At 39.5% G+C, this 288,358-nt stretch overlaps 6 protein-coding genes across 20 annotated transcripts; 3 read left to right on the forward strand and 3 right to left on the reverse strand.

Moving 5' to 3' along the window:
* Nucleotides 1-5,698: 5,698 nt before the first annotated feature.
* ncam3 (neural cell adhesion molecule 3) lies at nt 5,699-22,298 on the forward strand. The gene is made up of 16 exons (XM_054783205.1): nt 5,699-10,928; nt 11,135-11,206; nt 11,338-11,532; nt 12,428-12,565; nt 13,698-13,838; nt 13,960-14,077; nt 15,397-15,551; nt 15,667-15,800; nt 15,892-16,027; nt 16,504-16,671; nt 16,758-16,878; nt 18,246-18,375; nt 18,707-18,875; nt 18,990-19,185; nt 19,278-19,409; nt 21,177-22,298. Exons 1-16 carry the CDS (start codon nt 10,859-10,861, stop codon nt 21,217-21,219), a joined length of 2,118 nt encoding a protein of 705 aa, XP_054639180.1. The 5' UTR covers nt 5,699-10,858; the 3' UTR covers nt 21,220-22,298.
* A 1,953-nt stretch (nt 22,299-24,251) lies between these two features.
* On the forward strand, nt 24,252-46,236 carry mroh1 (maestro heat-like repeat family member 1). 5 transcript variants are annotated; one of them, XM_054782572.1, is made up of 45 exons: nt 24,252-24,426; nt 24,996-25,059; nt 25,261-25,406; nt 26,296-26,427; nt 26,518-26,680; nt 27,122-27,220; nt 27,430-27,581; nt 28,455-28,595; nt 28,764-28,856; nt 29,997-30,075; nt 30,347-30,460; nt 30,794-30,867; nt 30,944-31,066; nt 31,262-31,369; nt 31,646-31,790; nt 32,039-32,079; nt 32,215-32,356; nt 32,433-32,485; nt 32,773-32,880; nt 32,982-33,101; nt 34,318-34,440; nt 34,518-34,664; nt 35,109-35,135; nt 35,639-35,761; nt 37,338-37,417; nt 37,595-37,736; nt 37,852-37,947; nt 38,391-38,495; nt 38,566-38,701; nt 39,032-39,144; nt 39,281-39,433; nt 39,527-39,583; nt 39,739-39,836; nt 40,017-40,182; nt 40,259-40,428; nt 40,525-40,662; nt 41,503-41,617; nt 41,828-41,974; nt 42,756-42,822; nt 43,153-43,274; nt 43,365-43,514; nt 43,658-43,792; nt 44,196-44,298; nt 44,490-44,555; nt 44,649-46,236. In XM_054782572.1, exons 2-45 carry the CDS (start codon nt 25,038-25,040, stop codon nt 44,723-44,725), a joined length of 4,911 nt encoding a protein of 1,636 aa, XP_054638547.1. In that variant the 5' UTR covers nt 24,252-24,426; nt 24,996-25,037; the 3' UTR covers nt 44,726-46,236. The 5 variants fall into 5 exon arrangements, with proteins under 5 accessions (XP_054638547.1, XP_054638546.1, XP_054638549.1 ...); XM_054782571.1 differs by having other exon boundaries at nt 24,252-24,412; XM_054782574.1 differs by having other exon boundaries at nt 24,252-24,412; nt 30,944-31,021.
* A 780-nt stretch (nt 46,237-47,016) lies between these two features.
* Nucleotides 47,017-74,052, reverse strand: LOC129185466 (cholecystokinin-like). 5 transcript variants are annotated; one of them, XM_054782576.1, is made up of 5 exons: nt 73,914-73,993; nt 73,770-73,841; nt 51,825-51,904; nt 50,348-50,525; nt 47,017-48,980 (listed from the first exon to the last, which is right to left on the reverse strand). In XM_054782576.1, the coding sequence occupies exons 1-5, from the start codon at nt 73,921-73,923 to the stop codon at nt 48,844-48,846; spliced, it is 477 nt and encodes a 158-aa protein (XP_054638551.1). In that variant the 5' UTR covers nt 73,924-73,993; the 3' UTR covers nt 47,017-48,843. The 5 variants fall into 5 exon arrangements, with proteins under 5 accessions (XP_054638551.1, XP_054638555.1, XP_054638552.1 ...); XM_054782580.1 differs by having other exon boundaries at nt 73,770-73,782; nt 73,914-73,991; XM_054782577.1 differs by lacking the exon at nt 73,770-73,841 and having other exon boundaries at nt 73,914-74,052.
* A 7,784-nt stretch (nt 74,053-81,836) lies between these two features.
* Nucleotides 81,837-125,310, reverse strand: trak1a (trafficking protein, kinesin binding 1a). 7 transcript variants are annotated; one of them, XM_054781522.1, is made up of 17 exons: nt 125,040-125,309; nt 119,711-119,737; nt 119,370-119,630; nt 108,542-108,736; nt 98,081-98,157; nt 97,159-97,275; nt 96,847-96,947; nt 95,670-95,778; nt 94,564-94,642; nt 94,250-94,455; nt 92,909-93,046; nt 92,735-92,811; nt 92,387-92,626; nt 91,643-91,971; nt 88,994-89,434; nt 86,866-86,968; nt 81,837-84,501 (listed from the first exon to the last, which is right to left on the reverse strand). In XM_054781522.1, the coding sequence occupies exons 3-17, from the start codon at nt 119,401-119,403 to the stop codon at nt 83,490-83,492; spliced, it is 3,258 nt and encodes a 1,085-aa protein (XP_054637497.1). In that variant the 5' UTR covers nt 119,404-119,630; nt 119,711-119,737; nt 125,040-125,309; the 3' UTR covers nt 81,837-83,489. The 7 variants fall into 7 exon arrangements, with proteins under 7 accessions (XP_054637497.1, XP_054637496.1, XP_054637499.1 ...); XM_054781521.1 differs by having other exon boundaries at nt 119,370-119,737; nt 125,026-125,309; XM_054781527.1 differs by lacking the exon at nt 81,837-84,501 and adding an exon at nt 85,455-86,694 and having other exon boundaries at nt 119,370-119,737; nt 125,040-125,310.
* A 290-nt stretch (nt 125,311-125,600) lies between these two features.
* ulk4 (unc-51 like kinase 4) lies at nt 125,601-228,915 on the forward strand. Its single transcript, XM_054781063.1, has 37 exons — nt 125,601-125,684; nt 125,770-125,907; nt 126,080-126,179; nt 126,470-126,609; nt 126,716-126,857; nt 126,977-127,078; nt 127,153-127,236; nt 127,849-127,924; nt 132,249-132,383; nt 132,551-132,873; nt 133,231-133,300; nt 133,413-133,518; nt 134,254-134,346; nt 134,499-134,559; nt 138,170-138,360; nt 138,685-138,731; nt 139,056-139,134; nt 143,902-144,009; nt 149,804-149,887; nt 171,655-171,816; nt 171,899-172,084; nt 173,401-173,528; nt 178,346-178,479; nt 179,763-179,884; nt 180,181-180,237; nt 180,400-180,451; nt 182,345-182,439; nt 183,950-184,001; nt 184,799-184,997; nt 186,262-186,354; nt 193,226-193,274; nt 198,963-199,065; nt 208,754-208,917; nt 210,079-210,180; nt 210,502-210,693; nt 214,807-214,895; nt 227,398-228,915. Exons 2-37 carry the CDS (start codon nt 125,770-125,772, stop codon nt 227,468-227,470), a joined length of 4,131 nt encoding a protein of 1,376 aa, XP_054637038.1. The 5' UTR covers nt 125,601-125,684; the 3' UTR covers nt 227,471-228,915.
* ctnnb1 (catenin (cadherin-associated protein), beta 1) lies at nt 228,462-238,282 on the reverse strand. The gene is made up of 17 exons (XM_054781064.1): nt 238,108-238,282; nt 234,185-234,236; nt 233,738-233,965; nt 233,407-233,660; nt 233,098-233,336; nt 232,567-232,768; nt 232,343-232,487; nt 232,132-232,235; nt 231,821-231,955; nt 231,426-231,629; nt 231,073-231,231; nt 230,760-230,879; nt 230,456-230,606; nt 230,103-230,224; nt 229,965-230,025; nt 229,342-229,592; nt 228,462-229,123 (listed from the first exon to the last, which is right to left on the reverse strand). Exons 2-16 carry the CDS (start codon nt 234,195-234,197, stop codon nt 229,378-229,380), a joined length of 2,352 nt encoding a protein of 783 aa, XP_054637039.1. The 5' UTR covers nt 234,198-234,236; nt 238,108-238,282; the 3' UTR covers nt 228,462-229,123; nt 229,342-229,377.
* Nucleotides 238,283-288,358: the final 50,076 nt, after the last annotated feature.

A 288,358-nucleotide genomic window follows, 5' to 3' on the forward strand; every position in this document is an offset into this window, starting at 1 on the left:
TTGATCAGCCCGGAGAGCAGGGGAACCCTGAACAAGATCAGCTGTATAGAAAACTGCTGGAAGTAGTTGGTTTCACCCCACTATCAGAGACATCCTCTCAAACTTATGGGCGATGGCATGGGAAATGGCCTCATTCACTGACGGTCTGCGAAGCTCATAGTTTGAGCCTCACTGTCTGAGTCATTAGCCTAAATTGCCATGTGTGATGTCCTTGTTAGATATGTTCAGGCTGCTGTGTGCCCTCCCCATGGTCATATAGATATCCTCCTCTGGCTTTACATATGACACAGAACCGTTGTCATGAATGAACATCATTGCCCTTTTATATACAGTCATTGTGGCATGAATGTTATGGCAATATTGGATTGATCTTTAAAGGCACTTAGAAGAGCACGAATCATTTGTAGAAGCACATTTTTATTGCAGCAAAATGTACCGTCTATGCCAAAAATGTCATGGAAACAGTCTTGTCGTGTTGGCACAATTCAGTTAACTAAGTAACTTAACGAACAAATAAAAGGAGGAGAAAATGGTACTTCTCGCCTTTGCGCTCTTGGCGTCGTTGGCAAAGTAGGAGTTCTGTGCATGGATTCAAAGTTACACGTGTCACATTCTGTCATGGTATGCTGATACGTAGTTGTGGGCTTTGGGTCAACTTGAGGCTTTCTGAGGTTGTTTTTTATTCATTATTCAGTCATTTTCGTGTAAGACCAGTCCAAATGGTGTCAGACCTGCAGCATTTACAGCTGATGTTGGCCAAACAACAACTTTTCTCTCATCTAGCCATAAATATACCGTTTTGCTAAGAAGTTATTTCTTTGTGGGCCTTGCGGTGGCCTGGTTAGCATGTTAGCTGCAGAGAGAGATCAAGGTTGATCTCTCCTGTGGAGCTTGCATGTTCTCTGTGTACTGCGGCTTCCTCCCACATCCCAAAAACCAGTGGCGGACGATGCATTTGGTACCCGGGCCTTCAGTGGGCCCAGACACCGTGAGAGCTAGTACCAAAAAACCAAACAATAATGTTAGCAAATATTTGCCATGGTGGGGTTTTGACCACGACCACCCATGCACAGCACTAGACTTGTTAATGCTGCACCATACAGGCATTTAGAGAGAGCGGAACTCTGACATATGAAGTCAGACAGCCGCCGTTACCGTAAGATTGCCGCAATACCAATACTCTATCTAGAATAATATAAGTCCCCTTATCTTCCAATACACAGTCACCAATACATTTGACTTACATTACTGCTGGTGACTTCAAGTTAATGACTAATTTCCAATGATAAGCGGGACACCGGTGCTTGTAAAGTTGGCACTCAGCCAAATGTAACAAGCATAAATAGGACAGCAGGGTGACTAAAGGTTCAGACTCACACACACAAACTCCAAACATCTACACTACAACATCATCTGAAGCAGTTCACAATCAACATTTATCTAATAATATGATAAAAATATAAAACCTTTTAAGTAAAATGCTTCTACTCACTAGAGATCTCAATTCCTCCTCCTTAGTCATTGTGGCCATAAATTGGCTTGTTGAGCAGTTTTGCTCTTATCAGCTAATCAGAGGATGCAAAAGTGCTTATGTCAATGTTGTCTGGCTAGCTGGCCCTGCGAGGCGAATTTGAAGTCTGATCGGCTTAAAAAATAATAATAAAAATAGCCCCATTGCTAATAGTGCCTATGTGACATGGGCCAGCACTCCTGATTCTGAAGGCCTTGGGCAGATTACATTGATATGGCAACACATAGAAGATGACATCTGATTGGACAAGCATATCTAACGTACACAGCTGGAAGCAATGCAGCCAAAAAACTATAAAATGAAGATAACAGATTGTTGGGAATAAATTAATACAATTTCATGGACTACTAGAATTGAAATTGTAAATGTACTGTAGGTCAGTACTTCTGTTAATGGTAAGGCCAGTAGAAAAGGCTTTGCTGGCCCTGACTTCACACCACTGCCAAAAACATGCATTTTAGGTTAATTGGAGGCTAAATTGTCCACGGGTGTGAATGTGAGTGTCAATGGTTGTTTGCCAATACTTGTATGTGTCCTATGATTGACTGCATGGCAACCAACTCTCGTCCATAGTCTGCTGGGATGGCTGCAGATCACCGGTAATGAGGACAAGCAGTCTAGATAATAAGTGGATGATTTCTTTGTCTGTGTAGTTATCTTGAAGGTGTTAGTTTCGGATATCTGTGGCATTGGAGAAGCCTCTGTTTCCTATCAGACCTGTGACCATACAAAAAATGTAATTGAAAGTGTTGAATCACAAGTCTTCATTCTCAGAAAAAAAGTATATAATCATAATTTCAGGGGAACAATGGTTTGTACTGCAACAGTTTCCTCAAAAGTACTGTTTTATACTCAACTTCACTTTTCCAGCCTGGGAACATGTACCCTTTTTGGACATAGAACAGATACACTTAGTTACCTTGGAGACTGAATATTACTACGAGCTACATTTATTCTACCTTGCAGATCCCAGCAAACTCCATTTATGATTAAGCAGAACATGACAACCAAAGGGAAGCATTTGCTAATTTGCTTCCTGAGCACTGCTTGGCTGTCCTTAAGTAACCCCCAGCTAACCACTTTTGTGGCGACCCCTTCATTCTGACATCCCTATATTCCATTTGGTTTACCTGTGTGTGTGCACCATGTTTATTATATTTAAATGTATTTAAATGTTTATTAAGTCGTTGTCTAGCCTTCCACTGTCCACATAGTGCATACTCTACCTCGCTCTCCCTGTTTCTGCACCCAAGCTGATAAAACACAAAAACTTTGTCCTTTTTGATGACAAGACATTTCAAATGAGAATGACTTCAGTCAACTGATTTCATTTGCAAAATTGTGAATAACATTTCTGAAAGACACACACGCGCGCGCGCACACACACACACACACACACACTCTCAGTCACGTCCCACCCAGGGTGTCTGCAGAGTTCCGGGCTGTGGGCCAATTAGAAGTAATGGCAGGAAACTAGTTAGCGTTATCTGCTGCCATGGCGGCCTCCATTGGCACTGACAGACTCTGGACCGGTCACGTACTGTAGGGAGACAGTCCGTCAGACAGAGAGCAAAGGAGGGGGTTGAGGTGCACGATTGGTAGAAGATGGCGTACAGCTCTCAAATAACTGACGACAAGATCCACACATGGTCTTGTCACAAGTTTGTACAAGTTTGTACTTCCATTAATCTGTTAATTGACAATATTGCTTTATCTGCATGAAGGCTCCTTGCTCCAGCTGTTGCGTCTCCATTGTTTCTGCTGCACGTCTCTTTTCCTGTATGCATTAGACCACGCACAGCCCATGTCTTGGAGCAGGTGGCAGAGAGGGTTGGTTGCAGGACATTGGCACCAGGACAATGCTATGAGTAGTACTTGAAAGAGGATGTAGTCAGGGAGGCCCAAAAAAAGATCCAACAAAACAAACATGACAAATCCCTGAACTGGGCTCAGACACAACAGTCACGTAGCGTTCACTCAGCAGGCAGACTGGCGGGCGCAAAGAGGTGCTTGCATTCCACTCTGTGGGCTCACTGTGATTGTATTTGCGTTGCATTTATATCAACATCTGCTACGGTTGTTGATACAGCGAGTCGTGTGTCACCAAAGATTAGTAAACATGTTCCAAATATACAGACTGATCAGGGGTGTCCAAGCATTGTCCACCGAGGGCCACGTACTGGGAAATTAAAGGATGCGGGGGCTTTTGTAATATTTTGAATTTTAGTAAAAAGGCTAAAAACAATCCAGCATAGATTTGCTCAGTTATATACAAGCAGCCTACATCTCAGCTTTGTGGTAAGGGTGACTAATCGTATTATGAGTATCAACATTTAACGTTTGACTTTATTGTTCTTTTTTGCAATTTTTTTGTTTTCTTGTATTTTTAGAATGTGATGTGCCAGTAAAAATTGTATGAACTGAACATATTTAAATGACCACTTGCTAAAAATATGTTTTAAGTGACCAAGTAACGGTAGATTTTGAGAGTAGTCACTGATTGTCTAAGCAGGTGTAGCCCGCGGCTCATTTTTCGATTGCCCTGCGGCACATTGTAGAAATTGGCACATTGTTGAAAAGAAAAAGCACTCAGAGACATGTTGATTCTAATAACTGTTGATGACTGTTTTTTTTTAGACCTTTTACAAATTATTTTTAAAAACTATATACAAATAAAGATAATAAAATAAAAATATCATAATGGGTGCCGCACATCTTTTAATTTCTGAGGATGCGGCTCTCTGCGGAAAAAGTTTGGACACACCTGGTCCGGTGGTTGACTTGCTTGATTTCAGTTGCAGGCAGCGTTTGGTTCAGTCCCTACTACAGTAAGTGATGGTGTGAATATGAGTGGGAATGGTTGTCTATCTCTAAGGCTACATTCACACTGCAGGTCAATTCTGATGTAGTAGTACTTAGTAGTACTATTAATCCCACAGCAGGGAAATTCATCTGTTACAGCAGCAAGCAAGATACACAAGTATGTACACAAGTAAAGAATGCATAGTCATAGACAATGCATGCAATGCATAGTGAAATACATAGTGAAATAGTGACAGTGAAATCCAAAATGGTTCAGGTGTTGTAGAGCCTGATAGCGGTCGGTATGAAGGACCTGCGGAACCTCTCCTTCTTACACCGTGGGTGTAACAGCCTGCTGCTGAAGGAGCTGCCCAGGGAAACAACAGTGTCATGTAGCGGGTGAGAGGTGTTGTCCATGATGGATGTCAGCTTAGCCAACATCCTGTTTTTGCTCATATGTGACATGTGTGTAATTTTTTCATGTCAGTGTGAACAGTTTGATTATGATTTTTTTCAATTCATATGTAAATATAAATCTGATATGTATCTGATCTACTGCAGTCTGAACGGTCAGGTTGCATATGTCCAACCTATACATCATCGAAAGGCGTGCGAGACTTGGAAAAGGGTACTGACCGGTGTAGGCAAAAGTTCTTCTTGTCAGTCTAAAATTATTCCTAAAAAGTGTGAGTAAAGGGGCTGCTGCCACCCACGTGCTCCTCGGAAGAGACGTCGCAGCAAGCTCTACACAAACTGCCATCGCCAAAATTCTTGCCCTCTTCCTTGGAATCATTTGTTTGAGAAAATATTGACTCCTGTTGCACAAAATCCTTGAGATTGTCACAAACACGTTAAGGAGCGCACACACCGGAGCGATCTTTACGTCTATAAACACACAGAAATGCATGTGGTGTTGTGCTTTTGCGCATGCACGTCACTTCCCGGACGCTTTGCTGTCATATAAATAAGTCACAATTTTTTAGTAATGTGAACGACCACATAAAAAATCTGATTTTATCCAAAAGTGCAAATTGGGCATCATACCCTGCAGTGTGAACATAGCCTAGGTGTGCCTTGTGAATGACCCAGGGTGTAGTCTGCTGATTGGCCAAAGTCAGCTGGGATAGGCTTTAGCTCCCCGTGAACCTGAACAGAATAAGCGATAGAAAGTGGATGGATGTACAAAAACTCATAACCATCTGAACATGGCATTATATTAAAATGATTCAGTTGTTTTCATATACAGTATATGTATGAATTTTGTTTAACTTGACTTAACTGAGACTGCAGATTCACAGCACAGCAGGTGTTTTTCTTCTCTTACAATAATGTTTGCTGCTTGTGTTTGGAGGACGACATCCCTTATTGCAGTGTTTGGACATGGATTCCTTCACTCATAAGAAGGCATGCAAAACAACCTTTGTGGTAAATAAACAGTTCTCTGTATGGGTGAAATGTTGTTTGTTTGTTCCCGGGTTCCTGTTTTCCAGCAATGGAGTCAATGACTTTTCATTCAGTATTCAGAAGTGGCTTGGATCTGGTGAATTACAACATAATTATAGTGTTTGTCTACAACGGACGGATACGGCCGCTTAAATAAGTTTACAGATATCCCAACCATTGTTGCAGCCCACTGTTAAATTTAAATCTGAGTGATCAACCGCACATCTGGTGCGGGCTCTGGCAGTGTTGGCGGAGATGTTGTGGCTGTTCACATTAAGGCTCTGATGAAAGAATTAAAGGCAACATTCAAGATTGTTGAAAAGTGCAAAGCTCGATGATGAGTGATGTGTCTTTTACTGGAAACGTCTTTTCTTTGTGTACCACCACAGTGAAGTCACAGCTAAATTTGTACATTTCATCTCATCTCACCAGAACTACTCAACAGGAAGAAGTTTGATTAATCCCTCTTCTCACTGTCGTTACAGAGGACTTGACTAAATTCAAGGAGAAAGCACACTACAATGTTTCTTTAATAGTTGTCGTAGTGCAGGGGTGCCCATTACGTCGATCGCATGTGTCACCCACGTCACAAATGTCACTTTGAAGATGTCACATGACATGAGTCAGCTGACATGAGTCAGCTAATTTGCTGTTGCAAAGTAAGTGGTCAACACATCGTCTGATTTAAAATCAAGCCATTAAAATCAGTTGTTTAATGGCTGTGCTCTGCGTCCTGAACTCCACTATATAAACGTGTGTTTTCTACACTTTTTCTTTATTTCATGAATAATTGGAAAATGTGCACACTTTTTAATATGTTGCCTTGACTTCTGCTGCATTGTGTTTTGCATAATCATTTTCATTTCTGCAATGTTTGATACGTAGCAAACGCTATCTGGACGTAATACATGGGCCGTATGTGTTGTGAACGCTATGTAGCTTTTGTACTACTCGGGTTATTTACACAACTACTGAGAAAATTATGTGTAATTATCTTTATTGCCATAATCAATTTAATTGTGAATTATTCAAAGATATCAACTATTTTGATGACCTGTAAACTTTGAAACTGTGAATGTGACATTCTAATCGTTAGTATTTAGCGTAGTAGTTTCAAAATTTACTTTATTTTATTTTAGTTTAACTTTATTTTATAGTAAGAGGTAGATCATTTTGACGTGTGACTTGCCTGCTGGAAAAGCGTGTGCACCTTGAATATACATGTACAATGTACATAAATACTCATATTTATAAATACACTAAATATATACTGTACATTCTTTATGTTTATAGTAGAATAAATGTACCTGTAATAATAACAATAATAATAAATATAGCAGATCTTTGGGACTTGGTCGTTTTGAAAGTGGCTCGCTGGCTGAAGTGTGAGCACCCCTGTTGTAGAGGAACAATGGTTGTGGTAAACAGGGATTTAAATGACCTCCCGGTGTCTCTCGTACTGTCTTCTCTGTGAATAAACATAACATGGATAAATATAGCAAGTAGCATTGCCGTTACTTTCACATTGATAACAGAGACAATGAGGAACTTTTGTTTACAGTTCCGACTTTTGCTCTTACGTACAGCGCATGTATGTCTCCATGTGTAAAGAATAAAGCAATGTTTGGAGGCATTTTTAATCACCCCGTGCTTTTTTTGTCAGCTAGTGTAAGCAAAATTACGACAGCACACATTCCCATAAAACTTTGGGGATAGATGGCATATTTGCTTACCAAGAACCCACTAAACTTTGGTGCAAATTGCAATCGAACATACAAATCAGACATACAGAGTTACTTTTTATGATGAAATTTAACACTGGAAATCTGATTTGAACCATCTTTAAACAGGCTGCAATATACAGTAGTTCACTACAGAATTCCTAGCTTTCTATGTCTCGGTTGTCACGTTTCACATCATGTTTCACTTGCACTTGTTGCCACACAGAGTTCATCGGCCTCAATGATAACTTCCCCACAGTCCAATGATAGTATTGGCATATGCCAGCCATGCTTACCAGGTTGTTGAAATGGCAAAAGAGGGGGTGACGAGGTAGATGGCTTTCCATTTATAATCAAGATTATTATCTGTATTTACCTTGACTGGCATGCTTTCTGGACCAAAATGTACTTGATGGCCACTGGTGTGGGTATTTTACACACACACACACATTTTTAACTCACTCATGCATGTGCAATGCAAGAGAAACAATTGTTTTAGTGAATATTGTTTTCTGGGCTCTGGGAACAACATTTAAGAATTTCCTTTTTATTGTTCTTTTCACTCAACTCTCACCATCTGATTAAAAGCACACACACACACACACAAAGACAGATTTGAGTTGACGGAGGAGCGTGAGGGTGTGTCTTGTCCCGTCACGAGAGTCTGCCTCTGCTTTCCACTTCCGCTTCCCACTGTCTCGCCTCCATGTCTTGTACGGTCCTCTCATTGTTTTTCCACGTCACTGCGTAACATACCACTGTTTGTATATCAGTGTGCTATGTAAGTCTATGCTGATAAAATGCACACTATGTCATTGTTAGTACTACAGTGTCATACACAATAGATTGTGTGTATTGTATTGCTCGTCATAACTGGAAAATAAATAAGAAAGTACAATGCATTATATATGTTGTGCATACACTAGTTCACAGGCATAAACCCAGTTCAGAGTCTATTTAAGGGACTTCCATACAGACAAGGGCACGTGCCGTGCGCAGTAGACGAAAATGCTGGTTGAAGTGATGGTTAGACCTTGTGACCAGTAGAAGGGTGGCCATGGCTATATTTCAGGGCACACGTCCAGCAGGCCTCTCGCTGTGTCATTGTCTAGAACTGTAAGGCCGTGCATCCCGTTTAGTCACCGGTAAATCACACAGTTCATAATGGTATGGTCTAGCAATGCTAGCATGCTAACATTAGCATGCTCACACCTGGCATGATATAATGTACAGGGAAGGCTGAATGTCCTGAATTAGTTAAATGTGTTGATGTTGGAACGGTTTGAATCGGTTGAAAAATGTGGAAGTAGCTAGAACTCTTCAGATGAAAGGCATTTTGCGTTCCGGAAGAAAAAAATGTGGGAATATTTGTGCTGTGGCTAATAGCATGAATGTCCTGACTTTGTTGAATGAGTTGATGTTAGAATGAGGCGAATCGGTTGAGAAAGGTGGAAGTAGTAGGTAGTAACAGTTTTTTTCAGTAAAAATATTGGTAGCTTGAATGTCCTGAACGTGTTGAACAGTTTGATGTTGGAACGGCTTGAATTGGTTGAGAAATGTGGCAGTAGTAGCATGTTTTAGGGAAAAGGGTGAATTTTGGGAACATTTTGAATTTTGGATTTCGGATCACCCCCAAAATTGAATCAGTTCTTCCATGTCCCATTTCCGACAATTCCTGAAAATGTCATCCAAATCCATTCAGAACCTTTGAAGTTATTTTGAACACAGACAAACGCCAGCAAAATCATTACCTCCGCGCTGTGCTTGCACTTTAATAATAATGTGAAATAATGTGAAAACCCCAGCTAAAGAAAATGTGACAGAGTGGTGGTCAATATGTGTGCCCTCCCTTGTTAATGGGCCTCATTATGAGCACACTCCATTTTAATGAGTCATAATAGCCCACCCTGATAATCAATCTGATAGTTTGCCCCATTGGACTTTGTATGCTTTCATTGGCTACTTGGACTCCAGTGTAGACACTGATAGGCTTTCATATGTGAGGTGGGAGGGGTAGGCTGGCTTTTAGCCAATGGAATTGATAGGACCCATAGGACCCGCTACTTATGCTGTAGAAGATGAAAGAACAGTGACGGAAGCGCTGTAATTTATTGTGTGATTATTGGGTGTATCAGGAGGATTTTTACATTTTTGTTTTTTTTCAGACTCACTGCCAGCATCAACTGTCACTTGACATACAGTACCTGGCCCACGATGCTATGGTCAAGCAGGGAATAGGAGTCTGCACGAAGCAAAGTGCGCTAATGTTTCTAAAGAGTCATACAAAAGCCCCCCCTTACAAAATGACTGTATCATGAGAAATTGTGGGACCCATGAAAAAAATCACATCTTTAAAATCAATCTTTACAACCTAACCAACCTGTTAAAGCTCTTTTGAATTTAGTTCAATGTGTGTTTTAGAGTTACCATTGCATCACAAGGGATGGGTTCTGTCAACCATTGCAGCGACAAGCGTGGCGTCAGATTATTCGTCTGCCTCCGGCTGATTTGGAGCTCTATGCCCCTTTTGCAAAATGGGTCCCCCCATGGATCATGAGATCTATGCACAGCACATGTTCCGCATGGAGAGGCAGCACTGGTGAAGCTGGCTGCCTTATTAGTGTTTGCCTCAGCTTTCATTAACTAAAGGAGCCATCCTAAAACAAGTGTCTTATAATAAAGCCTGACTGAGTTGTTTTTTATAAATAATACTGTAATATGTACCTAATCAAATTGCGGAATTGAAATTTTAATAGCTCAATGTGATTTATGTTTTTTTTTTTTTAAGTTGGACCAGTTGTATTATGTGCGTTACAGTATGTTGGTAAAATACAGCTCTGGATTAAAGGACATAAACAGGACATAAAGGACATAAACAAGTCTTGTTACAAAAACAAACGTATTAACGTGTTAGTCGCACTATTAGTTATACTCGATAATAAATAATAAAGCTGACACAAAAAGATATTATTGCAGCTTTTTCAACAAAAAGATTTGCATTTTGAATTGGTCAGAGAGGACAGTTGTTGCAGTAAAATGGACTGACTTGAATGTAGTTCATTTCCATGAATGTTTATGAATGACCAAACTGACCAAGTGTTACACGGTGTAGTATAAACAGTGGAGGATGAGACCATTTGTTTTTCTCTCCACCCACTTCTTGCTTCCTCTCATCTCCTCCTTAGGCTCCTATATAATTTCAGACGCGGGCTCTCCCTGTCATAACAAAACATAAAACTGGTGTCATATTTGAGGCTTTAAATAGCAGATCAATATTTGGTCGACCGATTGCATACACCTGTCAAGTACAAAAAATAAGAATTAGACTTCAGCAACAAGCCTGAAAGGTGATTTGGTGACCATGGCCAAACAGGCATGTTTCTACCTGAGAATGGCTCTGCTTCTGCTGCTTCTCCTTACATATAGCACAGGTAAGACATGTCATTTCTTGTCAGAATTGGGAAAATGTGAAGAGGATTGTCTCTGTTTGTGTTGTGTCTTGCATATGTGACATTCCATGTGATGGATGAATGGGAATTGGCAGATGATTCTGGGTTGTATTGTAAATATCTCTAATAGACAAGATGAAGTGGTTGGGTATAGTACATTGGTGTGAGATGATGGTTTCCTTTCTCAGATGCTAAGATGGACATCATCACCAGTAAGCAAGATATTCAAGTCGGAGATGAGATTTTACTTTTGTGTAAAGGTCAGTTTTTCATTTATTATAATGCAAAATTGTATCTGCATCTCTAATGTATGGAATGCATGAAATGTGGGGCACTTTTAAGCTTCAGACTCCTGGTGATGCTTCAGTTAAAACTTCACATTCTCTCATAGCCGGGGGAGAGGGAGACATAATGTGGCAAAAGAATGGCGAGGACATCGATGAGGAAATGGTATCAAAGGTGGATGAGACCTCCTCTAAATTGCTCATCAGGAGAGCCACGGTGGCCGATGGCGGCAAGTATACCTGCATTTGTGACTTCGACAACGGACACAAGGATGAAGTTCAGACACAGCTTTTTGTTTATGGTATGTAAGATATCACACACTTTGGTAGATATGCAGGAAAACAAATACTATCATAACCGGCCATTTCATAAAGTAAACCAGTGAGGCCGATCAAACAGTAGTTTATTTGATTTTTTATTGTCTATATTACATATTTTTTATATATATTTTTAACATATATAAAAATGATAATACACAAATAATAATTGTTTATTATTGTCCATCTCCACAACCCTGAACAAGATTAACAATTAAGAAAATGGATTTATGGATAACTAAATGAATGAAATCAACAAACTCAATTTTTTAACTAAATTGGCAGTGGAGCCATTGATTGTGTAGTGGTTCAAGTAGCCTTTTTGTGTAACAGCATTTAAGTGCTATTACACTCAGTAGCCCATGAACATTCATCCTGCTATGGACTGATGACCTGTCCAGGGTGTAGTCCACCTTTCACTCTACATCAGCCCCCATGCTATGACCCTGAAGTGGTATCAAAATCATATGGATGGATAGAATTGCAAATTATTTTATGCTGCCAAAGAGAAACTATTAGCTGCAATCAATCATAATTGTGACTGGGTAGTTTATAGGACTTGGTCTTGTCAAGTTAAAAGACATTATGGAACCTTCAGCACTCCCTCATTAAAATATTTACGTGTAGGTACAGTATGTACCTTGCATATTTGAGCCTGTATGTGTAACTTTGACACTGTAAATCAGAGAGTATTCAAAATACCAAGTCTTAGTCTTGAAGACGGACGTTGTATAATCATTAAATAAATCACGAATGCCCAAACCTCAAGCTGCAACTGTACCTTATGTTGGGCTGGTGAGTGTTTCAGGCCGCTGCTAATGCTCGTCAGTTATTATGGACTACATTGCACCATAACAATTATCCTGTATCTCATGTCAGAGGGTCCCTCTTTCGGAAGTACCCCCACCTACCATGAGTTTTTGGAAGGCACGGATGGGAATGTGCCTTGTCTGGTGTCTGGCCAGCCGGTGGTGGAGGTCCGCTGGATATACAACAAAGAGGCGAGCTTCTCTGATAGTGAGTACATCGTCAATAAGTGGTATAGTATGTGTAGCTATGTACTGTATAATCTATAGATAGTGTAGTAGGTGTACATGTATATACCATAGCTCAAGAGTCACCAACCTGTCGATCACGAGCCACTAGTCGATCTTTGGGACTTTGCCGGTCGAATATTAGGAAAAAAATGTATTATTACATCAGTGTCCTCCCCTCCCGGAGAGTGACCAACCAGCACACGTTTTAACCACTCAACACATCCGTACGCCTCGCCGCGCTCCAGGCACACAACCCGCAAGCTTCAGCCAGGAGCCCAGTCCCTAAAACCCCGCCAGGGGTACCAGTGCATGCACACCGACTCGCTTCGCCCCAAAACAACAAGCGTACAGCGACAAGCGCGCAGAGGTGGAGAGAAAAAGAGAGAGCGTGACAGAGCACAGCTATGTGCCTGAGCACACAACAGTAGTTATTGCACGTTAATATGGCTCAAAATCTGCTTTTTGCTACCTCAAAATTAAGGCACAAATAAAACTCCATAGACGTGCACCTTCCAAAAAATCTTCGAGCAGCGGCTGATTATTGTAACACATTGACCAGTCTCGCTCTCCTCAACCACCATTGCTCGCTCACGACACTGAACCAACAAACCAAATAGAGTTATAACTTGGCTCATAAAGCTGACGCCACAAATCTAAGCCTGATGAAGATCCACAACAGTAGAGGTAGCCAAAGTGCGGCCCAGGGGCCATTCGTGGCCTGCCTCACTGCAGAAACAAAATAAAATTGAAAGAACAGCAAAAATTGTAAAAAATAGGGCAAAAGGCACAATGAGAAAAAGCTGAAATGTTGACGGCATCAAGCAATAATAACACAAAGCTTTGTATTTAAAGACATGTATCACTTTTTACTTTTGATAGTATAATATGTGTAAATATAGTATATTTCGTTATAGTGCAACTTTCACATTCCTTTGTGCTGCACACTGAGAAAAGTATCCAATAGATTTGCTTTCTAACATTTCCTCTGTTTAATGAATCTCTACCCAAATGATTGTCTTCTTGTCTTTATTCTGATTCCTATCTCTTATACGAACTAAATTAACTTATATCTTATATCTTATTACCTTTTATTAACTATAATTTGCCTTTAGGAAATAATGTTCGCCAGCTGCCTGATAACGCACTCCTGATTGAGAAGGTGCGGAGACAGGATGCTGGGACATACGTGTGCCACGCCCAGATAAAAGGAAGGCCCATCTTCAAGCAGCTTTTCATCTCTGTTGTTATTAATGGTTTGTATATTCTTTGCATCATCCTTTATGACATAGTGGGTTTATACGTACCTAAAAACCAGAAATGAATACAACGTTTAGTCAAATGAATGATATTTCAAAATATCTGAAATTGATGCAGCTCCTCCTACTGTGCGTCTGAGAGAAGAGGTGAAGAAAGTGATCGCTGGACCAGAAACCAATGTTTCCTTGCTGTGTTTGGTCGACGGCCAGCCAAAACCCAATATCACCTGGAGCATGTAAGACCTGATTTTACCTACAAGAAACAACAAACATTAGCTACACCCACACATTAATATGACGTTATGGCAGCAGGGTGGTTGGCAAGTCCAACTGATTCTGGGTTCAAATATAGACCTCTCCTCGTGGAGTTGGCATGTTCCCCAAACTTGTGTGGGTTTCCTCTCACAGTCCAGTGACAGTGCATGCTTGGTTAATTGGAGACTCTAAATTGCCCATAGGTGTGACTCTGAGACAATGCAGAGGCAAAATGAGTGCAAGTGTAAACACATCTTTTGTCTATATGTGCTCTGAGATTTACTGGTGAAATGCCCAGTATGTACCCTGCCAAAGTCAGCTGGGATAGGCTCCAGCTCATGTGTGATATTCACATATAAAAGATGGCATACAGAATACGCTCACTGGACATTTCATTGATTGCATGATCTCTATGATACATACAAAAATCTTTGCCTTTACAAAGTCTTCTATTGTGTTGAATGCAGTTAAATAAGGTCACCCAAAGTATTGTTGTAGCGCAGGTTAACACCACCATAAGAATAATAATACTGTAAATACTGCTTAAATAATGTCTAAAATGAGCATTATTATCATTGTATGTGCAACTAATGATGTGGCCATCGAGGGTGTTGTTTGTTTAGGTTTTTAAAGTTAGTCGTTTGTATCTGATTTTGATACCAGTGGAGAATTAGTAGTATTTTTTCATACCATGATGTTTAAAGGGATTGTATGCAGCAGGTTCCTCAGCCAAAATTTCTCAAAATTCCTCTTCCTGTTCTCAGTACGTTGACGTAACACAAACGCACACCAGTTATGTTCTCAACTAATGATAGCAATGTGGCAAAGTTTAGCTACAAATGCAAACCTTCACAGATTGTATAGCCTATTGTAACACCAGCATGAAAGTAAATTGTTTTTGTGTGTGCCACGTACATGTATGTAAATACCAACAGCTGTGAGTGACAGCCCTGAACACCAGGTATTTCATTCAGGTCGAATGAAAACGTACAACTATTTTAATGTAGTTTAATTCGTAATTGTGAAAAATATAGACATTTTTTGTACAGTCTGTTCTTTTAAACCACTATTGGCAACACATGCTAGCCGGCGGTGGTGTTCTTATATTTTTTGGTTTCAAAAATGTTATTTTGGAGTGAGTTGCACGGTTGTCCCTTTAATAAACAACACAGGTTAAATAAATGGCTCTGTAGGAGTTCTTGTATAATGGATTATATGAAACTGATTTTTCTAAAATTCAATCATCTGACTGTGAACGATTATAAGTATAAATACATTTATCTGCAATTCTAACTTGCAGGCCAGTACTTTATCACCCTGGACATCATAAGTTCAACTCTGACCGCAGCCAGTTGACCATAAGGTCAGTTGCCAGGGATGACTATGGAGAGTACGTCTGCACGGCCACCAACAAGATCACTGAAACCAGTGCCACCATCATGCTGCAAGTCTTTGGTTAGTTTTAATCTTCAACAATTCATAATTTGTCTTTAGGAATATCATGTGGCTGCAGCAATACAGTAACATATTGCAGAGCATGCGCAGTACAAATGTGCCTGTTTCATTTCAGAGGCACCAGAGGTGTCTTTGTCAGTCGAGCAGCAGAACGTCAACGTGGGTGAGCGTGTATCTGTGGCCTGTAACGTCTCTGGCCTTCCTCAGCCTGAACTTCACTGGATCAACAAGTACAATGGACAAACCCTGGCATGTGCACACCACACACACAACGGCATGGCTTTTATTGATCTATGTTAGGTCCAACGTGTGTATTATATGTTTGTGTTTGGCCTATTAGGACTCTTCTTCTGGTCGTGTCCGTGTTGAGGAAGGTGTGTTGGTCATTGATGAAATAGTGCCCTCTGATGGTGGCCTGTATTCCTGCATGGCAGTCAGCATCATTGGCAATGCATCAAGGGATGTTGCAATTCACAGTAAGAGCTCATGTTATCTTTGCATTGTAACATACAGTGTGCACACAATATATGCCTCGTTGTTTGACACTGTCAGAGAGATATTAACTTAACAATATGTTTATTAGTATAGCCATCCTCTCATGTATATTTAAAAAAATGTCCTCTCAGTACATGTAGTTTTACACCACTGCAAATTTAAAAAATCCATCCATTTTCCATGCAACTTGTCGTCATTACATACACCCTGGGCTGGTCATCAGTGCTCATATTGACAAGCAACCATTCACACTCCAATCAGCCTTACATGCAAACTCCGCACAGGTTTAACCTGCATCTCCTGACTTTGAGCCAGACGTGCTAACTCCTTCTCCATCTCTTTTCGTGTCAATCAAGAATGAGAAGGACTATACCCTTTGCAAGTGTACATACTAATAATGTTGTGGCAAGTGTGACACTTACCATTTTCTTTTCCATTTTGTTGTCTTGACCCACAGCCCAGCCTGGTCCACCTCTCTACGTATCAGTGTCACCTGGACCTGCATCGGTCTTCTTCTCCCTCAAAACTCTGCCTGTCAGTGGGGGGACACCCATCACAAGCTTCGTCCTGCAGTGGAGGAAAAATGCGGCCGAGCAATGGAAGGAGGTCACAGTCCCAAATGCTGGTAATTCATTGCTTAATTACTGCTATTGCTAATTAACGAGTGCTATATTTAAAGAATATCTCCACTTATTTCTTTTCTATGTCTAGACACACTGGCTGTAACTGCCCTCAAGCCGTACACATTGTATAGTGTGCGTTTGGCTGCTTTGAATGCCGCAGGACTGGGGCACTTCTCAGAAGCTAACACTGTTCACACCCAAGGAATACGTGAGTGTCACACTAACGTCATGTTAGTAACTAGGGGTGTCATGAGAACTTACGGGGTTAAAATGTGACAAGATTTTTAGTTTGAGGAAAAGCTGTCTCGCGAGAAAAGGACAGTCAGGAGCCAATCAGACTGTGAACCATGGCATCGCTACTATGAATGTTAATACATGTAATATGGAAGTGGCAGTGTGCGAGGCCTAATTGGAACCACACATTAAGTGCTTTACGCACACTATTAACCTTACAATCCAAACTACCTGGTGTGACGTGTGGCTGTTTGTTCCATTATAGCTGAACCAATTCCAATTGGAGCTGATGTCCAAGCAGAAGCTGAAGTAAATTCTACATTTGATCAAAGTTACTTGGGATTTGTCAGATCAAAACACAGATGTTCAGACTAGTCTGCGGCCTTAATCACCGAGCGGTTCTATTTACGCTTGTAAGCGCCAACTTCACAAACACCAGCAATCACCTGGTGGAAGTTAGTTACTAACTCTCCAAGTTAGTAGCAGAAATGATAGTCAACCTAACCCCTGAGTAGCGACAGAGCCACAAAGGCAGAGCTTGGACACACCCCTCCATCGCCTGGCAACAACTCCCCTTCCTGGCGAATGCATGCATGTCCAATGTGTGACACAACACACAACAAAAAACACGCAAAACCCCAATCTCCTTTGTATATTTGTAATTTTGACTTAAATTGTATTGAGTAGGGCCGCACGGTGGCCTAGTGGTTAGCATGTTGGCCACACAGTCGGGATTGAGTTCGAATCTCCGCTTGGGCATGCGTGCGTTTTCTCCGGGTACTCCGGTTTTCCCCCCACATTCTTAAAACATGCATGTTAGGTTAATTGGCTACTCTAAATTGTCCATAGGAATGATTGTGAGCCTGCGATTGGCTGGTGGACAGTCCAGGGTGTACCCTGCCTCTCGCCCTTATTTTACCTGCATTAGTCCTCATTAGGAAATTGAGTTCCACTTTTTTATTTCTAAGTGCTGACAATTCTGTACACACCTGCATATACACACATTGCATAACATATTCATTATTGTTATGGTCTATGTTTTCAATCTGTTCATTTTCCCCTTTTTCCACATCTTCGTATAATGTCTCCACCATCATCATCATTACTGCACCATATTGCCTTGCCACTGATGCTCTCTAATCTCCCATCATCCCTCTGCAGGAGGTAAGTTACAGTGGTTTACTGAACATTCTCAGGGTAGTGACTATTGATATGTGGTAGTTATTCATGGCTGTTAAGTCATCATTTGCTGCAGTAAACATGACAGCTATGCTTAGATAGTGAAGTCCATGTGATGCCCAAGTGGCCTAATTTCCTGCATGGTCTTTGTGCATTGTCCTTTAGGTGAACCAGACAGCCCAGTTTTGTTGTCTGATGAGATGAACATAGGGGGCAACTCCTTCTCTGTCCCCCTTAAACCGACTGATGATGGTGGGAGTCCGCTCCTGCACTACACTCTGCGATATCGACAGGTCAAAACCATATGTCCGCATTATTTGATTTGACTGTATTACTATATATTATACTATACTATATGTTCCATGTCCATTCCGTGTTTGAGTGGAAGTGTAGATAAATAAAAGTAGTATGAGACTGAAAAAAAAGTTAATTTAAATACATTTCTTGCACAATCATATGACCTGAAACCTGTTGTTTTGTTGTATGTGCATTATTTCAGTTCAGATGTGAATATTGTTAGGATTATCCACCTTTTTTTTCCCTCCACAAGTCCTTGCAATTGTTTTCTATCAACCTCTTCTAATCATGCTTCCTCCCTCAAAGCAAAATGTATCTTTCTACCAGGATAAAGATGGGGCTGAATGGAAAGAGAAGCAGCTGTCATCCAATACTGACTCTGTCACTCTCAAAGACCTGGCTTTTGCCACTGACTATCAACTGGAAGTCATAGCAGTCAATATGAATGGTTCTTCTATTCCTGCAATATTCAACTTCACTATTGCAGAACAACCTGGTATGAGTCTCCAAATAGGAAGTGTCAGATAAACATCACCTCAATTAAAAAAAGACGATCTCCATATCTTAATTAACTTTATATTTTTTCTTCTTACACTTTAAACACTCACAGTGCGTAGAAGCAGCATGACCAAAGGCAGTGTGGTTGGCATCGTCATGGTGATCTTCCTGGTAGTATTCTTGGTGGTGGATGCCACCTGCTGCTACAGAAACCACTGTGGTCTGCTCATGTCTATTGCTGTCAAACTTTTTGGACAGAAAGTTCCAGGCCTGAAAGTGCTTGAAGAAGGAGAAGGCACCGCTAAAGAGTAAGTAGGTTTGTGTCCTGCATCTCTGCAGCTATCATGAATTGGAATGAAAGCAGCTGGTACTGATTTTAATCCCATTTTTTTTTTCATAGGGATCTGAAGATGAATGGAATATCCACTCCCAGAGGTGGCAGACACCATACAGGAGTTCAGACAAACTCCTCAAAGGAAGGTGGACCACTCAAAGAGGTTGCCTGTGACAAAGTTAGCCTCACTAAACATGAGTATGTACACAACTGAGTTTTAGTAATTATCAATTGGAGTAAATATATTTGCCACACAAATAACTACAGTTTTATGTAAATGCCGAGAGCATGGTGATGGCCAATGGCATCATGGCCAATCAGCTCCAGTGTTATGCATCTACTGCTCACAGCCCATATGGGACATACAGCTTGGCAGGGTATCTGCAGACTGCTGTGACGTATCAATTCACGTGTCATTTCTGAGGCAACTGCAATTTAAAATCATTAAAATGCAACACTTTTTGCAGTAATAATATTGCTCAGGTTATTAGCAATTGTGAGTCAAATGTGACTCATACCAGATAAATCTACTGGATAAACATTCACAAATACAGTACAATAAAATGATTATTGGACTGTATGATGTGCAAATGCGCTTAGTCAAAATGACACAGTCTAATGTATGTGACCTGCACATAATAAATACAAATAAATAGCACAGTAGATAGATAGATAAATATATCTACAGGTATATCTATAAATAGATATGGAAATGATAGGGTTCCTTTACATCAGGGGTGTCTAAATTGAGGCCCAGGGCCGTTTGTTGCCTGCAGCTTGATTTTCATTGGTCCCCATGGAATATTCTAAATGTGAAATGAAACATGACACATTATCAAGGTAGATTAGGGCCACATGTAAAAGAGAAAAAGTTGAAATACAGTGTTCCTTCATTTATCGCTGGGGGTAGGTTCCCAAAATAGCCCGCAATAAGTGAAATCCGCAAAGTAACCAACTATATTTTTGTACAATTATTACAGTATATATGTTTTAAGGTTGTAAAACCCCTCACCATACACTTTATACACTTTTCTCAGACAGGCTTAACATTTGATCACATTTCTCTCTTGTTTAAACACTCAAAGCTCAAATTCCGTTCTTCCGTTCAACTTACGAGATTGAACACAAGAAATTAAGTGAATGACACATATAGTATTTCGCTCCTCTGATCGTGCCTTGTCCTGGCGCCGTTAGGCTGTAGCGTTTTTGTATCCTTGTTAAAACATATTCCTCCTCCTCCTCGTCCTCCATGAACCGAAGATTCATTTACAGCATGCCAGGCGGCCTACAGCCGCCTAACTTCTGCCTTTATTCAGCATGTATGATTGCTAGCAGCTAGTGATCATACAACAGGAAACAGGCAGTCCTGCACAAAGGAGATTAACTGACAATGGTCTACAGGAAATCATAAGGCAGAACACAATGGGCGGGTTCTCCCTTAGCCAATCATTACTTTTGTGGCTCTATATTTACTGAGTCAAACTGACTAGTCTGGACACATCTTCAACTCTCACATGAGTATACAACACCCTCTACTGGTAGCAGTCATAAATACAATAAAAGACACATGCAACAGAGCACTGATAGATCACACTGATACAACACAAGGACGCAGAACACAATGCGCGTTCATACGCTGTAAAAAAAAATCAGCGAAAGAGCGAATTGCGATGTAGCGAATGAAAACTGTATTGAATGTTTGAACATGATCTCAAATATATTGAACAGCTTAGCATATCTTTGCCTACATTGCAATGGTTTTAGTGTGTTTAATTAAAAAAAACTATAATAGTAGTATGATAAATATAATAAAAATGAAGCAAATTGATACATATAATACAAAAGTCATCTTTAAAATTTGCTGTATGTGGCCCTCGGCGGAAAATGTTTGAACAGCCCTGCTTTACATTTGAACATTTGAATGCCAATATTGTATATCAATAATGATTTCTTTATTTCCCACAGGGCAACACAACCAGACAGGAATATGCCCAAGACAGATGCATGAGGTTAACATCTTAAAGAAGAAGAAGACATGAAAACATAATTTTCAAAGGGAAGACAACAATTTAAGCTTAAATCTAGTCAGCAGTGTTGTGAAACCAAAATGAATGCCTGGTTATTTCATTCCTTTACGTGACTGATGTCATGTAGCGAAGCATGCGAAGCATGTGCATCTCCTGACTTTACATCTTCTCGTCGTGAAAACATCCCGTTTTGTATCTAGGCTGTCTTAGATGACAAATAATACATGATGGTAATTGTGGTGCTCTGCTAGCTCAGCTGAGTTCATCGTAAACGTTGACGTGAATTGACTTACAGCTTCATTTACAGGGTGATGTTGAGATCGGTCTTTTACAGGGTATTGGTGTTTGTAATTTATTCTTGAAATGACAATGTTCTTTAGTAGGCGCAAATGTGTTTTGACTAATACAGACCAAAAGTTTGTTTTTTCCTAACAATATTCAGAGCAACTCTTTTAAAAGTCAAAAATGCATGTCTGTGTTAATGTAATTGAAATGTTTGCATTTTTATGAACTTGTTATTAATATTCCATTGCCGCTGCTATGCTGGTCTTCATGTTATAACAAACAAACGCAAGTAACACAGGTTACTTGAAATGAAACATTTATTGCAAGTACTTGTTATGATAATATACAGTACACACAAAACATATGGCAGTAAGAACATATTTTACAATCTTGAATGCGTGACTGTAAGGTATGAAGCATTTTGACTTTTTACACAGATTTATTCATGTTTGCAAGTCATATGAGTTACTGAAGTGCTGTACATGTTTGTACATACGCATGTTTAAATAATATCTAGTGAAATCATTAACACAAAAACACATCGTAGTCTATTTTTATATTCTATACCAGTGATTCTCAACCGTTCATTAGTTAAGTATATTGTTGTTGTAAAACACAATTCTGATATACTGCCCACCTGTCGTGTTTGAAATAAAAATATGTATAAAATAACTTCAATTGTGAACTAATAAATAATTAACTTAACTATGACAAAGCTGTATGCACATAAAAAATTATGAATTTATCCTCTTTTGGGCTTATCTTAAATATGTGTTCTTAAATGCAAATACAAATTAATTTATAAACTTTGTTTAATATTGTTTTTGTATTGTGTCTTTCTCAGTTACAATAAGTGTACCATAAGGGTTCTGTATTGTTCATATCTGTGTAAGGGGAATGAACTGCATGTGGAAATCTGCAGGGGATCCAATACTTATTTTCCCCACTGTATGTGTACAGTATATATTTTTAAATCTCAAGTACCACCTGCAGTGCCTTCGAGTACCCCTGGGGGTCGAATATTATTGTATATTATAATGTAGGGGTGTCCAAACTTTTTCCATCAAATGAAAAACCAAAGGATGCAGGGAGCCCCTTTGATGTGATGTGGAAAAGTGTTTGACCCTTCCTGATTGCTTATTTTTTTTGTCACACTTAAATGTTTCAGGCCGTCAAACAAATGTAAATATTAGTCAATGACAACACAACTAAAAACAAAATGCATTTTTTAAATGAAACTTTTTATTATTAATGGAGAAAAAAATCTGAACCTACAGTAGATGGCACTGTGTGGAAAAAGTGATTGCACCCCCGTTAAAACATAGCTGTGGTTTATTACACCTGAGTTACATTTTTCTAGCCACACCCAGGCCTGATTACTGCCACACCTGTTCTCAATGAAGAAATCACTTAAAGGCCTGACAACGTGAAGTCCATTTCTAAAGCTTTGGGGCTCCAGCGAACCACAGTCAGAGCCATTATCCACAAATGGTGAAAGCATGGATCAGTTGTGATCTTTCCCAGCAGTGGCCGCCCAACCAAAATTACCCCAAGAGCGGAGCGATGACTCGTCCAAGAGGTCACAAAAGACCCCACAACAACATCCAAAGAACTGCAGGCCTCACTTGCCTCGCTTAAGGTCTGTGTTCATGTCTCCACCGTAAGAAAGACACAAAAACGGCCTGCATGGCAGAGTTCCAAGAGGAAAACTACTGTTGAACAAAAAGAACACTAAGGCTCATCTCAATTTTGCCAGAAAACATCTTTATGATCCCCAAAACCTTTGGGAAAATACTCTGTGGTCTGACCAGACAAAAGTTGAACTTTTTGGAATGTGTGTGTCCCATTACATCTGTTGTAAAAGTAACGCCGTATTTCATAAATAGACCATAATACCAACAGAAAAATATGGTGGTGCTAGTGTGATGGCCTGGGTCTGTTTTGGTGCTTCAGGACCTGGAAGACCTGCTGTGAAAAATGAAACCGTGAAGTTTGCTTTGTACCAAAAAATCCTGAAGGAGAATGTCCGGCCATCTGTTTGTGACCTCAAGCTGAAGCCAACTTGGGTTCTGCAGCAGGACAATGATCCAAAACACACCAGCAAGTCCACCTCTGAATGGCTGAAGAAAAACAAAAAGAAGACTTTGGAGTGTCCTGACCTGAATCCTTTTGAGATGCTGTGGCATGATCTTAAAAAGGCGATTCATGCTGAATTAATTTGGCTGAATTACAACAATTCTGCAAAGATGAATGGGCCAAAATTTCTCCACAGCACTGTAAGAGACTCATTGCAATATATATATATATATACATATTTCTACACAGTTGGACACCCTATAATGTACACAGCAAAGAAATAATAATAATTATAATTATATAATTAATAACAATAATAACAATAATATAATTATTAATAATTATATTAATATTAATAATAATAATTCGTATTATTTATAAGAAACAAATTCAAGATTATTTGAATTATCACTTCTTACTACAACTATTACTACTAGTAGTACTACATTTAATATCATTTTCATTAGTAAATGTCATAATGACAAATGTAGTTGCATTTTTCACACTCCTAGAAATAAATAACGTGCAGACTGTATGTAAACGGCAAAACACAACAAAATGCTATAACTATGTACGGTAGGTGGCGGTATGCACCCTGTCGACTGTCACACCAATACCTCCAAAGAAGAAGAAGTATGCGCATGTCGTTAGTGTGACGTCATATTGCTGATTTGTTCTTGCTGACCAGAAGCACATGATCAAGTGTGTTTACACATGCAGTGACAGCAGCCATATCGTTACATAGCATTACTGTCGAGTCCGAAGAGGACAAGCTGTGGCGAGTAGAGTGTTATTTGTTCAGCGGTAAACTTGGTAAGTCGGCCTCGGTAAGTATTGCTACTGATACGTTGCTGGCTTCCGTAGCAGCAGGTCGAGCTAGTGCATAAGACAGTAGCTACTTTTATCATGACTAATGGTAGCTAACACTGTTGGCTTTTGTAGAAAATTACACCCGGTTTTCTGAAAGTTACTTCTGAGTTTTAAACATTCAAGAAAATAAATCGCAAGATCAGGTGCTGCTATGATATAATTTTCATAAATAAATACTGTATTATTCTAATGCCCTTTCACCTTAAGTTGTATTTCGTTTCGCGCTGTACAATACAAATTACATCGCTACAAAAGTAAGGTGGCCAATAGGGGGAAACGCGCAGCAACAAATGGTCCAAACACATAAATGATACAAAAACGCACAAATGCAACTTGGTCAATCACGTATACCTTGCAGAATAAAAAAGACATGCAAAAGAAAAGCTGTGCAAATGCCAAAACCACACGCCAACCTGTAAAACAACCGCTTGAGAGAAATGCTGCAAGTTCACAGAACAATACATCTTGCTGCAAGGTGTGTTAATAACTTAATTTCTACCTTTTATCTCCATACAACCTCCTGCAGGTCTCAGGTTCTTGAGACCAGGAAACCAGCCCTCTGTCCACCATGGGCGAGACAGATGTGGAACGTGAGTTTTTCCCCTTAAAAACCTGCTCAGATTCATCTTCATTAGATTCACCCATTATACACTTTCAGCAGGCTTATTCATTCATTTCCAGACCTTCTGCAATTCTGCCCCAAGCACTGCTAACCATCTTGCGTTCATGCAGCAAATATTGTGACTAACATTTGCAATTTGAGACTGAGGCATGTTGTGGTTTTACTCCAGAGGTGACCCTGGCTCTGCTTGATGCTGCCAATGACAAAGACGCTGAGGTCCAAGCTCAGGTCAGAAAGTCAATGCTGACTCTGGGAAAAGAACAGCCTGACAGAGTGCTTGCAATGTGTCAGGACTACCTGCTGAAACACCCAAAGGTAACACAATACATTCTGTATATAGTGGAAATGTATACACAAAATACAATGCCCTCCAAAAAACAACACACACAGAAGTGACAACCTTTTAAACAGTGCCATGACCTGGCTAAACCTTTTTTCACATTTAATTTAGTTCTGACGAGTTACCATGAATGTGTGTTTGTTTGTTTGTTTGTTTTCTAACATTAAACCTGCTCTCATTTAAATTCTCTTGGGGAATGCCTAAGACTGTGGTTTGACAGCTTACTCCACACATTTAGATGAAGTGAAGCTTGCGAATATTGCATGAATGAACACATACTGCATGTCTTCCATAGAGGCAAACATCCGTTTTCAGATTTTCATGGTTTCAAGTCTGTCAAGTTTTGTTGATACTGCACAAACTGTAGTCTGACGTTATGGTATAACTACTGAACTATATACAGTATTACAAAATATTTTGCTTACATTTTTTAACATTGTTATTAAGCAAAATATATACATTGCTTTGATAACTAACAATTTCACAGTTTTGGCACATACACAATCCACATTGCCACAATTGTGTTGTATATTATTGCAGAGTTACATATGACATATTGAACCACTAAATTATGAATCAACACGGGTCGTTATGTTGTTAGGCAACATCGTCATTCCGTCACAGTCCCCGGCCTTGTGATTATCACTTGATGTCACCATTTCTGTTGGCAACTATCCAAATATTAGGAAATATCAGTGATGCAGTGCATAGAATGTACTTCAATGTTGTTTTAATTTATTAGTAAAAAGCTTCTTACTGCAGTGCTAAGGCAAAAGATCTTCTGTTTGCTTTTGTAATTAAAAACAATTTTGTTTGTTAATGTTCTCCTCTGGCTGTGTTCTCACCCTCTTCCTCCTGCTCCAGTTGGTAGTTAGCCACAGAGTTGTGATTCTTCAAACCATTGAGCTGATTGTTGGCAGCAGGATAGAAGCAATCACGTACCCGAGGATCAAGAGCATCATCTCCTTGGCCTCTGATGAGATGACGCGATCAAAGGTAAAATATGCCTCATGTTCGATTTTGATTTGTAACACTGAGACGCTTATCAGATATTAAGTATGTTTTTTGTATTTGTGCTTCACGCAGGAAGTTGTCCCTGACTGGCAGCAGGCAGCCAGTAACATCATGGTTGCTGTAGGCAACAAACACATCAATGACATAATGGAGGAGATACTTAGTAAATTTCAACCCGGAGTTTTGCCTCACTTTTTTGTGGTCCAGACATTAGCAAACCTCTCGGATTCTAACGGTACACCATTACACATTGAAGCACAAGTGACCTGCACATTTTTACAACATATTACTTACCAATGCCAGACTTGTACTTCAGCTTTTCATAGGGCATGCAATCTTTTCTAATAATAAATAAGTTGTAGATATAACCTTGGGAGAAACAAGTGTGCTTGTTTACTGCTAAATTGATTTTTATAGGTCTTTGTTCATATTCACACATTCAGGTATTTATTGCACACTCTGTATACTGGTTTGTTCTGCACATCAGCTTGAGCCTTTGCTTTACTTACATGTGCTGTACTGTACATGCATCTACACCCCTTTCACTGAGTATGGTAGTTGTCCTTTATGGCCGGCCATCTGGCCTGCTTTTATTGTTGGCTTGATCTTATGTAATGTAGTGTTCACAAGAAGCCACTGTTCTTTAATAGACACTATTATCCCCTTTCCTCTGCAGTTTATGGCATGGTGCCTTTCCTGAATGCTATTCTTGGTACCATGTTGCCCATGCTGAGCCTAGCTAAACAAGACAACATGAAGTGGGTGTTCTCCTCCGGTACGTACCAACTTTATTTTCCAATTCGTCACAGTTGTATGTAGTATTCAGCTCTCGTCTAATGTGTATTGGAATGCTATACATGTTGTCAAATATTGACTTCGGTCAGGAAGAGAGGTACAATATAAAAAGTTATCTTACTGTATTGTATCTTAAAAATTAATGCTTCTTTTCTTTTGCGTCCTCCTGTTTTGTGTCTCTCCCCTCAGCTCTGTGTCATTTCAGTGACAGTATCCTGGAGTACCTTGCCAACCTTGACAAGGCTCCAGATCCCACAGTCAGGCCAGACACATTCTCCAGTGAAATTTATGCTGCCTTTGACATCCTCTTCAATAACTGGTTGCAAAGCAGAGAATCAAAGGTAAGCGCTCACAAGGTTAACACAATGGATTGGTGTGTCTGCTCAGACTGAAGTCATGTGCTCTTTGCTCTTTAGGGAAGTTATGTGAAAGTGTAAAAAAGGAAGCTCAGTCAAGCTTACCATTTCAGTTTCAAATTCAAATTATATTCGCTGGTTCTTAAAAATTCCTTTCTACAATTTGATAAAGTAAGATAAAAGTAAGATAATACTAGAAGCTTTTGATATTTTAACCCTGCTTTTAACATAAAACCTCAGGCATAAATGTCTGCTGCTCTATATTACATTCATAGTTGTTTGATTAAATTTGTTGGAAAAGTTGATTTTATTTTGATTGGAGTCTTTAAGTATAACAATGTCCGTAGCTTATTTGCACTACTTACTAAAGTAAGGAAACAAATTAGATGTGACTTTTTTTGCATATTTGTCACACTTAAATGTTTCAGATCATCAAGCAAATGTAAATATTAGTCAATGACAACACAACTCAACACAAAATGCAGTTTTTAAGTTCAAGTTTTTATTATTAGGGGAGAAAAAAAATCCAAACCTACGTACATGGCCCTGTGTGAAAAAGTGATTGCCCCCTAAACCTAAACCGGTTGGGCCAACCTTAGCAACAACAACTGCAATCAAGCGTTTGCGATAACTTGCGATAACTTACAGCGCTGTGGAGGAATTTTGGCCCACTCGTCTTTGCAGAATTGTTGTAATTCAGCCACATTGGAGGGGTTTCCAGCATGAAGGGCCTTTATAAGGTCATACCACAGCATCTCAATAGGATTCAGGTTAGAGGATCATGTAGATGAACTGAAACATTTAAATGTGACAAACAGAGACAAATGTATAAGTGATGTCCTGTCTTATGTCTTGCAGTTGAGGCTAACAGTAGCTGAGGCAGTTGGCTCGATGTGCCATCTGATGGCCAGCGATAAATTGGAAGAGCAGATTGCCAAACTCATTCCTGCCATTCTGTCCTTGTATAAAAAAAACAATGAGCACTACATCATTAGCAAGGTGAGTTGAGGCTGGAGCATCAATGAAGTTAACTGTTTATATTTTGAAGCAGGATCATGATGATGATTGGAGGTAACGTTTCACAACATATGTTATAATTGACGGTGTTGTTAGAACATAGTTGACCTCATTCCAAAAACTGTTTGTCTTTGTTCTCCCTTCTTCCAGAGTCTATGCCAGGTTCTTGATGCTTCTGTCAACATGGGCAGCAGGGTGCTAGAGACACAATTGGACAGTCTGCTTTTTGCACTCCATCAACAGGTATGCTTGCATAAATAAATCTACCGTATACGTTAAAAATGACCCGTTGTAACTAAAGTGTGAACGGTGTTACCACTGTATTTTCCAGGCCTTAAACACGCTATTGAATTAGTATACCAAAGCAACTGGAGTAACCTAATACAGTAATAACAATGGCTCATATTTTTCTCATGGCCCTTTTTTTTTTTTTTTTAGATGAAAGAAATATAAAATCAGCTGATACTTTGCATGATGTGTCTACTGTTGCGACACTCCGCCTCAGTGACTTTGCCAATCAAATGTTTATATGAGGAATTCTTGAAATACACTTAAACTTATATTGGCAGTCACACTGGTCAAAGTATCAGAATGATACATTCCTGTGTAGTGTAATGTCATTGCATTGTACAGTAGGTCAGCGCATGTCATACATTTAACAAGTAACCTAATTAACCTACACTGTCCCACTTTTTTTTTTTTTTCAGGAAGCTGATATGTGTTAAAAAAAATCTTCTATTGTCAAAGTGTTTTAACTTTAGAGGGCTAAAAATACATCCAAATGTATCTGAGTCATAACACAGCTATTTACAAGGACACTCAAATGTTGTTTTTTCTGTTTACCAGTTGCTCATTGGCCTTGTAAAAATGATCTTTGCTGGGCTCACAAATGCTTTCAAATTGTCCATGTCATGTCCACTTTATTTTTAATCTGTGAATACTTTTTGTTTTATTACAACAAAGAGCGAATCTGTGTTTGTGGCAGTATTTTCCAGTGGGTACAGTCAAAATAATAGCCACGGAAGATGAACATCGTAATCCTGCAAATTTAATGAATGATAACTACAGTTGGCTGACAGCAACATTAGGTACACTGCCTCATGTGTATATAAAAAAACAAACTCACATTCCTTGTAGTTGTAGAGCGAGGCAAACTACAACACCAATAATAAAATTATTGTTCCAGTAATACAGTATCTCTATGACAGTGTTCTTGTATTTGTTTAGTGTAGTCAAGGCAAGTGTGCCGTTCACCTAGATGATCGCTGTTTTAGGATTCCCATTGTCTTTGTAGCCAAATACTACACCACAGATATCACATCACTGCAATTTTGGAGGAAGTGTGTTCATTTTAATGCAACCAATATCCTTTTCTCTCTCCAGGTGTCCAACTCTGTTGATTACAGTAACCCTCCTACAGTCAAGAATCACAATGAGGTTCTGCGTTGCTTCAGTTTGTTAGGTAGTGGAACTCTTACATGATTATGTATGCTCTAATGCCAACTGGTGCGCTGTGACATCCGCTCTAACTATTGGAGTCACAAGAACAGTAATGAAATCATCCACCATTGTGTCAGACATGTCCCTCTGAGGATGATCATATTAACTGTGGAGTTTAATCTAACTACATGTTTACTCTTGACCTATTTTGCTTCACCTTTTTATGCTGTTGTTGTTGGATTTAAGTTACAAGTTATGTATTTTAAAGTCTTTCTACCCATCTTCCATTCTAGCCAATGCTTTCCCAGACCGACTGGTAATGTTTGTTCTGCAGAAATTAGAAAACAGCAATGAAAGGAACAGGTTGGGCTCCCTGGCTGTCCTGCGTCACCTTATCAATTCCAGCAGTGAGTAGATGCAAAGTGCTATCATATCTAAATAATTTCTATAATGATATAATAATGTATAGTATTGATCTTGGAATCTGCAGTTGTTTAGAAATGTCTCCAAAACACTTCCTCAACTTCTGTAAATCTACAGTTCTGTCTACAAATATTAGCTCTTCAATGAGTATACCTCGGGCCCTCTGTAAATTTGAGAAAATCTAAATTAAATTCAAAATTATGCGTTAACTTATAGTACTACTACTATTAATAATAATCACTTTTTTACACTCACATCTATGGGCTCTAAGTTTTCATTCAATCATGTGGTAATGTGTGCGCGCGTTTGTGTTGCAGCTTCCATGATGGAGACTAAGAAGCTTCTTATTCTAGCTAGCATCAGGCAACCAATGGCTGACCATAGCAACAAGGTAACACACGGCCATTGATAAACATAACATGAGGATTGCCGCTGAGACAATCATTAAACTTCTGCTGTCGACCCAGGTTAAGAAGCGTGTGGTCCAGGTGATCAGCGCCATGGCCCATCATGGTTATCTAGAGTTAGACGGAGGAGAGTTACTGGTGCGATTCATAGTCCAACACTGTGCCTTACCGGACACATATCAAGTATGCCAACAACAGCAACATCGCAATTATCACATTCACGCAAACACTAATACTTCTCTTTTGCATTGTTCATGTAGACTAACAATGTGTCTTGTACATACAGTACCTATGTTGTCTTTCAGTTGCAATCTTTTATTGAAAGGAACCCATGCCATAAGAGAGATACATGTATTTCCTTGTCTTTGTGTGCCTTAGAGGGGTCAGAAACCTGAAGACCCAGAAGAGGTAACGAACGAGGCACTGAGGTCAATGTGTGACAACACCCTTCATCTACTGACCACAACTGTTGGACGACTGGCTGATGTATGTAAAGTATCAGTTTCACTTGTGTTGACTCAGTCCACTACATCTCCATTCAAAACTATAAAGTTTCATCTTTTTTTTCTACTTCAAATTCTATTTATATCACTTAAAGGGATAGTTGGGACTTTTTGACATGAAGTTGTAGCATTGTAGTACATCAGCAGAAGTCACCGTTGATGTACTACAATGCTGATGGGGATGTCATACAACTTCATGTCAAAAAATCCGAACTATCCCTTTAAGGGCAACTTTTAATGACTTTATGTTCATTTTTAGGTGCTATGGCCAAAGCTCCTCAACTATCTAACACCTTCACAGTACAACAATGCCACCACTCCACTGTGCAGGAGTCTGATTGTACTTGGTAACAAGAAAAAGGAAAACAAGGAGCCCAGCTTTAACATTGACTTTACACAGGAAGGTAGATTGGGCATTTGTAACAGTGTGTTAATATGTCTGTTATATGACTTGTCATCGGCACACTAAATTTATTTTCTCATTATTTGAGGATGTTCTGTCGCATACTTTAATATATAGCACTGATGAATGTTTGACTATATACAGTACAGTATATGTTAGGGGTGTCACAAGATATTGTGCTTATGCTGCATATTTGAAAGTGGTGCTGTTCCGTATCATTAAATCCAGGCTAAATTTGTTGTCTTGTAGTCAATCTGCCATCTCCTCAAACACTGATGATCAAACTGTTGGTAAGTACAACCACCAACACATAAGACAGCATCAGATTTTGAAAAATAAATCCATAGTATTGTCCAACTGAGTCATTTATTGGAGTAACTGTAACTTGACTTGTTTCTTTGGGTGGTTGGCTTGGTCAATTCCAGATGAATGCAGCATTCCCATTCAGTAGCAGAGGTCATGGAGCTCCATCACTCGCCCTCCTCCAAATCCTTTCTGTTAATATTCACCGCAACACAGAAGCTCTCTGGGACAAAGAGATTCCTCCTTTGCTGGCAGTACTGGAGGGTAAGCAGCAGGTGTTTGCTAATGGTAGAAAATGACGCTGGTACGCGCGTCTCGATCATTCTGTTGTTATTTTCAGAGTCGTCGGCCGAGAGTCTTGATAAGAAAAGTTGGCATGAAAATGTGCTGGAGGTGGGCTTTTTAATATTAAATATTGTATTAAGTAGGTTTTGACTATTGAAAATGAAGACATGAGGTGTACTAATAGCATATTTTGTGATGCTTTGAAATAGGAAACAATAATACTTTGTCTATTCTAGACTTTTTTTAAATTCATTTCATGTTTCCCATGTAGCAGTGGTGAAATCATTTGTTAATATTGGTTTAAAACTGGTTCATAGGTTACTACTCAGAGGTCTACTTTATACACGTACGTATGTGACCGAATAACAGTTATAATGTGGTGCAATTGTCTCCAGATCCTGTCTAAAACATTGCTTGCTGTTGACGATGACAAGTGGGTGTGCCAGTTGGCAGCAGAAGCAACAAGATACTTGTCCACGTATAACAATGCTTTGGAGGAAAAGGTATGCACCAAAAGGCTATTTTACAGACCAAGCCTACTGCAAATTGTCATAACCAACAGTATTTTAAAACATATACCGGTACTGCTTTTTTTTCTTGACAGAGTTTCCTGTACCAATGTATTGGAGTGACCCTCCAGCATTCTCTCAATAAAGAGTTTGTTAAAAAACAGTTGCAAGAAATCCTCCTGACAGCACGACACAATGATGCTGTTGAAAGAGAGGTACTGCCAATCAAATTTTGGGAATCTCATTTGTTGGCTTCGGTTTCATCTTACTTAAGAGTTAGTCTTGAGGAATTTGATACAATGAAAGTTAATTTGTCAGATGATCACAGGATTAGATGTATTTGGGTACTCCACAGAAATAGCATATAGATAAACACTTAATAATACTCAATAACAGTTTTTCTAATCTATAAATGAAAGTAAGATGTACACAAATGTAAAATTCAGTGTAACTGTATTTTTATTTCTTTAAAAAGGATAGAACAGCATGTTCATTTTAGTTTTCTCATTACCAGGGTCATCCCTGGCCAAACTGGTGTCCGAAGCAGAATTTTTTTTGGATACCCATCCCCACCCCTGTCCCCCATTACAAAATGACTGTGTCACAAATAGGGGTGCCTCCAGGAACTGCGGGCCTCATGAAAAAAATCACATTGGCACAAAAGCTATTTTTGTACTGTTTGACTTGAACCTGAATTTAGTTAGATGCATGTTTGGAGTAATATGGATAGATTGAAAACATGTTTAAATAAATTGTATTCAGTGCATAATAACAAATTAACTGAATTTTTAAAAAAAACTCTCCGGGACACAGCTCTACCATTAAACCGCCAGGGACTGACAGTTAAGCGGGTGAATTCTGCCATTTGATTATTTGATTCTGCTGCGTGATGTCAATCATTATGGCAACAAGTGCTATCAGATTACGTCTCTCTTTTTTTCCCCCCCTCCTCTCTCTGCTGCCTCGGGCTGACTTGGTGCTCAATATCTCACGGCAGCGTTGACCATTTTCTGAGAATGCGCCCTTTGCGTAAAATGCGGCCCCCTCATGGTTTGTGTGGCCCTGCCCATTAGTTTGATATAAAAGTATTGGACCCTTCAAATCCAGCTCTAATCTCTCTGTGTTTCATGTTCTCTCGCCTTTGGGTTATTTACAAGTAGTCTAGTTTCGTCACGCAGCCTAAAAAGATGCATGTTAGGTTAACTGGAGACTGTATTTGTCCATAGGTGTGAATGGCTGTTTGTATATACTGTACATGTCCTGTGATTGACCCGCAATCAGTCCAGGGTGGATCTCACCTCTCGCTGAAAGTCTGCTAGGATAGGCCCCAGCTCATTTGTGACACTGAGCAGGATACACGATAAAAAAATGAATGACTGAATGAATGCTAGATTACTGGATTTTGTTTTTATGTCATGCTTTTATTGTCAGGGTGTGGCTCTGGGCATCGGGCGGTGTGCAAACAGCCATCTCGAAGGAACTCTGGCCAAACTGGAAGAGTTTGGAAAATCAGATGCGTTCAAGAAATCACCAAGCATCTTTAACTTACTCAAAGTAAACATTTATAATAATAATTTCAGTTAAAAACATTCATTAGTTGGTTGATTTTGAGTTTCTCCCCAACTCCTCAGGAACGCAACGATGTTGAGCTGGAGAAAGTGAAAAGCACATTAATCCTTTGTTATGGTCATGTGGCTGTAAACGCTCCTCCAGAAAAGATCCTGAATCGTATTGATCAAGACATTCTTCGCAGTATCAGTAAACATTTCAACACTAAGGTAATGCCAACACTGTGGTGATACATTTTTGATAAGCCATTTATGTAGAGAGTTTGTTTGCAATCTTGGTCATTGCAATGGATAATAAGTGTTGTATCTCTCATTTAGAGAAAATTAAGTCTGTTTTAATCATTATACGTCTATCCACATATATCACCTCTTTACAACAGTATATTTGGCAATATACAGTATTTTTTCTTCTTTTTTTCATCTGACATTTAGCTAGTCTTATCTTGAGGTGACAAATGTAATCTGTGAAAAAGATCTTCTGCTAAGTGTATTGTGGTGTTTGTATTACGTATTGGCCGAACATCCGTTTTGTCCAACGTAGTAGCAAAATCCTGTACATGTAGTCGACCATGTGTAAAGATAATTTTTAAAAACATTTTTGGTTTTGACAGAATATTCATAGCCTTATGATTATATCACATCTATTTCATACAGGTTCTTGGAATTAAAGTAGAGACAAAGGTATCGTCACAGGGATAATGGGGCTATTTGAATGTGTTTCTCTTCCCAGTTAACTTCTGCTACTTTTTTCTGCTCCACGTTTGCGGTGTTTCTGATCAAATTTTGCTGATTGCCCGAACGCTGACCTGAGACTATTTAACATTGACTCCGTAACAGCTTGTTTATGTCTGTCAATTTTTACACCAGAGCCTGTGGGTGGGTGAACCGATCTACTCTAATCAACACTGGCTTAAAAGTTCTCTCCATCTGCAACTATGGCAGGATCAATCTTCATTTTGAAGATTGATTAATATATTGCTTGAATGATTCTTGGCTTTGCTTATGCTAATCTGTTTATATAATATGATATTGGCGGTGGCACGTTTCTTTCTTTAGGGGGATTTTCTTTCAAAGTTTGAAAGTACTTGTAGAATCTTCTGATGTGTCCTGTCACTGTGCCTTCTTTGTGTCCTTACATTATGTGTGCCTGCATTTGTGTCTGTGTTTGTGTGCCCAAATGTCAGGATCTGACAATGAAACTGAGTTTGATCCAGAGCGTTGGACTTGTTGCAAAAGCCATCAGTGAGTGTGTCAGGAAACAAGGCTACGTCTTCACTCGCAAACAGGAGCTCATTTCTGTCATGCTGGTGAGTGGTCAGCACTCGTGTGTGTGTGTGTGTGTATATGTATATATTGTATCTCAATTAGAGGTGATGTCATCACACAAGATTTTGCGAGATTAAAACGCGACAAGATTTCCTGTTTGGAGAAAAGCTGTATCGCGAAAATAGGGCAGCCGGAATTCAATCAGACCGTCAACTATGCCATCGCTACTATGAATGATAATACAGTAATATGGAAGTGGCATTGCGCAAGGCATTTTTGAAAGCACTTTAGGTACTGTGCTTTAGGCACACCTTGCAATCCAACCTACCTTGGTGTTCACAGCGTCAGCGTCAACGAGTGACATGTGGCTGTTTTTTCCTTCAGAGTTGAACAGCTGCTTGCTAGTGGTTTGATGTCCAAGCAAAAGCTGTACTCATTCTACATTTGATTAGTTTTACTTAAGATTTGTCAGATCAACCCATGTAGATGTTTGGACTTGTCTGCACCCTTAATCACCGAGCGGTTCTATTGACGCTCATTGCATTTGGTTCAGCGACAGTTTTCAAGCACCGTTGATCATCTGCCTCGTAACACACCTCATACATAGAGGAGGTCCGTGTTGACAATTTAGAGACATGGTCGGTATATTTCCCAAATAAGGGTACGCATTTGAGTGTTTTTGTTTGTGTCATGCATTTATTCAATAATTAAATAAAAGCGATCAACAAAGGTGAAGAATCTACCAAGCAGGCAAGCGGGAGTGAGAACCGCTTCCCGTAATGCTGTGCAGTGCACATCTGAAAGCTGTAAAAATCCCTCCACAATGTATCCCAGCCCTTGACCAACAGCGCCAAGAAGGCAGAGCTAGGACACATTCGCCTTCCTGGCAAAACCTGCATGGGTGTCCGAAATGTGGCGCAGGGGACATCTGTGGAACGTGGCTCATTGTAGAAATAAAATAAACAAAAACCCAGTAAAGTGTGGGACAGTAAATATACTAAACGCACCTGCATTGTTTTGTGACTCGGTTAAGTGAAAAAGTTTCTTTGTCCAGTCATATCATTTCATTGTACTTTTCTTAAAATTAATGTTAAAATCGTGTCTCGTCTCGTTCTTGTGGAGCCAATCTCGTGTATTGCTTCGTCTTGTGAGTCGGGTGTCTCGTAACACCCCCTAATCTCAGTAAATTAGAATATCTTTGAAGAGGTTTTTCATTTCAGTAGTTTAATTCCCTAAAGTGAAACTCTTAGATTCTATGGATTCCCAGAGTGAAATATTTCAAGAATGTATTAATTTCTTAATTATTTTGATTCTAGCTTACAGCTAATAACCCAAATTCAGTATCTCATAAAATTTGAAAAATTGTCAAAAAGTTCAGTAGTGTAAACTACTGGTTTGCGCTGTCATCAGCAAATGAACTGCAAAAGCTTGATGAGCCTTTTTATTCGTCCCTGAAATCAAGTAACTTTTGCATGGGGAGTGGTGAATCATTGTCAACAAAACAAAGAAGAAAAATCCTCTAAAAAAGGATAATGTAATATTTGCGTAATCCTGCTAACAATCCAACCAACAAAGAAAATAATACCTTTCACTTTCACAATTTGTTTTCTTGGACAGGATTTTATTAAAGCGGAACCTGCTGATGCACTTCGGACTCCAGTACGCCACCTGGTGATGAGCACCTGTGCCAACCTCATGTATCCTCCAATGCTCTTCTAAGGGTTCCACCCTTGAAAGAGGCTGTTGACATTTTATCCTCTGTATCAAACAACAAAGAACCCTCGAACTTATCTTGGCTAACTGAAAGAGACATCGTTCATGTTTCTACCCTTTTCATTTCCCACTGGTTTTGCCTTTAACCTTTACTCCCCCAGGCCTCTAGACCCAACGCTGAGTGAGAATGAGAGTTTTGACTTGCTGAAGGTGTGTGTGAACAGTGTATTCTCTTTACCACTTGAGACGCACACGCCAGAAAAAACTAAAGAGGAGGAAATCTTGGACCCCAAACAAAGAAAGGTGAACTAGATAACTCTTGTGCCTATAGGTTATCTTTTGAATTGAATGAAATAAAATACATGTGTGCATACTACACAAACATTGTGGATTTAATCAGAATAACACTTGTGTGCAGGCCTTGTACAAAGACACCTCGGCTGCACTGCATGAGTTGCTGAACAGTGTGCTCACCAAGGATCCCACACCTGATAGTTTACAGAGTGTTTTTAAGGTAAAACAGTGTTTCTCCTCATGCTGTTCTTCTAGTGTGACCCCTTTACTTTGTATCATTGACAGAAATCAATCACATTAATTAATAAGTGCTCATTTTGAAAATTAAGATTGGGATTCATTTCGTGTTTATCCGGTTTTTGTATAGAATGCATTTTGCAGAGGTTACATTTTGTTAAAGATTTGTTTGACTGTATTTGTGGTTTGAATACGTTCTATCTCATTTTTACACGTGAATGTCATTACATTGTTTAACTGGCTGACATATCAGGGAATGAAATGGTCCCTGAAACAGATAAATTAGCTATCATTTTCTATAAATGGTTAATTAGTTTGTTGCGGTGTCAGCGCTGATACTTCAGTCTGGTAAAGTGTCAACATTGGCTTCCTCCTATGTTGCTGTGTGTCATCTGACATCCTATCATCCCTTTCTGCCTCGTGCAGCACATTGAAGGCTGGTTGAGCTCACCACAAGACTACGAGAGAGAAAGAGCTATCACAGCCACTGCTGGCATGCTGACTCACTACCTGGACAAAATGACAGTAAAGGTGAATCCTGTCGACTCTTGTCTTGACTAGACATCTTATTGAAGCTTTTCTCACTTGCATTCATGTCTAGAACATGGTGTCTTTCCATAACCTTGGAGCTCTGCTGGGTCGACTGTCTCCACGCTGCTCCGACCCTCACCTTGTTGTACGCACCACAGCTATTGACTGTATATACACGTTGCTGTCTATCCAGCTGCGCTATGAAGGTGAAGACATTGACATATATTACATTGAGATTTTCCTGAATGATACTTTACGATATCATGTCATCTTTGTATTTTCTCCTTTGCTTAATTGTGTGTTACATTCACTGATTGGACAAAACGATTGGGATACCTGGCCATTACATTTGGATGAACTTAAAATGTAAATTTCTTCCACATCAAACTTATCCAAGAATGCCTTGTGTAGAGAAAAGGGCATGATTATGGGCATCGTTTGTTCATACAGTGACATGTTATGCATCTGTTAGTTTTTTTAAAAATTCTCACAGTTACCTAACAGGAACATTTTCCCTTTTTGAATGTGAAATACAGGTTTCTCTCTTGACTATAAAGATGAAGCTGTGGATGGGCTATTACTTCTAAAAGACAGACTAGAAAACCCTGACCATTCAGTTCTCTACAAGACCTGCTCTGAGCTTACCTGGGTACATTTTTTTAGCACACATTCAATCAACAAGATGTTCAACTTTTTTTTTTAACTTGTATCCATTTTATTTAGTTCTATGGTTGCTATTGTCACATACTCTCCTCGGTAACTGTCTATTTTTTTGTGTGCTTCAGGTGATGAGTAAGCGTCTACCTCAGCAGCAGCTTACCACCTTGGTGTTCATGTTGTTTGAGGGGCTGGTCGACAGTCAGACAAACTGCTGCAGAGCTTCATCTGTCATACTCAACACTCTGCTGAAGAACCGAGGAGGCGGACTCCAAGAGATGGTGGTGTACCTGTTCACTGCTAATGTGACTTTTACTAGATTAGTACACTTTATGCTTGCTTCATTTGAATTTGGTTTCATTTCATATTTCTAGGTACCAGAGATGCTGGAGGTGCTTCATGTGCAACTGCAGAGCATCACTGAGGAGCAGGTAGGGCAAGACAGTACCATGGCAATTATAGCTAGTATTTGTTTTCGTTGCGTGTTTGATATTTCCTTCATGTCTAGAATAACGAAGTTACCCATGATTAGTTACGTTCACCATGGTCATGCTTGATGATGTCACATTTTTATACCTGTGTTTAGGTGAGAGTGGCAGTCGGGCAGACTGTACTAATCCTGGCATCTCAACATCTCCAGACTGTTGTTAATACACTAATTAACCAACCACTTCCATATGACAGGTAGCTGTTTAACAACACGCACAAATCTATGGACGTATTTAACTACACAAGTACATTTGCTAGCTTATTTCCCCTTAGATATCTATTCTAGTGTGTACTTTCTTCATTTTAGGGCAGACTTTTGACTAGTGCACTTTTGCAGTTATATCCTTTTGTCCTGTTTTTTTTTTTCTTTTTTAGTTGGACCAGTGAGATGTGGATGGCTTTGGGAGCAGACCCCGTAGTGGCCAATCAGATCATTGAAATGGTAATGGAGAAACTTGCCGTCATGGCGCCCTATGTGGACAAGAAAGAGTCAATGATCAGAGGAGGAACAACCAAGATGGCTACACATAAGCCACTCGCTGTAAGTGATAAATGGGAACAAGCACCACCACATGGTTATCTTTAGACAAATGTTTGTGTTTGTTCTTTGTTGCTAGATGACATGTGGTGTCAAAGAACTCTTATTAAATGGACAGAGCCAAGAGCCAGCACTAAGTCAGTTCCCTCAGCTCTTTTCCTGCCTCACCGTCAGAATGGGAGCTAGCGTTGGTGTGTCGGCACCTAAGGATAACAACACAAAACATGCTGCCTCCGTCCACGTTGCAGGGTTGGCATATTTGTCGTCTTGTTTGTGCCGCCTTTTTGAATACGTTTTATGCCTTCATCTAGTGACTGATAGATTGCTGTTTGTGTGTGTATCTAGAGTTGCAGCTGATGCACTCAGAATCTTGCTAGCGAGAGCCCAGTTAGATGAGGTGATGAGAAGACTGGACGACGCTAATGCTTGGGATGCAATGAAGGATCAGAATACACACATAACTGGAGTCACGCTACTAGCAAGGTAAACATAAGATACATTAAACCTCAACCAGATCAATGTGTTTCAGTAAATTCGACATTTTATGAAGTAAGTTTGACCTCTGGAATGGGTGAATGCTTTTTTTATTTTTTCGATTTGCTTTTTTACCAAAATGGCCCTTAAGTCTGAAAAAGACAGTTTGGGCTGTAGAGATTTATACATGCACCCGCAAAAGCTAGCTTTTCTTCCTGCCACTCACACACACTATTTGACCTGGAGAGATGCATTCACGACAGAGACCCACTGGGAAAAAGTGTCTCTTGTCCAGCCTTTGAGACTCAAAGTGTTATGATGCCACATTTGATGCCACATGGAGATTAATGAAAGAGTCATCAAACTACAGTTGACCAGCTAAGAAGTATACATAGTATATCTTTATTTGGGGGAATTTTAATTGCCTAAAAAATATTTTTCCAAAAACTGATCTGGAAGACTTTTATGTTTGTCTCAGGTCAATATGATGTTTCTTATTTGGCAGTCCAAACAAAATGAAAGTAGAATATCCTCTTGGAACAGATTATGTTTGACCTCTGAGGGTCCACTGTTGTAGTATATGATGATATGCAATAGTACTGTAAGTGTACAATTCATAGTACATCCGCTACTACTACTATTAGTGCTACAGCTAATACTAGTAAGAGTAATGACGATCAGTTCTTTGCTGTACAATGAGTGAATCTGAAATATAAACCCTTCCAGTATACGTTTGTCCAACCCGTCATCAATAAGTGGGTGTTGTTTTAAGAATTGCGTTCTTTGCGGGTTTTTTTTATTTTTTAGTAAAGACTACAAAAGTATTACTAATAATTCTCTTGTCGTCAGGGCGATGGCGAAACACGCTGGCCCCAGGTTGCCTGCCATTGTGGAGTGTCTGTGCCCGTCCTTGAACAACATCTATGAGTGTCAGCGAATCACCGTCACAGCTTTCTTTTCTGAGGTGACAACCAGCAAGTGTTGCGTCACTTATCACTTTTTTCTTGTTCGAGGGGATTAGTATTCATAAAGTCCTCCTCCTTTTTTGTTATCTTGCCAACATTTTGCTGCAAATGACCTTTTCATACATGTCACTAAGAATTTCGAAAGACTATAAAATATACGTTTGCCCATAAGATGGAGATGATGTCTCTTGCTTTCTCTTTCTGGTCAGCTCTTGAACCATCATGTGGCCACAGAGTTGATGTTGATTGACGTGTTGATGAACAACATGATGGAAAGGATATCAGATCCTTGCTCCACTGTCCGCATGTTGGCCGTGCGGGGGCTTGGCAATATAGCTGTCGGCTCACCTGAAAAGGTATAGACACACACACACACACAAAAGCGTGAAAACACTGCTATGTGCAGTCGTCCCTCTCTGCATTGTGCTTCGAACATCACTCCCCCCCACGCTATTGCGTTTTTTTTTTTTAATTAATGAATAAATGATTTGTGTTTCAGGCCTACTACTACTGTGGCCTAGTAGTAGTAAAAAAAAATCCTTTGTATGTATTTTTTGACCAAATTAAGCATTTTGAAGCATAAAAATGGTTAAATGAACTAAGATCCAAATACAGTATAAGCCATTAAGACCAACATTGAACTTGTGACTGGAGTATTCTACATTGGTCACGAGGTGTTTGTGAGTGTTCGGTGAGACAAGCACCAGGCAGGTTTTTATTTATGTTTAAAGTTTCTCACAACAATAAGAATAACATAATAATAATCATAACAATAACATGGGTTACGGCCATAGCCCACTCCAAGCTAAAAGTCAACTCTGAACCACCGACATCACTTTTTGTCCGTCACCGATTCTGATGCCCTGTAAATGGCTTATTTTCTCTGATTATATTTACCATATTGGGTAAAATGAATGTAAAGGGTGTTGTTTCATGTCTAGAGGGCTCTAATAATGTTGAAAAATGTATTTAGAAGACCGTAAACAAGTTTTTTGGTATGAAAATATTCAATTTATATGGAAGGAACCCTACTTTGCAGAAATTCACTTATAGAGGTCGTATCTGGAACCAGTTAAGTGATAAATGAGGGATTACTGTTTACGGCAAACACGGTTTCTCTCTGTCTTTTCTCTTCAGGTGAACAAATATGCCAAAGAGCTGCTGGCAGCCATGAGTTCAGGCATGGAGGAGAAAGATGATCCAGGTAATGAACATGTTGGAGAACGTTCCACTAAGGGTGTTTGTGTGAACCTGTAGTTCACTTTCAGTTCAGTTGAAAGGTTTATGAACTTGGTCATTCTCCCCTCTGGCCAAATCTGGAGTTCAAGTGAATTTGTCTTCGTTGAATGGGAATGGATTCTTTTGACTGAAGTGACACAAAAAAAAGTCCGCAGACTAAAATGTTTAAGAGATATGAATGCACCTGAGTTTGGCGCCTGACCAAAAGAGCTCCATGAATGGTGAAGGCAAACTAACTGACAATGAGCCAGAAGATGCTAGTGTGAAAGTGCAGTTAAGTTGTATGTCACTGCAGGCAAGCTGATTACTCTTGAGGCCATGTCAGGTCTGTCTAAAGTTCTCGTCTACCTGGACAAGAAGAATATCCACCTACTAGTGGTTTATATCTTCATGAAGATCAGGCCATTTTTGGAGAGCGTAAGTTGTCTTGTGTTTTTTTTAAGAATGTAGACATCTTGGTTATTGTGAGGAAGAGCTGCACTAACATCAGAGACTTTGCACATCCAGGAGAATGATGAGATCCGCTGTGCTTCCATTCATCTCATGGGGAACCTGTCCAAGTTTGGTTCTGGAGAGCCAGTGTTCAAAGACCAGATCCACAATGTTCTTGTCAGCCTGCTTTTACACCTGGTTGATCCAAACCCACATGTAGTCAAGGTAGGAAATTGGCTCTCCCACATGTACAACCCATGTTTTTTGTTGGTTACCTATCACAAGGGATCAATAGCTACATGGTACACCAGTCAAATAGACCGTTGTTTTGGATTAAATGTAGTTTTTGGTTTTGTTTTTGCGTCCAGGCATGTAAGTACGCGATGCGTGTGTGTGCTCCGATGGTGGGCTCGGAGCAGATCACAGCCATGTTTCAGAATCATCTCTACGAGGACAAGAGCTTACACTACGGGGAATTCATCAATGATCTCACCAAGTACCTGGTGAGACTCTCAGATAAGATCTGCTTGAAAATCTTTGACAGATTTTGTAGACAGAGGCTAGCTGTAGAGCCCAATAGTTTAAAAGCCCTGTCCAAAAATACATCATCACTGATTCCTCTTCTGATGATTTGGAATTCTAATCAGTTGTGTGGGTTTGGTTGTTGAATAACTGCATCAGGAAGCGATTGAGAAAAATGGAGTGCATTATTTGGCTGCTGCCTGTGGATGAATGGTTGATTTAGTCACAACTAGTTTGCGCTCTAAAAGAAAGAACATGATGTAAATAGATAAAAATCATTCTTTAAAATAGTATTTCATCGTAAGAGAAGTTGTGGTTGAATGTCCATCCCGAGCGCAGTTCTGAACCTATCATGTGCTTTTGTGTGGTATTTTTTTTTTGCAGATCCAGGACTTTCCAGGCATGCTAAACTTCTACCACATCTCAGTCCTCCAGTTCTTCAAGAGCAACTGGTCTGAAGTCCGAGCCGGCGCAGCGATGTTCATAGGTATCAAACAGGCGGTGCAACGGTTGGGTCAACTCTCTCGTGTTGTGAACACCAGAGATGAAACCATGCCGTCTAACCAACGAACGAACCTTTTATGGCACCGATCACGCCACTAAAATCAATGAATGAAGCCGCAGCCTGATATTACATGTATATGGTTGTTACACGCTCAAAATGCGTTTGCTCATCAGGGTTTCTGCTGGGGAACCTTCCAGAGGAGCATTTCTCCCATCTCAATATGGGCACCATCACTAAAGGTGGTGCATTCGTCCATGTTTTTCCTTTAAAATATGTCCTTATTGGCTTTATAGTGGACTATAACAGGTATGTGTATGCGCCTTCATCCTCAGGTCTTGTGATGCTGCTCCAAGATCCCGACCCCGTGGTGAGAGTGAAGGCTGCAGAGGCTATGGGACACTTCCACTGACACAAAGCACTCCTTTACTTGCAAGTGTTTGCCCATCACCGATCACACAGCCACACCGACGAGGTCATTTAGTGCAACTCTATGTGATATTAGTCAGGATAGTACTAAAGTTGCAAAAACCACAGCATTCATGCAGTGACAAAAGACATTCCATCTTAATGAACTCTTGCAATTCCACAAACGCGTCAACACCGAAACACACTTTGCACTTGAACAAATTGTAGCTTTATTGATCTTGATTTATCTCTTGACTTACAGTACTTCTAGAGTTGGAACATTTTAGTAACCAAAGACTGCAGCAGAGTGATGTACTCGTCACACACATGCAATTAGTTGTTTTTTTCAATAACAGACACACACTGTTTATAGGGAAAAAATGATAGTTTCTTCAAATAATGTCTGAATGACACATTTGTGAGTAGATATACGGTGACTGTTTTACATGAGTGTGAGTTTATTTGCTTATGAAAGTCTCTAATTCATGGAAAAAGTTGCCATATAAAGCCAAACGTTATGACATTTCACTTTGTTTTTGGCTTTAGTTGCTGGGTTTGAGCTCGTTTCTTTTCTTTTCATCATCCAGCCAATCATCTTCTAAGGAAAGCTGATGTATAAAATAAAATCAAGTAGGCCGATTGGGACCAGAGGGGGGAATGTTTGAGCCATATTGGTGCCATGCAACAACTCAAGTGCCACCACTACATAGCATTATTGCTCCTCAATGAGCTGTTTTGTTTTGTTTTTTTTTCAAACACATTTCTGAAACTATTATTATTACGTAATAAATGCCGTCAGTAACATAGCAGCCAATGGACATCTTAGAATAATGTAATAACACCTCACAATTCATAGAAAAATGACTAAATAGACTATGATGGGGTGTTCATTGACGGTGTGTTAAAACAGGCCTGGTACTTTTCATGCCAATTTGTATATTATAGAACATATTTTTTTAATGACCCTCATTGTCACAAATGGAATGCCTTTTATGTGTTTTTTTTTTTTTTTTTATTTTTTTTTTTACATGTCACAGTTTGCGTTTACGTGTGCTTGCATGTCAGCCTTATGATTTGCCCTCGCCCCGCCCATTGACTGCTTTCATTTTGCATTCCTATCCGAAAGCCACTAGCAGCCATGTAGTCACCTTTTTAGGTTTTAGCAGCTGCTTCATTAGTGAATACACAATATTTATGAAGAACATGCACACATCTTTTCCTGGATCTGTATTTATTTATGGTGATGTTAACAGGGGCGCAAAGCTTGTGACACTTTCCAACATTGTTCCAATGCTGTTTGGTCGTTTAAGTATTTGGACTTGTTAATATAATGATGCTAATTACTTTACATGTTTACAATATTATGCGAGTCTAGCGCATTAAATATGATTTACCATCGTACCCTTCCCGCTGTCACGTGATCTCGCTATTACAAATGGCTGAATGTGTGAAAGAATGAGCGTGTTGCATGTGCGTAAAATATAGAAATAAAGACATACATTAAAACATGTAGTTGTTCTGATTCTTAATTGTGTCATTTGCTAGTGATCTGTCAAAAGTGATTGCTACACAAATATAGTTGCGCGCGTTTACAGATCTGCCTTAACCTAAAAGGGTGCAATTTTATCGGCGTCCACATGGTTGTGCTAAAGAGGCGCATTGACCAATGGTATTCACTAACAAAGTTTATTCTACAGTAGGTATTTTTCACCCTATTTTCTTTAGATAACAGTTTATACAATGAGTGGAGTATTTATCTGTAACTAGCAGTAGTTACGTATTGCATATGGATGTTGCCTAATTAAATGGAAGAGAATTACAAAGTTAATGATATGAATTTATTACTTCTAATGCTGTGATTGTCACTGAAATGACATAGTTTAATATCAAAAAATGATTTTTTTCAAAGAAAACAATACATTGTATCTACATGGATGCATTGATTTAAAAGAGCATTTTATTTAAAATGTATTTAAAATCCTAAACATATTTATCCTAATCAGAATTTCTTTTTACTTTATTTTGCTTCACTGTGAGATTGATAGACTGTACCTTCATCTGATGGATACTTGCTAGCTGAGTTGCACTTCATCTATAAATGGTACAAATTTTAATGACAAATATGTTCTAAAAGGATAAAAGTCACAGCTTTATCCTTGTTTTACTTTCTGCAAACAAACAAAATGTAACTGTACCTGGTTTTTATCCCAAAACAACAATATTCTTTATGACGTAAAACTAAAAACCCATCCTCTCCCATTTTCAGTTGAAAAAAAAGAGAAGATACTTTAGTAAGAGATAAATTTTTTTAATGGGATCTCACTGTACATAATATCTGCGCATTGGGGTGGAGGGAAATTAAATAAACTGTATGGTTTTCATTTCTGGTGTCTATTTTTGTAGTTTAAAAGTGCTTCTAATCTCAGCATCAAGATTTACAGCAGTATGTATTCATGGGATGACTTTTCCACACATAAATACTGTCCAGTATATACTGTTAACCCCAAGATGATTCATACCCTGGCTACATTTTCATATAAAGCGACTTTCTATTACCCTGGATGGAAAAGACTGAATAAAGTATAGCAAAATATGTTGTGTTAGGAGAGAAAGAACAGCCTTGCAACAGAGCCAGCTCAAATTCGGTGTACTGTGAGTCTGACGCCAAAATACTTCATCCCTGTGTGCTGTGCATACGAAGGATGTACTGGTATATGGTAAAATACTCAACCCTTCGGTCTTCTCTGCACAGGACAACCCGTCTCACTTTATTTCTCCTGGTGCATTTCAGGAGAAGCATATTTAGGCAAAATAGGAACTAAAATGAGGCTGAGATTAGAATCTGAAATTTGTCTTCGGAGCTGCAGAAAAGCAAGCTTTGAGCACTGAAATGTTCCTATGGGATGGACCACGTGTTTCAATACATTTTGCACTGTGTGTGTGTGTGTGTGTGTGTGCGCTCATGCCCAGGCTGGCGAAAAGCCCTCCTCATCTGCCTAAAAGCGGACAAAAAGGCGAGGCATTTGCCGACAGAGGGACAGTAGTTCAGTAGAGATGAGAACAGTTTTGCAAGCCGCAACTATTAACAACCGTGCTTCAGGTAATGAACTTTACAGAAAATAAAATAATCATCACCCTGTTCAAACTCTTACTGTTGCACAAAAAAAAAACACCAGGGGTATCCAAAGTGCGGCCCAAGGTCCATTTTCGGCCGGCAGCTTGTTCTTCTTTCTAATGAGATATATTATTAGATATTACTTTACTTAATTACTACTGTATTATAGTAGAGTATAATATACCTACATTGGATTGGTTTTACCATCTTTAATGTACACGTGAAAGTGGCCCCCACATCCTTCCATTATTCTGTATGTAATTATAAAATATTTCTATGTTTAAATTACTGGAAAATTACATGCCGCTAGGTTGCAATTTCATTTTCACGCGTCATTTTAAAAAAATCTTTGAATAATAATAAATAATTTCCTGGGAGGAAAAAAAGTTGTTTTCTCAAAATGCGTACTAACACCGTAGCCCAAATCCTGAGTTACGGATCGTGCCGTACCGGTGCACCCCTGGTGCAGACTCTGTCCACATCGTATGTAAACCCCGTGATATCATGACCCATCTCTCGCCGTAGGAGCTCAACATGGATCTATTTTGATTTGTAGCTGACGTTAACGTAAATATTTATCCCATCCACAACTGTACAGTGGATGTTGCAACTTCAAACGTCATGGAAATGTTATTATCCAAAAGGAGAACAGCAGAGTCAGCTGACCTGGCCTCCCAGTCCATATTGATACCCTACACCCTTTCACAATGATATCAGTTGAAAAGCCGAAAAGGAAAATGGAGAAAGGACAGTGCAAATTCCCTCATTTATTTCCTCAAAATTGTCAGTGATATGCATAATTTCATTTACACAATTTGGAGTGTCACTTTTTATTAAAAATCCCTTTACCTGAAGATTTGTCCAGGGTGTGAATCATTTTGGGGACAAGTGCATACACTCTACTACGCTCACGTGTGTTGCGGGAAGTGCAGGGTGGGCGGCGGGGATGGCCTTTTTGGCAATGTTGAGGGTTGTAGCTCTGCATTTGAAGATGGCAAGTCATGCTTTTAGGAGTATTCGTACTCCTCTGCGCTGCGTCTTCCAAAGTCCAACCATCCCTCGTAATCTCTGTTATTTATCCTGTGCTGGGGTGCGAGACCGCTGGCTCTGCTCGTGATGGACGATCTGCTTTGGTAGGGCAGGCCTGCGGAAGCCCGAGACAAATCATGAGTCAGCGCTTGTGATGTTACTTGTTTAACTTCAATCGCTGTGTTCTGGTATCTTCTGGAGGTGGGCGTTTCCAAATTTCGAGGCTTCACTTACGGTTTTTCAAAAATCAATCAATAAATCAGGCGGTTTCGTGGCTGAATACGGCCTTAGTTACAAAATAAAAGTACAAAATAAGTACAAAATAAAATAAAATAACAAAAAATTGCCTATATTAAGCATATTCAGCATAAAAATGGCTAAACAAACGAAACTACAACTATAAGGCATTCAAAAGACGCACTCAAAGACGTTGATATGTAGTATTCCACACTGGTCATTAGGTGTCAGCAATGTTACTGTAATGTTTGGTGAGACACACAAGCACCAAACTCGATTGCGGGTTTAAATGATCTCATAACAGGCACAATAATCCCTAATTAAAACACGGGCTACTGTTGCGGCTCAGACCCACGCCAAGCTAAAACTCAACTCTGAACCCTCAATGTCACTTCCTGTCTGCCCCCCACTCGGCTCCCCAAGCAGCAGAACACTTAAATGGCTTATTTACTCTTATTATATCTACTATATTGGGTAACACAAGTGAAAGGTGACTGTAGGGGTGTTATTTCATATCTAGAGGGCTCTAACAATGTTAAAAAACGTATTTAGAAGGTCGTAAACAGGTTTTTCTATACTCTAACTACAAAAACATCTCATTTATAAATAAGGAATCCTACCTTGCAGAAATTCACTTATCACGGTCGGGTCTGGAACTAATTGATTGCGGTAAAGGAGGCATTACTGTATCGATATACCAGGGTAGTACTGGTATCACATCGATATTAGCGCGATTAAATCAGTATTTTTCAGTTCTCTTCTATGTTTATTTTCACAAATATGTGGCTTTTGCGTTGACATATACTGTATATTGTTTACACACTCGGGAAAATAGCTTGTTTTTGTGTGTGTCTATGCTTGTTTTTTTTTTTGTTTGCCTAAAATCTTTGTCCTGTGTTTCATTCTTGGTATTGGTATCGGTATCGGTAAAACTGGCCCCGCATTTACTTTTACGCCTACTATATTTTGGTTTCAGGTCGATACCAAAATATGTAGTATCGTATCGCCCACCTCTAGACAGTTTTGCTACACAAGCCGTGTCATTGAAATACGTCGTGACAAGAAAAGCCAGAGAGCGAGGTCGGGTGGTGAAACAGAGGATGGAAGGAAGCAAGGGGGAGGCAGTAAATGCCAGATGGTGGGACTGCAGCACAGCATGAGTATGGAATGTAGAAAATACCAAAAGCTAGTAGCAACCATGTTCTATCGACATCAAGCATGTTCATCAAGCATGAAATCCCTCGCCTTTCCTGGAGATGAGTCTGGCCAGTAGCTGTCTCAAGGTGTTTAAAGCCTCCACGTCTTCCTGGGCTTGGTTGGGGTTGCTGAGCTGCCTGGAAGGAGGATCAGCGGAGCGGGCCTGGCGTGTGTGGTTGTTTGTGCGGCCGTCTGACACCACAACCGCGCTATCAGATCTGTGGGGCTACACATGATTTGAAAGAAACAACACGGGTCAAATATCCTCCTCGGAAATGTTCTTTTCTAGGTTGTAGTGTTTTCTGTGTGTGTGTGTACACCTGTTTTCTATTCTTAAGCAGACCAATGCAATTTAAGCAGGGACACAATCCATGTCCACGCTGCGTAAATGGACACATGGGGCTCAGAAGACAGAGCGAGACATCTGAAGTCATACATACTACTGCGGCTTACCTGTGTGTGTGTGTGTGTGTTTATTCTTATCTTTCTATTGTTACGTGGACCAGTGCTTAATAAGCCAACCGTTGAAATGGGGACATTTTTCCCTTGTTGACATTTGAGTGAGGTCCAAACCAGGAAAATGGACAAATATGACGACTATACAACTACCAGTGCTGCTGCTGTGTGTGTGTGTATTCTTGAGTCATTTTCCAACCATGTTTAAATTAGTTGTTTTTGCTTGTTTTGTTTTTTTTTTGTGGATTTTGAAATGTTTCACTTCTGCTTTGTCTGGGTAGAAACACTTTCTGATACTGACTGCCTTTAAATTAAAAAATATATATTTTGTAATCATAAAAACAACAATAATAACGACACCTGTGCAATTTCGGGAATTGCGACGTTGACGCCGAACTGCAATGCTGCACTTGCTGTCGAATCCCTGAAATGCGTCAGATAACATGCTAACACCTTGCGCTAAAAAGCTGACGCCGGATTAAAATGCTGTAGTTAGCATGCTAACTGTTAGCATGCTAAAACCTAACACGAAAACCACTGTCTATGTAAGTTTCTACTTTTGAAAATAGCAAAAATAAATGTAATATGCAAAATTTTTTGCATGCTAGTAATACGAACATGCTAGCTGTTAACATGCTAACACTGACCATTAAAACACATGGTAAGTTTAAGTTTATACCTTTGAAAATACCAAAAAAGCCAACATGCTAATTTTCAATTAATTGAATACAGCATTAGGAGGGATTGATTGCCCAAAACCTGGTGCAAGGACAATGCAAATACAGAACAAAACGGCATACAAAACATTATTTTATGCATTAGAAATAATGATACATGCTAAATCCCCCAAAGAGACATTGTTTTGTAGGGGTTAGGACTTGTGTTTGTGTGTGCGTGTGCATTAATACCTGCCTTTCTATTCTTATGCACAGCATACATACAAACATACAGTTGTTTAAATGAGGGCATTTTTCCATGTGGACATAATGTGCCATCCACACTATTGCTACCGCTGCAGGTGTGTGTGTGTGTGTGTGTGTGTGTGTGTGTGTGTGTGTGTGCCACTTACAATGGACTGTGAGGGCAGACCCAGCGAGACCCTGGACACAGCAGCCAGGAAAACGACCACATAGATAATGACATTCATGCCTGCAGGCAAGAAATGCAGAAAAAAAAAGTTAAAATAAAGCCAAAAATAGTTTTTACTGCTTCTCATATTCTCAGTGTGAAACACAAATATCGTTTTGTCATCATTTCACACACACAATCAGTCTCTCATGCAGTGGAAGAACAATGAGGTGGTCATTTTGGTACACACACACACACACACCCCCACACACACGATGTACATCGTGGTTGCAATGAAGATAAACTGCAGTGTCAGAAGAATTGTGAGGTAACACGACAAATAGGCTCTCATTTCTTATTTTTGCAGAATGTGCTGCTAACACTTTGTTGTCTCTTACGTATTTGTATTTACGTCAATGGGGTTCAAAATGAGGCATGTCTCAATCACCTCATGACTTCATGTACATTTAAAGTATCCAACAATGCATTTTTTTTTACATTACAGTACTTGTGGTTAAAAACAGCAGCAAAATAGCCATTATGATATGCCATTGTGGCCTTTATGAAAAACATTTTGTGTCCAAACATTCTTCCAAAAGAACATATGCAATCAGATGACACCGCTACACCGTACGGTTATTTTCTTTGTTGATTAATCTGAAGCTTGTCGTTTTCGATTAGTCCGACCAGATCAACGTGAACCGGACACAGACCACTTCATACGCAACATATCCGAAGACGCAAAAATGTTCATCACGGTTTTGCACAGTCAAATCTGATGTGTGTGAGTATCTTGTTTTGCCTAAAACACAAAAACAATGGGTCTGCCTTTATGGATGACTAAGGAAATTAAAAAATAGTAACATTTGAGAGGCTGAAATCAGAGGATATTTACATTTGTAAATCAAAAAATGATCAATCAAATGCCAAAATATTTGTTGGTTAAATGGATAATCGATGAATGGTGGATTCATTGATTCTATCCACTCTAAACTGTACAACTGTTTGCATTTTAGCTATTGAGGCAAATGATTTTGAAGAGCATAAGGACAGTGAAGAGCAGTGTGCATTATTTTACATCCATCCATCCATTTTCTATGCCGCTTGTCCTCACTAGGGTTGCGGGGGTATGCTGGAGCCTATCCCAGCTAAGCTAGCCAAAGCCAATCACCTGACACATATAGACAAACAACCATTCACACTCACATTCATACCTATGGACAATTTAGAGTCTCCGATTAACCTAACATGCATGTTTTTGGAATGTGGGAGGAAACCGGAGTACCCGGAGAAATGGAGATTTTAACCCAGATTCCCCCGAACTGACCACTAGGCCACCGTGCGGCCCCATCATTTCACATGTATTGCAAAATCAATTATTTTAAAGCCAAAAATGAAACATCTGTCATTTTGAGCTGTGTTGGAGAGGAAACAGCCATTCACTCAATGCCAACCTATTTATTATTGTTTGCAGTCGGTCGTTGCTGCTCATCTATTATCTAAAAGGGTGCTAATAATGTGCGGCTGTGGTATATGTGGAAGTTTTCTACAACTATTATGCATTCAAAAAAAAGAGTTAATATGGACTGCCATGATGTAAACTCAGACAAGGAGAGGAATAATACTAAAAACTAAAAACTACCTGGCTTTAATAGTCTCACTAAGATGTTGGTATCAAGTCATTATCCTAAATGACTCAATACTTAACAGAAGGCATTGAAGCTTTAGCATACATCTCCATTGCTGGATGATATTCATACATATACTGTATGCACCCCCGTGTAAGCAGCAGAGCATTCTGTACAAATATTGAATAGTAATGCTAACTAACTAAACCACTAACTAAACTAACTAACTAAAATTAGCTGAAAGAACCAGCCTGTCAGACCAATGAGTTGCATTCTAATAATGATAATGACATAATAATAATAATAATATAATATGATATAATAATACCTTACCTGCCGCTGTCTGTGTTGACGTGAAGAAGGATGTTGTGATGAGGTTTGCTTCAGTGGTCAGACTGTGAGTGCACAGAGAGGATGCAATCTTTTATACTGACACACATCAGGAAGGGGTGGGGCCTCGGAAGGTAGGAGGGGCTTAGTGCTGGCGCAGAAGCTGAAGCCACTGACGCACATGAGCATGTAAAAATGCTTTGACACGCATACAGTATAGAGATGTATATAGATGTACAGTATATAGATGTATATACTGTAGATGTATATAGATGTACAGTATATAGATGTATATAGAGATGTATAGAGATGTATATAGATGTACAGTATATAGATGTATATAGAGATGTATATAGATGTATATAGATGTACAGTATATAGATGTATATAGAGATGTATATAGATGTATATAGATGTACAGTATATAGATGTATATAGAGATGTATATAGATGTATATAGATGTACAGTATATAGATGTATAGAGATGTATATAGATGTATATAGATTTACAGTATATAGATGTATATAGAGATGTATAGAGATGTATGTAGATGTACTGTATATAGATGTATATAGAGATGTATATAGATGTATATAGAGATGTATATAGATGTATATAGATGTACTGTATATAGATGTATATAGAGATGTACTGTATATAGATGTACTGTATATAGATGTATATAGAGATGTATATAGAGATGTATATAGATGTACTGTATATGGATGTATATAGAGATGTATATAGATGTACTGTATATAGATGTATATAGAGATGTACTGTATATAGATGTACTGTATATAGATGTATATAGAGATGTATATAGAGATGTATATAGATGTACTGTATATAGATGTATATAGAGATGTATATAGATGTACTGTATATGGATGTATATAGAGATGTACTGTATATAGATGTACTGTATATGGATGTATATAGAGATGTACTGTATATAGATGTATATAGAGATGTATATAGATGTACTGTATATGGATGTATATAGAGATGTACTGTATATAGATGTACTGTATATAGATGTATATAGAGATGTATATAGAGATGTATATAGATGTACTGTATATGGATGTATATAGAGATGTATATAGATGTACTGTATATAGATGTATATAGAGATGTACTGTATATAGATGTACTGTATATAGATGTATATAGAGATGTATATAGAGATGTATATAGATGTACTGTATATAGATGTATATAGAGATGTATATAGATGTACTGTATATGGATGTATATAGAGATGTACTGTATATAGATGTACTGTATATGGATGTATATAGAGATGTACTGTATATAGATGTATATAGAGATGTATATAGAGATGTATATAGATGTACTGTATATAGATGTATATAGAGATGTACTGTATATAGATGTACTGTATATGGATGTATATAGAGATGTACTGTATATAGATGTACTGTATATGGATGTATATAGAGATGTACTGTATATAGATGTATATAGAGATGTATATAGAGATGTATATAGATGTACTGTATATAGATGTATATAGAGATGTATATATATATATATATATATATATATATATATATACAGTATATAGATGTATATATATATATATATATAGATGTATATAGAGATGTACTCAAACTACTTGAGTGTTGGAACAAATGTGATCAAACACACATATACACACACACACACACACACATACACACATACAGAGTAATAACTCTCACATCTTAGCTTCCAAATGCTGTCCTCCATCACTGTATATGAGTCTTTGGATCAGGACATGAGCCACCTGCACTTGTGCTCTTTCCATTTCAGTGAGGGCAAAGCGATAAAACCCTGCGGAGTTTGTGACTGTGCTGTACGTCAGGTCACTGCTGAGCCATGAGGGTCGATGCTTTTCTAAGTTTCCCTCCTGATCTTTCTTCATACCAGAGATGGTCACTGATGAAGGTTCAGACCAAATGAGCCCAAAGAGACTCCTAATGTCATTTTCACTCTTTGGGAACGCTGTAGTGTTACAATCATGCTCTGTCCCCAATGAACCCAAGTGGGTGGAAAATTGAGTCTGGTACAGTGCTGCTGATCTAACCTTTGACACCAGCCACGTCAGCCATCTTGGATTATGTGACATTCCAAATTAGTTGAGTTCTTTCATATAGAGAAGGACAATCCCAATCCAATTGTAATAAAATAAACACAATTACATTGATAAATTATTACTGAACCACTGTCATTGTTTATTTGCAGAATGCAGACTCTCTCTGCTTTGCTACGTCCCTAAGTTGCTACCATAATTCCTAAAAATATGAAGCTAAATTGAAATAGATGAAACGAAATACAGTATATCCCCGAACGTTCTCGATTCAGCCTATTTGTGGAGTTTTGGTCCACAAATAGGGCTCTTTATTGCGCTTAATTGGCTCCAGACCCATGAGTGAATTTCCACAAAGTAAAAGTTCTCATTTGTAAATCAAATATAGAGCATAAAAAACCTTCCAACCTTCTAAATACATTTTTTAACATTATTAGAGGCCGCTACACATGAAATGACACTCTACAGTCACCTTTACACTTGTATTACCCAATATAGTAGACACCATCAAAGAAAATAAGCAATTTAAGACATAATAATAAGACTTGTGCTCGTGTATGTTGCTATTAGTGTGTTCTGTACATTTGGAGGACAGGAAGTTGAGGTTCAGAGCTGAGTCGGAGTTAGCTTGGAGTGGATTGCAGCTGCAACAGTAGCTGGTGTTATTATTATGATGATTATCCATCCATCCATTTTCTGTACCGCTTGTCGCAGGTATACTGGAGCCTATCACAGCATGATTATTATTATTGTATTATTATTGTGCCAGCGCTGAGATAATTCAAACCTGCAACAAAAGCCTGTTGTTGTCTGGAGCTTGTCTGTTTCACTGAACGGTAAAGTAACATTACTGACATCTCGTGACCAGTGTAAAATACCACATAGTATCACGTTTTTGAATGCATTTTCTGAATGCATTATATTTGAGTTCATTTTGCCATTTTTATGCATGAAAATTGTTAATTTTGGAAAAAAAATACATAACATTTGCTTAAATATGCAATTAACCGCAATAAGCGAGGGATTACTGTATGTGATAACACGGGTCAGATGTGCAGCGTACATGTTCCGCTGTTAAAAACCCACAATTTTTACATGTTTATGAATTTATACTTATGGGGAAGGTTTTTTTGTGTTGAGATTCTGCACTTGGTTCAGCTCTCCTTGAACGCACCATAGTTGTGGGCATGACACGCAAAAGTTTGTTTTGTTTGGCAAACAAAGCACTGGCTCTGACAGCTATGACAAATCATTCATTAGTGGCGAGTCATTTTATACTTTTTTTGAAGTGTGTCAGGCATATTTAGGGCTTAAACTTGGATTTTGTTGTGAGTGAGCAATGGTAACTGAAGAAAGGAGGGGAAGGTTCTGAAGCTGAATCTAATCTAATAAGTCCAACAGTCACATTTATTGCAAATGTTCAAGCTAGAGATTTATTGAGCTGCAGCTGTATATTTAAAGTCAAAGCTTTGTGTTATTATTACTTATTAGTATCAACATTTCAGCTTATTCTCTCTGCATCGTGCATTTTCTCTCTTTTTTCCCCGTTTCCCATTTTAATTTTATTCCTACAGTGTGCCTCAGGACAATAAAAAACTATGTGTAGGCCACAAATAGCCCCCAAGCCGCACTTTGGACACCTCTGCACTCAAGGAGCGTATAAGATGAATTTATTGTGCCAAAAAAAGATGTTTTAAAAAAGTTGCTGAACATTTTCTTCAATATCTTTGAAACACTTGAACGTTCCACAGCCTTCACGGTCAAAGCAAAACAAACATTCCATCTTTTGTCTGCCATAAATCTCTGGAGCGCAGAAAGTACATGTGGTGGCGAAAAGCAAACGTGACAGCATAAATGTGTCTTCTGGAAAACGCTGCTTGTCCTTCATACTTTTGTGGGAAAAGCCACAGACTTTGGGTTAACGTGGTCCGTCAGTAATGATGCGATTGGGTTTTAAAAGGCTCATTAAAGCTGCAGGAAATAACTTCAGCTTTTAACTGAAGCATCAGTCATCTTTATTCACACCATTCAAGGTTGCTTTTATCGTTGCCGTCATTGACAAGGCGTTATAGAGAAATGTACATTGGGAATATAAGAAATATTTGAATAGATCCATGATACATGTCTTTCAATTCTTCTGTTGTTACCTCCTGATGAAGTCAAAAGTCAAAAAGAACCTCTGAGAAGCTTTTTGCTTGGTCAAAGCGTCAGATTTTAACTTCACTGCCCCTGAGAGCTTAACTGAATAAAGAATATTTATGTAGGTTGTTTCGTCATTGCTCACAGCTGTCCTTGAAAAACAGACAGAACAAGTTTTCACACTACGAAAGTGGATTACCAGACATAAATCAACACATAGCGGTGTTGCAGAATGATTGCACCACCCTGTTACTTTGGATTTTGTCTGGCAGGCCAGAGAAGATCTACTGTAGGATGGCGTGGGGACTGTGATGGAGCATAAAGAATACAAGAAGGAATAACAAGAGTTGCAACTCCGCACATCTTTGTTCAACAAATGACATTTTTCGGATTCCAGTCATAGTTGTCATTTTTATCATTGCTATTGCTTTGTATGTCACCAGTGTGCGTTTTTTTGACAGTGACATCAACGCTGAGAAATTCCAAATGTGATATTTTGTATTTTGTGAGTGTGTCTAAAATTCTCCGGATACTCCGGTTTCCTCCCAAATTCTAAAAACATGCATGCACCTCACTGTGTGACACGGACGTGCATTATATTGTACTTAGAATATACCGTCATGCTACCGCCACTGGCTGGCCTCTCGCCCAAAGACAGCTGGGATAGGCTCCAGCATATCCGCGAACCTGGTGAGGGCAATGGATGGGCTACAATTCATATGTTATTACAGTGGGGTAAATTATTATGATCCCCTGGTGATTTTGTCCAAAGTCTACCCCCATCAATGACAGAAGCAGAGTTGCTATGGGAGGTGTCTTTGCACAGAAAGAGACAAAATATCAACAAAAACACAGAAAAACATCCAAACATGACGCTTGGTAGAGTAACCCTTGTTGTTAAGGACAGAGGACATCTCAGGAGATATTTTCGTTCATTGTTCTTTACAGATACTCTCCAGAGCCTGAAGGTTTTGAGGCTGTTGCTTGGCAACTCAAAGTTTCAGCTCCCTCGGCAGATTTTTTTCCCTGAGACACTCCTGTGTTGCCTTGCCTGTGGGTCATTGTTTTGGGTCATTGTCCTGCTGGAAGATCCATCCACCAACCATTTTCTGTTCTCTGGCTTAGGCCAGGATGGTTCCCATGTACCGTAATTTCCATGCATTAGACGCTATTTTTTTCTTAAACTTTAAACATTGCGGTTTATACAGCGGTGCTGCAAATTTATGGCTATGTTCTAATCTTGTGACACCTCCTTTACTTCAGATTGCTACTAATTGTTTAAATACGGTGGCGCTCAATATAATGACTGGAGGTCATTATTCAATATAACAGTCTGACTCAAGGTGTCATCTTACAAAGAACACTAAACTCATCACACAGCAACTTAACACTCAAAAGGTGTACCTAGGAAATATACAAACATGTAACAATATGAGCTTCTTAAGATGACACCGTGAGTCAGACTGTTATATTGAATAATGACCTCCAGTAGTTTCCAATGGGTTGACAAAGTCGTTGTGTGTTTTTTCATAGCTCATGATTGGCTCCTGTCAAATAAAGAGCTGCCTGGCCGCCATGGTCATTTTATGCGGATTATATGTACAAATCTGTTTTTTCCTTTAAATTTAGTGGGTGTGGCTTATACACCGGTGCAGCTTATAGACTGGAATTTATGACAATTCTGGGCAGATTCCTCACCTTTCCCAGAATCATCCTTACCCCTATTGTGAGAAAACAGTGGTCGCTATCTCACCACGCTTCTTGCTGAAGGGACAGGACTCATTTGTGTGCTTCATGGGTACATAAATAGAACATTTTAGGGTCAGAATCTTTTCTCCTTGGTAGAGCATCAAATACTTATTTCACTCGATATACAAATTCATTTCTAATATTTATTAGTTTTTCTTTATTTTTTTTGTTGTCAAAAAAATGATGGACCGTTCGTGTCTTTGAAAGGGGCTAATTTTACAAAATCAAATGCCTATGAATATTTACATTCATCCAGGTCTTTGTAATCTCAGGGCTTTCAATTGACCGCCAGTTGCAACAGTCTAGTTGCGATCGATTGGATGCCCTGAGATTACAAATTCAAATGTTATTTCCTCACTCAATGTTATAATTCTAAGTATATGATCTACAACTACATCGAATTCAGTCCTATATGATGTGTGTATGTATGTTTGCTTGAGTGCGTGTGTGTGTGTGTGTGTGTGCCATTGTGAGGTCAAACTAGCCGAACACGACTGTCATTTGCAGCTGTTCTCATGGTATATTGAACAATGCTGTCCACGACACCTGTCTTAATGACACAGACTTCTTATTGTGGCTATTTTCACTGTATTTGGCTATGCATTGCAAGATTCGTTCATATGTTTCCCCTCCGTGCTCCTGCTCAGCATCAGCTAATGTTACTTCTTGTCAGGTATGTGGGTGACATAGAAGACATGTTCTTTTTGCCTGCAAACGTCTGTTGGTTACTTATTTCACTAGTTTCTTCCAGATTATGCACTTAATGCACAAAGAAGGTATTCTATTATGGCTACATCGTCTGAAGCTACCTTTGCAGTATTCCACTGATAATGAGTCACAACAGGAAGTTAACCTTTGCTGGAACGAGGCCCTCTTTAGTCTCACTTGCATCAAAGGAGCTCTAAGGCTCATGACGACGTCACTGTTAATAAACCATGCATCATTCCATTTTTTTTTAATCAAGCAATGCAATGTTTACTCTCCCCCTCCCACAATTGAATCACCCTACTTGAATTAATTGCAGCAATCTGTTCTGCAGGTCAGCATCCTCTTCAGTTCACAGACCCTTTGCGAGGAGCTCGTACTGTACACGCGCGACAATATTTTCACGCTGTAGAATGAAAGGTGATGTTGATGAGAATGTCCTTAAGTTTTAAAGTCAGTCATTGGCATCCACAATGTTTATGTTTAGTATATTATGATTAGTTTATTAGAAATAAACAAAATAAGTGGTGGTGATGTGTGTGTGTGTGTGTGTGTGTTTGTGTTTGTGTGTGCATGAGTGTGCATGTGCCAAGCTAAGGTCTTAACTGGTGTTTTAACAGCAATGAGTCTTAAAAATTAGTTTTCTCGGGGGAAATAACATCAGCAGACATTGGACTGGTTGCTCTAATAGATCCTCAGCAACGCTCTTTGCGCCACAGTGACACGTCTTCATATGGGCAACTCTGACCCGACTGTTCTACTAACTGGGTGCAGAGTTTTATTTTCGACATCAATCAAGGCATGTCGCACCAAATGGTAAAGTGAGTTACTCTTACTTTGGCGCACAAAGAGACATCTTATCTAAAAAAGGTAGTGTCGCTCAAGTATTAAAGTGATCCAGATCATTGATACAGATATCAGGGGATAATAATGCACCACATTTCCCTTTTGGTAATCGCAACAGCGTTTGGAAGATGTTTGAAATAGTCATTAATCATATTATCCATTACTGGAAAACAATAATTTATTTTAGTTATTTATTTTGGGGGGGGGGGCATACAGGGGTTTGCTCCGTGGGGTCGGGTGCTGGGTGATACATCTCTGCTGCCCGTGCCTCCGCCGGGTGGGTGGAGGGTGTGCCTGCCCCTATGGGCCTGGTGACCTTCTGGCGGCCGGGGCCCGGCCTGGCTATTTGGGGCGGGGCTCTCTGGGAGGTGGAAGCGGCCACTTTCCTTTCATGCATTCTCAGTGACAATTACACATTTCTGCACCTTTACATATATATGAAGTCTTCCTCACATACAGAGATACCTGTACATATGCACACTCACAGTACATACGTACTTCCCCACATTACTCACTGAGTTAACCAGGGTGTTGTTGGTTTTATTACAGCGACGGTGATATCAGCAGTATGACTATATATATATATATATATATATATATATATATATATATTTGTTTTTTTTTTTTTTTACAAGGATGTGCATTACAGTACTTTTCATTCTGTTCACTATCATGGATAATCATTTCATTACTACAATTATGTGTGACTGTTTCAATGTGGTATTATCATTGTGATCACTATCATAGTTCATCATTTCATGACTGCTATTATGTGTGATTGTCATTGACAGCTTTGTCATTGTGGTTGTTGATATTGTTTTGTCCTTATGTCCCTGTTCGTCTTTATAGTTGTCACAGACATTTATTTGCTGATGTCATTCTGTATGTTTCTGTTGTTCTGTCACTATTGTTGTTGTTGCTGCTGTTGTCCTTGTCTCTTGTCTCTTTTTTTGTTTAGATCTATAATTCTATCTGCTTTAAAGGCTGGACAGGAGAAAAAAAATTAAAAAAATTTAAAAAAATAAAAGTACACTGTGTCAAAAGTTCCTAGAACTGCTGCAAATGAACAGAAGTGGAGATGAGAGCATCCTCCGCTCACCTTCCCCTCCTACTTTCCTTTCCTCTCCTCTCACGTTTTGATAGTTAGTTTATCGCGAGCCTGAGGCAGACTATCAGGAAGGAAACAGAGATAGAGATTTACCGGCGATAAGAGACCAGATGAACTACTACTGCAGCTCTATGTTCCATAGAGTTCCCTCCAGAAATATCGCATCAGTGAGCTCAATTTCTTTATTTTGTTGTAGAATGAAAACATTTGGGTTTGACGTCAAAAGATGAATACGAGACCCGAGAGCAACATGTCAGCTTTTATTTCCAGGTGTTTACATCTGGATTGGATGTCCAACTTTGAGGATAGCACCTTTTGTTTGAACTCACCCATTTTCATGTGAGCAGAAGTATTGGAACGTGTCACTGACAGATACGTTTTGTTGCCAAGGTGTGTTCTATTGCATTACTTATTCAGGCAGTAAACAGCACGGAACGTCTGCGCTCGGTTTTACATTGGGTAGGATAGATAGAGGTGAAAACAACATGAAAACCAGAGAGCTGTCTATGGATGAAAAACAAGCAATAGAGAATCTGAGAGAAGATGGAAAAATGAATCAGAACCATTGCATAGACCTTGGTCATAGTCACTACAACCGTCTGGAAAGCTCTGAAGAAGAAATAAGCCACGGGTGTACTAAGTAACAATCTTTAAAATCTCAGGAATTAAATAATGATAAAAATAATGTTGCTTGTGAAAAATCGACCTGGAGGAAAATTGTAGCTCACTTTTCAAGTCTTACTAAACAAATAATTAACAGAAAAAGTGAAATAATAATAACTTTATTCGCAAAACCAGCTTTCATAAATGAATCTCCCCAAGTTTTCGGTGTAATGATGTACACAATAGAGATATTTTGAATGAACAAAAAAAAAAGCTATGTCTTTAGTCACATGCAGTAGAGTGCCCTAGTACCCCCCCCCCCCCCCCCCCAAAAAAACCCCAACATTTTCATTACTTTGAAAAAAACAAAACAAAAAAACAACAACAAAAACAAAACAGCACAGCCAGGACAGGTCGTGAAAACAGGACATATCCTGGCATAACAGGACATGTCCTCAGAAAACAAGACATTTGGACACCTGTTGGTGTTTCACTTCGATGAAGATTTGATACTACTGGAAAAAAATGCAGACTTTGATGGAGATTGTAGCTGTAGGCAAATCCAAAAGGGCGAAAGAGGCAGATGTTTCGGGTGAATATTTAAATTAGTTACTTCATAGCAGCACTGCATAGTTTCGAAATCGTGTGAGTCTTGTCAATATTGCATTTTCTTGAGTTAAGCCAAAATGATTGCGCTTCTTTAGGACATGTTTATACTGACAAATCAATTACACAAGAAAATACATTGTTTGAAGTGATGCGTCCTGATTCTATGTCACATTTTCAATTTGTTTCAACGCATCTGATCCAACACAACCATGACGATGCAGAAATGTATTGTTCCTGCTCTCATCCCTATCTTTCTACAGTCTTACATGATCCTGTGCCTGACGAAAAACAGAGTTGCCTTTGTCAGGCTGCCTTGTTGCAACTACAATAAAATAACAGCAGGGACATTCTCTGTAGAACACAATCCCATCTTATAACTGTCTACACTACAGTATAGGTGTTTAATCAATATTAGTACTAACACCCACCAAAGGGTGGGAGGGAACGAAACAGGGGCCAGGTTGAATTGTTTACCTCCTTTGGGGTGTGAGACTTGCCAGTGCGAGTGCGTGCTGCAGAAGCTCTACTATCATCTGTGTGTGTGTGTGTGTGTGTGTGTGTGTGTGTGTGTGTTCCTCAGGGCAGCTTGGCACCAATAGGGAGGTGGCAAAAAAACACCTTCCCAAAAATTGGACTGGAAATGAAGAAATAAAAAGAGACCAGGGGGTGGGGAGAGAGAAACTATGCTTGTGGAGAAGTCAGTGTAACAAGAGTGATGCTCTACTTACTTTGAGATCTGACTTGGGCACATGACTCAGTTTATGCCAATCATGATGACAGAATAAGAATGACTTGAATTGAACGTGAGTACTGTAGGGGACACACAAGGTAGGTTGTTCCACAATTACACTTGGACAAAAGACAGCAGAAACTGTTTGTGTCCAAAGTATTTCCTCATGTAGTGGCTGGGAGTGTTTTTTTAATTACTCAACTGCGTAGGTGATTAGGAAGATTAGGCCTTTATTTGTACAGTGCTTTAAAAAATAATATCAAATGATAATATGATTTTTTTAAATAATCATTCTTGCCAAGTGTAAATGCAACATGTGCAACTTGGCTTTTGCCAATTTGGCAAATTTGGCTTTTGCTCTGTATATCTTCTATTGTATTTTCACAGCTGTAAAAAAAAAATGCTTTCTTCATCGTTTTGTTTTCTATTTTTTAGTCTGCATGCTGTTCTGTTATCATTACTTTCCTGTATACTTCATACGCTATCGCTGCTACTGGAACCTTGATTTCTCTGAGGGCACACGCCGAAGTGGCTGGTTAGCAATGGAGTGAACATGGGCTTAATGTTACAATCTACGCATACGGACATACGGTACTATCAAGTAAGGTAATTACTCAGGGCACAATGATACGAACAATTCACAGTTAGGTTCGATACTTTAGTTGTCACGGTTTGATATGTTTTCAATACAAAAAAGACATTTTCACGCTGTTTTTAACTTGTATTTGATTGAAATGACCAATATTTGTTTCAACTCAAGAGTACAGTTTTTAAATGAAGTCCATCTGGTGCAGCTATACCGTCCTCGTTTTCTGCTGTGCAAACTTAGAACCATATAAAACAAAAACAGCACCTTGTAAAAATGATCGTAAAATAAAAAATACTAAAATACTAAAAAATACTAAAAATACTATTATAACAATAATTCCCAATTCAATTCAACATGACAAGAACTATAATTACACATAATTCATCAGTAGTTCTGTTCACAGGTTCAATAGTATGTCAATGAAACGACATAGTGTTCATTATTTCCACAGTTCATGTACACATCCAGTTTGCTGTTTAACGTTACAATTATACAATAGTGCAAATCTGGCATCGGCGGTATCGATATTTCAGTATTGATCCGCGTATCATTCGTCAAACTACACTATTGCAATCAACTGCATCACTAGGCTTATCTTCTTTGACAAATTGACTGTGAATAAATACGCGGTGTGTTCTTGACTAGTTTCTGGCTGAAAGTATGTTTTTCAACCAGCTATTCAGTGTGATGTGAAACCTTGAAAAACATGTGAAACACTGCAAAAGTGTCTCTTGAGCTGAAATCCACAAGTTGCTCCACGTGATTGTTTTGCTCCCATTTGTCTTTTACCACCTGACAGCTTCCGTGATGTATTATGATTCACCATTAGCAGCTGACTTTGTAATCTTCTCAGAGAAATCATTAAGCGCGCTGCCGGCTAAGTAGTCATTTGTCACAATGTCGTTGTCGCCTGACGGGAAAACGTTCCATGTGTGATTTGCAACTTTTGCACATCAACAAACGACTATGAAACATCATGCAGCCCGGGTAAAAAAAGAAAAGAAAATGATCCTCTGGGATTAAACAGCATCCGATGTTGTGTCTGTAACCTCAATTTTAATTCAAAGTCTGTGTTCCTGTTGAAGTTTTTGATCATATAGAAGAAACGCTCGTAGAAATACAATGAAACTCCATTAATTAGTTTAGGTAAATCAACACTACTGCCTTAATGTGGTGGAGGGGTTCTCAATACGAAAGGTACATGTTATTGAGGCTGATATGACCATTGAGGGGTTTCCCATGACCAACTGGTCCTAAGGAGACTCTATGATCCGCACAGTTTGAATCAAGGAGACTGGACTCTTCTCTACTGTTTCTCCTTTTGTCCAAAAGGCTTCTTCGTGGCGGGTGTGTCTCTTGGGTTTGGTTACACAAGGGTTTCTTGTTGCAATATAAAACAAAAGATTGTGGGTATGACGTTTGTCCAAAAAAGAAAAGGGCCGTTTTCTGCCATTTTTTGTTCCTGCGGGGACCCCCAATTAGCGTTTGGGAGGTTTCCCCCACCTCCTAGACCAGAAAAGTGGAGTTGAAGCCACTTGAAAAACGGAGATTTCACGACAGCCGCGGATCTGAAAAAAGCTTCCAAATTGACCCCTCGAAAAAGTGGCGTCTTCAACCATCTTTGACTCATGCCATGGATCCCTGATGAGTGTGAGGGTTAGGGTCATAAATCTGAGACACCACAAAGGTCCAACTATAAAATCTTCAATCTTCTGTTCGGTGTCGATGGCTTTGGCTTTTAGTCAAATCTGCACAGTGGAAACACCTCGGCCGTCTGCTCTTTGTGTATTTATTCCGTCTTCAAGCAAGTCTTCGTGGTCAGGCCATCTGCTTTTCTTACCTCTCAAAGCTTTTGCTGTCTTTTTGCTTTGCGTCAGCTTTCCAACGTCTCACCAAACATTCACTTACGCTCAGCTTATGCGACGCAGCCCTGTTTCCTACTCTGACAGCCAAATCAATAACTTGAACTCGAAAGCGGAATCATATGCGTTTCGTCGCGTGTTTTCCATGATGGAAGAGTGTGACTGCCGGGTTGTCACTGCGCATGTGCAGAACGCGTATACATCCGTGCACCGCATCTACATTCTGGGACAGTAGGTGGCGGTATGCACCTAAACGTTGGTTGTGACCCACAATAAAGAAAAAGAAGAAGATCCGCTCATTTGTCCGGTAGCCAGTGTTAGATGGATAGATAGACACTATTCATCTCCGAGAGAACAACACAGCATTGTATGTTTTGTTTGATATGATAACGATTAGTAGTAGTTCTGAAGCATAGTAGATGCCACAAGATTAGAACATGACCACACCAAGCATTGTGGGATATTGCCTGCACTGGTGTATAAGCCGCACGGTTCAAAGTTTGCAAAAAAAGTTGCGGCTTATACACCGGAATTTACGGTACTGTACTTTTTTCAAGGCTTGGAACATGACATCTCTCACCCACTGAGTGTGGATAGGCATGGCAGCATCCTTCCACCTTAGCACAACAGCGGACAGGCGGCAGCACACAGCGATACTCAGGGGGAGACAATAGCCCAGAGCGATTGTGAAAAATGGAAGTAATAGTGGTAATAGTAATTTTGTGATGCAAATGTGTTACTCTTTTGAACGCATATTGTTTTGAGAAGCACAACGCTTTACTTTTGTGACCCCACCAGCTGGCCGAAACTACTTTCTTCATCACCAAAAATTGACCAGAACTCAACTCACGGGACGTCGGGGAAAAGTCACTGCCGATACAACTTCATGTCAAAAAATCCGAACTATCCCTTTAAGGCGGAGAACAGGAACCAGGACCCTGTTGTGTGCCCACACAATGGCAAACATAACCAGGTAGGAAACGTGTTTGCCCTCTAGATAAGCATACTAATGATAGCCTCATCGATAATCTCCACACGTGCACACAAGCTACCTGCAGTTTGCACTGATTATTACCCTAATGGTTTCCTGTGAGTATACAGGGCAGTATGGTACTTAATACTCTTTAATAACAAACATGGGCTCATAAATCTCAATGAACACTTTTCATTCACAATAACCACACTCCAGTGCATGGCACCGTGCACGCGTCTGTTTGCACAACATGCCGAAACCCCAACAAAGATATCCGCTGAAAATACATGGAGCAGAGGAAACGGAGTGAGTATTTGTGTAGACTCTTTAGCTGTTGACTGATGATTTCCAAGTGCACGTACTGTATATCGGATGAGGACAAGCACACATTATTGAGGAACAAATGGACTATAAATTCTTTTCTGAGTGCTGCTCTCAATATGTTGTAATGACGTTTACATCATGTAGGCTGCAGAGCATGTTAAATGTCAGATGTTATGTTCAAATATCAACCGAGTATATTACATTTCAATATGTCATTACAGACGAGAAAAAAGTAGTAATCATTTCATCATGTGTACGGCACCCTGACATTTAAGAGAAAGGTTTTTACCCATTTCACTGACTTTACACTAGAACCTAAGTTCCCAAAGTGGGGTGCACATACCCTCGGGGGTACACCCATTGTAATATGGGGGTACGTGGAAAAAAAAGAAAAACAATTAGTGCCTAACACTCACAATTACGAGCAAATAGTGTCAATTGTGTTTCTCAACTTCTTTATCAATATGCTGGCAACTTTCTTTGGCTCAAATTGAGGTGAGAAGCACTAGTGAGTTTAGGAAATAACTAATAACTAATAAATAAGGAAGGTGTTGTTGAAGCGGTAGGTGTTCATCTCGCTACCACATCATGTCTTTGGGAACAGTCACGTCGAGAATCACATTTCCAATTAAGCTAAAAGTAACCTTAAATGTTTATTTATCCCTTTCATTCATCATTTATATGCTTTTTGTTTTCTGCATGTAAAACTAGAATTGTAAAAGAATTGTAGAATTGCTTAAGTGTTAATTGCGATGCAATCAATTAATCACGAAGCTGAATTAATTTCCTCTGACAGCCTCAGTTTAAAAACTGGACTTTTAATCACATTGCTTATAAAGCTTATAAAATATGAATTGTTGTTGTATGTGCACAAAAAGATAAGGATCACTCCTAGTTCTGCTAGTTTCCAACTACAAACCATGTAGTAAGTCCATAAGTACGCTGGACTCATCACCTTGAGTGAAAATCATGGCGCTTCATAACACCTGAACTAGACGAGGCTGTTGCACGTTTCAGATAAAGCAGCAGATGTGCAGCGAGGAGCTCAACGAAGGACCCGCAAGCTTTTCAACATCAACAAACAGCGCCAAAAGATAAAATGAATGAAAAAGAGCGAGTGAAAGAGAGTCCCGCTCCTCTTGATTTGCCACATGTCTGCGCATAGCAACAACTGTGAGGAGGTCAATTGGCCACACAGAACAATGGTGTGTGTGTGTTTGCGTGTATTCATGGAAGCTTTTCATGGCAGGCGGTGAGTGTGTTGACGTCAGAATGATGGTCACAAACTTGCGTAGCAGGTGATGTCAGTGTGGCAGCAGCTGAGGGAGCGACAGTCGAATACTGTCTTAGTTAAAGTACAGAAAATTGTTTATGACCTTCTAAATATATTTTATAGCACTCATATTACCCAATATACTAGACATAATAAGAGTAAATAAGCCATTTAAGACATAAATAAGACTTGTGCTTGTGTGTGAATGTGTTCCCGAGCGGACAGGAAGTGACACAGAGAGTTCAGAGTTGAGTTTTAGCTTGGAGTGGATAATGGCCGCGACAGTAGTGTGTGTTTTTATTAGGGATTATTGTGCTTGTTCATTATTATTATTGTTGTGCTCTAATTCAAACCTGCAATAAATCCCCGGTGTTCTGGTGATCAAGTCTGGTGCGTGTGTGTCTCACTGAACATTACAGTAATATTACTGGCACCTAGTGGCCAGTGTAGAATACTACATATCATCCACAGCATCTATGAATGAGTCTTCTGAATGCATTATATTTGTATTCCGGCTCATTAAGCCATTCTTGAAATGCTTAATTTAGGACAAAAAAAAAGTTAAGTCTGCCCAAATATGCATATTGTTTGACTGATAATGGGCCGTATTCCACCACATAACAGCATGATTTATGAATTAATAGATTTGTGGAAAAACTGTGATAAGGGTGAAGTCATGAAATTCGAACCGAGGATTGGCGAGGGACGACTGTACTGTTTTCCTTCATGCCCATATTTTTGTTGTTTTCTTCCAATGAGGGGCTTTAAACTGCTGATTACTACAAACATTTACAAAATTTACATTTACACCTTATTCCTGTTTTTCCACATGCCTGTAACTTCGTGGCGCACCCTTAGGGTTGTGCTGAAAATGCAAACGAAATTTGTTGTGCTATTTCAATTTAAATATCCTTGTTGTTTTCTGGCACATCCTGAATGGCCGTCTGTTGGTTATTACACACATAATGTAGGCAGTGCAGTATTGCCAGAGAAATGTATTTACACAGCCTGAGCAAATATGGACAGATGACATGAAATTTGATAACATTATTGTACAGCACTATGCCAAATCATCAGGGTAAAATTAAAGGGGATGCAACCATAAAACACACATTCACACTGTTGTTGTATCACACAAATGGTCAAAGATGAGCGTGGATAACAAAATGAACGGAACAGAGTGTGTGGGTGTGTTATAGTAGCGTCACAGAGTCATTCATAGTGGAGAGCCACTAAAACTGTGGCAACTGGATCACGCTCAATGTATTAAACACACCAAATCAACACATTGTTACATAAATAAAAATATAAAGGCAAAATCTTTGATGCAGCTTTTATATTGTATTTCTACTTTATTTATCCCACAGTGGGGAAATTCACACATTAGATCCCTTTAGTAGAACAGGGGTGTCCAACATTTTTCCACCAAGGAAAAAATACTGAAAAATCAAATATGGGGAGCCATTTTTATATTTTACAATTTGTAAACCAAAGCAAGAAGTTACCGTGAAATTCCGGTGTACAAGCCACTCGGTGTATGAGCTGCAAAAACAGATTTGTACATATATATGCCGCGCATGTGCATGTCGTAAAATGGCACATTGTGGCACACATAAGTCCGTGAAGACCAGGCAGCTCTTTATTGGACAGGAGCCAGTCATGAGCTATGCAAAAAGTCACAAGCTTGCCAACCCATTGGAAATTGCAAGAGGTCATTACTCAATATAACAGTGTGACTCACGGTGTCATCTTACAAAGAACACTAAACTCATCACACAGCAACTTAACACTCAAAAGATATACCAAAGAAATATACAAACAAGTACCAGTATAAGTTAAATAAATACAATTAAAAAAGCAAGTATTTTAAAGTTTTCCCATGATGCATTGCATCTGAGAAAAGCATTTCATTGGTGGACAAGCGGCATAGAAAATTGATGGTGCTGCAATACTGTCAAGGTCCACCAGAGGGGGCCAGAGGAGCCCAGAGGGAGGCTGACATTAATGCAGTGCCCCGGCAGGCACCAATGATTGCTCTGTTTAGACGCAATGCATTATGGGAAAACTTTAAAATCTTTTTTTGTTAAGTTGCTGTGTGATGAGTTTAATGTTCTTTGTAAGATGATACCGTGAGTCAGACTGTTATATTGTCATACTGTTATATATACAGTAATGACCTGCGATTTCCAATGGGTTGACAAGCTCGTCGTGAGTGCACTGATAGCTCGTGATTGGCTCCTACCAAAGACAGAGGTCACTGACTCGCGAGCGGCGCTGTATTTAAGCAATTAGTAGCGGTTCAGAAGTAAAGGAGATGTCATGAGCTTAGAATTTAGCCATAAATTAGCTGCACTGCTGTAAAAGTCGCGGGGTTCAAAGTTTAGGAACAAAGTAGCGGCAAAATCAGCCTTCATCTGAGATTTGTGTTAAAGGTGACAATAACAATAACAATATTATGACTTTATCCATCCATTTTCTCAGGGGTATGCTGACTATCCCAGCTGATTTTGGGTACACCCTGGACTGGTCGCCAGCCAATCGCAGGGCACATATAGACAAACAACCATTCACACTCACATTCATACCTATGGACAATTTAGAGTCACCAATTAACCTAACATGCATGTTTTTGGAATGTGGGAGGAAACCGGAGTACCCGGAGAAAGCCCACACACGCGCGGGGAGAACATGCAAACCCCCCACTGAGATGCCCAAGCAGATTGGAACCCAATCTTCCCAGTCTCCTGACTCTGTGGCCAACATGCTAACCACTCGGCCCAATATTGTGACTTTTTTCCCATAATATTTTGACTTCATACTATTTCCCAAGCAAATTTTCCAAAAGTTGCAACTTTGTTTCTCGTATGGTCGTTTTCTTTCATTTTTCAACTTTATGCTTCTAAAATAAATAACAAACATCTCTCTTAATATTATGACTTTATTCTCATAATAGTTCCACTTTTACTGCTCTTTTATTCCCTTTTTGTTGTGTTTGTGTTTTCTTGTTTCATTTTAATTCTAGGATACACCGAGCACCGCAAACGACCACCAGACCGCACTTTGGACACCCCTGCTTCTTGAGTGCAGGTGTGCCTAATGTCTTAGCCGGTGAGTGTTCTCGTTTACCCGCCATCAGAATGACAAGTGCACGACCTGGCAGCCTCGCCATCGTGACGCCATCGTGACGCCATCGTGACATGTGAGCTTGTCAGACAAATACATCAAGCCGATGTTTTTACAGCTACAGTGCATGTGGAAAACTAGAGCAGGATCAAAGCTGCTGTTAACAAATGTGTCATGGTCATGTCGGCTGACTAATTCGCCAGAACGCTTGTTGCGTTTGTTCATTTGTCATGAAGTTCTTCATCTCAGCTAATGATGTCGCTCCCTCGGCTGCTGCCAGTTCATTGCATTCATCTCTGGCTCTAAATGGTTCACATGAAAATTTAAACACATACACACGGCACTCGTAATAAGTTTCGTGGCGGTCGTTTTTGTTTTTCTCAGTGACTGAGATATTTGTGGTTGTCAGTAATACAAAAACATATGTTCTGCTCCCTGTGTGTATCATACAACAGACAAACGCACACACCCTTAACTGCACACACAGTATCAGACTAACACGGGACTAAATAAAAGCGACACCTCCGCCGTGTCATCTTGTTCTACATCGCGCTGCTGACGCATGTGATCTAAGCAGAGAATGCTAAATATAACCTTGATCTGGAAATGTCATCAATGTAATATCACGTTTTGCATCCCCTAACGTGTATTATATAATCTACAAATATACAGTACTTATAAAATACAGGGGTAGCCGCTGACTACCACACACACATTGTTATTTCTTTTTTTTTTTAGTTCAGTCTGGTTTATGATCTGGTGTGACCAGGTTTTCTATACGCTCCATGGGGAAAATGCAAATCATGTTTTTCGGTGAATACAATTGGAGTTTTATTCAAATTAACTTTAGCTAGCTAAAATACCTCATATTTGTTTTTCTCACACATAATATTGGATACACATATGAACAGCCCCCCCAAAACGTTTCTACTAGAAGGCAAATTAACAGAAATTACTTTACTTTGGCTTATTTGGTGATGCCACCACAGAAAGAAAGAAACGAAGGCAGGGTGAAAAAGACAGACAGATAGCTAGATAGATAGATACCTTTATGCTATGTATTTATATTATGTGTCGTATATAAAACAAAGACAAGCAATATAACCGAGAGTCTTCAACCGAGGTTGCAACAACACAATTCCAGCCTAAACAATAAAAGCATCACATCCTGTCTGACTGCCTTGAACTAAATTATGGTCTCAGAAAAGTAGCTTCCAACAACATGAAATTAAAAAGCACAAAATGAGCACAGACTCACCACTGGTACGAGCCTGGGGTTTGTTTTCCAGAGAGATGATCGTTGTTTGATGTGTGGGTGTCAGGCCGTGTGCTAGCATGGATTCACCAGCAAAGTACAAACACTGGCACTCAACATAGACGTAATAGCATCATCAAAGCTCACCTTTATGCATTCACACACAGCATCAGCGACGGGGACCAACGATGAACAGGAAAAATGCAAGTTATTCGTGGCAGCATTGGAGAAAGTTAAACATGACTTTCACTTCGTCTCGGAGCACACAACTATGGTGGGTTCAAGGACATTCTCAGCAAAACAAAATGAAACAAAACGACATAAACACGCAGAAACTATGGGCTCTCTTACAGTATATTATTTTTCCAATAAAATAATAATGCTTATGTCCCAAACTGATGTGCATTTATATACTATTTGATGTAGTTATTTACAAAAGTATGTTTATTTTTTAATGCGTCCCTTTAAAAAAAAAAAACAACAAAAAAAACATTTCTTCTGAAGTTTTTCATGGCCTGTTTCGGGACCAGTACCGGGCATGACCTGTTTTTAAAGGTTACAGTTGGACTTTTAAACAGCTCATGTATTTTTGTAAGGGAACTGAAAAGGTTTTGGAAACCCTGCATAGGAGCAACCAAACGACTACTGTGCATATTGTCCATTTTGACCATCATGTATGTCTATTTTAAGGTTTAGGGTTCCAATGAAAGGTTTGATTAGCGACTTTATGAGCGTCTAAATGGAGGATGGCTTGATAATAAAAAAGGGGGAGTAAATCAATGACAGGCTTATCGCTGACCCAGTGTGTTATGTTTTTTTCTGAAGATAATTATTTTGTATGATGTATGATGTATAAAAAAAATAAAACACTAACAAAGTGGGTTAAACTCTTGATTACGATATTGAAATACCATACTTTGAAATAAACTGCAGTAAACAAGTGACTTTTGGGGATTTTTCCAGTTTATGGAACTATAGAGTTGGAGTTATTACTGTATACTCAGTATAATAGTATACTATTATGACAATATTGCATATTATATAATATAATACAATAATATTATAGTATTATTATATTTATTACATTTTATTCTACATTATTGTTGGCATTATTTTTTGCTAGATTATTACACCTGTGAATATTCTCTTTCATCCAGGTCATTGTATTCTCAGGGCACTCAATCAATCGCAACTGGACTGCTTAAGACAACCTGAAGAGTCGAGTTAGCTTATTAATTGTGAGAAAACAATTAGTTCCGATGTGATACTGTAGATACTGTTTAACTGTTAAACTGTTTTGATTAGGGGTGTAACGATTCATCTACTACATCAACACTGTACTTATATTCCAGTTATCCTACCACATTGATCTGTGTTAGGGAAGTTTCCATTTAGGACGACATATCAATATACCATATCATATCACATATCATAATCAATCACTTGCATCGATACTAGGAAATACTGTAAACCATTGGACTTAAGCATGACACGCTTTATATGGATGTGTTTTTTTAGCACTGTTAATGATAAAGATGTTAAACGTTACTCGATTCAGTCTGTGATGTCACTGCCGTGCGCGAGCAGGCAACAAAACGTAGCATGGAGGACAAGCTGGCGAGCCAGAAATAATTCAGCCTCCATTGCGGTCCAGTGTGTGGAAACACTTTGGCTTTTGTCAAGAGGGAAATGTTCTAAAGAAGTCGCTCGCTGTTTGTAGGATACGTAAAACACGACAAATTTCTCAAACCACCTACTAATGGGATTTCACACAACGCTGACCGTCCAGGCACCGTTCCCGCTGAAGACATGCGACCCTACAATGTGGTTGAAAATCCGCGGTTCTGTGAAATGATTGAAACATTGGCGCCACGGTACCAGATACTGAGTTGACCACACTTCTCAGAAAAGTTATCCTTGCATTGTTGGAAAGTACTCAGAGTGATGTGAAGCCTTCGCTCTCTCAAGATGAACGAGTAGCAATAACGACGGATGGCTGGACATCATGCTCAAATCGAGGGTATGTGACAATTACCTCTCATCATATTGATGTTAGTATTGTATTATTTTTTATGTTGAAAAACAAAAGCAGAAGTAGCGCTCACTGTACTTTTATTGAACATTTATTGAAAATGACAGCCGAAAAGGTTAACCTGTTAATTCAACCCGAAGTGTTGGTTGCACTTTATTCAAATCAAATGTGAATGCATTTGCCATTAACTGCTGTTTACCTGTTTGTTTCTATCCATAATTAATTTATAGCTGATTCCCTTACATAAAATAACAGGAATATAGGACACTTCACCTCCACTGTCCAGTATCCAGGTATTTATTTCACAGTCACACTGGTTGAAGTTTTGGATAAAAAGTTACTGAATCATTTCGAATCATATCATTCTGAATGAACCAATATCGTCCTTGAATCGTACCGGCAGCCACAAGTCTGGCAAGTCTGACAAGTCTCCATCGTTACACCCGTAGTTCTGATGCTCTATTTGCACCACAATCCTGACAACAATTACTTCTTAAAAATCATTATTGTGATTGCGATACTGCCAGTGAATAAAATCACATTTTATACTGACGTTTTAACCTTTTACAGCAATGACACTTGAGGCTTGTTCAGGAGGTAGAGCTGTTTTGGCACAGACACCTTCATGTTTATTTCTCAGACACCTTGAGAGAAATGCAATTCTACTTCATTTTACTTCATTCAATTTGCTGTCTGGAAAATTCAAATAATCTAATCGAAGTATTGTTAAGGGTTGGAGATGCCATGTGGAAGCGTAATGAGAAGAGGGCTGGTTTAACCCATTCTCAGTGGAAGGCGCAAAATCTCATTTTGTTTCTCCTCCAGGCGGTGCCGCTAATCACATAACATACAGTAATGAATGTTTCTGCTGCAATAAACAAGCTTGGATGAATTCCAAACACTCGTCTTTTGTCCATTATGTCGCCAATAATCACAATACTACAGTGACGCGGCATCAGGGATTATTTCCAAAGATTTAGGCCTTGCCCGCGTGTCTTGTTTAAGTTACTTTCTAAAAGTATAAAATATTCAAACTGTTGACTGGGAGTAATGTCAAAATGTATGATGCAATGTATGCACGTTTTGGATAATGGACGTGTTTTGTGTTTGAGTGTATCAAATACGCATACCTGTCAACATTTGCATGTGAAGATAAGGAAAATGGGAGGGTTGACAGGTATGCCTAAACAATATTGTGTAAATACGGACAGTGTTTTCTAGTAAAGAGACGGTGCAGTAATTTGTTTATTTCAGAAAACATAGCCATGATGATGCCACAACAGAGGACTATAGAAAAGACTTGTTTATGTATTTGGGAGCCAGGTATCTGCCGATCACTTTGTGCACGTACCTTTCAACTGCAGAGACTGCATTTAAAAAAAAAACAAAAAAAAAAACAGCAGAAGGTTGCAGCAGAAGTCCTAATAAAATCATTACGTCTTTGAACTGCAGGGTAGGATTTCCTGGTTTGCTTTACAAACTTTTCAGTACACACGGGTGACTACATTCATTTTTTTCATTTTGAAATACAATATTAACACAGGCATCAGGGATTTTTTTTTTTTACTGTAAAAAATATCAAACATGTGTAATGAACGCTTCTTAAAACTTAGAATCCTAATATAAAATGTATAATTCAAAACCTAACGTGCAAACTTAGCAAAATAATGAATAGAGCGGAGTATGATATCATTGATGTGTCGAGCTTGTGTAGGAATTTCAAAGCCATGATGTGCTTCGCCGCGTCAGTTGGCTAACTTGACAACGGCACCGTTGGCTTCCCGTCCTCTCCCTCTGCAACCAAACGGCTGATAATGCTATGACTGATTGATGACAAGCTTTTTTTCCCCCACGGAGGTGGGTGTCATGTTTCATTGCCTGTTTACTTTGTCTTTGAAAACGGGTGCGCATACAAATGAGAACTAATGTGACAACACAATGAGAAAATCACCGCAAATATTGTTCAACTCTGGTTTTACTTGACCAATTTACACCATTTAAAGACTTGAATGCAGCGTGAAGTCTGCAAGTGTTTGTGTGTCTGTATGCTGGGCCTGCATAGATACAAGGTTGTGTTAATTTATGTTGCATGAACACAAGCCTGTAGTGTTGTCAACCCCAGAGTGGAGAAAGAAAATATAGTGATATCATTGTTTCACAAAAGGATATATTACATTCTGTCCACACTGATGTTGTTTTCGTCATTTATCAGTATGGGGCCCCATCCACACTGAGACGTTTCCGGCAAATTCACAATTTTTTACCGTTTTCAGCCTTGCCATTCTTCTGGATTAATGTTGAAATGAACTACACATCATGCTATTATCATCTTCCCTCTAGAAAACAAAATCTACGCTCACACTGAGTATTCATTTAATGCTTTTCTTTGTTTTGTACATTGGTAATGGACAACAGCATTGGGGGGGACAATAAAATTTGGAGATCAGAGATGTGCCTGGTTTAAAAGTTTTCTTCAAATTGACTGTTTTAATCCAACACAACAGAAGCTTCTGGTGTCTTCTGTGGGCCCATCTGTCCCCTCATCTTCCTCCAGTAGTCGAGTTCTTAGTTCTTGGCTTCTCTTTGTGGGATCAGACAACACAATCATGAATAATTTTTTTTACTATTTGATATGATCATGATGTTAGAATTTGCCAAAACACTATAAACACAGTACATGTATTTTCATGTTTTTTCCTGACAAAAAAAGGAAACGGGTCTTGGCACATGCACAGGGACAGGCTGAGGGATGAAGAAGAGATCTGCTGGCCTTCTTCCTGGGGCCAACTTTCTTTCTTGATCCCTCTGGCTTGTTTCAGTCCACTCTCTCAGCACACAGGCCAACTTTGTGTTCACGTTGGCGTCATCTTCAAAGACACACTGCCTCTACGTGGCTGAAAACCATCACTGCAGAAGTGTACACCAATCTGGAGGTGGCTTGGCTCAGGTGGGAGAGCGGCCCTCTCCCAACCTGAAGGTTGTGGGCTCGATCCTCCGTCCACCCGTGATCGTGTCGAAGTGTCCTTGGGCAAGATACCGAACCCCCAGTTGCTCCTGATGCTGCGTCATCAGTAGGTAAATGTGCTTGGAGGTGGAAAAGCACTATACAAGTGAAAGACAGTTTACCATTCTGTATGTGTCATGAAGGTTGATCTTTAGTCAAGAATTTAAAGAGAAGAGGGACACAAAAGGAGAAAAATTAACTAGTTAAATAAAAAAATATTTAAATTGACGTAATAAAGCTGTTTCTTTTTCATTTTGCAAACCAACACAATGATTGATAACCTATGAGCGTTATTCTCAAAAGACCACAGCCAAATAAACAACAAAAAGTGAAACAATACAATCATCCCTTTCCACATCATGGTTCGAATTTCACAACTTGACTCTCACGGTTTTTCAAAAATATATGAATAAATCACGATGTTTCATGGTTGAATATGGCCTATCAGTATAAAAAATATTTACATTGAAGCAAAATGTACACACTTTTGTCTAAATTAAGCATTTACAAGCATAAAAATGGCTAAATGAACTAAAATACAAATATAAGGCATTCAGGAGACGCATTAAAAAAAGCTGAGTATGTAGCGTTCTACAGGGTCAGGCAAAATGATCTGACACATTTGTAGGTTAAATAAAAGGCAAATAAAGTAAAGAAACAAAAAAGTGTTTTTATTTTCGAAAAGAACATATAATGCCATTTTTTTTCAGATAATGCCATTTTGCTTCGTTTCTTTTTCATTTGCTGCCATGAATTGGACTGGTGAGCATCGCGCTTTCCTTGTGGAAACGTTTATCAAAACAAACGAATCTGTAACTGCAACAAAACGAGCGTTCCGTTTGCACTTCAATCTTGGCAGACATGATCCCGTACCAGCTCCAAACACCATCTTGTTATGGGTTACCAACTTCAGAGCTACTGGATCTGCATTGAGTGTGTGGACAATAATGGATCCCATTTGACTGATTTCATTTTTAAAACATAATGAAACAGAATGGCATTATATGTACTTTTCGAAAATAAAAACACTTTGTTTCTTTACTTTATTTGCCTTTTATTTAACCTACAAATGTGTCAGATCATTTTGCCTGACCCTGTATATTCGTCACGAGGTGTCAGTAATGTTACTGTAATGTTCGGTGAGACACACAATCTCCAGGCTTTAGTCGCTGGAACAACATGCTTTTATTTTTGGCTTGAATTACCTCACAACACGCACAATAATCCCTATTAAAAATCTCTTATAAAAACATGGGCTACTGTTGTTGCAGTAACCCACGCCCAGGTAAAACTCAACACTAAACCCCCGACGTCCCTTCCTGTCCGTCTGTCACTCAGCTCACCTAGGGAACACATTTATAGCAACACACACGAGCATGAGTCTTATTTATGTCTTAAATGGCTTATTTACTCTATTATGCCTACTATACAGTGGTAGCTCAGTTAACATCCACCTAGGTTAGCATGGATTTCGGTTAACAAAATGTATGCTATAATTTTGCCTTGGTTTGCGTTCGCCCACCTAGTTAGCGTGCAATACGGCACACATATCAAACTGTTGTATTTGTGCTTGGTTTGATCTTGGATCACGCACCCAAGACAAGTCTTGTGAGACTTCGTTCACACCACAACGGCAGCCTGTACGCTACATTTCAGGCACCTGGAATCGAGTGGCCAAGCAATGGCCTCTCTGCATTTATGATTCCTGTCCGTGCACAACTCTAAATAAGCTGCTATGAGTCCAAACCAAAGAGGGTGAAGACCACTATTGAATTCAAGAAAGAAGTCATTGCAAAGTGTGAAGATGACATCGATGTTGCCCATCTCGCCAGGATGTACATGAAGCTCTCATCAACAAGTGGCATCCTGAAGAATAACAACATAATCAAGTGAGCTAATGTTGCGAAAGGAGTAACGGTGTTAACAAAACATCGACCACAAAGTATTGAAGCTGTTGAGAAGTTTTTGCTGGTCTGGATCAACGGAAAACAGCTAGCGTGAGACACTTTCAGAGGCGAGGCTGATGCATGCGGATCTAGCAAAGAAAACGCCTGTAACGGGCAAGTCTGTTGACAAATTTAAGGTAAGCTCAGGCTGGTTTGCAAATTTTAAAAATAGAACAGTCGTTAGGCATGGCGAGGCTGCAAGTACTGACAAAGGTGCTTCCAAACTTCTCCATCCCTCCCCTTTCTGCTTGTTGTGTGCCAAGGGTATCCACTACAGCTAAAATAATGTTAAATGTTTATATTTCCATTTCATGTCCTGTTTGTTGCATTGTTTTTTTATGTAAAACCTCTCTGTGTAGATATTTTGTGCACACGAGTGCAGTTAGTTCTCCTCTCCTCCGCCTCCTTCTCTGCAAAACTGCACAACAACCCTCCCCTCTGTCTGTTGTTTGCAAAGAGAGGTAAATAAAAGTAAAATTGACGTTAACTGTTCAGTTGTCCATTAATTTTTTTGTCATTTGTAATTATTTTTGCATCGTTTTCTGCAAGTAAAACTATAATTGCTGTCTATAAAATGTGTTTTCTGTTCAAATATTGTCTGGAATGTATTAATTAGATTTACATAATTGTCTATGGGAAAACTTGCCTTGGTTAGAGTCTGTTTTGGTTTGAGTCAGACCTTCAGGAATGGATTGACTCTAACCAAGGCACCACTGTATTGGTAATACGAATGTAAAGGTGACTATTGGGGTGTTAGTTCATGTCTAGAGCGTTCTAATAATGTTAAAAATTGTATTTAGAAGGTTGTAAACAGGCTTTCTATGCTGTAACTACGAAAATATTCAATTTATAAATACTGAATCCTACTTTGTGGAAATTCCTTTATCACGGTCGGGTTTGGAACCAATTAACCGTGATAAAAGAGGGATTACTGTACAGGATTACGAATGAATTGGACTTGCAAAAAAAAAAAAGAATGAACAAATAACTACAAAAAAGGTGGATTGGGTCATAATATTTTGATTAAATGTGCAAATAAAGTAGCTCACAAGTATGGAAGTGAACGGAGAACAGGCAAACAATTCCAGTAGTTCATTCTTTTATTTATTTATTTTTTTGATAATACAGTTTTGTTGAATAGAACACTTTCAATCCCTGAAAATAGTTTCATCTTTTCTTACTCAAAATAAGCGATGTATTTATTCATTTATACTTTTACACTTTCTTTACAAAAATGGTAGCATGACTAAATGACCAACAATGGAATAATTCCTATTCTAATACACAAAGCAAAAAAGGTAAACCAACATACAGGACTGTACACAAATATATGGCCGTAGAGCAGGATTACTTTGTAAAACATCTTACATTCAGAAGCGCACACACAAATATTGTTGCCAGACGGCGTTGTGTCTGAGGGTTTTAAGTTTAATATTTTTATCGAGTTCAAACAAAATATTGTATAGGCAAAGCCCATTTTTATACATAGCCAAAAGTATCCAGATTTCCCTTTACAAAATCACCACACTACGCAAAGGAATGTGAGATGCTTTGGATGAGACTTTCTTTTATCATCATTCTGGGATCATACTGCAGATTTCCCATGAACCCATTTCAAAACCAAATGTACATACTGTATGGCTGGAATTCCCAAATTAATTAAAACAGTTATGACAAAAGTCAGTAACTCTCAAAATGTCTATAGCTTCATTTAAAATCCATTTTTTGCCCCCCAAAATATTTATGGCCAAATAAATACATTTTTAATGATAAATATATAATTGCTCCAGTAGTTTAACCCATTCAAAAGTGATCAAGCACTAATAGTCTAACAACAATCATTGGTCAAACTAAAGTACAACATAAAGCATCACAGCTGCCCAATTATACGTGGATGGAAGGTGTTAAATCTGGCATGTTGGACAATTACTTCATTTCACGTGTTTGTTAGGTGTTCTTGTGCTCAGAAGCCACATCACATTTGTGTTGGCAGCTCTATTTTGGGCACGTTTAGTATATTATGGGCAACGTTAGATTCGGATACATGTTTTTAAATGCAACGAGAGATCAGTCAAATTTTGTTTTACGTTTTAGGCACATAAGAACATTCGGTCACAGCAATAGAGCCACATTAAAGAGGCAACCTGAATATTTTCAATACAATTGACATAAACATGATTATAAATCATTGTTCTCGATGGCAAGCAACTGCTAAACACAGTTGTTTGCCTGAATATACGTTGAGATACTTCCTCAGTCTATGCAATGACATAGTCAAGGCCACATTCAAAAACAGACAAGGTAAGATACAGATGCAGAAAGGAGGGCCGTTAACAAACCAATTCTTCAATCAGCGTCTGTGTGTCACATTTACAGTATTTGAAAATTTTTAAGTACCTGGACACGTCAATCATATTCATGCCAGTATGGACATTTGAATCTAATTCCTGGTGCAACTGTTCAAGTTGAGAAGGAAAATGAGAGAAATTAAAGGCCAGATTGCTTCTTTAATCTGAAGTGATTTGTGCATAAATAGTACAATATATTGCAACATCCTCCTTTTGACATTAAATAAGCCTCACTGGTTCATTCAGCGTACATGTAAATTGACTGAAATGAAGTACTAGTGGCGTAGTGTCGCCTTTCAGACTTCACATGTATACATTGGTATCTGCTCATGGGAATTTGTGTGTGTGTGTGTGTGTGTTCATAAATGGATACTGTGTGTTGCAATAATGGTTTCATGATGGAATAGTTTCATCCTCATTATTTAATCCACTGCTAATTGAATACTGTAGTGTTTTACTAGCGTCGGTTTGTCTCTGGTCTGTTTTCAGTGTCTTTGTAAACACTGTGTGATTTCTTTGTGTTTGTCTTGTGTCCTGTGAGTGTGTGTGCACTGTGGGCTGTGTTTGCATTGTATGTGGTATGAGGATGTCAGTAGTGGGGGGACCTCCTGGATCTTTCATAGCCATACTGGCTCCCACCATGGCAGGATAGCTTCTATTCCTCCTTAGTCCTGTGTTCAGACCTGGAAGGCCCCCACCCAGTGCAGTGCTCCCCAGCCCTGTGGGTCCGAATGGGCCTAACAGAGTACTTGCTGGTGAGACAGAAGCAGCGAGAGGCGGAAGGGTAGGGAATCTTTTCAGTTTTTCCACAAGTCTCAGGTTCATCATCTCACTTTGGCCTTCGTCATCTGTCTGACCACCTCGCTCCCTCTCAGCCTCACCTAACACTTCCCTTAGAATGATGCGTGCCGGCTTGGAGGCAAGGAAAGTGTCAAAATATGGCGGGTCATCAATGGAGGGACTGAAGTGAAAAATTGGGCAAGCGGTGTTAGATTTGGAACAGGACCGGGGGGAATTTGGAGGAGTTGAAGGCTGGAGGAGGAGAGTGTCTGGGCGTTTCTTCAAGTGTCCATCTTCATTCTCCTCTTGTGTATCAGTCGACTTTGGTGTCTGGCCTCCTCTCAGTGGCGTTGAAGCACCACTGGTGTCCAACCCTCTGTCCCAGCTGCTCGGGTTGTACACTGAGGCGGAGATCCCGTGTTCGAGCAGGAGGCGCACGAGGCCTAGTGAGGTGCTGGTGGTCTTGGTGGAGTCTCGAAGGTTGGTGGAGGATTCAGCCAAGGAGAGTGAGAGGGACAGGCGGCGTGGGGTGCAGCATGGGGTGTAGGAGGGCGTATGTGGAGCGGAGAAGGCAACATGAGCTGGGGTAGATGCAGTACTGCTTTGACAAGAGACTAGAGGTGGGCTGGAAATAGACAAGTGAAGAATGATGGAGGATGGGGTGTCGGAGCAGGGACAATGGATGTGAGGAGGAGAGTGATTAGTGCAGCGATAGAAATAGGCAGACATTGCATTAATATTTGGCTCAAGTAAAAGGTAACTAAATGTGTTATTCGAGGTAAAGGCTTCTTGAGACGTCATCTGTACTTCTGTGAAGAAGGTGTCGGACGTTTCGCTCCTCATCCGAACAGCTTCGTCAGCGAACTAATAAGTGCTGGTAGCCTAGGCCTTAAATACAGTAAGAGTGGGCGGAATTGGTGTGCCAACACCCTCCTTCTATTGGTTCCTTACACTAAGCCTGGGCGGAGTTGTGGTCTAATCCTCTCCTGCCATTAGCACCTCCGATAAAAGGGAAGTGTCGCTCCCTGAGTTGGGTATGAACGACTCTGATACTGGCTCGTTAGCATCTATTGTTCTGGCTCGGCCCTGGCTCCACCTCATTTGCAAGACTAAGAGCTGTGGGTTTTGGTCTCAGTAACCTGCTGAACACAGGGTCCAAATTAAACCTCAAACCACCATTCCGATTCAATGATGGGTTCTGTTGTTTGACAAAAACAGCTTCCTTTACTCCTCTTTCAAACCATCTGTTTTCTTTGGCCAAAATCTTTACCTCGCTGTCCTCAAAAGAGTAATTGGTTGCTTTAAGGTGTAGATGTACTGCTGATTGAGGCCCACTAGAATTGTCCCTGCGATGTTGATAAAGCCATTTTTGGAGCATTTGCTTAGTTTCCCCAATGTAGTGCTCTTTGCATTCCTCATCTTTACAGTGGAGGAGGAGGGTGTTGGCACACCAATTCCGCCCACTCTTAATGTATTTAAGGCCTAGGCTACCAGCACTTATTAGTTTGCTGACGAAGCTCTTCAGATGAGGAGCGAAACGTCCGACACCTTCTTCACAGAAGTACAGATGACGTCTCAAGAAGCCTTTCCCTCGATGGACAACTCCTGTACGACTGAGAGCCTACGCAGACGTAAATGTGTTATTAGTAATCAAAAACCATGAAGAGTTGAGTCACACAGTAAGTCTAGCAGCTAGCAGACACACCAGTCTTCCAAACTGTCAATTAGTTGACTCAGGTGTCAGTCATCACATGGCCTTTCTTCTCTTTCGCATGGTGAGTTGTGAACAAGTGTTGCCAGCTGTGATGCGCTCTTAATTCAAAGGTGTTTGGTGACCTTTTCCCAGTGAAATCCGTTCCAATCACTCATGAACTAGAGGTTACAGAAGAGTTTCTAATAATAATGGAGATTGCTCGCTTCCATCGAATTAATCATGATTAATCACCATTTGCAACTATGTCTGAAATGCCAGACATAAAATGCCGTTAATAATAAACATTTTCATTTAAAAATTGCATTTTGTGTTCAGTTGTGTTGCCAGTGATTTATATTTAAATGTGTTTGATGTTCTGATTTATATTTAAATGTGTTTGATGTGTTCATGTCAGAATATATACTGCATATAAAAGAACGTCAGACTCTGTGCGGACGGTACACTGTGCCTCCGTCTGTCGTCATAACAGAGAGTCATGGCTTGCCAGGATGCGCATGAGTTAATTACGCTAAAAAATTAATGTAATTCAAGAAGTAAATTAGTTACCACCATTAATCCGCTATTTCTGACAGCCCTAGTTTATAGATATTTGGTAAGAACAAAAATTAATGTCTTGTATTTGTTATGGGTCTAAAATTCTAATTATAATGTTTTGATACAAACAGTGTCGTTGCTGAATAGAGAAGGTATTGCAATGAAGTAAAGCAGCTTACATTTTCTGTTAAACACAAATACTGTACTTCCATCACTGGTATCTACCACTTCAACAGTGCTTTGTGAGGTATTATCAAAAATGATAATAAGATGTTAAGATGTGTTCTGTGATTGGGTGCATTGGGTTAATCATGGTTTGTTAGTTGGCAGGTAGGTCTTAAGGCAAATTCAGATTTGTAGCTGTAAAACCAACATTTTAACATATTTTGAGCTCTTGTCAGCCATATTTGTCCAGATTTGCTTCAAATGGTACACACACAGATACACACACACACACCCATGCCTTCCCTCACCCACATGCAACCCAATGGGTGCAGTCAGTGGGCCTGCTCTATGCCAGCCATGACAACCATATGATACAATTCCACTTCATCTTCCTCATCACATGACCTGCCAAGCCCAACGACATGACAGGGACAGGGTAAGCTAAAACTGGTACGGTTATCAGAATGAGTGAAGTTTTTATAATAGATTATTACAAATACATTTGACTTGAGACTGAACGAGTAAAGTGGCTGCAAACGTTTTCAAGTACTGGTCATTAAAATTGTTTTTTGTTACCTTGGGGACACAGAAGTCAGCTGGTCAGAGGGATGGAGAATCCTGCAGGTGGTGAAGGTGTATGTGGAGCTAGTGTGGGATACACACTTGCCTGGGAAGTTAACTAAATGACAGAAAAAAAGAAGGGTCAGGGCAGAAAATAGGGGACCGTATTCAGTGAAATAAACCCACATAGAACATCCCAAACATAACAAGACATGGAGGAGAGGGAAAGGCCCTGCATCAGACACCCAAAGACACCCAATGCAAAAGCAGCAGCAGTATTTTCATTGTTGATTCATACTTTCTTTAAGCAAAGATGTTCTTTGTGGTACTCAGTAGGGGGGGCACAAGATCTCATGAGATTACAACGTGACAACATTTTGTGTCTTGTGGAGACTCGGCCTAGGATGATAAATAAATTAACCAATCACACAATGAATGAAAATGAAGTGGACAATTTTGCCGGCCTTACTATATTGCCGTGTGCATCTCTCTTCTCCCTCTCTCATCTGTCTGCACCGCCCATTGTTTTCTGCGTCCCGATTGGCTGTAGACCATTGTCAGTCAATCTCCTTCGTACCGCCCTGCCGTATCTCATGTGTCATCACTAGCTTGCTAGCTTATAAATGAATCTTCTGTTCAACAAAGGACTGCAACAGGAGGGGTACTGCAGCAACATATTTTAACAAGAATACAAAAACGCTACAGTGCTGCGGAACGACGCCAGGACGAAAAGGCACAATCACAGGAGTGAAATACACGTGAGTGACTTAATAATTTCTTGTATTGTAGGTTGATCATTAAAATTCAAACGAAGGTTTGAACATTTTTGAGTGTGTAAACAAAAGAGAAATGTGAGAAAATATTATTGCCTGTCTGAGAAAAGTCTTTAGAGTGAATGGTGAGGGGTTTTACAGCCTGAAAACACATAATAATTGTAAAAAAATGAATTTGGCTACTTTGCAGATTTCACTTATTGCAGGCTATTTTGTGAACCTATCCCCTGCGATAAATGAGCGAACACTGTATACAATATGTAATTTTAGTATACACTTCATACAAAAAAAGGAATTTCTTCATAACTCTCTGTGTCAAACTCATAAGCAGCTGAACGCAGATAAACAATACGCATACACAAATCAGATGTTTGCAGAATATTCCCAGTCCAATGTGTTTAGCTTTGATTAGGCTTTTAGCTGTGTTGGTAGCAAACTGTAGGCGCTACTTGGACCAAGAACAAGCAAAGTGTGTGTTATGAGGTGACCCCCACCACAGCGAAGACACAAGGTCAACTCCAATTTAAACCAGCTATGTGTGTCATGTGTTCATGTGACTTGGACAGCTGCTCTAATAACACCTGATATATGAGCTCACATGACCCCGAGCAGTGCCTACGTGCTGCGACGTTTAAAAGTTGATAGCTGTAAAGCTCTGCAGCCCAACATGAGGGTGGCAGACAGTACCCACAAAGGACACCTTGAAATTTTATAGATTTGACAGGATTGTTCTGGCACTGACAAAGATGGACACTTACCAAGCATGTCATTAGATACACGTGCACAAACTAATGAGATTCAAAACCAGCTGTTCTAACAAAGATAATCAACCTCAGTTTTGACTGATAATGTCACAAAGGTATCAATTAAAAATATGCACCCCAATGCAAACAACCAAAATACTAATAGTACTATAGTATTGTTAATTACTCCTCCAACAGTGTCAAACGTGAGCATTAGTTATCTTTGTAAAAGTCTACATTTTAACACAATTCAATGGAATCTCATTGGAATATGACAGTGTACCTAATGTTGTGACCAGGGGTGATTGATGAGCAAAAGGAAAATGTGCTTAGAAGAAAGAAGATTTACATGGAAGTAAATTAGATAACAAAAAGTGTAAGTACTCTGTTTTGATGATGTTCCACGTCTGCACACACTGGGACTGCAGATAGGATGGAAGCACGTGCTGGTGTGTGCACATGAGGGTGATCACAAAAGATGGGATGTCACAAGGGGATGCTGAGGTGTTGAACGAGTTTCCTGAATGGTCCCCTCCCACCCATTACACCTCAACCCCGCCCCATGATATCCGCATGCTCCAGGGTGTGGATATAGGATGCAAGACACCAGCTAAGAGACTCCCTCACCAGGAATGTGGTCCAATGTGCCAAGCTCCTTGAAGTCTACATGCCCGTTCATCTTGGAGGAAGATGGCACTGGGAAAAAGGGGGGTGGGCTTGCAGAGGTAAAAACATGTCCGTCTTTTGATTGAATTGTCTCTCTCTTCCCTGCCCTGTCATCATGCAGTGATTCTGACTGGCTACTGGCACTAGTGTTGACATTTGTGTTGCAGCAAATAGGAGAAGAGGTAGAACATGGAGGGTCTAAGAGGCTCTCTCCTGCTAAGCCTGGGAATGAGTCACATGAGACTTCGTCTTCCTCTGGTTGGTCTAGTTGCCAGCCATCCGCCTCATCATGCTCATGTGCGAAAGTGCGAAAGCCTTTTGTGACTACGCCGGGCCGATGATCCAGCAGAGCGCCCATGTGGGGTTGAGCCAACTGCTGCCATGCATAGAGTGTAGCAGAGCCTATGGGAAAAAAAGTCAGAAAAACGATTATGTCATTTCATTCCTTTATGACCTTCTGCTGCAAACGATAATCTATCACTCTGGGGTGACTTTTCATCAAAACTCTTTTTACAGGTCACACATCACATGAAAACAGCACATTTACACAAATGTTAATTTAAAGCGAATCCCTTTTTATTCAATTAAAGGTTTATTAAATTTTAATCGGAGAGCCCAAGTACAGCTCACAACTCTATACGGAATATGTGCACACGCATGGCTGCTCACTTAACGGCATGTTTAGTAGTTTAAATACACCCTGCACGAAAAAGTCTAACAAACACACTCGCAGACTGGCAAAGTAGTAGATGTTATAAAGTACTGTGTTTTTCTCATTTCTATAGTATGACTACATTCTGCAGTAGTACAGCAGTGTAGGTCCAATGAAGGGTTGTGGCAAACTGTAGAAAAAAGGCAGGAAAAAAAAAAACTTCAAAGGATGTCAGTACACAAAGTAATGGCACAAAAAGAAAGAGGGAAAAGACGGTACAAAAATTAGTAAGAGTTTATTAAAAGTAGTTCAAGAAAAACAGAAAGGCAGAACAGCAAAGTGAGTCCACTAAAATGAAAAAAAGGGATGAGGAATAAGTGGAGTGAAATGGACAAGGAGTGCAAAGAAGGGCACGAATGAACCAGAATGACCAGAATTGTAGAATGCTGTATCGCATTCTCACAGTATTGATGCAACTAAATTAGAGGACTGTAAATACATTTTTACAAAATGTGCAAATTATATTAGTTAAGCATGTAATAGGAAGAAAACAGAACCGAATATTGCTTTATTTTGGACTCCTTTGTGGGATACTTTACTTGTGGTGAAATGGTACATCAGAACCACTAGGTGGTGCCACAAAACAGTAAATTGTTCTCAGGAGGCAGACGTTTCACAAGACTGAATTTTGAAACTTGGTGAATGCTTTGAAACGACAATTTTTTATTTATGTAATGTATATGACTATAGTTTAAGGCAGCAAAGGATGTTGGGTGTTCTGTATGCAGTTAAATATAAAGCAATTGGCAACTCAAACTCCAAACAGATACAGTATGAAATCATATATTGTGCAATTGATGCATTTTTTTCCCTCAATTCAACAAGCTACATGAAGTGGCCATATATATCAATGAGACCAATGCACAGGGTAAAATATTGTGCTCTGAAAATATCTGACCACAAAATCTATTGAATGATTGCCAAGTGTTTCTCTGAATGTACAAGTACTCTTATTATATATTCAATACGGATGTCAAATGATTACAAATTATTTTAATCAAATTAATCAGTTTCCCAATTAATCCAAAATGATTAATCACAATTTGCGTATACGTGTGAATTATGTCCTGTTTTACAGTATTTTATGAACAAAAAAGTAAATGAACAAAAACACGTCTGAAACATGCTTTCATAGTAGCAGAACAATTGAATCACACTTCACTACGAGCCATGAAGAGTTGCGTTCAAAGACACCACATAACTTATGTTGAACGTACATATTTTGAGTGTAGATGTATTTTATGTACGTTTAAACACTCAGGAACACAACACAACAGGAAAAAGGCAGTCCTGCCATCATAACACAGAGGTGTTGCTTTACATGATACGCATTCGTTAATTACGCAAAAAATGTTAACATAATAAATTATTTGTTAACATATATTGATTATAAAATATTATTAATTATGTTAACATAATTATTATTTTTATTAATAAATTAGTTACCACCTTTAATGTGCTATTTTTGACAGCCCTAATACTAAATATTATGTACTATATTTCAAACCAGCAGCGTGGTTGCGTGTGTTTGAAGTAAAAGGAGTGCTGCAGATTCAAGCTGCCTTCCTTTGGTTCTAACACCTCCAGCAGACCTGTGACGGCAGCCGGTGGAACTTGGAGGTGAGACTGTGAACTCGGCTGGAGGCTCAGCTGTACCACACTAGAGCTCCTGTGCAGGCTTTGAGGACTTAAAAAAATTCTGGCTCGATTGCTCGTAAGCAAAATCAGATATTGACTGTTAAACTGATTCTGAGTCTTCAGTGACCGAGTTTGATTCTTACTTGGTTTGGTATGACCCTGCTGGGATTTATGACCATTATCATTGTGTAAGGGAATCGGATTGCCTTTGTCATCACGTGGAGGATAAAAGCGATTGTGGCTCTGAGAGGAATAATCACCTTCCAGCGGCTTTACAATCTGCAGCTTCTCAGGCAGGTAGGACCTGGCGGTGAACGAGTATCCCGACCACACGCTGCCCAATGATGGATGAGAGGACAGTGACAACAGACTCTCCGTTGGAGTCCCAGGGCCTCCACTACTTTCACTGCCTCCTTTTTCCTCCTCTTTGGCCAGGTGAGCTAGCTTCCTCTCTCTCTCCTCCTCAAAGAAACGTTTTTCTGATAAGTAGTTGTCACGGCGGAGAGACAGACGCCGCAGTGCTGCCTCCAGGTCCCGACTGCCAGGGGTACCGGGAGTTCCAGGGTGCCGCTTGTTTGAGTCCTCTGACCTGGACAGAGAGAGAATAATGCCAATTTATCACAATGTACAGTATGCATTGTGTGTGTAATACATTAAATAAGTGCAATAATAGTGAAACAGTGCCAAAAAAACTTGAACATGATGATTTATCCATTTAAATAAGTATACATTTACAGCATGACTGTATATTTTTAACAATAGTAATGATTAGAAAAATGTCTTCCAGTTTTAAGATTTATTTATGACACACCGCATACTGTAGATATAGAAATATTTTTTGATCTGCAACCTGACATTTGAAAAAGTAACTTCTATAGTGACTGACCAACAGAAATGGTAACATAAAAAACAAGGTGACTTAAACATCAAGTAAGTCTTACAAGTGAAATATGAAATTTACAACATCAACAACAGAGGTCGTCTGTACATCTAAATGTTAGTACCCATTATCTGGAGTCTCCAGGATACAGCTACTTCTGTTGTCCAGAATAATCCCACTTCCTGTCTCACTGCCATATATGGAATTGGAGCGAGGTGTGCCAACCCTGCTGGAGCGGCCCGAAGTGATGCATGATGACTGATTGGAGCCCGGGATGTTGAGCGGGGAAGGGGCAAGTGATGAACGTTGCTGACGCATAAGGTTGAGGTTTTTAACTGTCTGGAACACACGTTTTGGCTGCAGTCTATAGGGAAAGTCACAGTAAATAATTACATAAGAATATAATACGAATAAATGACACATTGAATGAAGGTTAGTATTTTAGGCCATCCTGGTTTCTAATTTTGTGTACCTTTGCTCCTCCACATCTGGGTCATCCATCTGTAGTTCTTTTCTCATGGTGCCTTCTATTTCTGCTGCCAGAGAGTCCTAAAAAGGGGAAAAAAGAAAAAGCAAATTGTGTTAAAAAATATATGATCCTCATATTTTCTATGAAAAAAAAGAATAGATAATTCATTTGTATTACCATCGGGAACAAGCCCAGAGAATGGAAACGCCTCTGTGTGTTAGGTGGATGGGCTTTATTTCTTAGGTTCTTGAGCTCCTCTTGAGCCTCATGCAGCATTTCCATGCACTCTGCATACTTGTCTTGCAACTCACGCAACTGTTAGAAGGGCAAAGAAAAATCAAGAGGAAAGAAAAGTTATACAAATGTAAACTACAGTATATGAAACAGAAGGAACGTGTTACATATAATGTACTGTATTTCCTGTATTTCCTGTACTGCATTGTAATAGCCAGAAGTGAGGCACAATAGAAATGGATCTAAATACTGTTTAAAGAAGGAACCATACTCAGTGTACAATTAATTAGGTACACCCAGACAGTCGAATAACATGTGATTTCACAAAATTGATAAGGCTCACTTTTGATTGCCTCTGTGAGAGGGGTAGGTATTAATTGAAGAAAATGTTTTGCAGGATGATTGTGCTTTGGTGCAAACTATTACACTGCATCATATTGACAAGTAACTTTTAATCCTGTATTTTGCTTATATCTTGGTTTGGTTTGCTTTAGTTTTATTTGAACATGCATGAAGGTTACAATAGAATACATCTCATGAATCATCCTTTCACAGTATTTTTCAATTCGTCACTTCCTGCTGAACGGATGGGACGCTCATGGAAAAGCTCCGTTTGTTATTACCGGAGTTTTAAACTTTTTGTGACCACAGCTTGTGATTACAACTCTGCAAGTGAGTGCTGAGACTTCTGCCTAAATTCGGACCAGCGAGTGGACTAAACTCACCAAAACAAACGTTTAGTTGGAGCCAACAGCCGTAATAGGCAAGCTATGAGGCTAGCCGTGGCTTAACGGCTGCTCACAAAGCCTGACTTTTAAAACATCTTGGAGTCTTCTTGAGGAGATATCTCCGACTAACAAGGACTGGTGAGACACAAACTCACTGTTATAACAAATATTAAACACCGAAGGTGATTAAAGACGAGCACAGCTTGTGTCTGCTCTCATTAGATTGTACTTAATATTGTACGCAAAGAGTTTATTTCTAGTTTAATATTCTTTAATTTATGAAAAACATGTATTTTGGACAATAACATTGTTTTTAATATGGGTGTCTGCTCTCATTAGATTGTACTTAATGTTGTAAGCAGAGAGTTTATTTCTAGTTTAATATTATTTCATTAATATTCTTTCATTTATGAAAAATTGATATACAGTATTGTGGACAATAACATATGGGTAAACATTTGTTGGTGCGCTAAGAAGGGTAGGACAGGATAATTGCCATTGGTGCTGCAGAACATGCGAAGATAAGGCTGTGGTCAGTCATAGATTTTTTTATTACCTCAGTAGTGAGTTGTCGTTGGGCATCTTTGGCAGCTCCTAGGTGTTGTGTAAGTTCTTCATTCTCCACAGCATACATTTTGGCCTTCTTCTGGAGATCTACTATCTGAGAGAGGAGATGAGTGATCTCCTCCTGCTGTCTGGAAGCATCCTCAGATTTCCTTGCCAGCTCTTCAGCCAGAGAAGATATTTGCACATTGGCATCACCTGGGAACAACCAAGTGTGTGCAGCAAAAGGAAAATGGTGAAGAATGGCGGAGCGTCACTAAAGTTATAGCCATAGAGTAGTTGGCACCATGTGGTTCAAATACTCACGAAGTTCTTTTACACAGTCATTGACCAACTGTTGTTCTTTTTCTTCATAGGAGATGGTTTCTGTTTCTAAGTGGCTTGCCTTGAGTAGAAGAAGACAGTATGCATAAACAATCAAATATATACAACTTGTACTAACGCTGGGCAGCTGTCTTGTTAACAAATATCACTACCACAAAGATAGCAGAATTGAGCATATGGGTGACTATTCTAGCTTACTTCAGACAGCTAGCTGACTGACATACAATGATTTACATGGTCCTGAGAGGGAACCAACGCCACACTGGCTGTATGAAGTCAGCTGAGTGAATAGCTACACTATGCAGTGTTTCCCATACATACATATTTGTGGCTGCTGCCACAACTACATTTGGACCGCCAAAGATAGATTTGGCATTACTTTAGATTTGGTGCTACCTGTTTGCCATCACTCACAGACACATTATAATGGGACAGCCTGTGTAGCTTGTCGTTACAACTCTGTACAGTAGATGGCATCATAACTGTTTCTTAATGCACTTCATACACACGTACCACAACTGACTTGGTCGTGCATTATAACTCATCTGTTCATCAATATAGTGAGATAGATGTACAATGACGTGTACATTCTGTTTAAAATCAGTGTACACTTACATGGAGCCCAGAAAACATCATACATGTTTTTTAAATCACCTGTGCATGTTATAAGGTGCACGCATGAATGAAACCAACGCCCAAAAGTCAATGGCTTCATGTTCTGTTAAATAAGGTTGAAAAACATGAGCTACTGTTGCATATTTCTTATGACACAAACCAAAAAGCTGCGTTTTTACCCTGAGTCAGAGCTTCTGAAAATCACCACTCTGACTGTAGTTTTTCCATCGTGGCTATCTATGCTAATTAGATGATGCTGCCACCCCCTCCAGCCACAAGTAGACTGTGGTTCTACGGGAGACACCGATGGCATTAGAGTTTAGTAGAAACAGTGTACACGTAGAGCTGCAAGTCATGCAGGTGACATATTACCTCACTCAGTTATAAAGACACAAATTGTGTTGTGAAAAAACAAATATTAGTTTGCATAATGCGCACAACAACAACTTTTGAATGTTAATGTGTGTATAAACCTCAGATCGTAGACATTTGTTTTCTTCTTCTAAATCTTTCAGTCTCTTCTGCAAAGAGTCCAAGGGGAAAAAAGGTGGCGTTGACACGTTGTTCTCACTGGGTCGCACACTGTGTGGATACATGCATGCGCACAATCATCACCAATGCACATGTTATACACCAACTGGTACAAAATGCTAATGAGGAGAAATACAGAGCGCAGTAACAATAATTCTACATTTACAAAGATTAATTTCACACTATAGGAGAGGTATTAAGAAAACAATATGTTTATTGTGTAGGGCCCTATAAAATCTGTTTGCCCAAATTCTGTTTTTCCATTTAAATTTTTTCAAATTTCGTTTTTTACCTTTTACACTTATTTTACTAGCATACAGTGTGTGCTTTTTGGGTTAGTGAATAAAATGTCCATTAATTAAATGCAAAAATTTGTACATTTATTGATGCAATACAAAATTGGTCAATGATGGGTCATTTTCCTAGTAATTGAGAAATGGATGTAGCTGGCTAATTTTCATATTGAGATGTCAACCTCAACACACACTGCTACAAAATCATCAACAATTTGTAAGGCCCGTGCTTGTGATTAAGGAAGGTCTAGTCACTGATGTAATTCCAATTGCGTTATTAATGCAAGATATTTTTTACGACACCCATATTTTGTTTACGCGATTAGACAAGATGCGGCAAACAGTGCTCTTATTTTGAAAGCAGGAAGTGTGTTGTGTGTGTTGAGAATTTATCTTGAAAGCTAAGACAAGTTGGGTGCAAGAATAAATGTGCCTCCTGTCTTTTTAACTCAGAACATGCACGTCGTTAAAACACAACGTGGTGTAAACACTCATCCAGCCTGAGTGGCACACACACAGCCACACTAGCATGCTCTGCTAAACTAAATTAATCCCGATAGCTTCCATTCACGCTCCATAAGAGAGGACTTCCGCAATTCTGTTGCACTAGCATTGCAGAGCACTGCACTATACTGCATTATGCTCCTTAATAAGATAAGAAATATTTCATATGACACATTCTACACCACCACTACTGAAAACAAATGAAATGTGCACTTCTCTTGTTAAATTTAGATATGTTGCATAATCTCGTGGTGAACTGTTATGTTGGGATGATGAGACATGATAGACGATAAGTAGGGAAAAGGGAATAAAAGAGACTCACGGTGTGGAGGTGGTCGACTCCCCCTCACTTTCCTCAGCAGCACTGGTATAAAACTGTAACAGTTCATCTTTCATGGACACGTCATGACGCAACTGGGATACCTAGACGCGTGCAAGTGGAAAAAACACCAACAGAGCTTGTTGGCTCCAACACCACAGCCTTATGCTTCTGGATGTCAATTAATGTCCTTGAATCTCAACCTGTTCATAAAATGGCCTCTTTAGTATGTAGTAATAATCTATGCACTTTAACAATGACAAATATGCTGATGACAACTGATAAAACTGGGTCTATTTTAACACATTCTCTCACCTCCTCTCGTATGTGCTCTACTTGCTCCTCCAGTAGTTCATTCCTCTCGCTCAGTGCTTTGTTCTTCTTCAGCAATGACTGACCGATGCGAGCAGCCAATTCCAAGTCACGCTCTTTCTACAGAGGATCAAAGTCGATCAATAGTTCATAGATTTAAAAAAAAATAAAAAATAATCCTAATGGAGAAATACAAGAAAAATGACGAATAGACGATTGACAAAGAAACATTACAATCTCAACATTGTAGAGACTCTGAGCTGCAATTAAAGGTGTGTTTATAAATGACTGGCTGTTTATGTCCTTACACAACAAGCCTGAGCTCAATTATTAACAATGTGGCTGCCTACATAGATTACAGAAGGGCATGTGACACAAAGCAATAGCATTGATTAGAATGTTGTCAAACAAACCATTTACAGAAATTAAACTTTTTCTTGCTATAATTCATGTCTTCTGCATTAAGCCATGATGATGATGATGATGACCACCGAACTGCTGATGTGCATGTGTTACCTTTGTCAAGCATGGTGCAAAGCGCAAGCGCAGTATGGACGTTATATTTTTGCCAGTGTTATTTTTCAACAAAAGTTCTGAATTAATTTGGAGGAATTGTCAGAAATGGGATATGGAAGAACTGATTACATTTTGTGGGTGATCCGGATCACCGTCTGGACCCAGGAATTTTTTAAAGGATTCTTTAACATTGCATATAACTCTACAAAAAAATGGTCAGGGCACTTGGGGGAAAAAATACAGGACAGGTTTCCAACAGGTTCTACAATATACCAAAGACTGAGCCAAAAAATGTAGGATTATTATTTTGAGGGGAATCTCAATATTGAGGGAAACTATGGCGGAGGTCTGCACTGTCCGAGTGCTTCTCCAGTTTGAATTGCATTTCACAACACTGAAAGCCTCTCACCTCTTCAAGCAGTCGAGTGACGGCGTCAATGTCACTGTAGGTCTTTGTCATCTGTCCAACTCTATCGGCACACAGCACTGCACAGACAAGGAATTATACACTTTTAATGGGAAACACCCCTAAGTCGCACAGATATCAATGCAATTAATTACTCACATTTATTAACTTATTACAGTCATAATCCTGATTAGGTAAGAGTTGTTCCCTAACCTTACGCCCAGTGTATTTTACTAATATGACAAAAAGGGTCAAACACATCTTCTGATTAAGGATTGACGTCAATAAGATATTTTATTACTTACAGTCACACTCACTATGAATGTACAGTGCCCTCCAGAAGTGTTGGAACAGTGATGTCAATTTATTTATTTTTGCTGTAGACTGAAAACATTCATTTGACATCAAAAGACGGCTATGAGACCTTTTGTTTGAACCCACCCATTTTTCATGTGAGCAAATGTAGTGGAACATGTGATTGACATGGTGTGTTTTGCTGCCCATGTGTGTCCTATTACATTGCTTATCAATAAATAGCACTCAATGTCTATGCTCAGTTTCAGATTGGGTAGGATAGGTTTTGAGAGGTGAAAACAACATGAAAACCAGAGAGCTATCTATGGATGAAAAACTAGCCAGTGTGAATCTGAGAAAAGATGGTAAATCAGAAACCACTGTACAAAGCCACTACATCCATTTGGAATGTCCTAAGAAGAAATAAACCAACGCTAAGTCCATCCATCCATCCATCCATCCATCTTCTATGCCGCTTATCCTCATTAGGGTTGTGGGCATGCTGGAGCCTACCCCAGCTGACTTCAGGCGAGAGGCAGGGTACACCATGGACTGGTTGCCAGCCAATCGCAGGGCACATATAGACAAACAAATATTCACTTGCACATTCATACCTACGGACAATTTAGATCGATTTAGACCGGAGTACCCGGAGAAAACCCACGCACGCACAGAGAAGATGCAAACTCCACACAGAGATGTCAGACGGAGATTCAAACCCAGATCTTTCTGATCTCCTGACTGTGTGGCCACCAATGCCGAGTCCAATTTTTTCTGGAGGGCACTGTAACTATTGTTAAAGTAAAATCAATAACTACCTACAACACATTCACACACCTGTTAAAATAATATGACATAAGAATTGAAAATGCACGAATATATTTTTGTGAGTGAGTCAGCTTATCTGTGGTGAAAAGGTGTGTGCTGTCCTCCTGTCTGCAGATATAATACCAAGCATATCATGCGTCGTACAGTGCCAGGAGACACACACCCATCACACACAACTATTTCATTTTCATACTTTGAAGCAACATCCAGTATATATTATGTACCAGGCTACAAGGTACAAAAAAGTCAGTGCTGAGGACCATATACAATGCAAAACAGAGCTGGCCAATGGAAACAACACATTTTCATACGCTTACAGTGGGTCTCTTGCTATTACAAAGTTGGACAAGGAATCCCATTCTTTTGAGTGTCAGATGTGTGTATGAACATGGAGATTTAAGCAAAGGAAGGCAAGTTTATTCATAGAGCACAATTAATACACAAGGTAATTCAAAGTGCTTTCGCTGAAAAACGAACAACACACTTCATAAAACAATATACAGCAATTATGCTTTACTTCCTTGGTGATATTTGTCCAATCTCCGCTTGGGCATGCATGTTAGGTTAATTGTCGACTCTAAATTGTCCACAGATATGAATGCGAGTGTGAATGATTGTTTGTCTATATGTGCCCTGCGATTGACTGGCGACCAGTCCAGGGTGTACCCCGCCTCTCACCCAAAGTCAGCTGGGATCCAGCATAGCCCCGTGAAAATGGATGGTCGGATAGTTCATACAACACAGACAGGCAAATGAGCTTTTTATGGCAACATTTCAAAGTAGGTGAAAGTCTATAATCCATCCATCCATCCATTTTCTATACCGCTTCATCCTCATTAGGGTCGCGGGAAAGTCTATAATAACAACTGTAAATGATAATGCAAAGCCTAGAAAAAAAAAGTAATAATAGTAAAAAGAATGTCCGAAACCTGGGAGACTGCTAAAAATAAAAATCTAGCAACACAATTCATCACCATATATTAACATGCCCTCACTTGCTTACTTTAAAATAATAAAACAATCAATTGAATTTCATGACAATGTATAGATATTTTTTAAACTTACTAAAACAGGGGGTGTGCAGGTCAATGACGGCACCTACTCTACATCCTCAATTGCTTAACTGGGAGTAACATGAAATGAGGTGATATGTTTTCTTGGTGTTTTACTTGTAGCATGCATTGTATAGGTAACCCAAGTCGTCCATTAACTGAACTTTTTCCTCTTATGTCATACACTGGACACAGAAGAGTGGGGGGTCATGTATTTAGCATCTAAAAAAGAGGCAAAAAAACCTCTGCTCTGTGTTTCTTTTAACTGACTGCTTTGGAATGAAAAGCCTGGAGTTCAGGGTGGCCTAATAATCTTGCTACTGGGCAACAGACAGTATACTGTAGATAGTATAGCGGTTCAAGGAAAACAAACACCATGACAACAAACAATGAAGCACAAAGTCCCACACGCAGCCAGAGAGATACCGTAAATATAAAATCAAATGTAATATGTTCAATGACCCAATTCAAGTACCTTATTGAGCAGTGTTGGTTATCTTCATTGCAATGTGTCATAGCACTGTACTTGTAGTCTTCTTCTCTCATAAAAATTACATTTATACTCACAAAACAAAGCATCAGATTTTCGGAGAAAAATAAACTGCGGTAATCAACTGTTTAGGCCTTGCTAGTGGCAAGTGGGTTGAAAAGCCAAACCAATATTTGAACACATCAACCCAGCAGGCAGATGTGCCATAAGTGGGATCAATTCAAATCAACCACGGTACGCTGCACTTGCAATGTACAAAGCAACCAGAGAAGACATGATGAAAGAAAGGAAAATGAAAGTAAATGCACTTTTAACAGCGAACCTAATAATACCTTCGGTAAGAACTTGCTGCTCTTCATCCACCTCTTCTTTCTCGACCTCTTCCTGTTCTTTCTGACTTGTAAGACTAGCATAGTCCACTTCATCCTCGTGCTCTTCATGTCCTATGCTTCCAGGGTGATAAATAAATTCTGTATCTTCCTCTCGCTGCCATTCAGGTTTCCCATCAGAACCAATACATGGGAGAAGTGCCATCCTCCACTCCAGTGCAAAGGCTATCTTCTCAACCACAACGGTCGCAGGTGCAATGCCATAGCAACTACATGTTCGGCAGGTAGAAGTCCAAAACAACGTGTTTGCTCCAAAATGAGAAGAAAGTACTTTTATTTCTGAAACTGTGGTCAATATGACTCTCAAAGTCCTCCATGATGCATGACTGGAAAAACTGACCTGCAAAATACAAAATAAAGTCTGCTCTGAGAGCCTCTAAGCATGTCTGATGTCATTTCTGCCTGATGTGATGTGTGTGTCTGCCAGACAATCAGACTCCTCCTTCTCTCCTCTGTGATTGGTTAGTCATTGGCCCATGTCACTCACAGATAAAAGTAAACTGGCACACATACTGTACAGTATTTAAAGGGTATTTTTCCCCATCCATCAAATCATTTAAGATCAAAAGGTCATAAATATTTGGAGCTAGCACAGAAAGGAAGACTCAGACCTGATAGAGACAATGTGTGTCATACAGAGTAAAGGCGAGTCCTTACCTAACCCCCCTTAGGTGAAAGTAGCTTGGTAGCGTCCTGTTCCTCCCTGGTAACAATAGTGCCGAACAAACAATAACATGCATGCACCTGTTCCCAGGGTGCGGCCAAACGTAGTACGTACCTTTAGTGCTCGTTTTTGTACATGTTAAACCCCATACTGTACTGCATAAACGAACATGGGAGCTCAACGTTCTGCTCCTTAGTCTCTGTTCTTATTAAATACTTGAATTGCCCTATGCAAACCGACGCCTGCTTAGTGAGGTCCCCCACGCTTGAGTAACTCAACTCAATAGTCTAACAGATGCATTGGTGCAGGCAACAAAAGCGTCCTGCACAAACTTTGCACAGTGATTCACAATTTGTCTTTCTAGTCACGTTCACTTTCACTTTTATACCTAATGTGTTTTTCTTTTCATGCTCATATAAACTCCCTTTTTATCTCAGCAGCCTACACTACATTAGACACAATTATAGTTACATTTATTAATATACACATTTGTAAAAAAATAAGGTTAGTCAGGATAAGCGGCAGAGAAGATGGATGGATGGAAGATTTTAAAATACTTGCTATTTTATTTACAATTTTCACTCCAATTATTCTGGCCACTCAGTAGTCATTTCATTATTAATACAGGTACTGCATTGTACTCCGATAAGTAAAATCTGCAATTAAATGTATTTGAAAAGTGAAGTGTACACTAGGGCTGAAAAAAAAATAAAAACTACAAAAAAATCGAAAAACGTTTTGATCTTGAATAACACTGACTCGACCAAAGCTGTTACCTATGCAGACACAGAAACATGTTTTTAGACGTTTTGACATAAAAACACTAATCTGCATGATCTTACATTACTTTCTTTGCCTCCCATATCTCTCAGTTGTGGTTGTACACCAGGAGTCTCAAACTCCATTTACCTGAGGGCCTCTGGAGTTATAGTCTGGGTGAGGCTGGGCCGCATCAAGCATTGGGAAGAGGGCTTGGAATCTCAGGGTACCTCATGATACGATACGATTTGTGATACATGGCTCAGTTTGCATTTTGCTGCATTCAGCTGGAATAGGCTCCAGTTTACCCGTGACCCTAATGAGGACAAGCAGCATAGAAAATTGATAGGATTTTTGTTGCATTTTTAATCAGAATACAACCAGCAATGCTGCAAAAACTTGACTGCTTTAGTGCAACAAAAATGTAAACAGGATTTCAGTTTAGGTGTCTGACAAACAAGAAACTATTTTTAACTCCACTATTTTAAATGCCGGCTGTCAACATGCGCTGTGGTTTGTAAAAAGTTGCTTAAGTTATGTGTTTAGAGTTAACATAGTTGTGTCTTATTCCACTTTATGCTCCTCCTCTTTTTGCCCTCTGTTCTACCCTGCCTTTTCTTGGCTGTGTTCTTTTTCAGACGCCCTCTCTCCGGCTGGAGGCGGGACCGCGGGGCGCACCTGCACTTGATTGGCTCCAACCACACTTAAGCAGATAGTCTGCACCTGGGAGATGCAGGATTATTATTTTCTGTTTGCCATACGCACGTATGGCAAAATGTCTATAAGTTTCAATTAGAGAAGTCCATTCTCTGATTGAAACTTATAGACTTTTTGCCATTGTCGCTGTTCTCCCGTTTGTTTAGCAAAATCTCTTCTTTTGAGGATAAAGTTTGCTCTAGCGTCTCCCAGAAGGCACACTCTGTGCTCCCTGCTCTCCAGCTTGGCTATCACTTAGCCTTAGTTGTGTGACCATTGTTCATGGTGCCTTTTTAGTGTCAGTTCTCTACGCACCATCGCCCTTTCTTGGTTTTGCCCTCTACAGACTTTATTAAAAGACCTATCTGCACACCTGCCTACTGCCTCTGCATCTGGGGTCCAGCACTTGTCCGCCCATAACAAGTTGTTTATTATTCCCTATAGTAGTAGTTGCTCTACGTGTCTTTACTTACCTGTTACATGGTGTGCTGTCATGTTTGTGTTAGCATTGCGATTGTAGTATTGTTCTGTCTGCTCAGCGTTGGCATTTGCGTATCCCTGCAAATAACATTGAACTTGCCCAGACTTCACGGGCCGCATTTACACTAATCTTTGATGTCAAGTCTAGGGCCGCAAAATATGACTTAGCGGGCGGCAAATGACCCGCGGGTCACATGTTTGAGACCTCTGTTGTACACTATCCATGCATCTGATAACTGACTTTCAATTGACAGTCGGTGAGTTGCTAATGAGTAGCCAAGTGTAGCATGAAAATCATAAGGCTAAATATAAGCCAACCTACATACACATCTCGTACTTGCATGTCTCAGAATAACAGCAAACCAGCTGCTTTCTAATTCTGTCTGAGCTCCACCAACAAAACAGCACATACTTTCATCATTCTGCCACATAAGTGTATCATATTAGTTTTGTGTAAACACCATTCTAAAATATACAAAATGCAACATTGCCAAATAAGATGCAAACTGTGCTTCTTAGCTATTTATTTTGTGCATTTACAAGTATTGGTGGCCCCAGCAGAGTCCTATTATTCAGCTCATATTTAGGAGGGGGGGGGAAGCCTCCTCCAGTGGTTATGTAACATTTCTATCGTCACTGACAGATGTGAAATTGTTAACAAAATTCCTTCTTGTTCATGTTACTTTCACTGCAGATCAAGAAATTATCCTAAATACAGTCCTGGTGACACAAATGCCAATTATACGGAAATAAATGTATTTCATAGGCAAAGTCATTGCCACAGTCTGCCTAGTAAAAGGATAAGATGCGGGTCACATACAACACAGACAAAGCACCAGAGAGCCAGAGATAGCACTGACAGGCTGATAATATGCCGACTGCTATAACCTTCCGTTATTCACACACATCACATGACCAGGAACAGTCTACCGAGCACGTGGCTCAGTTGTGTGCTGTTTCAATTTGTATAACATTTACAACACAGGTTACATGCCACAACAACACAACACAGAATATTTCTACACCTTGTCTTTTACTACTATTAAAGACTATATGAGAGTTCTGGCACTAAAGAGCACCAACTTGTAAAGATACTGTATATGAAAACAATTCAGTGCACACATAGCTCGTCCTGAGTGGCTCACAATAGCATACAATGACTCAGCTGCCTCACAGCATTTATTAAGAAAACCAGCTGCCCAGCATTCAACATTCTGTGATTATGCACACCAATCCTGCTTCGTGCCTCTCTTTCCGCTAACCTTTGTATGCACTGTCAGAGGATATGTAGTTATCAAACAGAATTATAACACACATGTAGCATCAAAAGGTTACAGTGAGGCCACCCTCCCAAGTTAATCCTTTCTCTCTCTCTCAGTATGATCACTTAAAATAAACAAAATAGCCAGGTGGGTACCATTTATTCCATTTTTGCACACTATTATCTCACCACCTGCACATATCCAACAACAACAATGCACAAGATTGTCTTACCATCAGTACACTCTTCATAGTACCAGTCCAGCTCATAGTAGTCTGCCTTCACAAACCTCTGGCCCCGTCTCTTCATCCTCTCTGCTCAGAGACACAGTTGTATCGGACTGTCTCCAATGTATCTGGCCCCTCCAACACCCCAGCATGCTCCGGGATGACCAGCTGTCACTGGGGTCTTATATCCACCTATGGCATCCGTTGGCAAATAAAAGGTCCAGTTCTGCTGTCCCAGATTCTTTTGTGGTTACTTGCTGGCACAGTGTTTTGCCCCACAAAAGAGTTGGTCCAATTTTATGGCTTGCCCTTTTGGTCCCACGCTCATTAGCAGCTTGCTGTCACAATGATGTGCTCCACATTGTTTCTGGTGCCATGCTGAAAAACACTTTGTGTCACCAGTTGAAAGAACAAAACGCCACTTAGTCTTGAGGTCTGACATTATTATAATTTGTCCCTGTTTCAAAAATATTTGCTAGCATCCTCCATTCTTCATCCTTTAAGTTGTGCATTCCTCTCTAGCAATCTGCATTCTCATTGACTACCATATAGTTTTCCCCAGTCACAGGTATGCCAGCTTCTTCTCTTGTCTTTATTTACCAATAGCTTCCAGCTGATATCATCCAGTCTGCCAACTAACCACATCCTGTCTTGCAATTAGGTAATATCAGTTCTTTTCTGCGTTGGTTCCAGCAGTGCCACCCTACACATGGACCACTGCATCTCCTACAGTGACTCAATAAATCCACTGATGCGGAGATTGAGACAGACCAAGCAGCAGCAGTCACGGGTTTTGCAGTAGAAATGATGACACAGTAGAGTGGGCGGAGTAAACGAGAGCTCACAGCCAGTGAGAGTGAGCATCTCCAGCTTATTGCCACCCACCCATTCTACGTCAGCAACCTCCCCCACCCACTCCCTCACCCCTAACTTGTCCTTCTGAGTGGTTGCTATGGTAGCAGGCTCAGACTCCAAGGCCCGTGACTGAGCAGCGTGTAGGAGCGATGTAGAGTTGGAAGAGATGACGTGGCCGACACGTACAGAAAAAATTGATTGGATAATTGTAGCTAACAGGAAAGTACTGGGAAAACAACATACTGGAGCACAAAAGGCTGATGCGCCCTCAAGACAAAAGTAATGAGAAAATGAACCAAACTGAATGTGCATCCACAAAAAAACAGAATAAATGTTTTACAAAATACATGCACTTCGAATATTTTAGGCAGGCAGGTTCAAGTCATTTTATACATTAATGCTTAATCAATCCTACTAATTGACTGACTTAGTTTCAGGCTAACACAGCAGAATTTATTGTGTAGTGTTGTGAAATTGCAGCTTAAGCTACAATTTAGCTTAAAAGGTGCTATCCCTAATTGGCTCCAAATTACACTCTTTTCACCCAAAGTATAAAAACACCACTACCGACTAGCATATAGTCATGGAAAAAAAATATTTAGACCACCCTTGTTACTTCAGTTTCTTGTTCATCTTAATGCCTGGTATTTGTTTGGACAAATATAATGACAACAAAAATAGCTCATAAGAGTTTGTTTTTTTTTGGCAGTACAATGCCATAGCTATTGATGTAAGAACTTAAGTGATTCTGGTTATTATCAAGAAAACAATGGAAATATCAGCAATTAAATTAAACTCTTATGAAATATTTTTGTTGTCATCATTATATTTGCCCCAACAAATGTACCTCTAGATGTACCAGTCATTAAAATGAACAAGAAACTGAAGAAAAAAGGGTGTTCTCATAAATTTTTCCATAACTGTATGTTACCAATAGTGGTTTCCGAATGTACCAAAGAATGTCAATATTGTTCACAATGATGAGTTAAACTGAATGAGATTTGTCATTCGGCCTGTAAAAAGTGAGTGGTATTAATGGTTATTAATGGCACGCATACATGTAAACGCAGCCTCAGAGAAGCTATCGACAATTAGCAGTCGTGGCTAAGCAGGAAGAGGGCGGTATATCGTATGTTTGAACGCCAGTATCTAACCGTGACAGACAGCACCTTGATTGTTGTTCCCAAAAAAAGTGTCACTAGATGGGTGACCATCATATAAATAACATTATATAAACATTCTCAGGGCATTCAGGGGATCGCAACTGGACTGTTCATGTCTTAAAAGGCGTTTCACCTCTCATCCGAGCAGGCTTCATCAGTTCATGCTTAAAGACTAGGTAGACTAGGTAAGAGCTGTTCTGTCTAGTCTGACTGGCGTGTGTCCCACCAAGTCTTTGAGCATGAACTACACTAGAGCTGTCATATCTAGTCTGACTGGTGTGTCCCACCTAGTCTTTGAACAGGAACTGATGAAGTCTGCCTCTAAAACAACCTGAACAGTCCAGTTGTGAGCGATTGAATGCTCTGAGAATACAATGATCTGGATGAATGAGAATATTCACAGGCATATTGTATAAACGGCATTATGTTTGTTTTCATTTAAATACTTCACGCTTGAGCGCATCTACAGACGGAGAGAATGTGTGTTGTTCACTCCTTGTCATATTTCAGATACTGACATTTTTGATGGGGATCCAGATCAGATCTGGACATGTGACATTGCTAGTTACAAACACTGGCAAGGAAACTAAACAAATGGAAGGCCAAGGTGGTTGAATGGCAGGATGAAACAGATACAGTACTAACCACTAACCATCAGTGTTCAAGCAAACTGACACGGGTGTGTTGATATCTGACCATCTGTTTGAGACAATGATGAGCAACATGACTCCAACAGGGAAGACAACCACCACCAAATGTTGTCTGCTTCCTTCTATTCTATCAGACACACACACAAAAAGCAGGACCAATTTGCCTAAGCTAGTAAGGGCTGGTAAGATTGAATTACAGTTCGGAGAAGATGCTATTTATAAGATGCTCAAGCTAATTATAGAAGCACTTTTTCACCGTGAGTTCCTGTTCAAATAGACGTGACCTGTGAAGTAAATTATGTATGAGATTTTTTTTTTTTTACATTGCATGGTTTGAATGTTCATTTGCTTATGTGTGCATTAATGTTTTATAGGCAAGGTATGCATACAACAAGACAGATACTAGACTGATAAGACCAATGCAGACATGCCTAAAGAGAGAAAGAGAGAGAGAGAGAGAGAGAGAGACACAGGGAGAGAGAATGTTTGTTGTGGCAACTTTGCCCAGCTGATCATCCATCCATTTTCCAAGCAACTACTGCAACCAAGCAACCTTGGATTTAAAAACATTAATTGAAACAGTAACACAAGTCACTGTGGTACAAACTAAGCAGGACTATTCCAACAGTAATATACCAGAAGAGGAATGAACTTACAGAAGTACTTGAGGGTCTCTTCTATCTGTTCAGTTGTCAGGTCGAGGGCGGAGTTGGGGTCCACCAGAGGTGTATGCAGCCAGTCATCTTGCTCGTAGCCGAAGATGGTGTCTGCCCTTAATTTGTAGACTGGCAGCTGTTCCTCCAAAAGGCTAATAATCTCAAGCTCTGGCAAATCAGTATTGTTACACACATCTGCACAGACACAAAGTTACAACATTTGTACTAGTTTTTAAACAATAACATTGTTTAAGTGGATAATTACATTGTAATTGTGGTGTCCAAAATTCTTGGTCATGCACTGTGACAAAATTGGTTAGTTAATATTCTGAAGTGCATCTATCTACAGTGGAGTTGCCATTTCTACAGTGTTGCAAAAGAAAGTATAGCCTGCCATCTAGTGGTAAAGTGAGGGAATGGTTAAGTTACATAAACAGTTTCTCAGACCTTATTTATTTTCAAGTCATGTGACTCATACATTTATGGAAACCTAACTCATTCCTTTATTCACTAAACTATTCTCATGAAGTAATTTTAAGTATATTTAACCGTAATAAGAGGACAATAAGAGTGATAAAATACACTTCTTGAAAATATTAATGCAACAGTGTCTTACTTCAATTCTGCCCACTACTGCAACTGCAGCCTTCAGGTAAATCCTAAATAATAAGTCATCTAGTATGTGTGTTGCTGCAGGGTAAACAATAACCTCCCAGTTAAGTGCGTCTGTTTAGTGTTCTATTCTCTCTGTGCTGTGCTTTATTAACAAGAAGTGTGGAGCTGAGAAGAATTACATAAACTGATTCATGATATGTGAATATGATTGTAGTAAATAAGATTGTGGTAAATGTGACAATCTTTTGTTTGCCTCTCCCACTATTCCTGATGGTCCTTTGCTGTCAGGGTGTCCTCACTTCTGTATGTCTGTGTCTCTCTAACAATGCTGTCTCTCACAGTTGGCTCATTCAGACTGAATGACTGACTGTGTTGAGTTCAGGAAACATACAAACATGCCCACAGCTGCTGAGCAATCTTCCATATACAACCAGTAAGGTTTAGCCACAGTGAAGTTTTACCAAATACAAGTAACAAATCTAATATTTTTTAACCAAACATTTCCTTTTGAAATCTGGATTGTCAGTTAACAGAAAGAGACAACATATCACAAAAAAATACAGAAAAAAACATTAAAGAATTTGTATATCACTCAGTGATGCCCTACAACCCAGCAAGAATTCAGATTAATAATAATCACAATGGCGATGATTACAAAATGGAAAAAATACAAGACAAAACTCAATCAATCATCCTCTCTCTGGAGCGCCGTGTAAGTTCGTGCAAAAGGTGAGATGACCCCAGAATTACACCGGCGGAGCCTGTTAATGATCTCAAGAGAGCTGGGACCACTGTCACCAAGAAAACCATCAGTAACACATTTTGCTGTAACAGATTGAGATCCTGCAGTGCCCACAAGGTCCCCCTGCTCAAGAAGGCACATGTACAGGTACACGCACCTCTGACGTTTGCATAGCAGGTGTGGTAGAATGTGATTTGGTTAGATTAAACCAAAATTGAGCTCTTTCAACTAGACTCTCATCAACTTGACTCACCACGTTTAAAGGCAAATGCTGAATGTGAATGTGTGTGTGTGTGTGTGTGTGTGTGTGTGTGTGTGCAATGCCATAATCTACTTTTACTTACAGGTGTTATAGGTAGCCTTTCATTTAACATGAACACATTTTTACAAGCACAAGCATTCAACCTACCACAATAGCACACACCATGTGCACCCACTTGGGTGCATTAGGTGCCTTGCTTGGCTGTGAGTTTCTACGTCAGTCTGGGAAATGAGATCTGCTGCTTTTTAGTCATACTCCTTCTTAACCACCCATCCAAAGTAAGCCACTGTCCCCTTTTGAATAAACAAGTTGGCATTGCTAAGGCAGAGAAGTAAGCTGAAAGAAACAAATGTCTACATTAATGAGGATCCGACATTACAGGGATAGTTCAGATTTTTTGACATGAAGTTGTATGACAACCCCATCAGCATTGTAGTCCAATAACAGCGACTTAACCCCCACTTGCTCTCCTAAGTCCAGATCTGGTCAGATTTCTGTGATGAAGAACGTAGTTCCACTTAGTTGCTGGGGACAATTAAGTAAAGAGTACGTTGTAGCGGTCTCCCGCCGTATCCCTGTGCACTGTCGCCTGTGCGTTTATGTGTATGTGACGAAGACGCAGGGATATGGCGAGAGACAGATATAACGCCAAGCGTTTTGTGAGGTCTGATTTTTTTGAGAAGGTATTTTTGTGATGCAAATGTATTAATCTTCTGAACGCATATTGTTTTGAGAAGCCAAACTCTACTTAATTGTCCCTAGCAATTAACTGGAACTACGTTCTTCATCACGGAACTCTGACCAGATGGGATTTAAGAGACCAAGTGGGGGGTAAGTCGCTGTTATTGGACTATAATGCTGATGGGGATGTCATACAACTTTATGTAAAAAAATCGGAACTATCCCTTTAATGACAACGCTGACATCTCCAAGATGGCGTGCGACTTAAGGAAACGGGGTAAAATTGAAGCCACTCGGAGCGCCAACTGCAAAATCTACATCAAGTTAAATGTAGGGCTGGAGGAAGCCAAAGTACTTGTTGTCAAAGACATCAAGGAACTGGACAAATATTGAAGATGACAGCATGTCGACTACAAGGAATTAAAGACATAACTCACAAAGACTTGATGCAACTTGAAGTCAACATCCTCATTGTTTTCTTATTGTTTAAATGTGTCATTATTTTAACTCATATTTGCTTTTTAATATTTTGTTTATTTTCATATATTTTTATTTATTTATAGTATTTACCTTCCTTTCTTTCCACACAGGAAGTGAACAAAATGTAAATGACAAAATGTAGGCCAGTATAAGTGTTGCTGCGCAATATGTACCCGAAACGCAATCGGTTCAGCGGGGTTCTCAGCATGTGCAGAACGCGTCTACATCTAGTCGGCCTATTTTTCGGCAGTCACATGTTAGGCATGTGTAATCTATGCCATCTTGATCTATTTTACGGCAGCAAGCAATATACGTCTCCCCTCCAGTCCCAAAACCATTATTAAGATAGATAGAAATTTGAGAAATAACAACATAATATTTTTTTCTTATACCATATCCATGGTCCAAGTGGACAATTTACAAGCCAGAGTTTATTCCATAAATGATTTTACGTTTTTTTTTTCGCCACTGAAAAAAAAAGCATTTGCTAGGGAGAAATGTTTGGATGGATGCTATTTCCCCGTTTAGAAAAAAAACTGGCATGCAGCCCTGTACAGTTTACACATACTTCACACATTTACTCATTGGAACGAAAAATCGCATACCATTGTGGGGACAGAATTCATTCAAGTGTCAAGGTGGCTTAAGGCTAAGGCTAAAGCTAGCCGGAGCAAAGAGCCAGGCAGCGGCCTGTTATTAGCGCTTTTGAGGAGTGAAAAGAGCAAAGATAGGAGACAACATTTGACTATCAAGGATCAGTGGAACTTTTTTCAAGAGTTGGAGGAGACAATTTGATTTGAATTGAATTTTTTATTTAACTTGTGTGAGTGACATTACAGGCGCATTTTAAAGCGATTATGTAATTTCTACACCGAGTTATATATTTTAGCTTGTAATATATGTTTACATTTGCTAAAAACTGATAGAGACCCAAACTAAGGTGAAGTTGTAGTGCCTTTGCGTTCAAAGACAGTACAGCAGGGTTCAGCCACCGAGAGAAGAAAAGTTCAAGTTCAAATGTAAGAATAGTCCACTGTCTTGTCAGAGCAATAAACACTGCAACATAACACAATAAACTGCAAGGACTACAGATGGAAATTAGTGGAATGCTGAATCGGGTGCAGCCAGTGATTCTATATGACTAATGTAAAGTGTCTACTGTCCATAAACTAATAAACAAAATAAAAAAATAAACATGTGAGACTATCAGACGTGGCTAAAGTCATGAGTAAGTCTGTCTGATGACTTTACATCTATCTTGGACTTAAGCACAGAAAAACAGACTTTAATAAACAAAATTAAATTGACTGGATTCAAACCCACTGTAAGTTATATTGGTGTAATACACTTTATGAAACAGTTGGGGACAAATCTGAAACTCTTGAGCACCTCTATGGTCAAACATGGCTGCCCTCCATAAAGCTATACAGCGGTTCTCATTGCGGTCAACTAAGTGACAACTTCCTCTTGTAGGTTAAATTGATTATATGCAAGCTTTAAAACGTTTTACAAGAATGAGTTTCTGATAATAAGCAATACAACCAACTTCCAGTACAATAAGTGGAATGTTAACAGACATTTGAAAAAACAAGCTGTGCTAGCGTGTATAAAGATTTTGCGGGTATTGACAGGGTTTTAAGTCTAAAAAGGGTGTGAATAAAGTCTCAGCCAGATATATGAGGTGACAAACAAGGAGAAAACAGAGTGGCTGAGTACAGTGAATGAGGCAAACTGCCCATATGTCGGACATGAAGTTCGCCAGACAGCTGTTCAAACAAACAAAAACAGCAATGTACTCACTCATGTTGCCTGACGCTCGAACAAAAACCTTGTGCCCTTCACCGATCACATTTTCCACAAATCAGGGAGAGGGCAAGGACACGACAAAGGGGGAGAAAGAACGAGAGACAGCAAGCACAGTAGAGAGGGGACTAAAAGTTATTGAGGACGGCACTGGCTGGAAGAGACACAGGGAGTTAAGGGGAGAGGGAGGAGTGAAGAGGAAAAGCTGAGCCAAACTGGTTCACCATGCTTGACATGCCAATGACGAGATCCACATGGACCGCCCCACACTAGCCCTCTTCTCTCCCTCAGCAGGACTCTTTCTACTCCCTGCACTAACTGCACATAATGGCAATGCAAATGCACTAAAGCTCAAAGAGTGCTAAGCACATTTCCTACTAGTCAACTACTGCTTCTGGTACTAGTGTTGCTACTGTGCTGGGAAAATGGGAAAAATGACTGGTTTAGCCTGAACATGTTATAATGACAGACATGGCCAAGGGAAGTGTAAGAAAACTCAGTGAAGGCTGCTGCATTAGAATAACTGTAAAAAAGCTGTCAGTAGTTTACCATCACAAGGATGATGAACAAAAATGTACCCAAAATGTTTTTCCTTGGTTTGCTTATATCCATTTCCCGATTAGCATGCAATATGGTCTGCATTTTGTTTTTTTATTAATATACTGTGTGAGTTCAACTGTGTTCGGAACATATTTAGATCACAAAACGTCTTGTGTCCTTGGGCAAGATAATGAACCCCCAGTTGCTCCTGATGCTGCGTCATCAGTCGGTAAATGTGCTAACAGTGTCAAAGCACTTTGAGCGCCTTGGAGGTGGAAAAGCGCTATACACTAAGTCCCCAACTAACGAACACAATTGGTTCCAGACGACCGTTCTTAAGTCGAATTGTTCTTAAGTCGGGGAAAAGGTAATATTACCAATTACTGTATATAGGTACTACATATACGTGTATACATATACCTGTACAGTATATGTGTATATATGTAAATATGAGTTTGGATGCAGTAGTTATATTAAACGAGGATAATTAATGAAAAAACAATAATAAAAATGATATAATGATACGTAATGATAAATGTTATTTACCTTTGAAGAGGAGTGGTCGAGCATACGTCGTTGGTTGTGGTGGAGGAGGAGGAGATATTAAAAAAAAAGGACAAATCGTCGTTAGACTCTTCTAAAAGAGGTAGTGTTCTGCGGGTGGTGTAGAATTAAGCAGGCCTATTAACTCTTCATAAACTTTAATCACACGCTCTGTCCGGGTTGTATCATAAAACTCTTCGCTTTCCTCTCTCCTCTTCCTCGTCTTCCTGTATCTGTTGGTCCCATTAGCAGTGTCACAGTGCCCTCTGCTGGTCAAGCATGTACCAGTATAAATATGGGTTTGCCGGTCAAGCATGTAGCAGTATAAATATGGACTTATAAGGCAAAACACATGAAAAAATAGACCAGTCGGCTTGTGTTCGTATCTCCGAATGTTCGCACGTTGGATGTTCGTTAGTAGGGGACTTAGTGTACAAGTGAAAGACCATTTACCACTGTCACCTAGCTCCGTTGCTCATCTATGAGCGGTTGACTCATCACCAGTCTTTGCTTTTCTTTTTATCACGATTGCAAAATAACCCAATATGAGTCAATGAAAGTTGAAAGTGCCAGCATTTTGATAAAGAAGGTGACAAACACTATTGAATTCAAGAAATAACTCATTGGAAAAGACAAAGGTGGCATCCGTGTGGATCTCTGCTCATCCCTCACTTGCTGCCTCATAGCTCTCTATATCAACAATCAAGTATTCAATCAAGATAAAAGGGACATTAAATGTTCATTTATCCCTTTCACTCGTCATTTCTATGAACGCATTTTGAATTGCTTTGTGCATGTAAAACTATAATTGTAAAACTACACTTCAAAAAAATAAAGGGAACACTAGAATAACACATCTTAGATCTGAATGAATTAAATATATGTTCCCAAAATAGCCCGCCATAAGTGAAATCCGCAAAGTAGCCAACTTTGTCTGCAATTATTATATATAATGTTTTCAGGCTGTAAAACCCCTCGCAAAACACGTTATACCAGGGGTCACCAACATTTTTCCTTGTGAGAGCTACTTTTACAAAATGAAAATGGCCAATAGCTACTCATTTTTGTAACATTTATTTTCAGAGATTATTTTAAACCCAAACAAAGCGAATATGCTTGTTTTACCAGAACATTAACAAATGCTGGTGTCCACAACTCACATTTTGTACTTCAGAATGCATTTCTTTCTACTGTTCTTTCATTATTAACTGAAAACCTGAATGAAAAGCAGGCTTGCGGGCACCTCATGTGGTCGTGGGGGGCTACCTGGTGCCCGCGGGCACCACGTTGGTGACCCCTGCTTTATACACTTTCCTCACACAGGCATTAACATTTTCTCACATTTCTCTCTTTTTTAAAGACTCTCAAAGTTCAAATTTCATTTCATGATCAACCTACTAGGTTGGACATAAGAAATGATTAAGTGACACGTGTATTTCACTCCTCTAACCGTGCCTCTTCATCTTGCCGCCTTTTCACCGTAGCGTTTTTGTATCCTTGTTAAAACATATTGCTCCTGTCGTCGGATTTTCCTCCTCGTCCTCCTCCTTGAACCGAATATTCATTTATTCCGTAATGGCGTCCTACAGCCGGTTAGCTTCTTCTTCTTCCATTGTTTATTGTCGGTTAGAAAGCTGCTCACACAGTTAGCTAATTTGCTAGCGATGACAGGAAATGGCACGAAGGAGATTGACAATGGTCTACAGCAGGGGTGTCAAACCCATGCCATGGCGGGCCGAGACACTGCAGGTTTTATCTCCCACCAGCAGGTGATTTAATTGATGAGCTCCTTCCCTCAAATTGAAGGTGCTGATCATTAAAATTACTGCTGGTAAGAAAACCTGCAGCGTCTCGGCCCGCCATGGCACGAGTTCGACACCCCTGGTCTACAGCCAATTAGGACACAGAACACAATGTGCGGTGCAGACAGAAGAGAGGGAAGAGAGAGAGAGAAACAGCAACCTCGTGCTAAAGCACACAACTACAACACTCAACTTCCCACAATGCAATTCTTCTTAAAGAGCCAGGCTCAGCCTGTAACAGCATTAACACACTGTTAAAAAAAAAAAAAAAAAAAGGTGAACCGTGATGGAGGGAGGGAACACTGTACTTTAGTGCCAATTATGTTTACTTCTCTAGGGTGTTCTTAGGCAGTGAAGTGCAACTGGACTGATTGTTCCAATTGTGTTCTATATTCAACCAAGGTCAGGTTCAAGTAACTTTGAAGAACTTGCAAAATCAACTTCCAAGCAGCACTCATTTTCTAACTGCTTCCATACACTGGCCAAAAAAAGGTCCCCGCTTGGACTAAGCAAATAGGTGAGTATGAGTTGCATACAGTATATTCTAAAGTACAGTATAACAATTAAAATTAGATATTTGACAAACTTCTCCTTTCAGATACCTCCCTGTCATTGGTGTTAATCTAGCACCTGATGCAAATTTCCTTAATTATCTGATAGACCCTATTTAATTGGTATCCTAGCAGTTTTCACCTAACACCAAGGTGGTGAGCTGTACTAAAGTGACTTAACCCCCTGGGAGCAGGTTGTCCAGATGAAGGGCAAAGGGAAGACAATGCCGTAACCATAGCAAGACAAGTTGGTCGTTCCAAATGAATAATTTCTGGAAATTGCTTCTTTACAACGTGGCAAACTCATTCAAGTCCTTCAAGAAGTCTGGTCATCCACGGAAGACAATTTGAAGAGAGGACAGTTCCTGAACGCCTCAAAACTTGAAAACATATATTTATACTGAGGCACTTTCAAAACAACCAATAATCATACAAACTTTAGTTGCAAGAGGTTTGACTGGTTTGTGTTTTACAAGCTTGAGAAGAAACTGCCCTTTTATGCATGCTATTGTCTTTAGTCAGCTCTGTGTGCATATTTTTACATGAGTTTCGGGGTGGTTTTGTATACTTTTGAGGAAGGGTCCATACATTTGCAAATCAAACATACTTTGATTCCAGAGCTTTAAGGTTAATAACTACAAAACAATTGAAAGAATTGGATAAAGGGATACACAACAATAGCTTTTAGGCTGCAATTGTACAACAGTCATAAAGGCATTGCTGGCGTCAAACAGTTTCAATACTACGTCTCTTGGCTTTTTATGGGCTGTGTGTCTGTGATAATGCAAACTGAGACCCAAGTTCTCCTCAAACATTACAACACGTCGACTGTGTTCTCAAACTCTGGTTGGCTTAGAGTTGGCAAGCAAGCGCAGCCATTTGGATTCTGTTTGTACACTTATATAACTGTCACCCTCAAGTCCTCTGTCTGTTTGTTCTTGATCCCTCCCTCTTTCTCTCTCCTCACCCAGCATCCGGCAATTACTCCACTAAGTTACTCAACTCTTTACATCACTTTAGCTGCTTACCAAGGAGAATCAAGCCCACACTCAGGAGACACTCAAAGGCAATGCCCAACACTATTTAGCTCTTTGTGTTCATTCATCCTCCAATCTGACAGAAATTATTCACACTAAACAAAAATGTTTTCCATGTGAAGAAAGCAAACAAGAAGAGCTGAGCAGATACACTGAAAACATTACAGCAGCATGAAATACAGTAAGAGATAACATTATGAGGGAAAAAAGATGCCAAAATTGTGACAAATGCTGTGCATTGTTTTGCCAAGATACCAGTAGGTGGCAGTACAATGCAGTAAAATGATTTATTTGAAAGTCACAGACAACACAATGTGCTGTGGGCCAATAAGTTTGGATACATATATTATTATTATTATTATTATTATTATTATTATTATTATTATTACTATTATTACTACTACAACTAAATGTATTGGTTGTAGTTGTATTATTATGTGGTATCATTTAATACACACATACTAGCGTCTACATTGTTCAACAAATTGAAATGCAGGAATCTGTAAAGAGACTAATAATCAGTTACTGACAAATAATATGTCAATAATGAATCAATGTTATTAGGCATTGGCAGAAATTCACTAAGGTCTCTCTTCATGTCACACACCCTATTGGGAATATGTGCATATTGTTTGCAACAATTTTAAACTATTGCTCAATATGTTGTAATTGGAACTGTAATTTACTGTTGACAAATACACACAATAGTAAACTGAACTTGTTTTATTTGTATTAATTCATTCATTTTCTAACACTATTCCTGTTCAGGGTCGTGGGTGAGCTAGCGTCTATTGATAGACTTGATTGTATTTATGTCTGCACAAGGGAGTGAAACCAAAAATAATCTCTCCACTATTTCTTAAAAAAAACGTAGGTAAAACTGTAGGATTTGTATTGTACTGCAAGGCTTGTGGAAGGGAAAAGTAATGTGCAGTTTTTTCCTTGAAGCATGCATATGCTCTAATGCACTATAAGCGTGATATGGAAAACAATAAGCTTAAACATTGTGTTTACATGGTGGATAAGAGACCTTGTTGTTCCAAAAAATAATGAGAGGAACTGAGCTCACGAGCAATTGTTGCACACATGGGAGGGTCTTTTCCTGTTGCTTGTGTGCATAAGCAAATCTTTGTGGTCTAAAATAATGAATACATTCTTAGGTTCTGTCTAAGTGCTAGGCTTTCCTTTGAATGCCTTGCTAAGGTGGTGCTTGGTCAGGACTACGTGGTGCACTCACAGAACTGTCCACTCCAATACAATGATCAGATCTCTGGTTCAGAGTCATTTATTTTAACTCATCTGCTGAGGGTTAAGAATGACTAACAGCCCTCCATGCCCTAAAATGAGATTTTAGGATACAACACTACAATTATATTGCTTCGGGACATGAAAAAAAAATTTGTTGAGTGAAATGAATTGAGTGAATTGAGTGACTGAATTGCTGGCTGATGTCCCCTGGGGCATCTTTAGACACAGGATGTGAAAGGGTCACATTGAGGGACACGTTCTCACAGCACATGGTTCTCAGCCTGTGGGAGGGTAAACTCTTAATAAAAATCTTTTAATGTTTAGCCTGAGTAATGCATTAATGCATACAAATCGATATTTCAAAGGGAGACATTTCTAACTGTTAAAATATATATTCTTTCATCAATTGCTGAGTCAGTGATGCACAAATTGACTATAGTATGTTTGCCCTACTCAGAGTACATAAAATACTAAATTGACTATAGTATGTTTGGCCTACTGAGAGTAATAAAATAAAGTATTACCAGTAATGGTCTCTGCATCTCTGAAGGTGACCATGAACCCACTGAAAGAAGCCTGCAGCTGTGCCTCACTGACATATTCCACTTCCTCCTCTCCCTTGTTGGCCAATTGGTTACCTGGGCTTAGGAGGCGAGCTGTGTGATCAGACAGTGGTTCCGGGGGAGGGGTAGAGGTACAGGAACAGGTGGGCGTAGGCGGAGTCTTGCGCTCCAGCTTGGCACTGAGTAGCTACCAGGTTAAGCCAGGACCAGCCATGGGCAAACCTGCACCACCAACAGACGTTATGACGAGCTACATTTACTCTGGCTTGGAACAGGAGCCCACACGATCATGACTACTCAACTGAAAGCCCAAAGGTCACACTTTATACCTGAAAGAGAAAAGACAAGGGAGGCAGTTAATGTGGATTCATTTTAGACCAGAATGTGTGTATACCATGGTAGTACATTGCTGCCTTTCTCTTCCTTGTCTAACTTGGTATACAAACAACATTTGGATTGTGAGTGCTGCCTTAAGTTTTAGTTGGGTAAGGTCATAATTTATAAGACACAGCACATTCAGATGAAACATTGTTTCTAGTGATGACAAACAATGAATGAACTGATGTAGGAATGGTGATGGTACAACCAAAACGTTTTATATTAATTTTATATTATTTTTTTCAGGTCATTGTTGATTATTACTATTACTATTACTATTATTACCTCCACCAGTTGCAGGGGTGGAGGTTATGTTTTTGCCAGCGTTTACCTGTTTGTTTGTCTGCATTAACTTATATATAACTTCAAAAGTTCTGAATGGATTTGGATGAAATTTTCAGGAATTCTCGGAAATGGGACATGGAAGAACTGATTACATTTTGGGGGTGATACAGGACAAGATTCCAACAGGTTCTACATAATATCCAAAAAATTTAGGATTATTATTTTGGTGTGCATCACAATATGGGGGTAACTATGGCGCTTGGCGGAGGTCTGGCCTCTCTGAGTGCTTTTCTAGTTATTATTACTATTCATTTCTAACTTTACTGAATATTCATTTACCTTAACACTATAATGAATATAAAGCTTTTGTTTTGAAAGATAAGACTGCTCAACTGCATTCCTCACTCCAAATTTTAAAACATTGTTGGCTTAATCATTTACTATTGCGCCTATTTCAACATTATGAACATTACAACAACTTTCTACAGCTAAGGTCGACTGGAGAGCATGTCCTGCCAAGCTCACTGATCTGGTGGCTCAGCTGCCATTCCACACTGAGCTATCCCACATATACTGTGTACCAAAACATAACAGATGTCTTCACAACAGTACACAATTTGGCGCTAGCAACTATGATTGAATGTAGGGTACAATTTTTGTTGCAATATGTAAAAATGATAATCTATTAAACATATGAAGCAAAATTCTGTGCCTTTCTTTTCTGCAACCAGCAGCGGTGCCGTGGATTCTGTCTCTAAAAAAGAACAGTATGATATCAAATATGGTAAGTTTTACATCACATTTCCGATACAAGCAGGCTGACAGTCACTAGATTACATCGATGCTTCTATTTTAACAATAACCAATTATTTGAACGATACATTATTGTGAAGGGGTTTAAATTGTGCTTGCTTTTGTTACAAAGCATTTCAGGTTTCATTGTCAAAACAAGTGTACTAAAAGGTTTTTTTGGAAATAAAGGAAAAACACACCTTCCTTTGTATTTTCAGGTATCTCCAACTGATAACTTGTGTATGCCATAGAAGTCAAGGAGAGGACATTACACTTAGCCTACCCCGAAGCATGAGGCAAATTGGTGAATTAAAAACAGGTTTCTAATAAATACAAATATGGTAGCTGAAATGTTACAAAATACTTCTCATTGTAATGAAGTCTAACTTAACACCATTGCGAAGTACAGTTTCAGCAAGAAACTGTGCAGTTACCATTTGGTTTCCTTGGGCGAAACAGAAAAAGCAAACCATGCAGCTTATTGACAAGCCAGTGCTCGTAGCAGAAATATATTAGCCATCTGTTGTTGAAGTACTGTGACTGTCAATACATCAATTCACATAATGTCATGGTGGAGCTTTTTAGCGGGGCTTGGCCTTGCTTGTGGGGATTCTCTACTTTCTGTCGAGCTGATGCGGAGAACTCTGAATAAGAGGAGTAGCAGAGATTTCCATTGCCTTTAATCTGTATGGATATTTATATTCATCTTGGCTGATGGAAAACATAATGTCATCATTTCCAGTGGTCAGCTGTTTCTGAACAGCAAAGTGCAGCCACATGACACGACTGACTGGCTCAAACACAGGGAATGTTGCATACACCATAAAACACTTTCCTGATACACTCGAGAGGCTGATTCTTGCCAGAGGATAAAAAGCACAAATTACCTCCAAGACATGCTGTAGACATAGTTTTGTTTATCCTCAGAAACAGGTCAAAGCGTACGTGCTAGATGGATAGTGCTCCAAAGACCTGCTCATTTAATGAAACTAAGACACACCAGCTGTGAAAGACCTTCATAAGATCACCATGGTGACCAGACCATCATGTAAAAATATCTACAAGGTATGCAGTATAGAGCCACTCTGACTGGGACAGTCAGGCTGACATTGGTTGCTATTGAAAACTGTAATGTAAACAGAACAACGGATAAGAAACAATGTTTCCAAAAGTCTGAAGACTTACGTCAAGAATGCAAGCTAGGTTCCTATTCAGTCTCTTTCAATCTTCCTGGATTGATTGTGTTACAGTTCATATCTCACTTACTTCCACATTTTATCACGTTCCCTTATCAGTCCGCTCCTCTTCCTCTTGTGATTAAACCAACCCCCTCACGAACAGGATACTAGTATGGGGGATAATTTGCCTCCAACAAAATGTCACACCTTTTAATCATGATGCTGTAACAAAACTGTAAACGGATGGCATCCCTAAATGTGCGAAACTCTATTCTGTGAGCCCATACGTTTAAAGTGAATTATTTGACAAAATTGAACACAATATAGGGTGCCTAAAAGGGCTCTCTTCTTACAAAGGTCTGTCCTAGGTTATTCAGGCTGAAGCACTTTATGATCAATGAATGCTATCAATGCCCAAATGCTCTCTGTCTGAGTGGAGTTCAATCATTAACAACCACTGCTGGTCTAAGAAAATGGGATGTGCGTAGTAAAGACTGCATTTGCACAGGGCTGTACTTTGTACCACATAGCAATAGTACAGTAGTTGTAGTACAAGTATACAAATGTTCATTGCGACGTCCCAAGACACTAAGTAGTGTAGTTCATCTCTAAACACACTGGTAAATGATACAGTATGCATAAAATGCACTCAAAATCCAAAATGTGAGCAAGGATGCTATCTTTATTTACCTACAATACATAGTGCAGTAACAAAAACTGTATAGAATAGAACTAGATAAACTGTGTAAATCACAGGTATCACCAGAGCTTTTACTTTGAAGGCCACAGTGTTCGACTGATTCTTGACCTTCCAGCCAAATTAAGTAAATGCTGGCCAATCATGAAAACCAACTTAAAGCTGTTATTGTGTGTACTATTCAAGTAAAAAATACATTTTATGTAAGATTACAGCAATGGCGAAACATGCAGTAACACAGTGGCTGAAAAACATTTTACGGCTCTCCACATTAAAACACATATAATCACCCACCAGAGCATGACAATATGCAAATCAACATTAGGGGCCTTGTTTGCACAACACTTTGTATAGTAGGAGTTTATTATTAGTTTAGTTGGATGGAGTACACAGTTGTCCCTTGCCACTTTGCGGTCAAATTTCGAAGTTTAACTCTATTACGGTTTTTCCAAAATATATTAATTAATAAATGATGCCGTTTCATGGTTAAATACAGCCTATTATTAGTCAAAACACATGATAATTTAAGCAAATGTTCAATTTTTTTGCCTAAATTAAGCATTTTGATGCATAAAAATGGCTAAATGAACTAAAATACAAATATAAGGCATATAAAAGATGCATTCCATGACATTGATGAAATGTAGTATTCTATACTGGTCACTAGGTGGAGTCAGTAATGTCCCTGTAATGTGAGATACAAAGATCAGACTTGAGTGCCAGAACAAGACTTTTATTGCAGGTTTGAATTATCTCACAACAGGCACAATTAAGATCGGTTAAATACAAGTTGCGCATTCCATTTTGCCTCAATGCCACACACAAACAGCACGTTTAATGATTATATTAATTGCTTAATCCATTATTATCCCCATCACTAGATTTAATCCTGGAAAAATATTATACAGTAGCTGTTTTCAATACGTGAGATTTAGAGAGATCACTTCAGGATCACTCTATTATGGTTGGCAACCACATTGAGGAGAAGATAAGTTTTAAAACCGATCAAATTATCCACCGATCATGTAAACACTAAAACCAAAGTGCCTTTCAATTTACCAAAACTATACCGAAATCCTTAACCAAAAGCAGGTTTTGGGTTAAATTTGGCTAATTTAGTAATCAGACACATTTCGTACCACTACCAGTGGTCCACAACGATCATTTACATTAAAAGTGGTCTGTGTGAGGGATCAAATATCGGCATGTGATGTTATAAAATCATACCCATTCAAATGTGATTTCATGACATTTAAAATCCTGCGGCCTTGTTGTTGTTAAAACAAAGAGCATTATTCATTATTCTCTTCCGCAGGGAGGGAAAAATGCACAGAGAAGTTGAGATGACACATAGCAGATATTCTTGAATGTAAATGACCAGTCGGAGGAGGAAGTTTCCAAAAGCTGAAATCCCCTCATGGAATTGCAGCCTTACGGTTGAAGTTTATATACTGTAAAATCATAACTAAGATAAGAGCCAGCAGACTAACAAAATACAACTGACTCTTCCCCAGTGGAGATCAACTATTGTTTGCAGCTGAAATTGCCACATGCTGGTCAATTGCAGAATACGCCACCAACTTTCAAAATGAGCCTAAACCATTTCATGATGTCGTCTTCATAACACACCAGTACATGCTCAGTCAGCTATATCCGTCATGTTGTCACATAATGAGCAACTACCCCATGAGGTTCCTTTATTACCACAGTATTGTGTCAATATAATTTGCGGCTGCAGCATGGCCATAAACATTGTTGTCACTTGACCAGCAGTTGATAAATCAATTTCTGCTGGTAATTAGGTGTTGTAAAAAGGTATTGGTAAATTACATAGTGATTGAAAATGAAATTAGAACTGCATTTACAATTCCAAAAACTTTAAAGGCTAAAAAAAAACCCCAAAGTTATTCACACTTATTTGTCATTAGTTTCACAATGGTTGATACATGATGACAGTGAAGTGTTTTAGTATCTGATTTAGGTAAAACAGCAAATTCAGCACCAAGATAACTCTGCTCAACTCATTCAAGTTTCTTGTCATTGTAAAACCGCAATCACACCTTGATTGCATCTTTTTCAAACGAGTGCCACAATAAAAGCATATGCCTTGCAAAAGTGTCAAAATGTAACCTACAGCAAAGTTACTCTTTCAGTGAATCTTTGCCTGTTTATCGCTGTTATCATTCTTTAACTGTACGGTCATAGTCAGACAATGTGGCACTTTGCACCTGCTCAATTTCCAGAAAACTATTAACAAACTTCCTAAAACACATCAAAAAGTACTTACAGACAACTTCTTACCATTTATGGAAGACAGCGCTGACCCAAAACGACGCATTAAATCCGTTTTCCGTTTATGTGTGACTAAAGTTTGGCAGCGTTAAATTCTGAGGCGCCAGCTTCGTAAAGAACACTCGCTCACAGCTACAACAATAATCTATCTGACAAACTAATAACATATATGAACAGTTCAGTACTGAATAAGTACATTTAATTTAGCTAGTTTATAAAATTTCACCAAAAGTTAAAATGCTACTTCCAGGGTAAGCTGTAACACTAAATGGGAACAAAGCATCACATTGGGGTCAAAGACGAGGAAATGGCTTATACTTCCTTTTTTGGCGTTTTCAAAATAAAATGCTACTACTGCGTCGCCAATACTTTGATTTTATGCTATAGGATTTGGCTTACATCTAATGTTAATTTATAATGGAAAAAATGACAAATACGTTCAAATAATTTGTTAGATCAGTACTGTATTCTGTAGAACCATGTATCAGACTGCTGGTTGTCAAAAAATAAAACGTCGGTTTATATTTATGTATTTGTTTCCGGTTGTATTGCTGCCGAATGTGATGTCATATCAAAGATAAACCTAGATGTTTGTTCATATAACTCTTCTCATATAACTCTTCTTGTGAAACTAATATTGTCGTTGGCACAAAGGTAGAATTATCTTTCAACTCAACTGTTGTGTGAAATGACATTTTTTAAATTGTATGTAAGTATTTGTTGTTCATTTTCTCAGCAGATGGAGAACATTAACCTCTACGAGGAGCTGGGAAGAAGCTATACTTCTGTTGTCTATAAAGGAAGAAGGATGGGCACTCTAAACTATGTAGCTCTCAAATGCATTGACAAATCTAAGAGACCTGAAGTCACAAACCATGTGAGATATTAATTCTTAGTCGCGTGATCCGATATGTTTTGTTAGGATGGGTGCAATGTTATGAATTTTAAGTATAGCTTTTACAGACTACAATATGTTGTCATCACAAGGACGTAACATGTGTGCTTTGTATTATACAGATTCAAGTGACTTGTCTTGTTTTCCCCTTTAGGTTCGTCTCACCCAAGATCTGGATCATTCTAACATTGTACGCTTTTATGAGTGGTATGAGACCAGAAAGCACTTGTGGTTAGTGCTGGAGCTCTGCACAGGTGCACCTCAAATGCTACTTGTACAATAATTAATTTTTTACAAGGGTCTGTTATAGGCTGACCCTGAGCAGGATAAGCGGTAGAAAATGCATGGATGGATGGTTTATAGCATATGGTAGAACACACCAAAGAGTTTCGCATATTGGTAAAGAGATTAAGAAAGTAACGTAGTTCTTGTTGAATGTGTAAGTGTCATGTTTTCCATCATTTTTCATATTTTGGTGAAATTGTCTCTTATTCGCTTTCTTTTCTTCTTACATCGACTTTCAACTTTGTCTTTAACATTTTAGGTGGTTCCTTGGAGTCAGTTATTATTCGGGATGGATTTCTTCCAGAGGATGTCGTCAGGACGTTTGGATGGGACGTGGTCAAAGGACTGGAATACATCCACAAGTTAGGAATTGTTTTCTCTGACTTGACACCTGCTAAGGTTTGTACCATATATGTGAAGCACCAGCCACAAAACATCGATTTTTTAATGTATTGTTTGTAATTTATTATATGATATATGATTGTAATAATCTCTCCTCTCATAGATCATGCTGGATAGCAGTGGTATTTTAAAGTTAGGTAACTTCTGTCACTCCAAAACAAACAGTGAAACTCTTGAAGAGTTCTTTATATTGTGTGAAGAGGCAGGAAAAAGAGAATACGACAACATAAAGAAAAGGTTTCAAGGTTAGCAATTGTTGGCAGTCTATCAATCAGTCTGTCTATTGATACTGTATGAATTATAGACTCTTCATGTTTCATTCAAGTGTGTCCACTATTGTAACTCTGTCATGGCATACCACCAGGCTCCACAATTTACATGGCTCCAGAGGTTCTACAGGGTTCAGAAACTACTGTGATCTCAGATGTCTGGGCTCTTGGTTGTATTCTGTACTACATGTACACTGGTATTGTACCAAACAAGATCCTATCCGTTGTTTCATATCATGTATAATTTATTCACTGTTGTCTTTTCTTCTAGGTAAACCTCCATTTTTGTCTAATAGTTATGGTGAACTACTGGAAATGATTTTGCATCAGGAACCATCATCTCCCATGCAGAAAGGTAAACACAGTAGCACACACGTACAGTGTTGTGCATGTTGTTTAAGGGCCCATGTAACTGTCTCAGCTTATCCCATTGGGAGTTGCCACAGCAAGCTGGATGTTGGAGAACTGACCAGGACTCAAACTTTTGCCAACTGCACAAAAGGCAGCAGCATGTACCACCACATTACCAGTGCTTTATAAGGACAATATAATTTTAAAACAATAATTTGAAATGATTGCATCATTGGTGGGCAGCACGGTGATGCATGTAGTTAGCCCCACAGCCAGTTCGTTCCAGGTTTGAATCTCAGGTCAGACCTCTCTGTGTGGAGTTTGCATGTTGTTCCCATGCTTGTGCGGGTTTTGAATGCGTACCATGATTTCCTCCCACAGCCGAAAAACTATGCATGTTAGGTTGTTAGGAGACGCTAAATTGTCTATAGGTGTGAATGTGAGTGTGAATCGTTGTTTGTATATACAGTATGTACCCTGTGATTGCGTTAGGAGACTCAAATTGTCTATAGGTGTGAATCTGAGTTTGAATGGTTGACCCTGCACAGGATAAGCGGTAGAAAGTGATGAAGTCATTCTTGTTGTTTTTTAAGCATTGTATTTTTGATGACTACAGTGTCCTCAAGTACTCCTCCCAGTCAGGATTTCCAAAATCTTCTGAAAGGCTTACTCAACAAAAACCCGAGTAAGAGGTCAGACCACGCACACATGCACACATTTGGTAGTAACATGATTGAGATATATTGTATGAGTGTGGCAATCAAAGATCTTACTTTAGTTTACTTTACTACAATATACATTTTGTTATTATGTTTTGTGCTTAAGAATGAACTTGCCAGAGTTGCATAAGCACCTTTTCTGGACACTGAAAGACCGGAATTAGAGGAGGAAGAAGATGATGACGAAGAAGAGGCCCTCGCATCGTAATTTCCAGAAATCTATACAGACGAATTTATGTTAATGGCAATGACTTAGTTTATTTAGAACATGCATCTTTTATGTTCATGTTTACTTTTTATAGACTATAGCATATTTAATTTGGATTTTCTAGAAACTATCAGTGGTTACTGCTTGGCAGTAACTGCTAAGTGTCAAGTTTAGTGATGTGACCATTAGTGTTTTTTTATGCTTGCTGTGATAAATAAATCTTGGCTGCAGTACTTGTTATTTTATATGTGCAGTGGTTGTCAATGTCAGGGAAAGACGCAATGTGCTTTAGGGCAACCACAAAACAGTCAGATGCTGTACTGTAGGTTGTCTTTGAACAGCCACAGGTTGTTCATTTAACCATTTGATGTATCATTACCTGTAGTTTGCTGCCTCAGTTCAGCTTGTTTGGTTTTGCGCTTCAAACCTCTCCAGATAGAATGCATGTTGTGTTACCATGACAACTGTCAAAACAATTAGGAATGGACCTGTCCGGAAAGCTCATAAAATTTCCATTGCTTAAACTACATCCACATGTTTAAATTGTAAAACACTAAATAAGAAATATTATTTTAATAATAACATAATTAGTTTCAATTTAAGATCAAATTAAATTAATTTTGCTGTTCTGCTATTTACAGTAAATGTACCCTGCAAGACTACATATTTTCAAGGTGCATTTCAGGCTGATCAACTCTGACTTCTAACAAAAAGTGTCTTTTTTTCCATCATCTTTGTTTAAGACAAAATACGTTCTGCTTGGAATGACTTTACAAGTAAACCACGACCCTGTCTTTTTGTTGTGTTCCTTTGTAGCTTAGCAACACAGGGCTAAACCATTTGGAAGTGGGCGGTCACACAAAATGAAATGTTTTTCACTTAAAGTATCACGCTCAGACCATGACTATGGGTTACAAAAGCAAATACACTTACGTACACGTACGTAGAAATACATAAAATGAAAGTGGTGCGATTTCATTAAGAGGTAAGTGTTTCTCCATAATGATTCAAGCCCCTCGATCAGTTTGCGTCATGTGACCCACCTGACTTCCGGTTGGGAGAACGAGTTGGGCTGCCTGAAAGTTAGCAGGTGAGTCATTATGACAGCGTCTGAGTTTGATAAATTTATAGGTATTAGTGTACCATTCTAAGTTTTAAGCTACTTAAAAAGGTATTTAACATATTCTTAAAAGTTTAACAGTCATCATGACCATTTGATAATTCAGACTCAATAGATTTATGTAGTTGATTATATTGTATGTACAGTACTTATAATTCATATAATTATTACATATTAAAAGTGCCTAAGAAGACATTGAAAAGTGGGAAATGTGCATTTATGCTAATAATACAATAAGGTCATTATGGAGCAAAATGTTTTAATTGTATATCTAGTTTACGTCTCTCACTTTGTTTTATTTTTAACTACTAACCTCGCTTCCATTGTTTCTTATAGTAGATGGAGAACTTCATCCTGTATGAAGAGCTAGGAGGAGGCTCTTCGTCTGTTGTCCATAAAGGACGGAGGAAGGGAAATCTAAACTATGTAGCCCTCAAATGCTGTGACAAAGCCAAGAGACCCGAGATCACAAACCATGTACGATATCAGTTGCTACATAAAATGACCAGGCGAAATTAAGCTGAAACAACCCCTAAACTGTGATAAATGAGAGAGTCGATTTAACATTCCTGCTGGAATTACCAGAATAAATGAAAAAATAATCTCTTGTTGTCCTTGTAGGTTCGTCTTAGCCAAGATGTGGATCATCCCAACATTGTACGCTTTCATGAATGGTATGAAACCAAAAAGCACTTGTGGCTAGTGACTGAGCTTTGCACAGGTCAGTAATTGTGCCACCAATAAGTGATCCTCAATCTATATTGTCTGATGTTTCGGCCATTTATTACAGCTAAAAGTAAATTTTTTTTATATTGCGGGGCCACACGGTGGTCAAGTGGTTAGCATGTTGGCCACACAGTCAGGAGATTGGGAAGATCTGGGTTCGAATCTCCTTTGGGCATCTCTGTGTGGAGTTTGCATGTTGTCCTCCCCGTGTGTGCGTGGGTTTTCTCCGGGGTTGTTTGTCTTTATCTGCCCTGCGATTGAGTCCAGGGTGTACCCTGCCTCTCGCCCGAAGTCAGCTGGGATAGGCTCCAGCATACCTGTGGCCCTAGTGGGGATAAGCGGCATAGAAAATGGATTGATAGTTATTGAGTTATGTTCATTTTATTTCTCGCTCTGTCTACTTCTCTGTCTGTCTACTTAGGTGGTTCCTTGGAGTCTGTGATGAAGCGGGATGGATGTCTTCCAGAGGATGTAGTGAGGAAGTTTGGATGGGACTTGGTCAAAGGACTGGACCACATCTACAAGTTAGGAATCATTTTCTCTGATTTGACACCTTCTAAGGTTTGTACATATCACCATATACTGTATTAGGGGTGTCCAAACTTTTACTATCGAGGGCCACATACTGAAAAATCAAAGTATGATAAAAACTATGATATTAATTTTGTAAAAAGGCTCAAACATTGTGTATATATGTATATTTATTTAACTGCAGAGCTTTGTGTGTAGTTAGTATCAAGATTTCTGTATTTTTGTATTGTGTTTATGTGTTTTTATGTATGTGGGTCAATAAAAATTGAGCCACGGACTGGAAATGGCTCCCACTTTGGACACCCCCGCCATGTATAATCACATATCAAACCCACATTTATATTAATATTTTATAAACTAATATACAATAATCTTGTCTCCTCCCATAGATCTTTTTAGATAGTAGTGGCATTTTAAAGTTAGGTAACTTCTGTCACTCCAAGACTGAGAGAGAAACTCGTGAAGAGTTCTTGTCATTGTGTTGTGACGAGGCAGATGACGAAAACTATGATGATCTGAAAAAAAGGTTTCAAGGTCAGATAAGAGTTGTTATTTTGTTATTTAGTTTCCAAGCTACAGTATATACACTGCTCAAAAAAATAAAGGGAGCACTCAATTCACACTAAGGCAAAACTGCTGCGCCATTATTCAAACTGTCCACTTAGGAAGCAACACAGATTGACAATCAATTTCACATGCTGTTGAGCAAATGGAATAGACAACAGGTGGTGTCTTTTTCCACTTTAATTTTGAGCATGACTCCAAATTCAGACCTACATGGTTTAATAAATTTGATTTCAGTTGATAATTCTTGTGTGAATTTGTTGTCAGCACATTAAACTATGTAAAGGCCAAAATATTTAAGCAGAATATTTCATTAATTTACATCTAGAATGTGATATTTTGGTGTCCCCTTTATTTTTTTGAGCAGTATATTTACAGAATCAAAAAAAGGACTCGCATTTATGTTTTCTGTTTGTATACTTATCAGGCTCACCAATTTACATGGCTCCAGAGGTTCTACAGGGTTCAGAAACGACTGTGATGTCTGATCTTTGGGCAGTTGGTTGTATCCTGTACCACATGTGCATTGGTAATGTACCTATATTTTACTCATTTCTATTTTCTTATTTACCAAGTCATATGGTTTGCTAAAAGTCATGCAAAATGTGGAAACATTATTTAAAAATGACAAAATATATATCTTTTTTAGGTAAACCGTACCTTTCTGATAACTACAATGAAGTCACTGGAATAAATTTAGATCAGCAACCATCATTTTCAGGTATATACACAAATCACATTTGCATACAAATTAGAAATGAAATGTTGTAGTTGAGTTTGGAAAAAAGGATATAGACATACCTTGTTATTTTGACAGTGTCCCCAACCAGTTCTCCCAGTCAAGATTTCCAAAATCTTCTGAGAGGCTTACTCACCAGAAACCCTGATGAGAGGTCAGACCACACTAACATACACAATGGATGCCTATCATTTTAATTGTAATTCTACTTCCCGGACCTCATAGTTTGATTTATAACACAAAAATTAACATTAATATGAAGCACTTAGTCATACTACTATATATCTGATTTTATTTAGCCCGACTCTATTCAAATAACATGTATTATCTGTTGGCTTGACATGTCATTGCAAGTTAATGAGATCTGTGTCATATCGGTCTTCAAACATCTGTGTTGTTTGTTCTTTAGATTGAAGTGGTCAGAATTACTCAATCACCATTTCTGGACTGAAGCACTGAATGAAGAAGATGATTTAAAAGAAGTAGAAGAAAAAGAGGACAAAGAAGAGCAGTGTGCAGAGAGAATAAATTCAACCAGATGGGGGTGTGTAATATGATATAATTTTTGACTTGGAGCATTCTAATAATCATTAATGTCATTAATAAACATGCCAACATAATTGAAGTGAAGGTCATTACAGTAGTGCCCCATTCATGTGTTCCCTTTACTTGAGGTGTTTGTGTCAGCATGTTGTTTTAAAAACTCTTAAGACACAAAAGGATCCTGGAGCCCTTCCCTTTTGGAGACCAGGCTGATAAACATCCTTGCAGCCAAATGACAAAGACTACACCAGTCCATAAGTCTTCGGAGAACTCGATCTTATCACAGACAAAATCTACAATAACAAGGAGAGCAGACAGCAGGATTGAGAGACACACAACCCATGGAGACTTGATGAAGAATAAGGGATCAGACAGGACGATGGTACAGTCCACAACAGGAGAGGAGGACACAAAGACAGAAGATGAAATAAAGATGAATGTGACTCAACAAATGAGTGCAAAAGAGCAGACCCGGGAGCCGTTCTCACTAGGTAAGACATTTTACACCCTGTATTTGTTAATGCCAAATAGTATATTTAACTTGACTGAAGTAGCTCTGGTGATTCATTTCATCAGCCACAATATTAGGTACATCTATGCAATCAAATGAGATCAACACCAGCTGTATTCACATGATGCTTTTACAGAGTTAATAGTATTCATATTGGTTAACACTGTCAGAGAGGTATTAATAGAGCTGTGCAATGTCAATCAAAGGTGAGCATCACAGTATCTTTGTACAGTATCTTTGTAAAGCAGACTGTTGTATTCTGTCACAAATCACCTGCATGTGCACTTATGAAGTAGCCACTAAGTGCATGTGTCTCATGTGTTCTTGCTTTTTCCAGATAATGCATTCAAGTTCAAGCCAAAGAGTGACTTGGATGACGACAACACTGAGCCAGTTTTTCCACTCAGGTATTTAGAGTCGTAATTTTAGAGCCACATCTACAAACACTGCGCGGAAAATGTCCATTGCATTGAGAGCAGACACTCACTAACAGTTGTAAATGTTTTGTTCTTGTTTTAGCTCCTGTGTGACTTCAAAAGGAAGTTCCAGCATCTTAGACTCTCTAAACCAGGGGTCACCAACACAGTGCCCGCAGGCACCAGGTAGCCCCCCACGACCACATGAGGTGCCCGCAAGCCTGCTTTTCATTCAGGTTTTCAGTTAATAATGTGAGAACACTAGAAAGAAAAGTGTTCTGAAACATAAAATGTGAGTTGTGGATACCAGCATTTTGTGAATGTTTTGGTAAAACAAGCATATTTGCTTTGTTTGGTTTGAAATAAGGTATGAAAATCATTTCTACAAAAATGAGTAGCTTTGTCTATAGTAGCATTTTCATTTTCTAAAAGTAGCTCTCGCAAGAAAAAACGTTAGTGATCCCTGCTCTAAACTGTAGTCCTTCACTTCAGGGGAGGGAGATCCATGTTAAGGTACTGACTAAATGGCAATTTATACATTCTTAATGATATGCTGTAATGGATTAACAAAACTGTCCATCTCATTCTTCTGCAATGTTTCACAGCATTCATACACAATTATTGAGGGAACTACTCAGAGGTGTTTCCAAAAATGTTCTCCTGTGATGTAACTAAACAAGGCATTGATGAAGTGCAGGTCTACGTTCTGCATCATTATAAAAAAAACTATTAAAATCAGTGCCTTTTGCTAGAGCCATTTTTTGCAAAACCAGATTTTAAAAATATCTCCTCATTAGATTAGACTGTGTAGATGTACCTTCGATCAGATTTAGCTTCTTAATTATCTTGCTGTTCTCTGTCGCCATCTGATGGACAATTTACCTTAGAAATGTGTTTTTTATGTGCATCTTAATGAGTTGTGCTGTTCTTTATCTTTGTCTCAGACCACAACCGGCAACGACATAACCGCTTATGTGAAAGCGCTTCTGCATACTGAATCAGACAAGACAGTCACACCAGTCATAGACAATCCCAAGGTACAGTCATGCAATATATGTCTTGATGTCTGATTAAAAGGGTTTCTTTTCTTTTGTTTAGTAACAGCTCCTCCAGTGTGTTCATAGAAGTTGTACGAATCTGTGACTTATGTAATATGTTTACTGTATGATGTTCTTTTTGTGATTTACAGATCCTTAAGAGTCCTCCTGTTCGATTTGACTCTAAAAACCTTGGTGTGTCAGCGTGCACAGGTACTGTGACTCATTTGTCCACTGAGTTAAAGTTTGATTTTGAGTACAAAATTGGAGTTTGTTGTCAATGCAAGTCTAGATTAGATCATTGGTCTGAATTACACCAGTAGAGTGTCACACTTGACACAATTTTGCCTGAAAACGCGATATGTACAGTGTCACCTCTCAGGGTGAATTTAAAACTTTCAACCTCTGATTTGATCAAACTGAGAAGCAATTTCTCCCATAGGAAACAATGGAAATAGGAATACTGTAATTATTTCCACAGCCAAATGCAGTTACAAAACCATTTGACTGCATAGCCAATTGTAAACAAAATGTTATCATTCGTAACTGTCAGTATGTATAAATATAAGTTCATCCACAACAAAAAAACACTTGGTCTTAATTTTAAAGTCGCATTGATGTTAATCACTATTAATAGCAAAACACAAAAACAACAAAACATTGTACCATAAATTCCGGTGTACAAGCCGCTACTTGTTTCTTAAATTTTACAGCTTCACAATTTTATACAGCGGTGCAGCTAATCTATGTCTAAATTCTAATCTTGTGACATCTCCTTAACTTCAGAACTATACTAATTTTTCCAATACTGTGCCGCTCACAAGTCAGTGAGGAAATCACAAGCTATCCGCACACTCACAACGAGCTTGTCAACCATTGGACATCGCAGGAGGTCATTATATACTGTATACCAGTATAACAACATAACAGTCTGACTCAGTGTCATTTTACTAAGAACACTTTACTAGCAACACTAAATTCATCACACAGCAACTTAACACTCAAAAGGTGTACCTTTTAAGCTCATTGTGAGTTTTTTTATAGTTAATGATTGACTCCTCAAATAAAGAGCTGCCTGGTCCTCTCAGTCTCATGCGCGCCACAGTATATCGTTTTATGATGTGGATACGTGCGGTTTATACACCGATGTGGTTTATACAGTATATGAACAAATCTGTTTTTTCCTCCAAATTTAGTGGGTGCACCTTATACACTGGAATTTACAGTACTTTAACTTTGACAATGAGTCACAAGGCTTATGGTGACACTGGACAAAAGTATTAGGATGCTGCCAGAGTCATGCTGCTTTTTGAATGTGGGTGTGCTTAAGAGTTAGCTATAGCCTTCCATCCATACATCCATCTTCTTCCGCTTAATCCAAGGGTTGCAGGAGCAGCAAGGAAGCCCAGACTTCCCTCTCCCTGCGTATCCCAAGGTGTTCCCAGGCCAGCTGAGACATAGTTTCTTCAACGTGTCTTGGGTCTTCCCCCAAGACCTCCTACCGGTCGGACGTGCCCTGAACACCTCACCAGGGAGGCATTCAGCAGGCATCCTGACCAGATGCCTGATCCACCTCATCTGGCTCCTCTCAATGCAGCGGTGCTACTCCCAGTTTTTCCTCGAATGACAGTGCTTGTCACCTTATCTCTAAGGGAGAGCCCAGCCACCATACGGAGAAAACTCATTTTGGCCGCTTGTACCCGCGATCATGTCCTTTCAGTCACTACCCAAATCTCACAGCCATAGATGAGGGTAGGAACGTAGATCGACCAGTAAATTGAGAGATTTGCCTTTCGGCTTAGCTTCGTAATTGTGAAGAATGTAATAGACATTTTTTTCTACAATCTATTCTCTGAAACCACCATTGGTAACATACTCTAGCCAGTGGTTGTGTTCTTATATTTTTTTGTGTGAAAAAAGTGCGATTTGAAGTCAAGGAAGGATAGCACCTTTAAGGCGCTTAAACGTTTAAAATTATGTTAACATCTGTCAATCAATTTCTGACAGTTCCCAACCTAAAATCCCTGTTCTTCAAGTCAGTACCAAGTGAGATTATCATTTGAATTTGGTTCTTTTGTATAACATTTTGGTTTGTTTTATGTTCAAGATTCAAGAGTCTATATAATAGTCAATTTGCCATGTATCTCATACACAGAAGTTTTTCTTCTCTCCATGGTGCAATTACTGTACAATAATCAGTATAAAAACAGAATTTGTAAAAAAGCGTATATGCAGTGTAACCTTGGCTAGCATCATTAATTCATTCCAGAGGGCCCGTCTCCAACCAAAATGTATGCTAACTGAATAAATTTTTCCCACAAGAGATGTAATAAACATGTCAAATCCAAGTAATCCGTTCCAGGAAACCAAAAATGCTAACACATAACACTTTTGATTAACAGTTTGAACTTTCGTTTAACAGTTATAGTTTTAGAAAATATTTTGAAATGCATGTAAATACATATAAGTGAAGACTGAAAGGGATAAATGAACATTTAAGTTTACTTTTACCTTAATTGAAGACATAATTCTTGACATGACTGTTGCCAAACACACCATGAAATCACCATGGACACTAACCTTACTGTTTTGCGTTGAGTTATGAGTTATTCAGTAGTGATTCTCACCTCAATAACCCAAAATGGAGCCAGAGGAAGTTGCAAGTGCCAGCATTTTGATAAAGAAGGTGAGAAACACTATTGAATTCACAAAATAACTATCTGGTGGTGTCTGTGTTGATCTTGCTGCCACATCGTGTCTTTGGGAACAGTTACATCTTCAATGAAGCTAAAAGTAATGTACATGTGCAATGTTCATTTATTCTTTTTCATTTGTCATTTATATGCATTTAGAATAGTTTTATGCACGAACAACTATAGCTGTAAAACTATGAAAATGTGTTTTGTGTTAACGTTTTTGAGAGTCAATTGCTGATGACATCATAGACGGGCCACGGAGATGACTTTCGTTTCTGGTTGCCATTTATTTTGTTAGCAAGCAAAGGATGCCAACAAGGACGTTTTGTGATTTAAAAAATGCATTTAGAACACAGTTGGACACAGTTTGGCATATAATATAATATAATATATATATATATATATATATATATACATAGTATATATGGATATGTGTGCAAATACTGCCAAATGGGCAAAAAAATAATAAAGTAGATGCAAGAGTGTGAAGTAAGACTAAATTAAATAAACAAATAAAAAGGGTACAGTGCAGTGTAAAGATGAATGCGACATTTAACACTGTAACGACATGTAACGTCAACAGTTCATGGGGTCAGAGGAGAGGCAACTCTGTTCTCAGTTTCCCCACTAGATGTCATAGTTGACACAGTGAAGCTTTCTGAGTGGGACATGATGAGACTGACTGAGAGAGAAGTGGCTACCCGTGAAATAACTTGTAGAAGCAGTGAGGCGCACCTCTCTCAACTTGCCATAACTGCACTGTAGTGCATTTTTTTTCTTTAGTTCTTTTCACTCATGCACAGCACACCTGAATTGTTCAACACATCTGCACTTGAGGAGCAGATGTTAACTGTCGGTAAGAATGACTGGATCTGTCAAGGGGGTTGTTGCACTTACTTTTTACTGCCAGCATACTAGCAGCTACAATTTGCAATTTCTCATCAAGTGTAATGAGAAAAAAAATGTATAGAACACATAAAGCTTCCTGTAACAAGATGCAATGTTCATTGAGAACATTTTCTCGTGAAACACCTGCAATGCTATTCATGATCAGTTTGCTTGTCGCTAATGCCTTTCTATCTACATTGCAAGTTGAATTTGTTGCATTGTCCTCTGCTCTCCTTCAGTGGAGAAGCTACTGTCACTTAGCAATGAAGAGTGGAGCATCCTCATTCAACAGCTTTGTTCATCACTTGAAGGACAGAAAACTTCTGCTCCTGCCCCTACAGCAACACGCTCCACAGTAAACCTTCTGTGCTACCTCTGCTGTGTGGTTAAACATAAAGACGTTGCCAACAGGCTGATTAACTCAAAAGTGGTAAGAACATGTGTATTCAATTCAACATTTTATTTTTAGTGAATAATATTATTTCAATAAAACCCCACACGTTTACTGAAAAGGCAGAATGTTTGGAGCAATACTGTATCTTCTCTTTTCTTAAATATGTCACAGTAGTGTTACAGTGGGATATTTATCTCATCTAATAACCTTAGAAAATACCACAGATATATTTGTAAACATTGTCCAGCGAGAACTGACTACAAACAAGCTGATTTGCATCCATATCTGTTGATTGCTTACGTACCGTATTAAGTCTCACTCTGCTCTTTCTCATTATGGAAATGTTTTTGCTTTATTTAGCTTCAGGCACTAAACCTACATCTTCAGCAAGCTCCAAACTGGGATGTGTAAGTAAATGTGACACATATTATTAGCATTATGAATCAAGTTGCATGGTTCAAAAGTTTGGAATAATTATGTTGTGTAAAGTGTAGTAGTGAATGTATTGAATAATTGTGTGTGGAATGTGGCTTTTTTTTCACTGAGATTGAAACTGAAGATAGTGGCTGGGTGTTAAATGCACCATATTGCCTTGAAATAAGTTACATCTCACAACAGTAGGGGGAGTCCTGGAGTAAACATTTGTTTTTTGAAAACTGAAAATGTACTTTTTTAATTAGGCTTTTTTAAAGTCATTTTTAATTGAATAACAGAAGCAAAATGTTTTTCAGGCGGAGCTTTGTTGTCAGAGTTATGGGTTTACTGGCTCTCCATTGTACTGAACTTGAAGCAATCAGTCCAGTTACTGAGGTCTGTATACACACTGACACACACACACACACACACACACACACACACACACACAAGGCTGGCAAGTTATTCTAACTAAGCCATAGTGCCTGAATACAGAAAATACTACCTTTTTACATTTTTATTCCCATTTTTTCACATTTTTTTTTAAATTCCAAGTTATATTGCTAAAAGTCCTCTTTGTCCAAACTGCAACACAAATTCCGTTCTTTGAGCTGGTGGATCACAGATAAAGATAGACAACCAATATTTAGGTGAAACTTGTGGATGGCCTTCATCCTCTGTTTCTTGTCACTCATATCCAGATTTAGTTTTGGAATACTCCTTGTCTGCTTGAAGTAGTTTCGATGCAACATAAATCAAAATAAATTAAACAAACCAACCAACCAACATTCACACCCTCTCTATTTGAGTCGCTGTGACTGCTGTGAAGTTGTAACTGTGAATTACAAAATGGCTGACTGTGGCGCAGCAGTGTTTTTTTCAGTGCGCGCTGTTGTTAAAGAAAAATGGCGGAACACTTTTTCCGCTATTCTCTTTACCTTAGGATGACAAATTATCGTGAAAAGGACAAAGCGGCCTGTGTTTGTGCCTTTGTCTGTTTGTGTGAGTCCTTCCACAGTCCCAGCAGGGGGTCTGTGAGTGTGTGTGTGTGCGCACATTCTTATGCTATCATGATGCAAACAGATGACCAGTAAAACAGCATATACTTGATGTAACTGTGTGTGTGCCTGTATGTCACAGCTGGGGTTCTCCTGCTGCAGTCCTGATGATTGGAGTGTCAGGACTGGGTTTAGTTACTATGGTAACTGTTTTATGCTTCGATCCCCCCTACCCAACACACACGTGCACATGCACACGCAAGCCTGTTCGCTCTCGCCTCTATTTATTTTGATTCTCTCTTTCCCAAGTCGATGCCCCCCCATACCGCCCCTCAAATAGAATTCAATGGGAGTGAAATTTTGTGGGTTAATCGTATGCAATTTAGGGAAGCTGTTCCTTTACAGCTAACAAGATACTGTATAATTTTCCTGTTTACTTATCATTGCTTCTAAAGTTTTATATGGCTCCTACAGGGGTTTAGCCTGAGAGGCTTTTACTGTGCGGGGTATTTCACGGGGATGTGGAGTCTTAAGGCATTTGGAAAGTTCACAGTTATCTTAAGGCGGATGCTTAATACTGCTGGAGCCTATTCAGAGGGAAAAGGCTTGAAGCACACAGTGTTGTTCCCTTTGCAGGGTAAGAAATAGTTGGAGGAACTTGTGTTAATATCTGACACTAATGAATACAATGAACAAAAACAAATGAAATTAGTCATCTAAGTGTGGCCAATTGCTAAATGTAGCAGTCCTTGTTGTAACAACAAATATCAGCATTTCCGAAAGGAAGGGTTATATATTTATACAATATGATTACAATACACACCTACTCAACATTAACCAATGTGGTCAGAACAAGAATGCACGTTTGCAATGGTTGACATGTTTACATTTCTGTCCAATCACATCCAAATATATATGCATCCTCAATGCATTGTCAAGTTTTAATCAAAGCCAGAACAAATTTGGTAGATGTCAAGGGAAATCTGCTGTTGGATCCAAAATAGACGACAGACAAGACAAGTTCTTTGAGACTAATGAGAGGTACAATTTAATAAAACTTGCATGCAAGGAGACAAATCAATAAATCCTCGACTGATGACTTCAAGAGAAAATGTGTGACTATTCATGCTAAAATGTTAGTTCATTTAGGAAACCACACATGTGAGGGGCTGATTTCCTCCTCCTGTTTTGGGCAGACAATGAAGGGCAGACTCACATGTCTAGACACCCAAGGCTATTTGGATCAGGTGATAAGAATGTGGAGGACTTGTTTTGGAGACAAGCGGCCTTGAGCAGATAATTACAGTAAATCAGTGTGACATGAATGTGGATATCAGCAGAAATACTTAAGTATGTTAGTGCATAATTAGAATGAATATTTGTAAAATCAGATGGAGTAATGGACACACGCCATTTTATAATTCCATATTTTCCTGACACTAGAGGACAGTTTATTTAACATGGGGAGCAATCAAGGGTGTAACTTTCGCTTATAATTTGGAAAGGTTAAGATCACTGCCCATATGAGGATTTTTGAAAGGATATCAGCATATGTTTTTGTTGTAGTTTGGGAACAAGAGTGCAAATTAGTTCACTTTGATAAAAGTGTTAATTTACCGCTGTATTTTGGCATTCACAGTGGACTGACAGTAGATATTGAGGGTATCAACAATTACAGCAATCGCTCATTTATCGTAGTTCATTGGTTCCAGACCCGACCGTGATAAGTGAATTTCTGCAAAGTAGGATTCAATATTAATAAACTGAATATTTTATAACTTGACTTTCTAAATGTAGACACAAAATAACATAATTATTCTTTGTTTACGTCACATTGTGCAGGCTACGGGATCTCCATGCAGTGTGACAGGTAATGTAATCTAATGTCATGTCTCGTAACATTACTGATGCCTACCAGAATACTACATATATAACTTGTCTTTCAATATTTTTTGTGTAATAATAGGCCATAGTCAACCACGAAACAGTGAAAAAAAAACGCCATAAAGCGATCGAGCGATATTCGAACCGCGATATAGTAAGGGACGAATGTAGAATGGATATAAAAACATAATACAGTATCTCTCCAAGATATAAAATTGTGATCACTATCGTAGTTCATCATTTCATGACAACTATTATGTGTGATTGTCTCAATGCAGCATTGTCGTTGTGGTTGTTGATATTATTTTGTCCTTTGTTCTTATGTCCTTGTTCGTCTTTATAGTTGTCACAGACATTTATTTGCTGATGTAGTTCTGTATGTTTCTGTTGTTCTGTTCTTGTTGTCACAGTTGTTGTTGTTGCTGCTGTTGTCCTTGTCTCTTGTCTCTTTTTTTTTTGTCCCCCTCAAATCCCCACACCCCCCTCTGTTTTCTTTTCTCTTCTTCTCTGTCCCCTCCTGCTCCGGTCCGGTCGCTCCAAATTTGCTTAATAACAAGCATCTAAGTCAAATAAATTCTGTATAACAAGGGAATAGTATATTACACTTCTCCCTGGCAGAGTAAATCTGTTGAGCACTTGACGGCGTTTAGATGTACAATTCTATCTGCTTTAAAGGCTGGACAGGACAGCGGTAAAATAAAAAAAAAGAAAAAAAAAACAAGATACAAAATAGTGTACATTACAAACAGTGTTGGGAGTCATGGCATTACACATAACGGCGTTACTCCTGCCATTATTGTTTTCCAGTAATGGATAATATGATTAATGACTATTTCAAACGCTTCCAAACGCTGTTGCGATTACCAAAAGGGAAATGTGGTGCATTATTATCCCCTGATATCTGTATCAATGATCTGGATGTCGCTTCAGTCACCATTGTTCACGACTACTACACAGGAAGCTAAATAGCTGGTCGACAAGAGTTGTGGGGTGTGATTTTATATTGTATGTCAATATATTGTATTTGGAGCTACCGCAGTTACTGTAAAGTTGCCTAAAGAGCCCTTCACAGGCCAGTAATCCACGTCTCTTCATTCTACTGTATCTGCTGTTGTACTAATCAGTGTGACATTTGAATCGTAGTTGTAAGATTGTTGCCTTTGCATGTTAAGTAAGCTGATGTTTGTTTTCTGTGTGCGCACATTCATGTGCCTCATTTAACGTGAGTAGCTGTTGATAGTGAGCTAATGATGGTGTGTTCAGGGCAAGATTGGTGAGCGTCTTTGTTGTTTTGCTCTCTGCCTCATTTCACCCTCTGCCTAAGAGTGTCACAGCTGTGTTTGTGGTATAAAACACCTACCTACTAATCAATACATTATTAGTAATTCAGCTTAGTGGGGGGAGCCTTTCAAGAACATTACTTTTACCGCGTGTGCTATCTAGCTCCTCCAATCACACGTGATCTGTGCGCATACACCAGTCATCTTATTTAATCCTACCCCTTCTCCGTATCTATTACTGACAATTCATTCACACCATGTATTTGTCATGTTGACACTTATCAATATTTAGTTTTGCTTACATTTTGTCATTTACATTTTGTTCACTTTGTTCATTTCCTGTGTGAAAAAAAGGAAGGTGTTTGTGTTAAGAACTATGAAGAAATAAAAATGTTACAAAATCAAAATGTAGTGACATTAATAAAATAGGAATACATTTGTTTTCAAATAAACATACAAAAATAGAAAATAATAAACAATAGAACAATGAGTACAACAACAGGTCATGTTTAATGAATGAAATGTACTGCGTATGATATATGAATTTGGCATTTGGTGACATTGGAATGCATGTATCGATGTTGTTGACATCCGCATCCACCCCCATCCATTGTAGAAAGTTGACCTCATCTTTCTCCTCCTCAGTTGTCATCTCGCTACAATGGACATTTTTGTCTGATGTAATAAATGAGAATTTGTTGTTTTTTGTCTTTGTCCACTGTACACAAATAAGGCCAGTCATATGGTTTATGTCATGGTCTCAAAGAAGTACAGTAGTGAATTATTGTTTTTAAATTGGTTTAGAATTTGTATTGCTTTTTCCGTCGTGTATCTGAGGTAATTACAATCATTCATAACATTAATGCCGAAATGCACATCTTTCATCACTCTGTAAGATGCTTCTATCAACTTCAGTTTTTATTGAATTCGTGATTGGAGTAAAAATGAATTAGATGAGCTGATAAACTGTTCCTGATCAACATTGTTGGTGCTTATTGCAGGTGGTATCTACTCTATCAGACCTGTTGAGAGATAACCGTAAGAACAGTCAAGTAAAGAGGTTTCTGCTGCCACCACTTGCGGAGTTTCTCTACCTTATTGCTTCTGAGGTAAGAGTTTCAACATCACAGGGCCCCATTCATAAGACATACTAGTGCTGTAGATGTAGATGATACTCAGTACAATATGTGCAATGTAATATCACATGTTATTAATTCCAGCAGTACCTACAAAAACGTCATGTTCTTTCATCATTATGTCCCTTCCAGGATTCATGCAGTAGTTTTACAGTTAACTTCTCTTTGCATTTCTCAATTAGATATATTTAAAAAAAAAACATTACGTAAAATTCCCTTGACAACTAAACCTGGAACTAATGTGTTCATTTTACAAGTTGTTTTGAAACTAACTAACAACTTGGAAGTCAACCAACATCAATAATCATCATATGAGTATTAACATAACAAAAGTAGTAGGAGGTGTAAAGGTAGATTTAGAGATTTTTTATATATACATATTTTTTTACAAACACATATTTGCCTCATCATTGCTTTTAAATATTCATGCAGACAAAATTAACTGAATTTTAAAATAAAATAAAAAAAAATGACAAGAGAGACTAGGCATTTTTGCCCTGTGATTGGCTGGCGACCAGTCCAGGGTGTACCCCGCCTCTCGCCCGAAGTCAGCTGGGATAGGCTCCAGCATACCCCCGCGACCCTAAAGTGGATAAGCGGCATAGAAAATGAATGGATGGATGGACTAGGCATTTTGACTCCTGGAGGGTGTCTGTTTTTTATTGATCTCAATGTAATACTTTACATCCAACAACATTCTACCAAAGCTCCTGAAGCATGAACAAGAGTTAATAAAATATTACATTTTCCTATGGTTAATTGTGATCATAAGATGATTTTGGTGCCAAAGCCTTTGAGCCATTGGTGGTGCAGCATGATGGATTTCCTGGGCAGTGCTGTGAATAATTCTTTTTTTTCTCGTTTGTATTCACATTATTCATTTTCTTTCTTGTTTCGAATCACTGCTTCACTAAATTACTTGGACAAAACAGTATTCTTATTAAATAGTAGGACAACGAATGTTGCTAAAGATCCAGAACAGGTTCACACTGGGTGCACTGCAGTGGTCTTCCTTAGATCCTCAGCAATACCCTCACATAGTCTAAGGTAGTTTAGACAGGTTTTTACGCTAAAGCATGAAGAACTGTTAACCTTGCAGGTTCCTCACAAAGATGAAGGTTTAAGATTGTGGCAATTCCTACCAGTTGACAGTGTTTTTTATCTCCATGTTTGTTATTAACCACTTTGTTTAGGATTTTTTAAAAAGGCACAGAATTTGGAGATAAATTGGAAACAGCCACAATATGTTGGTAGCTTTCATTATTTGTGAGCCAGTGACGAACATTTTTAAATTGGTAATTTGCATAAGTACACACAAATAAGAATAAGTTCAATGACAATGTTTGTTTGGTACTTTTCTCAAGGTCCTTTGAGCTGCGTTTGCATGCTAAGTGATGCTAGTGATTAGTTCGAGGTTGGTGGTACCACTGAGACTCCCTGTTGTAAGGCTACTTGATTTTGCGCCTTTAAATGGAGGATTCAGTTTTTTTGTGTACAGGTACTTTTCTGTCAATGACAATGATTTGCTGAATCTTTAGTACTGTGTAGGCTTCTGTTCCCAACGATTTCACATAGAGAATGCAAGTTTCTCCGGCAGGGCCAGTATGATATTGATAGTAGTAAGACTCAATATTCTCGATGTCCCCTAGAGTTGACAATGTGGTGTTATCAATTCCTGGGTTAATGATCAGCGACATTCTGCATTTTTAGACTCCACTTTTATTAGACCTTAAGCCATTACCTCAGAATGCTCCCAGACTTCTGAAAAAGTCTCCAAATATTGTAATATTGCAATATTATGTCATAAGTAAAGAATAACCCAGCCAGTGTGGGATCAATTCATGCTCAGTGACTATAGGTGTGAATGGTTATTTGTCGCTATATGTGCTCTGCAATAGCCTGACAACCTGTCCTGGGTGTGGTCTGCTTTCTATCCACAGTCCGCTGGGATAGGCTCCAGCTTCCCCAAGACCCTGAACAGGATAAACAGTAGAACATAGATGGATGGATAGAAGATTTGCCCATTAAATGACCCATGTTAAAAGTCTTCCCCTGGCCTTTGCATCTGAAACATTGGTCAATGCAAACGATTGGTTTGAGCCTCCAGTGCTGTCTTTATCCTCAAGGTTAGATATTGCCTTGAGCAGGGCTACTCAACTACATAATGAAGAGGGCCACAGTTTAAAAAATGTAAAGGCCCAAGGGGTGGAGACGCGCTGCCATGTTATGCTAACTTGATATGAGTAACCACATTTTGAATGCTTGTAGTTTATACTGTATGACTTTCAAATATGCCATTCCACGAACATTGAACTCCGTGTTTTAACAAAAATAAGGTGCATCACAGCAGTATTTAAGTATTAAGAAAACAAAAGTGTATCAAATAACAATCATCAAACCATCACAGCCGTATGTGGAGTAAATTAAAATTGCAAAAGAAAGTAGCATCACAGAGCAGGACCGAAAGAGGATAATATGGCTTTGCTCGTAGTGGTCTTCCAAAGTCTTTAATTTCTGTGTGCGTGTATCCAAAACAACCAGATGGGCCGTCAAAATTTTTATGTTTTGCCTGAAAATGCCTCTGCAGGTTAAAATGTAAGCACATTGGCTTCTCCACTGCATTTGCATATTTTCTAGTCCAGACGCTGCCCTACAGTATTTGATCAGATTCAACAAAGGTCATTAAATATACCAATTAGGCATGCTCCGATCGATAGGCCACTGATCAATATCGGCCGATTTCCGTAAAAAAATCATGTGACTGGCGTATGCCAATAAACGCCTTTTAAAGCCGATCACATAAACCGATTGGCGTGCGGCGCCAAATACTACTTGTCTGCTGCGTCACGTACGGTTGCCAACAAAATGACACGTCTCATAGCATCTTAGATCACTCCCTTACCAAGCCTGTCTTCGGTCGACTATTCTTGCATCTGTGTTTACACGCTTTGCCTAGCTGTCACTGGCTGTTCTTTACATTGGTGGCAGCTAGCTACCTAGCGTTATCCGCCTAGCTTCTGGTCTTCGGACTCCAAATGTGACTTTTTAAAACAGTGACATTTTGTTTTTAAAACAAACAAGCAATGCGGTTGGTTCGGAGCTTGTTTTTGTCCCACGGGGAAGCCATAAGTGGATATCACATTCCTGGGGTACGTACTAACTTTTTCAAGTGTCACTGAACAACTTTACGATGTTGTTGTCATTATACTAATTATGTCTTGCCCTCAAAACACTATTTGTGTGTGGGTGTTTAATGAACACAAACACACAGTGTGTCCAGCCTTATGATGGTGATTACTATCACAGGGCTCTTCTACCTCACCAGCTGATTTTGAGTAACGCACAAAGGGTCAAAGAATATTTGCCTCAACTTTTAGTCATTTTTTGTTATAACTATTGAATTCAGACTTTATGCCTTTATATGATGAGCACAAAATAGACGATGGTCACACTGTTTGAGTGGAGATCTGCTTGGTAAATAAAGTAGTGTACAATTTAAATGTTGCCATTAATAAATAAAACACAAACGGTTAACAGCTCTAATAATGATGAACGTTGGAGACCACTGCAACCCGGACACTGAATTTATTCTGTTTTAAGTTGAGCAGGACAGATTTCTATTTAATAAAGATATTTTTTGTATTACTTTATTGTGTTAATTTAGTTATGTTAAGCTACAAAGTAATTATTGAACAGTTTATTTCCCATGAATTCGTATTACTCCAAAAAATGCATCAAATTAAATTCACGTTTGTCTCAAATAATACAAAACTTGTTTCACACAAACGTTTAATATGAATATAACATTAATATAATTAATATATATTCATATAATATTAATATATCCAATCCAATCCACTTTGTTTATATAGCACGTTTTATAAACACTGTTTCTAAAGTGCTGCACAGACTAGCAAAACCATAAATAAGTAAAAGTAAAAATTACTACAGTAAAAACTAAAAGAGCAAATAAAAATAGTAAAATATTTAAAACAAGAAGTAAAAACAATAAACGCAAAAAATCCACAAAGTAGGGGAAAAAAATAAGTAAATAAAAAACTAAAATAAATAAAACTATTAAAACTAAATAATAAAAAAGACACAGAGGACCGCACGATTCACGCCGAGTTAAAAGCCAGAGGAAAAAAAGTGGGTTTAAGACGAGACTTAAAGCTTTCAATTGTGGTGGCCGTTTTTGCATGGGGGGGAGAGTGTTCCATACAATATAATACGTTTAATATGTACCTATTTGCCAGGAGCCCTTGGAATTGTTGGAATTGGAACGGCGCCCCTGGCCAATAGCACTTATCATAAAAAAATGTACACTTAATCCATGTGATCGGTATCGGCCGATCTCATTCATGGATGATCGATATCCAAATCGGCAGCATAAAACCTTGATCGGAGCATCCCCAATACCAATATACCGAATAATCCTGCTCTGTGATTGGCTGGCGACCAGTCCAGGGTGTACCCTGCCTCTCGCCCAAAGTCAGCTGGGATAGGCTCCAGCCTATCCATCCATTTTCTATGCCTCTTATGCCCACTAGGGTCATGGGGGTACGCTGAAGCCGGTCCCAGCTGAGTTTGGGCAAGAGGCGGGGTACACGCTGGACTGGTCACCAGCCAATCACAGGGAACATATAGACAAACAACAATTCACTCTGCCAGTGTACTGTAGTGCGTCTGTGTAGGCTCTCAGTTGTACAGGAGTTGTCCATCGAGGGAAAGGCTTCTTGAAACGTCATCTGTACTTCTGTGAAGAAGGTGTCGAACGTTTCGCTCCTCATCCGAAGAGCTTCACCAGCGAACTAATAAGTGCTGGTAGCCTAGGCCTTAAATACAGTAAGTCTTGCAGTTACTGTAGTTAGCCTTGCAAATGAGGTGAAGCCAGGGCCGAGCCAGAACAATAGATGCTAACGAGCCAGTATCAGAGTCGTTCATACCCAACTCAGGGAGCGACACTTCCCTTTTATCGGAGGTGCTAATAGCAGGAGAGGATTATACCACTACTCCGCCCAAGCTTAGTGTAAGGAACCAATAGAAGGAGGGTGTTGGCACACCAATTCCGCCCACTATTACTGTATTCAGGGCCTAGGCTACCAGCACTTATTAGTTCGCTGACAAAGCTCTTCGGATGAGGAGCGAAATGTTCGACACCTTCTTCACAGAAGTACAGATGACGTCTCAAGAAGCCTTTCCCTCAGTGTACTGTAGTATTCATGCAAAATAATATTGAATAATAATATTAATATGGGCCTTAGCTGTTGTCACATTTCTCTACTTGATGCTGCTAATTAGCTGATCCTGCATTGACAGCACCACTGCTGGTTGCGGCCAAGTAGTGCACTCCATTCAAGATTCATCATTTCCACACAATCATCTTAACAAGCAATGCATTGACTGCTCAGGTCATGGCCGTGTCAAATTAGATAAACCGAACAATCCATGTTCTCAGTTCAGCACATTTCTTTATCAGAGCCATAAATTAATAGTTTAATAATCAGAATTTTTCAAGTTATGGACATTATGGGAACAGAGTTCTGTACACAGCCACAAGTAATTAAGATGTCATCCTTTTCCCTCACTGACTTGACCCTGTCTCACCTTTTTCCTGACATGTCTTTACTTACATCTCCTCCACATCATCCCTTTGCCTTCCTCTCACTCCCACTCTGCTCCTCAACTGCCCCCGCATCCCCCACACCCCAACACCTCCCACACGCCCCTCACCAATGCTCCATGTCTTCCTATGACTCTTTACCAGGAGGAGAAGAGAGGCTCCCCAGAGGGCCTGTGGTTCGTTCCCGCTGCCGCCTACACTGGCTTAATGAGGAGCCTGCGGGAAGGGGTGAGTGTCTCTGTGTATGTCTCGGTGTGTCTGTTTTTGTGTCGGTGTAGCTGTGACTAAGTCTCGCTCAGTGTGTGTGTGTATGTGTGTGTGTGTGCGTGCGCGCGCATGTGAGTATGTGGCAGGGGATCCCTATGAACAGTAATGATGAGGCAGCTGTGGGGGCCTAAAGCGTTGTTTGCCAGCTGCAAGTCAAGGGCATACAGAGCAGTCACACACGCACGCACGCACGTACACACACACACACTCATACGCACACACTTACCTGCATCAAACACAGCCCTTTACTGCTCAGCAGCCTGACCTCAGCAGCAATTAGGACCCTCCAGACACGTATACAGTAGATTGCATAGGCAAAAATATTGAGATTAATTTCTTTTTGCCCTCCTTTTAATGTTGTTTTTTCTGCTGCACATCTCATCTATTATTTGATTATAACCTCCCTTGTATCTGTGTCTTTCACACTGAATCAAATAAATCAAGCTGAATCCAAAGTTGTTTTGTAAGCGAAACAAAAATGACCAATACCTTTTATACTGTTAACTACACAGAGAAAACTTCAACGTCTGGATGGGATGGATGTAGTATTTTTTTCTTAGATAGTCACCATAAATGTGTTTTTTTCTTTTTTAAATTTTTTTTAAATCATTTTTTTAAATAAAAAAAGTATAAAAAAATAATAATAAAAAATAAAATAAAAAATAAAATGCTTTTTTTTTCCCAAACTTTTTATATCCACTCCTGATGAAAATGTTAAGACCAGTTGAAAAATAGTTAGAATTTACATTTTGCACTGTTGGATCTTAAGGAGTTTTTAAGTAGAACTTGACAGTGCAAAAAGAAGAAATGGGAGCGAGACAAAAAAAATTTGAGGAACCAATTTATTGCAAACAACCATTAAAGCAGGGGTCTCAAACTCAATTTCACTGGGGGCCAGTGGAGGTAGAGTCTGGGTGAGGCTGGGCCGCATCAAGTATTGGGAGTAAGGCTGGGAATCTCAGGGTACCTCACGATACGATACAATTCACAATACATGGCTCACAATAACGCTAATATCTTACGCCGTAAGACCGGGAGGGTGACCCTAGACTCTAGACTCTAGGGCCACCCCTCCCCTGGTCCATGTGATAACACCACTGTTAGCTCAGTGTTGGTGTTTACTTGCCCTTGTAAGTATATAAGTAACACTGAGCTTGCCCGGATGTTGCGGGCTGCAGTTACACTACTCTTTGATGTCTAGTCGCGGGCCGCAAGATACGATTTGGTGGGCTGCAAATGGCCCGCAGGCCACGAGTTTGAGACCCCTGCCTCTCGCAGCACGCCATTGCTGCTGAGTTTTTAAACTTCTTAAAAGATCCTCAGGGTTACGGAACAAAAAAGTCAAGTGGTAGGCCCAAAAAATGTTTCTACTTACCGCCATAAAGACTTCACGGACCGCCAATCGGATCCTCCAGCTCAGGGCAGGAGGATCCAATTGGCTGTCAATAAGACAAGGGACTATCCTTGGCCCAAATGAAGGTTGTTACTGGTGCTGAGTGCAGTCAAATAACCCTTAGACGGCATCTGCGAGAGATGGGTTTTAAGAACAAAAAACATTTTCAATGACTTTTTACAAATCAAACCTGCCCGAGAAATTCTCGAATGAGAAAAAATGTAACCTTGACGGTCCTTATGGCTTCCAACGTTACTGGCATGACAAGGAGATCCCACCTGAGATGTTTTCCGCGCGACACAGTGGAGGGCCCTCCGTCATAATCTGGGGTGCGTTCTTCTTCAATGGGGCGTCAAATTGCAGCTGGGTCTGTAGAGATGTTGCAGAGGACAGCAGGGGAATACAGGAGAATGACTTGGTTTTTCAACAGCACAACTCACGTTCACAAAGCCCACCTGACAAAGGACTTGATCAAAATCCAGTTGAGAACGTTTGGGGATGGATAGCAAACAAAGTTTGCTACAATATGCAAAAACAAGAAGGGGGGGTGAGACAAAACACATTTGGAGCTTGTAATTTAAACAAAAAACCTCAAACTGAAATAGGCTGTTTATCACCTGATCAAAAGTATGAGTCCACAGGCTATAAAAGCCCAAATATGCTCCAAATGTTCATTTTCTGTCAGGCATTCACACGGTCATGCCCTCCTGACGGCTAAAGCTAAGAAGCTTTCTCTTTTTGAACGTGGTGGGATTGTGGAGCTGCATAAGCAAGGCCTCTCGCAGTGTGCCATTGCTGCAGAGGTTGGGTGCAGTAAATCAGTCATTCTACATTTTTTGAAAGATCCTGAGCATTATGGAACAAAAAAGTCAAGCGGTAGACCCCCCCCCAAAAAAATCACACCTGCGCTGAGCCGGAGGATCCGATTGGCTGTCCATCAAGACATAGGGCGGTCTTCAACCCACATTAAGGCTTTACTGGTGCCGACTGCAGCTTCAGGTGGTGCAGGGTCGTCAAACGGCGAACGCTTACGTGCAGATGTTGCAGCGGGCATCCCTCATGATTGAGGGCCCTCGTCTGTGTGGTAACAGCTGGGTTTTTCAACAGGACAACGCTGCAGTTCACAATGCTCGCTTGATGAAGGACTTCTTCAGGGAGAATAACATTTCTCTTTTGGACCATCCTGCATGTTCCCCTCATTTAAATCCAATAGAGAACATTTGGGGATGGATGGCAAGGGAATTTGATAAAAATGGCCATCAGTTTCAGACAGTTGATGCCCTTGGTGAAGCCATCTTCACCACTTGGAGCAACGTTCCCACGAGCCTCCTGGAAACACTCGCATCAAACATGCCCAAACACATTTTTGAAGTGGTTAACAAGAACGGTGGAGCTACTCATTACTGAGTCCTACTGGGAACATTTTTTGTTCTGGTTTGGATAGTTTTTTGTTATTTTTTGAAGGATAGTCCTAAACTTTTGATCAGCTGGGAAACAACTTATTTCAACTTATTTATTGGGTTTTTTTTGGTTTAAATTATAATCTCCAAATTTTTTTGTCACCCCTTCTTGTTTTTGCATATTGTAGTTCTTCTTAAAACCCCATTAAGATCCAAATGTGCAAAATGCTAATTCTAGCAATTTCTATCAAATTTTGATGAGGAGTGTATATATTCACCACCGTAGAATTAACACCGCCGCCACGAGTGGCTGCCTTTCAAGCAGCTCCGTTTGTTTATTCAAGCACATTTTTATATGCCATGAGAGCGACGCCCTGTATCGGTGTGATTTCCTGTCATTGATATCGAGGCGGCAGAGCCGGGACTAAGATGAAAGTCAAGCGGCTAGCAAGAAAGTGGAGATTCAAGCCTTCGGTACCTTCCATTATCATGGGAAACGTGAATTCACTACTGAGCAAGATCGACGAGCTGTCAAGAACGTCAAGACCTTCAGGGAGTGCAGTTTATTTGCGCTTCACTGAATGGCTAACAGCTAGCATCCCACATGCTAACGTGAGGAGCTAGCCGACTTCAGGGCAGTCAAAGCGGAGTCTGTGGAAAGCGCAAAGGAGGTGGGCTTGCACTGTGTGTGAACAAACTGTGGTGTCATCCTGGCCATGCGAACATTACAATGTCCGTCTATACTGCATTTTTTTAAATATCCGTTTTCATTAGTGGGGAAAAAAACGCTACTGATATCTAACGATATCGCATTTTTATACCAGTATCAGGCATCATACATCCCTAGTGATTATATATAAATTATATGATTTCAGTGCCATGTAGTTACATTTTGGGACATCAGATGATTTATCAGATTTTACACACCATACAAATTTAAATTATTATTTTTTATTTATTAAAAAAAATAATAATAAAAACAAAAGTTAGATAAGACTGGGGAATTGTAAGGCTGAGAGAGGGAGTAAGGAAGGACATGTATGGGTATTTTTTTTTGTGTCTCAGAGGTGCAAGGGGTCTTACTGGAGTGGCCCACCACAGCAAAATGAATATAGATGAAACTGTGGTCTGCACAGTTGTCAGCTTGTACCTACTGTTGCTTCATTACCACTGGGAGGGGAGTAAGGGGGTATATGAGGGGGATGTGACAAGAGCACAGAGAAGGGTTGAAGGGAGGAGAGGGGAGGTTGACTTATTTATCGTTATTGAGCTGTGAGAGTATGCTGAGTACACACACACACACACACACACACACACACACACACACATACTGTACGTGTGCTCACACAGCCTAAGGGACCAGACCCCCATCCTCAACTTGTCTTTCTCTTTCTTTCTTTTTCCTCTCAGCATCATCACACCTCTTTCCATCATGCATCTCTCTCCCTCATCACCAGGTTTGTTTTCTCATGGATACACAAGTACAGTACAGTCTTCCCTCGCCACTTCACGCTTTGACTTTTGTGGCTTCACGCTATCACGGTTTTTCAAAATACATTAATTTAAAACATCATTAACATCATCGCTGTTTTGTGATTGACTACGGGTTATCATTGGTCAAAACATCCATCCATTTTCTATGCCGCTTCTCCTCATTAGGGTCGCGGGGGTATGCTGAAGCCTATCCCAGCTGACTTCGGGCGACAGACGGGGTACACCATGGACTGAGCACCAGCCAATGGCAGGGCACATATAGACAAACAACCATTCACACTCACATTCATACCTATGGACAATTTAAAGCCGCCTATTAACATGGAAACCCAGGTCTTCCCGATCTATGGACTGTGACTGTATGGCCAACATGCTAACCACTAGACCGTGCGGGCTAGTCAAAACATATGCATATTTAATCAAATTGTAGTTTTGGCCTAAATTAAGCATTTACAAGCATAAAAATGGCTAAATGAACTAGATGGCGTGTGAATGCCCAAGCCTAATGAGGTGGAGGAAAATAAAAAAGGGAATAATAAAAGGAAAAAGGGATAGAAGGAAAAGCATGCTAACGATGCTAACATGCTAACGTTAGCATGCTACCACTTAGCATGAACGTAGCACCTAACCCTAACCCTAACCCACCCTAACCCTAAACACTAACGCTAATCACCAAATGTTGGAGGTTTCATGAGTAACAGTAAAAGACGAGGAAAAATGAATCGTCTCCCAACGACGCGAGTCGGCTCTTCTAGTTTATTTCAAAGATCTGGCTCTAAGAGCCGAATCGTTCATGATCGACCCATCACTAGGTGCAGCTTAGGAGTGAGAGACATCTTAGGAGGGGCACCTGAGGGAATCTTCAAAGAAAAGGCCACCGTATGACGTAGACGAAAAATTTTTGCAGAAAAAAAAAAATCTCCAATGGTTTGAACATTCTGTCTTGGAGGTGGTCCGAATTGGTTGAGAAATGTGAGAAATATGGAACTTTGAAAAATTCCCCATTCATTTTCAACGGGGAAAAAAGTGTGGGGAATTGTGGAAAATCTGGAACTTTTTTGAAAAAACAAAAATGGTACCTAACTATTCTCGAATGAGTTGAATAGTTTGATGCTTGAATGGTGTGAATTGATTGAAAATTGAAGGAGGAGTTAGACGTAAAAAAACGGCGGAATAATAATAATAATAATAATAATAATAATAATAATAAAGAAAAAGGAAGTACCTGTACTCTCTGATAATGTGACTCTCCCAGTGCTAACGTGTGAGCTTTTGGTATGTCTTATTTATGTCTAATATGTCTTGTTTTATCATATTATATATACTGTATTGGGTAATACGAGTGTAAAGCTTTAAGTTATTTCATGTCTAGAGGACTCTAAAGTTAAATAACGTATTTAGAAAGTCGGAAACAGGTTTTCTTTGCTCTAACTATGAAAATATTCCATTAAAATACTCCATATACTGTAAATAAGGAATCTTACTTTGCGGAAATTCACTTATCACAGTCAGGTCTGGAACCAGTTGACCTCGATAAAAGAGGGATTACTGTAGTTGTTTTGAAAAATGGAAACGCAGCTATGATGCCACTATTAAGTCAACATAATTTCATGTAAGGGGGGTGTTTTTTTTTCGGACTTCTGGCACAGTGTGTATAGATTTATTGACATCGGGTTAACATTGTGTGTCAGCTAGCATAACATTTACATTGTGTTTTCATTTATACGTTATTAAAGTGGGCTGATGGAGCTTGTACAAAGTGGCTAGTAACTTGCAAGTAATGTTAATTGTCATACACCACTATAACTGTAAAGTCCATAAATATGATACACCTCTGCCAACTGAGCATATCCTATAATGTACACCGTACTACCCTGTTTTACCAGCGAATACTTGGTACTTTCACCCAACTGTGTGTCCGTTCCTGGTCGAGATGTGTAAAGGCGTATTGTGTCATTTGTTCCTTCTCAGTAACTATATGATAGAATGGAAATGGACACAGGACACAATGAATGGACAGACTGCAGTACTTAATGAAGGAGAACTGTACCAGACAAATTATATCAAACTCAAATCATTACATTGCTACAGACAGTTTGGACAAGTAATGCATGATGAAGATTCTGACTTGCAAACAGCACTTACTGTATATACTATTTGTCAACTTGACTAACAGCCCACTATTTGTGGCATGGGTAAACATACATGTTCAAGATATTAACCGTGCAGCATATGTTAAGACATGAGTGTTGAACTTCAGAGCTGTACTTATTCTGTGTGTAGCTTCCCTGGTACAGAGAAATTCATGATATCACTATAGCTCCAAGCACATATGCACTGGGGTGCACCCGTTCTGAAATATGCAAAGCAGTGATTAAAAACATTATTTTGCAATGGTTATTATTGTGTACATCATGTATGCTTTACCCTAGGGATCGCAGCGAGCAGATGGTCTCAGCCTCTCCCCAAAGCTGTGTACAATATGTTTTGATAACAGAATGAGCAAGCAGTATACAATTCATACCTGCAGGGAATTAGAGATAATACCTTGATTGATTAACTCAGGTTACAGCCAAATCACACCTACAGTATAATTAATTTGTTGCTAATGGCAATCTCATGACACAATGCACCTGGCTAGGTGCCCAGATAATGCATCATATTGACACAATACCAAATGTGCTTCCTGCCACATGTTTTAGACCATGTTTTTTCTTTCAGCAGTGTTTTGCTGTGCTGGAGACTGAGGCAGACATTGATTCTTGCTATGTGAATCTGTGGCTTAAATCAATATTAAAGACAACAAGGTTGTTCTCCCAAGCAGTGAATCACAGAATGTTCGTCAGCCACTGTTTTATTCTAAATGTTTTAACCATTCTGTTATACAGTAATCCCCCGTTTATCATGGTTAATTGGTTCCAGACCCAATTGTGAGAAGTGAATTTTTGCAAAGTAGGATTTTGTATTTATAAATAGAACATTTCCATAGTTAAAGCATAAAACACCTGTTTAATACCTTCTAAATATAGCTTGTAACATTATTATTGTAAAGTCGTGGCATGGTGATAAGTTGGTGATGACCTCAGGATGCAGAGTCAAGACCCAGTGCAGGTAAAATTATCTATTTTTTATCAGCCGTCGAGCAGAAAAATGGAAGCTTGCAGCAGGAACATATAACAAAACAAAGGCAAAGCAGACAACAGCCGTACGGCAAGCAGGGACCAAACACGTTCAATGCTCAGACACAGAAAGACACCACCGGCTGAACTAAATAATCAGAAACACAAATTACCAGCAAGTGCGAGTAATTAAAGAAGTAAAGGTGACCAAGAACTGAACAGAACAAACACAGGAAGAACTACAAAAGAAGGCATAAAAGTCAAAATAAACAAACTGTCGTGCAGGCTACAGTACAACACAGAGCGTGACAGTACCCCCCGCCCCCCAAGGATGGGTCCCAAACTACAGTCCAAAGTAAAAAAGAGGTAGGTGGTGGGAGGACCGATGGTGGGTTGCTGGCGGAACCCCTCCGGAGGACGGCCGGGGAGGTGAGACCAGCGGAACCAGCAGAACCCCTCTGGGGTAAGGCCGGTACGGTGACCCCGCGAAGCCAGCGGGACCCCTCCGGGGGACGGCCGGGATGGTGAGGGAAGCGCCCGGGCACAAACTCCTGGCGGAGCATGCTGGCTTGAGGAGAACACCAGGACAGGAACTCCAGGCAAAGCAGGAATGACCGTGTGGAAGACAGGGAAGGCTGGCGCATAGGCTATACCTGGACAGGAACTGAAAACGGAGCAGGCTGACACATGGGCTGAGCCTGGACAGTCACTGAAGAAGGAGCAGGTTGACGCGTGGACTGAGCCTAGACAGGAACTGCAGACGGAGCAGGCTGAAGCGTGGACTGAGCCTGGACAGGAAGTTAAGACAGAGCAGGCTCGCGCATGTGCTGAAACTGGACAGGAACTGAAGATGGAGCAGGCTGACGTGGAGTAGAATCAGGAGACGTCTCGTCTGCCTGACGTGCCCGACGTCGGCGCGGAAGCAGAAGGAGCGAGCTGTGCGTCCTGGCTTGCAGGAGACGGATCGCACTGTGCATCCTGGCTTGCCAGTGAAGGAGTGACCGGTGGCTTGGAGGAGGGTCACCGGTTCTTCCCGCTCTGACCTGCAGGCAGGCTCCGGGAGCACCGGGAGCTGAGCAGAGGAGCGTCAGAAGCTTGTGGGGCTGAGTTGCAGGAGTGGAAACTCATCTCCTTTTAATGTTGCCCTGGGGGCTAAACCGATGTGGATGACGAGGGCAGCAGTAAGTCGTGCTGACATTGAGCAGGGCCCGTAGTAGGCTGTGCCGTGGGCCAACGCTCAGGAACAGCATGTGGGTGCAGCACCTTGGCATTTCATGTCAAGGAGGGAGGGAGTGACTGCACCTCCGAACCGCATGAATGTATTGCTGGAGTGAAGACAGTTGTGCACTCGCGTTGCGAGCGGGCTGGTGAGCGAGCAGCGGCTCTTGAGTTTACCTCCATGGGGACCATCTTGCCGTAAGGACCCTTCACCATTGTCTTCCGCTCCTGCGGCGTGAACCATGCCTACAGGGCCTACAGGGACCAAACAAACACGTTCAATGCTCAGACACGGAAAGATGCTACCGGCTGAACTAAATAATCAGGAACACAAATTAGCAGCAGGTGCGAGTGATTAAAGAAGTAAAGGTGACTGAGAACCAGACAGAACAAACACAGGAAAAACTACAAAATAAAGGCATGAAAACCGGAACTATGGCATAAAAGTCAGATTTGAGTTTCATCTTGGTGGGGTTACAGCTGCAATATTAGTTTGTGTTTTTATTGGGTATTATTGTGCTTGTTATGAGATCATTGAAACCATTTTCCCCATAACAGGCCCTATTCAACTACGAAACAGCATGATTTATATATATATATATTTTTTTGAGGTGTGAAGTGGTGAGGAATTACTGTACATCCAGAGATGCCCATCACTGTTTTTGGAAATGTATTCATTCATCTGGATATTATTCATATGAGACACGTTATAAATAAACGCTGACCACAGCAAATAGGAAGGTATACTGTAGTATGCCTCTTACTGTGTAGAGTTCACTGAACTTTGAATATTACACTTTAATTACCTGAGGTACTGTATTGTGTAAACCTTTCAACCCTGCAATGAATTGCACTGAAAATATTGTGGCTATTGTTCACTTATGTTGAAGGAAGGTGTCAACTCATCATGTTTAATTGAACTGTTAATGATGTGTTGTTGTCTTTACGCAAAGACAAAAATACACCTTAAGGTTTTTAACAGTATGCTACTGCTTTTACAATCTGCCGTGGGTTGTGACAGCTATGCCCCAAAAATGTCTGCATAAAGTGATGGATTAAGATCTTACTCTGTGGTTATCAATCAGAACTGTTTATTGTAACTTGTTTTCATGCAAATCAGGATCTGTACTGAAACAGACTAGGTATGTTTTGGTCTGTTGTTGTATAGTAGCATAGTCAGGGTGTGGGGGTAAGGCATGGTGGACTCAAGCGCAGGAAAGGTTTTTGCTCAAAAAGGGTTTCATGAAAACTATTAGGCAACTCAGGACGCAAAAAATACAAAAATGCAAAGTTCCAGTTTGTGAAGTCCAAAACATACAGGACAACAAACATAGGGACATGCAAGGGGCAAGAAAATAAGATCTTGGAGCAGAGTTGCTACAAACGACACTCAGACAAGGACAAGACAGAAAACGGAACTAAACACAGACTAATTTCACAACAAGACACACTCACGAGGGACAAGAGAGCTGTTTGGAGGAAACACGGGGGTCAGGGCGTGCATGACACAGGAGCCAATCCCGACATAAACAAGGCTATAAACCAGAACACAAACAACAGAACGTGACAGCGAGGTGTTTGGAATATTTTGCTGTTCCCATGTAGCTGAATAAGCTTCTCAGAACACAGATTAGCCTCCGCAATGAATTTCATGACACAGGTTAACTTCCACGTTGTAATTTCTCAAACTAAAATGGAAAATATAACTAAAATAAAGTAAAACTGCTCACCCTTTGAAAACCCTTGACATGTACAGTATTGAAGCGGGAGAACAGGAAGGTGCTTGCAGTGCATAACTGTCTCTTAGTGACATTTTATAGGTGTTGTGTGTGTGTGTGTGTGTGTATGATCAAATTAATTTGAATGGAATTAATTTTGTAGGAAGTCTTTTCTCTTTCCTGTTTCAGTACACTGTTTTTCCTGTGTTGTGGTTATCATTGCACTTTTCCTCTTTGCCATCACTGGTGGTGACATGACCAAAAAAAGAAGTATTGTATTGGATCTCATTAGACTGAGCAGGTGTCTATTTTGTAGTCCATGAGTGAATATGCAGGATATTATTATGAGTTCCAGTCTAATTAGGATGAAGGATTTTGTTATTATTTTATATTCATTATTAGTGTGAGCATTGGATGTAGCCTCCAGTATATTTAGTGTGTCTCATGAAAATGACTGAATGTGATGAATGTAAATGCAGTGCCACACGATATTTAGTACATGACAGCAATGAGATACAGTGCCAAGGCCTTGTCAAATGCGCTCCAGGCAGTGTGGTTTTGATGCATTCTTTGACCTGCCAGATCACCCCTGACTGCCCCTCTACAGCTGTTGAGATAGTTTTCCTCATTTATAAATAAAGCACTGGAGAGAGGGTGAGAGATTGTTGTGCTCTAAGGGCACCCGTCCAAAGAGAACACGGTGGTTTTACCAGCGGAAGACAGAATAGTGGGGGGATGGCAGGGAGTGACAGGAGAAGAGAAGAGGAAGAAGGATCAGTGTAGTGGGTGAAGGGGGGATTGCAGGGAAGGAGTTGTATGGAGCGAAAGGCAGGTTTTCAGGCCAAGCTCAAGCTGCAGGAAATACAGTAGTTTATGAGTGTGAAATGCTGCTTGTGCTGCCTATGTTCAAACAACTATTTGTGTGTGCATACTGTATATACTCACATAGAGGTGGTGAGTCAATTAATGATTTACTACTGTATCCCACAAAGGAAAGGAGGACAGAGCGAGGCTGATTAAGACTGAAGCCACATTTGAACCATCATTAGGTATGCAGCACGTCTAATGAGTTCCAGTACAAAAGTTGTATTAAACCATCAAAATGATTGTTATTGTTTTTGTAATTTGCTGTGGTATAGAACTGCACTTCATCATACTGAGACATGTTTCTTTTGTTATTTTGAATATTAATATAACGTACTAGAGGTTGACTGCACTGCAGACTGCAAGTTCAAAAATAAACTTGTTGAACTTGCCGTCTTGCATGGGTAATATAAAAATTAGACACTTGTTTTATATTACCCATGTAATAAAATAATAATCATAACAATCATAATCATCATCATAATAATAACATGGGGTACCGTGGCCGTATTCCCGCTGAAACCCAACTCAGAACCCCTGATGTCACTTCCTGTCCACACGTGCGGAACACATTTATTGCAACACACACGAGCACGAGTCTTATTTATGTCTTAAATGGCTCATGTTCTCTGATTGTATTTACTATATTGGGTAATACGAGTGTAAAGGTGACTACATGGTTATTTTATGTCTAGAGGGATCTTATGATAAAACCCATATTTACAATGTCATAAACAGATTTTCTATGCATTAACTATGAAATATTTAATTTATGATTAAGGAATCCTACTTTGCGGAAATTCACATATCACGGCCGGGTCTGCAACCAATTAACCACGACAAACAAAGGAGTGCTGGAATGTCCGGAAAGCCTCAGAAACCCAGAATTTATTGTTGGTACCTCACAATAATGACTGATATGTTTTCAAATGTAAAAATACAGATAATTCAAACCCAGTATACTGACAGAAGTTATGGAAGTTGGTGACCTCAAAGGGAATATTGTAATCACTTTACGTAGATGGCCTTGAACACAGCTGCAGGTTATATGTGTGTATATGTGTATATATGGTGAAGTTGATGATGAAATTACAAGGCGCATTGGAAAAGCCTGTGCTGCTTTAGGACGTCTCTCCAAGCATTGGAAAAGTTAAAAGATGTACAATGCCTGTAAAAAAAAAAAAAAAAAAAGTTGAGCTATACAATCACTTGACCCTCTCTGCCTTGGTACAGTATATGCTGCTGAAAATGGGAAATTGGGTGCCTTTCATAACCACTGCCTGTGTTACGTGTGGCCAAAGCCAGTATACAGTATCCTAAGATGCAGAGGGGAGTCAGTCCATGTAACAAAACTTTATTATAAAAAGTGTCCACAATGGTAGAAAAAGACCAATGTACAGTAAGAAACAACAAAGTACAACCGGAACTAGTCCCGGGGAAAAATACAAAAATGAATAAAGACGCTGCTACACACGGAAATGGCAGGAAATAAATCGAATCTAACAAAAAGTGCTGCTGAGAACCAAGCAGGAGCACAATAGCCAAAATGCTATCAAAAGCCACTGTTGGAGGTAGCCAATCAGGGAATCAAAAAAGTACTCCAAATACATGCATGTCAGACCAGGAAGTAGCGAACAATCAGCAAGCATGAAATTGGGAGGAGCAGGTAGCAGGCGAGGAGCAGGGAACAGTCTGGCGACCAAACAGCACAGCTTCAAAAGGGCAAGATAGGCAGAAAGGCAGCAGCAAAGCACCAACACAGGTCATATGACAGCCTGTGCAACATCATATTCATTAGGGCTGCCAAAAATAGCGCGTTAACAGCGGTAACTAATTCATTTCATTAATTACGTACATTTTTTTAGTGTAATTAACACATACGAACCAGAGCATGCACGCGTCTTTGACGTGCGCTAATGACGGCTGATGGAAGCAGAGTGGAGCGTCCCCACACAAGTCACATGGTCACATTGTAACTTCATTCTGACCTGAACACATCAACAGCAATACAACTCCAATACCACACACTGTATGTATCCAACTCACACGTCTCTAGTCCGTTCATCCTGGGAACGACACTTCCTCATTCTCATTGCAAGAACAGGAGATGCATTCAGGGAAACGCCGAACAGCACAAAAACGGCTTTATAATGTGCGTGTGTGTGTGTGTGTGTAAATAAACAGGACGGTAAAGAAAAACATGTAGTGGATATTCTTATCACTCACTTCATAACTCTTAATATGTACTGTATGTACAATTTGCTATGTTTACGTACGCTGGAATACACTGAAAACAAGTACATTTACTTTAAATTACGTGATGTCTTTGAACACAACTCCTCATTGCTCATAATAACACGGTTTAAAGTGTGATTCAAATGTTGTGTTACTTTTAAAAGAGACTAGTGTTACACAGATAGCTTTTTTAGACTCGTGTGGTATCTTTTAGCTCGACTGACACAATGAGTTCATTTGGAGCTGTTAATACATACAAATATACATAATCCTATCCTGCCGTTTATCTTTCTGTTCATTAAATACAGTAAAAATGGGCATGTTTCAGACATATTTGCTCATGGTGATTAATCATGATTAATTAATTTAAAAACTGTGATTAATCCAAAAATTTAATAAATTTTATACATTTACATTTAATAAAAAAATAATTTAATAATTTATTTAATCATTTGACATCCCTACTATTCATTAATTCCTTTTCTACCACTTATCCTGTTCAGGGTCATAGGTGAGCTGGAGCCTATCCCTGCTGACTTTGTAGGAGAGGGGTGTACCAGTAAACAAAAGTTCAACTTTACAATCGCATCCTCCCTGTCCTGGATAGTTCACAATCACACGGTTTTGTAAACTGTGTACCTTTCATGGCCACTGCCTATGTAACATACTGTATGCTCATCATTAATGTTCCACCATGTATCCTGAAAAATATTCATTCCGTGATGGCGTGTGAAGTCACCTTTTGTACCAGACTCATTGTTGTGTTTGTGAACGTTTAAGCTAACCTTATTTGGGTCAGATTGTTCTTCATTGCACCTTTTATAGCCAATGTCACTCTTGTATCCGTTTGTGTGTTTGGCATCTTCCCCATCTGTCAGTTTGCTCCACTTCCTGTTGCTCTGTGAGCTTTCCTTCCTCTGTCTCTTTTCTTTGAGGATATTAGCGGCGTTAGATGTGATGTCTGAGGATGATAGATGGTGTCTATGTTGCTGCCAAAGAGGCGCATTCAAAACCAGGTGCACTGCCTTCTAAAAGGGCTGTAATTACAGGGGGAAACCACATCAGACACACGTCTGTGCGTGCATGGGCATACACACAAATCCCGTATTAAGTCATGTGATGTGGTTTTGCTGTGATGTGCATCTTCCTCTGCTCGAGACGCTGAGACCAGGTGCAAAGATGTTGGCATATAAATCTACAGTAGTACTACTGATCGACACCACTTTTTTGTCCATTCTCTGAGCATTACCAACTTTATTAGGCACGTGTTCAAACTGCGTAAATATTATTTGTCAGCCATGAGACCAAAGGCAGCTTTGGTTCTAACCTTTTGCTATTAAGCTAGTTAGTCCTTAGTTGACAAAATAGATGAAAATGCTCTTTGAAGTAGAAATAAGACAAAAAGAAACAAAGAAGCCAAAACACGTTTTTGTTTTATTCATGAGTGTGCACATTGAAATTAATGGAGTCCTGAAAATCCACAACTTATTTTTTCTTTGGTTTTAGGGACTTTAATTAGGATGAAGATTCTCAAAAATTTGGATGAGATGTTTGAAATGAGGATTAATGAGACATGGTAATTAGAACCGCTTGTGAAGCCTCCAAGATACTCCACTTTTTGTTCTGAAGGTACCTGTGTGTGCATCTCTTTTTTGTCTACACCAATTTACACAAAGGAGATGCATATTAAGGAGAAGCACAATTAATTACTCGTTTGCACATGCTGATGTGAGCTTTTGCAAAACTTTTTAAAACAGTTCTAGTATCAGCCTATTAACAAAACAAACTTTTAAGCCTGTTCTCACTAGGAGTCATTAGGAATGCACTGTAATTAGCAGACAACTGATGTTTCTTGAAAAGGCAATGTTATTTTATTAACCATTTTTTATTAAAATGATATGGCCTAGCCTTCATCCTGTGCTTCTCAAAGAGTCGGGCGGGCCCCCATGGTGGGCATGCGGAACTCTCAGGGGGGCGTGAAAGGCAGGGAGGACTGATGCGGGAGGATGAATTTGTCGTATTCAGCATGCAGTTTGACTCTTGAATACGCTTGTATGATTCACTGCTCTCCATTTTGTTGCATTTCGCTGGTTTCAGTTTGGAATTCAATCTGTACAGTACAGATAAATAAACAGATATGATCAGTTTTTCAGTATTTTTTTTTTTTTAATCCGGGGGTACGAAAACATTTCTGTCCCCCAGTGGGGGAATGACAGAAAATAATTGAGAAACTTAATCACAAAACATTGTCGTTTTGTGGCGAAAAATATAGTATTATAGTACAGCTTGTACAGTATAGCAGTATTTACTAAAATATAGTATAGCAGTATTTACTAGGGGTGCAATGGTATACAGTAGGCAACCTACTGTATGGTCCGTACCTCGCTATTTGGGCTACGTTTTTTTATCTGGTTTCGGTATGGTTTTTTTTGTGCATAAAGACAATTTTTTCCCCCACATTTTTCCTTTTCTTTCTTTCTTTTTTATTATTAATGTTTTTTTTAATTAAACATGAAAATTTAATTGCAATCTACTGGCAGGTAATTATCCAATAAATAAAATTCTAAAATAAAAAAAGACAAATCTTATGCATTCATCTTTGTCCATTTATGGAGGTAAAGTGATCAAAAACAGATGCACCAGACCTTGACATTGGGGCTAGGAGGCGGGGGCCTGGTGGGCACGTAACTGAAGAGATCCACGCGCATTGCCGACACAGACATGCGGGGCCGCACGGCTGTTGTCACCTATATTCTCCAATATATACTCTGTCACCGAATGCCTTGCCATATTGTTTGCTTTTAGGCAGACTGTCCCTCACTTGAACTATGTACAGTGTGGGAAATGGGACATTATGTCATGGGGAGGGCTTTTTGCCAGCATGGACAGGTACACACGCGCACATAGACAAGGTATTGCAAATCTGTGCCCCATAAGGGACCGAACTGTGCACGTTAAAACCATGTACCGTACCATCCTCAGCATTTACTGGTCACTGAAAATGACTCAACACACAGCCTTTATTGCATAAATAGCTGGCAACACAAATGAGTACCAAGATAATTTTGTCTGGTGTTATGATCTGGTCTGGAGCTGTTGAATGCTCGACCCCTAGTATGCAGTGACAGCGACTGCGTGCAAATAAAAGCCATTTATTCAGCACGAGCGGGTGCAGGTACTCACAGTTGTGCAGGCAAAAAGCAAACAAAAAGCAAAAGAGGAAAAAGGCTCGGCGAAAACACAAACTGGTGAGTACGTGGAAAATGTAATGGATGAGCGAAACCCCGAAAACAGTAGGATCACAACTCTTGGCGTGGATCACAGACTACCTGACTGGCAGACCTCTGTACGTGCGACTGGGCAACTGCAGGTCCGACACTGTGACCAGCAGCACGGGAGCACCGCAGGGAACTGTGCTCTCTCCTGTTCTGTTTACCCTGTAGATGTCCGACGTACAGCACAACTCTGAGCTCTGCCATGTACAATTTGAGCACTACCCATACGGGTCGCCACAAATGTCATGTGACAAAAAGGATTCATCATGGTGCGTCCTATTTTTTAACATTGTTTAACATAACCATACATTTTAATGTTTGGCTCGATTTTGCACGCAAACAAGAACAGAAAATTATTTGTAATTCCTTTTAAGTTCATTTTCTGGAGATGTTAGTTCTAACTATGCAATGATGACCCAAGTTTCATGGCTGATGAAATCATACTGAGAGACATTATAATGAGATTAATTCCCTCGTTTCTCAACATAATGAAGGAGGTTTCTTGCATGAGCTACTTACTTCTTCAAATGTAAGAATATATCTCACATTCTCTGTCTTTCTCATGTGTCCCTCTCTTTCTCTCTGTCCTTCCTGGCAAGGCTACAGTCTGTTAAACACATAGATGGTGGGTTCTCCCCCGTGGGCTCATTAGTGAACTGGCCCACGCGGCCTGGGCAATGCTGGAAAAGACCATTGTGCTTGCACCCACAGGGGCGTCAATGGATTCATTATGTTGTTGTGCTGCGTAATCCCTCTGTGTTTAATACACAATGTGATGGACTTTATTAGATTAATAGGTTGGTTGTCTGAATCAGTTACGCTGTGTCTGAATAAGGATGGATCAAAGCCTTACCATGGAGGCGTTGTTAAATGTCAGATGTGCTTAAGCAAGCCTTCTGTACACTGTTATTGCGCTGTACATGTTCTATATGGACACAAGTACACTTTGGGACATCCGGCCATTTCACTCACAGGAAATTAAATTAGAACATAATATTGAGTTGGTCGTCCTTTGGCAGCTATCAAAGCTTTTGAGAAATATTTTAACTCCATAAGATTTTGGAGTGTATCTGTGGGAATTTTTTCCCATTCATCCAAAATCTCTTCTAGTTCATCGCATAATATTTGACAGTGTTCCCCAAACTGTTCCCACACATTGGCAAGAACAGCCTAGCCAGAACCCCTGATTGAGTGGTGACTAGGGATGGAAGATTTACCCGTTCGTATCAAACCATGGACGTGCGTAGGCGCGATGTGAGTGCATCGGTAGAGCAATGTAAAATATCTGCTATTTATGGGTCAAATTTGTGGTGCATCGGATTTTAGCTGGTTGTGTCATTTATTTATTTATTTATTTATTTCCCTGTCCATCCATTGGGGGCAGATAGTATTGTTGTGTAGTTACATAGATTTTATTTGCCTTTATTTGATGTTTATGGTTATGCAAATTTGGAGTGGCCCGGACCGGAGCAGGACGGGACAGAGAAGAAGAGAAAAGAAGATGGGGGGAGTGCAGTGACAAGAGGGGGTGAAATACAGACAGAGAGACAACAACACTAGCAACAACTATTGCAACAACAGTAACAAAGCAACAACAAACAAACAAACAACAGGACTACATCAGCAAATGTCTATAACGGTCATAAAGACCATAGTGGAAATAACAAAATAATATCAACAGCCACAGTGATAATACTGTATCGAAACAGTCAGTGGTAATGGTAATGAAACTATTAACTGTAGTAGTGAACAGATTGACAATACCTGTTAGTGATCTTATTGCAGGTGTCATATATATATATATATGAATATACAGTATATTTATGTGTGTGTATATTGGTTGGCTTATAACAGCTTGAGGTCACAAACAGATGGCCAGACATTCTCCTTCAGGATTTTTTTTGTAGACAGCAGAATTCATGGTTCCATTTATCACAGCAAGTCTTCCAGCTCCCGAAGCAGAAAAACAGCCGCAGACCATCACACTACCACCACTATATTTTACTGTTGGTATGTTCTTTTTCTGAAATGCGCCAGATGTAATGGGACACACACCCTCCAAAAAGTTCAACTTTTGTCTTGTCAGACCGCAGAGTATTTTCTCCAAAGGTCTTGGGAATCATCAAGATGTTTTCTGGCAAAATTGAGACGAGTCTTAATGTTCTTCTTGTTCAGCAGTGTTTTTCGTCTTGGAACTCTATCCTGCAGGCCGTTTTTGCCCAGTGTCTATAACTATAAAATTCCCACTTTGATTCACAGCATAATACAGTTCAATATATTATGCCATCAAATATGTATCATAACATCAATAACTGTTTTTAATTGTTGCTCCAAAAAATTAAGGATATTGGGCTTTTGAATGAAATTTCAGGACTACTTGAATCACTATAACCTTTACAGATGAACTTAACATTTAAACACAGTCTAAACATTTGAATGCACTTTTCCAGCTGATAAGTGTTTCAGTACTTTTTGCACAACTTGTGCTCTAATGAGGAGATGAGCAGCTAAATTCACAAATCGTATGTGATCCATGAATGGACCACTTAATGTCCTGGTTCAGTTAGAATAGAAACAGTTCGCTTCGTCATGCTGTTCACATTTGTCATCATGAGACCAAGACAACGCTTCAGACAGGATGTTGTCCGAGGGACGTATCCACTCAGCTGTGAGCGTGTCACGGAGTGTCATCAGCAAGTTGGAAAAAAATCACAGGAAGACATAATGTATGCTTTTCTGCAAAAAACGTTTAAAAATTCACCTGTCGTGAATTGAGTTTAGCTCCTTCTTAGGGAACAGCAAGTTGTGCAAAAAGTACTGAAACATTCAACAGTTGGACATGTGCCTTCAAAAGTTTAGAGCAAGTCAAATTAATTTCACCTCTGAAGGTTAGAGTACATTTCAGGTTCATCCTGAAATTTTATCCGAAAACCCAATATCCCTAATTTTTTGTGAGCCGTGTATGCTCGTAGATAGCCATAGTGTTGATGTAGTGGAACATGGATAAATAAGTAAATAAGTAAAAAGAAAAGAAGAAAATAAAGTTACTTTTGGTCAAAACAGTGACTTACGAGCACACAGATGACACCACTGGGGTTCAAATGGCATTAATTCAAACTTATTGCAGTAACAGTCATAGAGTTGCCTTGCACATAAGTGTTGTAACAATGACATTGTGTCATTTCTCATCACATGTCAAGATTATGATAAATTCCCTTGGTAACATTATTTTGAGCTGTTATGATGAACCTCTGCAACAGAATGTAATTAACTGGGTGTTTTATGAATAGGCTGAGTCGTGCTGAAGTGATGTAACACAGTGAAACACATTAATAACCTGACAGATAATCATTGCTCCTCTACTTCCATTTTTTCTCTGCAGTGAGACTCCTGGAAAAACGTATTTATTTGCTTCTGTGATTGTATTAGTCTGACCCCATTGCCTGAACAAAATAACTCAGGCAAATGTGGACATACACAATTTGAACATAGAGTACATACGCTCATAACAGCTTTATTCTCATATATAATGTATGTATGTGCCTTTTCTATGTTGACATTTTTGAATACTTCAATACTGACTTGGTCGCTCAACCTTTTTCAGCATACATGTGGTTACGAACAAGTTATTTTCCTACGACTTTGATGTAAGTTGAGTTTTAGTGTGGGAACTCATACCTAAATTAAGAACTTAGTCACTTGCACTGTACACAGAACACATGAAGGACATACAGGACATACAGTAATGGAAAAACTACATACAAGAATGGTAATAAAATGAAAAGTAATAAAGCAATCCCTCTTTTATTGCAGTTAATTGGTTCCAGACTTGACAATAATAAGTTAATTTCCAGGAAGTAGGATTCTTTATTTGTAAATGGAATATTTTTGTAGTTAGAGCATAGAAAGCATGTTTATGGCCTTCTAAATAGGGGTTTTAACATTATTAGAGTCCCGTAGACATGGAATAACATCCTTATTAGTTACCTTTACACAAATAAGCCATTTAAGACATAAATAAGAGTCTCGTTTGCGTGTTACTATAAATGTGTTCCTTAAGGGACCTGAAAGAGAGGCTGACAAAAAGTGGCGTCAGGGGTTCAGAGTTGAGTTTCAAAAAGTAGCCCGTGTTTTTATTACAGATTAATGTGCCTGTTGTGAGATAATTCAAACCTGCGATAAAATCCTGTTTTTCCTTTGACCAAGTCTGATCCTTGTGTGTCTCACCGAAAATTACAGTAACACTACTGACAACTAGTGACCAGTATAGAATGCTACATTTCAGCGTCTTTAAATGCATCTTTTGAACGGCTCATTTTGTATTTTCGTTCATTTAGCCATTTTTATGCTTGAAAATGCTTCATTTAGGCCAGAAATACATCAAATAATAAGCCGTATTCCACCATGAAACAGCATGATATATTACTATGTTTTTTAAAACCCGTGATGGAGTGAAGCCACAAAATTCGAACAGCGATGTGGCGACGGATTACTGTATATGAATCACTGGAAGGGGCAGTGTTGAGATAGGCTTATTGGGAGGAGAAAATCTCAGTAATAAGACCACTATGCTGCTTTGTTTTCACTGTCCATTTTATGGTAGAAGATCCTTGATGGAGGTTGTGGCATTTGAGTGGCCTATGTTGATTTCTCCACTGAGCGTTTTACAATGTCTAATTTAACTTCACTTTCACTTTTCCTTTTCTTAAGTGAGTCTGCCTCTTTGGTAGGGCCCCTAAAGCTAATTCCCCATGAATGTTGTGTCAGTTTGAGCTTTGTGATGTTGTTAGTGTTTTTAATCAATAGACTAAATTATTATCACAGCAGGACAGCAATACCTTATTCTGTAAGGGCCTGGCTCATTTCTGTGAAGGTATACATACAATCTATACAATACAATACACACAATCTACAAGTACATTCCAGACTGTGTCAATATTAAATTAAGTATTACTCAATCACAGTAGCATGGTGGCAGAATATAATTTAATAATGTCCTGTCTGTCATACAGGATGACCCCATAGTTCATCACATGGCCGCAAAAGCCCTTGAGAACATCAGCGCAACAGTCTCTGGGCCGTCACGCTGCCTAACGACCACAGAGATCGGTTCTGCTCTGTGGTACCTGTTCACTCACTCCAATGTAGAGGCTGTCAGAGTCACTGCCATCTCTGTAAGTGAATTCTCAATTTGAAATGTTGAATAATACAAGGATATTATATATTCATTGTATTATGTATGTGTTTGTGTGCTAGGCGCTCTGTAGGCTAACTCAGAGGGACCCTTCAGTCTTTTTGGCAGTGATTGAGACCTGCGGACCTGCATCCATCTTGGAGGCTATTGGTGGAGCAGGGCCGAGGCTCCAGCAACACCTGCTCACTGCCATAGCCACCGCATTGGTCAATTCACGTATTCAAACGCAACACGTCACACAGCTCAGTGTACGTGTACACATGCAAAACCGTAGAAGCCGTAAAAACGGGCCACATTTAAAAACATATTCATATCACACATTATACAGGTTGCGCTTTTTTAAGCGTGAACGTCACTTGAGGGTTAACAAGCACGAAACGTCTAAACATTATTCAAGGAACAAAGTTGATAGAAATTCTTACTTTTTTTCCTCTTTCTTCCTTCCTTATTGTCACTCTGTCTGTACATATGATGAACTAATGCTGAACTGCACCAGCACTGAATTGTGCACAAACTAAATGTCTGTCAGCACACAAATTATTTTTTTTTACGAGACAGCCGATTCTGTGTGTATGTGAAGCATTAATCTGGGTAGGGCAGAGGAGCTGAAATTGATTTGAAGGTTTTTATCTCAGAGCCTCGCATTGGTAATTGACTCTGAACTGAATTTATTTGCATTGAGCATTTCCAATTTAACACCAGTATACAAACTTAGTACTTCAACTCTGCTCTAATTATACACTGATATGCATTCACCCCTCTTCCTTCTCCCCTGGCACAAAGACAGACAGTCCAAGAGTTTGTTTACACAGAACTCAGTCTGTTAGTGTGTGTGTGTGTGTGTGTGTGTGTGAAGGCAAGATTGTGTGTGTATGTTGTATGCGCACATCGACACTAATATACAGTGTGTGTCAGTATCTGGGCTAATTGGCTGAGTGGATGTGCTGCAGTCTTCTACCTCAGCAAAGCATTATGGGTAGTGGGGAGGGACTTATCAGCTATGCACACACTACTGGGCTTTGTAATTAATTAACTCAGGGTGTTGCAGCACAAAAGCAATTGCATGCTTGCGTGCACTCACACACACGCACACAGTTTTGCATGGTGTAGGCGATAGTAATAATAGTGTTGGCCAGAAAAATTCCTTCCAAGCATTTATTGCCTGAGTTTATGCTGAGTGAATGGATGTCTTCAGGAGGGGTTGCCATAAAAGTTTTAATAATATAAAGTTTGAATGAAAGTTATGAGCTGAAAGTTCACACTTTTAGTATGTTTATATATAAAAACGTTTAGGAAAATGCTAAATGTAATATATAGTGTAAGTATAATTTTGTAGCCTTGGCTAAAATGTTCATGTTTAATTAGATGTTATGTTTGATGTTGTGTGTTTTGTTTTTGTTTTTTTTACTGAAATATAGACCATAATGCTGTCCAATGAAGAGAAAATTTTTTTGACTTGGAGTTTTTTTTTTAATATAGTACATACATTATTTACATAAACATTTGAATGAAACATTCTAGGCAAACATGCACTCATTTGTGTCCATTTGTGTTTGTTTTCCAGGATTGTGTGTTAAAGGTGCTGCGCTGTCTTGAGAGTCCATCCACAATTACTAGAGCCAAAGCGTTTCTATTGCTCTTGATACTGATCAAGGACAACACGCACACGCTGGTATTCTGCTGTCAGCATAGGTAAATATTTTTGACATACAATGTATAAATTTATAATGATTACTTACATTTCAGCCTTGTGTAGTGTGTATTATTTTGGACAGAAAAATCCATACTGACCCTGAATGCAGCCTCCAGGGGTCTAACAAGAGCATAAAAAAAGCTCAGAATAGTTAAACTACCAGCCAACTATCCTAGTCGACTTCTCATGCATAATCTGGTCAATCATCTAACTGAGGGAAACGGTCTGTTTTTCATTGGTGCAATTTTCAGCAAAAAAAATAACTACTTGTTTAAAAAATGAGTTTCTTTTTTTTATGAATGTTTGGCCTTAAATAAACAAGCGTCAGGTCTCAGGGACAAGTCATGATTATGGAATTGTTGCCTCGGGTATCAGATCTGTTTTAAAGTTGTCAAGTGTCAAGAGAAAGGAGCACCATGGGACGGAAGGCAATGAGGCTTCCGGAAAACATCTGTCATGGACCATCAGATAAAGTAATGGTCTCAGACAAAACTTCTTCAGACAAAACAGCGTGAGATAAAATGACGACAAACAAAACATCCCCCAGAAGGAAAAGGGGTTTAGATGATTAGATTTATGGTGTTATGTCTTGGGATGCTTTTTGAGCACAATCCATAGGGGGCAACGCAAACGTCATTAAGGTGTCATCATCATGCCTGCATGTTTTGATCAGCTAAACGGATAGAAATGTCTTTAATTTTAAGTATGGATGGCTGGGTCATCGGTTTGCCCTCCGATCTGATTTCAAGACCTGAGCTGATACTTGGATATTATCATCATAGATTACGGAACTGAAAATGTTTGTAGCAAGTAACTAAAGTACACACAATAACACATTTTTATGAAGCCTATTTCATTAAATTTGCTAGTATTGTTGTAAATCAACAATATAGTGTCGTGATGGCAGAACATAGCGAGGATCCTTTCCTTACATTATAAAAGATGGCAAAACTCCATATTTTCTATGACGGGGATGGGCTGGTTGTCTGAAGCAATAAAGCCGACGACCTTTTTGTCACTAAATTTGGCGACATTCCAAACCTTCTTGGCTCAAAAGCGATGAGCGACACATCTTGGTACATTTTCTGGCGTCATCGGAGGGTTTACTGGTATATGGGGACTTAAAAGTGAAAGAACGTATTGATCTGCAGCTTGTGTATGTAATTGTTTCTTAATCTTCATTAAATTACTACTCATTACACTCAAGCTTCATTGGGACTCAGTCACTTACCTGTCAGTGAGTCAGAACATGTGATGGAAGAACGATGTGTGAAGTTCAACAAGTAGCCCTAACTAAAAGATAAAATGTGGAGGCTGGAGGCGAGTCGGGATGTAATTATTACGCTTTCTACACTTTGAGAGGCACTAGCCGAGATAAAATATTACATTTATTTTATTTTGATGATTTGAGGGCCAATTTTCAATTAACAAAATAAAAATCAAGTTTATTTATAGTTCTAAACTCGGATCGAGACGTCTCTAAATTCATTGTTTTTTTTGCCATATATCTCTTGGAGAACTGACCTCTGAAAATTATATTGACGTATGTCACTGATAGTTAACATTACTGACATGCAGAAAGCGAGTCAGAAAAAAGAACAGGTCATTAGATTTCAAGTGTTTAAATGTTGCACTAATTGCACATCCATCCACATGCTCGCTCACGTATGTCAACCAATCGATACAAGCAACATCAGAAGTTTAACAAACACTTAGAAACCGGCAATCAACATCCATTAACTAGCGGGTGAACTCAGCTTAGTGTTTACTAAATAGTGACAGAGTAGTTTAGTTTGTTTCCTTCTGTGTAGTTTCTGTTTTGTCTGAGGCCATTTTGTTTGAAGCTGTTTTGTCTGCGGCCGTTTTGCCGAGCATTCGATGGTATAATTGTCACCACTTGACAGAAGTATTCCTGAGACCTGATGCTTTTCATCTCATATCCGACACTTGACTGACAATTGAGGCTGTCCTAAAATGTACACCTCAGACTGGATGCTTTTTGTAGGTCTCAAGAAGTTGATGTGTCAGGGAAAGAAATATCACAAACTATCTTAATGTGGACAATTACACAAAAGTTTATTAGAAAACTGGATTATGTGTTACTGTTATTGGGGGCTCTCATTCTGATACAATTACTCTAGTCATCCAGCACAACACATTTTAGTTATTTTAAGCCATGTACTTTTAAAAGGAAGGCTTTCTTCATAAAAATGCAGCCTAGGGTTGTTGGCAAGGCACTTGTACTTTGTGTAACCTTTGCGCTAACTAGCACAGCAGCTGTGGGAATGATAATATAAACGTATGCACCCTGGACATTCAGTTTTGCTGCTGTATGTTGTAACTTTACTTGTACTTCAAATGGTTCATTAGCTGGTTGTCCCGTATTTCACCCCTTACTGAGTTGCACTGGAGCGGTGAATGCACAACGTTCATACCATCAGATGCATATGTATTCACGTACTGCATACGCTGCCAGTTCCCCTGGCGATTTAGATCAGTTGGTCTTTCAGTCGTAACAAAATGCCCTACATTACTGACATATAGATCCTGAGCCTGTCTCTTTTTCAGTTGGACATAAGATGGCTGAGGTAACTGAGGTCAAAGTCAAGTGCATGTTCCTCTCTGTGCTCTCCCTGCGAGTTGTGTACTCTTCATCAAACTTGATCAACATGCAAGAACACACATCTATTTTCTGCGGTTACTCCACTTCCTCCCACATTCAAAATTATGCACGTTAGGTTAATTGGAGACTCTAAATTGTCCGTAGGCATGAATGTGAGTGTGAATGGTTGTTTGTCTATATGTGCCCTGCGATTCGCTGGCGACCAGACCCTGCCTCTCACCCAAAGTCACCTGGGATAGACTCCAGCATACCCTAGCGTGGAAAAGCAGCATAGAAAATGAATGAATAAAAACTGAAAGAAAGATTTGCGCCTCTTTGCGCAACTCTTGGGCTAAGCTAACTAGCAGCCATTAGCTCCCTTTATCCCAACCCGTCAATCACATCTCAGAGCCATACACAATAAACCCATCATTACAATATCATATGAAAACAGAAACAACTAAATATGTTCAAATGGAGGAAAATGATTCCAACAAACTGCCGTAGGTTCCAAAATTCTTTACTATTGCCTATTCTTGTTATGTTTATGCCAAAAGTTAAAAGAAAATGTAAAAGCAACCGCCTGTGTCGACTTCAGTCAGGTAGTTCCAAGAGCATCGAGATTAGCAGGTTTGACCGTGTTAGTTTTGTATTATTATGTTATATTTTGACTGAAAAACGTCATTTATTGTTCCCTGCAAATGTGACCATGGCAGTAAATGAGAATAATTCAATAACTGCGTACTGCCACAACATCACGCACTGGATTTCATATTACAATGTTATACTTTGCTGTATTTAAGGCTAGCCTTTATACACATAACCCCAAGGATTTTGTTTATCACCACCTTATTTTTCTGTACCTGTCTCTCTCTATCTCTCTTGCACACACTCACATACACACACACGCACACAGAACCATGCACGCAAGCACACACTTTATCTTGATTTCCTCACGCCTCTTACTTTCCTCTTCTCCGTCTTAGAGCTGTCAGAGTTGACCTGCCTGTCTCTCTCCCTCCGAGCACCCAGTGAGACTAAGCTCAACGCACACACAAACACACAATCATCTTTTCGTCAGTCCTGCCTTCACCCGGGCACGTTGTGTTTAATTAGCTCCACAGTGGCGTGAAAAATTGGGTGTGCGTTTGCGTGTTTTTCGTCTGTGTTAGATAAACTTGCACAAGCCTCACTGAGGAAGTGTCAAGATTGCCTCTGGGAGTGGACTGTGATGGCTTTCAACACTTGCAGTCACGCACACAGACGCACACACACACACACACACACACACACACACACACACACACACGCACGCGAGCCACTTGTGCAGGTCAGTTTGGTGTGAGCACTCCCACAATGACTGCCAGAGAGGTAGCAAGTTGGGCTCTTTATTTTAGTTGGAAAAGTGAAAAAGGCACATGCTTCAGTCAGACAAGCTGACATGGAAGCATTTAGCGAGGTAAACGCAAACTACCAACACTGACAAACCTACTGGACACTCAATAAAAAACAAGCATCTCATTAGTCATGTTGCTTTCAGGTACATTTTAATGATTACTTATGTAAAAAACATATTGTTTTATATTCTTACTTTGGCAGACAGACTAGTAGGCTAATACCGTCTACTAGTGTAAGTTATTGAGTTGATATATCCTCGTCAATCTTCTATTAATTTTAATTATTTAGAATGCTTAGTGCAGGGCTAGTTGATTTTTACTATCCTATCCTTTGACTCAATTTAAAAAATGTTAGTAATTTTTAGCAATGGAATCCAACATAAACCATGGCTCGAAGTATTTCTCCGATTGCACCACTTCCACTGAAATGAATACGGCCTCTCAAAACCTCTTTGCTCGTGTCCACACGTGTGTGTGTGTGTGTGTTTGTATGTGTTGTGCATCATTTGCCAGTGAAAACCTTGCAGCTCTGTCCTGAATTTGTGAATAGTATATTATTGATTGTTGTTATTGCACAGTCTGACATTAATATGGTGTTCTTCACCATAAGGCTGTCTGTTTTTGTCACGACCAGTCTTCCCGATCCTGCTTTTTATGGATGCCGCTCATTCTAAATTTACATTATTTATGTTTTCCACCATATGCACCACATTTTAGCTGTTATAATGGTGTTAAAATGGGATTGTTACAGTTTAGGTTACTTAAAGTCTGTGTGTATGTGTGTGTGTGTGTGTGTGTGTGTGTGTGTGTTTGAAAGACTTGTGATGTATCTGGAGAGAGATTTACGCAAAGCCACACCCCTTAAAAATCACCTCAGTCAATCAGGATATCTTGCGCAGTGTCTGGACTTATTGTCATATCATCTGAGGAGTACTGCACCACTTCTTCTGGGTAAAAAGCACACCAAATACACTTGATACATTTTGTTAAGAATTTTTAAGGGTGTCACAATATCGTGACAATATCTCTTGTTTAAGAGAAAAGCTGTTTCGTGGGAACAGGGCAGCCAGAAGCCAATCAAACTGTGAACTATGGAATCACGACTGTGAATGATAATACACACAATATGAAAGAGGCAGTGCGCAAGGCTGGATTGGAACTGCACATTAACTGCTTTGCACACACTATACACATTGCAACCTGACATGCACTCAATGTTTCCAGTATGACTCGTTTGTTCGCGATGTGTGGCTGCTTTCTTTCATCAAAGTTCAACAGCTGCCGCGGTGTTAAAGGGATAGTTTAGATTTTTTGACATGAAGTCATATGACATCCCTGTCAGCAGTGTAGTCCATCAACAGTGACTTACCCTCCACTTGGTCCCGTGAGCCCAGTTCTGGTCGGATTTCGGTGATGAGAAACATAGTCCTGGTTAGATTCTGGGGCTGCTTAAATAAAGAGTTTGGCTTCTCAAAACAATATGCGTTTGAAAGAGTAATACATTTGAATGATAAAAATGTATTACTCTTTCGAACGCGTTCTATACTGCTGATGGGGATGTCAGAAATTCATGTCAAAAAATACAAACTATACTTTTAATGTCCAAGCAGAAGCTGTAATAATTCTACATTTGATTAAACTTATGATCAAAACACAACAGCTGCATTAGACTTCTATCAAAACATGTCATATTAGCGTCTATCTGGTTCCACGCCCTAAGCATCACGGGAACTGAAGTTTTTTTTGCGTACATACTGTAAACATAAAACTAATCCACCGCAATCTGTTTTACATGTGTCTTTTCACAACTACACGTCACCATAAATGATTAGAAGTAGCAGCTATAATTGCCATCACTTTTTTAACTTTCATTTTGTTCATTTTGTTTTTGTTTCAGTTTGTGGAAAGACTAACAGCATCACGCTTAGGTCATGCATTGTTATAAAACATTTCAAAATGTAACTGCATTTTTTTGTGATTCAGTCAAATAAAAAATAGTCTGTGGTCCAGTCCTACATTGTGTAATTGTAGTTTTCATAAAAGTAATGTTAAAATATCATCTCGTCTGATTCTCGTGAACCCGATATCGTCTCGTCTGAGTGTATTGTGACACCCCTAATAATTTCATGTCTCCTGATCGATTTTTTTCACTATGGTAAAATATTCAAATCCAATACAGTTCTATGGTCCTAAAAAAACAAATCTTAATCCTTTTGACTTGTCTCCTTCCCTAGAGGACATTTTGTGTGCTTTGAGAGGCATCATTGGAAGGAGACACCCTTCCTTATCTCAGAGCAAACAGCTTAAACGCACTTTGCCCTCTACGTCTGTACTGCTGGCACTTCTTTCATCACAGGTAACAAAGCAGCCTTCTCCCTCCTTTTAGTATTGTATGTCCCCACTTTCACCACTATTTGCCCTTGTTACTTAACTCAGGAGTTCCCTTTTTTGGCATGAAACTGTTCAGCGTATTTAATATATTTGTCTGTTAGTCATATTTTCCCCATTTTAAAATTATTTTCATATTGGGCTATGCATCAGTCAAAGTCTGGTAACACGATGGTAGATGATGATGAACAACTAACTGACCTCTCGGATGCATTTCATGAACTACATCAACACAAAATATTTTATATTCATGTGTTCTTTCAGACGTTTCGATCTCAAATTGTAACAGAGGAGTTTCTGGCTCAGATGGGATCACTGCTGGTAGTATAACCCTTTTTAATAAGCACAATCTACTGTCTGTCTACAACACGGATGCAATAAGGAGTGAACAAACAAAACCGGGAACTGAAGACAGACCATAACACACTGACCACAATACACTGGAATGTCTAAAAAGGTATTCTGTTTGTGTCTTTGCTTCAGGACAGTATCACCCATGTGGAGTCAAACCAAACCAATCTGGCCAGTACTTTGGGTAAGTTACTGGTTAAACATTAGTTGTACAACTGCATATTCATTTCATCAATCACATTGTATACAATGCAATGATGGTAAGGAATTTTATTGCCAATCACCAATCAGCCTGTTTTATTGTCTCCATATTTCAAGAGTGTATTAAGTGTTTAACATTTTCCCAGGGCATTTAATGAACAAAAATGTCATTGTACTTGTTCCTTGTAGTTTTGTGTTTAAATGACCTTAAGTGTGTTTCATTTATATTAGGTGAACAAAGTGAAGGCACCGTTTTTATTGGTTCTCATTTGTCTCTAAATCAAGTTGTACTTTGTGTGCTCTAGGTGTAAATATTTAATTTAACCAATCAAAATATCGTCTGACATTCCTTTTAATGGCACTTGAACATTACTTAGTTTTTCTTTCACTTTATCAGGCTTAAAGTTAATGGACATTTTGCATAAATGTGCTTCAAAAAAAACATTACTGGATAAAAAAAAAGTGCATTGTTTTGTTGGTTAATGACATAAGCATTTTGCACTTCTGTATATTGAAACAATACTGTGACAGCAATGTGCTAAATTTGGACCAGACTATAGTGAGCACAAAGAGCTGAGATTGTGCTGAAGGAGAAAATGACAACCACATATAACGTCCATACTGTCCAGCAGACAGACCCTCCAGGATTTTGCCATGTTGCAATTGCACCAATTTACGCAAATTCAACCAATACCAGTGAATTATGTGTGGCCTCGCAACTTTGGCAAACACTGCCCTGCACATTTTGACCAATCATTGTCATTCTCGGCAATCAAATGTCTCTAAGCAGCACACAAACACGCACGTCAACTGTCTAACCTATCAAATGTGTCCCCGCATTGCCAGTCCACGTCCTCACTTCCTTGTTTGCTTTGACACAGATGCGGATGTGTGATGATAATCTGTCACTATCTCTCATTCGCCAACAAAAATCACCGCTACAGATTGCGCTCGATGGTTCCCCAATGTTCTCAACGAAAACGTGTTGGAACATAAATTAAGGTTTACGACCTACAAACACTTTGGACCATAAAAAAATACACAGAAAATGTCTGCAACTTGTGGACAACAGAGCAGACAGTGGACAATAAGGGAGCCTTCGGTGGTGTTTGTTTTCCAAACCATGCATGCATTTTTGTGTGAACTGGTCACGTGTGTAAGAATGGCAGCGGATGGAACACATGGTAACTGTTGGTTCAGAGATGTAGGTACTGTAAATACACTGATCCTAAAGACACACTTTATGAATAAAGAATACATTAAAAATTACTTAAATAGACATATGTGCTTAGACACTACCTTACAAATGTGAGCACAGTCCTCAGCTATTTTTATTACAGTATGTATTTTTAAGGGAGAATACTAGAATTGAAGCTTGGATATACTTTACAGTCGTCAGTATACAGCTGGTATAGAAAGTGTCATTTCTATATTAATGGTCCTCGGACAGTATTTTCACCTAAAAAAAAACGTTCATTGCAATTTTTGGGAACAACTCCTGCAAAATCAGGCATCTCAAAAAGGCCCACGAAATCCTCGGGCGACTGGTAAATTGCTGTCAGTGTTCAAAAATGCGCTCTGCACCTCAGTTTAATGAACAAAAAAAAGCATACGGTATTTTGGGTTAAGGTTAGAAATAAGACTTAAAACATTGATGACAAATTCATAAAACCACCTAATACATTGCTGTGAAATCACACATTTTAGGCCGCAATAAACACAAAGCCCACAAAATCCTGTAGGGACTGATTAGAGTACACAGCCTTCTGTGAAAGAAAACTTAGCTTCTGTATCTATTTGTGTAGCTTCACTTAATGCCACTTCAACATAAAACTATTCAATGGCTTGTCATGAATGACATTTAATTTCCTGTTAGGTGCAACAATGTGTGACGAGTGGATTCGGACAACATTATCCATAGTGGAGGTGCTGAGTCAACACAATGCTCTCATTAGTCCATATCGAAGCACTGTGAGTATTTATGACACCAATAGAGCCTGCACCTGGCGCTGACTAATTAACAGTTGGTATGTGAGTGTGTATCTGTCATCTGTATGAATGACTATTCTGTGAGAACTGATGTTTGATATACTGTAAACAAAACACAGAAACAGAAAATGATTTTATCTGTAACTGTTTCCTCTATATTGGCGTAAGAGAATGAGTTCTCTGGGTTTTATTTTGAGTGTCTTCTAGTTCGATAAACCTGTCTGCTTGTGCTCAGAGGACAGAGATGCAATTTAGGCAAGACACTAATCAACTATTGAAGCGACGGTGGTTCATCAGAATCGTGTGTGTATTTTTCTGTGTGTTTGTGCGTACCTCTAAACGCATGTGATGGGACAATCAGATTGTGTTTAATGACTATTGACGAATGGAGCGGAGAACATCAGGAAGCAGACAGGACGGAGGGGGAGAAATTAGATGAAGAATAATGGAAAGAAGCAATGATGGTGATAGTCGATAGCACATGCAGGAAAACAGTTTAATTACCACCAGCCAACTCAAACTTTTATAACTGCGACTGAACCAGGACATGTTGATTTTGTGGGCGAGATTGCACCGCGGTTTCACTGTGATCTTCTTTCACCATTTGTATTATACTTGTTTTTAAGCCATGTTGCAATACAGGACAGGAAGGAAATATAATTCTATGCCAAACATGTTCAGTTGATACATAACAAGAGAAAAATAAATAAATCAAGTTCAGCCTGATTCTGAATTCCTAATAGTCAACCATGATTTCCCATCAAATGTGTTACCTCCATTTTGTAAGTTTGGGTTTGTCTGTTTGTGTGTATTCTCTTTTCTACACTTTTTGGCATTTATGATGGAGCTATTTTCCAAGGTTGGTCCGATTCAATTTCGGCGACAAGCCACACTTTGACAAGCTGATAGTAAAGTCAACAAAGATTTGTGGCTACATAACCCATCTGCTCCACTAAATGAGAGTCAAGACCGCTAGACATCAAGTTGATTAACAACTATTAAAGTGTCAGGGAGTGATGTTTACCAACATACTTTCGTAAAGCTGCACCAGCTGGCACCTGTTTTGTCTATAGATGCTCAGAAGCTAATTTCAAATCAAGCTGAATCAAGATCTAATCCAGATTTCCTTTGGAAGCAGTTTCAATTTAACATGGAAAGTCCCATTTAGCATACATACATTTTAGTCTCAGATAGCTTTGCATTTGGTTTAGTCGGTGTAAAATCTTATCACATTTTGTTCCATTGGATTCAGAATATCCTAGAAAAACTTCACTCATTTAGACCCTTCAAAAGGTTACAGCTATTCCATTTTCGGTTGCAAATGTTAAACCTTGGCGGAGGTCTGCATTCTCTGTGTGCTGTTTTGGATATTTGCTTTGTTAACAGAGTCTAGCCTTCTTTAACATGGAGCGTTGTTAAAAAATTAGCATAGTTTGAGAGTATGAACGTCAGGGCACCGACTGTCTGATGTGTTTTTGTTTTCTCTAAAAAGGTTGTTTATTCTATCCTGCGTCCTCTGACAACACTGGTTTTCAGCAAAAATGGTAAGATATTTTTGTATTCTCTGAACGGCTTTTTTGTAACATGTCTTGAGTAACAACTTGTTGGGAGGCAAACCTCACAAAATACAAAATACCCAGTGTTTCCCCTAAGTTGCCCAAGTGGCAAACAAGCACGTACATGCATATAATGGTAGGGGAAACACTGATACCAAACAAATAACCCATGAAGTTAACTGTTGCATTTTCTACTTTGCCTCATGGTTTTCCAGTGTGTTATCATGTGTTAGTCACGTTTTCCCTAATTTGCAATTAATTCTCCATTTCCTATTTGGTGTTATGATGTGCAAATATATGCATGGTGTATCATGCATAATGTGGTTTAATATTCAGTGGTCTTAATTAACTGTTTGATGTCCTGAGGAGTTTTGCATTTTGACATGATTACTGCCTCAAATTAACCAAAGAAAATGCTGTTGAGGATGGTAGTTTCATTCATTGCATTAAAATATTTAATGTTGTTGTCACCTTGGAAACAGCATTTTATGTAACTATGCACAATATATCTATAAAGGAAAATGATGTATTATATATAAAATATAGAAAATGAAATATACAATATATTATAACTTTATATTCAGCACTCTTGACCACCTAAAATTGGCTGGCGACCAGGCCAGGGTGTACCCTGCCTCTCGCCCGAAGTCAGCTGGGATAGGCTCCAGCATACCACTGCGACCCTAGTGAGGATGAGCGGCATAGAAACCGGATGGATGGACTCTTGACCACACGCAGTGTTTGATATGTTTTTCACTATCTGGTTCTGTTTTTTGGGCTTTTAGCAGAATGCTCTGCGTTTGCTTTGAGGATTCAGTCAGAGCTCAGTCTGATCCTTCTGGTCCACGAGGATGATAGTGAAGTGAATGCGGAGAACATAGAAAAGGAGGCAAAGAGAAGAGAAGAGATGACAGCAGAAAAGAACGATGACGATAGCCCTTCCAATCAAGTTGTATCTCTTTTTACTGAAACTCTGCTTCCAAGGTGAGTCTCAAAATTGGCAATTTTGACATGATCTTTTCTGTACCTTCTGATGAATAATAACAAATGGCATCAATTACTGTAATTTCCAGTGTATAAGATGCAACAGTGTTTAAGCTGCACCCATTAAATTTAGAGAGAAAAACAGATTTGTACATATATAAGCCATGCCGGACTATAAGCCGCACATGTCCACGTTATAAGAAAACATACTGTGGCGTGAGGACCAGGCAGCTCTTTATTTGACAGGAGCCAATCATGAGCATTGAGAAAACTCACAACCCATCTGTAATCAATAGATCGAAGGCTAAAATCATCACACAGCAACTTAACACTCAAAAGCTAGCGAAGAAATATACAAGAAAAGTGCCAATATGAGTTTAAAATTAAAACAGCAACTATTTTAACTTCTTTTAACTTCCTTTAACTTCCATAATGCATTATTCCCAGCAGAGCAGTTCATTGGCCAATGGCTTAAGGAGCCAGAGGGAGCTCATTGTCAGCCATTGGCCAATGAACAGCTCTGCTGGAAATAATGCATTATGGGAAGAAGTTAAAATAGTTGTTTTTTATTTTAAACTCGTATTGGTGCTTGTCTTGTATATTTCTTAGCCTTAAACTTTTGAGTGTTAAGTTGTTGTGTGATGATTTTAGCGTTCCTTGTAAGATGGCACCATGAGTCAGACTGTTATATTGACTGATGACCTTCAGCGATTTCCGAAGGGTTGCTCTGAAGCCCACCGGATGTCGCGGGACCACAACCCTACCACAAAATAGTCACATCACTGTATAAGCCGCCGGATTCAAAGCATGATAAAAAAAAAATAGTGGTTTATACACCAAAAATTACGGTAATATGTTTCTGGACAGTATACAGTATGTTCTTACCGGACAGTTTTACAGTCAAATTGACTTTAAAGCCACTGTGCTAAATAGAAATCAACAGGAGTATATGGTCGTAAGCAAAATAATACAATCTCATGCATAGTTGAGGATTAAAGTCCAAATTGTATGACCTCAGGGGCATTCAACGTTAGAGGTTGCCCTATTGGCAAAAGGTTGGAAGTATTTGGGTCAGGTCTACCTCTTCCAACACGTTGACACTCAGGTACACCCATAACACACTGGAGGTACTATACATACTATATGTGACAGTGATGCTTTCTAGACAAAAATATCATTATCTTATTATTGGGTCTAAATGTGTAGATGAAGTCATTCACCACAACAACAACCGAATAGGGTGATCCTTTGTTCTTATGTCCAGGTATGAATCTCTTCTACAAGCAGCGGAGCCCATCTCACTCTACGCACTCAAACTGCTGGTTTCCATGACTGAATACAGCACACAGATGTGCAGGTATGATGCAAGTACAAAAGGGAACATCTATTATCAGCATCTTAACCTTTGTGTATCTTATCAGGTACCAACAACACTCTAATGATATGTTTATTTTAAGAGCTTACCAAGTAAATTCACAACCTAGCATCTGTAAATATTGTTGGATTGTCAAGGCAAAGGGCTCCTAGGCAAGCGGTACCACTTGGCAGCCATGTAACAATAACAACAGTGAAGCCTCCAGGCAGTTTCTGTGAGTGAACATGCCCAGGCTTCTAGCTAATTAAATTTAGTCCAGAGCCATAACTGCACTTTTAATGGTCATTGGAGCATAAAAGCTTTATAAATAGAATCACCAGACAAGTCCGATAGTCAAATTATTTGCCCCAAATTCTCACAGTATGTTGCCTCAATGTTTATTTTTATTCATTATTGTGGTGGGATTTTATCATTCAAGCACAACAAATAAAATGTTGTGTTCACTCGTGTTAGACTAACAGAATTGCTGAGCTATGTTTTCCGACTAGTTGGGGGAACGATATATGTTGGACAACTACCATCTGTGCCATTTGTTTTTATTTAAAGTTTCTGTCATCTTCCAAATCCTGACCTTTTTTATTGTTTTATATCTTCCATCCATCCATTGTCTTATCCTCTTTAGTGTTTAGGGAGGTTGGAGGTGCTAGGGGCAACATGGCTGGCGCATCTGTCTCACAGCCAGGTGGTTTTGATGTCGAATCTTGGCTGGGACCTCGCTGTGTGAAGTTTGCATGCTGTCTCGCTTGTGTGGGTTTACTCCGGGTACTCCGGTTCCTAGTCCAAAAATGTGCATGTTTACATGTGTTTCCAAATTGTCACAGGTGTGATAATGTGAGTGTGAATGGTTGTTTGTCTCCATGTGCCCTGTGGCTTCCTGTTGACCAGCCTACAGTATACCCAGTCAGCTGGGATAGGCTCCAGCTCACCACACGTGAACCTGAAAAGGATACGTGGTAGAAAATAAATCAGTGTTTGCAAATATCAATGTGGTTAAAAACCAATATAACGCGTACACTAATATAATGCAAAAGTAAAGACGCATTGTGTCTTGAAGTTGTGTGTGTGTGTGTGTGTGTGTGTGTGTGTGTGTGTGCTCACTCAAGCCCACTCTGGAACATCTGTGTTTAAGAGATGTATCCTGACCACAGCTGTCACTGAGTCTTGATTCCTTCCTATCTCTGCTCAGCTCTACCAGAGGCATGCAGCAAGAGAGTGAGGGGGGGGGGGGGGGGGGGGGGGGGGGGGGGGGGGGGCATCAGCAGGAAATAGATAGAGCAGCTATATAGATGTAGACAAAGGTAATTGCTGTGTCGAGGGGAAAATGTTGACAAAGTTTGCATGAACACATGCACAGACTCTCGGTTCTGAAGAAGTGATACACTGTAGGTGGGTTTACAGATGGATGCTCTGCTTTTTCTGTGCCTGACATGCTGCCTGCCTCAGTTTGTTGTGTGCAGCTTGTTGGCACCTCTGTCAAAAATAGACCAGGCTTGTATTTTTAGCAGAATGTAGAGTCACTTCTGGGCCACTTCTGAAATGTGCTGTGCTGTACTTGGTGGATTTGCAGTTATTTTCTAAAGTGGCCACGATGGGTCTTATCAAAAAAGTCATTCTCAATATTTGTGGCTTACCAAGAGATGATATTACAGCTCATCCTCATTTTTATCTCGCTTTATAGCATCCATGATTGTTAACCTTATAGTTTGTCCTCCCTTCATTCCTTCTCTACTTTTATCCACATATTTTATTAAGTTCCACCTCTTATCACCAATAGCTCACTCTCATCTCCATCCATCGTTCTTTCCCACCCTGCTGGAGATTGCCCTTAATGCTCAATATGCCAAATACTTTTCTTATCAGTAATTTTACTCTCTTTCGTCTCCGTCCTCCTCTTCCTCCGACTCTCCTCATCCCCTCGTTCCTTGACACAAGTAGAGTGACGTGAACTTCTCAAATTGGTGTCAGCACTCTTCCCTCTACATCTGTTTTCCTCTCGCTCGTTTTTGTCGGAAATTATTAACAATATTTCACATTTTTTTCCTCATCTTCCTTGTTCTCTTTCTCTCGCCATCTCTAATTTATTAACACAAGTCCACACATCTCTCCTTCACCGTGCCCTCTCTCCACAACTCTCCCTCCATCACTCTGGTTATACAATCAGAAATTAAATTGCCTGGACCTTGGTTAGATAAGTGTGGCTATGAAGTCAGCCAAGTGGTAATTAGATGGTAAATTGGGGACATTAACGTTGGGAAGGCTGCCTGCTGTCTCCCTCTGCATTATCACAGCCCAGACACACCTTCAAACAATTACATTTACTATGACCTTTAGCCAAAGAACCTTGTGCTGTGTGTGTGTGTCCATGTGTACTTAATGCCCTTATCTGCTATGTGTAGGTGCATGTTGCTTCACTGAAAAGCATATGTGTGCCCTGCATGCCAGCCTAGTTTATTATATTCTTAGTTACTGTATTTTTGGAATTTTCAAATATTATTCACCTAAAAAGACATGTCAACACTTCAATTCAATTCAACACCTTTGCTAACTTCAACCACCACAATTAACATGGTTTGGATTGCAATAGTTTTCAGATTAAAATGCATCACAGCAAAAACAGCAATCCCAGATTCCATTCAATTATTTCCCCATAGGCTGTTAGCAGCATTATGATGACATCGGAGTAATCTGCTTAGCCACTCTGTGCCCACCAATGCCATGGCGCAACTATTTTGGAACCGATAAGTGCACAAGTTTAAATGTGGCACAAAATAATAAGAGGAACAGTTTTGGAGTGACTCAACATTCACACAACATAAAACGGACACAATAGTATTAGTGTGAATGCCAGCTTCATTTCTGTTCTGAATAATGTAAGGAAACATTTTTTGTTATTGTGTTACCTTAGAAAAACTCCATTTGTGCCATTTATCTATATTGCAATTTTAAAATTCTGTACTGATATACACACTACATTTTTTGTCATCTTTTTAGTATGAAGTACAAAATGGCCAGAGTCACATTTCAAAATACAGTGGAATCCACCCCCTCCCTATTGTCCCAGTGTCATATAAGGTTGATAGTTTAAGATGGTTCGGTGTATCGTGTCTGTTCTCTCATCACTCAGTTTGTCTGCTACTTAATGGGAGGCCATTTATCACAGCACACACACACACACACACACACATCTTGGGAAAGAGCGATATTAGAGACTATCTACTAAATATTATTGATCTCGGTTGGAAAGAATAGGTTGACATCAAAGTAACAAGGTTTAGCAAGGAAGACATCAAATATATCTAAAATGTTATGCTTACATACAGACCCTTTCCAAAAAATTAGAATGTCATGGAAAAGTTGTTTAATTTCCATAATTCCATTCGAAAAGTTAAACTTTCATAGATTATAGATTCAGGGCCCACAATTTAAACAATTTCAAGTATTTGTTTATTTTTACATAATTTGGGCTTCTAGCTCATTAAACCCACGAAAACAGGAATTCAAAAAATTTGAATACTGTGAAGAAATCAGCCCAAATTTTGCAGGGCATGAATATTTTAAACTGAGTGTCACACACTAATCATCTACTAAACTCAAATCACCTGCACAGGCTTCCCCAGGTGTCATTAAATTGCTTCAGTTTGGTTCAATTGTCTCAGTTCGATTCAATATGGGGAAGACTGCAGACATGACAACTGACCAGAAGACCATCATTGATACCCTCCATAGGATGGGTAAGCCACAAAAGTTCATAGCTAAGGAGGCTGGCTAAGGAGTGCTGTGTCCAAGCATATCAATGGAAAGTGGAGAGGAAGGGCAAAATGTGGCAAGAGAAGATGCACCAGCAAAAGAGATGACCGTGGGCTTCAGCGGATTATCAAACAGGGAAGATTCAAGAATCTGGCAGAGATCCAGAAAGAGTGGAATGAGGCATTCAGACGCATCCGGGAGATGGGCTACAACTGTCGGGTTCCTCGGGTCAAGCCACTTCTGAACCTGAGCCAACGTAGGAAGCGTCTCCACTGGGCCAAGGAGAAGAAGGACTGGATTGTTGGCCAGTGGTCCAAGGTCCTCTTTTCCGATGAAAGTAAAGTGTGCCTTTCATTTGGGAATCAAGGTCCAAGGGTCTGGAGGAAGACAGGTGAGGAACAGAACCCAAGCTGCCTGAGGTCCAGTGTGAAATATCCATAGTCCGTCATGATTTGGGGTGCAATGTCCGGTGCAGGTGTTGGTAAACTCTGCTTTCTTAAATCCAAGGTCACCGCAACAGTCTACCAGAATGTTTTAGAGGACTTCATGATTCCTTCTGCTGAGGATCTGTATGGAGATGCAGATTTCATCTTCCAGCAGGACCTGGCCCCTGCCCATACCGCCAGAAGCACCAAAACCTGGTTTGATGCCCATGCCATCACAGTGCTTGACTGGCCAGCCAACTCACCGGACCTAAACCCCATTGAGAATCTATGGGGTATTCTCAAGAGGAAAATGAGGGGCACCAGACCCAACAACAAAGAAGAGCTGACAGCAAGCATCAAGGAAATCTGGGCTTCCATAACTCCCAGGCAATGCCACAGGCTGATTGCTTCAATGCCACGTGGCATCGAGGCAGTGATTAAGGCAAAGGGATTCCCAACCAAGTATTGAAGATTGACATATCGTTTTGAAAGTACCATATTTTGATTGATTTGATGTGATCCTAATTTCTTTCTTTTTTTCCTGCAAAAACTGAGAAGTAAATGGTGATTTCTTCACAGTATTCTAATTTTTTGAATTCCTGTTTTTGTGGGTTTTATGAGCTGGAAACCTAAATTACGTAAAAATAAACAAATAAACACTTGAAATCGTTTAAATTGTAGGCCCTGAATCTAACTTTTTGAATGGAATTATGGAAATTAAACAACTTTTCCATGACATTCTAATTTTTTGGAAAGGGTCTGTATATGACACATTCTCTAAACCTGCAGAGATCTTTACATCCATATATTTTAAAATTCCAGCTATAGTTGAAATGAAAATTGCATGGTTGATAAATGTTACACTATGAGATATGGTGATGCTAAAATGAATCTTGGATAACATTTGGTCTTTCTTTGATTGACGATTTAATACTGGATTTTGGAAAAAAAAAAAAGGACACAAAACCTGACATGAATATCATGGTTCTATTGAGTGGTTCTGATAGTTAGTGTAACTGCATCCTGTAAAATTATTTGCAGGGGAAGTCGATGTGCTGTTTGCAAAATACGCATACAACTTCTGCTACACAAACAATATTGACGTAAAGCATGTTGAAGTACAGCAACTTTGAAAATCCACTAAAAATAACAATCCAATCCAATCACAATCGTTATATTACATGTCCGCTGCCATCACATACGTTAATTAGCATAGGTAGCGCCTTCTAACACACACTAGGTGCAAAGAAAGAAGGCTATGGCCAAGGCTGTAGTTATTGGGGCAAATTAACCACGTAACTAAAACATCCATTCATCTATCTTCTATGCCGCTTATCCTTTCTAGGGTCGCGGGTATGCTGGAGCCTATCCCAGCTGACTTCGGGCGAGAGGCTGGGTACACCTTGGACTGGTCACCAGCCAATCACAGGGCGCATATAGACAAACAACCATTCCGACTAAAACATTATTAAGTTAATTATGTATTGATATCTAAAAATCATGTAGTGTCTAAATCATCATGATTGTTATCACTGATATATATTTTGGTGACTGCAAGGTTTTATTTGCCACCATTTTTCATGAACGTTTTTCTCTTTTTACATGGTTTTGATGATGGGGCGGGGACTGAACACATGTAAAGAACAAACAAGTTTTGAGTACACCTCAACTTTAAATTTTAGCTCCCTTGTCAGGTTTTTAGCCAGCAGGTTCGGAGAATATACATTTTGTAGCAAAAAAATGACATCCAAGCATCACTAAGTGCAGGGACTATACACCAACATACTGAAGGTTTAGTCTTAGTTCAGTTCCTCAAATGAGTTTGTTATTACTGCACTACAGAAACTAGTCGACGCTGCTGAACAAGCCTGGTCGAATTAAATATCGTAGTAGTGGTCCAAAGCCTGTCAAACATAATAAGAATGAAGTTTTTAATCATGATTTATAGCGTGAAGGGTTTTGTTGTAGCTAAACTGTGTTACCTCGATTGTCACGCATTTATTACATTGCTTACCTTCATTCCCATTCAATGCATTAAATAAGCGCATTAAAAATATCCACCGTTTCCTATGCACAAACACACATCGACATACACACACATAAATAACTGTGTGAATGTATTTGTGTCTAAAGGTCCAGACGTCCCAAACACAGAGTAATTGGTTGTAAATTAGGAACTAAATCAGTAACTGCACACTGTCATTTCTAATAAAAACATCCATCTCTTTCCTTCTTTTGTGTTTCCGCTTTTGTGCCAGTCATTTTGTCGTTAATTTATTAGCATCGCACTATTCCTTTTACTCTCTGCGTCTTTTGTCCCCAAACTGGTGGGGTCTCATCATTTTAACTAACAGAAGGTTCCTAGCTTATTAAACCACATGCTACAAGTCAACATTTTAAGAAAAGAATGAAATTGTAAGTGAACAAGGGATGTGGCAACACTTAACACACTGAGGAACTAAGTACACAAAAATACATACTTAAAGTGCCGAGGGAAAGTGCCGAGTGGAAGTTAAATGTTCCGATAAATGTTCAGTGTTGTTCTGTTGAACAGTAAATACAATCCTGCAAAATCTGACTGAAAATATTACATACTGTGTATTTATGGCAATAACTGCAGTGTGTAAAAACACACATTCAGTTTGTATTAATTCTGTTTTCTCACTTCTTCTCTTTTTCAGGTTGATCAATCACAGCAGAGTCCTTCCAACAGTGTTTCATCTCATTATGGTAAGAAAAAAGTCTCACTTAATTAACTTGTGTATTTCATTCAATCCATTCTCCAAAAAAAATTGTATTATGCTGCCCTACAGATCAGTTTCTCAGACCACATTAAAAATAAATAAATAAATGTATACATAATTTATTATTAATGTATTATATATTTATAAATATAAATTATATTTTTTTATTACCGTCTGAGAGTTTTGATATTAGAACGTTTTTAAATCATCTCGTTATGTTGCAAATCAAACCAAAACTATTGTTTTATGATTTTCTTTTTTTTATTTTGCCATGGTCATTAGGCGACGCACTTTTGTGTCCCAACCCACCAGTTGAGAATCACAGTTACAGTGATCTCTCGCCACATCGTGCTTTGAATTTTGTGGCTTCACTCCATCACGGTTTTTCCAAATATATTAATTAATAAAGCATGCTGCTTTGTGGTTGACTACAGCCTATTATTAGTCCAAAAATATGCATATGTAAACAAATTGTACGTATTTCTGGCATAAATTAAGCATTTTTAAGCATAAAATGGCTAAATGAACTAAAAGCATTGGTGGGAGCTGGGACTAACATTCTGATTCTCCCGATATTGTTACAATTTTTTAACTTTTGATTCCTAGTTTTGATGCCATGCCCACCGGACTGGAAGAAATAACCGCAAACACCAACGAAGAAGAAGGGGCTTAACTTCATTTAAAAAAAAAAAAAAAAGAGTGCTCAATGCAACATTTGTAACACACTGACATTATGCAAAGGAGAGTGCACGACCAACATGATTTAACACCTCCGTATTCATGGTGTGCAAATAACAGTGTCCCATCTTTGATGCGCTACGTCGGACTTCCTCTAAGCAGTCAGAATCAGGGAAGTCAAACAATAAATGACGTCTGTCTGATGCCAATCTAACAGGGGGTTTGAAGATGCCCACTGATGCGTAAATAAAGGGTGAGAGCCACGGCTACATAGCAGTGCAGGGCTTCCAACCCACACAACACGCTTCCGCCTTCAAAATAAGAGCGATGTGCACTACATCCTGTTTACTTGTAACTAAATAAGGATGTCATAAAAATAGCTTACACCAACATTGAGGCAGCAAACAAAGTATACTAGTGCTATTACGGTAGTTCAACTCAAATATCTAGCTAACGTTAGCCTGTGTACTTTTCATAGACAAACCTTTTACAAGTTGTTTGTTTGAAATTCTGCACCCAGGTTAGAGCATAAGCAACTGCCTGCAGTATCACACACTCACGAACACATCAACAACAGCATATGTGGAAATGTTTTTTCATGAGCTTTTCAAAAGTAAACATCTTTTATGAAAGTCTACAACTGTGGAAAAACTTCAGAACATTTCTATTCGAGTTGAATGGTTTGATATTTATTTGTATATACTGGTTGAAAATAGCTCTGTGAGAAATTCATATTCAAGTTGATATTCATATCATTCATTCATATTCAAGTTCATGTCATTAAAAAATTCCTGGCGAAGTTCAGACATTTCATCCAAAAACAACTCTGGTTTGCGCCCCTATTTCAACCATGCAAACTTTTATGATCCTGCCTCTTAAATGCATCGGAATCGAGAATCATGAGGAGCCAGAATCGAAACGAGGAATCGGAACTGGAATCTTTCACATTCAAACGATGCCCGACCCTACTTATCACGGGTGGGCGTGGAACCCATTAACTGTAATAAACGATTTGTGGGGCCATAAATGCTGAATCGCGACTGTCCACTGTATTGGTCATCATAGGGTTTCAGTGTACTGTCCATGCATTTCTGACAGCATCAATTGCATCTATTTTTGTGGCTGGTGAGTGTACTGTACTGTGTCATTCTTTCTGTTGACATATACTTTGTCCTCCTACTTTATCTTCCACTTGCTCCATAAAACCTTCATACTTGTATTCATGTAAATGAGTCTGAGTGGTGTCAACCTTTTAGAGAGCAGTGAGTAGTAAGAGTCAATAGAGTGGAAATATAGACTGTGCTATTAAGATCTCCCTCACACCAACAACAAGCACTTGTGTGTTATCAGCCAAGCACAACAAAGCTTCCAGTATACTATTTATTTTTGACCTGCCGCTTCGTCACTTCTTCACCTTTATGTATACACAGTCAATCCACCTTTCAACAAGTACACCATAATCTTTTTTTGTCAAACGTATACAGTTGTAGGAAGGAATTTACACAATGCAGTATTCATATCCACACACACACACACACACACGTACTTCCACATCCTCACTAAATAATCAGTGTTCTGCGTGGCTGCCTGCCTTGTTCCAACTAGCTGATTCAGAATGTTAAACACCCTTTTTCAACAGTCTGATTAACTCCTCGCTTGATTGTTTACCCCCATCCGAACTGGTCACGTCGGGGTCCATTAGTGTCTCCTATATATCTCCCACTCAGATTGATTTATACTGCCAGAATCATTCTGATCTGGATTGATTGCGCCTGTCACTGGTGATCACACCAGCCATGGCTAAAGTGGTCTAATTGTATTGTCCAGATGATGAAGTAGTTCTCTTGCAGACATGAAAAGACTTCAGGAAGCTGACTGGGCTTCACAAGTGGTTGATTGTTGTGCCTGAGGACACAGAAGAACATTTGGAGTGAGCCAATGTGATTGATATTCACTGCGACTGCGATGATCAGATTGCGGCTTACATTGGGTGTTCATTTCTGTCCTTCACGATACAATCCACACTAATTCACAGCATATAGGACTAATGATTGACCTCAAGGTAGCTGTCTGGACCCTTTCCAGCCCTATATGGTAAGCGTTAAGGGCATAAAACTTCATCTTAATGGTATATTGATGTACTTTTATATGGGTATAGTTACGGGGCATGACAGGGTTTGCTAACATATCTCCTTTTGATTTGCTGTCAGAAGTAAGATACCTCACTGGGAGTCCACCGAAGCTGTGTTCAGCTGGCCTATGCGAGTAAGGAACTCCAGAGAAGGCCATTAAAAAGCTGACGGATGGATACCGAAACTGGGTTCTATACTGGCACCGGTGCTGACGTTAACAGTAGCAACCAAAGCTATTGGTGCCTCATTTTGGTGTTAAATTAATGCAGACTCACCCACCTGCAACAAATGCTTGAAGGTGATGTTTTGCTAGGAACGTAAAGTCTCGACAGAGGAACACAGAGTCTGACGCTCTTATTTTTATTTTTTTTACTTCATTGTCCACCTCAATACTCCAATTTATTGATCAGTTTCAACACAACGCACACATTTCACGGTAGTGCTGTCCACTAGCAGCAACACTTCCTCAATCAACCAATCCCAGTCACGACGAGCGGGGTGCATTCACGAACAGCAGACATCTAAAACGCACAAGCAGCTACATAAGCAGGTCGTTGTTTTTTTTCACATTTTTTGTGTTCCGTATTGCCACTGGTTTTGCTGTGATAATTCTGACAATTCATTTTGTAATTTAATTTATATACTTGAACATATTGCATTGTTAGAATTTTATTTATATTACTGAAGTATTTAAATTACTATTCTGTTCGACTTGCATGTCACAAAATTTTGTAAAAAAAAAATAGAAAGGCACTGTTTTGGTTTATTATATATAACATATACAAATTAGGACTGTCAAATAATTTTTTTTTTTTTTTTTTTTTTTTTCCCACCTGTCCTGTCCAGCCTTTAAAGCAGATAGAATTGTAGATCTAAATGCCGTCAAGTGCTCAACAGATTTACTCTGCCAGGGAGAAGTGTGATATACACTTCCCCTGTCATACAAAATTTATTCGACCTTGATGCTTGTTATAAAGCACATTTGGAGCGACCGGACCGGAGCAGGAGGGGACAGAGCAGAAGAGAAAAGGAAACAATATCAACAACCACAATGACGAAGCTGTCAATAACAATCACACATAATAGCAGTCATGAAATGATGAACTATGATAGTGATCACAATGACAACACTGCATTGAAACAGTCACACATAATAGCAGTCATGAAATGATGAACTATGATAATGATCGCAATGACAATGCCGCATTGAAACAGTCACACATATTGTAGTAATGAAATGATTATCCATGATAGTGAACAGAATGAAAAGTACTGTAATGCACATCATTGTAAAAAAAAAAAAAAAACAAATATATATAGTCATACTGCTGATATCACTGTCGCTGAGGTGTAAAAAAAAGGTGTAAAAAAAAAAAGGACTGTCAAATAATAAAAATTTGTAATCAGATTAATCACTGTTTTCAAATTAACTTATGATTAATTGCTATTTGCAACTATGTATGAAATATGACAATTTTTACTTTTTACTTTATATATATATATATATATATATATATATATATATAATGTATTAACAGCTCCAAATGAACTGAAAATTTAAATCAAGCTAAAAGATAGCACAGTCTAATTACCCAACACTAGTGTCTTTAATAGTAGCAGAACATTTAACCACTTTAACCGTGGTATTACGAGCAGTGAGGGGTTGCGTTCAAAGACACCACGTCATTTAAGTTGAATTGACATGTCTTGAGTGTATTTTCCAGGATTTCCCAGCATACTTAAATGCAGCAAATTGCTGCTGTGCTATTGGGAGTGTCCGTGAATGCATCTCTCTGTCGTCTAGTTACAATGAGGAAGTGTCCTTCCGATGACGAAGGGACAAGAGACATGTTTATTGAGTTGGAGATACATATATGGTGTTTGAATAGCACAACTGTTGATGTGTTCAGGTCAGAATAAAGTTATAAGAGTGCCAGACTCTGTGTGACACTACACTGTGCCTCCGTCTGTTGTCATAACAGAGAGGCATGGCTTGCAATGATGCGTATGAGTTAATTACGTAAAAAAAATTCAAGTAATTAATGACATAAGTTAGTTACCGCCGTTAACGCGCTATTTTAGACAGCCCTGATAAACATTTCTATTTTTCTTTTTGAAAGTACTGGTTTGGGCACCAGTACCATTTCAAAAGTACAGATTTGTCACCGGTGTTGGGAAAAAATTTAAACGATACCCTACATGCATGACGGACGTCTTTCCTGTCATTATGCTTGGCTTTGTGCTCTTATTGCCACACCAAAACAGCCTGGCTACTTGGTGTTGGGGTAGGGTTCAAAAGTCACTAATTCCATATAAAATATTGTTTTGTTGTCCAGACTTGTCTCTTCACAGTTCAAGGGAGTGTTTCTATGCTGTCAAACCCATGGTCACGCTTTTCATGGTTGTCCTCTATGACTAATTAGCTGATAAAGATCAAAGTAAATGTGTTTTGTCATTTGTTGTTACTGACAGGCAGGTGGTTTTAGGTGCAACTTGATGTAATTGTCTTCCGCCTCAGGCTACCGCAAACATGATGAGCACCAGCCAGGCTTATCAGGCCATACAGAGATCATACTGATGCACACAGACCCCGCAGGCAGCCTGGTGTATCTCACAGAGGATCAAATCATGAAATGAGGGCAGGAGGAGAGAAGTGAATTAGGCGGGACACGAGAGAGTAAAAAAAAGAGAGGATGAGCAGAAAGAGCAGGGCAGGAGAAGATAGGAGGTAGGAGAAAAGTGTGAGCTAAGTTCTTTAACGTTCTATACCAGAAAATCAAGGTGTCTTTTACGATGAGGTATTTTACAGGATACCTTTGATTGTGGATTTGTGTGCAATAATTTTCATCTTTTCCTCTCTGCAGAACAACAGTAATAGAACTGGTGGGATGGTGCAGAATGCAGTTGCCTTGCTGTGTAATCTAAGTGAAGACTCAGTTTTGGACATGGAGCCAGACCACCAAGAAGGTACTGTATATCAACAGTAAGGTTCATAGGGAGGAACTTATCTCAACAAGTGAAGTAAACTCTTGCATACATCTGTTAGGCTAATGACAACGATAGTCAATTCAAAGAGGGCCACTTAATCCTGGAGACATGCCAGTCATTGGTCTAACTGTGCCAGATCTGGCGTTCATTCATTGTTTGACAAAAACAAAAATTGAAACAAAAGTGAGTACACCTCTCACATTTCAGCCATCATTTTTATTACAGTATATCTTCTCAAGGGTCAATACTATAGAAGTGAACCTTAGTTCTCAAACTTTTTACAGTCACATACCTCTTCAGACATTTGACCTGAAGCCATGCACCCCCTACTCCTGCACACTTAAAAAAACATAAACGTTTTTATCTTAATTAACTTGAAATATTGAACATAATTCATTGGTTAATTAATTTTATTGCAATTCTGGGTCAAAAATGTGTCTTTTGCATGGTCACATTTTGCTAAAGTTTCATATGAAGACTGATGGTTGATGGTGATGATGGTTCAAAATAACATTTTGCTATATTTGAGGCATTCTATCGTCAAGGTAACACTGTAATAACGGTAGAAATAGTGCTACCTTCACTACCATACTAGCTTGCGCAGTTCCACCAAAATCCTCAGAATCACCACAAATCATCTTTCTACTTGATGCTCCTTTTGTGGTAATTAAATTGCCCGTTATCATCAGTCACTTTCTGCTCTTTGCTGTCTTTTTTTTTCCCTCTCTTCTCATTTTATGTGGTCTTTGCTTGTAGCCATGCTCCCCTTAACCTGACATCCACTTTTGCTATATGCTCTATAGTATATGATTACCTTCTGCACTCTTTTCTTCCCTCTTTTTTCGTCCTGTCCCATTTTACCCTCTCCTCATCCTATATTTTGCACTCTACTTCTTTCTCCACCGCCACCCCCCCAACCCCTCCCTTTTGGTTGGGGTTTACTGTAGATGTGGCAATGAAGGGAGAGGAGAAGTAGGAGGAGAGAAGAGGAGAGAGAGGAAGTGTGTATAATTGGCTTTTTAAGGTGTGACAGAGAGAAAGAGAGGGGAAGGGGGCAAGTGAGTGTGTGTTTGTGTGCTGGGAAGCAAAGAAACAGACAGTGTTGAAGGGGGAAATAGGAAGGCGCTTGTGTTGTTTTAGCCAGAGAGGGGATGTGTGGAAGTGTGGCTGTGGATGCAGGAGCACAAGCTCCTGCGTGTGCGTGTGCATGGGGTGTGTGCGTGTAAGGAAGGAGGGAGAGAGGAGATGAGGCTTATAATTGGGCAGATTTGCCTCTGACTGAGATAATACCCCCTGGGGAAGTAAGACAGAGGGACTAAAGCGAGAAGGATGAAGATGTGGAGGAAGAGCACAACTGAAAGATGGGGGAGCCGAGAGGGAGCCAGGAGAATGAAATAGGAAGTAAAATGGGTTGCAGAGAGGGGACAGTGAGGAAGAATACAATACAGAGTAAGGACGAATTGAAGTGGGGGCAATGATGGTGGAAAAAAGTCAGAAAACAGTGAAACTTGATGGTGGTAGGAGAAGCTTCCAATGCAAACGTACCTTTATTACAGCGTACATTATTATGACACGTCTAGTTGAAGTGCATGCAGGAGGCAAAAAAGGAAAACGTCGAAGCTGCATGACACTGATCAACCTTTTGTAGATACATTATCTTAGAAATTAGATCTTACATGGTATAGGACACATGTTCTTTTCTCTGGCCTCAGATGCATGGCAAGATGAATTACAATATGGCCATTCATTAAACAAGTCTTCAGGGGCTCTCTATGTGTCTAGATTTTCTTCAGGTTTGATCAGGTCTTTTATATCAGTGAGAGGCTCTGTAGAGCCCTGTGAAGAACTGTTAACAAAAGTGAGGAAAATTTTGTATTTATTTTATTTTATCCGTCCATGTTATCAGGCCACTTCTAGTTTCAAGGAGAAAGACATACAAAAACGTGACTGTTTCATTTTTGTTGCTGTGACCAGGGGAACGTTTGCCAAAGAGATAAAAATAATCTACGGACAAAAGTGTAAAAATCATTGTACACCAAATGTATTGCTGTTGGTCCACCCATTTGTTAATTATTAAAGGGATAGTTCAGATTTTTTGACATAAAGTTGTATGACATCCCCATCAGCAGTGTACTACAGCAACAGTGACTTACCCCCCCCCCCCAGTTGCTGGGGCCATTTACTGTAAGTAAAGAGTTTTTCTTCTCAAAACAATGTATTCAAAAGAGTAATATTTTGCATCACAAAAATGCTTCCTCAAAAAGATTAGACCTCACAAAACGTTACATTTGTCTCCCGCCGTATCCCTGTTAACTGTCGCCGGCCATCTTGTTGACGTATGTCTTCCACAGCGGAAGAAGATGCACGTGTCTTCATCACATACATGTGAATGCACAGGCAACAGTGCGCAGGGATACGGCGGGAGAAATATATAACGCCGAGTGTTTTGTGAGGACAGCTTCCATCAAGTCCTGTGTATTTACATGTGAATGTAGTGACCTTAGAGTTTGCAGAGGTAAGCCATGCATAATGATATCACCCAAGCTCATTAGGCAAAGGAGGCTAACACTAAGAGCCAGTTATAGATAGCAAAATGACAAAGAAAATGCAATGGAGGCTACAAAAGTTAGAAATCTGTACAATGAATAACTGAAGCACAAATCACAATCACACAAAAAATGTATGCAAGACAGGCAGTAAATAATACAACAGATAAGCCACATACGCAACATACGTACAAGTACTGCACAAACAGGCAGCACCAATTATATAGCTAAGCCACAGAGGCAGTAATATACAAAATAACCCAAACAGGCAACATCCAACACCAATAATAAAAAGCTAGGTTGCTATAAGAAATTGATCATAATGACTAAGATGGAAATTACTTTCTTAACAAGCTGACAGAGTTGCACTTGCTTTTATCGTCCCGTTAAGCACAAGAATATTCTATAGCATGCTTAAATCAACTAACCCAGATGATGCACACAAGTTATGTAAGGAACTTCAACAGTATATTTAATTGACCATTGGTTTCCAGGTTTCTCTGTCCCCAACAAAATGATCTTGCTTTATAAATAGTCTAAAGTGTTGTGGAATCACTATTTTTAACTTGGTTTTAGTCCAATCCAAAGTAGGACAGATAAAACTTTTTCTTTTTTTATTCATAACTTATTCTTAGCCCTCAAGTGATGTGTTGTGTGTGTGTGTGTGTGTGTGTGTGTGTGTGTGTGTGTGTGTGTGTGTGTGTGTGTGTGAGAGAGAGAGCGAGAGAAGAACATCTGGTATACAGCTGACTGAAAGGAAGCCATGAGACAAACATAAGTCTGAATCAACAACAACAACAACAACAGGAAGTATCCAGATAAATTGATCAATACAAAGACCAAAAGTGAGTGAAAGACGCTGGGTCTCAATCATCAATATGTTGTGTGTAACAGTGATCATCTGCTCAGTCCAGCCCTACACACACACACACCGAGGCCCAAACCCACAACCACAAATCCTCACCAAAAGAGAGTTAAGTTGAGCAGCGTTAGCCAGTGAGCCAAAAGCCCCGAGCTGTCATCCCACTGTCCAGCAGAGCTCTTAAGGCATCTTTGCATAACGAACTATTGCACAGCCTCACTAGCTGGCATCCATTACATGTGCACACAACACTCCAGTCTTATACACTTATAGGCATTATATGCTAATTAGGTCCACACCTGGACAAATGGACTTAAGAACACATATTCTTCAGAAACATTCTAAAAGCAGACTAAAGATGAATAATATAATGCTATACAACTGTATAATCAGTAGTAGAATCACAGCAATTATAATAAACTGTCGTAACTAGGGATGGGAATCGAAAAACAGTTCTTTTTGAGAACCGGTTCCTGGTGACTATGTTTACATGCAGTCAATATTCGGGTCAAGGTCAATATTCCAGTTTATGAAACATTCAGAATAATGCGTTTACTTGCGCAATGCGGGAAACACGCACGGATAACGTCTCGACACACGGAAAACGTTATGACGCAATTCACGTCATTTCTGCTTCTTCATGTTTCCAAAACCAACAACAACACTGGGACGGCAGAAAATGAACGTCTTTGTTTGCGTTTTGGTGCTGGTACTGACCCACCACCAGTACTTGACACTATTCTGTCTCACTTTCTTCATTAATGGGATGTGAGAAAGTGAAAGAATAGGAATTGGAGCTGGAGCTGTGCCATCCACATCCATGCAATATATCCCCAGACCCCCCCTGGACACTTTTGAAGATGCCTTCGTACAAACCGTGCTTCGCAAAACTGCTTGGTCACCTTCTGATAGATTTCGCTATTGCGGTACTTTCTACTGTAAATAAGAAACATAATGTTTCTGTCTTTCACCACAGTAATAAGGTGGCTTGTTTCCCCCACGCTACAGGGATAAAACCCCAAGTGTGGGGTTTTGCGTGTCATCATGTTTACAAGTAGTTCCTGCCAAAGACACAAGATTCCTTTCGAATAGAACATGCGCAGAACACCAACTAATGTTCCTTTTGATCGGGATATCCCAATAGGCGTATACATGACCCGATTTTCGATATTCGGGTTTTTCAAAAGAGTTATTGGTGTTTACATGGCCGTGCACAACCAGGTTATTGCTAATATTCCGGTTATGATAGGGTTATTTGACTGCATGTAAACATAGCCAGTGTTTCAGTTCTCTGGAATCGTTTGCCAATTTTGCAGACTATTCCCTTATCAATGACAACAGGGCAACTTGCAATACTTGCGAAGTGGATATTTCATCAAAGGGAGGAATACTACCAGTATGCAGAAACATTTGCACACACAGCATGCAATAACTTTGAATGACTGTCGTTTTCAGTTTGTGTATGCAGACGGTCTCCACAGCTGGAGACACCACAAGAAGCAGATACGGCTATTTTTCTGCATAAAAATTGTCAATTCTTCATAGTTGCACATTGCAGTCAAGTCCATTGGACTTGACGTGATTGTATTTGTCACTGGATGACGTAGTTTTAATTTGGAGTGCTCAGCTCATACTGTATATCTTTTTTAAAAAGGAGAATTTCTATTAGAAAAATGTTGAACATGTTACTGGACATTGCTGTCTGATTGCCACAGAATAGCTTGTTGTTTTTTGCTCATTTCTACAGAAGAATATTTATTCTATTATTATTATTATTATTATTATTATTTTATATTTATTTTAAACACAAATTCCTCCCAGCAGCTCATTGGGGAGCCCTGGGCTGTGGGCTTCTTCAGACCTCATTGTTGGGTTTGTAAGGTTGTGTTACTTCTAACTAAACAAAGTTGATGCTAATCAACCCGTTTGTTCTTCCTTTTTCGATCGGAATCATAAAAATGTTATCAATTCCCAACCCTAATCATAACACATTTAAATGTGTGTGTTTTTTAAGAAAACATACTGTACATTGTTGAATTCCACTTTCATCTTAAAAAGTGCAAATAAAAATTAGTTCGTAGTGAGGCCCATTCTAAAGTGCACACCAAAAAAGTATTTCTAGTTTTGAATGAATGATGTAGCGAAATAACTGTTATAGATTATTATACTGCTAAATGTGTCATTTGGTAATGATTGTTGATTCGTGGTGGTTAAAGTTTGGTGACACGAGAACCACACTATTTTTATACATAACCATTAATTAAACTAACGATGACTTAAAGTGCTCATGACACCATAAAATGTTTGAATAAAGTGATAAAAAATAAATAAAAGTCTTCATTTCATGAAACGTTCTGTCATACTGCTGTCATCCTCCAGTAAACAACTCTAAAATACAGTACGAGCAGAGGCCATATAGGGGGTAAACTTAAGACAATTCCAAGGACCCCTCACTGACGGGGGCCCCAAAAAAATACGCACAAATTAATATATTTTACATTTATTTTAATAAATTATTATTTTGCTATCTAGGTTGAGATTTTTTTTTTCAAATATAGTCATAAAAGGATTCAAAACACTCTCTCTGTTTTTACTTGTTTTTGGCGTAAAATATCCACATTGACTAAAAAAAGTCAACATCCATATTGACCGACCACCCTCCCACATCTGCATGAAATGGTCTGTTCCTACCTTAGCTCACAGACTGGTGACGGTGCTTCGGAGCAGCGAGAGCGCTGCAATGTTGCCTAGTACTAAAATCCAATTTTCAAAAAGGAAAGAGACAGAGGAGAGAGAAAAGAGGCAAAAGAAGGAGATTGGCTAGTACAACTAGGGTTGCCAAACGTATTTAGAAACAAAAGTATGTATTTTGCTTTGAGTTAAAACGGGGACACACTTTGTCCTTTATTGCCATGAGAATCAAAAATAGTCTGTAAAATGTCAATGGAATTAATGAATGAAAATTTACAACAAATACGAGCGAAATTAAGCTGCGGTTATCAAACACCCTACGGTGAGTTTTCTGAACCGCGCCATCTAGGCTGTAATCTCATGTCGGACGCTTTCCGGCAATCAGATTCATCAAAACACATGGTCATGGCCATGGTCACACAGCAAAGCGAAGAAAGACAAATATCCACAACAATAATTCACTGATACTGCGTTGTGATGAGTAGTTATTAATACATTGCACATAGTTACTACTAGTCATCCCTCGCTGCATTGCGGTCCGATCATCGATCCTTCACGCTATTGCGTTTTTTGAAAATTAATTAATTAATGATACCTTTTTTGTGGTCGACTATGGCCTATTATTCGTAAAAAAATATATATATTGAAAGACAAGTAATATGTTCACTAGGCGTCAGTAATATAACACTGATGAGACATCTCTTTACATTACCTTAACTTGCAGCCAGTTCGACATGACATAGTGAAACGTTCTCCTACCATTTCATGTAGAAGTGGTACATTGTTGGTTTTTTACTTTGTCCTTCTTCCCCTACTCATTTTCAAACCTATTCTTATAGATCAGATTTTTTGACATGAAGTTGTAAGACATCCCCATCAGCATTGTAGCCCAATAACAGCGACCTACCCCCCACTTGGTCTCCTAAGTCCAGTTCTGGTCAGATTTCCGTGATGAAGAACGTAGTTCCACTTAGTTGCTGGGGACAGTTAGGTAAAGAATGCCTTAAAAAATAAAATCAGACCTCAAAGAACGCTTGGCGTTACATATTTGTCTCCCGCCGTATTCCTGCGCACTGTCGCCTGTGCGTTCATGTGTATTTGACGACGAAGACGCTCGCATCTACTTCCACAACGGAGCGCCGCAGCCATCTTGTTTACGTAAGTGTTCCACAGCAGAAGAAGATGCAATTGTCTTGCAAAAAAAGGCGACAGTGCGCAAGGATACGGCAGGAGACAGATATAACACCAAGCGTTTTGTGAGGTTTGAGTTTTTGGGAAGGCATTTTTGTGATGCAAATGTTTTAATCTATTGAACGCATATTGTTTTTAGAAGCCAAACTCTACTTAATTGGAGATGTCATACAACTTCATGTCAAAAAATCCGAACTATCCCTTTTAAGTTTGGAAGAAATAAATTGGAGGCTAACTAGGTAGCTTGCTATTGTTAATGCAGTGGCTGTCTCTTGTGTCACTTCAGAGACCCCGTAGCCTGCGTATAAGCGGTGCACAATGTGGTGTAAACATATATTGCCGGAGTGTACATCTATGTATGGCAGATTCATGTTCGACTGGATGGATGGATAATAGGCTGATGTTGACCTTTTTTTTTTTTTTTTTAAATGGCATGCAATCAACCCACATTACCTTCGAGATACTACAACAGCAAGGAACTTGCCTAATGCTATCGGTGATTTATTATGTTTTATTATTGCTTATCATGTCTACTATATTAGGTAATACGAGTATAAAGGTGACTACGGGGTGTTATTTAATGTCTACAGGGCTCTAATAATGTGAAAAAAATGTTCTTAGAAAGTCTTAAACAGGTTTTCTGTACTCTAAATACCAAAATATTTTGTATATTAATGTTGAATTCTACTTCGCGGAAATTCATCTATCGTGGTCAGGGCTGGAACCCATTAATCACGATAAAAGAGGGATGACTGTATATCACTTTTGAAAGCTAGAGCTGCCTCCGCTTGTTGGCAAAGCAGTTCATTGAGCATCTGATATAAAACACATAACAAATTGCCCAGAAAAGGTATACTGTTTGACTGGCAGTGATTGCAAGAAACAAGACGAGGGACAGCGGTCCCTGTTTAGCTTGCCTTAAAATTTGCCAGAAAAACCCATACTGTTATTGTAAGAGTCGTAGAATATATCCAGGAGAAAAAAATGTGGATTTACTTTTAGTTTTCCGCAGTCTTTTGGGTGTTTGACTTGTTTGTTTATCTCCGTCCGCGTCGGTACTCGTGTTTTCCTTGAGTCTGAGATGAGGAAAGATAGTCGGGACAGCTGATGGTAGAAGCACCCTCCGGTAATACACATTCTGTCCCAAACGTTCTTTTATTTGAGGCACAGTATCAAAACAACTGTCCTCGAAATGTTCCCAACATAACACAGAAGAATCTGTTTCGGCAGTAGGCGTCTTTTGGAAATGTGAACAGGTTTACTCCGTCTGCTCGAGTGTTTGAGCAAAATCCTGCCACGCAATGAGTGGACATAATATAAAAAAAAAAACACAACAGAAAGTCAACAAAAACGCACCACAAGAATATGAACACACTGTATTTCATACATAGTTCCAAGAGGGAAGGTTCTTGAAGTGACATAACTTCCTCCTCCTTCTCCAGTCTCCGACAGGATTGTTTTCAGTGGCAAAGAATGTAAAAAAGGATAAATATGTCAACATTCAAGCACACATCTAACACCGAAAATATGCCTTCCACTGTTATTTTGCAAAGCAAAAATAACAAGATTAACGTGTTTTGGTGTCATGATCACCTTAATTAGTCGGACTGTGTGTTCATACACTATAAATGCATCTGAGAGCATCCCAGCCAGGGGAAAATCTCCTGTGTGCACAGCATGTGTGTAGTGTGAGAACATTTCAGAGACAAACGCCTATAATAGCCACGCAGAAGAAATAATGTAATCTACTGTGTCCTGTTGAATTAATCAAGCAAAAACATGGCTTTGCACTTTAGTAAATGCCACTGGTTCTTGTCGTAGCAACAGATAGTTGCCTTCTGACACGTGGGTGGGAACGGAGGAGCAGAGCATGTTTTTACCATGAGTATTACTTTTGCTTTGTGCTGACACATGTTCCCATTCTCTACACTCCATAGTGCTCTTTTAATATAGATTTTCTTTGCACAGGAAAATCTGAAGTGAGCAAAAGAGAATGGCCTTCATTATGTACACGAACTATGGTGTAAGAAGAGAGCACATAACTCTAACAAAGAATAAGAATATTGCCAAATATGTTGGTTATGAACAGAAATGTAATGTTTTTTCCCCATGTTACAGCGTTAGGTTGAATTGTTTCTGTAATCCGTATGCAAACAAACAAGGAAGTAAACAGATATCACCCGCAGCCACGAAATCCCCTCCTGCTTAGTAGAGGTAATTAAAATTACACTTATTCAGGCTCAGGTATACTGGTACGTTTTCTACTTAGTGCAAACATAAGGAGGGATTTAGTTTGGCAGATGTTCAATGAGTCTGTTGGTTGTGTTTAAGCTTCCTCTCTCTTATGGGAGTCTTCTCCCTGCACATTCACAAACAGGCCTGACTGTGGTTGTTGTGAGCACCCTCTCAGACGCTGTAATGGTCCACCTGGATGGTGAAGCTGCCGGGAGGAAGGTCAGCCATCTTGTTTTGCAAGCCTTGCTGGAAGTACTCCACAACATCTTGAAACAGACAGCAAATGTTGTGCGCTCAGCACTGCAGGTATGACCACACATAATGTACATCACATACAGTTGGCAATTCAGCCAATGTGCTATTTTAAAGCCTCAATAAATGTAATACAGTGGCTTATATCGATAAATGACTCGGAGCAACGCTATGTTGTTCTGCTGCGTCATGCTACGTTGGGCCTTTATAATACGGATTGATTCACCAATGCCACAGACACAATCATAAAATCAACTTCCTCAATTGTGCGTCCTTGTATCCCCAAGGTCAAATGTGTGTGTGTGGCAATTGAAGTGTGCACTGGAAGCTTCCAGGTTTAAGCAACCGCAATATCGAAGTTGTGTACACAAGGGAAAGCGGATGAAGCACTGAGTACCCCCCCCAACACACACACACACACACACACACACACACACACACACAAACTCACTCACAGCAGACACAGAGGGGCCTGTCTGGTTCTGTCCCTGCGGCCTCATTATCACCACTGGCTTTGTCCTCAGCTTGCCTCCCTGCACACACTCACTTTTACTCTCTCTCTCACACACACACACACACACACACACACACACATCAGCCCCCATCTCCCCATAGTGTGCACTTCAGCCCAAAGCATACATATTAATGCTTGGACAGGGAGGTGGAGGGGCTAAAGGGGAGGTATGGTAGAAGCCTGGGTGGAGGGGAGAAGGTACAGAAGAGGGAGGGACAGAAGTGGGGAAAAACAGCAAGCAGAATGTTTAGCAAAAATCAATTCTGAGAGAAATGCAAGGCTCATTAAGAAGAAAAGTTCTGGCCCGAACAAATTCACAAGCTCTGGAGAGAAAACAACTTTCCCACAGTCACCATCTACTTGTCCAAAGTTGAAGAGAATTAGAGAAGATTCATCACCTGACTACAACTAATTTGCTTCATCTGTCAGGTCAGTGAGAATAAGAGTCAGATGTGAGTATAGCGAGTATAGTAAGGGAATAGGACAACTTCAGTAGTGTTAAATGCAACACACAAACATGATTTTTGATCATATTTCCTCTTTTAGTCTGTGTGTGTTTGTGTCAGTCTGTCAGAATGTGTCTTGGCAGGTCTCTGGATCCATCATTATTGACTGTCAAATCTTTATAAATGATTTAACATGTATGTGTGTGTGCGTGTGCGTGTGTGTGTGTGTGTGTGTGTGCTTGCATGTGCGTGTAGAGCCAGAGGCTATCTTGTCCAACGGCAGAGACGGATGCGGCAGAGAAGCTGCTCTTTGCCTTCAGACCTCTGAGCCAACTCAGCACGCACCTCATTCACATGGTGAGGAGGCCAACACTTACAAAGCTTGTGTATGTTGTGTAAATGTCTTGCATGCATAAACTGTTTTTGCACACTACAGTTATCCATTTATCTAGTGTGGGCAACAGAGGAACTGGAAGAAAGCAATCAATGGAAAAAGAGAAACCAAGTCAAACACTAATTCTGCAATATTATCCCACAATAAAGCATTGTATATCCTCCAGCGTCACACAATCACCTTCCTCTTATCCACAATGTGTTGAGTTTTATGTTAGGCATATCTTTGGCAACACAGCAGCTTTTTTCAGAATAACGCTGATCCATATGCGCCCCTCTGTGTAGCTGTCCACTGAGAGCCAAGAGGTGTGGGAGGAGTCCATTCAGTGTCTCTCGCTGCTGGTCCAACTGTATGGAGGAAGTCATGACTGCCTGTCACCTTCCTGTTTACGTAGCTTCTCCCGTGTGCTTTGCACCGACGTGCATAACAGGGCTCCCCAAAGTCAGCGCACAACACTCAAGATAATCAAACGGCTGGTGAGTATGACACTGACACACACACACACACACCAGTGTTTCCCATGCATTCATTGTCATAAATTTGGACCACCACAAATGGATTTAGAGCGACACTCCTTATCAAAATGTTAAGACCAGTTGAAAAATTGCAAGAATTTACATATTGCAATGTTGGATCTTTAGGAGGTTCCAAGTTGAGCTTGCAAATGCAAAAAGAATAAATGGGAGTGACACACCAAAAAAAATGTGAGTGAACAATTTATTACAAACACACATTAAAGTCAAATAGGCTGAGCAAAAGTTTAAGAGCACAGCATTTAAACGCCAAAATCTTGGCAAAAATGTCAATTCAATGTCATTTTCTGTTACGTATTCACACTGTCATGATCTCTTGATGGCAAAGGCAAGAAAGCTTTCTCTCTGAACACGGTCAGATTGTTGAGCTGTACAAGCAAGGCCTCTTGCAGCGCGCCATTGCTGCTGAAGTTGGACGCAGTAAGGCAGTTCTTCTTCAAAAGATCCTGAGGGTTATGGAACAAAAATGTCAAATGGTAGACCCAAGTCAAATTCACCAGCTGACACAGTACGATCATCAGCCCAAATGAAGGAGATCCCACCTGAGATGTTTTCCACACCGCACAGTAGAGGGGCGCCATCATGATCTGGGGGGCTTTGTCCTTCAATGGAACAATGGAGCTTCAGGTTGTGCATAGGGACTTTAAATGGAGGTTGGCTATTTGGAGATGTTTCAGGGGGCATCCCTCATGACTGAAGGCCCTTGTCTGTGTGGTAATGACTGGCTTTTTTATCAGGACAGCGTTGCAGTTCACAATACAAAAGGACTTCCTCCAGAGGAATATGTCACTCTTTTAGGCCATCCAGCATGTTCCCCTGATCTAAATCCAACCGAGAATATTCGGAGATGGATGGCAAGGGAAGTTTACAAAATCAGTTCCAGACAGTGGATGCTCTCCGTGAAGCCATCGCCACCACCTGGAACAATATTTCCACTAACCTCCTTGAAACACTGGCATCAAGCATGCCCAAACCAATTTTTAAAGAGATTAACAAGAATGGTACATACATTACTGAGTCCTTTTTTGAAAATGTGATTTGTATTTTATTGGGGTTTTGTTTTTTGTTTTTTTAGACAAGGTCTTAAACTTTTGATCAGCTGATGAACAGCAATAAATTGCTTACTGAAAACATTTTTCTCACATTTTGAAGCTCTACTTAGAACATCCTTACGCTCCTCCAACAGTGCAAAATGCAAATTCTTACAATTTTTCAATCGGTGTTAAAATTTTGGTCAGGAGTACCTGTTCGCCGTCACTCATGAACACAATATAATGGAACTGTCTGTGTAACTCCATTTGTTAACACAACTCATATAAAAGTTTTGATATTTGACCATTTTTTTCTCTTAAGACAAATGGCTAAAAAGTTTTCTCTAATCTGATTATCAATCAGCCGGTGGACCACAGACATTCATTATCCACAACATATGCATGTGCACTGAATTAGTTCCAGTGACTTACATTCTCTCTGCAACACACACCTACGTGCTCAGAGATGTGCTTGCCCTTCAACAAAGGCTTTTTAATTATCTTTCATTGATTTTAGGCCTCTGTTAATCTCAATCAAAGACCCTGCTAATGGTTGGGTTAAAAAGGAGGGGCTGTTGGTGGGATGAATCAAATCTGAAATGTTGCAATTTCCATCTTGTCTTTTTTTAGTCACAACTTGGAAAGGTGTGAATAGAATGCTAATGAAGGGAAGAGGGATTCATGAAAGGTTGTTGGGGAAACTAGCAATTAATTGGGCAGTTTGGTTCTACAGTATTCACTTTTCAAAGTCAGTACTCTCCCTTGAGTAACTAAATATTGGATGTATGCACTTACCGGTTACAGGTATCTTCATTGGTAGATACATTTGAGATGTGAGGTCTAGGTCACACGGGGGCTCCAAAAAACCTATATGTCATGTGTGTTTTATTTGTAAAATTATGCTGTTTTTTCACTACTGCTTTTTAGTCTCCTGTTATGCCCGGAGGCCAATAAAGTGTCTGAATATTCAAAACAAATGTTTAACCACTGTAAACGTGTGCATGTATGTCATGTATACTATGTCAGTGACAACCAAAGAAAATGTACAGTTGTCGCTGCCATCTTGGCTGTGATCTCATGTGTAGGACCCTTTCCGGCAAAACACAGCCATGAGCCAACAGCAAAGAAGAAAGAGAAATATTCACAACAATAGCATTCACTGATATTGTGTTGTGATGAGTAGTTATTAATACATTGTAAATTGTTACTACATACATGTAAACATTTGTTTTTCAACATTTACAGAATAAGCACTGTCAGCTGGCATTACAGTCGTTCCTCGCTACGTCGCGGTTCGAACATCGCTCTCCTCACATTGTTGCGTTTTTTCAAAAATGTATGAATTAATAAGTGATCACTGTTTTGTGGTTGACTATGGACTATTATTAGTCAAAAAATATTTTAAAACAAATGATATTTACTATTCTGGACAGTAGGCATCAGCAATTTTACACTTATGAGACATGACGTTATATTACATTACCTTAACACTGATAAAGTGTAAAAAAAAAAGTTTGCCTCCCATTCCTTGTATATGTGGCAAGTTTTTGGCTTCTTACTTTGTCCTTCTTCCACTACATTTGAAACACTTTCTTATGTTTAGAATAAATAAATTGGAGGCAAACTAGCTAGTTTGGTAGAATGCAATTGTAACAAGGGTAATTTAGCCCTTGTTTTAAAAAAAAAAAGTGCGGAGTGATCAACTCACTCTAGTGACAAAAGACTCTTTTATTCCTGAAGCCTTCGACAGGTCTGCCCAGAGGACCTAGGAGACAAAGATCTTCGCTAGGGTGAGATGATCACTCCATACTTTTGTGCGCCTGAACAGTGGTTCACAGATATTTTGAATATTTAAAGTCATAGAAACACAGTATTAAACTAGGGCTAAATTACCCTGGTTACACTATGTTTAAAGCCGTGTTTAAAGTCTCATGTGTCTCTGCAGTGATCCCGTAGCATGCGAAGTGTAGCGTAAACAAAGAATAATAGGAGTGGAAAGATGACTACAGGGGAGTTATTTCATGTTTACTGGACTCTAATAATGGTAAACATTGTATTTAGAAAGTCATAAACAGGTTTTCTATGCTCTATCTACAAAAATATTCAATTTATCAATATTAAATAATATGTCGCAGAAATTCACATATCGTGGTCAGGTCTGGAACCAATTAACAGCGATGAACGAGGGATGACTGTATATTAGTTTAATATTATATTAGTTAATCACTTTTTTCAGGCATACGCACGTCGATTTATACAGCAATGCAGACAAACCTAAACAGACCTATTAATTTATCAGGGATTTGACTATAGTCTTTATTTCCTCCTGAACCTTCATTCTTCATTTTGATCTATGCTGGTAAAGTTTGGGAAGGCATTTTGAGTTCACGGCCCACAAAACCATGCTTTGATGAGTTTGGTGTAGAAGACCGTGAGAACCCTGACATCGCCCTCTGTCAGGTCAACATCAGTGACCAGCAGGGCCGCTATATTTTCTTCCATTTTCACTTTCTGTAAGAACAGTGATCACATGACTGCATACTTTTGTCAATACAGTTTATAAGAATAAGAAACCTTTTATTTTTTTGCACTAAAATATCTATTGTGGATATTAAAGTATTTATACTTGGTCTTAACTTTAATTTCTGAGCCACCATCACAGACGAGACGAGACGTGTACTCATGTAGCCAAAATAATAGGTACCTTGGACATGTCAGAACTTGTGGCGAACCCTACAAAGGAATTCAGCAAATGTAAAAAGTGGACTACTTTAACTGAACCAACTTCTGGGGGGATTTCCAAGGACCACAATGGCCACAGGTTGTGTGTTTGTGTGTGTGCGTTCAGCAACTTTTTTTTGGCAAATGTCCAACTTAATTAGTGTAACGTCACTCAGCAGTGGATTTTTAAGACTATTCATGAAATGGATCGAGTGGCACTACATTAAATTACTTGGTGAAAATATGGTGGAACCTCTAATGTCACTGGCACTAAGCTGTTTTAACATACAGTCATTTTCTTTAGGTGCAGAATATAGATGGATCTGATTGGCTGGAATGTCCTGAAGGGGAGGAGCTAGTGAGTCAGCTGCAGGACATTACCTCATCCAACAGGTTAGTGATTATAGTTTTCAGTGTCAGGCGGTGAGGGCCTTCTCTGCCAGCCAAAACATTATCAAGCGCACTGACCTCCATTTTCAACTTAAAGTTCTCATGACTCCAAAACACATGTTAATCTTGTTTTCGCTGTTAAAAATTACATTGAAAGGCATATTTCCTATGGCAGATGTGTGTTCGAATGTTGACTTATGTAAGGGTTTCGTCACTAAAACCAGTGTTTTTCCGGAGTATTGAGCAGAATGTGGAAGTGACGTCACACCCGGGACGCCCCCTCCATTGTTTCAATTGTTTTTGTGTTGTGGTGGCCCATTTTTTCTTGTTTCTGTTGTTGTTATACATATTTTTTTATATTATGACTGACCATTGTGCGGCAGGCTTTTGCTCAAACACTCAGCAGAAGGAGTAAGCTTGTTCACATTTCCAAAAGACCCAATTCGCTGCGATAAATGGACCAGGCAAGTACAACGAACACGAGCAAAGTGGACACCGTCAGATTTGTCGGTATTGTGCTCGGCACACTTCGAGGACAATTGTTTTGATACTATTCCTCAGTTAAAGGAAAGTAAGGAGTATGTTTGTGTTGCCGGAGGGTGCTTTTGCCAGCGAAAACACAAGCCCTGACGCAGACGGCAATACAAAAAGTAAAAAACCCAGATGTTCGACAGTGGAAAAGCATGCCAAGGTGACACCTATTGTCCCAAAAACAAAACGTGAAATAATCTTCAGAAATCTCAAATCCATCAACCCTCCTATTTTTTCTTCACTTCTCACTACCAAACTTGCTGTCTCCCCTCCCCCACTGTCTGGTGACCCCTAACTGGTTACCTATTACAACAACACCCTCGCCTCCTGTCTTGATGAACTGGCCCCTAAACATCCAAAATGGTCTCTTTCACTCACACTTCCCCCTGAAAGACCCCTGAGCTCCACAACATGAAATCCTCTTAAGCGCCAGCTTGAGAGACTGTACAAGAAATCTGGTCTAACTGTTCATGTCCAAGCCTACACAGACTTCCTACAGAATGATGATGCTTTAAATACTGCCCGGTCAAAATACTACTCCAATCTCAAATCTTTTTTTTTTTTTTTTAAAACAATCCAAAATCTCTTTTTTTCAACAATCAACACACTTCTAAAGCCCAAATATTATATTAGTCCTCCTCATCTTTCACCATCCCCAAGTGTAACCATTTCCAATCTATCATTTCCAAAATTGACAAAATTTACAGTTGCCTCGATCTCCCCTCTGGTCACTTGTTGCCTCCTGATCCATCGCTCTCTGGCTCCATTCAGCGGCTCTCTCATTTTCAACCCATCTTACCTGACCCATCACTCACTGATTTCCTAACTGGCATTAAGACTCCCACTTGCTCCCTGGATCCTATTCCTTCCTCACTCATCAGACCCTGCCTCCCCATAATCTCTCCTCTGATCACAAGAATCATAAACTCCTCACTTACCACTGGCTCCGTTCCACAATCTCTCATGCTGGCAGCAATCACCCCTACACTAAAAAACCTGGTCTCGATTCTGACAACCTTGCAAATTTCCGCCCCATATCTAACCTCCCCTTCCTGTCGAAAATTCTTGAACGTGTCATAGCGGCTCAACTCCAAACTCTTAAATCTTAAATCCAACAGCCTGTTCCAGTCCGGCTTCCGTCCCAAACATTGCACTAAAACAGCTCTTCTTAAAATCACTAATGATCTTCTTCTCTCCTTCGACTTCGGCCATCTCACCATCCTCATCCTCCTGGACCTCACTGCAGCCTTTGACACCATCAGTCATTCTATCCTCCTGTCTCGCCTCAAGACCAGCCTCAATGTCACTGACTCAGCTCTGTCCTGGCTTCAATTATACCTCACAAATCGACAACAGTTTGTGCATATCAACCGCTGCTCCTTCTCCATAGCCCCTTTAACACAAGGTGTTCCCCAAGGTTTGGTGCTTGGTCCTCTCCTCTTCATCCTCTACATCCTCCCACTGGTAACATCATCTGTCGTCATGGCCTCAGTTTTCACAGTTATGCTGACAACATACAACTGTACATCTCTACCACCTCCATCAACTCCAATATCCACTCCGCAATCACCGGCTTCCTAGCTGATATTAAAACCTGGATGAAACACAGTTTTCTCAAACAAACAAACAAACATGTCTGACAAAACAGACACAATCATCATTGGTCCTAACAACATCACAAAATCCGCTCAAGGTTTCTGTCTAAATCTGGATAACGCCACCCTCACTCCATCCCCACTCACCCGCAACCTTCTCAACCTCCTTGATTCTATCCTCTCATTTGAACCACATGTGAAACAAATAACCCGGACTGTGTTCTCAAGACACTTTTCCATCTTAAGAACATAGCCCGACTCCGTCCATCTCTCACATTCTGTGCCGCAGAAATCCTCATCCACGCCTTTGTCACATCCAGGATTGACTACTGCAATAGCATTCTCTGTGTTACACCATCCAAAATCCTCAATAGATTACAATACATCCACAACTCAGCTGCACCCCACCCCCCGCTCCACTGACCACGTCACCCCTGTCCTTCGAAACCTCCACTGGCTCCCCGTCCCTCCTCAACACATCCATTTCAAAGTCCTCCTGATCACTTTAAAAAGCCCCTCCATACCTCACAGACCTGCTCCATCGACACAATCCCTCACGTTCCCTTCGCTCCTCAGACTCTAACTTCCTGACCCTTCCCTGTAGGACCAAGCTCCAAACCTGGGGAGACAGAGCCTGGAATTCATTGCCCCAACCACTCCATGCCTGCTCCGACCTTCCCACCTTCAAAAAACAACTTAACACTCACCTATGTAAAACTGTATTTAACGTTTAAATTATTATACTTTGCTGCTTTGCTTGGCTTTGTTTCTAGTTCTGTTTGTTGTATTTGAATGTGCCTTTTTGTTCTGTCATTTAGCTTTATACTGTTTTCCTCAATCCCCGCTCACTGGGCTTGTAAGTTATAGTATGCATATGTCTCTGTGGCAATCACTGTGATCTAAACACCATTCGTGTTTATTATTATTGTTTATGTGTTTTTGTGTGTTATATCAGATGTCAGTCTTACACTGACAGCTGGTGTAGAAAGATTCCCATCGCCTTGACGATCACTATTGGCTGCCTGGTCTTCAGATTCGTGAGAATCTGTGTCCATGTTGCTCTGTATCTCGTCAAGATTTGGCTCAAATCTGTATGCTCTGATGCCCAACACTCCTTCAAACACTGCTTCATTTTCTTCTACTTCAAAAAAGTCTTTTTACCAAAGGACAGTCTGAAATGTTAGAAAATAGCTCTCTTTCCTCGCTCTGCTGTGCCTCCGTGGTTGGGGTGACTGCCAAATGGGTTCCGTGTGTGACGTCACGGCGGTTCAGAAAGTCGCTGGGGGAGGGGGGTTGGCCTGTCAAAATAGTGTTAAAATAACCACTTAATTTCACTTATATTTCATAGTTTGTCTATAACAGCACTATGACAAAAATGTTTTATTAAGTGAGAACTTTCATTTTGTTATTGTTTTTTGCAAACTTTTTTTGGTGTCAAATTCTAGTACCTGTTTCATGAAAGTGTATTAATTTATTCCCGACAATCTATTATTATCTTCCTTTGGTAGTGTGTCTCTTGGCTGCACTGCTTCCAGTAGTGTATGTGGATGTTAGATTTTTTTGTCCAATCAGATTTCAGCATTTATGTGTTACCGTTCCAATGTAATTTACCCAGGGCCTTCAGAATTAGGAGCGCTGGCCCGTGTCTTAACACTATTAGCGATGGGGCTGTTTCTTCAACCAATCAGACATCAGATTCGCATCACAGGGCCAGCTAGCAGGCATACAATAACGTCAGCATTTTTCCGTCCTCTAATGTGTGAAAGCCTCACTGGTAGTTTCGCAGTGTGCTTGAACGCCTCATCACATGAACAGCACAGAGCTTAATTGATTCCGACACAAAGAAAGAAGACTTATACAAAGGTGTTCTTTGTTCTGTCAGCATTGTAGGAACGATCCATTGGAAGATAAAGGGTTAACTGGGTTTCCTGCTTCAATAATAATGTCATTCATCCCAATTTTGTTATGCCACGCATTGTTATATTGTGTTTTTGTATATTATTGATGGTTTGTATAATTGCAACGTGATGGTGGTGGTATTAAGAGACGGACCGGGTTGCTTCAGTCCCCACTGAAGGCCCGTGTATGAAAATGCACCGCCCACCGCTGATAGTTTTTACCTTTGCCTTTTTTCTGACTGGGCATCATTGGACCCACATTTTCCTGAGACAACACACATTCATAATTTCAGGGTACAAACACAGAAATGAATTTTTTTTTTTTTATGTATTACAAATATAGTACTGAACAAATCAACAGTTTAACATGGAAATGTTCATTTAACATGTTAAATACGTACATATCTGTAAAAATGTTCTACTCCTGTGAGTGCCCTTATGTTTTTCTGATATAACTTAACACAAAGAGGTGACCTGTGCAAGAAAAACACGGCAACAAGAAATGACTTTGAATGGCTTCAACATTAGAGAAACAAAAGACCCAACTCGACAGCTTGCAGTCAGCTAACTATTATGGGTAAAGCCTGCACAGCATGCACACACAGACTAATTGGATATGCACCAGAGGTTCCCTAAAGTTGTTTCTCCAGTAGCTCAAGTGACACCCCCCAACCATGATCCATGATGAGCCCTGCAGTTTTTGTGTAATCCTGCTAACAGGCAGCCAGAACTCCCTTGACAGCTGTTACAGAAGACTCCAAATAAGTTGACGAGAAGTAGCAATTTGGTACAGCTTAAGTTATTCTTCATACATTTTATTTTCGAACATGTGTGGATGTGTTTGCCCATGTGAAAGCTTAGTTAATATACACAGACTGTGTCAAATGATGGATCATTTTTACCTCCACCACATGCAAAAGCAAGCAGCATGATGGATCTGTATGTACCGCAACTAATTTGCTGTGCAACAGGGGAGCGTGGTATTCTCCCCCTGCTTTAGTTTGGCTTGTATGGGAATGTCCGTGGGTGTAGCACCAAACCAATGGCCGCCTGTATAAAAGCCTCCTGAAAGGCCCCTCTCTCCAATAGAAACCCACCCTCACAGGTCCTTCCAGATACACGCACACACTCATACACGAATTCGGTTGAAACCAGCTTTTTTGACACTTTATTCAACGGTCCCTGAACGCACCACAGTCATGTGCTATGAGATGCAAGAGCGAGACTTATACATAAAGACAGACATGTATTTTTCCCCTTCTTCATCACCTCATTCACACTACGACATCTGCGTTGAGTGCAGGTGTTCGCTGGCTGCACTTTACCGTTCATCTTGTGCATCTGGGATGAACCATTTTGCATTTTTGCAAAGTGGGTGTACGTAGCCTCAGACCGTCTTAATTTGATTAAAGCAACTTCATTATTGAACTTTCACAGCAAAATGTATTTGTGTATAATTTGTATATAATTCAGTATTGTTTCTCACCTGCTTTATCAAATGCTGTCACTTGCAACTTTCTTAGGCCCCATTGTGGGTTATTTTGCAGCCACGATCAATAAAAAATCAGAGACTTGAGGCGAGAAACATGTGAAGGTGGTGTCCGCGTTGATCTTGCTGCCACATCGTGTCTTTGTCTCACATCTTCATTGTACGACGGCTTATTAGGGCCAAAAATAATAATCTGAAATCTCAGATTTTTTTTTTTTTTTACTTGTAATATTACATGAATAAAGTAGAGGAAAAAAACTCGTAACATTGCAAGAAAAAGGTTGTAAATTTACCAAAAAAAGTCGTACAATTACAAGAAAAAACTCATAATTTACGAGACTAAAGTCGTAAAGTAACGAGAAAAAAATATTACGAGAATAAAGTTGTAAATTTACGAGAATAAAGTCGTAATGTTACACGTCAGAAGGAAAATAGAGCAGCCTGCCGCCTCTGTTAAAATCCATCATCAGTATCAGGACATTGAAAAGACAAGAAAAGTGCAAGAAAATGCGTTTATTCCGAAGACAGAACCACACAGACCTGGAAGAAATAGCCTCTTTTATTACAACTTTTTATGTTACCTTCGTCAGTGCTATTCATCTCCGAACTGTAGTAGGGGCGAACTGACTTTCAGATTTGGCTCGCTGCGGCGGTAACAACTCTTTTGGTCCGGCAACTAACTTCAGGAAGGAAGGAAACTTTCGCCTGTGAATATTCTCATTCATCCGGGTCATTGTATTCTCAGGATATTCAATCGATCGCAAATGGACTGCTCAGGTTGTCTGAGAAGATGTTTCGCCTCCCTGAGAAGGAAACTTTCCTCTTGCTTAAGGCAAGCTATAATATGGCAACAAAACAAAGCAGAGGCGCACAAACAGATTAGCATGTCTAGCCCTTCTTCCGCATGTGGTGCTCACACGTCCGCCCCTCCACATGCCCAAGGTCAAAGGTCACACAAGCGCCCCTTTTCATAGCTGTCTCAGGCAATACCTGTAACATAAAGTTACGACTTTATTCTCGTAATATGAGTTTTTTCTTGAAATCTCAGATTTTTTTTTTCTCAATGTGGCCCTAATACTCCGTCGTATCATTGTAGGTAAATGTAACCTTAAATGTTCATTGACCCCTTTCATTCGTCATTTATACGCATTTCAAATTGTCTTCTACCTGTAAAACTATAACGGTAATACTATAAAAACGTGTTTCGTGTTATTATTTTTCTTCTCTGTCCTGTCCAGCCAATGGAGCAAATAGTGTTGTTGATCTAGACGCCCTTACATGCTAAACAGATTTGCTCAGCCAGGGAAAAGTGTAAAGATACCCTTCTCCTGTTGCATAGTTTGTATTTCACTTTGTTTCTGGAAGGGATTCATTGGATTTACTTTATTTCTTATGGGAAAGTGTGGTTTGGTCAAAATACTTTTAGGTTAGAGCCAAACTTTGTGGAACAGATGAATGACCAAGGTTCCACATACTGTAAAAGATGGTTGCTGAAATGTGAGGGGTGGACTCATTTTTCTGACCTACTGTATGTGCTTCACATTGAACAGCAACAATGGCCATAATTGGTGTGAAATATGAAAACTATTTGATGATTTACAACAAATATGACTCTTTTAGTGTTACTGTTTTCTTTCAAAACAGCACATCCCATCCACACACACACACACACACACAGGTAAACACACATGCAGCATTTGACTTGCTAAACGACACCCATTGCAAAGAGACGACTGCAACAGCGTGCATTGGTGTGTGTGCACACCTGTACCTCTATCTGTGAGGCTTTTGTATGTTTTTCGAGTGCACGTTCCCTCTTTGAGCCTTTTGTCGCTGCTTTGATCCGTTGATGTATGAGCCCAGACACGTTCCCCCCCCCCCCCCCCCCCCACACACACACACACACACACACACAAACACTCCATGTATAAATGGTCTCAGATTCATAATAAAGGTTTATTGTCGTCCTCTCCTACTCCCTCCTCCCCATCCTGCCTCTCCTTGGTCACTCTTTAATTCCTCTTTTTGTGACACCCCCCCCCCCCCACCCCCCCTCCATCCCTTAATCTCCATCTCTATTTCTCTTCCCTCATCGCCTTACACCGTTCCTCTCGTCACCTGACTCTCTTCTTCTTCCCCTTGTCACCTTTCTACCTTCCTCTCCCCTCGTCTCCTCTGTGCCAGATGAAAGCAGAGATCAGCCTCAGTCTTTGAAGTGGCCGACACTGGCACACTCCGACTGCTTTACCCGCCGGGGGGGGGGGGTGGCACAGGTTTTAGGAGAAAGAGCTTGAGATGAGAGGATGTAAAGGAGGGGAGAGGGGGAGCGTTTAATTTAGAAAGGAGCTGGGAGAAGCCGAGCTGAGATGTTGAAGCAAATGATGTCATTCACCCTTTACCATGGCAACCTTAGGAATGCCTTTCCCCTCAAAAAATACTGAAGTCTGACCACCATTGTGCACGGGGAAGGATTGGTCTCCATCCTGAAGAAAAAAAGACTTGAGGGCAAAATCTGATCTTTAGACCACACTTGTGTTCAGTCAAACATGGCAACAACTCATTTTGCAACCCCAGAACACAGTTTGTGACCTTTAAAAACCTTGTCTTTTATTTCTTAACACATCTTAATGCAAGAAGATGTAGAACTACTAATGTTTTCAATGTCAACCGTTATCCATTAAGAACCTGTTGAGCCCGAAATACTGTACCCCCGTACCGAGGGCAACGACGCTCTGGCCATATTGCTACTAGGGATGTAAATCTCTTTGTGATAGATTCGAATCGAATCTAGATACACAGGTTACAATACTTTTCAAAAACAATATATTTTAAAAACAGAACGATTTGATACATTCCGAAGAAGTGCACAAACAATCCGATTCAGTTAAGTTATACGGGTAATGTTTGTTGGTGTAAATATCAATCTTACATTATAAAATAAAGATGACAATTACATGAAAGTGCCATTCTTACAGTATTTTCTAGCGCGTAAAAGAGCATATGTCATATCCCCAAGCATGCTGTAAGGCACCGGCAAAAAGAAAGTCATCCAAAAAACATGTCAAATGTTGATATAGTTTAGACAAAGACAAAAAAAGACTTGCTGAATGAACATCTTTTTCTTTGACGGGATCGATATACTGTAAAATGTAAACTATCTGTATTTGTAAACCTGTTACATTTGGAACATTTAGGTTTTAACATGTCTTAATGTTGCTAGAAATGGAAGTGGAGCCATCAAACTAACTTTCGTGGTACGCTGTGTGTAATGACAATAAACATCCATCAATCCATCCAAGTAACAATAAAAAACACAACCTTCAGTCCAATTAATAATACAAAATAAATACATAGAGCAAAGCCCCTTAAATAATGACACATCTCTTCCAAGCACAGATAAGTAAATAGATGTATTTGTCACGAGTGCAATTAAAACGCTGTTTTAGCTTGGAAAAGTAAACAATCCCATACTCAAAGTGTCATAACAATGCTAATGGTACAACATTTTAGACTGAGCATAGTGAGCACACTCCGGCAACGTTTCAAAGTAATTAAGTCACAAAGCAGAAAAGTTACCCTACCCGCCTCTGTTGGTATGGCTGGTCCTGCGTTCCCGATCAATAGGTGAACACTCCCAACGGTTGGTGAATTCTGCTTGCACCCTTCTTGAAATTAATCCAAAGACGTTCCAAATATCAGCGTCCAAACGCCGGCTAGCTAGCTAGCATAATCGCCTCTGTTGGTCTGGTTGGTCAAGTTCCGCACCCTTCTTGAAATTAATCCAAACATGTTCCAAACTTCGGCGTTCAAACGCCGGCTAGCTATCGGTTGACAATGCCTTATGAACAAGGCGAGAGTCCGGGCTGCCGACGAAACGCGCAGCTGTGCAAGCTAGCCGGCCGGCCAAGGCTCTCGCGTTGTTTATAATGCACTCAACCGATTGCTTATCTCGTGATACAAGGTGCATGTCTCCACAATCGATTAATCTAAAGATGTATGGCTGATTATTAGCGATACAAGATACGTTTACCGGCGAATTGGAATCGTTAGCTCTCCAAACCGGATACCCGGTCGCATCCGTGTATCGTTAGCATCCCTAATTGGTACATTACTAATAATCGAGAGTCATCGTCACTATATCCACTAGGTCACGTGACAGATGCCAGGTAAGAGCTCAGCCATTAATAAAGCCCATAAAATCATGTTCGTCATGCATCATCGCTTAGCTTGAGGCTGTTAGCCACTCCTAACGGTCCTAAAGTATTATTCCTCTACCGCCAAAACTCACTGGATATGAACGTGTGAGTGTTCATGATTATGAATCACATCCTCCCTTTTGTAATTTTCTCTTAATTACTTTATTTCATATGAATGAAGTGACACTTTCTATGCTAGTCCATTTTTTAAGATTACACTGAAACGATATTGCCTAGAAGCAATGACCACTGATCTGTACTAATAAATCTGGATAGACCAGACGTCGCACGCGCCCGTGCAAGCCGCTGAAGCCACAGAGAGGCCATCTTACCACTCACATCTCCTACGTAGCAGACTACATTGGCACAGCGTCCATAGTGTACAAAGCAGATGAAGAGGCTCACAGAACATCTATATTTTAAATTAAAAAGTGGGGAGATTCTCCCATTCCTTCAAGTAATGCAACCTTTATCTATTATCTCACCGTTATCTATTATGTGTTATCCTGACTATCACTGAAAACATGACATGGAATCCAGGAAGTGAACTACATGTACTGTACTAGATGTAGAATGGATGGGGGGTAGGATTAAATAAGCTTTGCTTCTTCCTACTCCTTTTGGACATGTGGAACTGTCAAAGAATGATTCACGAGATGTATTCCATTGTAACCCTCATGTTCAAATAAACTAAACCAAACCAAACCAAACCAAACCTTCGTCCCTTAAAAACGATTTGATACATTATTCTCTATCTTTTGGCTATATTAAATGTACTTTTCCCCTTCCAATTCTCATTGGGACAAAATTCTACTCTGCACCCTGGCTGAGCACTCCCCTATAGCAATGCATAGTTGTACTCCTCTAGAAAGAGATTTTAATTTGAACTGCATATCCCATCCCTTTTTTCCACTAAAATCCATTTACTTTTTTTTCTTACTTTCATACAATTCACTATGCTCTCGTCTGTACAAAATATGAATCATAAAAGAGAGTGACTTTGGACAAGTTTTTAAAATCCTTTAACATTTTGCTGATTTTTTTTCTGATTTTTTTTTTGTTTGTGTTATGAAATAGAAATAACCTCTTTTCTGATATAGAAATATATTTTAACAAAAACCACAGGAATAATATGTAATATAATATGTAATAATATATAAACATTGTCTCCATATGGGAGTTCATTTTAAATTCGGGTAAACAAAAACAAAAAAACGTATTTTTTTTATATTTGCAAGCAACTGCAAATTATTTAGTAGTCTAGTCGCGTTTTTTTTGTTTACATATCCCCCACGGACCTCTATGTAAAGCCGTTATGACTCAGGTATGGTATGATATCGACAGAATTTTTTAAAATGATCATACCCGAGTCCTTATGACTAAGCTCAAGCACACCTGTTGTGCGAGGTTACTAAGCTTGCATTAAGTGTGAGTGGGTAAGCAAACTAACAACAGACTTAACAACTCACAAGTTCTCACATAAGTCATTGTCCGAGAAGTGTTTCTTGTGAGTGGTAATACGGCGGCCGCGTGGCTTCACAAGTCATTGACCAATGGTCTATCCAGATTTATTAGTATAGATCAGTGGTGATAAAGGGTAAATGTAACTTCCTGTGACTACATCTTCCAGGCGAATTCCTATTGGTCAATTGGGCAGTGTCTCTTTTCTATTGGCTGTGAGCAAAAATCAGATGTACGCGCAACAAATTTACAACTCCAATTTCCGTGAAGTAGGTTTCCTTATTTCTAAATGAAATATTGTCATAGTTAGAGCATAGAAAACCTGTTTAAAACTTTCTAAATACGGTTTTTAACATTATTAGAGCCCTCGAGACATGAAGTAAGACCCCTATAGTCACCTTTACATTCATATTACCCAATATTGTAGACATGACATTAAAATAATATAAATACAATAATCAAACTTGTGCTGATGTTTGTTGCTATAAGTGTGTACCAGTGCTAGGCGAGCGGACAGGAAGTTCAGTGAGTTCAGAGTTGAGTTTCATCTTGCCATGTTTTTATCAGCGATTTTTATTGTGTTATTTTATTGTGTACTGTGAGATCCTTCAAACCTGCAATAAAAGCCTGTTGTTCCAGCAATCAAGTCTGGCACCTGGCAGCAAACATTACAGTAACATTACTGACACCTAGTGACCACTGTAGAATACTACATATAATTCACAGCATCTTTTAATGCGTCGTCTTGAATCCCTTATATTTGTATTTTAGTTCATTAGTCATTTTTACGCTTGAATATGTTTACGCTTGCTTCAATATGCCTTTTTTTTTTAACTAAAGGGCTGTATTCAACATAATTTTTTGCCATTTTATTATGTTCCAATTGTCCCTGTAAAAACTATAGAGGTTGTTCTCAAACTTTTAGTGCTGCAGTGTTTCCTAATTAATGAACGTTCAAGGTTTTTTGAAGCCTGTGGGATTTGTGTTGATTAGGTTAATAATGTAGGGTTTAATTAACTGAGGAGGGTGTGTTGGACTATGCTGGCCCTGGCGACCAAACTGCCCTCAAAGACCCCTGGGACAAGAGAGGGGGCAGAAGGGGGTAAAAGAAAAAAAGCTTTCATTTCAGACAAAGTGGGTCGGAAGAGACCCTGTTTTCATGAAGAACATCCAGTATAAATATGAAAACTCAGTTAATTTAGTCAACTATTACTATTGGTCTCACATATAAACCCAATGTCCAAAGTGACAAAGGGCGAGTGGAAGGGGTTGGGTTCAACTTAATGCATCAGTCTGCACAAAAACGGTGAATGTCTTTTTTTTTTCTTCCCACAGGTACCATGTGGATGTGGTCCCTTTAGCTGCTGAAATTCTCCAAAAGTTGTCCATTTCATCATCAACCATTTAGCAAAGCAAGAGTCAAAACCTTTCACTGGTCTGTAAAGTATTTCATTAGTTTGCTTTAAAATGTTTTTAATATGATTGGGTAAGTGGGGATTGGTTTTTCCTCATAGTTGGGTAAATTTGCCCCCTTACAAAAGGTAGGGATAGTTTATAATTTATTTGAGCTTGGACCAGAGAGACAAAATAACAAAAAATCCAGGGGTATTTGATAAACCTTTCGCAAGCAGAGGTCAGACATTTCTTGTGGTTGATCACCAGGGTTCCACTCCTCTCCAAATCCTGAAGGCTTCAAGGGCTGGTACTTGGCAATTCAGTTTTAGTTTAACTCAGACTTTCGATGGGTTTGGCTACTCCAGGGGTGAAGGAAATTGACTTGTATTTCTCAGATTTTCGAATAATCGCATCAACATTGGTGTCATCATGAAGCTTCTTGCTGAAGGGACAGGACTGTGTGCTTCATGGGCACACAGCAGTCTGTGGGGGACAGATTTATTGCTGGTTGGTAGGGGATCAAATACTTATTTCAGAGAACCGGTTTCTTTCTGATAAGTCCGCCTTTGTTGAATATAATAACTTATGCAGGGGATCAATTACTGTATATCACCCCCACAGCATTTGCTACTGGCTTTGTTTCATAATTTCAAATCAAACTGTTTTCTAGCAGATGCTTTTGAGAAACATTTGAAAATGTATCGTACATGTGAGCTTTGGTGTATTGTCTGAATCTAAACCCCATGTATTACAGAAACTCATTGAAATCCTCCCGGTTCAATTCTTTTAGCTTGGTTTGATGAGCTCCGTAAATGTCAGTGAGGTATGCAGCGTGTTCACACCTTAGTGGTAATGATCAGTGGCACAAACTAAATTTCATGCCATACTCAATGGTCCAACAAAAATTCTGAGTGAAGGGGAAAAAGGATGCAGCCAGGTGAAATAATGAGTCCATTTTATTGTTTCAGAACACAGCAGGCTACAGCAACCAGCTCCTCTGACTACCCTATACCCCACCCCCCCTTAGTAACAGACCAATAAGAGCCCTCCTCCCACACCAGTCAGCTAGGTCTGCTACACCCCCTTTGGAACAGCAGAGACACCCAAGTGTCCACCTTTAAAGCAAGAAAATAGCTCGATATTTGGACCATGACTTCCAATTCATGTTTTATACAAAAGCTACACAATGTTACACTGCAACTGATTTAACCTTAGTGTTTTGGACACCAAAATGTGATCAGATACTTGGATGGAGCATTACCACTAAAAGAAAACCCTACCAGAGACATAAAATACAAAAAAGGACTGCAAACAAAAAGAAATTAGAATAATGGGGGTAAAAAAAAAAAAAAAGCAAGCTAGAAGCATTTTGTACCATTATATAGACTTCAGGAAAGAAAACTAAATAAAAATGTTTTTAAAAATAAAAAAAGCATAAAAATGGAAAAGTACATAAAACCTTTGAGATCAAAATCCATGTGATGCATCAGGATTTGAAGTCAAGCCACCATCTTCCGGGTTAAAACCAGAACAGAACCACACTTATCAAATTTGTCCCAATGGAGCTCCTACAGACAGGATGGGTCATCGTCAGGCACTTTCTAAAACCCCGCCTCCTCCATGTGGGCGAATCAAGATGCAGGTTCATCCAGATCACATGATACAGCTGCAAAAAGTAAAACAAAAAAAAGGGGAGGATCAGTGAGGGTGGAAAAAACAGAAAACGTCCAGAGTAGCAAATACACACACACACACACACACACACAGAACTTGGCAGTTAGCAGTTTGATCGTGCAGCAGCCTTTGTGAGTTAAACTAGTCCTCCCCCAGCCATTTCTCAATTCACTCCTGTCATACACACAAGTGGATCAGACACCATCTTACCTAGTAGAAAGTGTTGGGTAATGTTGGTCTTTGTATTTACAAGTCTGTGTCAAACCAGGCCAGTTGGTTCGAGTCACCAGGTGGCAGGCCTTCGATCAGTTCCTGGGTGTGTCCCAGATCAGGAAGCCCCTCTACAGGGGGATAGTCCTGGCCAGGGTGGTGGCCCCCACCTAGGTCATGGTCCATCATGGGTTCCATGCCCATAGAGTCTCCGGCGTAACCTCCTGAGTGGAAGGAACGGTAGCTTGGGTCTGGGAGAGGCAGAGTGAAGGGAGGTGGGGTTTGGGGGAAGCAGAGCAGGTGTTAGAAGCATGTTAACACACCAAGCGCTCACACAATAAAGGAGTACCATCAAACACAGCAAACCAACACCATGTCAGCTCTTAAATCAACCAACCCATTGACTTCCTGGAATCTACATATTTACTGATCCATATTCAGACCATGGTCCCATTATTCACACTAACTGAATGTGACAAATGACAGGTGGTAGGACAGCTGGGACTGTTGCTGCAACAATACAAATCGACAATTTCCATATTTGCAAGTGCCAACGGTTTTGTGTCTCAACCGACTGTAATGGCATAGTATAGAGGATTGGTGGGATTCAAGAGGCCACTTACCATCCTGTCTATAGCCCAGAGGCTCTCCCTGCGCACCAATGTCCAGACCGAGATCTCCAGTCTGCAGATGAGTTACATAACACTGAGCACAGGCATGTAAACATATCAGTTCTTAAACCATCATTAAGCGCTTCATACTTCATTCCAGGCCATTGGTTCCGTCCTGAAGAGTGAGCTGGTGAGTTCTACCGAGAGGCGTTTCTTGTAATCTTGGGGTTTGTCCTCTGACATACGGAACAGAACTGCTGCTGCATATGTGGCTGAGAGGAGATGACATGCGGCAAGTTAGCTTACTACTATGTTCTTTCATACTTTGCCTCAACTAACTGTCCAGTAAAGCAATACCATGCCATAGTAACGTGCCTTTTTGTCACAAAGGCAACAGTAACTTAAATTTAAATGATTTGTGAATTTTACAATTGTTCCATGCCTAGTAGCACACAAGCGATTTAAGGCAGAATTAAGAGTATTTAAAAATAACATTAACATACCGACTCCTTCATTGCGACTGTGCAACAGCTCTGTGAGTGGGGCCGTGGCTCCCTCAGCCTCAATGGCCTCAGCAGCCTCTTTATCCTGGGCCAGCTCACACAGGACACCTGCTGCCACACGCTGGATGTTCTCGATGGGAGAATACAAGAGCTGCACACAAATAGACGGGATGTTTAATCATTGTTCTTGATCTACTGAATACAACGTTAAGAACTATACAATTTGTTTGGGACCTTCAGTTCTTTATTACTTGTATAACAAACAGTCTCTTGTCTACAAACAATGTTCAAACAATTGTTTTACCTGTACAAAGAGTGGAATTGTGTTCAGTCCCCTGATGACTATTCTGTTGTGGACATCTCTGGCCAGGATATGAAGTGCTCCTGTGCAGCCCTCTACAATCTCCTCCATGCGAACCCCCTCCTAAAGAAACAGCAGTTGGTAAATGTTAAGGGCCTCTATGTGGCCTTATTACTAATGTTCTCTGCAAGTAGTGAGAACAATGCTACATCACTATTGCACTAACATACAGCTCTGTACTGGTTACCATACTAACATTGCGGCATTATGTGGATTAGTGCATTCACAAAGTATTAGTATGTTTGCGCACACTCACCACAAACTGCTGCTGTGTCCCCCCCATGCTGGTGCGCCTCTGGGTATCCTGGTGCGCTCTGACCAGCAACTGAACCAGTCTGGGAATGGCTCCTTGCTCTCTCAGAGGAGCGTGGTTTGCAGGGCACAGAGCCAGGTTACGGATCAGACCAACTGTAGCCTGAGGGAGGAACAGTTTTGTGTCAGCCATCTTTTAATAATAGTTTTAAAACAGTAATTGACCCAAAACAAATACAACTAGTCAAAGCCAAAAGGGACATTTCAACATCCATCATATGACGCAACCACACACTTCAACATTTTCATTACAAATTGTCTAAATGGTTTATACGGCTGGACACAAAATGTGCATACCTTAATAAGTGGCCAGTGTGATGGCGGATGCAACAATTTGACCACAACCGGCAGGCCATAATGCAGCCTGACAGCGTTCTGAGCCATCTCAGCATCCTGGTGTCGAGAGGTGAGATGACGCAGGGCACAAATAGCTGGTTCTGTGATGTCCTCTCTGTCTCCAGCCCGAAGCACGGTGCGAACCAGAGCCTCAATTCCACCAACCTACAGTGACAAATGGCATAACGGGCAGATGAGTCAAAAGATGTTAGGATTTTGTTCAGTTAAAAAAGGCAATACAATTCCATCCATTTTCTGTGCCGCTTATCCTAATTAGGGGCAAATACAATTACTACACAAAGTTTCAAAATACAATTTAAGCCTGCAGTACAAGCCGTAAGTGTTGAGGTACGTACCTGGCAGACCATCATCTTATTCTTGTAGTTGTTACACGTCAGGTTTGACAGGATGCCCGCAGCACAGGTCACCACGTTAATGTCATCACTACCAAGTAGCTGGACCAATGTCCCCAACAAACCCTCCATTCCCTCCTGAAAATCAGTTGTCAAGTTAGCATAACAGGAAAAATTCAGTATCAAAAGCTTCAACTTTTCAAAAGTTTAATGCAAGATACAAATTGTTTTTAGAAGTGCGAATACTAATTTAATCTGTAACCTAACGCAAACAGTTATGTACGAGATTGTGTGTTATATGGGGTTTACTGTACCTGCTTGGTGGCAGCATCTGATAAGTTCCTGAGTGTCCAGAGACAGTTCTGCACTAGTCTCTGGCTGGGATCTGTCAAGTGTAGTCCAAGAGCCTGCATGCCTCCTTCATGAACAAAAAAAAACAAACAAAAATAAAAACATTTTAAAAACACGCTGGGATTTGACAAATGTGATAAAATGTTTCACTGGTGACCACAAAAGAAAGCTTACCAGCTTCTACAATGGCAGGTTTGTTACTGGAACAGACCGACAGAACTTTGAGCACTCTACTTGTGGTCCACAGCAGTTTCTCATAGGTATATGTCCTCATGATGTTGACCAGCGCTTGGGGGCCTCCACTGGCCAGGATTATCAACTATTAAAAAAACATTTTGGATTGATTTTATTCAAGACAAGATTCTGCAATATTTCTAACATGAAATGCATCAACTCACCTTGCTTTCCTGGTTTCCATAGGCTAGGATTTGGAGACAATCTGTGGTGATGGCAAGGAACTTGACATTTGTTTTGTTAAGCAGGGCCACCATTTTCTGAAGCCCACCGGCCAAACGAACGGCCATCTTGGCTCCTTCCTGGTGCAGCAGGAGGTTGTGAAGAGTTGTGATGGCATAGAACAGGACAGAGTCCACTGGTGAACTGCAATGCAGAAAAAGGATTATTGGATTACAATACAATTGGGGGAACAGGAACTGGATTATGTTTTGTTTTCCCCCCCCCCATCCCAAGTGACTGCTTGCCAGGAAGAAATTGCCAATTAATTCAGAAGGTTTTGCATTGCAACAGTACTTTACATATATCAAGTGTAAGAATAGTTGCTTATGCAAATCTTTCAGGGGAAACGAGACTCCGACATGGTGCCCTCTTTGCTTCTATTTTCTGTGTGCAAATAGCATGTTTATATTTTGGATTTGAAGTAAACAATATTTTTAAACCGGGGACAAGTATCAATTCATCTTCACACATACCCAAGCATTTTGACAAGAGCTGGGATTCCTCCAGACTTAAAGATAGCCAGCAGACCCTCTCTGTGATGGGAGAGGTTGTGGAGGGTCCCTGCAGTGCAGCGAGCTGTCTCCACATCATTTGTGTTCTGCATTGTCCTGACTATGGCCGATACCATCTGAGGGGAACGCATGATGGCGTGACGGGAAGCTTCTTTCTTTGATAGTTGGTGCACCATCACTGCAGCTTTGTTTACTACAACCTTGAGAAGAGAGACACGTTGAAGGAATGCCAGGCACTGAACAGCATTTGCCAAGAGTCAAACTACTAACCTGGTCCTCATCATTGAGCAGTTTGGTGAGTTCTGGTATAGCTCTGGTTGCGAGCTCAGCGTCATCTTGATAGTTAATCAGATTGACCACTGCGTGTTTGAGCATTTGTGAAGGTTCTGCAAGCCGCTGAACATTTGTAGGATTAGCTGTGTCATACTGTGTGGAGGGGATCTGCATGCCTTCCTCAAGAGTCTCTGGGAACATTGCTGCACGCACCCGCTGGGCACGAGTCATGGCATACTGACCATCCAAGTCTGAAAGAGAAAATATTTTTTTCTCCGAAATACTCTTGGCAAACCTAAATTATTTAACCGACTGTCTTGGGACTCACCTTGGACTTGTTCCTGGGAAAAATTCTGGTTGAAGCCTTGCTCCCACTCATACATGACCTGGTTGTTGTCAAGATCATCATCTTCAGGATTTCCTTTCCCACTGAGAGAGGGAGCTGTAGTGGTGGCCCCTGAATGGATGCCTGAATCCAGGTAGGACTGTTGCTGCCAATGGCTGACTGCTGCCTTTCTGTCTGGCTCCATGGCCATGTCTAACTCCATCAAATCAGCTGGAGAGATACCAAAAAGTATAATATATTAAAAACATGCAGCAAAACAGATAAACTAGAAAAAGTGTGATGACAAATGTGAAGCGATCAATGGTACAATTTGATGATAATCGTACCAAGGGTACATTTTGGCCTTTGCAAACATACATGAACATTTAATGTTCTCTACGTATATGTAAACAAGGTAGGATAGTATATGTGCCAGGAGTGTCACCTTACCCTGGGAAGCCATGTTCCTTTCCTCTAACCACGGCCGTCACAGCTTCCTGATCTGAAAAACAGTGGAAAGTACAGTCAGCCTCAGACTCTCACTCCCAGTCATTCCCTGCTCATTATTAGTCACTTGCAATGTCAAAAAACAGCAACAGGCTGTTAATGCAAATGCAAATGTAAATGCTGTATTGGTTCTTGCTTACATAGTTGAACACACCATGCCACCTTTACCGTGTCACCAGTAGGTGAGACACCTTTGATTTTGTCCCCCTGTGATAGCCATCCAAGTAAACAGTACTTGCATACAAGGCCCACATTAAGTATGTCAGCTAGGTAGTACTTATGTCAAGGAGGGTGGCAAGTGGAGCACTGAGTGGAAGGAAAATAAGCAGTGGGAGGGAAAGGGTGTACACATTCCTCCACAGCTTTTGAAGATGAAAACTACACTCTGCAAGTTAACTGTCAAATTGAAGTCTAAACTCTTATATCAAGTAATATCTGCCAGGAATGAATAAAAAAAGTACCAGTAGTTGACAGTCCCACAGCAGCCTAAACTGAATGTCCAATTCCCACGCAGATGAAGTACATTAATACCACTGCCAAGGGATGTGTAGTAATGCATTAAGGGGAACAACCTTTTCTACAAGATGTTTCACTCTTATTTCAGCACACAGCTCCGATGAAACTCTCCAAAACCACCACTACAATAGTCACATGTCAAATGATGCAGGCCTGAAGACCAGCAGACCACACAAATGGTAGCATGTTAGTCTCTAAGAACCAGTCATTGTAAGAAGATTCAGTAAAATGCTGCCAACATGCAAATAAAAAGAGGGCAAAACTCATGCACTGAATGACTGTCTTCATACACACCCACAGTGCCCAATTTCAGCTGCAACTAAAACAAACTCAAGTAAGGCTCTTGGTACGCCACTTCATCCCACAAAAACACAAATTCTAATTCACTGTTCACACGCCATCCTCAAGCTTGAGAAGCTGGAGCTCCCATAAACTAACTCCCAATTTAATGGGAACCATATGTGCAACACAAGACCTCATACAAATCAAAGCACATCATTCACACTGGTAGAAAAGTGGATCTTTGCATCCAGCTTTTAAGGCCAGCCAACACAAAAAAAAGCCTGGTCTTCAATTGACACCAAACAAATGGCCGCCTTACCATAAAACCCAACAGACTAAATATGAACAAAATCATGGCGGTACAGTACAGTACAAAAAAACAAATGGGGGTTTGTTTGAAGCCAGATGTGAGGTCCAGACAAAAAGCAATATAACTTAACACAGCAGTCCTTAGCGTCACAAGGGGCTTCAATTAAATTACACACACACACGACAACAGGAGTGTCCAAACTTTTTGACCAAGGGCCGCATATTGGGGAAAAAAAACAAAATGGACGGGGCCACTTCCACATTTATTTATTTTATTTTTTTTTTTATTTTTAAAACCAACCCATGTGGATATGCCCAGACAGACCACACCTGCATCTCAGCTTTGTTAATGCCAAGCGTATATTAGTATGAATAAACTTTCTCCTTTTGTTGGGCTCTTGTGCTAATTTCCTTTTTTGCTGTTATTTTACACTATGCAAATATTTCAAACTTCTTTCTCGTACATTATTCCGTCTTAATGTCTTTATTATGATAGCTTTTACACAACCTAAATTTCCTAAAATTGCAACTTTATTTTTTGTCGTTTCTGAAATTACAACTGTTAAAAAAATAATTTTTTGTCTAACATTTCAACGTTATCCTATTCTTTCCTCTTAACACTTTATTCTCTGAATATTTTGTTGATTCATGTAAAATTATTTTATTTTTGCTGTTTTCTTGTTCAATTGTATTTTGCCAAGGGCCAGTAAAGGGGAAAAAAAAAAAAAAAAAAAAAAAAGCAACCGTGGGTCGTAAATGGGCCCCGGGCCACACTTTGGACACCACTGGTCTACAAGTGGTGGTCATGAGGTTAAGGAGACTTTTATGATGTCATCCGATTTAAATAAATACACGCGACCATATACAATACAAAACTTAAATAACATACTAGTGTGTGCCCATCTGCCCTGTACCAATCTGGTGGAAGACTAACAATGAATTACAACTTCTGAAATTGTAATTTATTAAACTATTAAAGGATACTAAAAATACAAAATATACTCCTAACTACGATTGACAATTCTTGTCTAAAAACAAAACAAAAAAACCCACTGAAATTCATGTTTGGGGTTCCTCCCCACTAAAAGGGTCTATTTGCTGTCTATCAGAAACCACAATGCTCCATATGCCGTATAAAGCTGGATTTCAGGCAGAAGCAAAAGGCAACTACAGGGTTTAGCGATAGCAAAGCAATGTGCAGGGTCAGCAACCCTCACTGCTGGCTGCCATCTTACTATACAATGGGCTCCATGCCTGCAGCCTCTGCAACGTAAGATCGCCGTCTCCTGTGGATGAGGGATGCCTTGAGGAAAACAATTGCTCTAAGTACTGATGCTTCCGTTTGCTCAAAAATTGTGATAGTATTTTCTCGCATAATGTGTAAGTAGTTATACATGGTTTTTTTTGTTTTTTTTTAAATTAAGTCAGTCAATGACTGAATTTTTTTTCAAATCATGCAAAATGAGTTGTAAAGAGAATTAATTCAGAAGGAGTGTTTTTGGTGACTGTCTGGGAGATATGTCAAAACATCACTAAGGTGTAAAATGTAGCCTAAGTTTCTGTGTTTAAAAAAAACGTAATTGTAACATTTCGCCGATTAATTAAAGCATTGTATTGTTAAAACATAAATATGAACAATTAATCCAGTTGATAATGCACTAGTTTGCGTGGGGGGCGTACGTTGCAGTGAGCAGTGGCATTTGTGGCAATCGTGATAAACGGCATTGAATTCAGATGTGCTTGTTATCCAAACGCGATTCAAAGTAAAGGAGACTAAAACTGCAACATTGACGCCGCGTTCTATCTGCTCTCTTCTGACCGAATTCACTGTAGCAATTGCGCATTTTAGGAATATATTTTTTTTTTTCTTACATATCAACGCCAAACTTTTTCGCACAGTCACAAAATAGTTTAAAACGTCACGTTAAAATGGCACAACTGGGACAGCCGTATGTAAAACTTCAGTTAATACTCCATGCAGCCGCCCCTCTTCCACACAGCTGCCGGCTGGCCCGACTTCGTTGCCCCAACACTCCTGGCTCAAATTTCACACAGGCTCCACCTCGTCTTCCTCCCAAAGAAACAACGGCTGGGAGGAATGTGTGGTTCTTTGTTTAAAAGGACGACATGGAAAAAAATAACTTCCATTAGTGTAATATGAACTTTACCTACGAAAAAGTCAAGAGTCGTCTAAGTCAGGGGCGTTCCACTTTATTACAAGGTTAACGTCCACTCGACCAAATGTTGCGTGGGTGAAACTTTTGTTGAACATTTGTTACACCACAGACTGGCAAACGCAAAGATTGAAATGTATGTGTAAAAACAATATGAACAATTTAGCTTAAAACCATGGCAAAAATGGCAACAAATGGCAAAAGTCCTGGATTCATGAGTCAGTAAAGTGGAATGTGGCTAACAATCTACGTGGGCTAACACTACAGGCTACAGTTGGCTGCTGTAGGTCACAATGGTAACCGTTTAGGCTACTTGCTTCAGGTACATACTCTGGACGTTAAACTACAACCACTACCTTGAACGCCAACCACAACAAGCAAATGCCTTCGGTAAAATGGTCATTATTCCTCCAAGGTGATGCCTGTCCTGTCCCAGGCGGAAGCCATGAATGAAGCTGGATGGGAGGCTAACTGCTGCTGCGGAGTCCCGACCCACTCTTGCTCCACACCCGGCTCAATTCCGGTAGAGTCTCAGTGAGCGGCGGACATAAAAAGAGAAACTGTATCTTGAATATAGTAGCCTACCCGTATCAACACGCAGCAACTCCGTCCACTCGGTTTCCGATGGATTAAAAACACTTAAAATGGTAAAATGTCGAGGAAAATGTGACGCCAAAAGTCAGCGGGAGCCCTCGTCTACTCCCTGCGAAGTCAGTCAATCACGTCTGGTCCGGAAGAGTGCCGACTGGAAAATGTAAGATGGCGGCGGTTTATATAGACCGCAGAACGCCTCACAGCGACCATGTATCCTGCAGTGTGCCTGAATAAAATAGAAACTACAATCGGTAAATATGTACGTTTTGGCAGTGTGGCGCACCAATATAAACATTAACACAACACAATGATTACATGGTTTGTAAATTTAACGTTATATGATGATGGTAAGCAAGCCAAGTAAAGCCCTTTAAACCCGAGTATGAATACACAATTGAATCAAGTTCCGGTAGATTGGGGAAGAGGAAACGTGATTTCCTTCCTAAATTAAACCATTTGGAATACTTAGAAAAGGACACTTTTGTACAGTTTCTCAAGAAAAGTATACTTTTCACATGTTAATCAGAACGTAACTGCTATTATTTTTTCATCCACACTAAAGTGAAGCAGAAAATGTGAACGTTATTTCAAGTTATATGTTTTTAAAACACAACAGTTGAGCCATTATGCTGGTAATTTGAAAGTTTCTATAAGAACATGGTAAAAAGCAACAAATGGGCCATTATCAATGATGCTGCTTTCACAAAGTCTGAAGATTTCACTCACACAAACAAAGTAACTGGAAGGCAGTTGAATAGAGGTGGGTGATACTTCAAATATTGGTATTGATCAGTACCAAATAAATACAGGACCAGTATTGCTGATACTGATACGATGATTGTGTGATTTTTGCCTTTAATTTGCTGATTGGGATTATAAAGAAAAACATGGGACAAAGAGTTTAGGCCTTATAATTTGTATAATTTGTATCACCACACTTTATTTGTGAACAATAGTTAATACAACAATATCAGACAATGTAGCAATATCAACAAAACAATAAAATTGTTTGCTTGTTCCTTTTTATTACATACAACTGTTTGAGCAAAATGAAGTGCCAAATAAGTTTAAAAAAAAACACAACAACTAATGGCTCTTGGAGTTTGTAAACACTGTAACAATATATTTAAACAACACAAAAAATACACAGACATATGTGAAAATAAACATATCAGAAAACAGAAAAATGTCAATCTCATCACGCTATTATCGATCCGATACTGATATTACTGATATTAGTATCGATAATATTGATATTTGGCTTGATCTGCCCACCTCTACCCCTGAACTCATGGTCAGAAGCAAGGACACTAAACTGAAACAGGACTGTCAACTCGGCATCCACCTCCATAGTATGCCCTATGCGGGTTTGGCTGCCATGATGGTGAGCAGAATCCAGAAACATTGCATTGTAAACACTGCTCAGCCCTTAATTGCTCTAATACAGTAGACGGTCCGAAAGAGCAGATTTGTCATTTTCCAAGTTCCCCAAAAACAAAGACAGGTATGTGTCATAAAAATGATGTAGATTTACAACACTAGTTGCTGTAAATAACAGGACAGTGGTCAAGACTTAAAGTGTATATTGTGTGGGAGTAGCTTAAAGCTAATTTGTTTGTCTGGGTGATGAGTTGAATTCATGACAAGTCAGTAATGATGCTGATTGAGGTTATAGTTTATCAAATGTATTAACATGTCATTACTGAAATAAATGTTGCATTGTGTAAATACTTCCAGTTAATTATCCATATAAATACTGTTATTTTGTATGTTGGTTGTTAAGCATTGGTAACACTGTAAGGAAGGAAGAAAGTCAAATAAAGAAGGAAAAAGTTTCTTTCATACTGCTGCTCAGGTTTTTATTGACATCCTAATGTAGGTCATATTTCTGTAGTATAATGGATTTTTACACATTTCTATATATACATATAAATTGGTTGTGTTCAGTAAATAACATTTATCCATTTCATCAAAGATAACACACAGCGTATAACTTTATTTTATATTGTGAATAGTGAATAATACATTGCTCACTGTTGTGCATTTAGCCCCGCCCACCTCTGTTGCTCACCATCATGGCAGACTTTCTGCGCCATGGCGTACTACACTCATTCCATTCCATTCAGGACATCAGTCCTGTTCAAGTCTAGTGTCCTTGGTCAGAAGAACAACCTTGTGACCTCCGGCTTTCATTTTCAAATGTGCTGCTTTATGGAGCAACACTCCATAAAGTGTAAAGCATGAGCGTAACTTAGTTTTTGGAGAGTCAAACAAGTCCAAACTATCTGTGGACAAATTTCTGTTGTGTTTGTATGTGAAACTATAACAGTGTACTACCTTTTAAGTTCCTAACTGGCTGAAGTGGCTTGAGTAAATGTAACCTGTCCATGTGGAAATTAGTCTATCCATTCTAATTTACTGTATATGCACGACATTTTTGAGGTGGAACTTCATTTACTCATTGGAAGTGGTACATTTGTGGCCTGAGTGTGACATAATTTGCAGGATCACCGTTGTATTATTCTGTTAATAACATTTTGTAACAGTTTATTTAGTATATAGTAACTTACTCATCGTCACTCCTAAGCTGAAAAATAAAAAAAATTATAATAACCTAGAATAAATATTAATATGTGTCCATTGAACTGTGTTATCAATGTATTTTGTGTATGATTCTAATCATTTTTAATATTTTCTTAAAAACATCTCTTAAAAAAATCACTGAATATCCACATTTCCTGATCAAATACATGGAAAAACCCTAAGGTAAGGCCACTGTGAGTGTGGCTTCTCGACTTAGTGCGCAAGCCCCGCCTACTGTCTGAGTGCACACTGAATTGGCTCATGGCGCCTGCCAGTTTGTTTTTGTCAGCATGTCGCCTATAAGAGAATGTTGCAGAAGCATTTACCATGCACCATAACTTTCTACAACCTGTGTAATGTCTTTGATGTAAGTGTGACATCATTATTCTTGCTAATAAGACAAAAAAAAAACCCACATAGAAATGTCATACTGCAAGTGCATGCAAATCAAATCAAATCAAATGTATGCAATATATTTTTATTATCTATCCAACAACATTATGAAAACGATTTTTTTAACCAAAGTGAATTATTCTCCTCTTTTTTTTTTTTTTTAGGTTAACCTCTTAATCAACAACCTGTATGAACATAAAACTCCTAAAGGAATCAGTGCCTCACCAGCCATGGACCTCACCGCATGTCACTGTGCATAGGAGGTTTCATGATGTAAGTCCCCAGCTAGTTCCTACATCCTGTGTTGTTGTATTTACTTGCTTTATTTACTTACGTAACCGTAGTTAGCAGCCATAGAGTAGAATGTTGGACTTATTTTAACATAGCAAGCATTCCTACAATGTAAAGACACATACACAACTCCATTCTGTGTTATTATATGCTAAATAGTTAATTGCACATGCTAAACTCCGTTCATCAACCTCAACTCACACATGGGGCCACAAGATGCAGCATTAGGGCAGTAAACAAATGAACTCTATTTAAAATGTAATTTTTTTGTTAATTATATGGTGGATTGATTACAGCATATGTAGTATCTGGACAGAGATGTTTGGAGTTTGCGTCTCCAACAGTGGATATGAAATAAAGCAATGAAGATGTGATTGAAGTGTAAACTTTAGCTTTAAAGGTGCTGTCTCTTTTTGCCTCAGAATTAAATGTAAGACCACCACCAGCCAGCAGCTGTTACCAACTGTGGTTTAAAAGAACAAATAGTAGGAATAAATGTCTACATTTGACACAATTCAAAGTTAAACTTTGTAAAAATGTTATTCCATCCGCATAAAATGATTGCCGATTATGGCTTTCGCTCATCGCTGTCTTCTATTCATCTACATGTCTGTAGCACGTGCACATACACAAAAGCAGTCTCACAGAAGTGACAATTTGTGACAATTTGGAGTCAAGTGTGGTTGTGAGAGGCTATACATTCAATGACGACTAAAGTTAGTAGCTAAACTTGCCAAATCGTTATTGTTAGCTAACAACAAACAGTAACTAGTGTGTGTGTGTGTGTGTTAAGTTGCCGTGGCTTGCGATGTCGGAGCAGGAAGCGGGTTTATAATGTTCCCTGCGCATTCAAAAGTCCCAGCATAGTTCTGTTGCCTATTTTTTTTAATGTTTTACCATATTAGCATAATTGCCATGTGTCTATATTTCATGTATTTTCTAATTTCATGCTAAAAACTTTCAGTCCTGTTACTTAAATGAATCATCTTGTCTTAAGAAACTTACACAAAAATTAAAATGGTTGTCTGAGATGCCCCTAAACACATTTTGAGTAGTTGATTATGTGTATGATCAGATTTACAGTTTGAAAAAAGACAGAAACTTAAGTTTATTTTGAAAGTGTTATAACAAGCAAATGGCGCCGAGTCGGTGGACCGCTCCACCTGGATTGTTTTATTTCAAATGAATTGTGGTGGATTATAAAGTCAAAATTGCGTAAAAGATCTGTCACTGTCCAAATACTTCAGGACCAAAATGTATGACAACAATGTAACATATAATGCTGCTTGTACAATTAGCACAGGTTACTGTTTATGAGGCTGCACGGTGGATTATGAGGCTGCACGGTGGACGAGTGGTTAGCATGTTGGCCACACAGTCGGGAGATCGGTTCGAATTTCTGCTTGGGCATCTTTGTGTGGAGTTTGCATGTTCTCCCCGTGCGTGGGTTTTCTCCGGGTACTCCGGTTTCCTCCCACGTTCCAAAAATATGCATGTTAGGTTAATTGGAGACTCTAAATTGTCCATAGGTATGAATGTGAGTGTGAATGGTTGTTTGTCTATATGTGCCCTGGAGTTAGCTGGTGACCAGTCCAGGGTGTGCCCCGCCTCTTGCCCAAAGTCAGATGGGATAGGCTCCAGCATACCCCCGCGACCATAGTGAGGATAAGCGGCATAGAAAATGGATGGAATGGATGGATACTGTCTGGCTTAAATAGTAAATGAAAATACCAATGTGATGATAACATGATAATAATGAGTTGTCTGGATACATTGTGTGACTGCATTGGATTACCCAGAAAAATCTATGCTTATATTCTTGTGTTCAATTCACAGTGAGAACATCTATTTTGTAAAAATGTCATTGATTTAATCAGCATTTGTCATTTTCAACACCTTTAAGATTATATAATGTTATGTGGGTCAGGTTTGATCCTCTGTAACCTGGTTTATCACAGTAAAACTCTCGGCTGCAGGCCATGTGAGGTTAAACATCCAATTTAGTTTGATCCTGGACATCCTGCCAAAGACTAATCCAAAATGCATGTGAAATAGCCCAGCATCCAAAAGGCTGTGCTGAAATAACACAGCTTTTCCTCTTCCCAAAGCCACTGTGGCTCTCCACTGACCACTTCAGGAAGTCCAGCATTGCTGCCTAACAGGGAAAAGGCAGCTTAAGTTTGTTGGAAATGCATGCAAACTAGATGGAGGTAGGTAATTACAGTATGTATATAATCTGACAATTGGATTGCTTCTTTCTACTTTGATGGTTTGTGGGAACATTTTGTGGTCAAGCCCTTTTCTCCTTTGTGTAATGTACAAAGGAAAGTCTTGGATGGCACCCCAGTAGGCCTTCTCATCCAACATCATTGAGTTTCTACCAGTGACGTGCGGTCAGGGGAGGGTCATCATGAAAATTTTAAACAAATAATGATTCAATAAAATAAATATTTCTCCATTAAGTTATGTTATAAATGTATTTTCTCTGGGATTCCAATCATTTTTAATATTTTGTAACTCAAAATTGCTGTATTTGCACATTTCCCGATCAAATACGAGGCAGAAAAATTAGATGAGAATGCTGCGAGTCTCTCCTATTCCCTTAACTGTGCAAGCTGAGCACTCAATGAGCACTGAGTTGAATGGCGATTTCTGCTTGTCAGCATGTTGCCAATAATATAATGTTACAGAAACATTTATTACACACCATGACTTTGTGTGGTTAGCATGTTGGCCACACAGTCAGGAGATTAGGAAGACTTGGGCATCTCTGTGTGGAGTTTACATGTTTTCCCTGTGCGTACTCCGGTTTCCTCCCACATTCCAAAAACATGCATGTTAGCTTAATTGGTGACTCTAAATTGTCCAAAGGTATGAATGTGAGTGTGAATGGTTGTTTGTCTATATGTGCCCCGCGATTGGCTGGCGACCAGTCCAGGGTGTACCCCACCTCTTGCTCAAAGTCAGCTGGGACAGGCTACCCCCGTCACCCCAATGAGAATAAGCGGCATAGAAAATATATGGATGGCGATTCAAGAGTCAATTCCCCATGTATCAAAGACACACAGCATCAAAATTACGGTTTTGTTCTCTCCACGGTGCAATTACAATAAACAGTATAAAAAGGGAGTTGGGAAATGTAAAAATGTAGATATAGGGAATTTTAAAGTGTAAAAGAGGGCATACAGTATATACAATATGGAAAATCAACAAGAAACGACAATGATGCAAACACTGCCAAATGTGCGAAAATATGAGGAAGATGCGAGAGTATGACAGATCTGTGTTAAACCGTGTTGTAGAACTGACGTAAATAGATATATAAATAAAAAGTGTACAGCGTTGGGCAACGGCGAATGTGACAGTCAACAGTGCAGTGATGTTGTCCAATTAGTGTGTGTTAGTGGTTAGGGGGGCTGTTTGTGTTAAGTGTGAGGATGACAGGGTGAGGGGGTAGTCCTGTGGCATAATACAGAGTTGGGAGGGTGCGGGGCTGGGAGAGAGTTTCAGATCATGTAATAGTGATGTGCGATACCACTGATTTTGTTTCTGAAAATAGTAAAATTCTGTCTGGTATCGGCGATACCAAGCCGATACTTAGTGCAAATTCACCTAATGTGTCTAGTAAATTTTTAAAAAATAGAGTATTTCATATCATAGCATAAAGGATACAAGACACTAAATTAATTGATTAATTAAATACATTATTAATTAAAATAAATGAATCATTTAATAATAAATGTAAGTAATTATTTATTTTAAACCCTGAAGTATATTGAGGTAGCGCGGTGATTTACAATATAGCCAAGCTAATATACAACAACAGAAAAAACAGATAACAGGATCATATAAAATACTGTCTATCCAAGCTCAACAGGAGGTGATCACACGTTCACAACAAAGTAGCAGAGCTTTTCTTTGAAAAGTATAGGGCGCATTAAAGGTAAGACCGCAAATGGTTTTCAATTTATCAAAATGATAATATGGAGCCATAGAAAGTTGCAAGTGCCAGCACTTTGATAAAAAAAAAAAAAGGCGAGAAACACTATCGAATTCAAGCAAAACACAATGCGGCATCTGTGTTGATCTCACTGTCACATTGTGTCTTTGGCAACATGTCATCATCTTCAATGAAGGTAAATGTAACCTTAAATGTTCATGTATTCCTTTCCTTCTTCATTTATGTGCATTTTGAATTGTCTTATGCATATAAAACTATACCTGTAAAACTATAAAAACATGTTTTGTCGTAACATTTTTGAGACATATGGTGTAACAATATTAGTTGGCGAAAAACTAGTCAATCTCTGATGACATCATAGACGGGCGACGGCGCTGACACCCGTGCAAGCTGCTAACAAGGACATTTTGTGATTACTCACGCAGTGTATTTTTGCCCTATGAGTTTTGTGGTCAGGGAATCGCTGATGGAATCGCAGAATTGGCGAATAAAAATGGAATTTACTGTTAAATTTACTGAAATTGATATAATGTGAATGAAATGATGTCATTGTGAGGAGAAGGAATGTTTGTGTGGGGAAGTATTTCTCTGGCGGGCGGCTCAATCGTGGAGGAATCTCATCACAAACACTAACCCACCACCTACCAAACTAAGCATGTTGTAATGGCGAACTGAAATACAGCCGAAAGTTGCCGAAAAAACTTGGAAACTCCTCTCTAATGTAGCGTGAATGGAAGCTAGCTGGGTTAGCTTAGTTTAGCAGAGCATGCTAGTGCGGCTGCGTGTGTGCGACTCAGGCTGAATGAGTGCGTTTACACCGTGTTGTCTTTTACCGCTTTTTAAGATAAGCGAGCGTTATACAATGTCAGCTGACGTTGTCCAAGTTCTGAGTGAAATAAGGACAAGACGCACGTTTATTCTTACACCCAGCTCATCTTAACCGTCAATAGACGTTCTTAACACACACAACACACTTCCGGCCTGCGAAATAAGAACGGCGTTCGCCACATGCTGTCTAAATGTGTAAACAAAATTAGGGTGTCATAAAAATATAGCTTATATTAATAAGGCAATTAGAAAAATTTTAATTTGTCGTTGTTCATTTACTGTCACTAAGGAATGCAATCTATGCTGGTAAAATACGTTTAAAAGGTAAAAAACGGAATTCAAATAAATTAAAACTTTAAAAATATGGGAAAAAATGTAACGTATTTCATACGGCTTTACATATTGATTTTTTTGGGGACATTTTGGGGACCAACATGTATTAGCATTAAAAAAAATTCCAAAGGAGTCAATGCCTCCCCAGCCAATCTCACTGCGCATCACTGGATTCAAACTAGCAAACTCTACGTTACAAACAATATTTACTTAATATTTTCAGCTGGCGAAGGTGAAATAGTCACTACTTTTGACCACATTTGTACATACAACTTTCCTTAATGTATTGTCAATGTGTCATCACGTCACATGTGATTAAGTATTAATCCCTGAAAGGCGCAAAATATGTGTAGAAATATGGCTGTGTATAAGTATAACAAAGCATTTTCTATGACGCTTTTTATAGAACTCCTCTTCTACAGATGCACTCCATATGTAAAATGATGGTTGTCACAAATAGCTCCATGCAAGCTATGGCTAAAAGAACTACCAAGAGAGCGGAACACTACACACGCATCCACCACACCAAGGCCCCAAGGGGTGTGGTTCTTTTCTCTAACTGTGAAAGAGAGGGGCTGGCCACGGCTATAGACAGGGGCAGACAAAACACATATGCACACAGAGCAACAGTGGCAGCAGGTCAGTGATCCACTTTGAAGGAATGTTTGTTTTGGGTGGACACGCCTGCAAAGGGCTGCAGGAAAATGGCTAAAACAATGGGTGCAGAAATAAATGGCTGAACTTGTTAAAACCCTTTCAAATTACAACCATTTTCTTAGACAAGTGGGGCAAAATTCACATGTATTTTGAAATTACATACTCTGTATTGATACGTTATCTTGAAATTAGGGGTGTCCAGAGCACGGCCCGGGGCCTATATGCTGCCTGCAGCTCATTTCTTATTGGCACATTCTAAAACACAAAAACAACAGCAAAAATGAAGGAAAAAAGCAAAAAGGTGGAAAGTAATGAGCGAAAGTTGAAATGTTGATCATAGACTTCATGACCTATATATAACTTCTTAGCGTATTTACATGGGTTGGTTTTAGCCCATTCACAAAATTTAAAATATCAAAATGGCCCAGGAACACTTAGATGTTTCACTATGTGGGCCTCTGTGGAAAAAGATTGGACACGCCTGTTTTAAATCAACGACTCTTTTCCCGTTTATTCTATTGTGTATTCTAATACAGAACACTCCATTTTCAAACTGAACCATCCAAAAAGGAAAATATAAATTCATCAACTTGCCTTACCTTTTTCTTGCTTTTGTCCTCTGTTTGAAAGTTCACAGACATGAGAGCACCATCTTATATCATATCATCACTGTGATTATTAATATTTAATACCACAACAACATTTATGTTGTTTTTGCAAAGTGCTTGTTTTTTGTATATGTTCAGTGGTTTTGGGATTGTGTTATCTCCCTCCAGTTACAGCAAAGCTGAACCTGATCGTTTAACAGTAAAAACATGCTAAATCTGGCTTCCCTCCAAGGTCAGTGACCATCACTTAGGTGCTACTTTTCAAAGGGGTCCAGTTGTAATCCAGCGTGTGAAGAAGGAGGATCCAGAAATCACATTTTGGAAGTGTGGAGGGGGAACTGTGTAAGAATTGGATTTGACCCTGCCAAAAGAGGGATTATGTGGATGGGGTATTATGGGGTGATATGGGAAACAATACAACGAACAACACTGCTGACATGAAAAAAAAAAAGGAGAGCGATAAAGTGGTTCTTTAATGCATTAGACCATACACTGTATATCGGACAGGGTTGTCCAAAGGTTTTCTAGCAAGAGCCTGCAAGTTGACTCTTGAATATGCTTGTATGCTTCACTGCTCTCCATTTTGTTGCATTTCGCTGGTTTCAGTTTTGAGTTCAGTCTGTACAGTACAGATAAACAAATAGATATTATCAATTTTTCAATAGTACTACCAGTACTTTTAAATAATTGAGAACCACTGATTTAAAGTCAGCTTTGTGTTGTTATTGTTATTATTACTAATTATTCGTATCCAAATTTCAGCTTTTCCTCGTTACATTACACCTTTAAAAAAAAAAAACCTTTTTAAAAAAAACAAGCAGCGGGCCACAAATGGCCCTCGGGCCGCACTTTGAACACCCCTGATATAGGAGGAACTGAAGAGGGTGTATTGTACTGTGTTGTAGTGTTTAGCAAAAACAGAGAACAATACCCTCCTATCCACCGGAGAGCCAAGTGAGATTTTCCATTGACAAAACCACTGCAGATATCAAATGCAATTCAGGGTAATTTAAAATGACAACCCTGATGACATTTCACCCTGGCTTCAATGAATCCTGTATTATTGCAGCAGCAGACATGGCTCAGTCCTTGCATCTATACTGCATTAGTGGTTGCCATGGTAAATGTCCTCCATCCTGCGTGGTTCAAGAGAGGCAATATACTCCTCATCGGCTTCTGGCAGAGGAATCTGAGGGTGTCAGGGACAGAATCAGCTGAAAACATACAAAATGCAATTGTAAATTTGTGTGCAAGCACCAGAAAATAAAACTAAAGTGAGAATTATTTCCTTCCATCCAAAGACCTTATTTAGAGAAATGCTCAGCATTTCTATGTTTGATATTGTCTTTAAACACATTTTATTTTGCATTTCTCGCTGGGAGAGCCTAGGAGGGACAGTCCTTGCACTGGATTTCTATCATTATGACACTGTGAAAATGCAGAGACGCACTAAGCTACCATGCAGCTCGCTGCTATTTCATTATGATGTCATGTTCAAATTCAACTCCACACGAAGAGATGCTAGAGTTGAAGGGTTTAACGCCTCTAAAAGTCATTTATCTGCTGGATTATGGTCAACAGATGCTCATTAAAGTCAGTCTCATCTGGATTTATAGGCCATTTTCATCACTTACACAGCACACCCAAAGGATGACTTATTGTTACTGTGGTCATAAGACTATGACGTCATTTTATCCAGCACGCAAAACAGTCATACTGATAGTTTGATGGGAAATAACAGAGGAAGCATGACATCATGTTGTGCTTTATAAAAGACTATTTTCATTTTTTATCAGTGATAGACAAGAGGTGGTTTGGTTTAGATTGAAAACACAGATGATAAAACAATACTTTGGACTGAAGGTAAAAGAAAGAGGTAAACAGTTCCTTAGCTCATCTTTCTGTTCATTCTGCATTGATATCAAATTAAATCACACTTAAAAATAAACACAGAAAAGTGTTCATTTAATTTTCACAGTAGTAACAGTAATTATTACACTCTACAAAAGTGCTGCTTAATTAATTGAAATATATATATATATATATATACGCTCACTAGACATGTAGGAAGGTAGGCAGGTAGACCTGTGTACTCTAATGAGGTCCACAAACATATATAATATACGATAATGATAACTCAGATAATGGTCAGTATTGCTTGACACTGTCTGTGAGGTTTTCATTAACATATATATATATATTTATTTATCATTTATTTGGTTTATTAAACCAATCCATCACAAAAGAGGAATTCATTTTTAAATGAATGTAAATAAACATAAAAAAATCTGAAATAAAGTCTTGTGTAAAATAAAATGAGAACATTGTTCATCTTATTTATTTTTGTTTGGTTTGTAGAATCAATTAATAATTCCAATTTGTCAGGCTCCTGAAATTTTTCTTATAATAAAACAGTCAGCGTATGGCATTTTTCTCAAATCATACGCCCCAGCATAAAACAACATGCTGCATGGTTGGATCCAGCTCACCTTCAGTTCAATCAATTTAGAAAGGCAATTTTACTTCACATTTTCCTGAGACGGACACAGTGATTATATCGTTGTTTAAACAGAATCCTCTATCATTAGCAAATCAATTGCACTTTCTATTCACATTTAGGATGGGCTGGACCGAGAAGGAGTTGACACCCTCCCTTTTCCGTGCTAAATCTGCTTCTTAGACATCAAGCTTGTGGAGCCTTTTCTTGCACAAAATATTTTGAATTGTCCTTTAAACTTGTTCCAAAGCAGCTTATAGGCAACAATATCGAGTTGGCCCGTAGACGACCCCGAGCATGACTGATCCTCCTAGTGTGTGTGTGTGTGTGTGTGTGTGTGTGTGTGTGTGTCGTGGTTCATGATAGGGAGAATGAAAAATAATTTTAACAGACAAGAGACAAGGACTATTGTGGAGGCTAAACCTGGTTTAAAAGACGTAGGTTCACATTACACAGTAATACACACCTTCACGACAACACATTTGTGTTGACATAGACATCGGACATGAGTAGGAGTCTATAGCATGGGCCTAGATGAAAGCTAACAGGAATGAAAGGGGCTGAAAGACTGAATGGTGAGGAGTGGACCCTTCTTTTAAATGTTAAAAGGCCATTTAGGTTATCCCAAAGTCATCTGTGGGACGTAGTTATCGCACAATTCCGTAAGTACCACTTCTTGACAAATAAAAGATGACAACCTCATGCTTCATACTAAACGGGAGCTTGATTATATTGTTTACATTCTCCATCCAAATCAGGTAAAATAATACAAATAACTCAGTTGCAATTCAAACGCCGTCAAACTACTTGATTACATTGAGACTTGACCTTGACACTTAAGGGTAATCATTTATTTAACAAGGCTATAATTTAGACAACACGCATGAAAACACAATGAATCTGCAATTTTACACGAGATGATGCATGAAACCTTATCGACTGAAAACAGTTTTTTATCAGACATTTGAGAGAAATAAAAGAAATCAAATGATTTATTGTTACATCAACCTCTTAATTGCAGCAAAGCCACATTATAAGTAAAGCTAATTCAGTATACTTGTACCTGGAGCTATCTTATCGTCAGGTAGGGTTAAGTGCACACATGTAGACATATATTAGCTATACAGATAAGGATTACTCTCCCGGATTAAAAAAAAAAAAAGATATGAAAGCACATGTCTCAATATTATCTATTTAGATACAAATTCTATGATAAGACTGCTTTTGATGCAACACACGTGTTTTGTTCTCTAATAGACTAATACTCTGATCAAAAGCTCAAGGTTGTATTTTTTTGAAAATCAGGATTGTCATATGAAGCGCTCCTGCGTTTGAAATATTCATATAGATACCCTCAAGTAACCCAGCAGTGAAGAGGCTGTAGTTATCCTAACGGTTTTTCTTATTCAATCAGTGCATTTTGATTTATGGTGCTATTAATGCCCATATATGTAAATATAGTCTTTTCCATTAATAATAATAACAGCAGCAACCTTTAAAATATACATGCATGTTTCCAGTAAAAGCTTGAATAAAATCTACTTGTCCAGCACATTGATTCAGATGAATTATGATTGTAGAGACAATTGTTAGTCACAGGGGGCGCTATTCTATTCGTGACCTCATGTGGTGGGCGAAATGAATTTAGTTCTTATCTTCAAGCGTTACAGAGGAAATTAGTGAAATAATTAGTTTTTAAAGACAGCGTTATATTTTCAAAATAGGAATTATTATACTGCTGCTAGAGCAAATAATAATAATAATAATAATAATAATAATAATAATAATAATAATGATAAGAAGAAGATGGGCTGCTGCGCTTTGCTTGCAGGCCCATAATAATAATAAATGTTTAAACCATATGATCTATATTTTGATTCCTATGTTTGTTACTAAACATTTGGCCCTGTCTTGATTGTTAAAGCCGTTATTTAAACTATTTAAGGCATCTCATAATTGCTAAAATTGTTTTCACATGATTTATAGAAATATTGACATGTGTGGATATTCAAAGCATATCCAATATGTCTTTTTTCATTTGATTTTACTAAAACAATCTGTTAAAATGGCAAAGGATACATTGATTTTTTTTTATTGGTTTAGTACTGAGAGCGTGTTTGAATTCAGTAGTGTTCTGAATTTGGAGCCGAGACATTTTTGAAATTGTACATTTAAAAGGTGCATTTATAAACAAAACACAGATAAAAATAAAATATGATGAATCACATCTGGTTTAATAACACACGCTATACAATGGCCCTACTCAACATTAAATATGTAATTTATGCTCAAAATATATGGCTTGATTGTGCTACCATTCATGCTTTGATGAATAAGATTACGCAACGGTTTAGCAGTAATGCAGCGAGAATTAAAAGAAAAAACCCTCAGTATGGTATAAAAAGTGGAAGAGACAGAGGTGACAGAAGCTTGTAAACAACGGTTCTGGTTGCCACTTTGACTGTGTGTCTCACACACCGCTCTGTTAATCCACTTAAGACACAATAGACAGCAGACCGAGTGATGTGGGGGCTCAGCACCTTGCACAGCACATTCCAACCATTTTTTAAAATTAAAAATCCTTTATTTGGCGTTTTTCTTGTTACTGTAAAACGATGACATTCAGGAAATGAATGCTCCAAATTTGTAAATGCAGCGATTAAAGCAAAAAAAGAGAAAAAGGTTCACAGGGAGTCGGCTGTGGTTTGTGTAATTTTTCACGGTGTCTTCTGCCTCGCTCTTTCTCTCTTCTCAACATTACCTTAACAAAAGCCTCATACACACACACACATATATCCACCCCAGCAGTGTGACAGACAAAATGGCTGAATAGTGATGGAAGGGCTGTGTGTTGCCTTACGTGTCGACTAATCATGCAGCACTAACGTGTCAACACAACACTCACACAAAATTGTGACACAGACTAAGAGGAAAACGAACACTTTCTTTATATCTGGGTGATGAATTGGATCCAAGGTTTCATTATGCGCAGAAATATTGTGAACATAATCACGGGAAAACATATTCAAGGAAGCAACATAGTTTAAATTCAATTCAAGCTTTTCAAGTACGGTATATTTTCATGTGGGCTTGCGGTGAAGGTTGAAAGACATCCACTGTCACAGAGAAAGGCTTGCTGCAGTCGCACTGATAGCTTCTATTTAGTGTCATCACGATACTGCAAAAGTGGCCTGCATAAAACCCTGCTGCATTTTGATTCAAATAGAACGCACACGCCTTAAATGCCAAAGCACAATTGTACGGAACCGGAGCCCTTGATTTTACAATCGATTTGATTCCATTGATTTTTTTTGAAGAAAAATTGATCAGATAGCAGTCAAAAGCAACCTATACTCAAAGGCCGTACATCTGTATTAGTATAATTACCTTAATGGCCACCAACTTAATCATAGAGCTGGTGCAATGCATTTCAGTTGTCTTTCTCAGAGTATAAAAGAGAATCTTTTTTGTTATGCATGCAACTTATCAATACTTAAAATGGCTTTGTCTGAAGACATCCCACCACTGTGAGCTGCATTACAAAATACATCAGTTAGGTTTCAGGGTAGCAGAGCATTGGCATTGCTATTAAGTAGTATTGAGGTGGGTACAGTCGTTTTTCTATTGTGAAGTGTTGACATCTTAATAGTAATATTCGCTGGACTAGCACAAATGTGCATGCCAGCAGGCAGCAGCAGGATAGAATACTACTGGACGGTGAGTGTGTATGTGGCAAGACAAACAACAGCTGATTCTATGGACAGGTGGGCAGAAGGTTGCTGTGCTATTGCCCACTGTGTTAATGCGTGAGTACGAACAGATATGGACGCAAATGTCGTACATTTGTGAAGTGCAACACTTCCCTTTGTAACTGACACCTCTTGCGACATGCGCACGCCCGTGTCAAGAGACAAAGATGAAACACGACCTAATGGCAAAGCTGAAATGATGTTGACAGAAAGAAAAATTGCCACAATGCCTTGTGCAAACAAAAACGACAAAGCAGCCTTTTCTGTCTCGCAAAGCCACCCGGTAAAATCATATTTCTCCTCCTCCATCTTAGCGCTGGCAGGTCGACAGGCAGACAAAGAGGCGCTACTGCAGTGTGAAAATATACTGACGTAGCTGGCTTCTCCTTAGCTGAGGTTTTGTGTGTATGTGTGTATGTGTGTGTGTGTGTGTGTGTGTTTCAGTGCTTTACAGATCCATGGTAGCCACAATGTTTACACTTGCTACACTGAGACAATTTACAGGTACTTCAGCAATTCAGCTGGAGTTTGCTGCAAGTTTATATGCATATAAAAGTACTCACTGTGTGTGTTTTGATTGTATATTCTGTAAGCACGACTTCAGTATATGCTGATGTGTTTATGCATGTTTCATGCTGCACGGGCAGATGCTAGCCATAATAATCAGAATTTTCAGCATCTCGATGCTAGCTCTTCGACTGCCTCCCAACCACTCTTCTCACTCTGCACCCCACCCATCCCCCCTTCTCTGCTCTCCTCCCCACCTGACAATAAGGATGGTAAAAATGTCATAGATGGTAAAGAATAATTATATTTTTTTCATATTGTCTCACCAATCACACAGTCACAAAAGGAAGACTAATTTGAAGGAGGGGATGGAACAAAAGCATGCCTCTAGCACCTAAATGATGCAGTGATCATTAAAAATTACGATACAAATCAGTGCAATGTAGCACAATTGCTGACTGGACGCAACAGATTTTATGAGACATTGAGAAGAAGACAAAGCCTGACTTGAATTGGTTAGCTGAGCGATTTTGACGTCACAAAATTCCCCTTTGAAATACTGATTTATTTACCATCCAACCACACAACAATGCATTTCAATCACACACTATTTTGAGTGCTGTGAGACACATAACAAACAATGCAGTGCAGTGGGTTAATAATTTAAGTGTTGTGCGCATGCTCACCTGTTTGAGGCAGTTTCTCGCAGGATAACCACAGTCTGTGTGATGCGGGCCTGATTTTAAAGGGACAAAAATAAACAAGATAATCCATTCACACCCAGGTGAAATAATGGTTAAAATGAGAACCCAAAAAATGGTGATGGTGTGCTAAGTAAGAAGAAGTTATTGATAATGAGGAGGGAGGTGAGAAGGAGAGACATGCGAGCACTTCACTGATCAACTTTAAACTTTGGGAATAGGAGCAACAGATGCAGTGGTGGTGTATTGTGAAGGGTATTAAAGTGAGGGACACCCCAAAATCTCCCCCACTGTGTGCATGGGTTTGTTTGTGTGTATGAGTGTGACAGCAGGGAGCAGCTCAGCGCAGGACGCGGCACGCAGCAAGGGGCCATTAGACATGGTGGGGTGACCCACTTAAAAGGCTACACACACACTCAAAGCATGAAACTTTCCTTTTCAGCAGCCAATGCGCCATGATAACCATAAAGCTGTGATTCTTAAGCACTGGGTTTAGACTGGCCTTAGTCACATAGTTTTCACAGTGTCAGATTTGGTGGGCAAGTGCTAGTCCAGTCAGCCTAGAAAAAACACAGAAAATCCAACAAACTCCTTTCTTCTGATGAAGCACATTCTTCTTGTATGATGTTCAGACTGAAATATTTACACTTCTTTTCATTCTTTACTGGTTTCCTGCCAGGGTATTACCAGCAACCTGATTTCACAGTAATGTAGTAGGATGTTACACAAAAAGTAAAGTACTGCAATTAGTAGAAAACTGACAGCCAAAAGAGTTTGTTCCAATTTTTTGTGAACTGGGTTTTACACACGCACATGTCGTAAGAAATTAAAGGATTTTCCTGCTAAATGTTAATTCAAATCCAAAAAGCAAACATGGCAATTTTTACATGTCTGAATTGACTGGTTGAGTGATGTTATAAGATGATGCTTCCATATGTCAACAACAAAGTACATCCTCAAAATAACACTGTTATGGTCGTCATACATAAGACGCGCATTATGACCTCACACTTTACATAAACAGTATACAGTACAGGGTTTCCCATAGGATTTTTTGAAGCTGTGGTGGTGGGCTGCATGGGAGGGCGGACTGCCGCCGCTGTGTCACGCCGCTGCTGCATCTGCAATTTTATTTTGTTATGACAAATGTATTTATTATCTTATTTATTTAACTTTTTTCAACAGCCAGCAGAACATGAACCGAGAACACAGCAAAACTTAATGGCAAAGTTGCACTTAAACTGAGAGTCTACAACATCAAGCTTACTTTTGTTATCTGACCTATTTAGTCAAATAGTACTATGTGACTAGTACAAAAGTACGCCCGTGGAACAAAAACGAGCTAGCTAGCTGCCGCCAGATAGGCAGTGAGAGCCAGGCAAAATGTGTAAACCAAGGGGTTATCCACACGGAAACGTTTTCAGGTGAAAACGGCAAAGTATTTAATTGTTTCACATTTTCATCCACATGGAAAATGCATTTTGAGTGACCTGATGGTATTTTTAAAAAACTTTCAGAATGGGAAAATCTGAAAACGCCAGCTTGTTGTTTCCGTATACAGTACACGGCTAATCCGCTGTGTTACAGAAACAATGACATCACAGACCCTATGCCACCCCTTCACTTCACGTGACCTGAAGTGAGCTTTGACGACAAGCTAACATAATATCAGAATATTTCAATGGACATGACTCACCTCAGTCGACATTCTCCTGAAATTTTGTTGTCTCCAAAATGAATCGTAGAAGTAATTCCACTTCGTCATAAGTCTTGATGAGACTCGGAAACTGGAAGACGACGGACTTATGCGCATGCGTTCTTTCTTCTTCGATAGTTTGTTGTGTCACATGGTTCCGTCTCTGTTTACAGCGCCACACAGGTGTTGCTTTTGTAATACATCGTTTTTACCCAGTGATCTGTTCCCGCCTGGATGCAACTATTTACTAATCTGGCACAGTGTTGACGCAAGTTTGTTTTCAACCCGCCCAAAAAAAAAGAATCCCAAGAACATTCCCGTGTGGACAAGATGCCAGAAAGTCTAATGAGATTGAAACGTGAGCGACATTTTCCAGATTGGTTTTTCATTTTCACAATAATAAGGAACAAAGTGAACGTCAACACAAGACGGGTCGCGTACTTTTATCTGGTCACACGTGCGCAAGTGCCAACAGGGCAGACAGGCGATTCCGGTGCATGTTTATCAACATAATGCGCAGTGAAACATTTTTATGATAGTTTGAACTGTTTTCAAACTAAATGTGGTCAATATGTGTGGAAATAATAAGCCATATATGTATCTATACAACATATTTATCCATTCATACAATATATTACTTAACATTGTTTTCAAGATTAACATAAATATTCATTTTTAAAGTGTGGTGGCTTTTATTTTGATGTGGCGGTGCACCACAATCAATTACGTGTAGCCGAAACCCTGCAGGAGACCCCCTGTTTTCACTGGGGTTACCTGCTGGGACCACCAGTGAATGACGGAACTCCCAGAGTTATTGAGACTCCCATAAACATGTTTATTTTTGACAAAACAGCAAGCTCCCCCTCCAAACCCTCCTGCTAGCGTGACATTGACATTCTCTGATTTCAGATCAACATTTGCAACAAGAGTCACTGTTATAATTGTTACATTCGATTTTATTAAATGATAAAATGTATAGTTACTCACCACTAATGAATGATAATGAATAATAACGCACATGGCAACGTACTGAAGCCGGAAAAATTCTACAGTTCATTTTCATTTATTGTGTGGTTTATTAATGAAGTTATTATCATCCCAGGCACAGTACTCACAAGACATTTTGGAGGAATGAAGGAATCTTGTCACGTTTTAATCTCATGAGAGCTTGTGACACGCCTAGTATCTCATCATTGTCACATTTTGTTCTGATTTGATTCAGCGTTACCTCACCAGGTGCCAGGTAAAAAAGTAGCAAAATAAAGTAAGCGAGAAGGCACAGCTAAGGCAAACTCACCATGGTAGGTGGAAACAGGAAAATGCCTGATCAGCAGAATAATAGCTGGGAACAACTCAACAGTTAACGAACACAACTCACAGGTCACAAGCGACCGTGGAAAAGTAAAGCAAAAACACACGTCCAGGTAAAAACACTGGGGATGCAAACAGGGTGCATCCAGTACAAGCAAAAACAGTGAACCGGCTGAAATAAATAGCACTCCAATTAGCAATCAAAAGCAAGTGCAACTCAAGCGTCTACTAACAAGAGTAAGGTACTGCATACGGTGCCAGAAAGGAAACATATAGGAAAATAAAAGCACCAAACAGGAACTAATGGCACAACAGAGGAAAATCAAACGGGTCATGCAGCGCGTGAAAACAATCTAGTTAAGCTAAACATATGTTGCGCAATTTTGGAAGTGTTTGCCTGTGACAGAAAGTAAAAGTTAACTATTAAAGCGTAATGATGATGATGCAATATGTAGTACATTTCTCAGCTCCCTGCTCTTGGTACCTTTCCATCTAGATTGGCATTCTTAGTATGAGCCATATTTGCCCTGATTGTGACAGTTTTAATTATCTGTTCGAATAAGTTAAATGAACATCAGGTTCTCAAGCAACTCCACAACAATGTGGTGTTTCGCAATATATCTTCAGCCATGTCTTTTTTCTCTCAGATAATTACTATTTGGCTGCACAGCTCCACTTCCTCACAGCAGACAGATTGTTGAGTTGGTGAGTTGGCCTGCAGTTCTAAAACTCTCCGCCTTTCATTATTCTTATCTCCCCATATCTCCCGCTCCTACCCCCACCACCACAACCACACACACACACATGCATATACTGCCAGAGGGATTTGCAGCAGCTAGGCGGTGAGCGCATGTGTGTGTGTGTGTGTGCGCGTGTGTGTGTGTGGTGTATGCGCACAGCAGGGAGTTGCCAATTACAGCAGTGATTAAAACCCAGCAGTGTGGAAAGAGAGGGTGAGAGAATGGGAGCGAGAGGCTGGTGGAAAGAACAAGGAGAGAAACATATGTAGTGACAGATAGAGATACAATACAATGTGTTTCTCCACATGCAGCCTTCTCCATAATAGTGACAGAATAGTGGTTGTTATGATATTTGTGGACAGCCCGAGGAAAACATGTCAGGAAATGGGATTTGGCTATTTTCGGTGTGAAGCCTGAGTGCAATCTGTGCAAATGTGAGTGCATTTATGTCAAAAAAGGCCATCATCATTATAGAAAGTAGGATAATACCACATAATCATAACCCAAGTGCATTTCCTCTGAGAGTAAATCCAAGCTGACAAAGTTTTGCTACAGCATTATATGTTTTGTAGGTTTAAAAAAAAAAAAACACCAGTCAGTGGCTTTAGTTACAAATATATTAAGAAACTGAAATTATTTTTGGCAATTGATAATTCCTCCTCTGTGAATCACCACCTTATCTTGGTGGAGGGGTTTGCGTGCCTGAGTGATCGTAGGAGCTATGTTGTCTGAAGCTATATGGCCTTGGTAGGATCTCCCAAGGCAAACAGGTCCGAGGTGACAGACCAGACTAAGAGTGATTCAGAAGACCCTATGAAAACCCTTTGGTGGCCAAACCTGGTACTTGCGACATGGGATGGCATTTTTCTGGTGGAGAAGGAGCCTGAACTTGTGCAAGATGTTGCGACATTCCGACTAGATATAGTCAGACTCACCTTGACCCACAGTTTGGGTTCCGGAACCAAACTCAGAGTACCCAGCCTTCTTGGAGTCCATCAGAGGGGTGCTGGAGAGCACCCCAGCTGGTGCCTCTGTAGTTCTACTGGGAAAATTTAATGCCCATGTGGGCAATGACAGTGTGACCTGGAAGGGTGTGATTGGGAGGAATGGCCTCCCCAATATGAACCCGTGGGGTGTTATGTTGTTGGACTTCTGTGCAAACCACAGTTTGTCCATAACGAACACCATGTTCGCACATAAGGGTGTCTACAAGTGCACTTGGCACCAGGACACCCTAGGCCGCAGGTCTATGATCGACTTTGTAGTCATATCATCAGACCGGAGTCCGCATGTTCTGGACATGTGGGTGAAGAGAGGGGCTGAGCTGTCAACTGATCACCACCTGGTGATGAGTTGGATTAGATGGCTGGGGAGGATGCCGGGCAGACCTGGGAGACCCAAACGTGAAGTGAGGGTGTGCTGGGAACATCTGGCAGAATCTCCCGTTCCTTGAGTCTTCAGCTCTCAGCTCTGGCAGAGCTTCGCCTGCCTTCCGGGGGAGGATGAGGATATCGAGTCCGAACGGGCTGTATTCCGTGCCTCCATTGCTGAGGCAGTCGATCGGAGCTGCAGCCGCAAAGTGGTCGGTGTCAGCCCCAGAACCGGTGGTGGGCACCACAGGTCAGAGCTGCCGTCAAACTGAAGAAGGAGTCCTGTCGAGTATGGATGGCTTGTGGGACTCACTTTCATTTGCACTTTCAGACTTGTTTTCTGGTAATTTATGCTCTGTTCACATGGAAACGCTCCTCAGTTTTTTTTTGGCGGGTTGAAAATAATTCACGTCCACATTGTGCCGGATGAATAAATAGTTGCATCCAAACAGGAACGATTCCCTGGGTGAAAACGATGGAATACACAAGGCACACCTACGTGTGGCACTGTGAACAGACACGCAGACGGAACCATGTGACACACCAAACTTGGCTTGTCGTCAAAGCTCACTTCTGATCAAGTGACAGTGACCGGTCGGTGACGTCATCGTTTTCTAAAAGGAGTGGTTTGCTTTTGTACACAGAAACAACAAGCCGGTGTGTCCATGCTGTGTCCATGTAGATGACAGGCTGAAACAATAATACTTCGCTGTTTTAACCTGAAAAACTTTCACTATGGATAGCCCCTCAGACCTGTCCATGCTAAGGTTACAGTGGTGGGAGGAGTTATGTCTTCCCACCCCTGATTGAGGTGCTTGGACATTGTTTTCTCTGATCCAAATTAGTTCATGTGTTTGTAAATTTAGTGCATTTACCCTCGATGCGGTTCCTTCACGTGGTAAAAAACTGAGTCACACCAAGTCATGTGACATGGCTTTGTGACATGGCACAAGGACGAAAACAGGGAGAATGAGTGAAGCAACATATATAAACACAACATGGAGCAAAAATAGACTTCTTTGATAACTTAAATAATGATATGGATAATGTTAAAAATATGTCCTGCTTGAGTACAAGTATGCATGAAAGCATTCTATCTGCTTATGTCAAGGGTGTCCAAACGGCTGCCCGGCGGTCATTTTCGTTTTTTTTATTGGCCCTTGGTGTATGCTAAAAATAAAATCAATTCATTATTAACTAGATATATTATTAGATATTAAGCTAAATTGCTTTGTCACCTACAACACGAAGTTAAGATATTGACATGTTTTTAAGATAGCTTAGCATATGTTCACCGAAAGCACAAAATGTATCAATGTAGCCCCCCCGCATCCTCCAATTGTCTGTATGCAGCCCTCAGTGGAAATAGTATGGTCACCCCTGGCTTTACATGCTAAGACAAAGACACATTCTGGAAGTGATTTGTTTAATACCTGTAGCAGTGTTGCCAGACGTACGATAATTATCGTATTTGTATCATAATTTGACCTCTTCGTTACATGGCTAATGGGGGAGGAGGCGTGCTGGTCTGCTATTAGTTTATTTAAAGGTAAAAGGTAAAATGCATTATAACCTATACTATACACGGCCTTTGGTAAGGTTTTACTGTAGCAGATGGTCTTCAGCAATGTCAAATGAATGATCATTTTCCTTAAAATTGGCTAATTTTAACCCTTGGGTACGGCAATTTGCCATTTCACATCTGGCAACACAAACCTGAAGTCAAATTATGACCATTCTTCTCCATGGTCTCCAAGTGGTTGATTGGTCTCCACCATAGTTTGTTATTGTGTTCATATCTGACTAAATGGATCACAATAAAGGAGCAAATTAACTAGAATTCGACTAAAATGGACAAAATGGTGATAGTGTGAAAGCGCTTTAAGAGTTACATGAATGAAATTGAGTTTCTTTCATGTTTCTACCTTATTTGATGACTCTAAATTAGCCATCGGTGTACATGTGTGTGTGAATAGCTGCCAACTCATGTGCCCTGTGATTAGCTGGTGACCTGTCCAGGGAGGAAATTATACAATTCTACTACATAAAATCTATACCGACCTATGAATTTCTGTTGTTTTATATTTGGACTTTGTGTTTGGTCTTTTCTTCTGATTTGGTTTGTTGCTTCTCCTCAAAGCCTATCTATCTATCTATCTATCTATCTATCTATCTATCTATCTATCTATCTATCTATCTATCTATCTATCTATCTATCTATCTATCTATCTATCTATCTATCTATCTATCTATCTATCTATCTATCTATCTACTACCACCACTACCACTAATTAACTTCTAAAGAAGAAATGTTAGTTTGTTCTGATTCAAATAAATAAATAAAAACTTGCTTGGAGGCCACCATTGTTTAGGTGACATGATCAGCATTTTGAGCAGCCATCATCATATTACAGTACCTTGAAGTTTAGAAAGCTCCATCTGCCTCACGTTAACACGTGCATTCATTGAGCTGTGCCATTGTTATTGTGCCCAGTGCCACTGATGTTGATAGTATCAGAACCAGATTTTTTAAACTAGACTAAAAGACAATTAAAGATTTTCAATAGAATTATGCTATTTTGTATTTCAAAGCTCATACCGAGCAACTTTATTTATTTAATTCATCATATCGAAAGCCGGCAGTTTGATGTTTGTGTGTGCCTGTGAGTGGCAGGTGAAGGTGCTATCTGCAGTGCTCACACACTCACCCCCTGCTGTGTTTAATCAATATCATTTTGAATTCAGGCCTTCACTCATGCCCATGCACACACACACTCCCACACACGCACACACACACACACACTCATGCACAGCTTCACAAACATGTGTGCGCACTCACACACACAATTTTCGCCATCTTTGTGTACACCAAGGGAATACAGCATGAGTTACTTCACACTCCTCAGAGCCTCGGAACACAAACAATAGCATGAAAGGTGAATGTGTGTGTGCGTTCTTGTGTGGACACTTGATATGTGTACAAACCATGCTAATCAAGCATACCCCATCTTGTCCACTGGGTTAGGGCTATTATAACTCCAGAATGATGTATGTGTGTACGTTTTTGTGATTGAATGTTTGAGAATGCCTATGTGCACATGCAGTGTGTATGAGTATTAGAGCATATGTGTGTATTTGTGTGCATATACAATAGGGTGTTTCAGGATGTGTTTGCTCAAGAGCTGGAATTGTGCCTACAATGCAATGAGAAGGCAGATATAAAGTACATTATAAAGCATTCAATTTGTATTTCAAATGATCTTATCGAGTCTTTGTTTAAAATGAAGAATTAAATGAAATTCAACACAATTTCACCCTGTAATAATGCATATATGTTCTTTCAACAGGCCCTGAACCTGAATTTAGTATGATTTTGTTAAAAAAAAAAATAGTAAGGTAAACCAGTAGCTTTGTAATGAGTACGAGTCAAAAATAAACAAATGGTTTGGGATTTTTTTAGAAATATTTCATAAAAAATAATATGCAAGTTGCATAGCGGAGCATTTTTTTTGTTTAGTTTTATTTCAGTATGCCCGCCATCTTTGTGGAATGTTGCAGCAGAGTTCACTGTATAATTCGGAGAAAAGAACTCATCTCATTTCTTACTAAATTATCTGAGATAACTTTGAACCACAAGGGCTGAGAAACATAATGACATGTGCATGAGTTTTTCTCTCCATCAGTAAATATAAGATGGTGGCGAAGATGACTTGAGACTGCATGCAGGGGCATAGGGTTCATAGGTATGGGGGGGAAAATTAGGGCAAAGGACCCCTGACTGACAGGGTCAACGTGATTTTTTTTCATGAGGCCCAGAATTCCTGCCGGCACACCTGGGGGCATGTAAAGTTATTTCATCACTAGTACATCAAAGGAGGAGGGTTACAGCAGGTTGTAAGTTATACAAAGGTAAGGATATGCAATGGGTAAAGTTATTTTTTTAGTCGTTTTTATACTACTTTTTTCATGCATTTTTAATTAATTAAGCAGTTTTAACCTTATTTGATTTTCATATCATATCATATGATTTCATATCATACTGGGCACAACTTATCGTGACAACTATTTAGCCTGACATCATAAATCAAAAAATAGAAACACATATAAAACATGCAAATGTGTCTTTTCAGCGATTCTTACACTGCATTTTCGCATTTATGAGAAAAAAATTAATTCAGGTGAGAATTATTAATTTGCTGGTAGCTTGTCTCCTTGCCTTGCAAATTTCAAAATGCTTCACAGTCAATATTTGCTTAAAACGAGTTTAAAAAGGCTGACTTTTAATTAGAAAGCAGTGGGAGGTGGTTAATTATTTTTCCCGCTAAAAAATCCTGGGGGTAAACAGGGCAGAGGTGTGAGGCTTTGTGAGCATAAATGTGACTCACACGCTTATTTACAAGCTGCTTCTGGGCCTCCCCTTCCCAGCCCGGCTGCCTATATCCAGCGGGGGAAAAATAACTAGAAAATGTGAAAATTGGCTGCTTTATGATGGAGGATAATGAAGCGGAAGACAGAGCTGGCCCTCTCCTTTCCCCTCTCCTCCTCTGTTTTCAGGATGTTTTCTGTCCCTCCTGACACCTTCTCCGCCTCTACTGACACACCCACCTGCAACACACACACACGCGCCACCAAGAAGCTCCCCTGCTGTGACAGCAAACATTCATCGCACATGATCACCATGACGATATGGAAATATGAATTATGCATAAAGGCAGTCTTGTCTCGGCTGCGGGTACAAAGCCATGCGGGTGATATTCTCCTTTCAAATCATATGGGAAATATCTCCTTAGTATTAATAATATAATAATCTACCCAGCTACATTATTCTGTGCCATTTTACAGCAGATTTGTTGCAGATTTTTTTGCTACGGTATATTTCACGCTTTTAACGTACACACCTCTATGCTAAACATGGCATTTTGAACAAAAATACATGCGTGTGCTTAATGTCAAAAACTGGATTCCATATTCCTAATCATAGCCATTTCCCACTTGACCCTTTATAAACTCTTATAGCTTTCAGGGGTGGATGTAATTATATTTTGCTGACGCCGCTTTTAAGATTCTCGAGGGTGTCATTTCAAGGTCACACTCTACAAAGATGAGTCCGTCACAGTCATACGAAAACCGTGTGCATTATTTATGAATGCCAAATTGCACACAAGCATTTCATCAGTGAAAGTGTGACAATGAGAAACAGTTCTGTTATTTCGCAAGCCTGGCTTGAAGCACCTATCTATAACACCTTGGCTATTATTAGATATTTGTCTCAAGCCAATTTGACATTGAGATTACTGAAGTAGCAGTAGATCCAAAGTCGACAGGCAGAAAAAAGACACATCTGGCTATATTTTTCAGAAAAAAACAGGAAAGGAAAAAAGGCCCAAAGAGACTCTAATACAGGGTGCTCACACTTTTTCAGCCTGCCCACGATCGATGTAATGGGCACCCTTGCTCTAAAACATGGGATTTGTGCACTGGACAGCAGTTGAAGTCAAAATTATTAGTGGAGAGTTCGGTTGCAACAAGGCTTTATGAAGCAGGTAACGACCACAGCATATTGCCACCCCAAGGGGGTAAATAGTATTTTTATACCGGTAAAAATAAAAAGCCTTCTGATTTAGACATATGGTGCATGAAGATCACACCAGCAGACTGCTGTGGTTCATCATGGGGCCTTTATAGTATCTCATCCCTTTCCTATCATCTTTTCTCTATGGCGCTATTCAAATATATAAAGTGCCCAAATCAAAGAAGGGACCTTAATACACAAAACCCGTCCTGTAAATCAAGAGCATCCCGACAATTTTAAATCGAAGGTTAATGAATTACAGCAAATTTGGGCTTTTATGAAATAAAATAATAGGTTAGTAATATCCTCTTTAACGCTCCCTTATAATAATCATTAGGAATTATTATCATGATCTTCATGATCTTTATCATTTTATTGGGTTATTAAAATGTTAAATATTCTTCTGTTCGTGACTGTGTCGCTATAGTGACATTCTGACATTTACAGAAAGATTCTGTCAATTCTGAGCTTATAAAAAAAGCACAAAGCTATATACAGCTATATAAAAAACATTAAATGAAGTACTTTATATACATATATACACAAGCACATCAAATAATTATATTGCACAAACTGTTCATTATCATTATCATTATCCTTTAACTAAATAAACATTTTCTTTCTTTATATAATTTGCTGTTCAGTCGTACTTTAAAGACATGTTTTACATGATCACAAAATTTCACATAAAAAAACACACTAAAAGTCTCCCTTTTAATCAATATTTTGCTAAAACATGTAAAATACCTTGCAATCGTGTCATAATACCCTGTAAAGAATGCCACGTTGGTAACAGTAGTGAGCCACCCTTTAAATTAATTGGTATTTTCAATACGTTTTTCCAAGGTGTGCATGCATGGCTTTACCTCTTATTGAATATTTTTATGGCTATATGCTAACACGATAAGTCGATCTAATTACCTCCAGAGTTTCGACATGTTTGCACCGTGTGAGCAGAGATGACAGAAGCGGTGTGCAGACGTGGATGTGAACGTGTCATTTGGGTGGGTGTGATGATGCCGATAGTCCCATAACTGTCTGCTGACACCTCCTCAGTATGTAACAACCCTCTCTTGCCCTGCATAATTTAAAAGTGGAGAGGGAGAGAGACGCAGACATGAGGAGAGGCGAGGGTGGGAGGGAAGGAGAGACTCAGGCATTCTACCCAAATGTAAGAGTAAGAAACCGTCGCAAAGTCTTACTAATTACGCCACTCTCTATGCTCCCGTTCCTCATCTATCTGTCTCACGTTCACATTGCCTGCTCCTCTCTTGGCTTGAGTAACGAGGAGAAACAGAAGAGCTTCTGTTTCTGCTCCTTCTACATCCTCGTCTCCCCTCTCACGCTTGCCAGAAGGAATATGATTAGCTCAGTGGAAGGCTGAGAGCCACAGTTTGCTGCACAGACAGACACACACGCACACACACATACACACAAATAGACTATATTCCCCTCAGTGCAGCAGTGAGAAAAGAAGGAAGAGAGGTGAGACAGGGTGGGGCTGATAATGAGGCCAAGCAGCACAGAAGCCCAGTGGTAGTTCAGTTAGTTAGTTCCTGCATGGAGCGTGCATGATCCCCCTTGTTTGCCTGGGTTTCCTCCCACAGCTCAAACACACGAAGGACAGGGAGATCGGAGCATCTAAATTGCCCCCAAGTGGGACTGTTTGTCAGTCTCAATGTGCCAAGGCGACCTCCACGCAGTTTCACTGTCTTCTGCTCAATGCATGCAGGGAAACGCTGCCATCTCTGCATGCCCCTCCTTTGCTCTGTGAGCGTGCATAGGAATAATTAACCAAGGACCAAAAGAGTTGTCATATTAATATGTCACCCCATGGCGAAAAAAACTGTGCTTTTTAACCTGAATACATATTTATGATGGTAACAGGTGGAACTAGTTCTAGTTCACTTAAATTTGAATGAAAACACTGAATACGGCAGTGCAGTTTCATCATAAACCATGGTTTAAGTTCATGCTCATTACATTAAATCACTCGTACCAGTACTGCATTGACTCAAGCAAAACACACTATCCCTCACATACTGTTCATAGTTCAGGGACTAATACAAACATAACAATGTTTATCTATCTGCATCCATTGATTTATTACACACTGTACTAATTTTGTATACATAAACAAACAATTTAAGAAATATATGAAAGAATAAAAAAACAAACACAATATAAGGAATTATTGCAGCATCAGGACTGTTGGACCCAACCTGGTACAATTACTTACTACTTGATGCTCATACAAGTAGTCCTCAATTTACGTATGAGTACCGTTCTTAGACCGTTCTTGTAAGTCGGAACTTACTTCAATTCTACCGAAATAAACTCCTAAATCACTCACACTAAGGCTGCTTAGTGATTGCTGTTGCTTTCATAGGAAAAGATCCTTTAACATGCTCAAAGATACTGTAGGTACCTGGCAGATATGTGTAGTGTTAAAGAGTTTTGTGATGTCTTTGAAAGTGACATGATTCCAGACTGTGGTTGTGGGAAGAGGATGATGCCGTGCAAAGATGAGAGTAGAGTTTGCTGATGTTGTTTTGTCGTGTTTCGGGCGACGGTTGTTGGTTAGTTTTTGCAATAAAGAGATTGTTGATCGACCACCTCCTCGTCATCCTTACAATGATCGGGTAGAAGCTACAATGCCATCGTCTTCCTTAATGACGGTCGCGACAGTCGAGAAGTTGAGAAGAGTGTGGCTGCGCATGACCTGCACATAATGTATTTTTCCGCTGTTCTAGCGTTTACGGACCAAAATTATGTTTTCAATTAATTTATGGAAGCAAGTATGTAACCACAAAACTTTTAACCTAAGAACCACCTGGGTTTATTTCTTCCTTACTTTGTGTTCTCTACAATATCTCATATTAATACATAATGTATGAAGTCTTTTTAATTAAGTACTTTGCATGCCAGCCAAATAAAGCTGATGAAAAAATAAAGAAGCGCATTTAAAAAAACACTGCAATTTGACCAACTAATGTTGCAATAACAAATACTTCAAATGACTTCCATGCAAATGTGTAATAGTTAGTGTCTGAAAAAGTAAAAAAGAGGTGGGGGGAAGTGACAGAGAGACTTTGAGCTTCAGATTGAGGGAATGCAGCAGTAGACCGCGGGGGTGGAGGGGGTTTGTGGCACAGAGGCTGATGTGAAAGCCAGGAGGTCACAGAGGTTCCCTTTAAATTTAGAACAAACCACAAACGGTGAATGTCTCCTCCAAAAGGCTGAATGACTGATTATAATGGCTGCCTGTTTCGATCTCGTCCCGTCAGCTTCACGGGGTCGCTTTCTTCAAGAGCTCTGCGACCAGAGCTTTAAAGGTACCGGCAGGCTTGCAGTTTACAATTACAATTTAGGCATTTAGTTGATGCCCTTTTCCAAAGAGACTGACAATGAGAGTAGTAGCAGTAGAAAAGGCTGTCGTGTGTGTGTGTGTGTGTGTGTGTGTGTGAATCCTGTGATCGTGAACAGGAGCAAGGCAGGACAAGAGGACTTAAGAGCAGGTGCAGCCCAAAAACCTTCAACTGGCCCGGCAACAAGACTACAGTACAATACAAAAGTATGAGTCAACATGTGTCATGAATAGAAGAACTAAAGTGATGCTAACCACAGCCACTGAGGAGCATCAAAAACACGAATGTGCTTGGAATAAAATGTCATTGATGATAGTTTTTACCAATAGTTATTATCAGTTATTGGGTATACATACAGTGGTGTGAAAAAGTGTTTGCCCCCTTCCTGATTTTTTAAAATCTTTTTGCATGTTTTTTTGCAGGCTTGTCTCAATTTTGCCAGAAAACACCTTGATGATCCCCAAGACCTTTGGGAAAATACTCTGTGGTCTGACAAAACAAAAGTTTAACTTTTTGGAAGGTGTGTGTCCCATTACAACTGGAGAAAAAGTAACGGCGCATTTCAGAAAAAGAACATCATACCAACAGTAAAATAAGGTGGTGGTAATGTGACGGTCTGGGGCTGTTTTGCTGCTTCAGGACCTGGAAGACTTGCTGTGATACATGGAACCATGATTCTGCTGTCTACCAAAAAACCCTGTAGGAGAATGGCCGGCCATCTGTTCGTGACCTCAAGCTGAAACCAACTTGGGTTCTGCAGCAGGACAATGATGCAAAACACACCAGCAAGTCCACCTCTGAATGGCTGAAGAAAAACAAAATGAAGACTTTGGAGTGGCCTAGTCAAAGTCCTGACCTGAATCCTATTGAGATGCTGTGGCATGACCTTAAACAGGCGCTTCATGCTGGAAAACCCTCCAATGTGGCTGAATTACAACAATTCTGCAAAGATGACTGGGCCAAAATTCTTCCAGAGCGCTGTAAGAGACTCATTGCAAGTTGTCCCAAACACTTGATTGCAGTTGTTGCTGCTAAGGGTGGCCCAACCAGTTACTGTATTAGGTCACTTTTTCACACAGGGCCATGTAGGGTTGGATTTTTTTTCTCCCTTAATAATAAAAAGCTTCATTTAAAAACTGCATTTTGTGTTCAGTTGTGTTGTCATTGACTAATATTTAAATTTGTTTGATGATCTGAAATATTGAAGTGACAAACATGCAAAAAAAGACGAACTCAGGAAGGGGGCAAACACTTTCTCACACCACTGTAGCTAAAGACAGCTCAACTTTGACTCACACTGTCAGAGAGATATTCATTTCATGTAGTTTGCAGTAGTGTACAACTGCAGTGCATCATACTGAAAGCAGTTTTGATTTAGTTGAGAGGGACAATATAAAGATTGTATCGCTACAATTCTACACCACTGCAAACAACCACCACAATAATCAGCACAATCTGAAATTAACACCCCTCCGATAATAATTGCTTATAAAAGCCGGCATTTAATATATTGTGTGTTTTACGGTTGTGCAAGTGTACTTTATGTGGCCTTCTGGACAAAATGTAACGTCTACATCAGAAATCCAGACTGAATTGTTTTGATGAGTGGGTCACAAAAAGGTGTATACGTGTACATCCAGCACAGGCAAATAACCACATTCAACATCGAATGCCAACATGTTTGCTTATGTAAATGTATGTTAACGCTAAACCAGGGGTGTCCAAAGTGTGGCCCGCAGCTTGTCTTTTATTGTCCCGCAACACATTCTAAAAATACAATTAAACAAAAAAACAAAAGAAAACAAAGCAAAAGTTGGAAAAAAGAGCAAAAAAAGGCACAATGTAACAAGAAAAAGTTGAAAAACTAATAATACTAATAATCACATGCATTGTCACCTGTAACACATGAAAGCTGTTTTTTTCTTTAAATATACAGGCTATTACCTTGGTTTTTGTTATTAATTTGTTTGAAAAAGTTCAATGAAAACCTAAATGTATGAAATCCAAGGCAATTTTTCCCTTTGGAAATAATGTAAGTCCAATAAATCCATTCCAGGCACACAAAATATTAACAAAAAGTACATTTTATATAAAACAACAACGAAAAAAAGCAAAATAATATAACAATAATATAAATGTAAGTAATAATCTAAATGACGAAAGGGTGGAACTTGGCGATATCAAATTCAATAGTAATTCTCACCTTCTTTATCAAATTGCTGGCACTCGCAACTGTCTTTGGCCCCATGGCGAGTTATTTAGTAGTTGCAATCAACCAAAAATGCACGGACAGTGAGTCAGCAAGCGAGTGAGTCAGTAAGTCGGTGCTTTAGGCACTCGATTTCGAGGATACAGTAAAGGGCAAACAGAGTTGTTACGTGCAATATTTTGCAAAATGAAAAACATTTTTGCAAACATTTTCAACAAAAACCGAATCACACTACAGCCGGAGCATACAAAAAACAAGATTTTCCTGTATATAACTTTTTAGCATATATACATGATATGGTTTTAACATCCATCCATTCATTTTCTATGCCGCTTATCCTCACTAGGGTCGCGGGGGTATGCTGGAGCCTATCCCAGCTGACTTTGGGAGAGAGATTGCCACCCTGGCCAGGCAATCACAGGGGTTTTAACACCTTTATAAAATTCTACATTTTATAAAGCCCCCAAATTCTTTGATTTCTCAGTTATACGGCCCTCGGTGGAAAAAGTTTGGACACCCCTGCCCTAAACACATGCGCACACACACCGACACACACACCAGAAAGCATAATATAAACAAATACAATATATATAAACTAAAATCCTACTTTTGCCGTTGCCAAATGCACAGCATATTGTTGCAGCGCACTCAGTTGTTTGTCCCTACAATACTTCTTAATCCAAGAAAAAAAAAAATCTTTATGTAGACAATTGTCTGAGATTAGGTTTCACCTATGCCCTACCCACAAGCAAGTCCTTTTTCATTAGAAGTTGCATCATAAACTAATATAAAAACTCATGAACCATTTGACACACATCCTCCCACATTGGCTGGAACGGAGGTCATTGACTTTCCATTATTCACACTTTAATTGTTTAAGAAACAATTCAGATGGCAATGATTGAATTGTATCCGATTATATTACTTTTCAGTACCGTACTACAGTATAGTACTTGGATTTTTCATACGAGAGTGTTAATTTAACATAAAGTATAATCTAATATAAAGTATCGCCTACCAGAGACACATACAGCAACATGCAAACTACACAGTATTTGTGTCAATAAATATTCTTTTTTTTTTTTTTTTACAAAAACCCTTCTTATGGTATGAAATGATTGGCTGGATGAAGCTCGTGTCTCCTCCCAGTTTTGTGGTAAAGCACCACACATATAGATACCTGTTGTAGTCTTTTCGTGTAGCTAAGAAACACATTAATGGTGACTATTAGCAAGAAGAGATTAATAACCCCAACAACAATTCATCAGCTAGGTAGTAACATTACATTTTATTTTGGAAAAGTGCTCTTTAATCCAAAGGCCACCATTCAAATGAATTACACGTCAGCAAAAAGTTGCGTTAACTTCAATCCACCATCACATAAATTAATTGTGCAAAAAGAAAGGCTGTAAAGAAAGGTCCTTGGTAACCAGCAAATATCTAGATCGTCTTGAGAGAAATTTCATGCGGGTGGGCAACATTTTACTAAATACAAGCAGAAGAAAAACAAACAAGTACTCACTCAGATAAACGAAGAAATAGCCCTCGAATTACGTCAGTAAAATGCAGTGTGTCTACTGTGCTGCCATGGTGCAAGCTAGTTGCCTTAGTCTCAGCTCAGCCAAATCCTTGAAGAACAAGAAGCTTTCTCTGTGCCTAAACCTGCCGACAGACAGGCAGCTTTGAAGGCCCCCAACTGAGCTTTGAAGCCAATGGAAAACTCTGCTCTATGGGGCCAAATGAAAATGAGCTATAGGAAACTTATGCACAGCTATCTGATAAAAGTGCTCGAAATATTATTTTTTATCTACTGAGTTCACGCTATAGCCTGCGCCAGCTCTCATTTCACAGTGATTAAAAATGAAAGTATATTTGTTTACAAGTAATTAATCAAACTGCCCTTTTTGGCAGGAAACTACAAATAGCATTTGATGAATAAAAGTGTCACACACTGTGATCTTAAATATACAGCAATTACACATTTTTATGTTTGTATGACGTCCAGAGTTAAATCATCATCATGTAACAGCATCGGAAATTAGGGGTAACATTATTGGAATCAAGGAAATGTTTCAGTCAACTTGTTTTAATCTCAGAAGGCCAAACTGTTTCCTGCATGAGGCCTCGGTTATTTCCAGAAAATATGATTTACTAAACAATTCAAAATGTAAATACAGTAGACAAAATATTTCTCTATATACAGTATTTTTAATTGGTGTAATTGGTGTATGTTTACGATAGCGGCTATGTCATCTTTTATTTCTAATCCTGGCGTTGTTAAAATTATATCATTATAACACATATGTTTTTGTCAGACTCAAAACACACAATATATGTTTTTGTAATTATATTTATAACGCCGCATAGTGGTTGTTTTCACTTCCAGTCCACTACACAATGTTAATCCAAAATGACCTTGCAGACATACAGTAAGTATAATAGAATATCTTTGAAAAGGTCATTTATTTCAGTGGTTCAATTCAAAAGGTGAAACTCTTATATTCTGCAGACACACAAAGTGAAATATTTCAATAATGTATTTTTTCATTTCTTAATAATTTTACTGATAATAGCTTCCAGTCTAATAAAGACTCCCAAACTCCAAATTCAGTATTTCATAACATTTCAAAAATGGTCAAAAAGCTCAATGGGGTTGGAGCTCAAGTCAGCAAATGAACTGCAAAATTTTCTGAGCCTTTAATCGGTCTCTCTTTTGAAAAGAAGTAACAAATAACTTTTCCACAATATTCTAATTTATAGGCATGCACCTACAGTATTTTGTGTAGTTGTTGAAAAATGTGATAACAATGTATATGTCAAAACATGTGTGTCTGTCTGTCTGTGTCAACAGTGGTTCTAAAAACCTTATGTTTTTACAGTGCTCCACCTAATTAATAGGTGGGAAAAAAACAAACTAAAACTAAAGTATGTGTATTTTCAGAACACTTTGGCTGACTTTTCGGACACTCGTGTAATCAAATCACTTGGCCCAGACTCTGTTTGTCATTCTCTCCTCCACTCACTCCTTTGACAGAGTCCTTTACCAACACACAGACCATCTCCAACAAGACAAAACAGTGGACAAGCGCCTGTGATGTCCTGACTCATTCTGCTCCTTTCCTCTCTAAAGCCTTAGGCCCGTTGCTGTGGGACCCAAAACCAACACGCACATAATAGGGCCTTGTTGGGACTGCCTTCATGTTTCTAATGTTATGTAAATGAGGATGGACCAGGGCTGGAAAGGAGACGAGAGAGCCCGAGTGGAGGAGGAGGCAGACTGAGTGTTTGTGTGTCCGAGGAGGCCGCTAAGCTGCCATTACCAAGGGATTAGGCAAATGCTGCTGTTGTATCGATGCTGGTTCGACAGCGAACCACCAACCCTAATCCCCTCCTCTCTTCTCTTTTCGTCAACGCCTCCTATACGCCTCCTCTCCTCCTCTTTACATCACCCCCTTTTTTGCCCAGCAGTTTGTACAAAAAAAAGAAACAGAACTTTCAACGTTCCCATGCATACAGTAAAAAACAAAACAAAAAAACCCCACCAGTTCAGGAATGACTTGGGCCACAGCCAGTGTAAATGTGTGTGTGTTCATTGATTTCCCTGACACGTGATGTGCGTTTGTGAATGCGCGAGGAGTGATCGATACTGAAAGGCAGAGAAAGAATATCTGTAGTGTTTGCCTGCAGCATCATAATACAAATGATGACCTTCTGCCTTCTCAGCACTCGTCAGCTCGTACTTGGCAGGGTAAGGGACGTGTGCCAGAGTCAGGCTGCTGCTCACTGTGCTCTGTAAAAGTAGCATAGTCAGTACGTTTACATGCACACATTCATCAGGTTACTGGCATAGTTTGTTCTCTCCATTTTTCACACTTCTCTGTGAAGGCCTCGTTTACACGCACTGGCTATAATTCCATCTTTGGCCAAACTACGTCTGCCTCCGCAATGCTACTTTGTGATTATGTTCCTTTTCGCTCGTTTAGAAGTCGCACTTGCTCCTAGATAACTGGCACCAAGTGGAGTGGGATGACCTTACAGCTGTGTACATCTCTAAAGCACCGTAGTGTTTTTATTTGCGTATTGACCTTGGCTCTTGTACTTAAAGTCAACAAAAAAAACTCTGTATTTACTTTACTACAAAAGTCCACTTGAAATTTTTGGATGCTTATCAAAAAACCCGACTAGTCTTATAAAATGGACTTGCATTGACTGACTATTTGGAAACTAATTTTCCAGGATGCAGAAAATGATTGCAAAGCCCAAGCGCAGTGCAGAGGTTATGTTTCTGCCGGTTGTTCTGCTTGTTTGTCTGTTTGTTTGTTTGTCCTGAATGGATTTGGATGAAATTTTCAAGAATTGCCTGAAATGGTAGAACTGATTAAATTTTGGGTGTGATCCGGATCACCGTCTGGATCAAGAATTTTTTAAAGGATTCTTTAACATTGCGAGATAGGACCATTTTCGGCATTTGTGCATATAACTCCACAAAAAATGGTCAGAGCACTTGGGAAAAAAAATACAGGAGAGGTTGTAGGATTGTAGGAAATGTAGGATTATTATTTTGGTGTGAATTGCAATATGGGGGTAACTATGGCGCTTGGCGCTCTCCGAGTGCTTCTCTAGTTTTTAATGCATCCATCGGTTACATGCCATAAATTGTCAGTCATTCTTTCTTTACCAAATACATTTTGATAAGATACTTGTATCTGTCCTTACTTTTTAGGGCGACTTTCATGAGGTTAACGAGAGCAAGACAGTTGAAGTTGAAGACGAATACATTTTATTTGTTTATCTGCATTTTTGTGTAATTACCACTGATTAACATAATACAGACATATTATTTGTAATCATTTTTTATGTAAATGTAAACCAAAAAAACATTTTGTATTCAAATGTGCTTGTTTGGGTCGTCAAACGGCGGATGCTTACGTGCAGATGTTGCGGCGGGCATCCTTCATGACCGATGGCCCTCGTCTGTGTGGTAACAGCTGGGTTTGTCAACAGGACAACGCTGCAGTTCACAACGCTCGCTTGACGAAGGTCTTCTTCAGGGAGAATAACATCACTCTTTTGGACCATCCTGCATGTTCCCCTCATTTAAATCCCATAGAGAACATTTGGGGATGGATGACAAGGGAAGTTTATAAAAATGGCCATCAGTTCCAGACAGTTGATGCCCTTGGTGAAGCCATCTTCACCACTTGGAGCAACGTTCCCACTAGCCTCCTGGAAACACTCGCATCAAGCACGCCCAAAGCAATTTTTGAAGTGGCTAACAAGAACGGTGTCCTACTGAAAACATTTTTTTGTTCTGGTTTGGAGAGTTTTTTGTTATTTTTTGGAGTGTATGTTAGGGACGCTCTGATCAGGGTTTTATGCTGCCGATTCTAATACCGATCATCCATGAGTGAGATCAGCCAATACCGAGCACATGGATTAACTGTACAAGTGCTATTGGCCAGGGTTGCCATTAGACAATTCCAAGGGCCCCTGGCAAATAGGTAATATTCATTAAACAACAACACACAAGTAGTGTTTGGAGGACCAGACATTGTTAGTATGATGACAATAATAGACACTTGAAAAAGTACCCGATGGATATAATATCCACTTCCCCGTGGGACAAAAACAAGCTCCAAACTAACAGCATTGCTTGCTTGTTTTAAAAACAAAATGTCACTGTGGTGAAAAGTCACATTTGGAGGTATAATAATAATAATAATAATAGGTATAATGATTTAATAATTGATATATTTTTGAAAAATCGTGATAGAGTGAAGCCGTGAAATGTGGTGAGGGATGACTGTAAAATATAAATAAAAATATAGAGAAAATAAAATTAAGTAAAAAAAGAAGTTAAGAGATTAAAAATAAATATATGAATAAATAAATAAAGGAGTTTACAGTATACATTAGTATACAGAAGTATACGGAGGTGTTTACAGAAGTGCATACAGTATAGAACATGCAAGGAGATGGTTTACAATCAAATAGTCTGCATTTGTTATTTCAACTTTAAAGAGCCGTACAGGGTCAAATTAAAGTGTTACGTACATTGTAAGCCTGGTTTGAATCGATTCAAAGCAATTGTTCAGTTTTCTTGCACATGTAAACATGCTGACTGGTGGCGTCGTAATGAAATTAGGGCACATTTAGCAAATAGTAAAAAGGGAACATTTTCTATCTCAAGGATTCCTGTAAGGACAACAATGTCAAAAGCTACCCCCGTTCATGTGAGGCTGCAAAGAGGACGAGACAAAAAAAAAATGCTGTAATACACACGCCAGGCCAGTTGAGCTGGCAATGTCACATTGCAAAGTTATCTCCACATGCGCACGTACTGACTGCTTGTCCTGCTGGGTCTTATCCAAAACTGTATTTTTGGAAGGTAGGTATGCACATACTTTATTGATACCAAAATACATTCTTGAATGGAGTGCTATATGTGGGTTTAATCATTTGACATATGTAAGTTATGTCACTGCTGTGCACGATATAAAATAATGGTAATAACAATCATAATCTTGTGCAACTCACCCACAGCCCTGTGCTTTGTTCATTTTAGGGACTGTTGGAACAGAAGCAATGTAAGCATATGCAACATACGCATGAAAGCATGACAAACTAGTCAGAACAGCTCATGGTGAAGAACACCATTGAGATATGTGAACGCTATTCTGAGCCAAGTTAGCTGCAAGGGTGCATGTGTGAGTAAGTGTTTGTGTGCATGGCGACATAGTTGCAGGCAGAACCAGGAATCCTCAATTATCACATTAACACATCCTGGGAGTAGCCGAAAGGCTAAACACACACACACACACACGGACGCACACACTAGCCCTGCATATCTCTGGAAGTGCAGCCCCCCTGCTGAGAAGCTCAAACACACCAAGGGTGGGGGTGGTGATGCTGTTGGCTGGAGGAATATGAGGCTGCTGAGTGACATTGAGCCCAAGGTTGAACACAAACCATCCATTCTGCTCTGCTATAGGCTATGGTGTTGACTGACAGCAGCACTGTGTTACAAAAAACAGCCTACTCATTAATTTTGATGAGATGGCACGTGTGACCACGGGGTGATCCTGACTCTTGCACTTGTCACCACACTTCAACATATCGGCTGTCGCGTGACGCTCATTTGGATGTCAACCTTGCAGACAGGCAACTTTCCAAAACAAGAAGCTTTAGTCACAGCTTAGGCTGGCCCGACACTCAAAACTACATCAGATTTGGCAGCTTGTGTAACTGCAGCTTTGTGGCTGCAAAGATGCACACACTCTGTGTGGGCTGGTCAGCTGAGTCCGATTAAACTCTGCACAGCCGCCAAAACAACAAGATCATCAACAATGTCACAGGGCCTACACACTGATCATTTCTTGTAACGCTGAGAAGAGAGGAAAGCAAATTTTACCTGTGGGTTCCCTGGGTGGCATGACTTTCCAAACAATTTAGAATTCCACCAAAGTGTTCCTGAAAATCCTCACAGTCAGGAAATCCGTGTTGGAATCTCTGTTGGATGTTCTCTGTGTGAGAAGAGTGCGTATGTTCTCCTCCTGCTTGCATGGCTTCCTCACACATTCTCAAAATATTGCATTAATTGGGGACTATACAATGTCCATAGTATGAGTGGTTGTTTGTCTAAATGTGTCCTGTGATTGACTGGTGACCAATCCATGGTGTACCCTGTCTTTTGCCCAAGGTCTCCCGCGACCCTAAGACAAGTGGTATAGAAAATGGATGGATGGATGGAGCAGAAAATGAGTCACTAATAACTGTCAAGTTCCTTTTACGTTTGTATAATTGTTAAGAATAGAAAATGTGATATAAATGACAGCAGTTTGACAGTTTTGGATTACTGCAGATTATTTCTATTTTTATTGTTTTACATGGAAAAAAGAACTGAACAAACCAGAAGGTGACAGGGTCTTTGTGTTCAGTCTTAGGGGTTCCACTGTGCTTGTAAACGACATTGACAATAAGTTTATGGATTATGAATATTTTAGATGACATGAAATGTGAGGCAAATCATAATAAAAATACTCTCAAGGCTTGTTTCATATGGAGTAGGTTTTCACAACGCTCCATCTACAGTAATGTGACTTTTGGAATGTTTCAGTGCTGCGGTTGGGACAGGAGATCAGCTGGTTTAAATCCTCATACCAAAGTATAACCCCTGTTACACAACCTGTATTTATCTGCATTTTTTTTCTGGGTCACTGTTCTATATAAACAGCATAGACACGGAAAAGGGGGCCAAGTCATTCTGCCAATATGCCGCCTTTGAAGGTCGTACTGTACTACAGTTGTAACAAAGCCGGGAAGAGGCCTGTGTAAATGGTGAATGCTGGGATGGCGGGAGAGGGTCTGAAGATTTACAGTTTTTACTGTCTGATAATAATTTTACACATCAAAACAGAGGCTGGTGTTGACTTTGTCACACATCTAAATACATATCTGATTCCAGGATGATGGATGTGTGAAATCACTCACAGTTGCATCGATATCCTGCCCTTGCTAGACTGCTAAGGCATAAGGGTTTATTGCTAGATCTACCATTATGGCTATTTTGTAATCTCTTTGTTAAAGCGGCTAAATGGTGGGTTTAAAATTGACTTGCTGCTCTGTGACTGCACAATCTCTAGAAGCACTTAGTCATGGTCAAGTTATGGGGAATAAGCTGAGAGCCGATATGTACAGTATGTCAGCTGATATGTTGTCATAAGAAGGGACTATTTTTATTGAGTGACGGTCTCATTGCTTGTATGCAAAGCATGTTTGCGCTCGTGTATGTGTTTTACAAGTATGTCATTGAGAGGTGTTTGCATGATACTTTGACTGAGCCGGTATGTTGTTACAGTATGTGGCAGCATCCACGAGGAATATGAATGGCATGATAAGTCTGAGTGTAATGGGCACATGCTACGCATGACTCACTGTAATTCCTTCACTTCCATTCAACAGTATGGAAGGAGACTATTTTCTGAAACTACAATTCTACCCACTTAAAAGAGCAAACATGCAAAAGCAAAACTGTAATACTTTGAAATATAAGATCCCCTATCGAACTAAGCTGGGAACAAAGTTACGTGTATTTCCAAAAAGGTGAAAACCACAAATAAAGTAGATCCCCGCTTTTCGCGAAAAACGAGTAATTTATACAGCAATAAAAATGTCTATTTTTGACACACAGCTCTCCTCTCCACAAACACCTGTGCTAGCTTGGCGTTGACATTCCTCTCTGAACATTTGCAATAAAAGTGGCTGTTGTCAGTTAGATTATATTCAGCTCCAGAAACCTCCCCTTCTCTCTTCAATTGCTATTGTTTACTCACATAATCCAGGTTGAAACAAATAATAAATATGCGTCACACACTTATTAAACACTTTTAAGTATAAAATGTATTGGTACTCACCACGAATGAATGATAATGTAAGATAATAAATGGACAGATGGAATCATGGTGGCCTGGTCGTCAGGCTAGCGCTAGAGGCTAGCAGGCTAGAGAAATTGTTTCTCCAAGCTGTGTCTACATAATCCACACTGCTTGCCTGTTGCCGTAGGCAAAACAAACTTTTGCATTGACAGCACACAACTTTGGTGAGTTCAAGGGCCGCTGAACAAAGTGCGAAATCTCTATGCTTGACAAAAATGTTATCAGTGAAGCATAGAGACATAATCATGTCAAAATTGAGGACTTTCTAACACTGGTACATGCATGCTGTAAATTTTACCTGTATTATTACGTATTTATGAGTTGTTAACAACGGCAAAAGACATGTGTTTTCCTTATTTTGTGAGAGAAAATATGAAAGTTTTTGACCAAAGAGCCACAAATTTGCGATAATGAACGATAATGCGTGGGGATCCGCTGTACTGTAATACTTTGAAATATAAGTTCCCCTCTTGAACGAAGCTAGGAACATAAAACAAAATCACCAAACAGGTGAGGACCACTAATACTTACACCTAAGCTGTGCATGTGCAATGCATCGGTTTCCTGTCATTTCAAAAAACATAGATTTACGAAAGAAGAAACTTTAAAGAAAAAAATCAGCGTTTTATTTTAGACTTTAAACGTTAGGGGACTTTTTACCCAATCATAAAGATGTTGAGTATCTCCCCAGTTTTTTTCATCCTTATGTTGTTTATGTTGTTGTTTTCCTGAACCCACAGGGCCCATTTGTAACATTGTATCAGTTTATAACATCTATAAAATGAAGTTAATAAATTATTCAATCTTTCAATATCGATCCTTACAATTGACGACCAGCTTTTTATTGATGAGAAGGTTTTTCGTGTTCACTTGTCTAATAGGTTGATAAATCACACCTGTGGAGACGGCAAGATTTAATTGGATCCTGTCTCACAGGGGCCCAGGGATGCCTTGAAGCTCTGATGCTTCTTCGTGCGTGTCCACCTTTATTTATGTGAGCTTCAATGCTCAGAGACAAAGAAGTTTGATGAAAAAATAATATGTAAGCGTCCACAGAAAAGTGAGTGGGGGGAAGATAGGCTGCTACAGAAAAACATGAGTATAAATGATGGACCTGATGGGAGATTTAAGACGATATTTATAGTCATACATTAGTTGAATTCAATGTTTTCAATTTGCTGAGGCTTGCATGTAATTTACGTAATCACAAAAATAAAAGGCAAAAAGTGCAAGCTGCCAAGGCACACTGCCTCCAGCGAACAACATGGAGTATACACAAAAAAGATACTAACCTCAGTTTTTATGTATTCTATTCATTTTCACGACTGCTTGTCCTTTGCAAGGCAGGCTGGCTGTAGGTGGCAGATGTGTTACACAACCACAGGACAGGAAGAAGTATTGAACGTTCTGTTATATGCTGCAAAAACAACAATCATTTTACCTGGCGCGCTGTGTCCATCAAATCGTTATTTTTGTAAGGATGTAATTTTTGCTGCAGTTCTTGTACTGGATCTCATTAGGCTGTGCAGGTGTGTCTAATGTGTCCACTGAGTGTATCTTATTGAGTTGTTTTTCTCTCAGCTACCTCATTTATTATTCTGCCTCTACTCAGTCTTTCCTGGCTCCTGTCCATCAAACATTTGGCCTCCTCAGCTAACAGCTGATCCAATTTACTCTCCACAGATTCCTTTGGCCAACCGAGACTTTCACTGGGACACCTGAGTGTGTGTGGGTCAGGTGTGGTAGAGCTAGCCCAGCCAAACTGGTTTGTCAGATTATGACTAAAGATGTGATTATATATGTGCGTGTGTGTGTGTAGGTAACCTCTACTGTTAGTGTGTCACGCAGCAGAGTGGGGTCAGGTGTGCTCCAGTCCGCCAAGTCAGCTGACCCATCCAAATATGCGCACAGGTCAGCTGTGGTACAGTTGGTCTGACAACAAGCTTGAAGTCACCTGGAACACTTATTGTTATAGTTTGACAGATGATGACAAAATGGCAGCCTAGTCCATGGAGTTATTATTCACTTGTGCGTGTCTGTTCCAGCATGTGGTTAATTGGAGCTCGGCAGATGAATTGTTTCTCCACAAAAGAGCAAATACATGTCTGCTGTGTGATGCTGTGTGCGGCCCATTAGAGTTTAATCAACAACATCATGATTGAACAAAAGTGTAGCCTGGAGTTACATTGTGCACATGTGAATGTGCTCTTTTGACAGAGCAGATGACAGTGTTTTGTTTCTTTTTCTGTTTAGCTGCCCAGTTTGCATGCAACCTGCAGCCCTGTGTGGCTGTATATAAATATGTTTCAGTCCTATCACTTCTCATTCAAGCTGAACTGGCTTTCAGATGGTGATCATTACGAAAAACCAGCCTTAGTTTCGATTATATCAGAGGACAAATGAAAATGAAGGGTGCACCATAATGTAGTCTACAACTTGCTGTTTATATAAACCTTCCATTGGCAGTACTGAACCAAAAGACAGTCTCCATTTAGGGCTGGTATTTGTAATGTTTAGTACCACCCCTACAGATAAACAAAATTACAGTACTGTCTGCGCTATACAGTACTGGAAAAGTATTATGCCCCCATTAGATATGTTGTTTAAGCAATACTTTAATGAACACATATAACTAGAATGTCACCTATGAAACACAAACCTCCATCAAGGCTGAATTGTTAACACAATTTGAAAGTCAGTCAGTAAGTCAAAATGTATATTAACAGTGGAATCTCGGTTAAAATTTTTCAGTTAATGTTGAAAATTTAGGCCAAATTTTTGCCCCGGTTTGCATGCATTCTCCAATTAATGTGGAATATGGCATGCGTCTTGTTGTGTCATTACTACACTGCGTGAGTCCAAATGTGTTCCTAATATATTTTTAACACAAAACGTCCTTGTTCGCAGCCTCTTAGCTTGCTACTACATGTAAACAAAAACCAGACATCACCGTCTATGATGTCATCAGCATTTGATTCTCAAAAATGTTAACACATAACACCTTTTTATAGCTGTACAACTACAGTTTTGCATCCATAAAACACTTCTAAATACTTATACCATCGTTGAAGATGTGATTCTTCTTTTATTAACGCGAGCACCACCTTCGTTTTCTACTATGAGTTATTCCTTCAATTCAGTTGTGTTTCTCACCTTCTTTATCAAATGCTGAAACCTGCAATTTTCTTTGCCTCCTTTTTGGGTTATTGAGATGACAAACACGCTTGAATTCAAGAAATAACTCACGGCAGAACACGAAGGTGGTGTCCGTGTTGATCTCGCTGCACATTGCAGCCTTTGTTCTTTCTACTAAATGTCACAATGTATTTTCTGTTTAGAAATGTCCCATTTTTGGAACGTTGCAAAAGTGCGATGCATGTGCCAACTTTCTAGAGCCAATGAGGCACGGAAATGTTTAACTTCTGTTATGGTCACAGGTGCAAATGTAATACTTTGTGTTTGTGTGTGTGTGTGTGTGTGTGTCAAGTGTATTTGAGTGGTATGCAACTTGGGAGCATCACAAGCGTGACGTCCAGTGTAGTTTATAAAGCCAAGATCCTGGAACCCCCAAACTGAAATGGCTGTATCAGGTTACGGCGTTTGTATAGAGGTATGACAGCAAGGTTGATTTAAGAGACAAGAAATTCACTGTGACATGAATGTGTCCCTACAAAGACAGTAAAACAAGTATTAATGTGTGTATATTGTACGTTTTTACATCAGGAGCAGGGGACTGCAGTGGGAGAGGAGAGTGGCACAGGTGGCATGCAGCCCCAGCAGTGCCGAGGGCATCAGATTGGCATGTGGCACACAGCCAACCAAACGTAACATATGCCGATGGGGAGGAGAGAGAGGGTAGCGCGAGAGAGAGGCAATGCAACAGAACTAAGACGGATGAATAACTGTTTTTCTACCAAGCACATGGGCTCACAGGTCTCCTGTCTAGCACCATATGCTGTCAGCACGTCTGTCTACCTGTCTGTGTGTCTCACTGTCTTCCCACCATGGAACAAAGTGCTGTCAGTGGTCAACTGTCAGTGCCAAGATGATGGGAGTCTTTGGCCCCAGAATATCCAGCTCATACACCCATCCTATACCCAAGTGTGCAAACAAATACCCACGGAAGCCCAGCGCCAGATTGTGTCATTATCATATTCATCAATTATGTAAACAATTATGTATACAAAGTAACCACATACACACAAATACAAGTACACACAGACATTCTAATGATCTGCTGTGAGGCCAGGCATCATCCCCGCATTCCATGTGCAAACTATACGCATACACAAAGTGTGCAAGAATGTATGTGATTCAATACATTTGACATTATTATGTCATATTAGTAACACTTATAATGAGAGGTTTCTTCAAAAAATAAATAAAACAGTAGAGACACTTTCCAACAGTAAATTTGTGCTGGTAGTTGCAAAAAAAGGCGAAACAATGTTCAGTGGCCCTGGTTAGTATGTTTTTTGGTAAATGTCGGAAATTTATGCCAAAATTTTGCCTCGGTTTGCCTACATTTTCCGGTTAGCGCACAATATGGCACGCCTCTTGTCCTGTCATTAATACGCTGTGTGAGTGCAACAAGTAACGTGTTCTTATCACAAAACGTTATTGCTAGCAGCTTGCTAATACATTGAAACAGGAACCGGAAGTCAGCTCTGTCGTCCGTCTATGATGTCTCAAACGGTTGACTCTGTAGTTCTTTGCACACAATTACACCACAAAATTTTGACACAAAACACAGTCTTATAACTGAACAATTATGGTTTTTTACATGCAGAAAAAAATGGCATAAATTGCATAAATGCATATAAATGATGAATGAAAGGGATAAATGAACATTTCAGGTGACGTTTTCCTTCATTGAAGATGATGACGTGTTGGAAAGACATGATGTGGCGTGAGTTATGAGTTATGTCGAGTTATGTCATGAGTTATTTCTTGAATTCAATTGTGTTTCTCGCCTTCTTTATCAAATCCTGGCACTTGCAACTTTCTTTGGCTTCATTTTGGGTTATTTTGCAGCTGTGCTCAATAAAAAAAAAAGCGAAGACTTCAAACAAGAAACACTACTGACTTCAAGAAATAACTCATAGCAAAACACAAAGGTAGTGTCTGTGCCGATCTCGCCGCCACATCGTGTCTTTCAATTTGTGTTAATCGCATCTTCATTGAAGGTAAAAGTTTATTTACCCCTTTTAATTCATCATTTATATGCATTTTAAATTGTTTGCTGCATGTAAAACTATAATCGCAAAACTATAAAAACATTTTTTCTGTTAACATTTCTGGAACGGATTAATTGGTTTTTATACATTATTTCTTATGGGAAATTTTTGTTTTGGTTAAAGTCTGTTTCGATTGGAGTCGGACCTTCTGGAACGAATTAATGATGCTAACCAAGGTTAGACTGTATATCCCAAACATTATAAGTTAAATAAGTATACTTAAAGTTTTAAAATGGCTTTATATTCACACCCAATCAAGCACTGATATTGAACCTCAGACACAGCTGGTACACTAGTCCAATACAAATCACATTTTTTAAAATTAAAATACTTCTCACAAGCATTACACATATTTGGTGGCAGATGTGTTAACCGTTTAGCCACTGTGTTATCCCTGCTCTAAAATGCACCCATCCATCCATCCATTTTCTATGTCGTTTATCCTCATTTGGGGCGCTGGGGTATGCTGGAGCCTATCCCAGCTGACTTCGGGCGAGAGGCGGGGTACGCCCTGGACTGGTCGCCAGCCAATGGCAGCTAAAATGCACCATTAATGCTAAATAAATACAGTAATAAATATAGTGTTACATTACAGTAATACATTTCTGACAGTGTCACGCAGCATTTTTGACCAAATGTTCAACACATTTCTTCTACTGGATCTGATAGGATTGTGCAAATGTACCCAATGTTCCGGTCGTTGAGTGGAAGTGTACGTAATAAGCTGCAATGTAGAGTCTTTAGGTGGAAATGCTTCTGCAGGAGGAGAATATGAAACAAATTGCTGTGCATGCGTATTTCATTTGTTTGTCAGCTCTAGTTTGGAGGAGGAGGAATTGCTCAAGTGGTTTTGTCAGTTTCATTAACACACACACACACACACACACACACACACACACACACACACACACACTCACATGCATACAGTGTACACACCTTGCTGAGTGTGCCTTTCTGAACAATGCGAGGGTGGAAGATTGAGCCAAGAGGGAGAGAAATGAGAAAAGAAAGACTAAAAAGAGCCAAAGATGATGAGTATGCACAGACAGTGCGGACAGACATTAATACATAATGGCGTTCCTTTACCTAAGATTGATGCAGAAACAGCAAACATCTGTATTCCACTTTAATGAAACTTTTGCATGAAGCACTAAAGCAGCCATTTCGCTAAATGTCAGCATCAAGTTCTTCAAAATAATAGGTTACACTAACTTTTTGTGTGAGTCATCATCATGTCAAAATCTGGGAAAAAAAACAGCCCCAAAACATAAAATGCATTCATGCCAAAGATATAAATCTATTTTCATTTTTCTTCTTTTGGGGTGCACGCTTGAGTTTAACAGTTCAATAACGACCACAATTCATAGATAAAAGACTTTTTTTCTAGGTCCCTAGGTCAAAATCCCATGTGTCGGTGCATGACTAAAGACATCTTTGGGGTCGTTAACATTCTGTGTGTTATACTAACAAAATCAGATTTAAAAACAGTGCCAACTTAATAGCTAGCATTTCCACAGGCGGTGAGTCAAGGCCATGGCACCAGCAGCATTTGGAGCCAAAGTAGGCATTTTACTCAACGATTATAACAAAATATATTTTTCTCTGATACTTTTCTCCCTTGTCGTCCACTGTAGAGACACTGATTTCGTCTTAGTTGCCAACCCTATCCTTGCTGAGGGCAATGATGTCTACCAACATTACCTTGTGGTATGTCAAGGAAAGAACTAGAGAAGAACAGAATATAAATAAATAAAAGCTGATCCAAAATAGAAAAGAAAACAGGCCGATACGTTATTAGGTTTTTGGGCTTGGGATTTCATGATGCCTACTTGCAAAATATAGTGCAGTGAATTAGCATCAGTATACCATAACCTTAACACAGTAAATGCTTTTTTTTCCCCCACAAATCTATCTGGAAAACAGCCAGTCGAAGGCATTTTTTAAAGACACAATAAGTGGAAGAGTAAACTGCATAGCACAAGCCTGGCAAGTATCCAGCCTATGCCTTGAAGACGCCAATCAAAAAGGAACCTCAACCTTTATGATGATGATGTTATTTGTCCAGTTTTGATAAAAACCCGAAGAACTTCCAGCGTTACTGTTATTTGCAAGCTTTTGTGACAACGATAGTTACCTGTGCTATCACCTGTAGTTCCTCAAAGATTGCAGTCACATTCGTTTCCTCAAAGAGTCCAGT

The sequence above is a fragment of the Dunckerocampus dactyliophorus genome, chromosome 7 (genome assembly GCF_027744805.1).
Source record: "Dunckerocampus dactyliophorus isolate RoL2022-P2 chromosome 7, RoL_Ddac_1.1, whole genome shotgun sequence".
Taxonomy (NCBI): Eukaryota; Metazoa; Chordata; class Actinopteri; order Syngnathiformes; family Syngnathidae; genus Dunckerocampus; species Dunckerocampus dactyliophorus.

Bases quoted from the DNA above. Each gene is read 5' to 3' on its own strand.
- ncam3 (XM_054783205.1), top strand. From the start codon at position 10,859: ATGGCCAAACAGGCATGTTTCTACCTGAGAATGGCTCTGCTTCTGCTG. The intron at 12,566-13,697 runs GTGAGTACATCG...ATTTGCCTTTAG, and splicing joins AGAGGCGAGCTTCTCTGATA to GAAATAATGTTCGCCAGCTG. The intron at 13,839-13,959 runs GTTTGTATATTC...AAATTGATGCAG, and splicing joins CATCTCTGTTGTTATTAATG to CTCCTCCTACTGTGCGTCTG.
- mroh1 (XM_054782572.1), top strand. From the start codon at position 25,038: ATGGGCGAGACAGATGTGGAAC. The intron at 32,881-32,981 runs GTATGCACCAAA...TTTTCTTGACAG, and splicing joins ACAATGCTTTGGAGGAAAAG to AGTTTCCTGTACCAATGTAT. The intron at 43,793-44,195 runs GTGAGACTCTCA...TTTTTTTTGCAG, and splicing joins ATGATCTCACCAAGTACCTG to ATCCAGGACTTTCCAGGCAT.
- LOC129185466 (XM_054782576.1), bottom strand. The intron at 51,905-73,769 runs GTGAGTCTGTGC...TCTTGCCTGCAG, and splicing joins ACCCCAGGCTCGTACCAGTG to GCATGAATGTCATTATCTAT. The intron at 48,981-50,347 runs GCGAGGGATTTC...GGGCTTCCGCAG, and splicing joins CAGACTCATCTCCAGGAAAG to GCCTGCCCTACCAAAGCAGA.
- trak1a (XM_054781522.1), bottom strand. From the start codon at position 119,403: ATGGTCACCTTCAGAGATGCAGAGACCATTACTG. The intron at 94,643-95,669 runs GTTTATACACAC...CTTCTACTCAAG, and splicing joins ACAAATGTCTACGATCTGAG to GCAAGCCACTTAGAAACAGA. The intron at 89,435-91,642 runs GTGATTATTCCT...TTTTTCCCATAG, and splicing joins GATTGTAAAGCCGCTGGAAG to GCTCTGCTACACTCTATGCA.
- ulk4 (XM_054781063.1), top strand. From the start codon at position 125,770: ATGGAGAACATTAACCTCTACGAGGAGCTGGGAAGAAGCTATACTTCT. The intron at 132,384-132,550 runs GTGTGTAATATG...AAAACTCTTAAG, and splicing joins ATAAATTCAACCAGATGGGG to ACACAAAAGGATCCTGGAGC. The intron at 133,519-134,253 runs GTGCCCGCAAGC...TCTTTGTCTCAG, and splicing joins GCCCCCCACGACCACATGAG to ACCACAACCGGCAACGACAT.
- ctnnb1 (XM_054781064.1), bottom strand. The intron at 233,337-233,406 runs GTTAGTAGTTTG...TCTCTTCTCAAG, and splicing joins TGCTCAATGATGAGGACCAG to GTTGTAGTAAACAAAGCTGC. The intron at 230,026-230,102 runs GTATGAAGCGCT...ACTCATCTGCAG, and splicing joins AACCAATGGCCTGGAATGAA to ACTGGAGATCTCGGTCTGGA.